Genomic DNA, 288,358 nt, shown 5'->3' on the forward strand with positions numbered 1-288,358 from the left:
ATTTTTGTCATGTAATTGTAATCGGTAACCAATTACAATGTGTAAGTAATGTACCCAGATATATATAACTGTGTGTGTGTGAAATTAATATTGCCAAATCTGCTCAAAATCTCAACTGGGTGCTGGACGATTACTCTTTAAATTATAACATATCAATATCAAAATGAAGAGGAACCATAGTACATGTTCATTACAAACAAAATCAGGTAAATTTAGGAAATAATCAGGCACCAAAACTGTTGTCCACTGTGAAAAATGAATATCTCATGCAGAAAGAATTTTTCTACATTTTCTTAACTTCATGGACTTCAGTCAGACAAGCACACACATGTATGCGTCACTAGGTGCACACCATAACACACACCCTCCCCCCATCCCATCCCATCCCACCCCATCCCACCTCATCCCACCCCATACGTCTGGGTGCATTCAGCATGCTCATGCCAGTAAGCAGTGTCAGTAAGTAGCTTGGGGAAATTAAAGCGGATAACTGACCATTGCAAGTGAACTTTTCAGTGGGGGGTGGACTACTTTCTCAGAAACTCCGAGCTTATTTGCCAATGAGCATGTAGCAAGCCACTTAAACTGGGAAACTATTATCTCCTTAAGGAACTCAGACCACTGCAGAAATCCACCCACATTCATAGTAATGTCTAGGGAATGGTGCTGTCCTTATACACACAGTGGCCATGTCATCCACTGTCGTTCCGCCATAATGACACTCTTAATTGGATTCTCAGTATTTAAATGTAAGGTTTTTTGGCAATGCTTGCTAACCTACAGGATTAATCCACTGTGCCTGGTACCTTACACCTGCATTGGCAGCAGCATGCAATAATATTATTTGATGTGTAATGCCAGGTCCAAATATCATGGTTAAACCTAATGTTGTCATCATTTAAGATCATACACCCCTTCATGAATGTCCAATGCAGAACTGTATCATGAAAAAGAGTAGGAATTTATGAACCAGATATTCTATACTTGCTGTTTAAGTTCCAATTTAGCTTCCATACAGACTGTCGATGGGTGGCGAGAATATTAGCTGCATCTGAAATCACATACTTCCCTACTATATATCGGTGTAAAATAGTACATCACAGTATTCATAAATCAGTACCCGGATGAATTAATTCTTCCTGCGAGATTCTGAAGTGTGCATATGAAGAACACTTTACTATCCCATGAGGCCATGGGAGAAAACAAAAACCTCCTCAAGAGAGTGTGATTTTGGACACAGCCATTGTCTTTATTAGTGAGTCATTGAATCACTGAATCAATCGATTTGTTCAAAAACACTAATTGAGGGGGAAAAAAACACACGGATGCATCCAAATATTCTTTATTATATACTATAGCAGGCAAAAAAAAAAAAAAAACAGTTTGTGAGATGAGTAGTATGTCCGAATTAACAGTATTCATCCGATGGACACTTTAATATCCCACGAGGCCACGGGCAAGTTGTGAATGGCAGAGAAGTGATGCTGTAAGTCACATGACAATGACAACTTGACACATGTATGCTACACACATTCAAACTATAGTACTACAGTCAGGTTCCAAAAGTAAAAATCGAATCGTTTTTCTCCATTGTGAAATTGATAAAGCACTGCGAATGATGTAATAAAGTCAGTCTCCGTACACTCTCAAACTACACTTCTTTCGTTTCGTACACTTCGTTTTCATAAGTAATTCACAATGCTTCATGTAGTTCTTCCCCTCATTAAAGCTAACCACAGTCTTGTATCTGTCTTTTTGCCCAGTTTTCAAATACTTCAATTCAAAGTTTGTAATGATGTGATTCATCTTGCCGCTGGTCAGTTTGGTTCATGGCTTAACAATTTTAACAATTTAAGACTTTTTTTGTGTAAATCCCAATGAGAGAAAAATGAATGTGGAAAGATACAGAGGAACCAAGATCCTTAAAAAAGTGGACAGGCCCTGTTGCACTTTATGTAGAGCGTACTTTTTAAATCACTAATTAAGTACTTATATAAAAGAAGTACCTCCTCAGAAAGTATGCGGATTTAGACTCAGTCTTTGCTATGTTGCTTGAAGATGTGTGATATAGTTCATTTTACTTTGGCTTTGTTCTGAAGTATTTTCGTTGTTGGAGTAAAAAGTCAAAGTTATTGGTAATATTATAAGTTACCTCTGCAACCATGTTCAGCTGTGGTGCTGATATTAAGAGCAACAGCAGCACTCCCGCTCATGTGATATCGCTTAATTTCGTTTGAATAACAGACCCGTTTTTAAAAGAGTGAGTCAGTGCAATTTCCCAAAGCATTTCGAACAACCCTTGCTGAAATGTAGTCTTGGCTGCACCACTGCAGAAGGGGAATCCTCCTCTGACAGACGTGTGTGCGTCATTAGGAGCTGAGGTTTCTCAATTCATTCCAGTAGTATTTACAGTATGTGCACAAATGTAGGTTGCATTAGGGCTTAGGCTGCATGTGGATCATGAGCTCAGTGGCAGCATGTAAAGGTTTACGTCAAATTCGGTGGCCAGAGAGCACCAAACTCAATTAAGCGATGTAGTATTTGCCAATAGGTGCTCATGTTTCAAAACAAACTCGAGCAGTGATTCCTTCTTAAAGCTCATTAAGGAAAAGGAGATTCTCTAAATCATGCAGGTCATCTGATATGCACCTAAAGGGCGAATTACCTGGAAATAAAGCTTTGACGTGTCTCGTTCCCTCATTCCTTAGACACAAATAAACAAAGTTAATCCAGACTCTTGACTTTAATGGCTAACTTAAGGCATGTATATTTCAGAGTTACAGGCCTATATATTTCTGTATATTTTGGATGCATGTTTTTGACACAGTCAGCCATTAAACGTTGCTATCTGTCAATTATTGTCCATCAATGTTGAAAACAAAAGCGTCTTTTCATAAATAAAGACCTGCTTTCAAATCACAATTCTTTGACTCGGTTGCACAAAAAGTGAAATTTCGGTCTAAGCTTTGATCATTCAGAACCACTGTTGACCCTTTTCTTTGGTTCTATGAAAAACACAACTTCAGTAGTTTTTATAAAGGGCTTGGCTTGGCTTTTGCCCCTTGGTCCTGTTGTTGGCTGGAACAAAGACCATTATCCCAGTGGCAATGGGATTCACTGTCATCTGCTCACTGATCCTATTGAGAGCTTAGCTGTTGCCAAATATCAACACCCAGTTTGTCAACTAAATCTTATATGGACTATTTAGGTCCTAATAACCACTCCTAAGCTCAAAGCTTAGTCATTAACCAATCTGTCCTGGATAACAAGCACATTGTTAGAATCAGAAAGAGAGGGTACCTACTAACACTAACAGGGAAAATATGAATGGAGACAGAATACATCCACTTAATCATGTTGTGATTGAATCGTAATACATTACTACACAAAAGCAGAGTGGCTGCAAATCTGCAAAATCTTGTTGAACTGTATGTCCATCTAATTGGCATAGATGTCTCTCAGGGAAAAGACAGCGGATTGGTGCAGCCCTACAGTCCATGTGACTCAGTTCTCCCTCTAGTGGTCCACCACAGTGGCGTGCAGTGGTGTTCTGAAAAGAGGAGGCAAAGTCCTCCGGGTTTTTTATTTTTATAAATCAAATGTAAATTAATGTCAGTGTTACACTTAATGCTGTCACATTCTCCTAGATAAACATTACACACACAAAAAGAGAAACCAAATACAGTTCTATTTTGAATTTTTACATTAACTATGTAATGTTATATTCATTAAAACCAAGTATAAATCTCATCAAGTTAGTGTTTTTAAGCATTTTTATATTTATTCCAAAATAATAACTAAAGGGAGTACCAGTTTACACAATGTATTTTATGTGTCAAGTCATCTTCATTTATATACCGCTTTTTACAATACAGATTGTTTCAAAGTAGCTTTACAGTGATAATAGGAAATGAATGGAACAAAGATAGTTTTGGCTTTACAGCAGCTCTAGAAGAAAGTCATTGTCTAGCTTAAGTAAGCTTTTAATTGATTAATTTCCGTTGTAAAAATCATTAGTTGTTAACTTAAGGGCCAATTACAAGACACCGTTTTCAACTGAACCGGCTGACCTAATTTATGCAGCCTAATAATCATATTACATGATTTGAATTATAGAAATTGATAATGTGTTATGTGTATGCCAGGTTAAAGACATGTGTTTTTAGTCTAGATTTAAACTGACTGAGTGTGTCTGCTTCCTGAACAATGCTAGGAAGACTGTTGCAGAGTTTGGGTGCTAAATGGGATTAGGATCTACCGCCTGCAATTGATTTTGATATTCTAGGTATTACCAACTGGCCAGAATTTGGAGATCGCAATAGACGTGACGAACTATAATGCGTTTTAATGAATTTGTGAACTGATGTTCAACTGTTCTTTTTAGTAGTCAACTTATACTGTATTTGGATAATCAGTCATCAAGCTGACGGACTGATATTGTTATAACTGTTAAACACTATTCACAGACAAGAAGATGTACCTTTAATTTCACTAAGCTGATTGATTGATCACAAAAAAAAAAATACAATTATATTTTCTGGCCATTTCAAGTTTGATTTGACGTGACATTAAACAACTTAAACTGCTTTCTTACTTATTAATAAGTCTTCCCATTTTATCCCGCACAAACTAATCATATCCAATCATAGTGTGATGATGCATTGCCTCCTTCCATATTTTTCCCCCCTTCAATCTCAATTGTCCCCCACCAAACCGCTTTAGGGGGTCTGTTAAAACGCAATTGGCTCAGGGGAGGCAAGACAGAAGTAGCCTCTTGCTGTAACTATAACCACTGGTGTCGCTGTTGGACAGTGTTATTTAAAGGTATAGCGGAGGATTTTCTTTTTCCTGGTGGGTAGCCTATACTATTGGTCCACCTAAGTGTCAATCATTCTGGTGATATGTTTACGTAAGGCCGTCGTACGTGCTTGTCCCTTCTGCGCATGCGCACTTTCAGGTGTATTATGTGTGATGAGTTACGGTTTCAGCCATTCCTTTGAAAATGGCTGAGGGTCGAAAGAGAAAAAATGTATACGAAGAGTATGATAAGAAGAGAAAGGCCGCAGAATATAGAAACAAGACCAGAGTGATTTTGGGTGAATATTTCACACGCTGGCGTGCGCTAAAAGCACAGGTTGGGCTTCCCACTGATGCCGCAGTCGCAAAGATTCTACTAGACAGGTAAAGTTTGTCATGCTTTTTGGAGAAATCCATTTAAAATCACTGCTAGTAAAAGTTAATGTAAGCTATGATTAGCGATGCTAGCCCTTGCACAAGTCATGCACCGCGTAGACACGGTAAACATCTGTTTGTTTTTGTCGCACATTTGTCTAAAGTAGTCTTATGACCAAATGGTAAATGGTATCACGCTGAAATATTCAAAAACCTTGTGTGTTCATTTTCGATAATTACAATGTGTTCACCATAGTATTTATTACACAAATGCAACAAGCTACTTCTTCATTGCATATCATGTCTTGAGTCCTCGGCCACTCAACACGTTTAATAGGCGTTCCCTCTCGGGAGCAAATAGAGTGTTGCGCATTTGCATTTTTAAAAAAATTGGAGAGGGCGGGTCTTCTCTAAAATTCGAAAAGATCCTACGCTATACCTTTAAGAAAGACAAGAGATTTATACACCTTTTAATGTCACATTTTGTAATATTTGCATTGTTTTATTTTTTTAAATATTTCTCATCCAATTGGTTGGGGAGGCACTGCCTTCCTTGCCTCCTCAGAGGAAACACCCCTGGTCCACCATCATGAAGCTATTTTTTGTCCCCATGTAGCAAGAATTGATGCTTTAGATAAGGAAACTGACTGACTGTTAAGAAAATACAACACTTTTGTATACCATACTAATAATGTCCAAACTAACCAGAAAAAAAAAAAAGTTCACTTTGTTTGTTTCTTTTATTTCAGTCATTTAAGTTTATAACAACTTCTGGGTACTAAACATAAAAGAGGGAAATGATTTTGAAATACACATTGTTTCACCCCATGATGACTCGCAAGATGTTCCCTGATTTCGATTAGATGAATCACTGTCGGTCAGCAAATTTTAACTACAAATAACTATAATATAATACGCAAAAATATGGTTTATGTTCAAATTTTCTGAGAGACAGTTGTTTATCTAATCTAAAACAGTGATACACCACACTGTGGCGTAATAAAACAAATAAGAACCAAACAAAGGTTTACAAATTCATAACACTAGTATTTGATGTGTTTTCACAGAATTTTCCTTGCTGTTTAAATAAAATCAGAAGGGAGGAGAGATCTGTAAAAACAATTACATTTACTTGACAACTACTGAATGAAAAAATACCCTCCTACAGCCAAATCAAGTTTCTGGATATATACTTTCTTTTTAATATATATATATATATGTATATATATATATTTATAAAATACTGTTTCATTTAAAGAAAGTTCTTTGTACAAATGTCAGTGTAAATGAATGTGGAGCTAATATGTGACTAGGAGTGAGTGAGTGAGCATCTGACAAAGAACCCAGAAATTCATTAAAAAGATACATTTTGTTTTATACTAAAAAGGTGTTTTACACAATATACACATTTTATTACTTACAAAAAGAGATAAATGACACATTGCTAAAAAGTCCTGATACAGCAGTGTTAGTACCACCAACAAAGAAGAAAAAGTGATTGGAGAAAAATGATAGCCTTAAAAAAAGCAGTCCCATTAATGTAACGCTTCAGTGCATTTCGTCTCTTTGATGTTCAAAGTGCCGATTTGGTAACATGGAGACAATTCCACTCGAAAAAAAAAAAAAGCGAGAGCATTTCTCCCAAAAAATGTACCATTTGTGTACCAACATCAAAATTTTCGTAGGAAAATATTACAGATATATTACTAGAATCTCTAGAAAATCTCATAGGAAAAAGAGAGAAAAATATCTAATGCACATTGTGTCACAACTGCCATGGCACCTTGCTAGATCTGTATTTTTCTTTTGAGGTACTTCTTTGAAAAAGGAAAAAAGTGAATAATAAATTCATTTATTTTGTTCAGTTTCTTTTGCTGTGTAGCACAGTAGCACCATAGAGTTAAACGTGAAGATACTGCACCAATGAAACACCACTGGTGATCAGCATGATGGCCGCAGTCGTTGTAGGTGACGGCTGATCCTCAACAACAACAGATTGCACAAAAGTCACTACGTTACGTCCTCTTCATACACACAATACAGCGGCTCACACGGGTCTGCAAGTTTCCAGCTTTCAGTGTCTCTGACTGTGGCTTTCTGTTCGGGCAAAGAAAGAACAAAACTCTATTGAAAGACCTCTTTTCATTTTAAAGGCCCAGTTTTTCAAGAATGTTTTTGTACTTTTCAATGAAATTTTACCTGAACATTTCATTCACGTCCACAGTGGCCAGCCAGAAGCTGTACGAGTTGCTGAAATAATTGCAGGTGCCTCGACCGTGGCACTCGATGAACGGAGTGGAGCGGAACTCCTCCAGACAGGAGCCGGGAGAGGCGAGAGCCTGACCCGAACCCTCGGCACCCGCACTGGTGTGCTGTGACAGACAAATCAATGCCAGTCGACGGCAAATAAGAATGTCTGAGATGTTAACAAGGAGGTGTATTTTGTATCATTTTTGTATTCATGCTCTTTTTATTTCAACAAAAACCTATCGATTTGTGTTATAGGTAAAAGTACTATGCTTAACTACATGAATTAATTAGACACACAACAGATTTACAAAACAGGGCAAATTAGCGTGAGAGCGCAATCCCATAAAAGCGCCGATGGGAGTAAAAAGTTCTGCAGGTGATTTACTGACAATACACACATTAAAGAAGACAGATGCAGACGGATCATTTTAAATTTCATAACAAAAACTTAAAGATTCAAATTAAGTTCTTTTTTATTTTAAGACAGTTGGCCCAACAGTGGAAATGCAGTTATTGTAAAAGTGTGATCTCTAGACCTGGAAAAGTCATGTCAATTAATATATATATATATATTATCGGGTAGAAATTGAAAATAAAAATTATTTTCAAAAATCCTTATCTATAATTTTTTTCAAATAATGACTGGAAAAGTCATGCAAATCCACTGGTTGAAAAGAGTGAAGACAAAATATATACAAAATAAATGACTAGTTCTGAAGAACAGAACATAAAATATTTAATATGAATTATTTTACTTATTTTAATCTATGGACACTTAGTTTCTGTAAATTAAAAGAAAAAGTTTTAAAAACAAATGTCATTATAGTAGATGTACCAGACGAAACAGGAAGTCCCTTACATTGGGGACTTCAAATATTGTTATGGACAAGGGGGTGTTGCAGTCAAAAAGGTTGAGAACGTCTTGTCTAAAAGTTAATGGTTCTCTTGTCACATTTCAAGTCCTGAAAAAATACTGTACATACCATCATGAAGGAGTAACCGATCCAGAGCATTTCCCAGTTCTGCGGGCAGAGTGGCACCTGAATGGTCTGGCTGTGTATAGCAATCACCATGGCCGGAGCTTCACACACAGAACACCTACACACACACACACACACACACACACACACACACACACACACACACACACACACACACACACACACACACACACACACACACACACACACACACACACACACGTTATATTTTCATGTTTTATGGGGACTTCAATAGACAAAGATTTTATACTATAAAAACTGTATATTCTCTCCCCTTACACTAACCCTACCCCTAAACCAACCCATCACAGAAAACATTCTGCATTTTTACATTTTCAAAAAACCTCACTTAGAATGATTTATTAGCTGTTTTCCTCATGGTGACCAAAAAACATCCCCACAAGGACAAGGATTTTGGATATTGCCATCTTTGTGGGGACATCTGTCCTCATAACGTAGGGTTTACCTGGACCACACACGCACACATTGGGTTTCTATGATTTATGGGGACTTTCCATAGACATAATTATTTTTATACTGTACAAACTGTATATTCTCTACCCTTCCACTAACCCTAACCCTAAAACTACCCATCACACAAAACAAATAAATGCATAATCCGAAACATTGCTCAAAATTTATCAGGTCAATGCATGTTTTAAACAGCTTTTTGCACAGCTGCATTTTAATGCACATTTATAGCTCACACATCATGTGCATATTGCGCACACTGAAACATTCAGTAGCACAGAAATGTATTGTCAACACTGTTCTGTGGTTCATCAACAAAACAGCTCAGAAACGGAAAAGTTCTAGCATGTATTTCTTAGTAACTAAAACCCACAGCTTCACAATTAGCAGAGAGACGCTGCCAGGTAGAATTACTTCACACACAATTGCTCTCTCACTAATGCATTCATATGTAAAAGCAATAGCCTTGTGGGAAGAGCTGTCATATGCCATAACTGTACACAAGATGACCCGAGTTCGAGTCTCAGCTTGAGGTTCAGGCTTCTCAAGCAAGATCAAAGTTTGTTCATTAATGATGTCGTAGCAACTACAAAGTCGTTCCACACACACAGCAATGGATTCAGGTCCCACTGAACCACCTAATCATCATCGGTTAGAGTGACCGTCTCTTACCGACTGATGTAAGGTTTGATGGCTTCTCCAGTGATGAGTGCCATGCTCATGGGCATGGGCTGGGGTGTGGACAGCCAATAGGAGTAGTCATTACGTGCCGCGAAGTTGCAAACATTGTTGATGTCACAGAACATGAAAGGCATTGTGCTGAAACGACGTAGACAACTACCAGCCGTACCTGATGTTTTTTAAATGGAGAAAACGACACAATAGTAATGATCTACGTGATGTGAAAAAAAACATGATACATGCGTGTGCTCTGCGCTTTATAGGGTTACTCACCCAGGTCCTGTCCGTGCGCCCTCTCGTTGCCTTGCACATAGAGTAAAGAGTAGCCATCATAGATAAGGCCTGTGCCATCTGGACATGGTGGCACGTCTGTGGTCTGACTGTGGCGAGTGATCAGAAAACCATGTGTTGGAGAATATATTCCTGGGGTACCTGGAGGGCCTGGAATCCCATCTGAACCAGGAGGGCCAGGATAACCACGCGGACCTGTACACAATTACATCATGGCGATTGTGAGGCTGATACATGGAATTGGCAAATTAGGCACTGTTTATAAAGCCCCCTCGTGATAACCTCTGAGCCACCAATATCAAGGACGATCCTTAAAGGGATAGTTTTGCACAAAAATGAAAATTATGTCATCATTTCCTCACACTCATGTCATTCTAAACCGATAAGACTTTGGTTAATCTTTTAAAACACAAATCAAGATATTTTTAATTAAACCTGAAAGGTTTCTGTCCCTCCATTGAAAATTCAGGTAACCAAAACATACAAGATCCAACATACAACATAAAAGCTTATAAAGGCATCGTAAGACTAATCTATATGAATCGAGCAGTTTAATCCAAAGCTTCTGATGAGATGTGTTCGCTTAATATAATGAACAGACCAGGAACAGGACCAATGAGGTTTGTTCTAGCGCACGATGCATCCTCTATATACATGCGTCTTTATATGTGAATAAAAGGCTCAAATAAATCTGTTCATCATATTAAGCGGTCATTTCTCTTCACAAGACTATGATTAAACTGCTTGATTCATATAGATTCGTTTTATATGCCTTAATGACCTTTTTGGTTCTTCTCAGTTTTGGTTGGCTGGACTTTCAGTGGAGGGACAGAAACCTCACAGGATTCATTAAAAATATCTTCATTTGTGTTTCAAAGACGAAGCAAATTCTATTGGCTTTGGAACGACATGAGGGGGAGTGATAAACATTTTGGCTTTAATTTGACAAGACAGCAGAGATTTGCCAAGTGTTTGAAAATGACCTGAGCTAGATTTGAACTCTGGTAGGCCACATATTGGACCCTAACATTACCTGTTTCTCCAGCTCGTCCTACATCTCCCTTCCTTCCAGGTGCGCCGCTAAATCCTGGAGTTCCCATTTGACCTGGGTCACCAGGGTTTCCAGGTGAACCTAGAGGATGAAGGGACATCAGACATGAGGAGGAAGAAGACCAGACCAGATCCTATAGTATTGTTCAGCCTTTGCAGGTAACAAATCTTTCTTGTCTGTATTGTCTAGTCTCAATGTAACCACTAACCTGGAAGACCCTGTAATCCCGAGGGTCCTTGTGGGCCTCTGCTGCCTGGGTTTCCTGGTGGTCCAGGTGGACCACGCTCACCCTTCACAACAATAGGCGATGGAGCAATGCCTGGGTCACCAGGAAGTCCTGTGATCAAAAGAGGGCAGTAAGTATTAGAGAATGCATTTTTATCGGATTTATAAGGGAAAATCATCCGTGTTTCAAAATGACACACCTTTAGTTCCAGGGTCCCCACGTTGTCCTGGGCTGCCGTCAGCTCCAGCAGGGCCAGGCTGTCCTTTAGGTCCTATGACATGCAGAAGTTACGTGGATAAGAAGACACTTTTATAAATAAGACTTTAAAACAAGCTTTAACATACAATTTATTATTTAATCACTCTGATGTTCCAAACATAGACTGCCAGTAGGCTACTTTCATTTAAAATTAAACATTGCAGTTGGTGCTATGTGAAGCATCTGTCACACTGTGATTGGTTATGTCGCTGTCAGTCGCCTGCTCCATATCCTATCCACCAATCACAGCGTTTCTCGGATGAAAACGGCTCTGATCGCGGTTACGTGTCAGTTAAACTTTTGATCTCTAATCCTGTCTGTATTTGTGAGAAGTGGCGCTCTCCTGAGCTATGGTCCTGAGTTGAAAGATAGCCTACTTTACGGCTTTATTATCAAGTAAATGGGTGTGTGCGTTTGTGTCGGCGGCTGTCCATTTCCTAAAAGGGGTCGCACACCGGACGAGAAGCGCAGCGCCGCGTAGTGCCATGTCTTTTAAAATTCGAACACATTATTCTCTATGAGTGTAACTTACACACACCGGCGGTGCCCAGCTACGGGTATAGGACCTTGTTCAAAATCCTGCCGTGCCACAGAGCGCGCTTTACATAGTTTTATATTAAATTTACATTTATTTGTCTCAAATCATCGTTAATGTACTGACTTCAACCTGTGCTGCAATATACATTTATTTTACATTCATTTACAGAAATCAGCTGCTTGAATGAAAATTGCTGATGTTATCGGATTTTCAGGTGATATTCTCAATTCATTCAGTTAACGGACCCCCGGTTGTGTTTAATTGTACAGTACAATCGTAACATAGTAGCCTACAGACATTATCTTAATTCCATAATGTCCTTAAACATAACATTACAATATTGCTGGCCATAAACTGACAAAGCGCTGCGCTTCTCGTTCGGTTCTGAAATGCAAACATTTTTTGACTAGGCCTAACGTTACTTTTTTTTTAAGGGCGTGCGCCCATGAGCACCCACGGAGGAAAACATAAATCGGCGCCTATGGTTCCAAACATATATGCTGTTATTTCTTTTGTGAAACACAAAAGGGGAATTATTAAGAATGATCATATGTTTCTTTATATATACTATATACTGTACACTACCATTCAAAAGCTTGGGGTTGGTAAGATTTATGTTTTTGAAAGAAGTGTCTTACGCTCACCATGGCTGCATTTATTTGATCAAAATAAAACGCTTGTGTCGTGGTGCTCACGTGAACAGCGCTGGCCAATAATGAACCGGCGTACTGACGTAGAAAACTGGAAGCGCTGCACTGTGTTTACAACGTGATCAGCGTAGCAGACTGACATGGAGGAGAAGAGATTGTTGAATAAAGCCATTACTTTTGTTTGTTTCTTGGGCAGAAAAAGTATTCTTGTCGCTTCATAACATTAAAGTTGAACCACTGTAGTCACATGGACTATTTCTGGGCCTTGAAAGTTGCAATAACGATGCTGCCTATGGCTGGTTCAGAAACCTCCCGGATTTCATTAAAACATATCTTCATTTGTTCCAAAGATGAAAGAAGGTGTAACGGGTTTGAAACTACATGAGGGTGAGTAATTAATGACATAAATTTCTTTTTTGGATGAATTTACCCTTTAATCCATGCAGCTATTCATTTCTCTAAAAAAGATCTTGCTGACCTCAAACTTTTGAATAGTAGTGTGTATTGAATAATGTTGCATAATAAACAGATTTAAAAATTTAAAGTGGGATTCAGTGAAGAATCATCCCCTCTGCTGTTGCTCTCAAGTGTCATTCTCCATATAGCACATTAGAACTGGCGCGCCGCACACACATTCAGTTATAAGACACGCAAGAAATATGTCACTGCGCTTCATACGCCATTTTTAGAGTAAATAATGACATACATTTTAATTTGTGGGTAAACAATTCCTTCAATGGTTATAGAAGAATAACTGACCTGGGAATCCAGAAACCCCTTGAGGTCCAAAATCTCCTTTCAGACCACTAGGCCCTGGACTTCCGGGAGTACCCTTGTCAAAAGCAAAAAACAAACATCATTATCTAACTGAATATAATAAACATAAATAAATAAATGAACAACTATTTACATTAATTGAAATCATTTTATTATGCAAGAAGAAGAAAAAAGCAGAAAGACTCTTAAGTTTGCTTAAATGGTTTAACAGTCATTTTCCAAAAACAGAATCATGTATTCCACAGGGAAGTGCATTAAAACAAAATGTCCTCTTGTCTTCTTTTTAGCAAAATCACATAAAATCTCAGAACCCACATTAACCAAATGCAGCCTACAATGTTTCCACAAAAATGTTTCTACAAATGCGAAATATTTGAATCCCTTTGCTAACAATAATTAAACCTTCTCATTAGAACACATTTATAATGCTTACCGGAAAGCCAGGGGGACCGTACTCTCCTTTCAGTCCTGGTGCACCAGATATCCCAGGGTTTCCAGGCAAGCCCTTCTCACCCTTCACTCCTCCACTACCTGGAGGTCCACGGGGACCCTCAGGGCCAGGAGGACCTTCACATTCACAGAACAGAAATACGTTCCTCAGAATCACATCAAAACAGGATGCATCTCATATAGGGCTGGGAAAAGATTAATCGCGATTAATCGCATCCAAAATAAAAGTTTGTGTTTACATAATATATGTGTGTGCACTGTGTATAATTATTTTGTATATATATATATAAATACACACACATGCATGTATATATTTAAGAAATATTTGCATGTATATACTGTATATATTTATTTATAATTTATATTATATATAAATATACATATTTATATATAAATATAAATTTTTTCTTATATGTATACATGCATGTGTGTGTATTTATATATACAAAATAATTATACACAGTGCACACACATATATTATGTAAACACAAACTTTTATTTTGGATGCGATTAATCGCGATTAATCTTTTCCCAGCCCTAATCTCATATCATGAAACCATTGTCAATATTATTCAAACAAGCAATGTGTGCATGTTTATCATGTATATTGTTGTAGTATATAGTGTGCTGAAGGGTTCTGGGATGATCTATGAAAAGGAGAAGGTACAAAAGAGCGATCAACTAAAGACTCATAATTATATTTCTAGAATTGGAATCAAAACATGAACATGAACCATCCCAGTCCCACCTAAGGTAAATCATCTAATGACTAACGGAGGTGCACAGTATGACACAGGTGAGTATCAAACCAAGTTGTCTAACCTGCAGGACCTATAGTGGGGTCAAAGGTCAACGGGTTCCCAAAAGTCCAATAAGAGGAGAAGCAAAGAACAAGATAAAGGTTTTAAAAAAGGAGCACAGCAACACAAGTATACAATGTGGTAAGGAACAGAAAAGTTCAGTCAAATTTCAAAATGTTTACAATTCTGATGTATTGGTTGTTTTTGCCTCCAGTTGCTTTACTGAAGAAACAACTTAGCATACTTAACATAGCCTTTATATTACCATTGAAAAGTATAGGGCTAGTAAGATGAAAGAAGCAAATTAACACTTTCATTCAGCAAGGTTGCATTCAACTGATCAAAAGTGACAAATGATTTCTGAAGGATCATGTGACACTGAAGACTGGAGTAATGGCTGATGAAAATTCAGATTTGCCATCACAGGAATAAACTGCATTTACCAGTTATTTTAAATTGTAATAATATGTAACACTATTACTGTTTTACTGTATTTTTGATCAAATAAATGCAGCCTTGGTGAGCATAAGAGACTTCTTTTCAAAACATTAAAAAAGATTACAGACCCCAAACTTCTAATTGAATAGTAGTGCATATGCACATCATCATTATGGTTACATGTTCAACATGGAATAAAGCTGTTATGATTGTTGATCACAATCTGAATGATTGAGACATGCACATTCTTTCCCTTCTATTTTCTTCAGGAAATACTTGTTCTTAGAATTTTTTGGATTAAGTTTGCTGCAAATGGGATAAAACATTTACATGAGACATTCATAATCGTATTATGAGCAAATATTCTTGTGCATGTAAATGAGATCATTTTGCAAAATCAAATAATCTGCTCAAATACAGGTAGCAAATCCAAACTGTGGTAATATTACTTTTTAGAAGTAGGTTTATTGTGCATGCTGACAAAAAGCAGTATTTGTATAAATCATTTATAGCATAGCATTGTATAATTGACTAAATGTCTAGTCACATAATACAGATGAATTACAAATTATAAATAGGTAGATAAAATTTAAATTCTTTCTAACACAGAGTTATGTATTGAAGGATGAAAAAAAATCAATACTATAGCATTAAGAAGCTGACCTTCTGGGCCTGCAAAGATCCCATGTCATCAGGAAGAGGAGAACCATGCCGCAAGAAACAGGAAATGCATATAATACCCAGAATGCACCTGTGTAAAATAAGCCTAATAGACACTAGCCAAAATGGTCTCCTTCTTCATAAACTTTAAAAGCTTTTGGTAAGATACTTATCAAACAGCTCTGATATCAATTTTATATTAATTGTTTTAAAAAATATCAACAGAATATATGAAAGTTTTTGCTCTTTTACACCAAGGTGGAGATCATTTTAGATAGTCCTGCAATGGCTTTTCATTTCTTACAAATCAGCACATCTCCCATGCAAAAGTGCCAGATGAACCACTAAATTTGGTCACAGACATAGACAGCATCCTGTGGAGGACACCACAGCTTTCACTGCTGAAGGGATGGGACGGGTGGAAGTGAAGACACACAAGGGTGAATGGATGAACAGCTAACCGTGGATAGGGGAAGCAGACACTGTGTGTAATACTCATAGGGCCCCGACTGGGCAACTGTGAAACACTGACAGCAAAAAAAAACTCTGCATGCATGCAACTCCTTCACTTCTCTCTAACACATGACAAACTGGCACACAATTAAGGAAGGGAGTGAGGAGAATAGAACATCACTTGCAGTGAAGAGAATGCAAAAAGTGTGTCTTGTGTTCCTTGATCTGAGAGTGTATTTGTGAAAGTGACATGGATGTGGCATAATCATGATTGCCTGTGTAATATTCCATGCAAATCAGTCAAACAAACAAAATCAAAGCCAGAATGCCCCCTGGTTCACAATTAAAATATTACTTTTGCTGATGAAGTGGTTCCCAAACAGGGGTACTTTCACCTGATTAAAAATTTTTCTAAGATAAATCTATGTTTATGACGTGTAGATACTGTACAAATGTATTAATGCATTCAGTTCCTGAATGTGTAAGTTGTCAATTACCAGACAAATATCATTATCTTCTCTTGTACAAGTTTCTATGATAGTCAGATAGCCTAATCTAAATTGATGGGTCTTGATGTGATAATTTTGACTCATGACTCATTGTGAAACCAAGAGGGCAGAGCTGGCCAAAAGGGATGAGATGTTAAACTTACCCGATCTTCCTGGGGGACCAGGTGTGCCTTGGAAACCTTTAGGCCCCTGCACAGGCAGGCCTGGAGGCCCAGGTGGTCCTACAGTGCCAATCTGACCAGGCGACCCAGGGAATCCCACCTCACCTTTCGGTCCAGGAAATCCAGGACTTCCTGGAGAACCCGGAAAACCAGGGTCTCCTTTAGGCCCTGCAACATAAGAAAAACAGTAAATCATGTTAAATGTGCTATAAAAATTATAACGAGAAACTTCGTTCGAATTCTTCTGGAGTAAAAATGAAGATACATGAACAAAACTCTCAGCATTTCACCTGGTGAACCGGGAAAACCAGGCGGGCCTGGGCCACCAAGGCCGGGAGCACCTGGGTAAAACGTTAAAAAGAAATTATTCCAGATACTGTACATATGCTACACTGAGCACATCTTGCGTTCTTTGATTTCCTCTGGATTCAGACTAACCTGGTTCACCCTTTAGTCCCGCAGGACCTGGAATACCATCACGACCAGCAAGACCTTTATCGCCAGGAATGCCGGGTAATCCAGATCGTCCAGGATCTCCTGGTCTTCCAGGTTCTCCACTAAGACCAGGAGGGCCTGTAATGCCATCCAAACCTTTAGGGCCAGGAATGCCAGGTGCACCTTGAAATCCTGGGAGCCCTGGATCACCCTTTGGTCCAGGGCTTCCAGTCAAGCCTGGAGGTCCTGGGAGGCCAGCTTGGCCTTTCTGCCCAGAGTTTCCAGGGAATCCTGGAGTTCCTGGTTCACCCTGGTAATTTAAAAGCATTTAATAGCAAAAGCTAATATTCTCAATACTGAAGTAGTAGACAAAATGTTTTTACCTTTGGCCCAGGATTTCCTGGTAATCCAATTCCTGCTGAGCCAGGATCACCTTTGGGTCCCGGGAAGCCTGGTGATCCTGGGGATCCAGACTGGCCTGGTCGGCCAGGTTGGCCAGGGGTTCCTTTCGCTCCAGGAATTCCTATAACAAAGAAGACTAGCTCAGTCTAGCTTCAAGGTTTCAACGCTACAGAAACATAACAAAGGTTTTGGTTTAGAGCCATATGGGAGTGAGGATCTGACCTGGAAATCCCATCTCTCCCATGCTACCCTTCGGTCCTGGGGCTCCTGAAGACCCTGGAACTCCTGGGAGACCAGAATCACCTTTGGGGCCTAAACATGAATACAAAATAAATTTAACCGGTCAACAAAACCCCATTCACTAGTCTATATACAAAACAAAAGGCTGCTTGATTGAAGATGCTTTTGATGGCTCAAATTCAAATATGTGTACTTGTTTGCTTTACCTGGGGGTCCTGGTAGTCCTGGCCTTCCATCTTGCCCAGGGAGACCAGATTCTCCAGGGATACCGGAAACACCCTTTGCTCCTGGTGGGCCGCTAAAACCTATATGGCGAACAAAGAGAATCGTAGAGTCACCAAAATACATGAGGAAATTTAAATGTTTCCTTTTGTTAAACTTTGAGTATAGAAAAAACACATGTTGAGGAGGGACCCTCAAATGTGTACTGATGACAAGAAACAGAAAATGCATTTAATACCCAGAATGTACCTGGTCAAATTAAGCTTAATAGACACTAGCCGAAATGGTCTCCTTCTTCATCAACTTTTAAAGCTTTTGGTGGCTACATATCATCCATGCTCTGATATCAATTTCATATTAATGGATATTAAAAGATATTAAATAAAGATATAAATATTAAAAACATATCTATTTTATACGAAGTTCTGCAGAAACCAATTTTAGCCCATTTTAGATAGTCCCACAATGGCTTTTAATTTCTTACATTTCTTTCTTTACATTGTAGGAAGAGATCTCCCTCACAAGGGGATCCTCATATTTTGGGATCGTTGACATCACCAAAAAGGTCATGATGGTGTGATCCAGGTAGCAGCTAACAGATTTGTCTCACCTGGAACTCCGGATTCTCCTTTTTGTCCCTTTAATTGCTGTGTTGACATTGACATTGTGCCTGGTGGGCCTGGAATGCCTGGGTCACCTCTGTCTCCCTTTAATCCATAGGAACCTTTAGTTCCTGGTTGTCCTGGGATACCGTCATCTCCTGCAGGGGAGCAAAGCACAATTATATTTCACTCTATGAGAGACTTTATGAAATTGTTTCAGAAATGTGAGCTGAAGCACAAAATGGTATTAGACCTTTTGGTCCTGGAAAGCCTGGTCTGCCTGGGTTACCAGGGCCACCTGGAGGTCCTGGAGCACCCATGCCACCCATGTCACCTTTAGGCCCTGTAATAATGATATAGGATTAGTAGAGAAGGATCAGGATAAAGAAATAATATATATATTGTATACATTCAACAAATGCAGTTAAAATTGCGAATATTAGTAGATATTGCTATCATCATATTACCAGGCAGTCCCGGTAGGCCATCTTGACCAGGTAGTCCTGGACCCCCAGGTGGACCAATTGTGCCAGGAGGTCCAGGAAATCCAGGGCTTCCTCTGTCACCTTGCAACCCTGGAATACTCAGACCCGGGGAGCCACGGTCTCCTTTCTCTCCATTTGCACCAACGGCTCCTGAAGTAGAGAATACAACAATGGTGTTATATAGTGAACCAATACTTAGTCATATTACTAGAACTAACATTTGTGTTTGATAATGCTTAAGAGATACGCTTCACCTGACACAATTGTTAAAATTTCTAGACTAAATAATATTATTTTATTTAAAATTATAAATGCACTCCCTGTGCACATAAGGACATATTATTTTGCATAAAAATAGTCTAGAGCTCGCACAAGAGTCTCTTCTAGTTGAGTCTCCTGTGCTTGCATTAGACTAGAAATAAATCTGGCAAGCATATCTCTATTTCTAATTCTCTAATTCTTCTCTGAAGAGAGTTTTACTGAAACAACCATAGGCATACCAGGAAACCCCATAGATCCAGGAGATCCAGGAGGACCAGGGGGGCCCTGAAGGCCAAAGGCAGGGGGCCCTGGGGGGCCACGAGGACCAGGACCACCAGGAAAACCACTATCACCTAAGTGCAAAAAGAAAATGCGAAGAACTTAGATCAATTTGTAATACAACTTCATGTTAGTCTCATCGAAAGGCATCTCTTTTTTGTCTAGTGCAGCATAACTATTTTTTCTCTGTTTGAACATAAAGTAATTCTCTACCTTTAGGTCCAGGGGCACCGTCGAGTCCTGGACGCCCTGGTGCACCAGGGTTTCCAGGGAAACCAGAATCACCTTTCGGACCGGGTGTACCTTTATTGCCTGGGAATCCTGTAGGACCTGAAGGGCCAGGTAGACCAAAACCAGGATCTCCCTTTGGTGACATAGAAACTCATTGGAGAACATTCCTAATACAGTTCACTTATTTATACCCCTAATGCACTTAATGATTTATAGCAAAAAACCAGTGAACACTATTTCACCCATAATTCAATGCACACAGTAGCTTAATTTCTTCCGGAATATTTCAATTTGCAGTGGTACCCCTTTCATTTTTCTTCTGATAAAAAAAATGTAAAATATAGCCATCCAAAATATATAGTTCAATATTCTCTATATTCAGTGTTGGGAAGGATACTTTCAAAACGTATTTCGTTACAGAATACATGCCCAAAAATGTAATTTGTAATGTATACCGTTACGTTACTCAATCTGAGTAACGTATTCTGAATACTTGGATTACTTCCACATTGAATTGCCTTTTATAAGTGTAAGAATGCGGCCATCAAACCCGGCTTACAAAACAAGGCCTATTCTGGTGGAGTGGGGGTGCGGTGGTGACGTGTTCATGTAACATGTAAGGGCGGCGCTGCCAATAAAGTATCTAAAAGCTGTCACAAAGAACTGGCAAAAGTAATGATTATGAATATGTCAAATATAGCAAGGAGATATTTTTAATTGTTTATTAATAAAAAAGTGTTTTCTTTGCCAGTGTCGGCTAAGATGAAGTTGATGATGCTGACTCGCGATCTTCAGTAGTGAACGCGCCAGAGAGAAATGCACATTTTATACGGATTACATAAGCAGAGAGCAGTCTGTAGTCTGTTTTCATTCGTTTTGAATTGTTCTGTTTAAAAGTAGACATGTCTGTGAGGCAAGTAGGTTACCTTATACGCTGAGTTTCGGTTCATTTATGAGACGAGCTCCAGTTCACGCGCCGGCGCCTCCATTTCGTGATTATCTATCGTCTGCTATATTTACTTCTTATTTATTAAATCCAGGCAATTGGTTGATGAAACATTGATTAAAATTAAGATACAATTAATACAAAACGAAATTCAATTTAAAGAAAGTTTTTGTGCTTTCTGTTTGATGTCTGTGTGAAAGTTTTAAAGCATCTTTTAGTGCCGCTTTCAGAGCGCTCAGGTCCTTAACGGAGAACTGTCGCGTCCGTAACATTGTTTTTCCTCATAAATGCGAACACGAAAAATAAAATAATATAAAATGACCCTTCTTCATCCGGTGGGTAGTAATATAACTTTGGTTTGCGCAGTGTAATTCACAGAATTTCTAAAAAATATTTTGCCACCTAAAAGTTAACTATTGTTTTGTGTCACGCGTGTTTCCCTCATATTAAATATAAAACCCATCTGTAGACAAATATTTTTCTAATGTCTGGACTCCTTTATTAAGGGAGTATGGATATAAACAGACGTTTCAATATATGTGACCCTGGATGACAAAAACAGTCATATGGGTCATTTTTTTGAAATTGAGATTTATACATCACATGAAAGCTAAATAAATTACTTTCCATTGATGTATGGTTTGTTAGGATAGGACAATATTTGGTCGAGATACAACTATTTGAAAATGTAGAATCTGAGGGTGCAAAAAATCGAAACATTGAGAAAATCGCCTTTAAAGTTGTCCATTTTATGTTCGTGATTGTGCTGCATTCACTCACAAAAATAAATGTTTTATACATTTACGGTAGGAAATTTACAAAATATCTTCATGGAACATGATCTTTACTTAATATCCTAATGATTTTCGTCATAAAAGAAAAATTTATAATTTTGACCCATACAATGTATTGTCGGCTATTCCCACAAATATACCCGTGCTACTTAAGACTGGTTTTGTGATCCAGGGTCACATATTGGTATTAAATGCTTTTTCTGAGAATTTATATTTCAAGTTTTGACTGTAAATGTCACGTTTATAACGGAATTGGCCAATTTTAAAGAATTAATCTTCAACTAGTTTTGTGCTGTAGGTCTACGTATTTTATAATGTTAACTTCAAATAATACTAATAGTAATTTGAAGATGTGGTAGCATTGGATCTGGACGGGAAGACCCAGGAAGATCCTCCCTTCTCTTTCTTTAATGTGAAATGCTGTTTGAATTTCCAAGATAGAAACGTATTCTTGCCCTGGATCTGTTGTTACGGCTCCATCTACCTCTAGCTCCCGCTGCTCCTCTTCCGACTCCATTGTGACTTCACTGATCACGCAAACCGTGCATTTTTTCGTTTTCATATTGGGGCTTCTGGGAAATGCATGGAGTTGCTTTAATTTATTTAGAGAGTGAATAAACTCGTGAAACAGAGAAGTATCGTCATGTAATCCATTGATTTAAAAAATGTAACTGTATGCTAAATACCAACTATTTAAATTGTAACTGTAACGGAATAAAGTTACTCATAATTTGTATTCTGAATACGTAACGCCGGTACATGTATTCCGTTACTCCCCAACACTGCCTATATTGATACTGTATAGTATATTCAATATTGTTCAAAAGTCTGGGGTCGGTAAACTTTTTTGAAGTTTTGGAAAGAAGTCTCTTACTCTTATCATCAAGGCTGCATTTATTTGATGCAAAATACAGTAAAACAGTCATGCAAATAGTTTATTATTATTTATTATTTAATATATAAATAAATAAATATATATATATATATATATATATATATATATATATATATATTAATATTTTTTTTAGAAATTGTTTTTAATAATTGTGCAATTTTGTTACATTTAAAAATAACTTTTTTCCATTTTTTAATATATTTTAAAATGTTATTTATTTCTTTGATGGCAAAGTTGAAATCATCAGCCATTACTCCAGTCTTCAGTGTCACATGATCCTTCAGAAATCAGTTTAATATGCTGATTTGGTGCTTAAGAAACATTTCCTATTATTATCAATGTTGACAACAGCTGGCAAGGATACGTACTCTGATTAACAGAAATGATAAAATAACAGCATTTATTTGAAACAAATATTTTCTGACAATATAAATGTCAATGCTGTCACTTTCGATCAAATTAATGTATCCTTAAAAGTATTCTTTTTTTAAATTTGTTTTCTTACTAACCCCAAAATTTGAACAGTTGTGTATACAATGTGCAATAGAATGATTTAGAAACTGATTATTAAAATATATATCACATAAATGTAACATATTCGTGTCTACTGGTGAAGTTTATAATATTATATTGTATCATGTGGGTTAAATGTCTCATACTTTGGGTCCAGGTATTCCAGGCTGACCAGACAATCCATCCAAACCTGGTCGCCCAGGAATGCCAGGTCCACCAGGGGAACCAGCAATACCAGGAAAACCTGGAGAATTCCAACAACACTGTTAGACATGGACAAAATAGTCCCTCACTACCTAAGAAAAAAAAGTCCTTAAAAAAGGGATAAAAAAGGATGTGGAACAATACATGCACCTAGTGAAAGTCAGACAATTCATCCAGGCCAATTAATTAACAAGTTTTTGGCCAAATCGGATTTTTTAATGAAAACGGCCCATTTCCTGTGAATTGGAAAACACTTAACAGTTGACAAACTACTTGTGACAGAGTACATTAGTGTTTTAATAGCAGAAATACATTGTACCTTTAGTACCAGGGGGTCCTGGCAAACCAATACCAGGAAGACCAGGATCTCCTTTGGCTCCAGGTAGGCCTGGGAACCCAGGCTGTCCAGATTGGCCTGTATTACCTGTATAGATATGGAACCAGTCAGCTCGATATGCATTCAAGACCACTAAATGTGTGCTGACAAAGTCTAGTAAGCCATTTTGTCTTTACCTGGACTTCCTGGCAATCCGGGATCTCCATCACGACCTGGAGGTCCACGCTCACCTCTTTCTGGCACAGCCAACCCAGGTTCACCTTTCTGACCTACATTGAGATGATATAATGTCCAAGTTTCTCATCATTCAAAGTAGTAAAACTTCTTTTAAGTCAACAAGTAGTCAGCTAGACACATTGAACATATTCACAAATACTCAATCATGACAACTCTCTGAATAGTTTTAGCATGTTAAAGAAAATGACGATATTCATGTATTTGGTATTGGCATACTAGCTCTGCTTATGAAGCCTGCTGCTGCAGAGCAAGTACGGACTTGCTACTACCAATAGATACACAGACACACAGCTTTGAGAATGTAAAATATGCTGCTGCTGCATGAAGACATTCATAAATCCCATAGCGGATCTAGACAGATGGATCTGGGGGAGGAGGACGACTTCCGATGAACTGCAGGACCAGCTTACAGTGAACACTGAACCAGAGCAAATGTTGAGCCAACAATCTCATTGGCTGCAGAATCAACAGAGGCCAATTAGCTTATGTCATGTAATAATGAAATTATTGCTTTCAGACTGCATGTAAGGACCAATCAGCCTCTCCATCTAGAGTTTCATGACTGAACTAGATATTTACCTTGATAAGTGGTAAAATATAATATATAGTGAAAAAATATTATATATGTTATTTATATTCACATATACAATTGATTGACAGCCTTAAAATAAATTGAAAATAAGAACAAGACAGTATTGGTTTTTACCTGGCGCTCCAGGAGCCCCTGATCTTCCTGAAACGCCCTGAATACCCTTCTCTCCAGGAGGTCCCTGTGGACCAAATCCTGGGGGACCACTAAGACCCCTGTCTCCTGGAGATCCTGGGAAGCCGGGTTCACCTGGTGGACCTTGTGCACCTTTCACCACTGCCGAACCCTTTAAGAAAAAATGGCAGATTGTTTTGTGAACCTGTTACTTGAGTCATGGAAATTGCAGTTTCTCGTTTTAGAAGTGAAAAGTATGTTTACATAGAAGTCTTAAAGGCATATAGATAAATACAAATATTTATTTATTTAACCCTTTTTAATTCTAACGGGCGTGCGCGTGAGCAGAGTATATTTTTTTCGATGCGCGTGTTAACCAATGAGTGCATTCACACCAGGAGCAGGAGCGTCGCGTGAGCAGCAGTAAAGCCGTAGTTTCAGCACGGAGTCTATTTTTGCTCAATTAAAGTGAAAGCACACTTTTGAAGGACAAATTAAATATGATTTCACACAAAAAGTGCCCAAAATGCACAGAATAAGCATGTCTAGAGTTTCAACAAGAAAATGAAGAATCAAAAATATTTATAGAAGATTTACCCATTTAAACTTGTTTTTAACTATTAGGTTTGGGTGAAAGTATGGTCTATTATAAACAACTAAAGTGCACTAGCCAGAAAATATGATATATAAACTTTTAGTCTTTTAGTTTATGGCCCTGTCCCAAATGGCACACTTCATGTGGACTTTCGGTCTTGTGGACTTAAATCGCGCGTGCTCGCCGAGTCTACGAGTCCGTAGGCCGTCCCATTTCGCATTTTAACGCTCTGAAGTGTGCTCAGCAGCGCCCCCTTTGTACCCTTGAAGCAGTCTTCCGCGAAGCCCGCATAGATGCAGGCTCCACGCACTTTAACTACCCAGGAATCCTTGCGAAATTAGGAGATTTCGCTCACGGACTGTTAACATGGCTTTATGATATAGGCGTACATTTTACCAGTTGTTACTTACAGTTTATACAAACATTATCGACCAGTGGTTGATATCTCAAACATAATAATAGAGTGTTAAAATTGAACATTATGTATTATTATGTACAACTGTATTGATCATTTACATAACCATGACATCTATTCTAATGCCCAGGTGGCATATACAATTATAGAACTGTAAAAGCAGGCTGTGTAGTTCACATGGACATAAGATTTGGGAAAATAAAATAAATCCTGTTCTCGATGCTAAAGACTGTAATATTTTTTAATTATATTTGTGATATTTTTCTAATAAAGTGACTGATGAGATGACCTTTAAGTTTATTCAGCTTCGACGTCTGAGCTGAGACCTTCTTCCCTTTTTCTGGCGTGACGATCGAGTCTGTCCCAAAAATACCTCTCAATGCGCCCTCGCGGACTCACGCTAAGGGCCCTATAGGTCTGCACCACATTACGTCACCGAAGTGTGGACTCTGAGGAAGTCCACAAGACCGGAGTGTGCCACTTGGGACAGGGCCTATGTAATACACAGACAGGTACGTATATAGGCTAGCACTACCCAAATCAAACCCGAGAGTGTGTTTTTGTATTTTTTATCCGGAGTTAGTAAACATGTCTTGATACATGTATTAGTGAATCAGATGATACATGTATTAGTGTAACATGTATTAGATACTGTATTAGTAAACATGTAAACAGTCTTGTAAACATATCGAAGTATGACTGAAAATACAAGATCTGAGTTGTTTTCTTGGTTGTGTTTGTTGTTTACCATTTACATGAGAATGTTTCTTTCAAACTTTCAAGACCATCAAGATTATAAATGACAAACTTCTAAAAACAAATTTATAGTTGTCTTTGTAAAGAAACGCTCACTTATATGTAGCCTTGGAGCCGCTGCTGTGACGGTGTACGAACGCTTTCAGTGTGAATACTCTGGCGCATCTGCAGCTGCAGTGACGATGAAGTTACGCTGACGAGAAGCTCAAGCTTGTGGTGTGAAAAGGCCGTAAGGGTCAGAGAGAGGGTGGAAATGTTCTGATTGACTAAATCCCTGTTCACACCTGGTATTAAAGGGATAGTTCACCCAAAAAAGAAAATTAGCCCATGATTTACTCACCCTGAAGCCATCCTAGGTGTATATGACATTCTTCTTTCAGACGAATACAATCAGAGTTGTATTAAAAAATGTTCTGGCTCTTCCAAGCCTTATACTGGGAGTCAATGGGTATATGTTTTTGGAAGTCCATCAGAGCCTATCCATCCATGATAAAAGTGCTTGAAACGGCTCTGGGGGTTAATAAAGGCCTTCTGAAGTGAAGCGACGTGTTTGTGTAAGAAAAATATCCATATTTAAAAAACATTTTAACCCCCAGAATTGAACCCCCAGTGACGTTTCGAGCATTGTAAATTGCGTGAGCTATTTTCGTCCATCAGATCAAAAAGATCTGAAAAAGCCCATTAATATAACTACCCATAAAATTTACAGAGACCCCTGTAATTCTAAAAATGATATGGTCTGGTTTGTTAAAAGGGATTTATTTTCTGAAGACCCAGAACAGTAATGTGCTGATGTCCCATTTATTAGTCAGTGTTTTTTTGTTTAGTTTTTTTCTCTCTTTCTTCAGCACAATGTTTGGTCAGTACTTGCACTAAGTGTTGCAGTTAATAAAATGACACTTTGTTGACTCCATGAATGTCTCCTGAAAATTTTATGGAAGAACACTTACAGTGGACGAAAGAGACAGATTTAAACACCAGGTGTAAACGGCTTCGACCAAAATGCATCTTAATGCCAGGTGTAAACAAGGCCGAAGATTGTGGATAGTGGATAAATTTAGTAGTCAGTGTATTATTATGATAAATAACATATCAGTTTATTTAACTGTATAAAAGACCCAAAAATTGTACTTTCTGAAGAATACTGAACAAACACTCACAGCTGGTCCTCTGAGGCCAGGGGGACCAGGCACTCCATCACGACCAGGTCTTCCTTCGAGTCCCGGCAGACCTGGAGGGCCAGGAAAGCCAGTGTCTCCTTTGTCTCCTTTCACACCCAGACCAGAGATGGCATCGCCTGGGTCACCCTTTTCTCCAGGGTATCCAGGGGGACCCTGAGGTCCTTGGATTCCCTAAAAGGTAAATATATCACTTACATGTTATTTATTAAAATGTCAAGGAGACCTGGTGAAATGTAAAGTAATTCTATTTTTTGAATAAATCTGAAGCATCTGCCATAAAAAAAAAAAAGGTGAGGTACTGTAAGGAAGCACTTACAGCAGGGCCTATGAGCCCTGGACTTCCTGGGTATCCTCTTTCTCCTTTAGATCCAGGCAAACCAGGAGCACCTGACACAAAAACAAGTGTGCCTTGCAGCTTGAAAAGCATTTGTACTTTATGTAAAAAATAGCAATTTTTTGTGAAATAAACGTTTTGGGCTCTAGTCCTGAAAATCATGGATACTTTTACTTTTCAGTACTTTTGTACTGAAATGTACCATGTTATTTACTTGGTACTTCAAAGAATACTGTGAACTACCTTTTGTTTTTGGACCTGTGCAGTACCTTCCTACCATGTTTTATTGTAATTAGAGATGTCCGGATATTTCTATAAATTGTGTGTATATATATATATATATATATATATATATATATATATATATATATACTGTATATTGTGCCTTTATTAGGTAAAACATCATTAAAGAAAACATCTGCATGACACGTGAAAGTTAAATTTGTTAAAAATGACTTAAATCTTACCTTGATTTCCAGGGGGACCTGGAAACCCTGGGGGTCCTGGGATAGGGTTTCCATTACTGAAACAATTCACACATGTCTCTCCTTTTTGACCTGTGATAATTGGCATTAGAGAGTATTAGCCACCATGTTCTTAAAAAAAAGTATTTGTGTTGTTCATACAGATTTTGCTTTCTAATATGAAATGCATGGCAAACCTTGCAGTCCTGATTCTCCAGGAAATCCACGCTCCCCCTGCAGGCCTGGTGGACCAGTAGGACCACGATTACATTCTGGATCACCGTTGAAAATTCCTGGGGGACCAGGAGGCCCTTGGAATCCTTGAAGACCTTGTGGACCTTGTCTCCCAGGTGGTCCAGGGAGCGAGATTCCAGGCTGTCCCTCATCACCCTTTTCTCCTCTCTCTCCAGGTAAACCTGGCGAGCCAGGAGGACCTGGACCTCCAATTCCTATGATTAAAGATTTCTTTAATTTAATTAACTGCATGAATTAAATCAACATGAATCAATCATACACTGAAATAATTGTAATGAAAATATGTGTGAAATACAATTGCATAAAAAATATATTATTCAAAAATTACCCCCCACCCCCAAAAGAATGCTGCTTACCTGCAAGACCTTGTGGACCAGGTGGCCCCTGAATACCTACCAAAAGACAAAAATGCATTGACCTCTGATACAAATAACACTGTAAAACATATTTGTATGAATAAACAGTACATAAATTATAGTTCTGGCCACTTTCTCCAAAGTCTGACCAGGCCACAATACATGACATTACAACTGCATCACTGAAATGTTCTCTTCTGTTTCATGACAATAGCTATGTTTCCATCCACTAATCTTAATGCACATTTTGGGATATCGCATAAAAAAACGCTGGATGGAAATGCCCAAAGTGCACATAAATTCAAAAAATGCACATAAAAAAAACGTATGTGCTCAGTTGAGGTGAATAAATGTTTTATCCGTTTAGAAAACATGCGCTAAAGACTTTAACAGAGGATGTGATTAGACAACTTGAGTAACCAGCAGACCAATATCATTGCACCGCATCTCAAATGTTGGTTTGATCATTCTGAAATGCCTGTGCCAAAGTGCCATGACTGACCTCCATAGTATTTTTTTTCTATACTATATGCACCCACCAACTGTTTGGTTACTGACATTCTTCAAAATAACTTCTTTTGTGTTCAGCAAATGAAAGAAATTCACACAGGTTTGGAACAACTTGAGGGTGAGTAAATGATGACAGAGTTTTCATTTTTGGGTGAACTATCACTTTAAGTTTGACCTTGAGTGTTTAAATACCTGGAAGTCCTCTATCTCCTTTAGGTCCAGCAGGTCCTGGCTCACCACTGTCTCCTTTTGGTCCTATTCCGCCTATGCCTGAGAACTGCCCATTCTATGGGGTGAAAAGGATTATTTTAATTGAACTAATGTTAATATATAATAAATAATGATAAACATCAGGCCTATGGAAAGATGACAGAATAGAACAGAGAAATATTCAACATACCCTGAATGATGGAGGTCCAGGAGGGCCTTGATTACCTTTCTCACCCTAAATGTGTTAACAAAAGCATATATGTATGATTTCAAGGCAGGGCATTTTCTCAGAGGAGGCAAGGGAGGTAGCGCACCCTAACACGTTTTGGATGTAGACATAGACTTCATCCTTCATAAAGTTGAATAAACATGTTACGAAATAACATGAGATCAAATAAAGAGTAACAAAGTGACACAAGCAGATAAAGTGTATCCTGGGGTCGCACGTGCGTGTAGGCAGTTCCTCAACATCACTGTGTTTGGCTGATCATGCTGTCAGTGCGACATTGTTCATGTTAAATCATACTCACTACAGGCATGCAATTCTACCTGACAAAAGTGGAAACGCATGGCCTATTTACAGTAACAACAACATTCTAATTTAAATTAATTTGAAATGACAAAATTATCTGTGAGTGAGCTGGTTTTTCATGAACGCTCAGCTCAACTACATTAATACTGCACCTCTGTGCCTGTGATCATAATTAGACAGTGTTTACTAAGGATTTGACGGCCTAATGTTGTGTTTTGATGACACGTTCAGTACTTACTCTCACACCATCTTGTCCAGGTAGACCAGGAGGACCTGTATCTCCTTTGTCACCCTGAGAAAGAGATGTGACAACAGCATTAAAGAATATCATCAGTTTGGTGAAATGTACTAAACATTTATTGTAGACAGCTTACCGGATATCCAGAGAGGCCTTGCTCACCATCTTTGCCAGGTTTTCCCTTATGAAAATAAACATATCACCGCATACATGTCATAAAACGCTGTCTTTTGTAATCTGTAAACATAAACGAGTAGTTGGGGTTTCAGTATTAACTCACCCTCTTTCCAGGGTCGCCAGGTTCTCCTTTGTCACCTTTCTGGCCCCCTTGCGGACCCTGCCAGACAAAGACAGGAATGTTAATTACAAATTGAAAAAAACAGGTAACACTTTAGTTTAGGGTACAATTCACACTATGGCTGCGTTTACATTTGGCATTAACATGCGATCACCGTGATCCGATCAAGCAGATCGGATCATTAGCCAATCAGGACATGGAGCGTTTACATTTGTTCAGATTAAATAGCCTCTGTATCTGGATAACCGTATTTAAATTAGGTCTGTGGCACGACACCAGATTAAGAGTAAAGATGATACCAATTAAACAATGTACCAATTGCTTTCACTCACTCACTTTACTTTCCTGTGCAATCTCCAGTCTTAGATCAAATTAAGTTTTTTGAACAAAGGAATAGTACTACTTTCAGAGTTGTTAATACAAAAATACCTGGGCTGGTCATGTTAAACAAGTCACATCATCGATCATCTGGGTTTAAGGTTATAGTGTGCAATGACTATATTGACAGAAATGGAACAATAAACAATAAAAACATTCAACATTTAAAACATAAAAAAATTCCGATTCCGATTATTTCTCTGGCAAAGCAGCGTGCAGCTCTTCATTAAGATCTCATGACTGACTGTGATTGGCGATCGCCTCGTTCAGATAATGTTGCACAATTAAAATGATAAATGACACATAGTATCATGTAAGTCTAAATAAACTGTTTTAAAGATTGACGTTTATTGTAAGGTTCAAATAAGTTTAATTTCTTGTCTAAACTGCGTCTGGCCATTATTTTCTGACAGCCACGTGGGGAGAGTGGGCGGGGATTTATATGACGTCCAGCTGTGAATGCAGACACGATGGCTGGATTGCGTTTACATTACACTGAGATTCAATCACAATGCGTCCTCGACTACCTCCGGACCGGGACACGCTGTAACAGTGTTTACACTTGTCTTTTCAATGTGCATGTGGACAACATCCGGATACAGGTCACATGTTAATGCCAAGTGTAAACGTAGCCTATGAACTATTTGCTTATTAGCATGCATGTTATTAGGATATTTGCTGTTTATTAGTACTTATAAAGCACATATTAATGCCTTATTCTGGATGACCATATTCTACATTCCTTAATCCTACACCATATCTACACATCATCATCGCAGTTTCCGGTTCAATCGCACATTTAAATAAAGTTGTCAATCCAAAAACTTTGCAATGTACTTCGCAGCATGAAAAACTAAACTTGTATTTAAATTGTGAATGGGTGATAAACAGGAAGCAAGAGAAGATCTCTTCCTCTATAATCACTAAGGCTGTCAGTCTCTAAAGCACAAGCTCACTGTGAAAACTCCTGTTATAATAAAAAAGCTCTTAATTGTACAATGAATCTCTTATTTACATCATGTTTACACTTTGTTGGTTTTAAAGAAAGGATTCACGAGCGAGCGGCAAACATTGAACATTTTCAGTGGTGTTGAGTGGATTCTGCCTAACTTACCGACTAGCACCTCTAATTGACCATTGCATTCACATGCTCAACAGATATGATTGTGATTGGCCACAACTCTTGTAAAAACACACTGTAAATAGAAACATTTGATGCTCAGAGACCACTCAAACAAACATGAACGAGAGCGTTTTAAAGCAGCATCTATCAGCGGGTACTGAATATACCAGATACTCAGTACTACCAGTACTGCAGAAATGCAGGTACTGCCAACTTTTTTTAGTACTGACTGGTGACTATAGTACCGGTACAACGACTCTAGTTTTAATGAGTGTAGAATAGAATGAAAGGAAACAAAAAGAAAGATACATACAGGGGGGCCAGGGAAGCCTGGGATACCAGGCTCTCCAGGTGGGCCGACATCACCCTATTAAAAGACAAACAACAAAACATTAATCAAAACACATACAAACATTTGATGGGACCTGCTATCAAGCAATGTAACTCAAGAAAATTGTACTACAAAAAAAAAAAAAAAAATCATTTATATTGTTATGATAAAAATAAATTTAAATTGGATATTCTTATTTGGGCTGTGAGTAAAAAATAAATAAAAAAATAATAAATAAATAAATAAATAAATAGTACCTTTTCTCCTTGTTGTATGACTGTATCAGGAGCGCCTACTACTTCGCCAACCTGTCCTGGTGGTCCTGGAGGTCCTTGTAATCCACGTTCACCCTTCACACATAAACACATGCACATTAAAAACCCAACTGTTAACAAACCTGATGTATATATTGTTTTACAATGGGCGTACCTGCACTCCTTTGGGTCCTTGAAAGTTCAATCCCATGTTTCCCTTCAAGGAAAATATACACATTATCAAGACACACTTCTGCAAATCTGAGATAAGTAAATCTTGAAACTGTTTAATTGCATCCTTCAGACTTACCTTCGGGCCTGGTGGACCAGGAGGGCCTGGGCGACCCTGAAAATGAGTGGAATTATACAAATGAAATGAATTATAGCATTGCAAAATACTAAATCTGTATGAGCCAGCAGTATAAAGGGTAACATAGGTTCACAGCCCTTCATCTTAAATGTGTGTGGTGGATTTTAAATCACACAAGCTTAGAGCTGCACAAATATAGAAACTGCAATCAGTGTCTTACCTCATACCCTCTGGGACCAGCAGGACCTTGAGGACCTTGAGGACCTGGGGGTCCGGGATTCCCCTATATATGGTAAACAGAGGGCTACTTGATGAACTAGACTAATTTCACATTTATTTATTGGCAATTCAAGAAATCCAAATATATATCTCTATAATTTATTGGTATAGCATGAAAGATATCTATTTGTGACTTTATATTCCAAGAAATACAGTCATGATTGTGACAAGTCTCAACTGTGAGATATCAAGTCACATTAATAAGAAATTCATTTTTAAATTTATTTTAGGGCTGTCAAAACTAACGTGTTAATAACGCATTAACGTAAATTCATTTTAACGGCACTGATATTATCAACGCGTGATTAACGCAGCGCACATTTTCTGTTTGACCCGTGGCCTAGCCAGTAGTTGGAGAAATGGAGATGCAGCCATAGACAGTAAAGGATGCAGCAGCAAACAGAAATGGAGAAAGAAAAAGGTCTTCTGAAAATTCAAATACAAAACGATGTCTGATAGTTCTTTCGACAAGACAAAAGTTGTCTGCATTTATTGTCCATGTGAATTAAGTTATCACAGCAGCACGTCGAGTTTAAAATATCACTTGATGATCATTTTGGTCCATAATTTTGCGAGCAATTGTTGATAAAGAAAATTTTCGCACAACATTGGAAATATTCACATTTTAAACCATGAAGGCGAGTTAGTGGATATCACACAAGCAATGTGCAAACTTTGCTCCAGAGTTATGCCGGTGGAGAAGGCTCAAACAAACCCCAGTCAATTATTCACTAAAGAAAGTGAAAGTAAAAACATCCGATGGGTGGATATGCTCTCAGAGATGATGAGAGCTGAATCTACTTCAACGTGCTGATAACGGTATATTATTTTCTTAATATTTCTCTTGTGGCCCATAAGTAGTGAAAAATTAGAAGAGAAGTATTTCGTCTTAAACAAGTTTATTTTAAATGAGGATTAAGCTAATCTAACTAATCTTTTTTCTTCCTCGCAGCTCGTCGGTTATGAGGGGATGAGCTATAAAATTATTGCGGGGCAAATTAATTGTAATATTAATATAATAATAATAATTTAATACATTAATTGGAAATGTCAAATCCTCTTGGCCCCCCGAATCATTATACATATAAACGATTATACATATGAACAACCTTCGAGGGCCATGTTACTTTTTTCATATGTCTAATAGACATGAACAAGTTCTTTGAAACACATCGATGACTTTTGAAACATGCTATATGTCTTCATGCTATATGTTGGGTATGGTTTCACTAATAATAAACATACATTTGCATAAAGCATCTATATTTTTCCATGCCCATGTTGATTAAAGTATTACAAGCTAGAATATAATTAAAGATACATTTAGAACAGATAAAAATGTGTGATTAATCATGAGTTAACTCATGACAATCATATATAAATATGAATGATTCTCATGTGAAAGGGTACACAGTAAAATCCACTACGAGTGAATTCCCATATTTGGGTCAAGTTATGCTTTATTTTCACAGTTTTGCCCTGAACTCACAGGAACATGTGATTTACTGTAATCTGTAAATGCTTACCCTTGAGCCTGGTATGCCATCAAAGCCATCATCCCCATTTTCTGAAATTCTATTTTGATCTATGACTTCCCCAGGCTCCCCCTACAGGAGAAAAGATATACATACATAACTTCACACATAACTTATAAACATAATTTCACACACATCCTAATATGTGTGCCACTACATTGAAGAAAAAGTGCATATGCATTATGGAATTAAATAATTGCCTTTTGTCCTATAGGACCTGTTGGACCCTGTGGAGACAAGAAAGTATTAATTATTTAGAGAATAATGAGTTCAATACTTCTGTGAATGAGTGCATGATAGTATGCTTGCAAATTTGAAATGTGACAAAGCAATACTTACTATTCGACCATCTAAACCTGGAAGGCCTGGACTTCCTGGAAATCCTCTTTCACCCTGTAAAGAAAAAAAAAGGGTATATTTATTTGTTTTTAAGTTTTAATCCATTCAACCTGTCCGTAAACTGATGAAGGCTTGTTGTTTGTAGCATTTAATACTTTAGTTCCGTTACAGCCTGGAATTCCTCTGGGTCCAGGTGCGCCATCCTGTCCTGGGAGACCCTGTCAGTCAAAAACAGCACATACATCTTTTAACTATTAACATTTAGAATGCGAGGCAAGAAGTAGACAGACGACAGCAGATTGACACACTTACTGTATGTCAAGAGAGCCTTACATGATTTCAGAGACAGAGTTCGAAAAAAATACAGCCCGTTTACCACACACGGTTCAAAAGTTTGAGGACAGTGTTTTTTTTAATTAATACTTTTATTCAACAAGGATGCATTCAATTAATCAAAGTAAAGATATTTACATTGCTACAAAATATTTCTGGTTGCACTTTATTTTACATTACGTGCACTTACATGTACTTACAATGTACTTACCTAAGAAAGTACTGGGTAATATAAGGTACATGGGTTAAGGTTAGGTTTAGGGGTAGGTTCAGGGTTAGTACCTAGTTATTACCCAGTTAGTGCAATTACTATAGTAAGTACATAGTACATTCATGGTTAACAGGACTGTAAATAAAGTGCTACCAGATTTCCATATCAAATAAATGCTGTTCTTTATAACTTTCTATTCATCAAAGAATCCTGAAAAAAGTAGTTATGCCCCCCCCCCCCCCCCCCCCCCCCAAAAAAACTGTTTACATCATTGATAATAAGAAATGTTTCTAGAGCACCAAATCAGCATACTAGATTGATTTCTGAAGGATCATGTTATCAAAATTATTTATTGTCACGTTTCAGTATGTTTGAGTTTTGTTTTGTGATCTTGGTTTCCCCTGTGTTTGTGATTTTGGTACAGTCCTGTTAGTTTTCCCGCTCTGTCTGATTAGTTATTCCCGTCACCTGTGTTCTGTTAATTATCATATTAGTCCCTGTTCATTTAAGCCTTGTGTTCTCCCTCAGTGTTTGTTGGTCGTCGTCGATGTAAGGTTGTGTGTTTTTGAAGTCCTGGAGTTTCCTTTGTTTCTGTCTGTTCCTGTAAGTTTAGTTTGTAAATAAATCAACTATACTTCAGTTCCCGTGTCCTCGTCTTCGGCATCCTGCAACAACCCTGACAGAACGACCAACCCTACAAAAACCGAAAATGAGCCAAAGGAGGAAGAACAAAAAGGTGAAACCATTTCACACACCTATCCTCTTTCAAGGTGAGCGCTCATTAGAAGAGTATGCGGGGCGTTACCTAGAGCTCTATGATGATGTGACGTTGGATGAAGAGGAACTGAAGCAGAGTTTCTGGGGTGGTCTGAAGGACCCGCTAGCCCAGATAATTCTGGTGAAAGACCTCAATATGTCCTTTTATGAGTTTGTGGATCACACGCTATGGGCGTGTGGATCCAACTACCTCGTAGAAGATCTCCCGCCAGCGTCTGAGCCCATCGCCTGCTCGCCAGCGCCTGAGCCCATCGCCTGCTCGCCAGCGCCTGAGCCCATCGCCTGCCTGCCAGCGCCTGAGCCCATCACCTGCCCGCCCACGTCTGCTGATCCAGAGACTGTTCCCATACCTCAGCCAGTGTTTGTTCTGGAGCACACCACACGTGAGTCCACACGAGAAGACACAGCGCTGATTGTGATGTCTGCGGCGATTCTGTGTGTGTGGGCTACACGCACATCAGTTCTGGCCCATGAGTCCAGTTCCGAGTCCCATGATGTGCTGGCCCCATCCAGTTCCGAGTCCCATGATGTGCTGGCCCCGTCCAGTTCCGAGTCCCATGATGTGCTGGCCCCGTCCAGTTCCGAGTCCCATGATGTGCTGGCCCCGTCCAGTTCCGAGTCCCATGATGTGCTGGCCCCGTCCAGTTCCGAGTCCCATGATGTGCTGGCCCCGTCCAGTTCCGAGTCCCATGATGTGCTGGCCCCGTCCAGTTCCGAGTCCCATGATGTGCTGGCCCCGTCCAGTTCCGAGTCCCATGATGTGCTGGCCCCGTCCAGTTCCGAGTCCCATGATGTGCTGGCCCCGTCCAGTTCCGAGTCCCATGATGTGCTGGCCCCGTCCAGTTCCGCGCCAGAGCCCGTTGATCCTGTGCCAGAGCCCGTTGATCCTGCACCAGAGCCTACTGATCCTGCACCAGATGAACCAGAGCCCACTGATCCTGCACCAGAGCCTACTGATCCTGCACCAGATGCACCAGAGCCCACTGATCCTGCACCAGATGCACCAGAGCCCACTGATCCTGCACCAGAGCCCACTGATCCTGCACCAGATGCACCAGAGCCCACTGATCATGCACCAGAGCCCACTGATCCTGCACCAGATGCACCAGAGCCCACTGATCCTGCACCAGATGCACCAGAGCCCACTGATCCTGCACCAGATGCACCAGAGCCCACTGATCCTGCACCAGATGCACCAGAGCCCACTGATCCTGCACCAGAGCCCACTGATCCTGCACCAGATGCACCAGAGCCCACTGATCCTGCACCAGAGCCCACTGATCCTGCACCAGATGCACCAGAGCCCACTGATCATGCACCAGAGCCCACTGATCCTGCGCCAGTCCTGTCCGGCCCGGATTTTCCTTTGCCGCTGGTCCTGCCCAGCCCAAGACCCTCGTTGCTGCCGGATCCCCCCTTTCCTGTCAATTTCTCCATTAAAAAGTTGGGGGGGCGCCCACCCGAAGGGTCCTCAACGCCATGGCCAGCCGAGGGGTCCTCACCGCCATGGCCGCCCGAAGGATCAGCTCCACCATGGACACCCGAGGGTCCGACAGCTCCGCCCTGGACGCCCGAGGGTCCGACAGCTCCGCCATGGACGCCCGAGGGTCCGACAGCTCCGCCCTGGACGCCCGAGGGTCCGACAGCTCCGCCCTGGACGCCCGAGGGTCCGACAGCTCCGCCCTGGACACCCGAGGGTCCGACAGCTCCGCCCTGGCCACGCCCACAGCCTGCTCCGCCCTGGCCACGCCCACAGCCTGTTCCACCCCGGTTCCCCGAGCTACCAGCTCCGCCCTGGAGGCTTCCCGTCCCTACACCACCATGCCCTCGTCAGCCTCAAGGGCGCCCACCCTCCCACCCCTTTGGATGTTATACGGCGCGAGGACGCGCCTTCGGGGAGGGGGGAGGTACTGTCACGTTTCAGTATGTTTGAGTTTTGTTTTGTGATCTTGGTTTCCCCTGTGTTTGTGATTTTGGTACAGTCCTGTTAGTTTTCCCGCTCTGTCTGATTAGTTATTCCCGTCACCTGTGTTCTGTTAATTATCATATTAGTCCCTGTTCATTTAAGCCTTGTGTTCTCCCTCAGTGTTTGTTGGTCGTCGTCGATGTTAGGTTGTGTGTTTTTGAAGTCCTGGAGTTTCCTTTGTTTCTGTCTGTTCCTGTAAGTTTAGTTGTAAATAAATCAACTATACTTCAGTTCCCGTGTCCTCGTCTTCGGCATCCTGCAACAACCCTGACATTTATAAATTGTAATTATATTTCACAATATGACTGGTTTTATATGTATCTTTAATCAAACAAATGAAGCCTTTTTGAGGCCACCTGTTCCAAAAACATTTAAAAATAAATCATACTGACCCCAGGCTGACCACTGAATGGTGTGTACAGTATGTCTACTGTATGTCTGTCTAGGGCTGCAACTAAAGAGTGTTTTCATAATCAATTAATCGGACGGAAAAATGTTTTTATTTACTAACATGTTATTCTACATCCTGCGAATGTTTCCCTCCAAACAATGTGCAAACCAAAAGTTGCATATTTGAAAACATATTTATCTGTCTGCTATATATTCAGTGCAGAAAAGTATATATACAGTAACATATAAATATTACAACATTAGTTTACAAAGCAGATGTTTAACAAAACAGACATACTCACTCTCTGATGTATTCTGGTTTAATAATGGCAAACTGGTCTTTGCTGTTGGACAAACTTTTTTGCCAAATGTAAATACATGCCACATTAACTTTAATTGGTTTATCCCATAGCAATGAGTTTTTTTTGCAAACTATGTGAATAATAGAGAAATAATTTTATGATTTGATCTACACCACGGTGCACATAGGTAAATACTGTAGGTAATCAACTTCAATGTCAACTATTTTCAATTTGGATTTTTTTAATTACTTCTTACGGCCACAATACGGTGATATATTTAAGAAAGCCCTCATTGATTCACTCACTGGGATTCCCGGTGTTCCTGGGAAGCCCGGCAATCCAGAAGGTCCCTGCAAAAACACAGTCAGTATTTGCTGATAGCTGAGGATCCATTTTGAGCCAGAGGCTGTTACTGAGAAACTCTCACTCTTATTCCTTTGGTCCCCATTGGCCCTGAAGGTCCATCATCACCCTGTGAAAGAAAGAAAGTCCAGTCTTAATAGTAGCAACAGTATAGCTGATTAGTAACAGATTCTGGTTGAACAGCAGTTATTATGCATATATTATATGATATCATAATGGCCTGACCACTGACCTTCTCTCCACGAGGTCCAATCGGCCCCTCTGGTCCAGGGAAACCTGGAACACCTGGCTGGCCTGATAAACCTGGAAACCCTCGATCACCCTGTCATTAAAGTTAGCAAAATATTTAAGGGAACAACATAAAAGAGACCAAAGACATTAAGGATGTACATAGGAGTTAACATCAATTAGAAAAAAATGAAACATAATGCACATAGAAAAAAAAAAAACATTAAAGAGATCCAATCAGACTAGTGTCTAAGGGCATGTTTACACAACAACGAAGTACTAATAACGGAAACGTTTTTCCTTTGCGTTTTTCACGTAAAGAACGACAATATTGTCAAAACGATCCCTGTTCACATGGATCCGCGGAAACTACAAACAAACACTGTATTATTATGTCAGGCCGGTATTTGGCGATGTCACTTTGCAAAGAAACACTACGTGCCTAATAGACTGAACACGTAATATGGATGAATTGTACCTGTTTTACAAATTTGCGTTTGTGTGGTTCACACAGAGACAATAACGGAAACGCGAACGGCCAAAACGCATAAAAAGTTTTCCGTTTTTAGTTGAAAACGGTGTTGTGTAAAAGTCTTTAAAACCACTAACATCTAAGCATAAAGTGATACATTACCCAGTGCAGCACTTCTGGAGGCACAGATTAAAATGAAAAGAGTCAGGCTTTTGTTGAGTTCATGTTCGCTTCATTTTAACAAATGAATATAGTAGAGCTACACGATTCTGGATAAATTGATAATCACAATTTTTTGTTTTAAATAGAGATAACAATTCTCACACGATTCTGAACAGACAATTAAAAACATAACATGCAATTTAGAGGTTCTAATAAAATGTTAATTGCATAAATGTTAAATGATTAATATCTTTTTAAAAATATTAAATTAATTTGGAAGAATTATTTCAAAACATCAGTTTGAACGAATGATTCAATGAATCACTCAAATACTTTGCTTGTTTCATTAATGTAAGAAACATGCGTTTTTGAACAAATCTATTAAATGAATGATTCAATGACAAATATATATATTTTAACACGATGCAACCTAGTGGCATAACAATGTAATAATTTTATTCCGGTGTTTTTTTTTTTTTTTTTTTGTAAGTTGCCAGCCAGTGTTTTTGATCATTTTCACAAAATTTCATGGCCCCCCAAAATATTTTATTGAATGAATATCTTAACATGCAATATATCAAAGGAAAGAACAGAGCCTCTGCTTTAAAAAATCTGTTTTATCTTCCTGCATTATTTTTTTTATCAACACTTAAATATGGGTAAGTTTCATAAAAAAAGTAACATTTTGAACAAAAAGCTGAGAAATTCACATTTTTGTCAAAGACTACATCCAGATTAAATTCAGAACAATGATCAATACATAGATGGAGTAGATCAAGTCTATCAACACCCCTAATGCTTGCACAGTCCTATAGCTCGTCCTGGGTCGTCATTTCATTCAGTAACATTAGGCAGTTTTGATTTATAGGCTGTTTAATGCTGGTGATCGTGTTATTTTACATCTGCATATGATTACCTATGATATCGCTTGTTTCTACATCGTCTTCGTATGGAGATTCAGTCCTCTTTCAGAAGATGCATAATAGCGCCCCCTACCTCATACCACCTTAAACACGGATAATCTGAAAATCCAGTGTTTGGTGGGGAAAGAGTTAAAAGGTGATTTTGATTGCTACCATAGTCATCAGTGTTTATATCTGAACTATAAACTTTTATCCCAGTTCTTCTGTAATCATTTGAATATTTGTAACAGAAATAATGATACAGTGCGGTTGAAAAGACTGTTTGTGAAGTTGTTTCATGCCTATACATGACTACTGCAGATTTGAATGTTGGTATGATTTTGTCAAAGGTTTAATAGACAGGCGAATTGTTGTCATTTAGGAATAAGATTGTGTGGGTGTTCGAATCGAGATCGCAACCTTTTAACAATTAATCGTGCAGCTCAAGAATTTAGCTAGGCCTACTGAAAAGGCTAGAACAACATTTATATGAGCCTATGGACATCAGGTGCGTTCCATTCGACCACAAATGCCCTATTAAGTGGACTTTACAGGATATTCCACCAGGGAGATTCTAATCCAAAGGGATTGTACATGTTCAGTTAGAAGGCACTGTAAACGGCATATGGAATAGGGGGAAATAAATCATTTAACAGGAAGTGAAGAGGGAAATTTATCCAGCAGTTATTGTCCATCACTCTAGTACTGCAAAAAGTTTGACTACAATAAATGCAGTTAAAATTATTAGAGGCTCCAGCTTTTTTATTGAGTTTATTTAGTCCAGGTGTAGTTTGTGTATGCAGTTGTGAGATGTGACCGTTACATGGCAACCATCATGATTAGAGTAAAATCAAATGAAAAGTTAGTCATTTTCTTACTAGACATCACAATATACATTTATCACTCAGTTTAGTGTTTTTAACTTTGACAAATTATATTCTCTAATATGCGTGACTCAGTTTTTTGTCTGAATGTGATGATGTTGCACAGTGTTCTGTGTGTTTTTTTGTGGATAAACACTCACCTTCTCTCCTTTCACCCCACTGCAGTCACACTTCGATCCAGTCCCACAGCCATGACACGCCTGAAAACACAAAACACAATTATTAATATAATAACCACATATTTTGGAGACATATACTAACAGTGAAAAGTTAGCAATAATTAAGATTTTTATACTAATTAATTCTCTTATGCTTACCAAGGCCACATTTATTTGATATAAAATACTGTAAAAACAGTAATATTGTGAAATATTATTACAATTTAAAAGACCTGTGTTTCTATTTTAAATATATTTTTAAAATGTAATTTATTCCTGTTATGCAAAGCTGAATTTTCAGCATCATTACTCCAGTCTTCAGTGTCACATGATCCTTCAGAAATCATTCGAATAAGCTGATTTGCTGCTTAAGAAACATGTCATATTATTATCAATGTTGATACACTAAACATTCAAAAGTTTGGGGTCGGTAAGATATTAATACTTTTATTCAGCAAGGATTAATTAAATAGATCAAAAGTTATAATGTAATATAAGATTTCTATTTCAAATAATAAATGCTGTTCTCTTCCACTTTCTTTTCATCAGAGAATCCTGAAAAACAGTTGATCACGGTTTCAACAAATTATTAAGCAGCAAAACTGTTTTCAACATCAACAATAATAATAATAAGAACACTATTAATAATTAGATCAAATAAATGCAGACTCGGTGAACATAAGATACTTCTTTCAAAAACATAAAACAATATCTTAAATACTCCAAACTTTTGACCGTTAATGAATGCACATGAAATGATCATTAGTTATAAAATCCACTTCAGTGTCATAAATTAATTCTTTGTTCAAGAGCATCTTCGTAATCTATTTAAATGAAGTTTCACAACTCATAATCATCAGATGATCAGTGACATCATCAATCCTGATACAAATAATAAAGCTTCCACAAATGTTATCAAACAGATGTAAACCACAATACCAAGTGACTACAGCCTTCACAGGAAAATACCATTTCACTGGAAATAGAATATGTGTGAATGCCGTAAATCTGTAAAATGTACATTTCATTTTCTATTGTACTGACAGGGTTAGAAAAGAGGCAATAGTGTTAACTGGAATTTGTGTGACATACTTCCATCTAGTGGTGTGGACACAGCAATATACAGAATAGCTTTTACTATGCAACTGATATAAAGTGAACATGATTTTAAACATTAATCAAATGTAATATTCATGTATGTAGTTCTTTAATGTTGGAGAAAGATCAAGAGGGCAAAAGACTCGTTACAAAATGGAAACTCTGGAAAATAAATACAAAACACGTCTACAGCTTTACGAGTGCTTGTTAAATTACTGTTGATGAATCAGAATAAATGATAATTAAAGCACAGCTATTAATTGCTTGTACATTGTAGTTGCTTTTTTTGTTCTATAAAAGACACATGGGTATTTTTCATACAAACACTAGATGACGATATTTGCTTTCTCTAGAAATAACCACTAACTCTTAAAACAATATTACCAAACAGGAACATTAGAAATTCAATAATCGTCCTTAAATTTTAAGATTTTAAATGTGAAATACATTTATTTAACAAGGATGAATTTGACTGATCAAAAGTGAGAGTAAAGACATTTATAATGTTACAAAATATTTCTGTTTCAAATAAATGCTGCTCTTTTGAACTGTCTATTCATCAAAAAATCTTGAAAATAATGTTTCACAGTTTCCACTAAATATTAAACCGTTTTCAACATTGATAATAATAAGAATAAATGTTTCTTGTGCACCAAATCAGTATTAGAATGATTTCTGTAGGATCATGTGAAGACTGGAGTAATGGCTGCTGAATAAAAAAAAAGAATATATTATATTAATATTATATAATAAATATTAATATTAATAGAAAATTGTATAAATATTTAACACAAGTACTGTTTTATGGCATTTTTGGTCAAATAAATGCAGCATAAAAAAGATGTTTCTTTTAAATCAATAAAAAAATTGGTCCCACTATATATTAAGTAGCTTTATGTTATGTTCTTACATCAAAAACTAACTACAAAGTACTTATTGTGTTCATGTTGTATTGTAAACCACTTTTGCTGCTATTGTGATACGGGTAAGGTTAGGATCAGCTGTGGTGGTATGGGTAGCTTTAAGCTTTAAGTGTCAACAGTGTAATTACAAATGTAATTTCATACATTAATTACAGCTGTAATTACACGCAGGTATTTTCAAAATATAAGTACAATGTAAAAACATGTATGTACACATTAAGTCCATTGTATCAAATTATTCATTTCAATGTAAGTACATAGAACCTATAGCCACTTAATATAAAGTGGGACCAAAAAAATCTTACCGACCTTAAACTTTTGAACAATACTAAAGTACAATTTGAGACTTCACGTCTTGTGTGCTCCTGTTTCTCAAGTCAGGCGTCTCATTAGGTTTTGAGACACAAACAATGTTTTACAGCCTGTGTTGAAAATGATTATTATTGCAAATGACATTACTGCTTTGAGAAGTACAACTATCTGCTTATTATTTTTCTTTCTTTTTGTGAGATTGTGTGAAGAGGACTCTTCAATATGAGAGAAGAGATTTATGAAAAGGTTCTAAGCAACTTTGCATAGCGAACCACACTACCAAAAGCCACAAAGAAAATGCAAATACACATGAAAACAGTTTTAGACCTTGTCAGGGTCAAAACAGACAAGCCGAGTGAGTTTCCTGGCATTTTGCTTAGGTCCGCAATGTTATATATATATGGTTAACCTTTCACACACAATGTATTGATCTGGCTGACAGGTGTCAGTAGAGGAACAGAGTTTCCTTTAACATTCCTAAACAATGCATGCATATTGAAATCGACAACACTGAGCGCCACACTATAAAGCACTCAGCTGAATATATATACACTAAAGAGACCTCAATATTTTAGGTCAAGGCATCCCTGAATCATGATAAAAAAACACAATATAAATCAAAGTCAAATCAGAATCAAAAGCACACCCAATGGAAATTTAGCAAGGGCTTATTAAAAGATTAATCTTTTGGCAGAGCATCTCAAGACCTGCAGAAAAAAGCAGACAGAGACCGATTGGAACAAGCACACCTTTTTGACTCAGTCATTCTGCTATTGAAAACAGCCCTGCGAATTAAAGGAGATGTGAGCACTGAATGTTCAATGCACTTCATACTTGAGGGCAGTTGACACATCATTTACAGTATCTATGAACTTTTATTATCAACATCAAGACTTTACGTATATGGATGTGTATAGGAAAGTATGACGACAAGTGTAAATAAAATACAGTTTAAAATAATTTTAGATAAAACATGTCACATTATAAGACATGTACATTTAAAGGGATAGTTCACCCAAAAAGGAAAATCATTTACTCACACTCAAGTTGATCCAAACCTGTATGCATTTCTTTCTCCACTGAACACAAAAGAAGTTATTTGAAGAATATGGGTAACCAAACAGTTGATGGACCCCATTGACTTCCATAGTATGGAGAAAAAAAGGGGGTCAAAGGGGTCCATCAACTGTTTCTTTACAGACATTCTTCAAAATAACTTATTTTGTGGTCAGTGGAAGAAAGGAATTCATACAGCTTTGGAACAACTTGGAGGTGAGTAAATGATGACAGAATTAAAATTTTTGGATGAACTGTCCCTTTAAGTATTCAATGTCATATACTCACGAACATCTTCACAATGACAACAAAAGAATGTATTGATAGATGCATCAGCAGAAGGACAGTTCATTTTACTGTTTTATATAATTAATTATAAGTATATCTACTACCCCTCACAGAAAGCAGAAAACAGAAAAAAAATTAAAAATTTTTTTTATTAAGAGAGGTGTTGTCATATTTTGTTATCCATTGGTGAGACATTTGTCCAAAACACTTTATACAACTGAGGAAATAAAACCTCAGATGATAAGAATAATTCTGACTGTTATATAAAAACACAATTTAGTTAAAAACTAATACCATTATTATTAAGAGTATCTTATGCTCACCAAGGCTTCATTTATTTGATAAAAAATACAGTGATATTGTGAAATATTTTTACAATTTAAAATAACTGTTTTACATCTTAATGGTATTCTAAAATGTAATATATTTCAATGTGATGGCAAAGCTGAATTTTCAGCGTCATTCCTCGAGTCTTCAGTGTCACATGATCCGTCAGAAATCATTCTAATAAGTTGATTAGCTGCTATGAATATGCTTGAATATGATGATTTGCTGCTGCTCAAGAAACTTTTCTTATAATTTTCATATAAAACAGATATGCTGCTTTATATTTTTGTGGAAGCTGTCAAACATTTTTACAGGATTCTGTGATGAATAGAAAGTTTAAAAACAGCAGTATTTTTTTAAATAGATTTTAAAAAATAAATAAAAGTCTTTGCTGCCCTTAGTGATCAACTTAATCTGTCCTTGCTGAATAAAAGTATAAATGTCTTTAATTTAACTGACCACAAAGTAGTAGTGTATAATTAAATTATTTAAATATAATTTATTATCACATATTATGTTACATATATACTTTGGACTTCACAAAAGTTTTGATCAATTTAATGCATCCTTGCTGAATAAAAGTATTAATTACTATTATTATAATCTTACACGTCCCAGACTTTTGAATGGTTAGTGTATCATACATGAGCCAACAATATTAGACAGTAACTGGAAAAGTTGAGAAAATCTATTTTTGCTAATAGATATCCATGCAGGTGTTGACAAATGTGTGTATGTCTAGAAAACAGAGTTTGAACAGGGCCACCCAGTGGAGAATATTAAGCAGTGCAACAATTCATCCATTGAAGCTGAATGCAAATTCCAGTCTAGGGCTCCGGTGGATTAACTGACCCCTACTGAAAGATGGCCTGAGGGCAAATGAATGCTGGGAGCAGACAGAGCTAAGCGGCAGCAGACCACAAATAATGTGTGTGTCTGAATGGCCCAATCAAACACTCACACACACATATACAAACACATTCATACAGCACAAATGGGTATGTAAATTATAAAAGGTGTTAATGACAGGACAAAGAGGTGATGTATAGTGAGGTATGTTGTGTTTTCATGTTTTATGGGGACATTACATGGACATAATGATTTTTATACTGTACAAACTGCACATGTTATTCCCTAACCCTAACCTTATACTCATCACAGAAAACTTTATGCATTTTTACATTTTAAACATTACTTAGTATATAAGCTGTTCCATGGGGACCAAAAAATTGTGGATACCACCCACAATGTAGGGTTTACCACACACACACACACACACAGACACACACACACACACACACACACACACACACACACACACACACACACACACACACACACACACACACACACACACACACACACGTGTTCTCTTACACTAGTTTTTTAAACATAAACATTCTAGGTTGAAACTAAATAGGTAAAGTGTGCATTTTAGGTGCTGTGACATTTTGAATCACCGTTTAGCGTTCAATTCATTGAAATGGTCCTGCAGTGTGACAAATCCATCTTGCTCACTGTTCTCACACTTTTTAACACAAACACACTGAAACGCTATGTTTTTCCCTCCAGGCACCATTCAGCAATAAACAGTAAGAATAACACATTTCACTGCATTCTTTTTCCACAGTCACTGCTGGATTTTCATGACTTCAAGGCCCATAAGAATCTCTTCTAAAACATGTATTAGGGTACAACTCTTTCAAATCTAATGGAGCAGAAAGCACCTCTCTTTGATGTCTTGCCTTGGTTCATCCCTGGATTTTTTTTATTCCTATTCCTGTGGAGTTATGAGAAGAATGACCTTCAACCTCTACAGATAAACCAGTTGAGGCCGAGTGAATTGCGTAGGGGCGGCAGGTGAGGGAAAAACGCACAAGGCGGTCAAATGTTTATCAAAGTATAATCTCAGAAGATAGTCTTAATGGCAAAAATGACATCAAACTCAACAAGTCTCCTACTCTATGAAGAGCTTGACTTTTACCTGAACAATAAAATGAAGCCTGTTCCCAGGAATGCAAGGAAAACCCAGAAGTTACCAATACCAATCGGTTTGACCAGTATATTTCTACAAATAACGTTAGTCAAACTTTCATGCTTAGTAAGTGTTTCTAGAGCAGCAAATCATCATATTATAATGATTTCTGAAGAATCATGTGCCACTAAGACTGGGGTAATGATGCTGAAAATTCAGGTTTGGCATCACAGAAATAAATTACATTTTAAAATATATTAAAATAGATTTTAAAATAGAAATTTCCAAATTTTACTGTTTTTACTGTATTTTTCATATACGTTATGTTGAGCATAAGAGAGTTCTTCCAAAAACTGTAATACAACCTTACAACCCCAAACTTTTGAAGGGTAGTGAACCAATAAATAACTGATAAATAGCATCTCACAATGCCATTACACCACAGTGCATTATAGGAAACAACAGTTTTCACAAGTAATTTCATTGCTGTGTTAATGCAGACATAAATAATTATAATGAATGACTCATTTTATTAGAAGGAATTAAATTATAGATTTTTGGTAAATGCTGCTTAAAATGCTTAATCAAGTAAATGCTTGACATTTAGCATTTTAAACTAATAATGATAATAGTAATAATAATATTAATTGCTGTAATTTTGTTGTTTAATTATTAGTCAAAATAATTAAGAATATGTTCTGGATATCAGACACTTGGTATTAGGATCTGCCATAAAAATACACTCCTGGTGGGTCAGTCTAGTTATCTCATCAAGCAAGTTATCTCATCACGGAACAACACCATATCTTAACAGTTCCTGAATGGTGAAATCAGGTCAGTGATGCTGTTGCATTGTGCATCTCTTCTTTTGTGGGCTAAATTCAAAACAGTACGCATAAGCGCTCCTGATAAGGAGGAAAAAGACATCTCTCACACACTGACACAGCAAGACCGTGGGACTGGGACTGTAAGTATGGGTTTAGAAGGTTCTCAGACTCTTGAGTCAAGGTCATTACTCCAACACCTAATCTGGAATGGATCAACCAAAACAAGTCTGGTTACTGAATTCAAAATAAGGATGTTTGTCATCTAGTCACATTTACAAGTATAAATATTGTTTACATCTAAAACACACATGAATGAAATCATTAAAGTGTTCACCCGAAAATGAAAATTCTTTCATAATTTACTCACCCTCAAGTTGATCCAAACCTTTATGAGTTTCTTTCTTCATCTGAACACAAAAGAAGAATTTGGTAACCAAACAGTTCCATGGTCCCCAATGACTTCCATTGAATTTTCTCCCCATATACTATGGAAGTCAATGGGGACCAACAACTGTAATATGTAACCCATGTTCTTCATAATAATTTGTTTTGTGTTCAGAAGAAGAAAGAAACTCATAAAGTTTTGGAACAACTTGAGGTAAATGTAAAATTTTCATTTTGTGATGAACTATCCTTTAAAGGGTTAGTTCCTCCAAAAATGAAAATTCTGTCAGTATTTACTCACCCTCATGTTGTTCCAACCCCGTAATACCTTCGTTCATCTTCAGAACATGAATTAAGATATTTTTGATGAAATCTGAGAGTTGGATCACTCCTCCATAGGCTTCTAAGGGCCCCGAAAAGTTATTAAAGACATCGTTAAAATAGTCCAAGTGACTACAGTGGCTCAATCTTAAGTTTATCAAGCGACGAGAATACTTTTTGTGCGCAAAAACAAACAAAAATAACGACTTTATTTCAACTATTCATTTCCTTCTCTGTGGGCCTCTAGTCAGTTAACTTAGTGTAATAGCGTAGAGCTACGTCACACGTAGGCTCACTATTGGCCGACGCTGGTCGTATGTGATGCATGTGACGTACAACAACAGAAGCTTATGCTATATCACTAGTTTAACTGACTATAGGCCCAAAGAGAAGGAAATGAATAGTTGAAACAAAGTCGTTATTTTTGTTTGTTTTTTGCGCACAAAAAGGATTCTCGTCGTTTAATAAACTTAAGATTGATCCACTGTAGTCACTTGGACTATTTTAACAATGTCTTTAATAACTTTTCAGGATTCAAGTGTCAATCCCTTAGAAGCCTATGGAGGAGTGATCAAAAATATCTTAATTCGTGTTCCGAAGATGAACGAAGGTATTACGGGGTTGGAACAACATGAGGGTGAGTAAATACTGACAGCATTTTCATTTTTAGGAGAACTATCCCTTTAACAATTTCTGACTTTCTATGAATTGCGTGTCCAAATCACTAACCCAACTGATAAAACTCTTATCAAATTCTCAAAATACACACAAATTTCCCAAGAGAAAGTGAAATCTACATATTTCTCCTATCATGCAAGCGGTAAAAATATCTGAGAAGGCACAATATTTGCAGAAACTATCCACCTAATCTGCACTTGTTTAAAACTCAACAATGTCAACATGTCCAGGTGCTCCGAATGTGATTTTGGTACAAACATCATTCTCTCTAAATATTTGCAGATCAGTATAAAGTGGTTTATGCAACAGCAGCTGGGCTCATAAAGTCCCTCCCTTCACCACTAGAGGAAGCTAGAAAGAGGGCTGATGTATACTAACAGTACGGGTGGACAGTTCAAGACTGCTACATAAACAGCTCCTCTCTTTCCTCTCTTGGAATCAGCTTTCATTTGTAGTATCACAGCAACAATGACGTTCGCAGTGTGGGGATCACAGCAGAGAAGTACTGGACGTGGACTGGCACTCCATTAAATGCGAGACAAGTTCTCACCTGAACTATAATCTGGAGATCTAATTCTATCCCCCACAGAGCGTGTTCAAACCTGCACGCCATACCCAGCTTGCATATGAATCTAAAACTGCAGGGCTCAAATGAATTAAGCACTCTTGAAGTTTTTGTCATAAAGCAGTTTGAGGCAATTGCTTAGATCTAGATGCTTTCGGGAATTTTCGGGGGGCATTGTGGGATGCACTACCCTTCAAAAGTTTGGGGTCGGTAAGTTTTTATTAATGTTTTTGAAAGAAGTCCCTTATGCTCACCAAGGCTAAGAGGATAATTGAACTCATTACTAATATATTTTTGTTTTGAAGATTATTTTTTCTCTTCCAAAGTCAAAGCCTTCTAAAAAAAACATCCTGTGTTGTCAGAAGACAAGAAGAGGATAGATGGCAGATGGCAGAGCATCGTTGGAAAAGCATTGATAGGCCAAGGAAAACACAATTAAATATTGCAGAAAATGTTACTTACTCTGCAATAACTTACAAATATCCACATTCACAAAATAAAAACAAAACAAGGCATGATCAGAAATCCTATAATCTATAAATCTAAAGGACGAAAAAGGTAATCATTTAATTTCCTTTTTTCCCCTCTAATCCAAACAGATGTTTTTGAGAACTAAAGCCTCATCTGATTTACTGTTTACTGGAAACAGGGCAAACATTAGCTGCTCTTTACATGCACACAGTGAAACAGAGTAACACAGGGGAGCCACTACTGCCTCCATTCACCACTAATAGCAGAAGCAGATGGGACTGAAGCTGAGGAAGACCCAAGAGTTGAAAAGCAAGGGTGTGTATGACATGGAAAGTAAATAGGTTTGCTCTTTAGGGAAGGAGCACATGACTCTGGTTCTCTAAAGATGTGAGACTAATTCGTGTTGAAACAAGATCTATTCCCGCTCAATTGTTCAAAAAGACATTGAAGAAGCATGCACACACATCCCTATCTGACAAAAGCTATATAATTACAACCTTGTTTTAAAGCAGGCTAGACACTTAGATATTACAATGTCTGTCTCGCGCAGATTGTCTCACTCCAGATACACACCCACCAGTAATGTTTTTCCAAGGCACGTTTATAAAAGCTACTCAAAAGTATAAGGTTTTGACTAGCATCGGCCGTCTGCCGGAAGCTATATTTTAGTTGATCAAATTTTAAATATGGATATTTTTCTTACACGAACACATCACTTCACTTCAGAAAGCCTTTATTAACCCCCAGAGCCGTGTCTAGCACTTTTATAATGGATGGATGAACTTTCATGGACTCCCATTATAAGGCTTGGAAGAGCCAGGACATTTTTTTAATATAACTCCGATTGTATTCGTCTGAAAGAAGAATGTCATAAACACCTAGGATGGCTTCAGGGTAGGGCTGCACGATATTGGGAAAAAATTACATTGCGATATTTTATTTTTCTGCGATATATATTGCGATATGAAAACAATTTCACCCAATGACTTAAATAGCTTTCTTTGGAAAGAATGAATCATCTGAATGACTGGGGTGATTTTGTAAAGGAGTAAATCTGCATAGATTCTATTAACTAATGTAGTTAACTAGAGTTTAATAAATGGAACCTTATTGTAAAGTGTTTCCGATTTGTTATATCTCGTGAGTTCAGTGTTGGACAGATAAGTTGTTTTAACCATTCATTAAAGTGAATCGGTTCAAATGAATCATTCGTTCGCGAATTGGAGGTGTCATTAACGGACCACGGCACACGTTGTGTGATTATCCCGGCAGTTAGGACATCGCACAAGATTGGTCTCAACACAGAAAACATTTCATCACTGGATAGATTTTTTTTGTTTTGTTTATTGAAAGTGTGGTTTATCTGAATGTGTGGAACGCTTTTCAGAGAATATTTTTTTTAGCACAATTCACAACCAGCGGTAGTTCAGGAAAAAAATATATCCGAATGCTTCACCTGAAACTTCGGTCTTCCGACCTTTTACCATTGTGTATTCTCAAAGATATTCAGTCAACTCAATTCATTAATATGCGCGAGGGAGGGTGAGAGAGCAAGACAGTTTGAAAACGGTGAGAGTGCGCGCGCGACCGGGGCTCTGTCTCTCTGCTCGTTCTCTCAGTTTTGCGCAGCAGTCAGTCATCTATCACTCACCGGTCAAATAAGGCTTTGGCGGGACAAAAATACGCTTTGGCGGTCGCCAAAAATTGTTCAATGGAGGAAGGGCATTCTGACTTTATTTTGAATTCTCGTGTTCGTTCAAGCTCAGAAATAAGAGAAAGACCACTGATCTGCCCGGCTCACAGAAAACAACGCGCAAGTTCCAGTCTTCTTACGCTTGATGTTTAAACTGACAGGACTTAAAAACACATGCAAATGATAAACTTTCACTATATGATGGTTAAACTTTGCAATTAATCCGGAGCTGCTGGCCCGTACAGATCATGAATCACGGATCAACTACTGTACGACTTAGGCCTACATCGCAACATCCTGCGATGTGACTATCGTGGATGCGCACATCGCGATATCGATGCTAAAACGACACATCGTGCAGCCCTACTTCAGGGTGAGTGAATCATGGGCTAATTTTAATTTTTGGGAGAACACTATCGCTTTAACATCAAAAATGAACGTCTAAATGTTAAAATGTATGTTTACCATCTCCTTTTAAATACTTCAGTTCAAGAATAATTTATGCCATATTAAATGATTTATTTGAAAGAATTAAAAGAGCAGTTTCATGTCTATCCTTGGATTGTTGAACTGGTCAAGGTTGATATGGGATTTAGAAAGTAATTAGTAATTAGAAATGAAATACTTTTTAGAGAGATTAATTAGTACAGCAATATAATTACACTGTTAAAAATGTTAGTAGCTAGTAATTAATTACTTTTTCAGAGTAACTTACCCAAAACTGATCCCAAATGACAGTAAAGTCGTTTATAATGTTACAAAAGATTTTTGTTTCATGCTGTTTTCAGCATTGATAATAATAAGAAATGTTTCTTGAGCACTAAATCAGCATATTAAAATGATTTCTGAAGGATCATGTGACTGAAGACTGGAGAAATGATGCTGAAAATTCAGCTTTGCAATCACAGAAATAAATATTACATTTTAAAATATATTAAAATAGAAAGCATTTATTGTAAATTGTAATAATATTTCCCAATATTACTGTTTTTACTGTACTTTTGATAAAGCCTTGGTGACCACAAGACTTCTTTCAAAAATATTATATACACATCTGTGTATGAAGACAACATATTTCTTGTCTTCAGCATATGGGAAGAAGTATTCAGACATAGCACTGAAGAATGAGAGATCACTTCATCTACTGCAGTTCAGACAAAGTTTTACAGGTTAAAATGACAGATAAAAGAGGGAGAAGACATCTACAGTAGATCAGAGATCAATTCCTTGACCCAACACTCAATCCAAACACACACACAAACACAATGTATTTGTTCCTGATGTACATCTCCTTTCCTCCCTTAAGGAAAAAATATGAATAAATGGATGAATGGACATCTCTACAGATGTCAGTCAAATGTTGACAAGTTGGCTTTTAAAAGGACACATACACACATAGACACTGAGTGGCCTATTGTCTAGGTCTTAAGCTGAGGCTAAAGCATTTCTGTTAAGATATGTAGCTACATATTCAGTATAGAATACAGTCCATTCAATACTTCCCAGCTGTTAACATTAATATCTCATTTCAACAGATTTGCGAGTAATTAAACTTGGTTAAGATTAATATGGCCATTTCCCCCTTATGCAATCACCTCATTCAGTGCAATTCTACCAACAGGTTGAGCTGCACGATTAAGATCACAATCTCGATTCAAACACCAACGCAATCTCATTCTTAAATGACAGCGATTCGCCTGTCTATTAAACCTTTGACAAAATCATACCAACATTCAAATCTGCAGTAGTCATGTATAGGCATAAAACAACTTCACAAACAGTCTTTTCAACCACAAAGTATCATTATTTCTGTTACAAATATTCAAATTATTACAGAACAACTGGTATAAAAGCTTATAGTTCAGATATGAAAACTGATGTCTACGGTAGCAATCAAAATAGAGTAAATAACCTTTTGAAAGTAACTCGACTCTTCAAATAACAATTGCGTCGATTACATCATTAAGCCACTAGGTTGTGACGTGTTAAAAATATGTATTTGTCACTGAATCATTCATTCAGTAGATTAGTTGAAGTGAAGTATTTATGAGTGAGTCTTTGAATCATTTATTCAAACCAATTTTTTTTTTAAAATTCTTTCAAATTAATTAAGCATTTTTAAAAATAAGGCAGCAATTAACATTTTGTCAGAACCTCTAGTAAACTAAATGTTATTTTGTTCAACTGTTTGTTCAGAATTGTGGGAGAATCTTGATCTCTACTTAACCAAAAAAAAAAAAAAAAAAAAAAATCTTAATTTATCCAGAATCGTGTAGCTCTACCAACAGGTATTTGTACTTTACACAAGTAGACGGCAACACTGCTATCAAATCCATCAGGAATGCACCGTACCACCTCTCCTGTCTGCTCAATTTTTCCTATTTGTTCTTTACTGCTAGTCTTTGAACACTGAATCAGACATCCCGTCTGTTGTTGTTTTTTTAAACAATGTTTCTGATTTTAGATCACTTTTATTCACACTTCACATGTATCCGGAGCAGACATGCCTCAAATACTTCCAAAGAATAAACAATTGCTAACACCTTCATGGCACTTTTGCAAAGCAAGGTAAAAATTGCTGTAAAACAAATTCACCCCAAAACTACAAGCACATAAAACACCAGGTCACATGTATTCCTTCACATTTTTGCTAAAAGAATGATATAAATGTGGAGTCTGTGGACTTTATCCTGCTAAAGGAGGAATGCAAGTTAGAGGCCTGAATGTTGGGCACTGGGAGTTGGCAAATGTTCAAAAGGATCAAAACACAGGTATGGGCTTGAGCAGGTTTCCTATCTTAAACATGGCTGATGTCACTCTGATGGGGCAAGTTTACATCTGGCATATAACATCACACTCGGAAGTAAATAAAACACTTACGTAAACTGTGCAAATATTCCTCTGAAGGTTTCCTTCCTATTTTACATTAGCTGTTACAATAAAGGGATAGTTCACCCAAAAATGAAAAATCTGTCATCAATTTCTCACACACATGTTGTTCCAAACCTGTATAACTTACTTTCTTCTGCAGAACACAAAAAAATATTTTGAGGTACAGTATGTTGGTAACCAAAACTGAATTGCATAATATGAAAGAAGAAAGAAAATTATACAGAACAAAATTTTGAACGAAATGAGTGATGAGTGTATCAATGAGTGTAAATGATCACAGAATCAAATCTTTATTTTTGGGTAGGGCTGGGCGATATGGCCTAAAAAAAAATCCCCGATTTTTTCACAAAAAATCAGATTTACGATTTAAATCGATTTTTTTCTCTCCCTACTTAAAATCAATCTGCAGATGACAAAGAAATTGTTCAAAACAAGTTTTAACTTTATTTTGTTTTAATATTCCCTTCTGGGATTTGATCTCCATTAAAGTGCAATCAAAAACAACAAGCCAAAAAGACAAGAGGACAGGCCCTGTCTTTGAAAACAATGAAAATGTAACATAAAATAAAATGGGTGGATTGGGATTGGGGGGGATGTGTAAAAAACAAAAAAAACTTGCATCACAATAAGTGTATTGTGATTGTCAAATTATTTGGTAACTAAACATAATTTTATTAAGTTTACTGGTATGCTACTGTTTTTATTATTGCTTAACACAAATTTCCCAATTTCAATTCAATTCTTGTGATTTGATTCTGATCTTTATTCAATATAAATTCCTTTGGATAAATAGGTACAGTAGATACGTTAATGTGTTAATTGTTCTCCCCCCCAAAAAAAATCTCCTAATGCTGTAAACATACAGAGAGCCCTGTCAGCTGGTATTATTAAAGGTTTACTAAGGTTTAATGTACTAACTGAAATTAAATATAATGCGTTTTATATTTTATAATGCGTCTAACTAACATGCGTGCTATGGGTCATTAAAAGCCATCCTGAGGTAAATGTAACGTTACGTGACATATGTTGTTCTCCAGCTGTTTTATGGACATCTTTCCGCGGTTGAAAAACACTGATCGATCGATTTTATTACATTTCGGTAAGTTGGTAGTAAAGAGTAAGTTAACAGATGTTCGGTTCACGTGCCGCTTGAACTGAGATCTGCCAGCGTTCTTTCACGTCACATTTACAAGCGTCAAAACGGTGTTTATTGTTTGAATTTTGTAATAAAATTGACAGAATCTGAGAGCTGAGAATCTGTTTCATATCGATAGTAACCTGCTCTGTCTTGTCTGTCGGTGTCAAGTGTCCTCTTTGCTTCGCGATTTTTCTCTGCGTGAGAAAATGGATGTGTGGCGTGAGAGCGTGTAAAAAGTGACAGAATTGCGTCTCTCACAGTGAACTCGTGAGAGTTGGCGGCCCTGCAGATTCAGCTTGTAGCCTAAATGTTTTCGGCGGGTGTGCTTCTGCTGCCGCGGTCCTGCTCATTTGCCATGTTGTTTGTGTATCTCTATCATGGCAAGCGCTGAGGCCGGTCGGAACTACGGGAGCCCAGATGGGAGCGTCGGCGGTTGTTAAAGAGAAAACCGATTTTCATTAAAAAAAAATCGGCGTAAACTACACATTCGAGTTAATCGATAAAATCGATTTATCGCCCAGCCCTATTTTTGGGTGAACTATTCCTTTAAATGGCATCCCAACACAGTACAAAAAAATTGGTATTGTACAACAGTAAAGAAAAATGTCCTTAAATCACAATATTACATCACATTGCTATCAATTGATTAAAAACAATGACTAATTAATCACATTTTTCTGTAATTAATCACGATTAATCACACCTAAGATTAAAATTTAGATTCTAATCGATATTTTCATGTGCGTTACACTCGCATAGAGGTGACATAGCTGATCATAGGATACATGCAGACCATCCTCGGTCGGCCATTCACTCAGCCGTTTACGTTCACATAAGACATAAATGACTGTGTTTACTTACAAATACATGGTCACTTTGGCTCAAAAGTGTGTGTATTTCACTGTTCAAGCCCAATTGGGCAGCGAAAAGCACTGAGTTCAGTTCTCTCGCGCGCTTTATATGCAATCTCTCAGACAGTGCCAAGAACAGTCTCTCTGACAGCACGCGCATATAAAGGCCCGTTCACACCGCAAGCGATTTTGTCACTGCATGTCGCTGGTCTCTGTACTGTGAAGCCGCTTGTGGGCGTTCCTAGTGCTGTCGCTCTAATGTTATTGGTAGACTGCACGTCTGAGCATATCTATAGAAAATACCATCACAAGTGATATATCACAAGTGATATATAAAACTAAGATATTCTAATTTGACTAGGAATTGGGCTTAAAAGATTTAAAAGTAATATTATGCTGTTGGAGAGTGTTGATAGTGATAGTGCTCAGTGCATTAAATATATAGATAGATATAGAATATAGAATATTCTAGATATAGATATAGAATAAATAGATTAACGATCGATTAAACTCACTCATACTGTAAACCAGAGGTCTTCAATCCTGCTCCTGGAGGGACACTGTCCGTCATGGTTTAGTTCCAACTAAACTCTGCAGGACAGCGGCCCTCCAGGAGCAGGATTGAAGACCTCTGCTGTAAACAGTTAGAAAAACGTCATTCGAATTTGACAAATAATTTATTTTCTTGTCCCTAATAATCAACATAATGCAGGGGAAACTGTAAAATGAACTACAGCAATACTAAACTTGCATAATACAATTACAACACACAAACTATCAATGCATGAATCAAACTCACTAAGACTGTCGACAGTTTGTTTTCCATGCGTAATTTTATTACAGTATATCTATGTATGTGGTTACAGTTAATTGTGTTTACCGGTATATTGCCGGTATATAACACTATGAAGCTAGCCAAAAGATGTGGGGAGACATTAGCATAGCTACTTCAGGAAGTAGGGCTGTACAATATATAGAAATGATCGAAATATCGCAAGTGTATATATCGCGATAATGCATATCGCAACGGCTTGCAATGACTGGGGTCATGAACAAAAGACAAAGAGAAAATCACTCACTGCTCTTGACTGAATAACAGTAGCTTTAATAAGAATCAGTATATATATATATATATATATATATTAGTTTACTTTACACACTTTAAGCATTATCAAATCGCATATCAGATATCGCATTATTTAATGAGTTATTGCACTTTTCTTCAATATTGTGTAGCCCTATCAGGAAAGAAAAAAAAGGATGTAGCATTAATTGCATAAAATACTTTAACAGAAAATATTATAATAGGGCAGCACGATATTGGAAAAAACTGACATTGCGATATTTAGTTTTTCTGAGATATACATTGTGATATGTAAACAATTCCACCAGATGATTTGAATAGCTCTATTTGTAAAGAATTAATCATAAATGATTGGGGTGATTTTGTAGGAGCGTGCATCTTTATAGAAAATAAAAAATTACAAGCATAGAAAATACAATAGAACAAAGATACAAATGAAAAGAGTAGCCTATACTTTATGTTTTTCAGGTAAATCTAACTGCATTCAGGTGCAGACATTAAGTAATCAAATGTAAAATAACACTGCATAGTCTTCACTGTATGAACTTAATATTAGGGCTGGGACGATACACCTATCTCCCGATTGGATACTATCACGATACTTGGGTGCCGATACGATATGTATTGCGATTTGATATTGCAATTTTTTTAACACTAGACCATCGGGAAAAGTTAAATCATACACTTACTGTATACAGACTGTACATGATGTATAAAATAAGTCATATTTACAAAAACAAATCATCACATCTTTCTGACTTTTATTTCAGAAGCATCATACCATACTACATTCTCTTGAATAAATGAGTCAATAACAAATACATTTTTTAACAGTCACTTGTTGCCACAGTGGTGAAACAATGTAATAGATAAATGCGTTATTTTAAGCACCAAGTTTCTATCAAAGCTGATTTTGATCGCTATCGTAGACATCAGTGTTCATATTTGAACATTAAACTTTTATCCAAGCAGGGCTTGAATTTCGGTGCGGGAATGCGGGGATTGCGCATAATTTAAACCATTCCCGCAAGGTTAGCTTTTATAGTGCGAGAAATTCCCGCACAGATATATTTGCTTTATCTCAGAGCAAATGATTAAAAAACTAAATTCACAGATGCGCGAAAAGGATGTCAAACTGTCTTTTATTTTCGAATTTAATTAGTCAATCAGCGCTGGACCGGCATTCTCTGTCTTCCGCTGAGCCCTGGCTGTAGACAGATCATGTTTCACGCTGTCAATGCAGTGGTCTGCGTTGCGCTTATCTTATTCTCACTATCGAGTGTAGGTGCAGCATTCTAACATTGAGTCATAATGAGCTGTTTGTGAAGAAATTATCCGCTTCCAAATTGTCATTTTAATGAGACCAAGCGCTTGCGGAAAGGAAAGAGAGCATGGTGTATTTTGTATGACGTTTTAAAAAAAAAAGCAAAGAATTGAACTGAAACACATTTAATTAATAAATGAAGATGATTAAATTAGACCGATGCATCAAAATTACCCCCCCCCCCCCCATAATCTTTAGATCCCCCCCATGTGACCCATGTAAGGGGGGAATCCCCCCCCCCCTCAGTTTAAAAAACGAAATCTATAACCTGATCCAAGTGCAACACAGCTTTGAATGTTGCGATATAATTTTGTCAAAGTTTAATAGACAGACGAATTGAAAGATCGCGTGGGTGTTTGAGTCGAGGTCACAGTCTTTTAAAGATGGATCGTGCAGCTCTATTGTCTTATCTCTCTCTCAGCATATGAGTAGCGCGAGGGCTTTTCAGTGCTTTCAGTCTCACGTCTCTTCCACGCGTCCACTTGGGATATAACGTCACTCAACACTCATAGATAACGACACATTTCATCCTCTGTTGGAATGAAAGTGGCTAACTTCTGTCAACCTCATCAACAAGCAAGGACAAAAATAAAGCAATTGAATTTGAATTTATATCGATTCTGGAATAAAAAAATCTATTTTAGAATCGGAAAAAAAATAAAGAAAATCGTGATAGCTAGGTGAATCGATTTTTTCTCCCAGCCCTACTAAATATAATTAATGAATACAATTTATGTTTGTTAAAGCTGCAAAAGTTTATTTTCTCTTTCTCTTTTGTTGTTTGATTAACATTGGTGACACAAACAGCTGCGGGTATATTAGGCTGCTGTCACTAGTGGTGCAACGGATCATCATTGATCCGTGATCCGTTCGGATCAATATCTTCGGTTCGGCACACGCGTGATCCGCGGATTGATTTATGAAAAAAAAAAATTGTGCGCATATTCAATCCACACACAGCGTGATCATGGCGAACGGAGGAGCTTGAACTATGAGCTTGAGCGTCATTTAAATCCCCTGTATGGGAGCATGTTGGCTTCCCTGTCAAATATAATGATTAAGGAAAGAGGTTAGTGGATAAAACCCGTGACGGTGTGTAGGCACTGTGGCAGCATGGCCACGCATTTGAAGCGACATCGCCCCGATGTTTCACTCACAGGAGTGAAAACGAAGGCTGCTCAACAACCGCTTATCACCGCGGCATTTAAGCAACCCCTTGTTGCACAATCAGAGCGGGCTAAAGCCATCACAAACGGCGTTCGCGCAGCACTACCCCTCGCTCGACCCTCTCTCTCTCGCGCGCACTCTCTCTCTCCCTCATATGAGGTGCCATCTACGGCTTAAATCAAACTTCATTCACGCACATATATATGAAACACTTGCATACACCTATACTAAGTAGTCAAACATGCATGTATACTGCTGAAAGCTCAAACAAATACATATGAAATGCACAGACACACCTAAAGTCGCTCACTCACGTACACGCAGACTTTACACACACGAGATGCGCGCACACGCAAACTCTCCACGCACATAATCATGAGAGACGCGCATACACACAAACTCGCGCACACACAAACTCTCCACGCACATACTCATATGAGACGAGCACACACACACAAACTCGCGCACAAACTCAATGAGACGCGAGCACACACACAAACTCTCCGCGAACATACTCATGAGACTCGAGCACACACACTAGCGCACATACTCATATGAGACGCATGCTCACACAGTACATGATGCATATGATTCTCAGTGTGAACATAAGTCACACATTGGTAAGTGCATTTTTTGTTAACAGAGAATGAGAGTCCATTGCTTTTATTGTTTTTGGTTTTGTTCATTTATTGCGGATATTTAAAATGTTTTCAGTGTTAAATAGTCTATAGAAATAAGTTTATTGATCTTTGAAAAGGTATACCTGCATTATTATGCCATTATCATTATTTTAGATGAAAATGGTCTCAGAACGACAATATTATCGTTTATTATCAATATTATCGTTTATCGCAATAATTTCTTGGGCAATTTATCGTCCAGCAAAATTTGTTATCGTGAAAGGCCTAGCTATCAGTGTGTTTATAGGTGCAGACATGAGGCAATTTATTTTTTATTTTTTTGCTGATCCGAAAAATGATCCGATCCGTGACTCTGATCCGGGAAACGATCCGAACCGTGAGTTTTTTGATCCGTTGCACCCCTAGTTGTCACTTTAAGACGAATCCATGTTATGGATTAATGTTGATACGCATAGGTTTTCTTTCTCAATTGTTTACAACACATAACCGATCGTGTTCACGAGGATACTCGCAGAAACAGGCATTTTGACTTAATTTTGCGAGCACGTGTCCGTTCAAGCTCAAAAGAAGAGAAAAAAAAACAGCGCACGAGTTCCAGTATTCTTGCGCCTGATGTTTAAACTGACAGGACTTAAAAACACATGTAAATGATAAACTTTCACTCTATGATGGTTAAACTTTGCAACTAATCCACGAATCACATGCGCTCCAAACCGGAACCTATCAACTACGATCCCTATACTTGACATATCACATTCTCACTAAAGCCGACCCTGAATTATATTATATTATATTACAAATAGCAACACAACCATTTCAGAACTTCTGCTCTCATCTTGTTTGGACACTTTATGTAGCAAGCAATGATGTTGTTATGGACAATATGTCTTAGGTATGAACAACAACCACTGGACAGAGAGATGACTAGCATGTTTGCATACATTTATAAAAAACAAAAATATTACTAGTACTGTGTGAAATATTACTATTAAATGATGAACAACCTCAAAACTATAAAACCTATATCCTCAGCTCTTAGAACTTAGATCTTCACAGTTTGTTGTTGCTTGCTGAACTTGCCTATTAAACAGGAAGGATGATAATGTGGGAGATGTCTGGAGCAACCATAGATGTTCTCTCCCTCACATTCATACTCTGACGTAACTACAACATGCCTGTGCCTCAGACTCAGTCTCAGACTGAGATGAACAGATATGCGGCAGTACATAATGTCTCTACTGCCTTCGGACTGTCCAGGTATCTCCTCTCTCACCGTTCTTTCACAGTTTGATGACCCCTGCATGTCTTCACCAAACACAATGCGTGTGCATGTGTTTGTATGTGTGGTGTAAATGAACCACCACCCGAAAAAGACCCTATTTGTCAGTTTACTTAGGGTTTAACCACTGTGGGAGTGAGGCAGTGGGGGAAACAGAGATTGGGTGTGAGAGGAGGATCCTGTCTGGCTAATTCTAAATGGTATTTGCATCTCTTTCACAGCACATTGTAAATATAATCCCCCAACAGCACACACATACCATTTAATCTACCACTTACTAGGCCTTCAACTGGTAATACACTGAAAAAAATAATAAACGTAACACTTTTGTTTTTTCCCAATTTTTCATGAGCTGAACTCAAAGATATAAGACTTTTTCTATGTTCATAAAAGGCCTATTTCTCTCAAATATTGTTCACAAATCTGTATAAATCTGTGTTAGTGAGCACTTCTCCTTTGCCGAGATAATCCATCCAACTCACAGGTGTGGCATTTCAAGATGCTGATTAGACAGCATGATTATTGCACAGGTGTGCCTTAGGCTGGCCACAATAAGTCCACAAAAAGTTATTTGAAATTGAATTTAAGAATTTTAATACTTTTAACAAATTATTGTTTTAGTATGAGAGAAACTGAACTTTCAAAGTGTATGTAAACACACTTAATATCTTTAACTGTGCAAAATAATTATTTAGCAAGTGTATTTCAAACTCAAATGATCTGAGCTATGCTATCCATATTTATATTCCTATATGTTTACCACTAGACAACCATTATGTAACCATTTCTGTCAATTTTAATTCTCCTAAAAAGTTTGGAGAAACATCTGTGTCAAAGTCAACTGAAAAATATTGAAATTTAACTGAGAACTGTATTAGGAGATATTAAAGATTATTAAAGGGCCTGGGCATGAAGTAATACACACACCAGGTGAGTCTTACAGGACATCTCCTCTCTACATGCATTCAGACACTTGAATGCAATCTTGATACTGGCTTCTTTACCTTTGAAGCTATAGAAATCCAATAAAGACTGTCTACTTTTTTAGAGTGAGCTGTCACAGTGAGCATTGCGAGCGCTTGTGGGCCTGTTTTGAAAAAAGATTCTTGCATGGCTACTTGTGTGCATCTCATGACCGTCTCTCTCTCTCTCCTGCAGGTGAGATAAGACTGGAATTTGCTTTTCCTCCAGGAGAGAAAGAACTATCAAGAGCTGCCAACCCCCACCTCGGTCCCCATATCCTGGCATGAGACTGCAGCAAAAACCGGGTACTCTGGGTGGATATCTCTGCTCTGAATGGATGTTATGGCTGTGAAAACAGATTGCTGATGTTTGGGTTGAATTCATGGGTGTGTTTGTTTCTCCAAGTCTGCTTTTTTTGAGAGCTGAGGTGCTTCATCAATTGTGACTCTAGGGGTTTTGATGGATTCTATTACACATGCAGACATGTGCAAAGGCACACCAACATGTATGTGCATACCCCTTGTATGTATATACCAGAAGATATATACACATAACGGCATGTATAGAGTGCACTCATTCACACACACACACACACACACACACACACACACACACACACACACACACACACACACACACACACACACACACACACACACACACACACACACACACACACACACACACACACAAACACACATCATATCTGATGGAGAACACATACTGACGCCACACACACCCATACATGTTCATACACCTTGACCTGCACAGTGTATGGACTCCTTCAAGAATGAAAAGTTCAAAGCAGACACTTACAGTTCAAGTTACCAGCAAACCCTCTGACCTGGTTAAACTAGGTTCTGGCATCTGCAGAAAAACAAAAACCTAAAAAATCCCAGATGATCACAATTTCAATGTGTATATAAACTAAATAAGGAAATATTAATTACTGACAAAGGGCATTTTTGTCTTCAACTACCACCAAAATAAACTTTGTCATGTGGTACCAGATTACATCACTAGGTGGCCAGTACTGAAAGACAGAAGGGGTGGGAATTTTGGCCAGGAATTCCATTCTGCTTTGAGTTAAAAGGCTTTGGCATTGTAAAAATAGGAGAAAATCTGTTCTTTCACACTGCAATGGCTCCTCAACTGGACAACTCATAGTTAGATCGAGCGGTATCTACCACAGGCGTTTCTAGCCTTTCATCACAGTACTGGGACACAAGCGACCCCAATCAAAAAAACGTACACGTTACTAAATGTATAGTAATAACTTACCCTCAAGGTAACTCTATATTAAGTACATGTAAAGAACATGTAGTTAATTGATATGACTCGGTACTTATTTGAGTAAGTACAATGTAACTAAGTCACCTTAAAATAAAGTGTAACCAAATTGTCTTTACCTGTAGCACAGAGTCATTCATGCACATTAAAGAGCTGTGCTTCATAGTTGACAAACGATAGAAGACATTTGCAAGTTTTGTTTTCTACAATGGACTGTAGGAAAACATCAACCTCATCTAGCACTCTTTTTGTTTTCTGTCTCATAAAGTATGCCGTTACGGTGTGAGAAACAACTGCAAACAATTCACTCAGCGAGTGAACTGTCCGAATGAATCAAATTGAATTGCGAACAATTTCAGACTTTTTAAAGTGAAAGATGTTCATCAGTGATTTTACATCAAGAGCAGGGACACGTTTGTGTGCATTTTGTTTTGTGATTACACAGGAAAGAATAGAGAGTCTTCGGAACGGCGTTAGCGATAAATTGAAGTGCTCTTCTGTGTGTGAAGACTGTGGCTGTATACGAGTCACAAGAGAGCGTTCCGCCACTGATAACAGCGGCAACGAGCACTCGGCATGATTTCAAAAACAACTCATTCCAGTGCCAGATTGCCTCTTTTTTTTAAAAACAAAACAAACAAACAAACAAACAAACAAGTGAAATGAATACTCTGCTATGGTCAACTGATATTTTTAATTTGCATTATAGAGCCTACATCCCTGGTGTGAGATGTTTAAAAAAAGTGGTGAGGACAATATCGAACCAGGCTAAAAGTTGTGGGGACATGTCCCACGTGTCCATTCGTGAATTTGGCATAGTTCTGATTCTACAAAGACACATGAAATGAATGATGAAATCTTATCTTGGAAAATGATTCTCAGATTGTTATTTGGCAACGAGAGGGACAGTGTGTGTGGTACTGATTATTTTGGCCAGTTTCAAATTTGACACATTTGTAATGTTACACAAATAGATATATCCTAGAGGCAAGAGTTCCTTGCTTTAGGCATGTGCTCATTGATGCTTTTTAAAGGTACTGATAGTGAATCTGACATTGCTCATTAGAGAGTTAATATGCTCAGGACAGGCAAGGATTTATCAATAATATTTCACTGGGGCTCATATTCCAGCGAAGCCCCTTGAATCCATCATGCTTCTGAACTAATTGCTTTGAGGCCTGTCCTGAGCATATTAACTCTCTAATGAACAATGTAAGATCAGTATCTTTAAAAAGCATCAATGAGCACATGCTTAAAGCAAGGAACTCTTGCCTTAAGGATATATCTATTTGTGTAACATTACAAATGTTTCACATTTGAAATTGGCCAAAATAATCAGTACCACACACTGTCTCTCTGATAATGCAAATCAGGAAAACATTGGAGACATTTTGTTCTGGGGGTGGTATGCATGAACTGGCATTTTTTAGGACTCGAGGGGTTAAGAGGTTGTGTGAACAATGGGCTGTGGTTAGATTCAGTTATTGAATAGACCTGAGGGTCATGCAATCTTGCTATTGGGGGATGGGGGGCACTATATGTCTAAATGCCTGTCCTGATGGCTAGCTAACTCCTCCCTCGGTGAATGACAGATGCCACCCTTCACAGAAACAGAAATTGGGCGGAACCTTAGGAGTAATATGAAAGAGCTCCAGATTCCTTATCTTGAATCAGAACGATCCAACAGCCAATCAATTTGAAAGGGAAGTGCAAACTACATTCAAACTCCCTGTCAGGACCGGTGAACAACAATGCCCATTGGGAAATGTAGGAACATGATGGTTTTGTAGTAAGGTCACCAAATGTGCTCTTCTGTCCCTGTTAAGTGTGTATCTGTACCTCTAGGACAGGTCCCTCCCTAAACATGTCCCCACCTGTCTGTCTACTGCTACTGACATTGGGATTTGGGACAATGAATCGGACAAAATTATGCAATATCTTCATATTTGTGGCATTGTATCCAATCAGGTTTAAAGATACAGACATGCAAAACATAGTCAGATTGATCACTCTGCGCTGTAGAGGCTAAGATGAGAGAAATATGTCGTGGGTTCATATGGAAATTTTAAAGATGAGAATAAGTGAGAAATCTTTACACATGAGGTTTGTAAGGAGAAAATAATAGCATTTAATTTGTCAATAATGCCACACATGTAATGAGCAAATACAGTGTCAGTAATCAGATTGCAACTCGTTCACTTTTGCCAGTAAGATTTGAGCAACAAATTGTTGATGCAGATTAGAAACTACTGCTTAGAGAAGATATTGATCATAACAGCTGAGGTTAACCAATCTGCAATACGCATTGAAATAAAAACTAGGCAACTTATAATAAAATAAATAAATAAATACATAAATAAGCAAACACAGCATCTTAGAGAGATAGTCTATAATGTTGACATTAGTCATAAACAAAGTTAAAATCTGTTTGAGTCGCTGAATTTACAATTTTATGAATTACTGATATCTTGAATAAAGTTGCTGCTGCGTGTTTAACATTGGTAAAACATTTTAAAGGGACATCCTCTGTTTATACATATACGCACTCAGTTTGGTGTATTAAAATGTGATGGGCATTGTGCATATATTTGGACTTTCACTCAATAAAGTAGCTAAATGCAAACAAATAGCGGATTGTATTTTTACAATTGAACATGAATATCGCATATTTCAATTGACATGCTCCGCACTTGTTTCATATAGCCTATAAAGTAACCCATAGCTCCATTTTATAAAGTAGCCTGTTAATAAATTTTAGCTGAGGCGGGAGTGACTAAGAATCGTGACGGTAAAGTTTTACTTTTTTAATATAATAACTAAAAGAAGTAACAAGCAAACGTGCACTTACCGCAGACTCCGACTTCTGCACCTCTGTGCTTAACGTGAGGAACAACACTAACACCGCGCCGACACACTTTATGTTCATACTGTTTTTCAAAGATTCTGCCCTCTTAACATTGACAGTTACAACTATGGACATTTATTAAAGTTATCATATTCCTCCGTTAAGCTAACTGCAAAACCAGCAATTTTTTTCAAAAGTTACAGAGGGATTCTTGTAAAGTCTCAAGGCTGTCCTGTGCTGGCAGCGCTCGCAATAATGTAACCGTCACTTTACTGAATCCCCCTTAACCTGCTCACCGCACTACTTTATATCCCTCCGCCAAACATATAGATCCCCACAGACTTTAGGTTGTAAAGTCATGAAATGATGAAGAGATTCATTTAAATTTCTTAGGGACTTTCTTTATTAGATAAACCATTAATACAAACTATTTTACCTGCTGTTTTTTTCTTCTTTTAAATTTATAAATTTTTTTTTGATTGGGGTGTCTAGATTTGGTAGCAATGTCGTGGCGGAGGATGCATCACACAGCCACACACACACACACACACACACACACACACAAACACACACAAACACGCATTATATTTATATTAAAATAATATATATAGCCTATTATTTTTTTGATGCAGTTATTTAAAAAGTGGTGCAGCTATAATGAGTTTTTAATTTTAAGTTCACTTTTTAGTCAATAGTTCTACTTTGCTGCAGTCCCATTTACTAAAATATATGGAAATAGACTACATAAGGTTTACTTGTCCTTTCTGGCCTACTTTTATTTTTTAGTTAGTTAAAATGAGTTTTTCATTTTGCTACACAGCCTATTATGCGGATTATTGAAAACGTATAATGCATGTTTAAACGCATGTCTCGAGTCACTTGAATTGCTCTCTGATTAATTTATGTTCATCTAATGTTCATAATCTTTGTTTTATTATGTGCAAGTCTTGTGTGAGACATATTTTTTAATGATGTTTTAGCTTACACGAGTGGTACGTTGTTTTACTGATAACATTGTGGTTGTTATCGCTGTTTGTTTAGAGGCGAAAGCGTGAGGCGTGCGGGTGATTGACGGGCGAAAACCCCGCCCTCTTCTCAGAGCACAGGCACTTGCGGTGCGTGAATCTAGCTACTCTGCCGCGAGGACAGCAGAAGTTCCTTGTGAGTGAACTCTTTTTCTCAGAGGACAAACAGAAGCAAAACTAGAAAATACCTGTATAAAATACTTGTAGCATTTTCAAAGTAATATTCCAATCTCTCGTTTAATTCTTTATATTTTTCCTTATCTCACTTTTTGTCCTCCGAAGTGGACGAACCGCTCACCGAATTCTCAAATGAATAGGTTTGAAGCCATTAACGGAGGCTTACTGTGAAGACGCCGAGGATACATTACCTGCGTTTTCCATAAAGCTTTGCAAAATGAAGCTTTGGTAAGTATATTTATATGTTGTTAGACGTGTATACCAATTCAGACAATTGGATATTAAGTAGTCAACTGTCAGTTTTAGTCAGCCGAGTTAAATAAAGCACATATTTCTCGCAAGCACACATGATGGATTTGTTTCTCTCCCTCCACAGGAGTTTTGTGTTACCTGTTGTTTTGTATGCAGCGTGTGCTAAAGCGGTAAGTGTGCTATCATTATTTAAAACACTTCAACACTCACATGATGAATATACATTTCCCCATTATAGTTCACCAGAAAGGATTTGATCATTTGTTTGTTATTTAACTGAACATCTAAGTTGTTTTTAGCAATAGCCTATACATCTGGCATCATGTTTTCCAAACACATTTTGATGCATTTTAATAGACACAATTACTTACTTAACAAATTACAACCTGTGAAGATTTGTGTAGACTATTTGTTTGCCTTGTTAAAATAGTTAGATGTCAAAAGCTTACAATGGTTAGATTCCATTGCGAAGTCATTATTTAAAACAAAAAATCCATGTAAAGTCTTGTTTGATTTGTGAATTGTCTCATCACCAAACTGACAAAACACTCCTCCTCCTAATTAATATGCAATGTACCCTGTTTCTCTGCCACGCCCATTTACCCCTGTAGTATCCTATTGGCACTCACTATTCTAATTAGTATATCAGATATAAGCTTCTGTTTTGTTTTTCTTCTGTTGTGATTTTTAAGCAATAATTAAGCTGCGCATTTAGTGTGCATAATTTATGGTGCATTTATCATCTTTTTCTCATGTTGAAGAAATTGTGGCAGTAAACATTTTGTTTAAGTAGCTAATTTGAAATCTTTAAATATTAGTCAAGTCATCAAATTGTGCTAGTTGTTGGGGAGATGTGGAGGTAATGAGGTGCATATTTAATTGTTTCATATAAGTTGAGTGTATAGTGATTTATGAATAGGTGTCTTGAGGATATTTGAAAGAACAGTAAGTTGTAATTTGGCTGCTCTGATTGTCCATAAGAGTTTATTTATCATGAACAGACAGTGACCCTATGGAAAATAGGGAAAATGGATTTAATTTGAGCAGTAACTGGGAGCAATTGTATGATTAGAGAATATATGCATGACATCAGAGGATACGAAATGCACAGACCTATAAAATGGCAGCATTCTGGATGGACCCAAGCAGACATGAAATGATTATAGCCTGCACTAATAAACAGCTTAGCAGAGTAATAATTATCGGAGGGCTGAATTTTCCTCATGTTCCTTGTGTCCATGATGTGTGGATGTCTAGCACCTCACTTCAGATCTGTTTAAAATGTCAACTATAGGAATGTATAATTATAAATACTTATTTATGTTTAATAAAATAATTGAATAATCCTTATTTTAATTGGCATTTTGTTTTAATGACCACAGTGGACGGACACTTCCCAGAATGCCAATGCTTGTAGAATTTTGTTTGAACTGTAAATCAGTAAATTCCACTTTCCACGTTCTTTTCGGTTAGAGCTGCACATTTCTGGATAAATTGAGAATCACAATTTTTTGGGGGGGTTTAAAATAGAGATCACTATTCTGAATGGACAATGAAACAAAATAACATGTACTGTATGACAAAATATTCTGGCAAATTGTTAATTGCTGCAGTCTATTTAAAAATATGATTTTTAATTTATTTAAAAATCAGTTTGAATGAATGATTCATTGACTCATAAAGACTTTACTTGTTGCATTACTTGATGAATCAGCGTTTATGAACAAATCTCTTGAATGAATGATTCAATGACAAATACATTTTATAACTCTTGTCTCTTGTCAGCACCTACTGGTGTAACAAATTGATACAATCTTTATTTGAAGCGTCAAGTTACTTTCAATGGGTGATTTACTCTATTTTTATTGCTACCCTAGACATTAGTGTCTACATCTGAACTGTAAACTTTTATTCCAGTACTTCTGTGATAATTTGAATTATTGTAACACGGATAATGATACTGTGTGGTTGAAAAGACTGTTTGTTAAGCCGTTTCATACCTATGACAACTGCTTTCTCTGGGTCAGCAGCAGCCCCTATACAAATCTGAATGTTTGCTGTCAATCGTACTGTCAATGGTTTAAAGGACATAGCCAAATCTTTGTCATTTTGGAATAAGTTGCTGATTTTTTTTTTCTCATTAAGAGGCTCGGTTTATTTTCTCAATAAGAATATTGCGTGGGTGTTTGAATCGATATTGCGATCTTTTAACAATTAATCGTGCAGCTCTCCCTGTGGTATATAAAATCAAAGACAAAATCCAGTCACATGTGGTCACAGGAGATGGAGATGAAGTACTTGTTAATACTAATTGTAAACAGGGTTAGAGTGGTAAGCAAATATAATCTGTATTTGCAGAGGCATTTGGCTGGAGTGACGCACAATTGATTGTAATTTCTCAATTGTACTCAAATGAGAAACTGTGCATTTTGATGACACTGTTGATTTGGTGCGGATGGGGAAAAGTAAGGGCCGAAGCAGTGATCCCTGTGGGACACCGGTGGTGTTTAAAAAATAAACACACCACAAAAATGATGGCATGACAAAACAGTAGTTAAAAAAGCATCTGATCTAATCATAACGACGGCATGTGTTTGCATGAGCTCTGCGATTCGACAATAATCAAGTCACACCACCTTTATATTAATATGATTACTTTATTAGCCACGTTAATAAAGACCTTCTAAAGCGAAGCGATATGTTTTTGTAAGAAAAATATCCATATTTATAACTTTATAAACTCTGGCTTCTGGTAACGGCTGTACGCAAGTCTAGTTCCGGCGGGAGAGTGACCTCTGACCCGACGCATGACGTAGGATGTGGGAGTAGCATAAGCTTAGGTGAGAGAGGACACCTCTCGCGTTTCCAACAAATGGCTGGGCAATGTCCTCCGACATTTCTCTTTAAAAATTGTCATTTTAGACTTCTTTTTCGTGACCGGTGTTTAGTTTTGCTCTATTTACCGGAACTAGACTCGCGGACGAAAGCCAGTGATTATAGTTAATATAAAGTTATACATATGGATATTTTTCCCACGAAAACGCATCACTTCTCTTCAGAAGGCTTTTATTACCCCCCTGGAGCAGTATTCATTACTGTGATGGATGGATGCACATTTTTAGATCTTCAAAAAGTTAATTACTATTCCCTCCCATTGTAAAGCTTGGAATAAGTAATATATTTTTTAATATAACTCCGATTGTGTTTGGCTGAAGCCATATACACCTAGGATGGCTTGAGGGTGAGTAAATTATGGGATCATTTTGATTTATAACTATCCCTTTATGCAGAACGGTTTGGCCCGACGGTGGAAAAGCAGCTATTTTCTGGACAGTGACACAATTTTCTCTTTATGTAGACGTCACTTTAACTATAGACTTTTTAGAGGTATGCTTGTGGAGGGTCAGACCTCCAACATCCTTCAGAAAGGTCATCAGGAATGATGAAGCAGTGAAGATAAGTTCTTAAGAGTCTTTGATGGGGTCATGTAGCAATGTTCAGGGAAGAAGGAGGCGGGAACCGGCGAACAATCAAAATAAACTTTATTTAAAATAAAACAAACAAACTAAAATACCGCCAGCAGCCCCTCGCGGACGACTGCTGGCTTACCCAAACTAAAACATAACGGCCAGCAGCCCCTCGCGGACGACTGCTGGCTAAAATAAAACACAAATACAAAAACACAACTAAAATCAGGCCTGTTCCTCTCTCTTCCCGGGTTTCGGCACCAGTGTAGCAATGTTCAGGGAAGAAGGAGGCGGGAACCGGCGAACAATCAAAATAAACTTTATTTAAAATAAAACAAACAAACTAAAATACCGCCAGCAGCCCCTCGCGGACGACTGCTGGCTTACCCAAAATAAAACATAACGGCCAGCAGCCCCTCGCGGACGACTGCTGGCTAAAATAAAACACAAATACAAAAACCAGAACAACTAAAATCAGGCCTGTTCCTCTCTCGATCATCAACGTCGTCGCTCCTCCTTTATGCTTCCGCTCCTCCGTGAGAGATGCGAGACCGGTGTGCTCACAGGTGTTGCTCATTATCAATCGCACCACCGGCCTCGCGCCATTCTCTCACGTCCCTCGGCCGTCCTGTTCGCCACATACCCCCATCGCCCCTCACAGGCCGGGGGGTACCCACGAGCCTGTGCCTACTCCCCCCCCGGCGGCGGCGATCCCTGGGGGGTATGGACCGACAAGCCGAGGGAAATGGAGACGGAAGCATGAGGAGCGACAGATCGAGAGAGGGGAGAGAGGAAAAAAAAAAAAAAATGGTCCGGTTCCCACAACGCGCTGCCATCTGGTCCCCCACCAGCTGGGCGATCTCCTCCGCGGTGCCTGGCGGTGACGCTGGATGGCCCTCGGTGGACGGTTCGACGCTCCTCCGCCGCCCGGTGGACGGCGACGGCTCCTCGGGTGCCTTGGGCAGACGGTAGGAGTCCCCCGCTCCCTGCACCTCCCCTTCTCTGGTGGACGGCAGCAGGCTCCGGCCCACGGCGAGCGGCGGCGACTCCTCCTCTCCCTCCCGGATGGCAGCCGCCCCTCCAATACACAGGCGGCCGGCAGCGAGCTCGACCGTCCAACCGGCAACTCTCTCCAGCGCACCGCCTCGAGCGTCCATGGCCGCGAGTCCCCCGCTCCCTGCTCCTCCCCTTCTGGCGGATGGCAGCAGGCTCCGGCCCACGGCGAGCGGCGGCGACTCGCGCACCATGCTCGATGACACCGCGGATTCCCCACAGCGGCGAGGACTCTCTGACAGCGCGTTCCTCCCTCTTCCCGGGTTTCGGCACCAGTGTAGCAATGTTCAGGGAAGAAGGAGGCGGGAACCGGCGAACAATCAAAATAAACTTTATTTAAAATAAAACAAACAAACTAAAATACCGCCAGCAGCCCCTCGCGGACGACTGCTGGCTTACCCAAACTAAAACATAACGGCCAGCAGCCCCTCGCGGACGACTGCTGGCTAAAATAAAACACAAATACAAAAACCAAACACAACTAAAACAGGCCTGTTCCTCTCTCGATCATCAACGTCGTCGCTCCTCCTTTATGCTTCCGCTCCTCCGTGAGAGATGCGAGACCGGTGTGCTCACAGGTGTTGCTCATTATCAATCGCACCACCGGCCTCGCGCCATTCTCTCACGTCCCTCGGCCGTCCTGTTCGCCACAGGTCAATATAGAGGTCAGGGTCTTAGGTGAACAGTCTTAGGTGATCTTTTTTCTACAGGCAAGAACAATAAATCTTTATTCGTGTGCTGACATTTACCAGAAATTGTAAGCTCCTACATAGGTTTTAAATGGTTAATTGGCCCAAATTCTTCAACTGGATTATGAGGAGCAAGGCAATACAAGGAGCCAAGTATTAGTGAACTGGTGAAATATCTCAAGTCTATAGAAAAGACTTTAGAAAATGAAACTGTTAAACCGTAAAATATCATTCACAGTTTATTTGCTTTTAAGTGTAATCTGTCAGTTATAAAAATTTGTGATGGCTAAGCAAATGTTTTGTTGATGAATTTAATTATTTATTATATCAGAATAGGGGTAATTGTCAATTTTTTACTAGCAAATCAGAGACAATAAGAGGCTGGTAGTTGAAAGCACCAGATTAACGATTTCATTACACCCTTTTCAATTCAAAGTTAAGTCTCACTCTTTAAATTACACACTGGGAAATATGTTTTGTAAACATCTAGGGTTTGTGTATTTGATATTGCTTTTTACATTATATCACAGACCAAGTGGGGTAGTGGATCATATATTTATATACTGATGTATGGAACATTCACACCATATCTTTTATTTGTATAAATTCTCATCTGCAGCCACTTTTTCTGGTTATAGAAAAAAATCAAAATCTTACTGGCAAAACAGCCATTTATATCTAATAGCGCTTCTGAAACAGACTCATAGTTAGGGGTGTGTGTATGGGGGTAGAATTGTTCCATTATTCCAAATAAATAGATTATGTTCCACAAATAAATGTAAAGAGATTCACAAAACTATATCAAGTTCACAAATAAATAGATTAAGATCCACAAATAAATGTAAAGACTTTCACAAAGAATTATAAAACTCACAAATAAATAGAATGAGATTTGCAAATAAAAAATATATTTACAAATGTTGGCATTTATTTGTGAATGGGTTCCTGTGCATTTGTAAATCCCCTCACGCATTTGTGGATTTTGAAACACTTCTACCGTCGACGTGCAGATAAATCCACAAATAAGTGGACAACACCCACCCTTTACCTAAGCCAATCAGATAACGGCCACATTGAGCTGACCAATCGTAGCACGTTCTCGCTACAACCAATCACGTTAGGCTTTACACTCGGGGTGGTCTTGCCCTGAAATAACTTTGCTCGTTCATCTGCATTGGCTCAAATAGGAAGTGTAGGCTAAGAAAGACCCATAATATTGCTTCAGTAAAATGTTTAAAATTTGGATTTCGTTAGAGTTAGACCATGAGACTGCGTATCAAGCCAAGACACATTTTTATGAGCCTTTGAAAATGCCAGAGAAACAGGGCTTACGTTATGGGAACAACGCATTATGGAAGGATAACGTTATTCATGATAAAACAGAAAAGCATCAATACGTTGCTGACTAATGAATAACTAGATTCAACCGCGTGATACATACGCGAGTTTGTGTAATATTGAGGAAATTACTGTCACAACAGCTTTTCCCACTTCTTCAGTCAAGTTTTAAATAGCAGGTCCGTGGATCTAATGATTAAATATAGGCTATAACATGCATTTAAAAGTGAAATGCCCAGCAGACAGCAGCGATTTGAATTTATCCATTAAAACGCTTGATGACACAAATAATATTTGATATGAATCAGACTTAATAATTGTATTGTAAAAGTTAGACTACTTACAGCATCCAATATTTAAATGCAAATATGTATTTTTTCAGCATTATCCACTCAAAACCCAAGTAGACACGCTGTTACATCTTCAATGATGGTCATTTGGGCTGATATTTTGTATTTTACATAATATTTATGTCCTATAGCTGGCTATTTTGTCACAACGATTGTGCTTTAAAAGACAAAATCGTCCGTTTTGTAATTTATTACATCGTGTCTACCCCGTGCGAGGCTTTCTACATTGGACAAACAGAGGAGCAAATGTGCAAATGAAGTGTCCTCCATATAGTTGCTTGTAGTAGCCGCTACTTCAGAAGAAGACCGGGCATCCGTTTACTATCAGTGAATCATCGTGTCGCGCAGCACCGCGTCCAGTAGACACTATCACGAATTATGAATTTTCATGTAGCCAGCATAGTCAATAAAGAAGATTATACGTCATATATCTTCAGGTAAGAAAACAGACGTCATGGGCAAAATGTGTTAACATTGCAAACATGTTAGTTTTACATGATTTGAAACTGCTACGGCAGGGAAGATAATCGGCTTTGCTTTTGACGCGCCTCTTGACTTCGGTAGAGAGGGGGTTATGATGCTCGGGATCTGTGATGATCATTTGCGTGTAATCCTGAGTTAATGATAAAGAATAATAAATATAAAGAAGCCTTAAACTCCAACAATCTTTTGGAAACGGTGTGTTTTAACCACACAAACAGCTAATTTGAATGAAGCTCCCATTACAGCTGCTTTCAGGGGTGCAAATATCTGCAAAATTAATCAGACCCAGTTCTCGCCCGAGTGTAAAGCCTAACGTGATTGGTTGTAGCGAGAACGTGCTACGATTGGTCAGCACAATGTGGCCGTGATCTGATTGGCTTAGGTAAAGGGTGGGTGGAGTCCACTTATTTGTGGATTTATCTGCACGTCGACAGTAGAAGCGTTTCAAAATCCACAAATGCGTGAGGGGATTTACAAATGCACAGGAACCGATTCACAAATGCGTGAGGGGATTTACAAATGCACAGGAACCGATTCACAAATGCGTGAGGGGATTTACAAATGCACAAAAAACGGTTCACAAATAAATGCCAGGCCAAGTTGTGTTTGTGGCATAAAACACATTTGTTAATATAGATTTTTATTCGCAAAGCTGATTTTATTTATTTGTGAGTTTTATATTTTTTTGTGAAACTCTTTATATTTATTTGTGGATCTTAATCTATTTATTTGTGAATTTGATATATTTTTGTGAATCTCTTTACATTTATTTGTGGATCATAATCTATTTATTTGGAATGATGGAACAATTCTACCCCCATATGTGTGATATTGACAAAAAAATGAAATATCAATATTTTCTGAGATTTCATTAATAACGGTAATTAGATGATATTTTCTGAGTGTGTTATTGTGTTGGTACGTTGGCAGGTTTTGGTCTGCCATGGACAGATAACGCCTAAAGCTTTTGATATTCTTCATATTCTGTGTGGTGGTCAGGTCACAGTAGTGACAAACTTTTTTTTCCCCAATATGTTTCAATTGATTTCTTCCTTTTATGGGCACTTTTATCTTTGCAAATCCATTTTTAAACCTAATTATTTATATGCATGCATCATCTTTTGGTTCAATTTCATAAATGTAATCAAATTCAATTATTATAATAATAATAATACACAATAGGACTGTAACCAATCAAATTAATTAAATATAAACAAAATTCATATTTGGAATGGAGAGAAAACAGAGAAGCTACATGAAGTGACATTTAAAAGCATTTACACAGACTGTTTAGTACATTTCAGATGTGACATGATTAATTGCAGTCACAAATGCATAAGTAATATTTTTATGTTTTAAACAAAACATGGAATATTGATATTTGAAATGATTTAATACATGAAAAGATACTTGAAATGTGAAATAATTTAAAACCACCAATAGGTGGCAGCAAGCCACTGTTGAGTGAGTCATTGAGATTTAATCGATTCATTCAAAGGGCTGATTCATTCAGGAATGAAGAGTCATTGAATCATTGATTCAACTGATTCGTTCAAAAAGCAGATTCGTTCAAAAAGCAGATTCATTCAGTAAGGAAACACCGCTATATGTTGCTCAGAGACGCAATTACAGTGCTGTCTGTGCTTTGTTTTTAACTATTTTCGTAGGCGAAATAGAGCAAAAACAGGCAATATGGTGTCTAAAATCTAAGTCGCTTAATTTTAACTTCTTGTTTATTAAACTTGTATAAAATTAACATCACATTTGTTATCATGCTGATATCTGGAGAAAAACTGCACTCTTCGTGTGATATTTATTAACTATATTAAATTATTTAAATGTAGACGAAATCACACAGTGAAAGCGTGCACTCTAAATGCGCACCCGCACTAGTCTAATCTACTACTAGACTACATCACGTAGACATAGTAGGCTATATAAGTCCGTGAGAGTCAGATAATGTCAGATCGCACTTGTCAAAAACAAGTATTTTAGTATTTTAACTATGCCGAAGGCAATGGATTCCAATAACAAGGTGCACATAGTGTAAGGCAAAGGCATCATTTTCCTTTAAAATTCCATAATGCGTAAAATCGAAAATGTAATCTATATAAAATATCATGCCATTTTATTATGTAAAATAACTTTATTTGGGTGTGGGATAAAGGATGGGGATTAATGTTGAGTCTATGTCGAGAAAAAAACTAAAACATGGCTAATCTTTACTGTCACTTCACAAATGAAAATCTCTGAGAATCTGTTGTGGTGTTGTGGTTTTTGTCCTAATGTTATCACAGAGGACACCCCATTCTTCCTCCCCCATAAACAATTCCCGCGCTGCCTGGTAAAACATGTTGAGAGTTTGCTTTTCATTGCTGCAGGTGTCGCTTTCTAGAACATTCCTTCAGGTCAGACTTAGACACTTTGTGATTGCTTTGTGATTTGTTAGTGCCTCTCCCTGTTTGAACATTCCGTGGGGCACAAATTCTGTATGTCCCTCCATCCATTTAAAAGCTTTAACGCTAGGAGGTAATGTTTATGGCCCTCTATTGGATATTAGGTTAAGTGGATTGTGATAGATGAGTTGTCAGTAGGATTGAGGGCATAATGGAGAAGAGTTTTGTTTTTCTGTTTGTTGGATCTTAAATATCATTTCAATGTATAGGTGTATGTTCAGAAATAAATAGCAACATAGCAAGCTGTCATTTAACAGATACTTTTATAGATATTTACTGTAACGTGTGAAGACTCCCTGGAGTACACGCACAAAATTCATTCATTCATTTATTCTTAATTTTTTTTATTTTACTTGCCAGACTTTTCACATGGAATGCCAAAATTATGCAAAATCTAGATATTATAATCTAAAATATACATTTCAAACACTAATAAAGAGTAAGCACTAAGTACACGTTTTTTTTATTCACTTTGGTACTATTTTCACAAGTTTGGTGGTCATTTTCAGAACCTGATCCCATGCTTTCATTAGTTATTTCAATTTCAGTCCACATAATCATTTTTTCAGACACAAGATTATGGTAATATGTATGAGAACATTTGGTTAATCACCGAAACACATGATCTTCTTTCAATTTAGCACTTTTAACAATCAGTTCATTCATCAGCAAATAATTCACCCTTGTTGTTGAAATAATTACAGTAATACAGGCTACAGTTGCCACATTAGAAATACACTTACATTACCTAACTTATGTAACTGAAGCCATACTGTATGTAATAGTATCTATCTAGTGAGTTATCAAAAGGTATGATGAAGTTATGAAACTGCCATGAGGTTTTCTAGAAAAGAGTTTGCTGGCAATACAGTAAATGTTTTCCCTGTGCCATATGACTGAATCTGTACTGCAGTTGACCTTTATAGAGGTGAGTTACAGTAATGTGCTACCATGGTAATCTGGACAGTATCATATGGCATGCATACTGTAATGTAAAATGCTGTGTTTTATGCCATCTGTCTCCCTTCTACTGATGCATCTCTGATGTTACTATACAGTCATTGACTCTTTCTTCTCTCTTGTACTTTATCCTGCTCTATATGTTCACAAATGGCAAATTTCTCTTTCTCCCTGAAGAATTCATTACATTTGGTTATCCATATCGGAAATTGCAAACAAGTTCTATAGAAACTTTCTATAGAATCAATATCTATAGAAAAATCTATATGTGTAAATGATTCATTAATTTACCATTAAGGTCAGTTGGATTAAATGATAGACAAATGTATTTAACTGAATGAGAAGAGATGCAAACCAAAAGTTTGATAATAAGAGCTCTATGAAAGGCAGCTACTGTGAATGAAACATTTATATATATGAAACACTTATTTTGTGTTGTGAAAAGTATACTTTGTGATTTTGTGTAATGTACTAATACAATCGAAAATATGCTAAAATGTTTGAAAAAAAGTGCACTTTTGATGATCTGCTGTTATATTAGTACTAAAAGTTTTGAGATGTACAGCTTACTTGTAAAAAATAGTACCAAAGCGAATGATTTAAAAAAAAAAAAGAACAAATATCAAACTACAAGCAATAGCACAAATATACACAATAGAATAAACACAATAGATGCAAATTACATAAACTGTGCTTTTCAGGTTTTTCTATGTAGATCTAACAGTAGTTAGATACAGATTAGGTAGATTAGGTAGATAATTTGAATAAAGTAATCAAATGTAAAATAACACTGCATAGTCTTTGTTGTATAAATAAAATCTAGACTAATCCTTAAAGTTAAAGTCACAAAAGTTCAGTAAGTACATTGAGTGCATTTTTTGTTTGTTTTTTTGCAGTGAATCAGTTGACGGCAGCCTGATTATTAGGTTGCTGTCACTTTAAGACATAATGCACGTATCCAGTTTACTGATATTGAACACATGCATTGTCTTTCTCAACTGTTGTTTACGTTCACTTAAGACATCACAGACTATGTTTAGTAGGATAATCGGCAAGACGGGCATTTAGACATAATAGTCCGTTCAAGCACAAGACGTGTAAGAGCTCAATTCAGTGTTAGTGACTTTCTGGGCTTTCTGTCAGATGCGCGTGAGTTATCTTTCACGTCTTCTTGCTAAAAAACACGTGCAAATGATAAACTTTCATGACCATACAGCACTGGCCCTATCGGGACAGTGACAATTCTGTCAACTCTTGGCCATCGGGCTGTCCTGTCGAGCCCTGCATTTATATCTAGCTTGTCGATTCTCTACACTCACAGCCCAGCGACGGTGCGTAAAGCTCAGCAGGCAATGAAAATATATCTGCACTGAACTTATTTTTTGCCTCTAACTCAATCACAGGCGCCTGAACTCGTACAATTCACAAGCCAATTGCTAATTAAATAATTTTTTTAGTCGCCTAGCGTGAAATTTGGTCGCATATGCGAGTGATTTACTTGCATATTAGATGGTTGAACAGGGTTAAGAGACAGTATAAAGAATATTGTATTCACATTGTATTGTATTTTTTCTTTCCTTCATTCCATTTCACTAGTTTCCATCCCATTAAAGTCCATAAGCATTCATGTGTGTTCTCCTTCTAGTCCTAAATGTATTGCTCCACTATCTCATTGTTTACTCATCCATCCATTTTCGATCAAATCTTTTTCCTGAGACTAAACATTAAGATTTTTAAGAGCGACATTAAATGATTAAGAGCGAGATGTCTTTTGTAGTTTACTTTCCAGGTGGCTTAATTTCCTGTTCCCTTGTCTCTTACAGTCTCTCTCTTTGCCTCTTCAGATCTGTCGAGAAGAAATGAAGTTAATCTCAATGTCAGTGAGAGATTTATTCCATACATGGCCAGCTTTTATTGTACAACGGCCTGTGGTTGCACATGAGAGAGATCTCTTATATCTGCACGTTCATAGTGCCAAAAAGCGAACAGTTTTACTGATTTTTCATCTTTCATGAGGATGGATAGCAGGCTGTATACAGTATGTAGATCTGTGTATGTTTGTGGGACCACGTGTGTGGCCTGGCTTTTATTGCTTCACTCAGTCACATCTCCAGCCAGGCTCTAATGTCCTGCAGTTACAATCCATAAGTATAAATCACAGCACGCTAATATAACACTTTGAGCTGCTATGGATAATTTAACTTAATACAGGTTGTAAAGACCTGCTGAGTGTCTCTGTCCCTCGTCGTCTCCATTTCTGTCCCTCCCATAGTTTTACATGGTCTTCTTTTTGCCCGTCACCTTCTTTTTCTTTATTTGTAGTCTTTCTTTCTGTTCATATCTTCTCCTTTTTTTCTCGGTACACTGATCTCCCTCTTTCTGTTGTATATACCTTCTTATTGAACTTTTCATATCATGCAGCAAGTAGCACAGTCCTAAAGTGTCAATAATAAATACCAGAGATTTGAGAGATTACAGTCTCGGAGGTGTTGACAGATGCCTCCTCCACAGCTGATTTAAGAGAGTGACAGGACTAAATGCATGGCAGTGACATTTTTGTCTTTGTCTTGCCATCGGCTCTGCACGTATGATAATGCTCACTCATGTTCAAAGCAAGCAAAGGGTCAAAGGTTACACTATGGAAACAGAGTGAGAGTGTGTGGAGAGGGCATCTTAACATTTTTTCCGTCACTCACTTGGGTTTCTGACACATTTTAAAAGAAAAAGAGGAAGGAAAGGACATAAGACTGTGGAAAAGAATACAAGGTTTTTTGACATTTATTTGAACTTGCACACGTATATAAAAGTGGAGTATATCAAAAATATTGTATGTATTTTAGTATATACTGCCAACTCAGTTGTTCCTGCTCATCCAAAAGCAAATGTGAATTGACCATCTCTCCCTCTTTACTACTAGATATAGCATGAAATAAACATGAATGAACATCAGAAGTTTGTTTTGAAAGATACAGTACAACAATATGTCCCGTAAGGTTACATTTACCTCAAAGTCCATTCAATGACCATAGCTTGATGGTTAGCTAGAAAGATTAACTCTAGACTCTAGAGAGAGTATTTTGCTAAATGTTATATAAGGTTAAATTACAGAGCACATTGCTAGAACTGCCCCATCCTGCAAATTTGCCTTACAACATTAGGAGGATCAGGTCCTTCCTATCAGAGCATGCTACACAACTCCTTGTCCAAGCGCTTGTTCTATCCAGACTGGCCTATTGTAATGCTCTCCTGGCAGGTCTTCCAGCTTGCTCTGTCAAACCTCTGCAACTGATCCAAAATGAGACAGCAAGAGTGGTCTTTATCGAGCCAAAGAGGGCACACGTCACTCCTCTCCTCACAAAAGTGCACCAGTTGCCAGTCGCCCGAGCATTAAAATTCAAGTCACTGACTTTTGCCTACAGAACAACCACTGGCTCTGCTCCCTTTTACCTAAACTCATTACTTCAGACTTACGTGCCATCCAGAAACTTGCACTCTGCAAGTGAACGCCGTCTTGTGGTGCCATCTCAAAGAGGCACAAAATCTCTTTCTCTGACCTTTACCATGACTGTTCCCTGCTGGTGAAATGATCTCCCTAACTCAACCAGAGCTGCTGAGTCCGTGACCATTTTCAAGAAAGACTTCAGCAACACTTGATTCATTAATACTAACACTTTATCTTCTATTATATATCTATTATCTTTATAAAAATAATAATAATAATAATAAAAAAGTATACATACTGCGTTAGATTAAACTGGTAAAGGTCATAGCACTTGCGTATTGTTGTCCTATTGTTAGTTTAATTGCTTCTATTGTTCTCATTTGTAAGTTGCTTTGGATAAAAATGTCTGCTAAATGAATAAATGTAAATGTGTTTGCACTAAATTTATTATATTTTTTACTTTAAATAATTAATGTTTGAATGAAAAGTTTTCATGACATTCACCATTTAAATGTTTATATTTAAAAAACTGAAGTGCAGAAAAAACACAATTATGTAATTAAAAGGTTATTATTATTATATTATTATTATATAGTTGTAAAACTGCCTTATAAATCAGTTGTTAGTTGTAACCTGGAGTATTTTAGTAATGTACTTTTGTAAAATTGAATTGAGATTGGAATTTAATCAAAATCAAATCAAGTTGTGTAATTTGTGTAAATAACAGCCCTAATTGCTATGTGGTTATTTGGTACTGGCACAAAGGAAATATAGTGGATTTTAAAAATTATTTTTCCCTTTATCCAAAAAAGTCCAATCACATCTCCTCAACAAGCTGCATAAATCTTAGCAAGAATGTTACGTGGGATTACAGATTTGTTAAATGCCCTTAAGCAGTAGTAACAGTGATTTTTGCATTCTTAAAAAAAAAAAAAGCTTGAATGAGAGACATATGTGGAATCTGTATGTAGAATAAAAGGCAAATGCAGTTCTGACATTGAGAGCATGGATAAATACATAGATGAAAGATTGATGGAGGAAAATAAAACTTCCCCTTAGGGGTAAAGAAGAGTCTTTTCCCTCTTGAAGAGGGCCCCCTTTCATTGTAACAAAGATAGGTTTATGTTTATGTTGTTTTAGTTCATGGTACATGCCTTGTCTTACACCATCTACATGACACTATAGCCTTGGGCTGTATTTACTCTTTTCTTTTATATGGATTTTTGCTCTTTTTGCTCTGTTTTTCTTTCATTGGTTGTTGTTTGCTTGCTTTCACTCATTCTTTCAATTCTTTCATGTACCCCACCCTTCTCTGTCATCCATATAATCTTCACAGTGAATTGACACCCTCAGGTCAACCCTAAAAACCCATAAAAAAGGAGCACACTAATATTTACCAGCAGTGATCCGTAAGAATTATTAGTGAGTAAGCAAGTAAGTAAGTATTCATAGATCTGTGTATTTGAAAGTTGTTGTTGTGATGCAAGAAAGCCTGTTATTGGAATGGCTCTGTTTATTCATCTGTGTTTTGCCTCCCCTCCTTCTCTACAGGACTACATCATCCTTTCTTCCCTCTGTTGTTCTTTCCACATATCTATTGCACAGGATCTCCTTAATTCCTCCCTCATTCTTTACCTATGATGTGTCCACCTGTGAATTATATTAACAGTTTTCTGTAGTTTTATGCCAACAGCTCAAATGTACCCTTGTCTAAGCTTTGTTTGTGCATGAGCCGTCTTGTAGGGTCACTGGAAACAGCATAAGGTGTCAGGTGTTAATGAGAAAATATTTTTTTCGCATTAATTATTCATGTTTCATATCAAAGTATTGTTGTGGATGTTATTCTGAAGGCCTCTCTTTTCCCCCTCCTAATGATAATAGAGCTTTCTTTCTATCTTTGTCTCTCTGTTTCTCTCATTAACCAACCACCCTTGCTTATCAACAGAGGAATTTGCTTCATGGTTTTTTATTTTTATTTTGATATCAGTTTCCTCCATATACTCTGAGTGGCCATAGAAACAGAAAGAGATTTGTGATGACATTTTTACAGTTTCTACGTTCTGCTTTTCAATTTCTACCATCATTTAACTCTCATTCAAAACCTGTATGACTTACTTTATTGTATGGAACTCAAAAGAAGACATTTCGAAGAACATTGATGCCCAAATAATATTGGATGCCATTTGACTTTAATTGTATGGAGATTTAAGACATTTATTTTAAACTTCACACCTGGTCAAAATTGACCCTTCGCAAAGACCCGCCCCCCTTAGTTACTGTCGCTATGTCCGACAAGCTACGCCGCTCTCTCACGCACACACCATGTTCTCACGCAGTGAAAAATACATCGCGGATCAGAGAGGAGACTGACAATACGCTGACAGACAGGACAGACCAGGTTACTTTTCGGTTACTTTTGATACTAAACATATTAAACAAAGTCTCGCCTTTCAAATTTGGTCATTTTTAAAAAGAAATTTAAACAATAAATACCGTTTTGTGGCTCTTTAATGTGTCGTGACAGATCGCTGTAGAGCCTCAGTTAAAGCTGCTCGTGAACCGATCATCTATTCCTTCTAGTACATTTATAGCATCAAATAAACATGAATGAACATAAGAAGGAAGGCGAAGGGTCAATTGCAATTGCATCCCTGCGAAGGGTCAATTGCATTGTTGCAAGAAAAACAAAAATCACAAAAAAGTTGCAACAGTGCATGACTAGCATTTTATTATTACATTCAGAAATAACGTAAAATACCAGTAAATAAAATGAAATATTTCAAACATTATCTATAAACATGGATTTTAGGCCTCCTCACTCTACAACAAAATTATTAATAATTTTAATAAATATTCAGAACGGAACAGGACTGAAAAATATAAGAATAAAACAAACATAAATTTATAGTGTCATTCATTACAGTCGGCAAGCCTAAACAAATTTGTATAAAGCAAAACTGAAACTACCGGCTTGTGGGAAATGTGCTTTACAAATAAACTTGGGCTCACATACCTCTCTCTCATTCGGGACAAATCCAAATGTTTTGTGTGTTTGACGTTAATTGCATAATGTAAGTTGCTTTGGAATGTAAGTCGCAGCACATTTCAGATTTGACTTTTAATCCAGAACATACAGTCCTGGTGAAGTTTTCCTCAGCAAACGCCTCTATAAAGCTTAAGTGTGCGTGACTCTATAGTATTACATTATAATCTACTGTAGCATAGTTTAGCTTAGCACGGTCAAGTACTATCATGTGTAAAGCATCGAAAGTATGTGTATCACCTTATAGTTAAATTAGAGGTAATTTTAGTGGTAATATGGCTGCAATCTTTTGGAGTTTCAGTGCAAAAAATCCTAGACGTCAAAATGCTAGACGTCATACCCCCTCCCCCCAACCCCCCCGATAGCTTTTGCCCCGGAGCTAGACATTCCCATGATGGCATTCCCAAATCTGTGACAGGGGCAGGCCTCAGCTTAGTCTCCAACCGTTAGCTGAACCCCCTCACCTGCACACCCCGTCCCAGTATGCACACCCACCGCCTCTGATCCTCTGTATTATTACCCTCAGCTCTGATGCTTTCTTCTTTCTCCTTCTCAAACATTTACCCTTCTCCTTAATCCAAAAATATCATACCTTTGCCGAGACCATCATCATTTACTTAGTCTCTTCTTTCCCCCCTCTTTGTCACCCTCTATCCTGTCTTGAAAGATGAATGCACCTCATCACTCTTTCCACGACCTTTTTACCTATCTGTCTCACCTGTATGTTCCTGCCTAACTGCTCCAAGGCAGATTTAGGGCAGATCCTGTTGGCTATCTTTTTACTTTTTTTCTGTAAAAGACAATGGTAATATACTGCTCATTAATTATATCAATGTAGTTGTGTAATCACATGAGGGAGTGGAGAGAATGAAGAAGAGTGGACTGGTGGTCTTCAGATTTAAAGCACTATAAATACTAATTATTTAAGTTGTCTTAGAAATAATGGGGTTTAAGTTTTTATTGTGCACTAAGGTTGTTAGCTCATTGGTTGATTGAGTGTCCTCCAGCCAAGTCGTTATGTTTCACCATGTTTTAAAGCCAAATGTGGTCTGTGGTTTCTGTTAATGGCCAAGGTTTGTAGCTTTGGTAAAGAAAAGCTCTACTGTACTGGTTCAGCACCAGGTCACAGCAAGTTCTGGGTTGATCTTATCTGTGATACACAATGCGTGTATCAATGCTGTAAATAACTAGTGTAATCTGGACCACATTAACTCTCTCCATTAACTGTGACCCCCTTAGGAGGATTTAACATAGGAGACTTTAATAAGAACAGTTCTGTGTTCTTTCATGTTACTGGGTAAATGCACTTAGACACCCCAATGTGACAATACAATCACAAAATTGTGATTATCAATTTAATCCGTATGCAGTATGATGAAAATGTGACTGGTTTCATTGACTAATAATAGACTTAAAAGGCCAGATATTTAGTCAACTAAAAATTGACTAAATAAAAACAGAGTTGACAAAAGGTTGACTAAATATGCTAAAAACTAAAAAGTACATTTGACACAGAACTGAGACTGACTAAATGAAAAAAAAAAAAGATGACGAAATTAACACTACTTTTAAAGTGAAATATATTTGAACAATTTTCCTGTGAAAAGAAATTCGTCATGCCTCAAAATAGCTTGAATGCAACTCTACGCCCTTGCTTCATTTAGTATATGCGGATCCATGAATATAAGAATTAGCCCCACCTCCACTCACGCCAGCTCAGAGATTCACTCGGCCAACTTACTGAGGTGATGCTGCATAATGGTATACGCTCTTTACAGCGTTAGACACATAACGGTAATTAATATGATTAGCCTTTTTGCTTGACTATGTTATCAAACAGCTAATAATGTGTTGCTAATGTTACACAAACCATGTTCCCGTTCGCATCTCATAGACAACTACCTTCTAACAATCATCAGAACCGTTTTGAACAACTCAGAACATCAGTGGAGAAAGGCATATAGTTTATCATAACATCGTAATGTACATCATACACCCGCTATATTGCTAAATCTAACCTTTTTTCATATCAACAGAAAAATATACTGGGATAACCTGGCTTCTCCCGCGACTCCCTTTTGTAACGTCAGAAACACCGGCGATTTCAAACCTCTCTCTCTCTCTCTCTCTCTCTCTCTCTCTCTCTCTCTGAGTGCGCTTCGTCTGCGTGCGGTGTACGTATAGATAACACACAAGTCCCCATTTTCACCGCTTCTACGTTTAAAATTATTTGAATGTGTAAATTGGCAAGACATAACATGTCCAAATTATAAACTTTCACTCTATGATGATTAAATTTAGCAGTGAATCCGCAAATCACATGCGTGCCGAACCGTTGGACCTGATCCGTATGGATCACGGATCAACTGCGATCCGCTCCACCCCTACTTGTTGGGACAACAATTGGTGGAATTCTAATAGTCCAACATTGGTTTTATGTAGTTTTACATTTATTAGTTTTTATGATGCAAAATGCCCAATAAAGCAGAAATTATATAGTTGATGTTTAAGTGCATATATTAAGATTATAGACCTATTAAATAAAAAGGTGTATAGCATACTGTAGATGACTTGGGTTTGGAAGAATTTGATAAGAAATGTTCATATTGAAGTCTGAGATCTTTGATTGCAGTTGGTATTGTGGCAAATTTGAGCAAAGTTTTATTATTTAAATATTTTTTGAAACTCTGAGACGTGGTCTTATCAAAGAAGCAAAGATTGATATAATAATGAATTGAACATTTAATAATTATCAAAACATTACTTACACCAGAAAGATTATATTTTATTTGCTTACCTGCACCGTTAACCAACATAACTTGAATGTGTTGTTAAATTATTGAAATATATGAACGCTACACCAGCTCAGTTCTGCTTGAGAACAGTATAACTATGCTGGTCCACCAGCTAGACTAGTATTATACAAGCTCCAATAAACCGGGACCAACATGGTATTCATGCTGGTTTATGCTGTGAGGGTTTCGGCTAACCACAGAATCCCTGCTCTAGGAAAAACAGAAGTCTCATTTGTGACTTTTCTTTCCATATTTCAAAGTATTTTGTGTGATCCCTCCATGTCCTATCATTCAAAGAGGACATGTATCTGGATTGGAGTACATTATACACGTATACATGCATTTATGTCTTTGTTTATCCCTTATTTACAACAACCAAACATGAGCGTCTTGTACACATCCTGCAATGCTGTAATGATCAACTCACTCTGTTTGCCTCAGGACTCCGGCAGTCTGGGAGGAATTGTATACAATCTGTCTCTGTTCATTCATTAACATCCACCTTTGTAGTATGGATTACACCAAACTGTGGTCAGAGACTCTGCAGATTTCAGAAGGACACAGGTTCAAAGATGAGTTTGGTTCAAGGCTTACAACATTGTTTGAAGTTCAGAAGCTGCATGCTTTGACATTAGCTCTTCTTCTGGGGAATCTCTGCACCTCACGTCAACCCCTTTTGGTTCTGATTTTTTTAGCCTAGCTTGAACTGATGTGGGAGGGCATTAGCTTTAGTTAATGGGAAATGTATCAACATACTTGCATTGCTGATTAACTGTGTCTAACAATCCATTAAACTGATTCAGATATGCTCCCATCCTGGCTGTAGTCATTCATTACATCTGTATCACAGTTTTCAATCCACATGGGACTTCAGCCTTACCAGGCTTGCGTGGTGTACTACTCGTTGTAGCCTAGTGTTGATTTCCTGTGGCGAAGATGGAAAAGAGACTCCTTCTCTTAACACCTTGTGCTCTTGGGACTTGCAGAAGGCCAGTCGCTGCCTTCTTTTCTAACTCAAACTGAGTTTTAATGGTTTCCTGCTGTGGCTTCAAAGCCTCATACTCTGACCTATGTTGAGTGGTGGTTTCCGGTAGCGCTCATAGCAGGTGGTCTGCACAGCGTCGCCCTACAGCCTCTGATGTACAGACTCCTTTAGTCAGCAAAAGAGACCAAGCCAGCTGAGCTTCCAGACTCTTCCTGCCTGTTGAGAGTGACATAAAAATATCAGTTTCCCTGGAACCGTTTCATCAGCAGCTGAAAATTGAACTTAGATACATATAACATTGGATGGCTTCCCAAAGAGGAGTCTGTGTAACTCCAAATAGTCCTGTTTGATAAGGGCTCTGTCATGTTATGTTGGCATGCAACAATGTCTAGTGATCATTGAGGTAGCATTGGTTTTAGAAGGTGGGTTGTCATGAAGGTGAAAGAAGAATGGATAAAGAAAATCTGCAAATCCAATAAGTTAATATTATATAGCCGATTAGCCGCCAGCGGCAATCATCGGGCCGTAGTACTAATGGCCCATGTGGATGATCAGCAATCCAATTGAAATGTAACTTATGATGTGGTTTTATAGCAGTCCATCTTGAATCTTCACTGAAAGTTATAATTTGAATATAATACAGTATGTGTGGTGTATCATGTGTGGACTCATTCAACATTTAAATTTAGGTGAAGCATATGTCATAGGATGCCACAGGACAATTTTAAATGAATGTGAAGATATAATTTGCAGCTCAAAATCTTATTTATCTTAAGTAGGGCTGCACGATATTGGGAAATTTTAATTTTTTATTTTTCTGCGATATATATCGCGATATGAAAACAATTTCACTAGATGACGTTGGAAATAATGAATCATCTGAATGACTGTGATTTTGTAATGGAGTAAATCTGCATAGTAACTATTATAGTTAACTAATGTAGTTAACTAGAGTTTAATAAATGGATCCTTATTGTAAAGTGTTACCGATTTGGTATGTGTCGTGAGTTCAGTGTTGGACAGATCAGTTGTTTTAACCATTCATTAAAGTGAATCGGTTAAAATTAATCATTAGTTCGCAAATTGGAGGTGTCATTAACGGACCACGGCACAGTTGTGTGATTATCCCGGCAGTTCGGACATCGCACAAGATTTGTCTCAACACAGAAAACATTTGATCACTCGATAGATTTTTTTTGTGGTTGTTTGTTTATTGAAAGTGTGGTTTATCTGAATGTGTGGGAACGCTTTTCAGAGAAGATTTTTCTAGCACAATTTACAACCAGTGGTAGTTCAGGAAAAAAATATATCCGAATGCTTCACGTGAAAATTCGGACTTCCGACCTTTTACCATTGTGTATTCTCAAAGATGTTCAATCAACTTTATTCATTAATATGCGCGAGGGAGGGAGAGAGAGCAAGACAGTTTGAAAATGGTGAGAGTGTGCGCGTGCGACCGGGGCTCTCTCTCTCTCTGCTTGTTCTCTCAGTTTAACAAGTGCAGCAGTCAGTCATCTATCACTCACCGGTCAAATAAGACAAAAGGGACAAAAATACGCTTTAAATTATAAACTTTCACTATATGATGGTTAAACTTTGCAATTAATCCGCGAATCACAGGCGTTATGGGCCGGGGATCTGCTGGCCCGTGCTGATCATGAATCACGGATCAACTACGATCCCCAAGGCTACTTACATCGCACATCATGCGATGTGACTATCGTGGATGCGCACATCGCGATATCAATGCTAAAATGATATATCGTGCAGCCCTAATCTTAAAGGGATACTCCAGCTGTGGGAAGATGAATGTGTATTTAATAGTGATCATTTATATAGTAGAAATGTGAAATTATTTTTTAAATTGAAGCATTCTAGACTGAGAAAAGGCAGAAAATGTATTTTTTACTCATGTGGCTGAAAGACAACAACTCCCAGAATGCACTTGCTTTGCTGCCCTTACGAGGCCAGGCCACTCCCAAACCACGCCTTCCGGTTACAGGCGGCAGTATCTGAAAAATTTCTCCACACATTCTCTAGGCTAATACATACTCTAGTAACAGTAAAGGTTTAAAGGTTTATAAAAAGAACCACAACCGATGGGAGTTATAACTTTTATATTAACGTAAAATTAATATTAACACTTTTACACTCAAAGCTCTTCCAGAGCTTCGGCTGTTTCCTTATATTCATTCACAGTATTGTCAGTCAGGAGCTGGATATCTCCGTCTGATATCCTGGACAACACAGGTGGGCAAAACGAGACGATAGTCTTTACCAAGTCGCTCGCCTTGCTGGAACCATTCCATAAAGTGACGATAGGCTGTTAGGCGATATTGTCTACAAAACAGTAAGCACAACGTTAGCAATGCGAACTATTTGCACACAGTATACTATCATAGATGTGAATATAACAACAATAGCTCAGCTGACTAACGTTACGAGGGAAGAACATTGTGATAATGCCGGGTGTCCAAAATCTGTACATTACGTCTTGGTAAAAAAAAGAAAAACAAACCAAATAACGTTACTCACTATACACTAAGCCATCCGTTTGTCCCTGCGGGCTTTGGCTGGCGTTTCCAATTTATCTCGTCCAGAAGAAAATGGGATCGTTGAAATTCGCGACAGTAATAGGACTCTCTATCTGTTTCCATAGGCGCACAGCGAGAGCACTGACAGCTCCAGTCCGCCCCAGCTGGAGTCTGGTCGGGCTCGAGTCAGGTCTTGCTCCCCTGCTGCAGCAGCTGCTCCGGCCGCATCTTGTTCATCTTGTTCCTCCATCTCCCGCAACTGTTCATCGCTGTATTGCGGCTCGTACAGGTAGCCGCGAGCATCAGATTCGCGCAACTGATCTTCGAAATCCCCTTCTGTCATTTCAACTTCTAAACTAACGTTACCTTCCGCTATCGTGATTAGCCCACTATACAAACTTTATACACAGAGCAAGAGCCTGTTAGCTTAGCTTCTACAGAAAGATGGCTGACAATATCTTACTTTCTGTGAGTGAGATCCCGCCCCATATGGGCGTAGTGAAAACATGCGGAACTAGCTACTAGTACTGGCTGTAGTTTTAAGCCTCTGGCCCAAAAATCCTCCGATGACGCAAAATGACGATTTTTGCGTCATCGGAGGATTTTTTCCAGACTAAAAATACATAAATCTCATATATCAGGGGGAAATGAGGGGGGGAAGCAAGGTAATTCGAAAATACTACTGGTTTTCTACTGATACAAATCTTAATGCTAAATCCTGGAGTATCCCTTTAAGGCTCTTTTAATTTTTATAATTTATTTATATATGTGTTGCCTTAAGTGTACATAGATATAATAGTCATAATGAGTCCAGACATAATGTTAATCTAAACCTGTTTAATAGGTCAAAATTCTTTTTATAACTTTTTGTCAGCATGGTCTAGAACTGATGTGTGCAGTAGTTTTTTTAAACAAATTAGATTGGCGTAATAAATTGATTTACTATTGTTTGGGATTAAAGGGGAATTCGGCAACTATTTCAACTTAAAGGTGGGGTATGTGATTCTCTTTTTTGTCCATTTTTTCAAAATAACTTGAAATCCTATTCCTAACCCACTTACAGCCACTGAGTTAGAAGCACTGAAATGAAAATTAAGCAATTTAATCATCTGTGGAACGGGCAGGACTCGAAAAATTCCAGCCAATCATTTCCAAGACCACCTAGAATCATTGGACAGTAAGTTCGTCAATCAAACGGTCGTACCACAACCCCCTCCCCCCAGCCCGCGGACCCCCTTCGTGCGCATACTCAAAGATCGTGACGCATGCGCATCTCGTCAGTAAAGCCGGTTCCATGATTAGTTGTAAATCGTCATTACAATCTCTCGCGCATCTGAGTTTTCGCTCGTGCATGATTGCGCGTCCATGTCTTCGAATGGGTGGAGTCAGGGCCAGCGTTGGAGGAAAGAAGGTAGGACCATTTGAATTGTGTAATTTCAAAATCTGCCGGTCGTTTTCCAAATAACATACCCCACCTTTAATAAAACCGTTTAGAAATCATTTGGATGGTTTAATAACCTGTTCTGGTGAGAATGGTGACTTTCCCCGCTCCCCCCAACGTTCCTAGGTAGAAAACCAACCATGCCACATGGGGACTAACGTCCCTGTAAGTTGGAAATAGGAAGTCTCGTGAGAAGCGAGAACGGGCGAGAAACACAAACTGCTTTACGGCAATTCGACATAAGCACACACGCCGCCCTAAATGTGTATGATGTATTACCCACCTCGGTAGACACAGCTCCACACGATAAAGTTGGCCGGCTCCGATAATAACAAATGCACATGAGCAGCGGTAGAAGGGTAGGAGAGTGCCGCAAGTTAGTTTTTTTACGACATTGTTGTGAAATATATGCCCCATAGCTGTAGGGGGAGCTCGTTGAGAAAACATGTGACAACAAAAGTGAAAATCAGCGAAGAAATAGCTAGAGTTGGCAAGTTCCCCTTTAAAGCATGGATTCAGAAGAAATAATAATTTTTATTTTGTCACACACGGTTATGGAGTTATTAGCTAAAACATAAAGTTACTTATTATAACGTCACTTTGTGGCTGATTTTCATAATAATTGTTACACATTAATTTTCACAAGATGCACAAATATATACATTTTTGTAACTGTAGGCCATTCAGATTTGATGTTTTTAGCGGCTGAAATTTGATTGGCTGGCTGACAGCCATATGAGTCATATACAGTGTTGTGCAAGTTACTTCCAAACTGTAATACATTATAGATTACTTGTTACTGTTATTTAAAAGTAATTCTTTACCTTACAATATTACTGTCTCAGAATTGTAATGCGTTACATTACTCCTGTATTGCTTTTGAGTTACTTTCACCAAAATAACTGCAAAAGTAGAACTTAACATTCTAAAATGAGCATTTTACATCCAGTAGAAGGCGATATGATGTAGCATAATGACTGTGGGCTATCCAGGCCACTAACAATATAGCCAGGGGTGCACATAACTGGTACGCAGGTACGCATGCGCGACAAAAATCAGGAATGCGTAATGCCACTTGTGTTACTACGCGCCTTGGCGTACTAAAAGGGTAACTGTCGCCAAAATGCAACCTTGGGTCTTTTTGTTATTCTACTCGAGGCAAACTTTCGTTTAAAAGCATAATTAGAATGGAAACGCCACTTTAAAGTTTGACCGTATTTTTGTTTTCGGTCAAATTGCCTTTTGAATGGGAGAGCTAGGGGCACGTATATGATAGCATCAAAAATCGCTATTTTTAAAACACTAAGAAGGCACGACACAACGTGAAACTTTGCTCGAAGTATCACCAGGGGCTCTACACATGGACTTGATCATTGAGAACATTGTTTGTGGACACAGAGTTTACTAAAAAGAAAGACTCTGAATTTTAGTATTGTTTCTTATACGAGGATCCTTTTTCAAATACAAGGTCAATATTATTTTTCACTTATGACAAAACAACAAATTATCCGTGAATTTATATGGAACTAAGCTTTAGGAGCTTTCCGTCTTTACTCTCCTCCCTTTTAAGTTGCATTCGGAGATCGACTATTTTTGACTGACAAATCGCATACCGGTTGACACAGCTACAGTGAGTTGTTCAAAATTCTCCCCACGAAGTCCAAAGAACACGATGGAAACTAAACAATCAAATTACACTTCAAATACATTTTTTCCAAAGATGTTTTCTGTATTTTAGGTAGTTTTTTTCACGCTGATGTAAATTTAAATGCTCGTTTAAAAAACAAAAAAAAAGTTTGGTCTTTAGTTAGTTATAAGCTATAAAAACGGGAATGTGACGTCATGATTGACAGCTGTGATTGACAGCTTCTACACTGATGAGGAGGACAGTGAGGAAGAATGCACTTATTAACACCACAATACATGGGGTGAGTACCAAACACCATCTCCTGGTACTCACCCGAGTAACTCACTGAAAAAGTTATGTGCACCCCTGAATATAGCATATCATTGGCAAAGTGAAGGCTCAAGACAATGCAAGAAAGGATGACAGACAGAATCACAAACGATCCAAGTCTGTTAAAAGTATGGTAGAGGTAAAGTGATTGTCTGGCAATATCTGGCAATAGCTTGGGTCTATTCATATTAGACACAACAGAACTGTATGTAAACTCTAATGCCATTACAAGATGCACATTTGTTCTATTCTTATTGTTGCCATTATTTTATTCTCTTTGAATTCAAGAGGTTCACAACACAAAACTGTCATGCACAAAGTGCGCATGATGAACATAGCTAATGCTTTCTTTGGGAAGTGCAATTGGAGGACCAACCCTCAGCCTCAGTCATTTTAGTCCATAGAAATTAACATATAGGCTAAACATAGTCTAACTGTTTAGAAAGAAAACACAGAACAAATAAAGACCCTTAGGCCAAACTCGAAGTAATGCGCAAACGTCCTTCTTTTGAATGTACAGTCTTCTTCTGCCATCTTCACCCATTAAATGCTTTTCCACTGGCCAGCGTGAGCACAGAGGCCGAAATCATGCCTCGGGACTCCTGTAAAGCCCGCCCTTAACACGCCTTCACTGGACTATGTCAGACAATACAAAGGTACAACAGCAAGAAGGGGGATACATGAAATAAATCGCTATACAAATATATCAGAAGCTGTCATTTAGTCTTTACTAAATGACTAAATGTCATTTAGTCTTTACTAAACATTTAGTCTTTGTCATTTAGTTACTTTATCTACAATCTTGGACACCACACACGGCAATTGACTGACCACAAACAGGTAATAACTTACTTGCAATTTTCATTCGTTAGTGTCGCGTGATCTTGGGTTTTTTTTTTTTTTAACAATTACATTTTGGGCTAAAAGTGTGTTGTAACGCAAGTGTTACTGAACCTTTACCGGGTAAAATATTACTGAAAATTGATTAGTAATGACTTACACTACTGCGTTACAGCAAGAAGTATTACGTTACTGGAATGCATTACTTTTGTAACGCGTTACTGCCATGATTCATCCATCATGTTCTTGATTTTCCTAGTCTTGTGGCAGGATCATGGCAGAACCATGTTTTGTGTACAAGCGCATGGCCTGTTGTTTGGGCCATGTGCCTGTGTTGTCTTGTTAGATACCCGCCCCCTTGTTATCCTCTTCTTGTCATGACCTAGTCTGTGTCACCTGTTCCCCTCATTAGTTTCTCCCTATTTAATCACACTTGTGTTTGCTGTCCAGTGTCGGTACATTGTACACCAATGCGTGTTACTCTTTGTGAGTCCTGTGAGTACTTTGTCTGAATCCCGTATTAAGAATTGTGAGTTTGTGTAGCTGTTTGTTTTCTTCATCTTGTCATTATCAGTCAGTTTCTAGTCCTAGTTTATTTCCTGTCTTAGTCTAGGTGTACTGCCCTTCTGTCCTGTTTTGCCCCCTTGTGGGTTTTTGTTTACTGTTTTGTGCCTCAATAAATCCGGTGTTGCTGCATATTGTCTGCGTTTGGGTTCTCTCCCTCACCCTCATGACAGAATGTACCGACCAATGAAGAACCCAGCAGACTGTATGTCTTCCCCCGCTAGACCACAAACGACTGACCAAGAACTATGGTGGCAGTCGGCCATCGCCGATAGTAAAGCTGGAAGACTTCCATTCCGTCCCCAGGGTGAGTTGTCCCTGAAGAGGTATGCACAAGTCGTAGAAGTGAGGAGATTATTCCTGCCTGAGGTCCTGGCTTCTCGTTACTTCATCGCTGGTCTAACGAGGGAGACGGATTTCATGGGATTCCCCATCGGAATCATCCTCTATGGAGTCAACGCTGCCTGAGACCGCCCTTCCAGCACCAGTTACAGTTCCCGCGGAGCTTCTCCAACCGGAAGCTAGTCCAGCTATGACTTCTGCCCCACGACCTAGGAGAAACAGAAGGAGGGGATCTTCTCGTTCTTTGTCTCTGCCTGTCCCAGAGCCTGCCACTACTGCAAGCGCTGTTCCAGAGCCCGCCACTACTGCAAGCGCTGTTCCAGAGCCCACCACTACTGCAAGCGCTGTTCCAGAGCCCGCCTCTACTGCAAGCGCTGTTCCAGAGCCCGCCACTACTGCAAGCGCTGTTCCAGAGCCCGCCACTACTGCAAGCGCTGTTCCAGAGCCCGGCACTACTGCAAGCGCTGTTCCAGAGCCCGGCACTACTGCAAGCGCTGTCCCAGAGCCCGGCACTACTGCAAGCGCTGTCCCAGAGCCCGGCACTACTGCAACCGCTGCCCCAGAGCCCGCCACTACTGCAAGCGCTGTTCCAGAGCCCGCAACTACTGCAAGCGCTGTTCCAGAGCCCGCCACTACTGCAAGCGCTGTCCCAGAGCCCTCTACTGCAAGCGCTGTCCCAGAGCCCTCTACTGCAAGCGCTGTCCCAGAGCCCTCTACTGCAAGCGCTGTCCCAGAGCCCTCTACTGTCGCGATCCTTGAACCCCCTGTCTGTCCTGTCTTGTCCTCAACTCCCAAGCCTGTCCCTGTGAGCGCAGCACCCTCTCCTGTCCATGTGAGCGCAGCACCCACGCCTGTCACTGTGAGCGCAGCACCCACGCCTGTCACAGTTGGTGCTGTTCCCGAGTCTGCTACAGTCGACGCCACTACTGAGTTGGAAATGAAGAGTGTCGAGTCCGATTCTCCTTCAGGGAGCTCAGTTTCTGGGTCCAATGCTATGATCCTGGCGCCTGTTCCTGCTCCTCAACCGTCTGTTTCATCCCCTGTCTTGTGTCCTACGCCTTCGCCTGCCTTTGGTCCCCGTCAGGAGTCCCGTTTTGTCTTCTCCTGTCTCTTCTGTGTCTGAGACTGTTGCTGCTACTAATGCAGCATCCCAGTGTGTTTCCTCGGCCACCCCTGTCATTACTAAGCCCCGGACTGTTTCCCGGTTCGTCCCTGTCTCCGCAAGACCTCGGACTTCTAAGTCTTCTCCTCGTGTGTCTCCGTCCAAGCCAGCCCAGAGTCCTCGTCCCCAGTCCTCCTCCCATGGACCCAGGATCCCTTGCCTGTCGACCCTCCTGGAACCTCCCCTCACGAACTCTGGCAGACCCCCTATGGACTTTGTGTTTCCTCCACCCCCTTTGCCTTGTATGTTGTTTTTGATGTTTCACCCGAACCCTGTTAGTTTATTCATGTATGCCGTTGTTGATGTTCGCTATGTTTTGTTGTTTTTTGTCTGTCTCATTCTGTCTTGTGCTTAGTGTCCCTTTGGGGAACGTCTGGAAGCCGCTCCATAAGGTTAGGGGTTCTGTCATGATTCTGCCATGTTCTTGATTTTCCTAGTCTTGTGGCAGGATCATGGCAGAACCATGTTTTGTGTACAAGCGCATGGCCTGTTGTTTGGGCCATGTGCTTGTGTTGTCTTGTTAGATACCCCGCCCCCTTGTTATCCTCGTCTTGTCATTACCTAGTCTGTGTCACCTGTTCCCCTCATTAGTTTCTCCCTATTTAATCACCCTTGTGTTTGCTGTCCAGTGTCGGTATCAGTGTTGGGAGTAACGCGTTACAAAAGTAATGCATTACAGTAACATATTACGTGTTGCTGTAACGCAGTAGTGTAAGGCATTACTAATCAATTTTCAGTAATATTTTACTCGGTACATGTTCGGTAAGGCTTGCGTTACAACAGACTTTTAGTTTTAATTGTAAAAAACAAAACAAAAAAAAAACAGCAAGACCGCCAGACATTAACGAATGAAAGATGCAAGTAGGCTAAATTACCTGTTCGTGGTCAGTCAATAGCCGCGTGTGGTGTCCAAGTCTGTAATTAAAGACTAAATGGCAGCGTCTGATATATTTGTATAGCGATTTATTTTTTACAGGAGTGCCGTCAGGTATGATTTCGGCCTCTGTGCTCACGCTGGCCAGAGGAAAAGCGGCTAATGGTGAAGATGGCACGAAGAAGACTTCATTCGCGAGATGGACGTATGCGTATTAGGCTATTCGCTCTGTGTTTTCTTTCTAAACAGTTAGGCTATGTTTATGTGGTATTTTTCATGTTTTCATCACGCAATCATGTTTTTGATGCCGTGGTGACGCGTTCATGTAAGGGCGGCGGCGCTGCCGATAAAGCACCTAAAAGCTGTCACAAAGAACCGGCAAAAGCAATGATTATGAATATGTCAAATATAGCAAGGAGACATGTTGATTGTTTATTAATAAAGTCAAGATGAAGTTGACGATGCTGACTCGCGATCTTCGCAGTGGGCTAGTGAATGCACCAGAGAGAAATGCACATTTCATTTCATAAGCAGAGAGCAGTCTGTTTTCTTTTGTTTTGAATTGTTCTGTTTACAAGTAGCCATTTCAATATAGATATATTTTTCAGGTCCGTACAATTAATACAAAACGAAATTCACTTTAAAGAAAGGCTTCGTGTCTTCTGTGTAAGGTGTCTGTGAAAGTTTTAAAGCAGTCTTTTAGTGCCGCTTCAGAGCGGTCGCGTCCGTAACGGAGAACTGTCACGTCTCTAACATTGTTTTTTCCTAATAAATGCGAACACGAAAAATAAAATAAAATGAATATTTTATGTTCTGTGGAGAGCCAACCCTTCTTCATTAGATTTGCGCAGTGTAATTTACAGAATTACAACAAAAAAAATCGTTGCCTCCTAAAAGTTAAAGATTTTTTTTCGTCACACATGACTGTCGATTTCCCTAATATTAAATATAAAACGCATGTGTAGACTGATATTTTTTCTAATGTCTGGACTCCTTTCTGGGAGGAGCCTATGGATAAACAGACGTTTCAATATTTTGGTATTAATGCATTTTCTGAGAATTTATATAAGTTTTGACTGCAAGTCTCCAAATGTCATGTCCATAACGCTGGAATTCCCAAATTTTAAATAATTTATCCTCAACTAGTTTTGTGGTGTAGGTCTACATATTTTATAATGTTAAGTTAACTTCAAATAATACTAGGCTAATAGTAATTTAAAGATGTGGTAGCATTGGATCTGGACGGTATGGATAACGCTGGGAGTTGGAAGGGGTGTGTCGCCATTCTGCAGGTTCGTGGATCTGAGTGTCGCGATTTCGGTTTCATATCGCATATAGTTACAGCCCTAGTCATTTTAGAATGTTAAGTTCTACTTCTGTATAGTTATTTTGGTGAAAGTAACTCAAAAGTAATACAGGAGTAATGTAACGCATTACAATTCTGAGACAGTAATATTGTAAGGTAATGAATTACTTTTAAATACCAGTAACAAGTAATATATAATGTATTACAGTTTGGAAATAACTTGCACAACACTGGTCGGTACATTGTCAACCAATGCGTGTTACTCTTTGTGAGAGTCCTGTGAGTACTTTGTCTGAATCCCGTATTAAGAATTGTGAGTTTGTGTAGCTGTTTGTTTTCTTCATCTTGTCATTATCAGTCAGTTTCTAGTCCTAGTTTATTTCCTGTCTTAGTCTAGGTGTACTGCCCTTCTGTCCTGTTTTGCCCCCTCGTGGGTTTTTGTTTACTGTTTTGTGCCTCAATAAATCCGGTGTTGCTGCATATCGTGTGCGTTTGGGTTCTCTCCCTCACCCTTATGACAGTTACTCCTAACACTGGTCATATGAGAGGATATAGCCTATTAGGAAGTCCACTAAAGAAGCACATCAATTTTAAACTTTTAGGATCATACAGTTGGGGTGTTATAATGGGGGGTTTTTTTTGTCGTAATGCCAGAATTTTGTGAAACTTGGTGTGTCCTTAGCCTGGGAAAACCCAGACGAACTTCCGGCAAATTTGCTCTGCAAGTTAGTCTGGCAAAGAGCCCATTCAAGCTCATTTCCAATCTTTCCGAATCGAGGCACCAATCACAAACGTTGATGCGGGCTTTACAAGATGACGATCGATCTGATTGGTTTTAGGTCTATCCAATTGCGGCCAGAGGCATTTGAGCGACGTCCGTTGGTGACGCCCCTTTGGAAGTGAGCTGTGAATGAAGCTTCCCCAGACCCTAACTCAGTTACGACTGAGAAGGGTCTGGTTTTAACCAGGCTAGTGTGTCCTCAGAATGTCCTGTTGTCTCTGTCCAATCTCAATTAGTGGTCAACCACTGGCATTTTTAAAATATTGGTATAGGCCGATACGTTTTTCTGATTGGCCGATCTGTTGGAAGCAGGACTTTTAATTTGACAGAGCTCCAGACTTATATTTTGGCGGGCGGCGAGAAAAGCGTTGCTTTTATATTATTTGTAACAGAAAAGGCAAACAATCAGGCTAAAATACGTTATCATTTACCGTCAACATTCAGCAAATGCGCATCTACATCATTTAAACAAATCTCTGAATATCTAATAAACATTTAATTTCATAAACCTTGCAGATTTAATCGAATCCTGCTGTGATATCTTGTGAAGTGTGCATTTGTAGCCTGCATAAACGTGTTACTGCGAGTGACGGTCGGTCCATGCAAAGTGAGTGAATGCGAACAGAAGAGCAGCTTCACAGGAGATCGAAAAACTTTAAATCCTTAATCTTACCACTAATCTTAATGGAACTTGACACACATTGCATTCAGTAGCTTTAGGTCAACTCGTAAACATATCTTTGCAATACTTTGAATCAAAATTCTTATGATACCTTTTTGCCAGCACTGTCCCTATTTGCTGTGTGCCTGTTTTGGTGAAGATTGGACCAATGGCCTTGGAGGAGTTCGAAAAAACGTGGTTTTAGGAAAATTCAAAATGACGTAAACATTTTAAAGGCATATTGTAGGGCTTGACTCAAGGATTCTGGGGGGCAAATATATATATTTTTTGTAGCCCTTAGTGTGTCTGTGACTTCGGTACGATACCTTGAAAAATATCAATATTCAATACCATTTTCGATACCATGGGGGAAAACTGCAATATATATATTTTTTATGTTATTGCCAAATTTTCGAAACAGTAATGTGTGAATATGGAAGTGAGCGGTTCAATTCAAGTCTTCTGAAGAAACATGATCGCTTTATATGGTGAACAGATTTTAATATAGGCTTGTATTCACATATAAACTGATCAATTACCATTACAAAAATCTCACCTAAATGTTCGCTCACTCAATGTATTTGTGTTTTTACAATGGGGTAATTTTTTTGGGCAGTAGCTCACCCACAGCACAAAAAAGCTTGATTTTTTAAACTTTGAATTGAATTTACAAAAATAGAAAAGTAGTTGCTGGTAATTTTCTGCCAGGACATTATCCGTTAAGTTTAGATGTTTCCTAACCCTAAAATACAAAACAATGCAATGTGTAATTCAAAATGTGGGTAAAACACCTGTGAGAAATTAATACAGAAAATTCATTCATAATCAACACAATAAATTGGGCCCTATATTTACGGACTTTACTTAAGCCCCTTTCACACAGCGCGTTGATCCCGGGAAATTGCCAGAACACCTTCTGTGTGAACGCAGACACGACCCGGGATTGATGCCGGGATCGATGCCGGGTTGGGGACCTAGTAACATTGCCGGGATCAGTCCCGGAACGCGCGCTGTGTGAACAAAAGCCGTAATCAATGCCGTGTCGTAATGATGACGCTGAAGTGGAGTGAAAGCAGGCTAGTGAAACGGTACGTAATGCGCTAGTTTATGATCGAATCAGAGAAAAAAATGCACAAGCGTGGTTTCTCGAGATAGAAATCACAGCTCATAAGCAAACTTAGACGCTGCTGAGACATTACATATCACATCGATGTCACGTGTCTTTACAGGATTTTTACGGGTTGTGTGTGAACGCACTCTCTGATTCCGGAAAATCACTGGCAGTGTGAATGAACCAAAATCAAACGAACCCGGATCACTTTATCCTTGTATTTTCCGAAATCTCTGTGTGAAAGGGGCTTTAGGGATGTTTTGTCCAGTGCATTGTACTTCTATGTCCCTCATAGCCTAGAGTCAAACAAATATGGTTTCTACCATGTCCATTTCAGTAGCATCTTTATCCATCTTATAAAAAATTGTAAGATTCATTTTTTTAGTAGGTTTTTTTTCTGGATCCTACCATCAGACATTTTCTTTAAAAAATGTGGTTTACATATAGCAAAGGTTGTATTCCTTAACGTGTGTCATGTATACAGTACGTTTACAGTCTCATATGTATGGACAGTTAGACAAACACTGGAAAAGTAATTTATAATTTTACATGACTTTATTTACATCCTGTTTATTAAATCCATTTAATAAACGGATAAAAGTTACTCTGTACTGTAAATCAGCAGGATCTCATACTCAAAATGTAACAAATATTGTGTCTCCACTTTGAATAAATAAGTCATGCTGTGAAATGCCCATCTGTAAGACCTACCTGGAGAGATTCTCGTTCTACGTGGTTTGGTTGTGTTTTTCTAGCACACTGTGCTTTGTCTTTTCTTTTTTCCAACAGGAGAAATATGAGTCTATAAATTTGATTGCTAAAAAACACAATATTTTCTTATATTCCAGAGGATGAAAGTTTGGTTATGGACATCTCCCAAAAGAGTTTGCAGAAACAAGCTGAACTAACAGCTTTTAGAGCACCGCAAACTGAGATCACACCAATGGTCCATGGACCCCTTCCCCTTCCTCATCTTTTCCTTGACATGGGCCTGTGATATTACTCCAGCTTTCAAGTGCTGTTTCACACTGACCATCAAATTTTTCCTACACATACTTTGGTCCGAATGAGAGCATATGGAGACCTATGCCCAGGGGCTCGGCCATCATTTCAGAGTGAGAGGGACAGAAATGTCATGTGTAATTCCATTTTTTTTCTGACATTTGTCTAATTGATAGATTTTATTTATTTAATATCTCTTGATTTTCTGCAACGTTATAAGTTATTACCTCTATGAGTCCATTTTGGACTTTCTGTTAGAGAGCGCTCTCTGGCTTTCATTATGAATGAAGCATATTACATGAGTATTTAACACTCCATAATGCTTACATTGCCTCATTTTGAATAAGAATGAAATATCAGGTCATGCGTAGAATATATTGTCTGTTCGAATTTAGATCTAGATTTATTCACATTGGCCCATGATAACCTCTATGAACCCACTTGCCCGGGAAAAAGTGCGGGAGACGAATTTACGTTTTATTAAAAGTGTGTCCCCCTGCGTATGCTACACCCAGGCCTATGCCTTCCCTAAAACTCATTCATAAACCCTAGGGAAAAAAACTAGGGGTGTGACGAGATTTCTCGTAGAGTGAAAAGCTGTCTCGCGATATCGCCAAGACATAGCGCGAGGGTGAAATTAGCATAGAATATGCCACCGCTACATTCACACACATAGAACTGAAATGACATTCATTACAAGATTTTTAGTTAAACATCTCAAAATGCACCTGCAGACTATTTTTCCAGTCATGAATTGAAGACAAAAATCTCATCTCGCTCTCGTTTTCGTGAACCCGATCTCGTGTCTTGTCTCTTGAGATAAGTGTCTCGTCAAACCCCTATTGGAAACTAAGAAAATGGATGGATAGATGGATAGGTACTAGGTAGATATACTGTATAAATCTTGTGTGGTATTAAGATTATTTTAAAGGGCACCTATTATGCCCCTTTTTAACAAGATGTAAAATAAGTCTCTGATGTACCCAGAGTGTGTATGTGAAGTTTTAGCTCAAAATACCCAACAGATACATTTTTACAGCATGTTTAAATTGTCACTTTTTGGGGCTCAGAAAAACACACCGTTTTAGTGTGTATCCCTTTAAATGCAAATGAGCTGCTGCTGCCGGCACAGAGGGCGGAGCCTCACAAGCTTGTGCTCTGTCAGGACAATCTCATCTGATAACATCAAAACAGAAACTCTCAGTAGCGGTGTTCATTTCGACTCGGGGTCGGACAATAATCCCCACAGAGCCAGAGAATATACGCTGTATGGAGATAGAACAGGTGTAATTTAGTTTAATTACGGTTATAACGTATTTGTCATCGGCTTTTATCCACTATTAATTCAAGCCTGCTGTAGCGGACCCTGTCAGAATGATGACCAAAAATGTACCGATAAGCTCAATGAAGTTTATTGTACATCACACAAAAGATGAAGTTTTACTCCGGAGGATCACCTTAAGAGCTGAATAAACACTGTATAAGAAGTGTGCATTAAAGTCTTATACATAAACTCTCTCTCCCTTTCTTTATCATCAAGATACACAGCAAAGTACACAAAACACTCATTACAACTAACAGTAAACAAATATATACACACCTTTTCAGTGGGTGCTTAATAAACTGGTAAACGTTATATCTGTAAAATGACTCGATGAGCTGTCATAAAGTATGCGCTCTATTTTTTATTCCTGCCGTGATCAGTAACGTTAGGCTTATCTCCGGAGACTGTAAGCTGGATCACGAACAATTGGTACAGATCCATCCTCGAGTACCAATAAATGGTAAATGAAGTACTAGTAAATGAAGACTGCTATTTTCATTCTTACATCCAATAATAAAACACCTCAATCACTTAGAAGACGTTCTTGTCTACAGTTGCTCTGGCGTCGAAACAATGTTGGACAGTGTATCGCTCAGCTCACTCAGGGCAGGTCTATGCTAAAACTGCAGTGTCCATCAACAGTCGTGGGAGGGGCTTGTGCAAAAGTACGTCACATTGCCCACAATGCCCAGAATCTTAGAACGGGTTGTTCTGAGACAGTGCTTATGATTTATGGGGATTTAAAAAAAAAAGCACTGGGTGGATTTTTAGCATTACAAGGTGGTTGTGAACACACATTTATGTTCAAACGCCATGTAAAAGTAAATTTTGCATAATAGGTGCCCTTTAATAATGATCTATTAAGTATCGCTGAAAGTTATAAATGTGATAACGGATAAACAAGTTTTTTTTAATGTAATAAAAAATCTCATCACCCTGTGATCAGACCCATGTCTGTGCTTGTGTTGCCCTGTCCTCTACAGACTGTGCTGAAATAAGCTCTGCTAAACTCAGGGGTTGCCCTGAGCAAAGACTCTACTTAGTCACAGACCCCAATCATCTCAATAACTCACCGGCTGGTGGGGTTGGGGGGGTTTGGGCAGCACACTGCCTAAGGTGCCAGGCGATGCAAGAGTGGAATGACATGAATGGATTTTAAATGGCTGGAGATGTGGTTGGTGATATCTGCAGAGTCCTGGAACAAGAATGCAGATAATATACAGAGTGTGTTTGAGTTTGTGAGGATGGGGGATCTTCAGGTGCTCCTGATGATTGCTCACGCTAAGACTTGTTAACAGAGGTCCAAATGTTGTCTTTATTCACCTATATCTTTATTCGTCTTTCTGTCCCTTGACTTGCTAATTTTCCCAGCTAAGGGAATGATGTGTCTGGAAGACTCTAAACACCCAAGCTGCATTCCATGGTATTAATATATATGAAAGGTTGTTTTTCTCTAAAGCCTTATTGACTGTAAATACTGACATCGAAGTGTATCCAAAAGGCAATGGTGAGGAAGAAGAACTTTTTCATGACACAACAAGCTGTTAGATGTTTGGAATTTACCCTCTAAACAGATCTCAATCATAATGTAATGGAAAGCCCAGGGAACTGCTCAACACCTGTGAAAACATAATTAGATGGCACAGGATTTATTGTAAAGAACACTGAACACACAAACAGATTTTTTTCAAGTAATTCCCAATTTATTGTGTTGTTAAATTAACTAACATGTAATGTGAGAAAACGCACACACACACGAAAGTGCGATTGTTTCACTATATTAGTGAGAACATTACATAGACTTCCATTGATTTTATATCATGTGTATGATATTTTCTATCGCTTAACACAACCCCTACCCCTAAACATAACCCTCACAGAAACATGCGCAAAATGTCCATAGATATCATGATTTTAAACTGTACAGATTCTATCCCTAACCCTAACCGTAAATTAATAAATACTTAATTGTTTACAGTTTTTACAAGGGCTGTAATCTCCCAGTCGATTTATTGGTCGATACATTCTGGCTCGACCAAAATTCTGATTGGTCGATTTTTTGCCGTGTTAATTTCATCAGGTGGAAAGCACTAATTGCTAATGGGGGTGTTTTCAGAGCACCCCTGTTTCACAGGTAACAGTCTGTCTTCAGAACACCCTCCTTGTTTTTTCTTATTTGGATTAGCCCAACCCACTGGAGACAGATTGAAGAAAGTACTAGAAGGCCTTGGTCTGGTAGTTTGCTGAATATTTATTTAATTGTGTGCGTTTAATTTACAGTCAGTCCTCCTTTACCATGTCAAAGACATTTGCAGTCTGGCAGCATTTTACAAAAATAGATAAAGTTTGCATATCACAGCTCGACTACAAAACATGGCATATCACCTAAAAACGGTTAGCTAACTTGTCTGCGTTAGGTTGCCCCGTCTGTTTTGAGTAGGCTATTTGAACATAACAGAATTGGCATATTTCAATGTTTTAATGTCTAATAATCGTTTATATGCACTTTCTGTAAAGCTGCTTTGAGACAATGTGTATTGTGAAAAGCGCTATACAAATAAATTTGAATTGAATTGAATTGAAATTTATAACTGCAGGCGCACCCGCCCGCAACGGCTGTAGCATCCCCAGACACACCCATCCAAACGCAAAAATAATATCACGGAAGGAATTGTCGACTTGTTTTATTAAAGTGGACGTGCCTTGTGTGTTTAAGAGTAAAAGCTTTAAGTTAATAGTCTATTTGTGTCTCAGCCGCAAAGCTGAGCTTCAGCCTCTCTCTGTGCGAGGACATGCACAGACCGGCTGAAATGATAGTGTCTGTCAGTTATTATAACATATGACAAAAACAATTGTCTAAATTATTTAGCATATTCCTCAACAGTTCTTGTGCCGATATCACTAGTTGACATAGTACTATTTTCAGAAATCATAGGCTATGATATGCACGTGATGCAACGCTGTCAGAGCCGACAGTGTCATTTCAGTGCAAAATAATTAACGTTAGGTCAAAAACGATTTAATATACTGCAAATAGCCTACTAATTTTATGTTTATTTAGAATTCATTTAGGCGGACAAGGCTACCAAGTACTGCGCAGCTAATTAATCTAACGCTTTTTATTCTAACCGCCGCCCCAGTCGATTTTTAGTAGAAATTTCAGGACTTCAATCGACCAAGATTTTCTTTGGTTGCTTACAGCCCTAGATTTTACAAATGATGACATCAACAAACCTGCCAGGTGTTGCTCACTTCTGCTCACACACACACACACACACACACACACACACACACACACACACACACACACACACACACACACACACACACACACACACACACACACACACACACACACACACACACACACACACACACACACACATTTATAGATCTGAAAGATTCTATTTTTGAACTGCTTCACCTCCTATTATCTATTTAGAGCTCCCCAAACACCCACTTAGATCTGTTGCTGTGGCTTCCCTTAAATAGATAAAGTGGTCTGAACTCACACCAACAGACACCTTGAGCTACTGTTTGACTTGCCTCTTTACTTTGTTTGGCCCTTGATCTCCTTCACATTTCCTCATTCATCAAACATGTTTTCTGTTTCCTCTGCAGTTCTCTGAGGATTGTGATGTCTGTGTCCATCGAGCCTGCTTTAGCTTTAATTAAAGCATGTTTGCAGTGAAATTTGTAAATGTAGCAGAAAAGTTATTGTTCAATAATTAATTAAAAAAATCTTAATGGCGAAGGGAAACATCTGTTTTACTACTAGGTACAGCATGAAATAAAGATGAATGAACATCAGAAAGATACTGTGCAACTTACTAAAATCCATATCATGTATCACGTAATCGCTCAATCAGTGTTTCAACTGCTAAAAGACGTCAATAAAACAGCTTGTAAACAATGTCAAAGCCACTCAATGTCCAAAAACTCATTAGTCAACTCCAAAAAAATTAACTCTAGAGAGGGGCAATATATGCACTATATTGCATATTCATTGTATTTTTTCTTATCCTGGTCTTCAATATTTAATGTATGTTTGAATAAATGTGATGTTATTATGACAGCCAACGTATATGTATATATATATATATATATATATATTAGGGCTGTCAGTTAAACGCGTTATTAACGGCGTTAACGCAAAACAATTTTAACGCGATTAATTTTTTTATCGTGAGATTAACGGTCTTTTTGGTCTAGCAAACTTTGTAGTTTTTTTTCACATGCTTTTGCAACAGGACGCGGCATGCGCGGCGCTGCGCTATGAAACCCATTCATTTCAAGGGCTTGCGCCGTGCGAGGAGGTTTTGTTGCTTCGTCGACCAAAGCGCAAGTGGATCTAGCTAGACCGGCAACAAAACAACAGGCACGCGCAAACACACTTGTTTGGGCTTGCGAGCCGGCCAAATAGGTTAACGTTACGTTTTGAGTGGATGACGAGCGTGAGACGCCGAAATGGGAGGCCAATAAGATTCTGAATGGAAAGTTTACTTTTAAAAAGTTGGCAAATGGTTGCCAAGACCAAGACATTGACTAGACCAAAGTGATCTGTGTGTTTTGTCGTTATGAACTGAGCTATCATCATCGCAGCACGTCCAGTCTGAAGTACCACTTGATGATGGCCAAGCACACACACACAGCTGATGCGAATTCTCCTCCCCCTCGTCAATATCAGTACCTCGTCAGTATTTCTTTCACCCTTTTATTGATGGACAGTGTTACATTGTGTTACAAAGAAATGATTTGCTCCAAGTGAGAATGTTAGTGTGAAATTGAACACAGTATTGCCAATGTTATTTTCAATTAAAAAAAATGTGCACAAAGCAAGCAATCCACTTTTTTCATGTTGATAAGAGCATTAAAATGAGAAAAAATAATGAACAAAAAGAAATCAAGAGACATTTAGAATAGATAATGTGCGATTAATCGCGAGTTAACTATGACATTAATGCGATTAATCGCGATTAAATATTTTAATCGTTTGACAGCACTAATATATATATATATATAAGTACATAGATGTTAATTTATATATTATAGTAATGAAACAAGTGGGGTTCCCTTTATTGTTTCCACCATAAGTTGAGAGATATTTTAACTAATCACATGATGATGGAGAATACAACAAGAATTATCTTTAATAGCAAATACATAAACGAGACTGAATAATGAGGAAACTAAGCGCTTTAAGGCACAAGGGAGGCTAATAAACAGAAACTAAAACAGGTGCGTAACTTAATCAGTAACCAAGCAAACTAACTAGTGGCAGGAAAATGTGAACAAAGGAAACAGGTATAAAGGAAATAGAAATAAACCAAAAAAAACATGCTTGTGATAGGCACCAATGAATCGATATTGAATCTAATTGAATCAAAATCGAATTTAATCGCATGGTTATGAATTGGAATCGAAGTGAATCATGAAATGTGTGTCAATTCCCAGCCCTAATGGCCAGCACTGCCTTTAATCGCTTATCCATAAAGAAGGATACTATTTGTATTTAGGGTGCACACTGAATTTTGGTCCTCATTAAAAATGTTTTACGCTTAAAGAGTAGTACTTTTAAATGTTTCAAATACTTAAAAAAAAAAAACCTGTCTATTCTGGTTATATATTGGCAAGTGCAACAAACAAAACATTACAGTGCAACTCTATTTCAGTAGAAAATAAACAGAATTTTGCATGTTTGCGTGTGAATGTGTGTTTATTTAGCCTGGAATGCCTGAAAGGGTCTCTCTGGTCATGCCCAGTGACAATCATTTGTAGAAAATCTTATAATCATGAAGATAAACAGCTTTTCTTGAAATGTCAAACCAAAGCCTGAACCAATGAACACACACCAAAGACAGCAAGGAGTGCACACATTTATTTTTCCCTGTCTGTTGTGAAATGACGGAACATGGGCACATGCTAACACATGTATGTTTGCATGTTAGCACAGGTTCATGTGTTGATAAGTGAATATTAGTTATGTGATGGGGGGCTCTCAACTTCAGACTGGGCCTCATCACACTGTCATTAACCTCGGATGCCAGAAAGTCAACCGGGCAAAGAAAGGCCCCCTCAGTTTTGAAAACATAGCATAAAACTTTTCACAGCAGCACATCAGTCCCTGTCTTTCTACACACTTGGAAAAGAAGTATACTTCAAGTTAATTTTATGAAGAATACTTAAGTAATGTTCTAGAATATTTTTAAGTATACTAATGTCCATGTACTAGTAGTGAACTTCTAAGTGTCCTATTTCAATACTGCTTGGGTCTAAATTAGCCCACTTTTAGTTTATAAAAAATGTACTATAATGTAACAGTAGTAAACTTTAAGTGCACAACTACATTTCTTATTTGTGCTGCATCTGTACTACAAGTGAACTTATACTAGTAGTTAACTATTTTTTTAATTTATGAAAGTACACTTTGAATTACTCAGTAAACAACTAGTTTAGTAGATTTATACTGCTTTATACTCATTCTTTAAGTGAACATAACATCATACTTATGTATTATTTTTGCAATTTAAAGGGATAGTTCTCCCAAAAATGAAAATGACCCCATGATTTACTCACCCTCAAGCCATCCTTGGTGTATTTGACATTCTTTGTGTAGATGAATACAATCTGAGTTATATTAAAAAATGTCCTGGCTCTTCCAAGCTTTATAATGGCAGTGTATGGCCGTTTATGTTTTGAAGTTCACCAAAGTGCATCCATCCATGATAAAAGTAATCCACACTGCTCTGGTGGGTTAATATAGGCCTTCTGCTGCGAAGCGTTTGTGTAAGAAAAATATCCATATTTAAAACTTTATCGACTAAAATAACTAGCTTCCAGCAGACGGCCTACGCACGTCGAATTACGCCAAAAGAGTAACACTTGTATGTATGACGTAGGAGTAGCGTAAGCTTTGACGCCTCTCGCGGTTCAAACAAACAGGGCTGTGCAACAAACTCAAGCTCCTCTGACATTTCTCTTTAAAAATTCTTGATTTAGACTAATTTGTAACTGGTGTTTTGTTTTGCTCTATCCTCTGTGCTTCCGCATTCGTCATGCGACAGGTTCAGTCTATGGTCAGGTCACAGGTTACTCTTTCGCCGTAAATCGATGCGTACGGTCATCTGCCAGAAGCTACAGATATGGCCCGCTGCAGATGAGTACCTGAGTATCTCTTCTGAATGCTGAAACTGAAGCTCAACACACATCTTCATTCATAGTAGTGAGACTAAATTATCTTTCCTGAGCTGATGCTGCTCTCCTATTGCAGTCTTTGATTTTGAAATTAGCTGATGATACATAAAATGAAGCTCATATCTATTGCTTTCGTTGATGTAAACTTGCATATAGCGTATACAATTTATATAAATTTTTGCAGAGACGTGGTCAAGTGTCAAATGTGGCACAGTAACTCGGAAACTTAAATAGGCACTTCATGACACCTAAGTTTGCCGACGCCTGCTATACATATGCCTATTTCCCTACTATATAGTAGACTAAAAACAGTATGTGAAAAATATAGTATGTTCGTATTCATAAAAGTATGCAGGCCAATTATTTTTGGGCCATTAGATACACGACAATGGCAACATAACAAATTTAGTAAAGATTTCGTTCATACTACAGTTTCTTATTCACTTTGGTACTATTTTCACAAGTAAGGTGTACATTTTCAAAACTCTTAGTACAAATATTTATTTATTTTTATTTATCTGTGTTATACTGTCTCTGTCTATTTATTGTTGTCTGTTGCAATTTATTCGGAAACGTTATGGCGAAACAAGTGTACAAGCAGTGTGTTCCTCCCTGCCCGCGTTATTTAACGGGTGGACACACACACGAGCTTTGTGTCATTTGTTTGGGAGTGGAGCATGCGGTCTCAGCCTTCGAGGGGGCTGAGTGTCAACACTGTGAAATGCTACCGCTCCGCATGCTCCGCTCTCGCCTGTCACTCTTTGATGAAAAGAGTGGGCAGGCTCGCGATCCTCAGGGATCAGGACCCGCGTCTGCCGAGGCGGCGCGGAGAATGCATTCCTGGGGATCGCAAAAGGATCTTTCGGAGGGGTTGGAGACGGGTCCGCGGGCCTTTTCTCCTTCCTTACCCGGAAGATCCAGCGCTCTCCCCCCGGTGTCGGAAGCACGCACTGCGGTTTCTTCCGCCCGGGGAGAGAGCCCTCCATTACTTCAATGCTCTTCCTCCGAGGAGGTCGATGTTATGAGTATGGAGAGTGAAAGCACACACATGGGGGAAAGAGATTCACAATTTATTTCCCCAGCATATGATGAGCTGGTGGATGTTATGTCACGGGCTGTAGAGAAATTAAATATTGAATGGCCATCTGAGAATAAAGGCGCTCGTCCTAAAAGTAAATTAGATGAGCGCTTTTTATCTTCCACGACATTATCTCCACCACGAGGGCTTCCCTTTTTTCCCGATCTTCATAATGAAATATCGAAATCGTGGAATAAACCTTACTCTTCACGACTTTTTAGCCCTCAAGTTAACACTTATTCGAGAATAAGAGGGCTAAAAGAGTATGGTTATGAGGCGATGCCCCAGGCGGAACAGAATTTAGCCAGCTATCTTTCGCCTGGTCCCGCATCGTCCCTGAAAGCCTCGGCTTTGCCCACTAGACCGCTTAAAGCCACCTCGGTTTTAGTGGGCAAAGCTTATACGGCAGCAGGTCAAGCTGGAGCATGTCTGCACACAATGGCAGTGCTTCAGGCTTATCAAGCTGACCTGCTGGGGGATCTGGATAGTAGTGAGGGAATTTCTCATGACGATATTCGAGAACTTCGTCGGGCTACCGATCTTTCTCTCAGGGCTACTAAGGAGACCGCCAGAGCAATTGGGCGGTCTATGGCAGCCTTGGTAGCTACTGAGAGACATTTATGGTTAAATCTGTCAGAGATTAAAGAAAAAGATCGAGCTTTTTTATTAGATGCTCCGCTTGAACCTTCTGGTCTCTTCGGCGACGCAGTCCACGCGGTCGTCGAGAGATTTCAGGAGTCTAAAAAGCAAGCTGACGCTTTTAAAAAGTTTATCCCTCGCCGTGTCCAGCCCCCTGGGGCTGCTGGGCGTGAGCAGCCCCAGCCGTCCAGCTCATCATATCATGTGCAACAGAAAGAGAGTGTTGCGTCTCGTGCACCTCCACATAGACACTGGAGACAGACGCAACCCTCTCAACCGAAGTCTTCTAAGTCGAAGCCGGATCTGAGGACCGTTCTTCAGGCGAAGAGGACTTCGGCTTAAAAAAAAAAAAAAAGGTCCTGATGTTCATGCGTCAGGCCTGTGAGGACAGCCCCGACCGAAGTAGAGCGGTGTACACCTCATTATACGGTGCCTGTTCCATTTCGGGGTCCTCACGAGACCGTTCTGCCAACCCTGCCACCCTTGGTGCTTCAGGGCGCAGCGGTCTCCAGCGAGTCGCTGATGCTATGCTGCGGCACAGCATCGGTTTCGCGCCCTCTGAGGGGGGCTTTAGAGCACCCAGTTCAGGTAGTTCCTGCCATGATGTTTCAGGCTCCAGAATTAGCTGTCTCAGTAACACCAGAGACCAGCCTCGAGAGGCTGGTTCCCTTAGTAAATTTTCTGGCAGCGTGGAAGCTTCTGCCGAATATTTCTCGTTGGGTCCTGCAGATTGTAGAGAAAGGATACAGAATCCAGTTTGGTTCTCGTCCTCCCCGTTACAACGGGGTGTTGCCCACAGTGGTGCATCCCGAGCAGGCTCTGGTAATGGAGCAAGAGGTAAAGGCCCTGTTAGCGAAAGAAGCTATAGAACAGGTGTACTCACCCGACCGAGAGTCGGGTTTTTACACCCGTTATTTCATTGTTCCAAAAAAGGATGGAGGGTTGCGTCCTATTTTAGATCTTCGTCTGTTAAATCGGTCAGTTCAGAAACTGAAGTTCAAGATGCTGACACTCAAACAGATCGTGACTCAAATCAGATCCGAGGACTGGTTTGTCACGATAGATCTGAAGGACGCCTACTTCCATATCTCCATCCTCCCTCAGCACAGGAAGTTCCTAAGGTTTTCTTTCGGGGGCAAAGAATACCAATATCGGGTTCTTCCTTTCGGTCTAGCTTTATCACCCCGCACGTTCACGAAATGCGTGGATGCAGCTTTAGCCCCTCTCAGGCTTCAGGGCATACGTATTCTGAACTACATCGACGACTGGCTGATTCTAGCGGAATCAGAGCAGTTGGCGGTTCGGCACCGAGGTGTCGTTCTCGCTCATATGCAGATGTTGGGGTTGAGGCTCAATGCCAAGAAGAGTGTGCTTTCTCCAGTACAGAGAACCACTTTCCTTGGTGTGGTATGGGATTCAGTGACGATGCGGGCCACCCTATCGCCCGTTCGTGTAGCTGCTATCCTGTCAGCCACAAAAGAGCTGAAGCTAGGCCAGTCACGCACTGTAAAACAGTTCGAGAAACTGTTGGGTCTTTTGGCAGCAGCGTCCAACGTGATACCTTTTGGCCTGCTGTACATGAGGCCTTTACAGTGGTGGCTCAGGACCAGAGGGTTCTCCCCGAGGGGAAACCCACTTCGTATGATCAAGGTCACGCGGCGTTGCCTTCGTGCCTTAGTTATATGGAGGAAGCACTGGTTCTTAACCCAGGGTCCGGTGTTGGGAGCTCTTTGCCATCGAGTTACTATCTCGACAGATGCTTCCCTCACCGGCTGGGGAGCGGTAATGGAAGGCCGCTCGGTTCAGGGTCGGTGGAAGAGTCATCATCTCTCGTGGCACATAAATTGCCTGGAGATGATGGCTGTCTTCAATGCGTTGAGGCAGTTCCTCCCAGACCTGAGGGGCCATCATGTGCTCGTACGAATAGACAACACATCAGTGGTCTCTTATCTGAACCGTCAGGGGGGCCTGCGTTCGCGTCCGCTTTGCAAACTGGCGCACCAGATCCTCCTGTGGTCTCTGGGGAAGGTACTCTCTCTGAGGGCAGTGTATATTCCTGGGGTCCAGAATATAGGAGCAGACATCCTGTCGAGGCAGGAGCTGAGGCCAGGGGACTGGAGACTCCACCCCGAGGTGGTGGAGAAAATCTGGGAGTTTTATGGCCAAGCAGAAGTGGATCTGTTTGCGTCTCAAAATACGACGCACTGTCCTCTGTGGTTCTCCCTTACTCACCCAGCCCCCCTGGGGCTGGATGCTATGGTGCAGACGTGGCCGAGGCTACGTCTGTACGCCTTTCCCCCTGTTGCTCTGCTCCCAGGAGTTCTGGAGCGAGTCCGCCGGTATGGAATAAGCCTACTGCTAGTAGCACCACACTGGCCAAGTCGGATCTGGTTTTCGGACCTGATCCATCTCCTAGACGGTCCTCCCTTCGCGATCCCGATCAGGAGAGACCTTCTGTCTCAGGCCGGGGGCACAATATTTCACCCTCGACCAGAGATTTCCAGGAACCTGTGGGTTTGGCCTCTGAGGGGGCCCAACTCATAGAGAGTGGTCTTTCAGCCGAGGCTGCTGAGACCATTCTAAGCTCCAGAGCCCCAGCTACTAGGAAACTATATGCGCTTAAATGGAGAGTTTTCTCTTTATGGTGTCACCGACATCAGTGGGATCCAGTTAACTGTTCTGTGAACACAGTACTCGAGTTCCTGCAGGAGCGCTTTACGTCAGGCCTATGTCCTTCCACGCTCAAAGTCTACGTGGCGGCCATTGCGGCCTACCACGCCCTGGTGGGGGGTACATCGTTGGGTCGAGACCCCCTGGTTACACGTTTCCTTCGTGGCACTTTGAGGCTGAGGCCTGCAACTCGCACTAGGGTGCCAGCTTGGGATTTGGCATTAGTACTAGAAGGCCTGTCTAGGGCTCCATTCGAGCCCTTAGATTCGGTTTCAGAGAAATTTCTTACCCTTAAGACTATCTTTCTGCTAGCTATTTCGTCCCTTAAGAGAGTTGGAGACCTTCAGGCCCTTTCGGTTTCCCCCACTTGCCTTGAGTTTGCACCGGGGATGGTCAAGGCATTCTTATATCCAAAACAGGGATACGTCCCTAAGGTGCCGACCTTGATTCCGAGGCCTATCGTGCTGCAGGCTTTCTGTCCTCCTCCTTTTACATCTGCGGACCAGGAAAGGCTGAACCTCTTGTGTCCAGTGCGAGCACTGGATACTTATGTTCATCGGACATCTTCTATGAGGAAGTCCGACCAGTTATTTATTTGCTTTGGATCACCTAAGAAGGGTCTTCCTGCTTCTAAACAGACGGTTAGCAAGTGGATAGTCGAGGCTATTTCACTTGCATACGAGTACTCTGACCATCCGTGTCCCTTGGTGGTCAGAGCTCACTCAACGAGGGGTATGGCGGCCTCTAAAGCCTTGTTATTTGGGGTTTCCCTCCAAGACGTTTGTGATGCGGCAGGCTGGTCCTCACCGCTCACATTCGTCAGGTTTTACAGTTTGGACCTGGATGCTGCCCCAGGTTCTCAGGTGCTTAGTGCTTAGTTACAACAGACTGACACTCAGGTACTTGGAATTCTGGCGCTTTGGGTATTCTCGTTCCCATGGCGTCGATGGACGCATCGTTGAGTTCCCTTCGTAAGGGAACGTCTCAGGTTACTATTGTAACCATAGTTCCCTGAGAACAGGGAACGAGACGATGCGTCACCCTGCCATACTTCCTGCATCCCTGTGATCGGCTTGCTTCGGCAATTTTCGAAGCTAATGCCGGTTTGCACCGGATGTGCTTTTATCATATCCTGGTCATGACGTCACCCGCCCGTGACGCTCATTCTTTCCATTGGACTAGTTGACATAGATGCTTCAGACGCAGTCACGCTGGGGGCGTTCCCATGGCGTCGATGGACGCATCGTCTCGTTCCCTGTTCTCAGGGAACTATGGTTACAATAGTAACCTGAGATGTTTTCATTACAGTTATACACATTTCAGTCCACATAATTATTGTAATATGTAATGAGAACATTTAGTTTAATCACCGAAACCCAACAGTATGATATTCTTTCAATTGAGTACTTTTAACAATCAATTAATTCAACAGCAAAGAATGCAAGATACATGTTTCAATTCACCCTTGTTGTTGAAATAATTACAGTAATACAGGCTACAGTTGCCATATTAGAAAATATATTTACATTACATAATTGAATCCATACTGTTTGTAATAGTATCTATCTAGTGTGTTATCAAAAGCTGTGATGAAGTTATGAAACTGCCATGAGGTAGTTGACCTTTACCACATTACTGTAACTCACCCTTCATTTGTAGTCTCTATCATTGTAATCAGTTTACAGTATCACATGGCATACATACTGTAATTTGCTATATGCCATCTGTCTCCCTTCTTCTGATGCATCTCTGATCAAACTGATGTTATACAGTCATTGACTGTTTCCTCTACTTTGTACTCTATCCTGCTTTAGGTACTCTATCCTCAATGTATTTCATGTTTTATAGGAACTTTCCACAGACATAAATATTTTTATCCTGTACAAGCTGTATAGGCCTATTCTATCCCCTACCCATAAATATACTCATCACTTCATTTCAACAAACATCACTTTGTATGATTTATACCTACAATATCTACAATATATGTCCCCACAAGGATTTCGGATATTGCCATCTTTGTAGAGACATTTTGTCCCCATAATGTAGAGTTTACCAGGACAGAGACACACACACACACACACACACACACACACACACACACACACACACACACACACACACACACACACACACACACACACAGACACACACACACTACCATTAAGGTCAGTTGATTTAAATAATAGACAAATGTATTAAACTGAACAAGAAGAGAAGCAAATCAAAAGTTATGAAAGGCAGCTACTGTGAATGAAACATTTATATAGATGAAGCCGTTATTTTGCGTTGTGAAAAGGATACTTTGTGATTTTACAGTTTTTTACAGTCACTAGGACACATTTCTCAATACTTAGGTCACTTTTTCAAAACTCTTCACACAGTTCTCCAAACCAACTTTCAGCTCGGCACAGCAGTTCATTTCACTTTCAAAATGCACTAAAACTACCATATCACTTCATACATGTCTCAAATCAACATATTCAAAGGTTGACAGACAACAAACAAACTATGTCACCCACAAAACAATGACCTAAAAACACTAACAACAGGTAGCATTATACAATGTTTTCTTCTGTAAAACAAGCACACCTCTCTACTGTTTAGAATTCACTGCAATATATTTTACTGGAATGAATCAGACATGATGCAGTATAATTTATGTCTTTTTTTTTTTTTGCATAGACTAATTACAAAATACAGGAATTTGTACACACCATTCACCGATACAGATACAACAGGAATCAGCTGTGGTTGGTCCAATTGTCCAATTTTTTTTATAGCATTTCATTTTTAGATTCGAAATATATTTCATTATATCTATTACTGTAGAAATGTATCAAATTGCTGTCATATTCAGTTTTGTATTATGTTATTGTTTTGAACATAAGTTTAACAGTTTTGAAAACAGTATGTAAGCATGTGCAAATTGGCCTGTAAGTACACAGAGTATTGGTGGTTGTTGTGTCGAAGTGAGAAAATAATTAATGTAATTTGAAAGATGTAGTCATTGAATGCATTTTGTGCCAAAGCAATGATAAATGATCCACATAGCCCACATATACTTCTGTTGTGCTCACTGCGTGAAGAGTTTTGAAAAAGTGACCTAAGTATTGAGAAATGTGTCCTAGTGACTGTAAAAAACTGTAAGTGTTGTACTAACACAATTGAAAACATGATGAAATATTTGACAAAAGTGTACTTTTGATGATCTGTTGTGATATTGGCACTAAGAGTTTTGAAAATGTACACCTTACTCTTGAAAATAGTCAAACTACTGTATGTATAATAGAACATCCTTTTTAAGTGTCACAGAGTAGGTGCTTATTTAAATGCAGTTCCTACTCAGTATATGATTTTGGAAGCAGCTTTGGTTTTCGCCGTCATTTGATCATCAATTAACAAATTACTGCTGGCATGATAATGATAAAATTAAAATGTATCTTTTAAACTAAATTCTATATTTCACTTGCTTTACCAAAATTGCTGAAAAATGTCAGCAGACAGGCGGATTAACTTTAAAACACCTGACAATGAAATTTATGATTAATGAAAATTAATGATTCATAAATATTTACCATGAAACTGTATTTTGTATTGTCTCCTCAATAATATATGTTTTGTCCTTGTGATAAAAAAAGAATCCCTCCCCTAAATTCAGCAGAAATCTTTGCAGATCTATACTAATTCTATACCATTATTATAGCATAAAGTGGGCGAATCTTACCCTTGCAGAAACATGTCAAGCATTTCTCTACATTCTTCTCAATTGAGAAAGAGAAGGAGAGGAGGTGAGAAGAGAGTGACAGGGAAAGGAAGGTTTTCATAAATGCATGGCTTCAAAATACAGTTAAGCTTGAAATGACAGTAATCATTTAGTTTACATGCATCATGTTTGTGAATTTTATTTATCATGTAGACTATAGCTCCTGACCATTAAATCAAATCAGACCTGTGATTTAATTTTTTATTATTATAATATTTTTTTTACATCAGTTACTGCTTTATTTATTCAAAAATAAAAGTAACTTAATTTTATTTGTGTATTTTACTTTTCATTTTATTCGTCTAACAACAACGCCCCCCTAAATAAACAACATTTCTTACCCAGTGGGCACTACACTGTAAAAATAAAAGGTGCCTGGAGGAACCTTTTGGGGTTCTTCACTTTGTCACACCAGCGGAACCGTCTGTAGATCCTCTAGGCACCCTTTAAAAAGGGCGGTTCTCTGGGGAACCACACAGGTTTCCTGAGGAACTCTTATATAAGGCACTGTGTGGAACCTCTTTGGGTGCCTCCAGGAACCCAATTTACATTTTTTAATTTAATTTCATGTTGTTACTATGGTTACCATTAACTTCTATTATAATAAACCAATTGAACCAAATACAAAGTAAGACTTGTTTATTACATATTTTAGATCCATTTTAATACATACACTTCCATGCACTTGGGAAAAAAAGCTAGTAATAGATTAATATCAATGAATACACACAAAAACAGTATAATACATAAGAAGCATGAATAATCAACCATGTATATACAATAGGCTATACAAGAAAAGACATCTCAACAAAATGCATGGAAACACATATGTTCCATGTAATAAATTAATGTAAAAAAAAAAGTCCGCTTGTTAAGTTTGACGTCACTGTTTCCAAGTCCAAAAAGCTCTATCAGATGCCAAAAACAAACAACAAACGGTCTTAATATACACTCATTGTGCTGTAATATTCCTGAAAATTATGATCCTAACCATTATCTCTATACCGAAATCTCAGATGGTTAGTTATTCCGCTATTTTGAATTATAAAATGTTGAAGTCTGGGATGCTGTGAGACTGGAGACTGGAATGTACACTATGGCTTTTGAAAAGCTTAAATGTGTGACTTGAATCAACAGTGTTAATGGTTGTTGAGTATTCTCACTAGAAACAATATAGAGGAAGTAGAAGTAGAGGCTTCGACCCGGAAACAGTATTCCTTATGTCACAACAAGCAGAAAACATTTTCCATTTTAACCAAGTTAAGGTGCACCAAGTTAAGGTGCAGTAAAATTATCTGTTTTTCTGTGAATTTTCACTGGTGAATTCCAGTCATTTCAATAAGGACATATCAGGAAGACACGATCGGGAATTTCGTGTGTGGTCAAAATTTCACTACGGGACCAAGTTGGTCAATGGAATTCGCTGGATTTGACCAACAGAAAGCTGCTTGAAAGTGACTCCAGTGTAAGCTGTGCTTCATACATTAAGTCGCTACACTGCTGACAATGGTCAATGGACTTTTTTGCATGTGTAATTTTACGAAATTCACAAATGTGTAACATATAATGCAATCAATAATAAAATATTCACAAGGGAGATGTCAGGTACTTAACGAGTTAGAAAAGTGAAAAGGTGCAGCAGCTTAGTTTTCCGTTTGCTTTTCCTCTTTTCTAGTGGATGGTCGAGGCACTTCAATGATTTTCAGGTCTACAGGAGGATTTGTATTCTTTTTCAAACTTGTATTTCAGCTTACCGAGGTCCCTGCAAAGAACAAAAATTACTGTTAGTAATGTTATTAAGGTGATAGTTGTGAAATTAAAGTAATTTCCTTAGCCTTATGACATTCCAAACCTATTTGACTTTCTGTCTGTGGAACCCAAAAGCAGATTTCGGGCTTAATGCAATTAAGTTACCCAGTTACCGTTCACTTTCACGGCATGAAAAAAATAGTGTAAATCATTCATGAAACCATTCTTATGTACACTTGTCTAGTTCAATTCAATTCAACAATTTATGTTAAAATGGATAAATATTCTGTTAAGCTCCAAAAATGTCCCAGAAACGATCCTAAAAATATGAAAAAAAAAAAAAAAAAAAAAAATGAGTCCACAACTCATGTGTTATGAGTTGTTGTAAGTCTTCTGAAGCCATATAATAGCTTTCTTGTCTAAAATGACTCGACTCGAAGTCATAATCCAGAGTTAAAATGTCTCATATTCAAATGCAAATGATTAAGGTATAAGAACAAATGCATAGCATTATTGGTGATATTATTTTTCTGAGTAACATGAATGACACTTAAGAGCATGAGGGAAGATTTTCAGTGAATAACTCATCAAAAAACACAAGTACACAGTCATACAATACAATTTCACGCAGAAAAGTTCTTAAAGTACTTGCATGTGGTGTTACTGTAGGTAACTTACTGTAATTCAATGTTGCCTCTGAAATTTTCTGATTATTTTAGAAATGTACTGGTTGTTTCGGGGATACAAAAGAACAAAACTGATTATATCCATTCACAAAATAATATTTATTGGCCAGTAAAGGGCTTCAAAATGGTATTTGAGAAAACGAGGGCACCTGTAGTAAGTAAACAAAAACAGACCAAACTATTTTAACCACTTGTGTTATTCGTAACAAACCCAATGACGACAGCAGGAATCAGCTATTAATTAGTTATATCAGCAATTTGAAGACACAGTTGTACAGAATACGTTGAATTGAATGACTAAAACAATCTAAGACAATAAGTCAATGATTTCCATTTGTTCGTTAGTTCATTAGATTAGTTAGCATCGCGGCTAAAACCTTCATACCACATACTATGCAAAAAACGAGTGGTAAACACTGTAAAACGTATTAATGTATAATAAATGTAGTTTTTATTTGTATGTGTTTGAATATATAGTGAGTAGACTCTGTATTTATATTTCTTTGGCGAGTTTACAAGCCTTGTAACGAAGAGCCGAACAAACGGCTGAAGCTTTGACGAGAGGAGCTGTTACTTTCAAACCCGATGAGGATCCCTTAAGTTCCAGCAAGAACCGCAAAGATTGTCAATGCTCCACCAGTAACCCAACTATAGGAGAAAGAGCTTTGAGGCACTTAAATTACATTTTGAAGTTCCTTGAGTATCAAACAGGATATTTGTATTCTGTAGTTGCGTGCTCAAGTTCAAAGAGCCAATCCAAAACAGTGAATCTAATCATCATGCATGCAAAAGATCACTTCAAGCATGACCGCACTGCTGATGGATTTTAACACTCGCACACCTTGCACACACGTGAGTTATTACAGACACATAATCAACTGCATATCCACATGTTTTTCACATCAGGCCGATGCTGATTATTACATTTTATGCCTTTATCGGCCCATTCAAATTTTGTGCCGATAATATTGTGAATCCCTATTACATCTGTATTTTTGCTATTTTTATTTCTTCGGTATCCTGACCTTTCTTCAATACAATTGAAACCCTTAATGAGACAATCTTTGACTTATTACCTATGAGCTGTTTAATTCAAAAGCTGTATTGCCATCTGCCTGTAGAGACTTGTGGCAATTTTTACTAAAGCACTAACCATATTTGGTATCTGTCTGTGCTTGTTGTCAGGGTTACTATACCGGCATCCAGCAAGCAACAGGGTGTCACAGTAGGCAACCTTATTTCAACAGCCTTTCTCACTTATTCGTTAAGAGGAACCGGCTCCAATACTATCCCATTCACTCACCCCCTCCTTGCGGTCCACTGACCAGGCCTTCATTCCCAGTCCATGCCATGTACTTCATAAATTGTGTATACTTGTTGCTTCAAATTCACAGGCCTTTATGAAGTAAGAAAACTTCAGTATGTCTGGCTTTGGATTTTTGTCTGTTAAAACTTGTTCTACCTCAGTGTATTTGTTTTTACTATTACCTTAATAGCCACACTCCTTGTGGTGCAAAACAGGCTACCATAGTGACCAGTGCTGTTCTCATAGTCCATAAAAGGTCAGGAGAGAGCATCTCGCAAAGACCCAAAGAAAAATGGCCCCCTAAGGACAGTGCATAACTGTTTTGTTTAGTTTTGTGTCACCACAAGCCAGAATGGGTGAAGGAAAGCAACATAGTCAAGTTGTTTAGCCGTATTTAATGAAAAATGTCATTGAGGTGTTGAAAAGTGCCCCTGGGCCAATCAGAGTAAGGTCTTAATCGCAGTAAGATGTTTACATGACACAAGCAGAACTCTTTACTCTTTATGAGCTTAATCGCATTAGTTTGATCGAAGTATTGCATTTACATGAGGTAAAGCTGATTCGCAATATTGCCAAAATCCTATTTTAGTTGTATTATGAGGGTGCATTTACGCACTCATTGTTAAATTAAATATATGTCACATTTTTATGCACCTGAAAGAATTTGTCAATTAAAGTGATTTCTTGATGATAAAGATGGCAAGTGCTTGGCTACTGTAATACAAGTGATTCTCAAGAACAACTCTGTCGAGTTCAGACCAGCTCAGTTGAGGTTTAGTGCTTTCATTAATCAATAGCTTAGAGAAAGCGTGACGAAAATGCTTCAAGGTGAAATACAAGAAATACAAGGCTTTGTCTCAATTCATGTTTCATTTATACAAAAAAAAAAAAATGTATACAAAAGTGAGGGTTTGAAAGCAATACCTATGGTTTGTTCATTTGTTACCTTGATATTTGTAAAATAGTTGACTGTTACTGTGCTTTCTCTTCACATAAAGAACCTTTGGCACTTTTATAGCTAATCCCGTAAGCTTCTGGGTTTAACAGGCCTCTCCAAATCCAGTGTACACGCACTCAAACAGACAGGGGAAAATAAGCTCTTTCACACTCTTCACCCTAGTCAGACCTGTGCGTTCCTGACCTTTACAGCATTTTAGGGATGCATCATCAAGCCCAGAGGGTAACTGCACCTAATGCCCTGACGTTAACCTCTGCAGCCCCTGGGAACCCTGGATCCACATGCTGCATTTGATGATAATCACTGGAGCTTGACCCTGCTGCTGCTTCACCGTCCTTGCTGAGCTCGTAAAGGTTAAACTGTAGGCGACTATAGGTATGTAGGTTAAACTGTAGGCAAATGTTTTGCAGGTTAAACTGTAGGCATATGAATGCTGGTTTAAAGCTGTGCTCAAAGCTTCATATTGCCTTCCTGTAGCTTAAACAATTGAGCATGCTGGGTTCCGCAGGGTTTGAATTAATTGATCAAATTTATACTTTGAATACAATGTTTGTCGCTTTGGATAGAGATGCATAGATCTTGATGGATATTTTGGTCAATTTGCACTGCTAGCATTCATTAGATTAGTTTTTTTTTGTTTTTTGACATTTGATTGTAACTCTTACTTGCAAGATTTTTCATAAATTATTGCTTATTTTATTTTGCAGTCCATTTTTAAAAATATTTATTTTACCCAAGTAAAGCAGGAAATAATCATAAATTGTCATAAAAGATCGACACTCAGATTAAGTGTCTTTTGATAGTGTGTATTAGCAAGGAAGATGCTAATACACACCTAGGACTGATCAGTATAAAATAGTTTTTTGTGAATGACATGAGGACATATCTGGATATAGTTCAGGAAGACTTTGTTATGCATATCAAAATCAGTGAAAGATTCTGAAGTCTTTGACAAAATGCTCCAGGCTTGTAGCTCACTAAGTTTTCACTTAAAATTCGAAGACGGTTTTAATGGTAAAACACGATTTCACTTTTCTAACTTTAGCTAGTGTGTAATGTTGCTGTTTGAGCATAAACAACATCTGCAAAGTTGCAGCGCTCAAAGTTCAAAGCAAACAGAGATATTTGCTTTTAAAGAAATAAATTTCTAAGGACTACAGCAAACAGCCGGTAGGGACTACACGACATTCCTCCAGGGTTGCTGACGTCAGTAACCCCAATAAACCCATCCTCCGAGAATACGAAATAAGGGGGGCGAGGCCATTTTATATTGCATTGGAGAAGAGTTATTGTGGTATAGGAGTGTTGTTGCCGCAGAAATGTCGTCGAAACGCTGTTATTTTCATCAGTGCCCGGATTGCAGGTCCACATTGTTCAGCCTTCCTAGGGTCGCGGGAGTTAGGGATCAATGGTTAGTTATTACCCAAATCTCGCTCTCTGTGCTGCACATTTTACGGAGGTAAAGCTTCCACAATCTTGGCGAGTTCAATGCAGGATTTGCACAACGGCTTGTGCTGAAAGATGGAGCAGTTCCAACTTTAAGAACAGAAGCTGTTGTTTACGGGCCACAACCTGTAAGTATGATTTATTTTTCGTCAATGTGTTTTCCTGTAATAGTACGTATTGTTAATTTTACATTGTAGCAAGGAAGTAAACAAATGACAACGCTGTTTGGCTCTGCAAACCAGTTTGTTAAATGCTCATTTAGGGGTGTCGCAATATACCGGTGTTGACGATAATCGTGATATTCAAAGCATGAAATATCCACATCGTGTTAATTTAGAGTGGCTATATACCGGTATTGGCGATAACCACGATGTTTAAAATGAATAGGACTGTTATGATAACATGACACGTAAATACTCCAGCTCGAGTACCTGGTTGACGTCTCAGCTGTATTGCACCCGCTGACACCTATCAAAGAAGACGCAGCCCGGGCCGCGCAGCTACTCTGAGGAGAACGTCGTCTGAGCGAGAGAGTGAAACAATCTGTCCACACCCGAAAAAAGTAAGCTCGCCTGAATGGGAGTTCTTCGGCTCAAAAGAAAACTGCACTTTAAAGGGGTTTCGCGCGGCACACCGGACGAGAAGCGCAGGGCCACGTCTTTAAAATTCGAACACATTTTCTCTTCATTTTCTCTTTTTCACACCGGTTGTGCCATTCGGCGTCTGTCCGTGGCACCCAACAACGGCTGTTGTTCAAAATCCTGCCGCGACACAGAGCGCCATTTACATAGTTTTATATTAAATTTACATTATATTTGTCGCAAATCATCGTAAATGACTTCACCCTGTGCTGCAATGTACATTTAGTTTTACATTAATTTACAGAAATCAGCTGCTTGAATAAAAATTGCTGATGTTATCGGATTTTCAGGTGATATTCTCAATTCATTCAGTTAATGGATGCTCTGAGGTAAAGTGTTCAGCTCACAGACTCAGCAACTATTATATTTAATTGTACAATCATAACATAGTAGGCCTACAGACATTATCTTAATTTCATAATCTCCTTAAACATAAGAATACTGCTGGCCATAAACCGAGAAAGTGCGCGTCCGGTGTGCGATACCTCGAGTTGTCCTACACGCGACGCTGCAGAATGTGTAGCCACCAACCTTTTTACCCATCTCCGTGTCCATCACCCTGCGGATTATGCATTTTTACAGAGAATACATTGCGATTATTTTATTAGTCATGGAATGGGAAACGTGACATTAACCTGTTAACAGGGGGTTTCTGTGTTCATACATTTAATAAATGGTGATTATTAAGAACCATCTTATTTTTGTATTTGGACTTAATTTTTTTGTTTGTACCCTTATGTTTGTTGGGTAAAAAAGAAAAATTATATAAACAAAGTAAAACCGTCCCCCCCCCCCATAGATTATGTAGATATCGCAATATATCGATATCGTGAATTATTTTGGCCACAATAACCGTGGTGTGAAAAATCTAGCATCGTGACAGCCCTATGCTCATTCATACTTAACGTTATCCGACAAACACCTAACATTACAAACTTTTTTTTAATCTCAACAGCAAACTTGGAATTAGTGTAAATTATTCTTTGATTAGAGCTTTTATGTATTGTTTATCCACATGCTTGTTTATCTACAGGCATGCTAAACATGGTTCTGTGTTTGATTCGGCTACACAGCCAGTGTTTAGTGTTCGTGTTGGGTTAATAGTTCTGTCGACAGATATTTGGCTACAATCGATCTAAAAATACAAAAGTAACCGCGCCATGAAATTCTTGTTTATGAAGCTTATTTTTTTGTAATACTATAATAATTAGTACAATTAAATAACAGCGTATCTAAAAGGTAATGAGACAACAAAAAACAAAACTTTCTGAAACGTCGTTTAACAGCCGTTCTTGAACTGGTTCTGCTCGATCATCTTCACTAACATTCTCTGGGTCTGATTCGGGCTTAAATTGGTATGGTTTTATTGACGCCATCGTTTACAATACACCAAAGCACAAACTAGGCTACTAAAGGTACGGGGCATGACGTTTCCGGAAAACGTGCACTAGTCGGTTAGCGAATCACAACACACTGGGCCAGCTAACCAATCTGAGCCCATTGTGTAGTTTTGAGGGACTGGCTTCATAGAACCAGGAAACCATCAGACCGTTTTTACAAGGAGGGACAGAGCAGTGTAGAATAAAGGTAAAATATATGAAACACAATGCACTTTTTTAAAAACCAAGCATGAACACATGTTACAGTGCACCCCACAAACACAATCAAGCGTTTGAAAAAATGTGTTTTACCACCCCTTTAAAGTTATTTGAGCAACATTATACCGCAAACTGAAGTGTAAGTCTTGCTTTCAGTGAATCGGAAACTAATCAGAAACTGTGTTTCTCCTGAATGTGCCTGTGAGGTTTTGCTCAAAATACCCCACATATCATTTATTTATTGTACCATGTTGTAAATGCGCATTTTTGAGTGAAAGCAAAAACATGCTGTTTTCGTGCATGCATCTTTAAATGCAAATGAGCTGCTGACACCTTCCCCTATCCAGAATAGTGCTGTGCCTTTACAGCCCGTGCATCATATACTTTGATAACTAAATATCAAAACATCTGTTTGGTTTTGCAACGGCCAGTCAGCGAGTCTTCGGCAAGTACCGCCATACGATCAGATAACTCAAGCGCCTGCCATGTTCTTAAGAAAATGTTTGAGCAACTTCTTAATAATTTTTAAGGAATTACACATAGGAACATTCTCTCAGACTTCTTAGAATTTATCTTAAGAGATTTCTTAACTTCTTTCTTGAGAAGATTTCCTTGAATCTTCCCCGATAAGTTAAATTTAAGTTAGGATGCTGCCATCTTTTTCTTCTGGTCTACATGCATGAATGTGAAGACTTTTCCTGCTTCAGTAGATCTAATGGAACAATAGATCTGAAATTGCCCAGCTTCAAAAGGGCTGCTTTACATGTTGAAATGGAGTGGGTGTGTAAAAAAGGAGGTGATAAAGAAATTTCTAGGAGTGGCATCCTTCATATCTGTCCAGGATGTAGGATAAAATCACAGCAGGCTGTACTATGTAGTGGTTCTCTATCTCTGACCCCTGGGTGGGCTTGCTGTGGCGGGGATAACTGTAATGCTTTTCTGTGGCCACGGAAGGCTTCCAATTATCATTGTAAAGGCCCCCACAGAAAGGGGTGTGGGAGGTCTCACTTTGTCTCATGAGCTCCACTCAGCTCCTGCTGTGGGACTATCAACACCCTCGTTCCTTTCACTGTCCACACCACCAACTGGACTTCAGCATCCGGGAACTCACACTTTATACTTCCCTCTCCCTCTATTCTTGTTGCTCTCAGATCTATCTTATCTGTTGTTTACACTAGAAGAAAGGAAGATTTTGCTTGATTTACAGCTCGTATAAAGAACACTGATGTGTCGTGACCTTTTTGACAAAGGAGAAAGACAGGCAATAATTGAATATCTGCCCAAAGAGGAGCCAAATAAAGCCAATCACAAATCACTTTGGTTTTACGAGCTTAGCATCTCAGTGAACCTCCATTGCTAAAAAGGAACCCTTATTTAAAGCTCCTGCATTCTTTCCCTCTACTTTGTCCCTGACTCCATGTTTATCTCTTTTTCTTGACAATTGGGGGTAGTGCGTTTCTGTCTATGTCTGTGTTTGTAGATGGAAGTGTTTAGTCTCATATTGAAAGGTTGCTATTGGTGGGCGGTACAGCCTTATATCATGGTTTATGTCATTTTATTTCACTTTAAAAGGGACAGGTCACCCCAAAATACTGCCATTATTTACTCACCCTCATGTTGTTCCAAACCTGTATGACTTTCTTTTGTAGAACACAAAAGAATATATTTTGAAGAATGTTGGAATTTTGATGACCATTGACTTCTATTTTATAGACAAAAAAACAAACATATTTTTCAAAATATCCTCTTTTGTGTTCCATTGAAGAAAGAAAGTTGAACCCCCAATGCTTTTTGTATTACCTAAACATTTAGTCATCTAGTGACTTAAATACTTAAAGGGATAGTTCACCCAAAAATGAAAATTCTGTCAGTATTTACTCACCCTCATGTTGTTTCAACCCGTTAGACCTTCGTTCATCGTCGGAACACGAATTGAGACATTTTTGATGAAATCTGAGAGCTGGATCACTCCTCAATACTAGTCCATAGGCTTCTTCAGGGATTGAAACTTGCCAGCCCTGAAAAGTCATTAAAGACATTGTTAAAATATTCCAAGTGACCAAAATTCAATTGTTTTTCAACTTTTTTGTTTGAAATGTTGACTTTCTTTATGAAACCTACCAACATTCAAGTGTTTATAAAAAAGGATGCATGAAGCTAATAAAATGTTTTTAAAATTAAAGTACAGTTAAAGGTATGTTTCAAGTATAAAAAATAACATTTGAACATAGTAGTATAGGCCTACTGCAAGTGCAAAAATAATATATAAATAGTAAACTATAAGTATAATGTTAAGTTCACTTAAAGAAAACTTGTTTAAAACTACTAAACTAGTAGTTTACTGAGTATACTTCAAAGTGTACTTTCATAAACTAAAAATTTGTGTTAAAATAGTAAATTCTAGTATACCCATAATTTCACTTGCAGTACAAATGAGAAACGTAATTATGAACTAGTTGTGCACTTAAAGTTTACTAATGTTACACTTATAGTACACTTAAACATACTTTTATATACTAAAAGGGGGCCAATTTAGTCCCAAGCGGTATTAAAATAGTACACTTACAAGTTTACTACTAGTAAATATTGGCATTGGTATACTAAAAATATACTTGAACATTACTTAAGTATACTTCAGAAAATGAACTTGAAGTAGCCTATACTTCTTTTTCGTAAGGGAAATGCATACAGTTTTGTTTAAGCGCTAGAGGGCCAAAAGTTACATAGTGTACATTTAAAAAAAGTGAAATCAAATCTCATTTGGAAGTTCAAAATCATTATGAAGCACTTTAGTTTAAAACCAAAAATGTCTTACTTTTTTTTTTTTCATTTAATTTCAATTTGTTGGCCTGTAAAACTGGAAGGAGTTTTGGGAGCCCACCATCAGCGACACTCAAAATCTTTCATTTGTCCTGTCGCTAGATATTAAGGAAACATCAAAGTGATGTCACATTGACCTCCAAGGAGGCCAGGTTGACCACGCTTTCTAGCTTAAATGCATGGAATTCTCATGGAGTTTTCACCTCATTAGCTGCGTTTACATGGTTCAATCGGAATGAAATCAATCCGATTGATGAATCTGAACACGGTGTTTACATGAACTATAAATAAAGTAATCGGGTTGATGTGCGCGTTTATATGTCACAAGATTCAAATCGGAATTGATTTTTTGACATGCGCACACTGCACGAATATGCCGCTGTTCGCGCATAACTATTCTCCTTTATTGTTCTTTATTTTTTTTAAACAGCAGACTTAATATTTATCCGTCTCTGGTCATGATTTGGAGATGATGAGCATGAACCGTTTTGCCGTGCTGCTATTGATCACGCAGTAAAACCACGCGCCCAAAACCAGTCGTCCATGGATGATAATCTGAAACAAGCACTGGTGGGACGTTGTCCTGCTCCACTTCACAGACGCTGAGTGAAATGAGAATTTTTTAATGACGGAACACTCATTTATATTCACTTTATTCAACAGGAAGAACAGCTTGTTCCACGCGTCATACGTCATTACGCTATTTCAACGTCATTGCACATGCGCAGTCCTTTTAGTTTCGGTTTTCAATCCGATCAAGTGTTTACATGTTCTCTCGATGGGCTTACAAAAGGAGTAAACCACCCCTTTCAATCCGATCGAAATTTCAATCGGATCGAGCGCAATCGGATCGATTAAGGTGTTTACATGAAGGTTTTTTAGTCCGATTGAGCCGTCAATCCGATTATAAGTGTCCATGTAAACGCAGCTAGTGTCTGTCTTACACAAAGCTTTCTGTGTATGAAGAGATTGTGGAATTTCAGATCAATGTATTTCTTGTCTATCTATCCTATGTTTTGTCTCTTCTGTCTTTGTGCTTCTCTTGTAATCAGACATATTACCATTGTACACCTTTAATCTCCTCGACTGAGACAAGGGATTTTTCATTGTAAAGTCTCTCTCTCTCTCTCTCTCTCTCTCTCTCTCTCTCTCTCTCTCTCTCTCTCTCTCTCTCTCTCTCTCTCTCTCTCTCTCACGCACACACACACACACAGGCATGCAAACAATCTACCCTCATTTACCTTTCAGGATGGCGATCTATTTGACTTTCTCTTTTTCGTGAATCAAATACCTGCAGCTGGCCAAATTTACCCAGTTAACACCTCTTATTAACACCTACCAAGGCACCTATCTATCCACCTCACTTTAATCGCCTGCACCTTATCAGATAGATCATATCAATGTTTTATACTTTAAACTCACTTCAAAGCATGCTGGGGTAAATGTAATTTGCTAAATATTGGTTCCTGTTTTGCTCATCTTTTCTTTGAGATAACAGTAAAGAAAATTAGCAAAATATGTGGTGAAATATGGGCACTTACAAAAAAGGGGTGGGATGGTGGGGATGGTAATAATAAAAATTATTTTGGAATCGTTATTTAGTAGGAATAATGGAGGCTAATATAAAGAGTAAGCACATCAGGGGCCAAGTGCAGGTGTGAAACGTGGGAATAGGAAAAATAGGTGTAAAGGTTATTGACATAAAATTCACAGAGGTTTTGATTGACAACTTGGGATGACAACACACATTTTCCTCCACTGAGAAACAGTGACCTTCAACCTTTCCCTTTTTCCCTTGAAAATAATTTCAGGAATTTTTGTAATTTGCGACCATGGCAGAAATCTAGGCAGCTGTTGCCCAGCTTTGCACAGCTGTAGGCAAACTACCTCCTTCGCTTTATCTCTCCATCCTAACTGCCTGGCGGGGCAGCCAAGACCAGAGGGCAGGAAAGAGAGTGAAAAGGTGACTTACACTGACACCTTTGAAAGTAAAATATCCCAACCAATGTAGCAACTTTTTGTACTGCCATTTCATTGGCTCTTTTTTTTTCTTTTAAGGGTACTTCATTTGTACCTTTTGCTAAATGCTTAACATTTTTAAGCACGTGACTGTCCACAGAGTAAGAAAGGCATGGTCAGATTACTTCAAAGTAATTAATACAGTATTAATACAACCTAAAATCTGTATTTAAATATGCCAGCCTTAACACTGATACATTTATGCTGGACATATGTCCATTTATGCTTCCTCTGCATTGGAAAAAAAGTCCTGTCAAATAAAAAATAAATAAAAAGGAATTCAGCTTTAGTTACAGGAAGTTCCACGTTAATATATGGTGACAAATATTTCCGGTATTTTGAGATGGCATATGTGTGCCTGTATATTTAAATTATAACTGTATTTTTCATTTTTCATTATACTACTAATAATATATATATATTCTAGCTTATATACAGATATCTTATATCTAAGATATATCTTCTATATTTGATTTGTAAACGTTTGGATTCTGTGTAGTCTGGTCACTTGCTGTATGATCCGATGTGCAAGTGGTCCATAGCATCAGGCCCAGTTCTGGCCTAAAGCCATGTGCCTGTGGTTTAAAGCAGTGGCTGTATTTGTGCGTGGCATGATTTGGAGGATGGAGCAGGTGATGATTCACTCAATTTGAGCATCTTCATTCAGCTCCTGCTTGGTCGTGTTATATATATAAAATTGAGGTTGGGTGTCTAACAGCTAAACCCCCACCCCAACCAGTGTTAGGACAAGCCATGATGTGTGGCAGCCAACAAGCACTATTTAGTGCCAGTCAGCCTGACATCAGAGTAAGTGATAACAATCAGTGGCTGCCAGCTGCAAACCTGCAACCAACGTGTCTGGTCGTATCCATTCCATCTAACAGCTCTCTTTTCGCCCACTACCCCTATTTATTATTTTCTCTTAAATGCCATTCGAACAGATTAGAAAGGGTTTTAATATGCATGCTGTTTCTTGGGTCATGATAAAGGCACCTGTTGATGTTTTTCTCAAAGGAATTATCTGAGGTGAAGTGGTTAGCACAGGTCACTGAAACTTGTTCAGATGTTGGCTTCTCCTCTGCCTCTCTTAATGGAAACAGACGTAACATGCATACATCTTTCCTCAATAGTAACAGAGTGCTTTTGTTCTGTTCTTCTGGCCATTGCTCTTGGTAAATAGCAGTGTGGCACATTTGAGCATTAATGTCAGTAATTATGTTTTTCCTGTAGTCCTTCCAGATGGTGTTCCAAACAACAGTGAGAAGATCTTTAATATAAAGCAGGATGCATAGAGTACAGTACCTGCATAACTCCTGCTATATACCACCTGGTTCACTTCCTGAATCCCATCATCCATCTCTCCTTTAACCCTGTTTACAAGAGGCTTTGATTCCTGACCTCTGACTTCTGACAGACTGGCACATCTGGTCAGGTGTATATCAGCACGATATGAATTATGCTGTTCTCAGGCAAGCCGCACAGATATGTGACCGTACACACACAGACAAAGTGATTCACAGAATAGCTTTCATCTGTGGTTTTCAAGCTTTTGTTTGTCGCCCTCAGGCCACACTCAATCTTATCTTGTCTTTTGTGTGCTGCAGTGAGTTATGAACTTTCTCTTTTCCTTGTTTTTACATTTCCACTCTTTCTCACTCTCCTTGTGTAGTAGGATTAGTTATGTATCCCGGCTGGACAACATGCAGGAATTCAGTCTTTTATGGCTATTTATAATCCCTTTTCTTCACCTCTTTTTTTATTTATTTTTAATTAAGCTGTCATATTTGCCATATTTGCTTGGCCTTGGTTCTTCTGAATGAATGTTTTTTTTTTAACTTAAACATTTTTGTAAAGGAAAAAAATGGAGGAAGGTGAACGTCAGAAACCGCTTTGGTCTTCTGTTGGACTCTATTTTACTTCCTTATCCTTTTCTTTTCTCTCGCCGTTCTCCTTCACTCCTTTCTCTCCTTTCTTCAGCACCCCGTCCCTCTCTATTCACGGCCTTGGGCGTCTTTTACTTGCTGCCTTCAAAGGCGGGCTGGCTTAATGGTGTGTAGGTAAGTCTGTTGTCAGCTTTTCACCCTGCCCATGACAAAAAAAAGGAAAAAAGAAGTTGGTGTCCTAACAAAGGACATGTCCGACCGGGAGATATTTTAACCATATCGTGGCCCCACTGCAGGAATCTGTGAAAGGGATCATTGTTTTGAAGGAGACAGAGGGACACGGGGCGGGGGAAGGGAGGGAGATTTATTTTTCTTCTATCTTTCTCTTTTTGAAGACCTAGCAAGGTTAATGAAAATTAGACCTGCTTGTTTAGCACCTCCTGTCAAGGTAGTTGCATCTTCCGTCACCCTTCCTCTGTGTGGGATTTCTAGACTTCGAAGACTATATTGAAATGAGCTAAATCTGAATTTTGGAGTTTGTAAAGTTAAAAGAATATGTATAAATAAAAAGGTTTATAATAAGGTTCCGATTGTTACCAATAGTTTACTACATTAGTTAATGAACAAACAATGAAAAATACTTCTAAAGCATTAATTAATCTTAGTTAATGTTAGTTTGAACATTTACAAACACATTATTATAAATCAAGTTGTATCTGTTGATATTATTTAATGAACCTAAGCTAACATGAACTAACAATAAACTGATGTATTTTTATATTAACCTTATTGTAAGGTTAAGGTTGTATGACCTTATTGTAAGATTACTAAGTTTTATTTTAGGTTAGGGTTAGTTTGTAGTATAATTAGCTGTAGTATTAATTAGCTGTATAAACAAATGACATACCAAAGACTTGCAAAGTAAATGTATGAGTGTCAGAGGCTGGAATTTCTCCTGTATTTGTGAACGTATAAAGACCTTTCTCCTATTTATTTATTTTTGTAACTTGCTCTATACCACACCCAACAGGTGAAGGCAAGAATGACCAATTCAAACATGCATAGACACGCACAGAGCACATACATTATATGAATGTGCTTGTAAGTGAAATCCACTGATGTCTGGTATCACTCCCTGATTTGCCTAAATCAATGTGAGCCAATTGGAGCTGTGTGACTCACAGAGAGTTCAAGGCTGCCTATGGAGGCCGCATTTGAAATAATGCTGCCTTATACCATACATATTTTTAATGCAGTTCTGAGGCAGTATTGCATTTTTTTGTTTGTTTTTTTGTGACAATTCCAAAATGCATTTTGATGAGCTTGGTGAAAAAATAAATCTCCAAGCCGGTGAGTATTATATTTTAAATAAGAATATTCATTAATTATTTGATTCATGTACACTACAATGATGATTTTAGGGTCAGTAATATTTATTTTAAAAAAATTAATACTTTTAATTCACCAAGGATGCATTAAATGGATTAATAGTGACAGTAAAGACTTACTTTGTTACAAAAAAATAACGCTGTTCATTTGAACAGGAATACTGAAAAAAAATTAAATCACGGTTTTCCATAAAAATGTTAAGTGGTTTCCATTGATAATAATAAGAATTGTTTCTTGAGCACCAAATCAGCATATTAGAATGATTTCTGAAAAATCCTGTGAAGCATTTGAGTAATTGCTGTTAAAAAATTCAACTTTGTCATCACAAGAATAAATAAAATTGTAAATATATTCAAATAGAAAAAAGTTTTTTTTTTATTATTTAGAGGCAGCATTAATGGCATAAGAGACTTCCAAAAGCATTAAAAAATCTTACCAACCCTAAACGTTTAAATGGTAGTGTACATTTTATTCAAAAACTGATAATTTTATTAACTACTAGTTTGTACTATGCTATGGGGTTATCAAATATAAGCTTTTAGCAATTTTAACATGGTAAGTGATACAATTTCGTGGCCCAACATGGATTTATTTAGTAATTTAGTAACCATTTCTAATCCTCACTTCTTCTGTGGAATTCTCTGCTGAATGCAAACGGCGTTATTAGCATCCCAGCACTTACTGTAGCTTTGGAAATTACAGCCCAGAGGTACAAGGTCTATTCCTCACCTTTCATCAGTGTGATTGCACATAAGTGGGTAATGTTCCCACTGGCTCTCTGATATGTGCTCTGGATTGACTCTCACTAGAAGCACTGGAGTTTCAAATAAAAACAAATAGTTGCATTGATTAAAGCAACTTTTTAAAACAACCCAAAGACATAGATCACAATAATGATAGACTACATGTTGCATCGACTCTGTTGTGTCTTGGTCTGGCTCTAAAAGAGGCTTTTAAAGGACAGTCAGGAATGATGAGACAACTTCATTCATGCTTACTTACACTGTCAGCAGTGAGTGAGGAGAAACCTCAGCCTGATGTTGATGTAGTCATCATTCTGGCAGCAGCATGAAGGTGTGAGAAGGATCTATTCTGGGATCAGCGGGGAAGAATTCATTCTTTACTGACGGAGTGCATGCTCAGCTACCTTTCCCACTGTTGATTTATTACTGTTGGATCAGAGGATTCATATATTTGTGTTTGAACATTTGTAGAAGCCCCCTGAGATCCTCACACACTATCTCTGAGATCTGTTGAAGCAGTGTCCTGAGTTAGGCAGGTGCTGGGGCTTGCCGGAGTAGGGTGTAGAGCTTCTCCCCAATCCTTCATGCCTTCAGTGAGCATGCCCAGACTTCCGCATATGATGTAATGTGCCTGTGGGCAGCTTTGTCAGTTTCAAATGTCCAAAACGACTCGGTTGATGACACCGTAATCTCTCTAATAATTGGAGCCATGTTTTGTTATGTGCCTGCCTCTGTGTCTGGGTATTAATATCTACTACAACCTCAGTTAATAATAAAATGAATTAACTGATGCACGTGACATGTATGACAATATGTGAAAATAACATGAACAATATGTGAAAATAACTTCATCTCAAATGATGGAGATGTGATTTTTTAAGTACTACTGCAGCAAACGTGCTATTTTATGATTTTTTTTGTTTTTTGTAATAATTGTTGTAGTTTATTAGTCATATATTCTAATTAATTTATTTGGATATTTATTTATTTATTTTCTAACCCGAAACCAGTCTAATTATACAATGATATATATTGATATATATATATATATATATATATATATAGAGAGAGAGAGAGAGAGAGAGAGAGAGAGAGAGAGAGAGAGAGAGAGAGAGAGAGAGAGAGAGAGAGAGAGAGAGAGAGAGAGAGAGAGAGAGAGAGAGAGAGAGAGAGAGAGAGAGAGAGAGAGAGAGAGACTAGAGAGAGAGAGTAAAGAGTTATATAGTGAGTTCTCCCCTACATTTAATCAAATATTTGACAAGCATAGACGAGTAGGTTTTAGTTTTTTCTGTGATGTCATCCAGGTCATTCTGCGGTTTGAAGCATATTGTGTGTGTGATATCAGACATGTGTAGGTCAGGGTATGTCAGTGGGGGGCCCGGCGTTTTAAGAGACCATTAAAACCAAATGCATATGCAGTTTGTTAGTAAAGGAACATGGGGTTGTTTGGCCTGAGGTAAACTGTGAAGTACTGAGAGTTTAAACACAGCTGTGAGAATGGACACATATGACCAGCAGACCCTAATAAAAGAGTGTAGGAGCGCAGCCTGTTTTGTAGGGGGTCTGTTTGAAAACTGTGGAGCAAAGATAAAAGGTGAAGGATAAAATAAAGGAACTCAAAAGCTTTTGCATGCCAGGATGTCTGTACTCTGTCTTGATGTTCATCCGGGGTAACTGCAAAACTTTGTAAGCGAGACATTTCCTGTTGGATGTTAGGACAACATTTTGCAGCTGGATTTGTGATGTTGACATTTGCAGTTACATATTTTATTGATGTGAATCTGTTCTTTTTAAGATGTTGATTAGATGTTAGTAAACAAACAGTATGTTTAAAATGTCCACAATGCCAAACAAAGTTCCAGTTTACACACTCTTTCACAAACACCTCATCTGCTACCACATAAATATAAACCTGGATTACTCCTTTTGTTGTACTGTATTCGTGGTTTGTGTGAATTCCTGACCTGTTGTTGTTTGTAATTTGTACTTCTTTATTACGTTAATTTATTATTAGGAATAAATCTATATTTTATTAATTTATCTTAACGCTTTTCATTACATATGCACTACTGTTCAAAAGTTTGGGGTCCACAAGATTTTTAAAAAAATGATTTCTCTCATGTAATGTATTCCTGTGATGACAAAGATATTTTCAGCAGCCATTACTCAAGTGTCACATGATGCTCCATAAATCATTCTAATATGCTGATTTCGTACTCAAGAAACATTTCTTATTATTATCAGTGTTAAAGCTGTTATGCTGCTTAATATTTTTGTAGAAACCGTGATTTCAATTTTTCACGATTCTTTGATGAATAGAAAGATCATAAGAACAGCGTTTGTTGAATTTTTTTTGTAACAATTTTAGTCTTTAATGTAACTTTTGGTCATCTTTGCTAAATAAAAGTATTATATTATATTATATTACCCCCAAATATTTGAATAGCAGTGTACATGATATTGAAAGAGTAGAATTTAAAACTTTCAAAATTACTCATATACTGTATATCAGAAGAATAAATTCTATTTAAATGTAGAAGAAAAATAATCAAGAGAATTCAATGTTTTTCATTCTAAAACATATTTCTGGTTATCTGATTTTATAAACCCTCTTCTGTGGTGTTTAAAATCACCCATTAACCCTGGTAAAATCACTTTTGTGCACACCCTTAAATGACTTAATGAAATTTATATACAGGATATATTGAAGATTTATCTTGAATATTATTATAGTGAGAAAAAAAATATTCGATGCATTGGAATTTGTAAGTGTAACAGGAACAAAATGCAAATAGTATTTTTGTAAAGGCAGGTGAGGACAGATGATGAAGCATTTGTACATCAACTTCATGTCCCACTGTTTTTTGTTTTTTCTATTGTCCGTATTGTGCCGTCTCTCAGAGGAGCTCATCATTCACGGGGATAAACGTCCCACTTTCATCCTTTCCCTTTTTCTACCATGTTTTTGAGTCTTGTTTTCTGTTTTGTCATATGGGTGGATTGATTGATGACAGCAGGCGATGGAGGGAATGTGAGCAAACATCTCTAAAGCGTGAGGGGAAACGGGAGGTTAACCTCTCTCTGAGAGTCTGTGTGTGGCCTCTGTCTAGGTGTGTGTGTGTGTGTGTGTGTTTTTCAAGTGTACATGTATGCATATGCCGGTAAATCTTAATCTTAATCTTTTGAGGTCTTTGTGCATGAAATTGTTACCCAAGGATGACCAAACATCAACCATAGAAGTCCCAATTTCACAAGCCAGAGGCAGTCTAGATGTTTTTTAAGGCTTTTTAATGTTTTTTTTGTGTGTGTTTTTGTTCTAATTCTATTTTTTCGGTTCAGTTTCAGTTCTTTTTTTTCTCTGGACTCTGATTTAATGGTTAAATTATATATTTATTTAATAAAATATGTATTAAATATTTAATATTAAATAAATGAAAACTATAGAAACTATTAAAAGTTAGGACCCTATGAAATGCGTTTATTTTATTCCAAATTCTGCTTTGTTTAAATTTTTCCAGATTCCAATTTAATGGTTTAATAAAATGTTTATATTAAAAAATAAAATGTATTCATAAAAGTTTGACTTTTTTTTCTTTTTCTTTTTTTCCTTTACAGTAATAGGGCTCTATATTTAATATTTTACAGGAATTTTGTGTTTTCATTTTTCTGGATTTATGCTTTAATACAAATGTATAATCAAAACGGTGGTAATCAAATCAAGGCAAAAAACATGGAAAATTAAACAATTAATATAATTTGCTGTGAGTTTATGGGTGATGTTTTGCATGAAACAGTGGGCTAAAGCTAAGGAGGCATGCACAAACACAAAATAACAAGCACAAACAAACATCCGGTGTGTCAGGCTTTCAAAGGTTGCTTTAAATGAAATCGGGAGGAAAGCAACCACCATTGGTTTATTTTGAATAGTGTGTAAATGGATCCTGTCCTTTTGCCTTCAGTGTGTGTGTGTGTGCGCGTGTGCGCGTCTGGAAATGTGTGCTCAAAGATTTCTCCTTAAGTTGCACTCTTTGTCCTGCTCCAAATAGCTCGATTCAATTCAACTGAACAAACTGCAGAGGAATGTCAAGGTGTGCTATTGAGAGGGGCTTGTTGCTCCTTGTAGCAAGGTTTGCTTAACTTACAGGAAAGGGACCTTAATGCACATATATGGCTTATGTTTTCACTTCTCCAGCAGGTGGGTTAAGCAACCTGAAAAGAGGGTGACAAAGGTGGTTGATTTCCGTAGGGACAGAGAGAGGGGTGTTGGATTATCCTCTGTCCTTTCTGTGTTGCCACCTGCTGTCCCCTTTAATCTGCCAGCTAGTACAGAATAATTATATGGCACTTAACTGTTTCCCATATATGTGGCACTTAAGACCCATAAATCTGCACAGATCGCCTGCTTTTGGGTCATTTAACGGTCTGTATACCAGACTTTGAGTTTATAATGATACTTATAAACTCAGTTGATGTTAGAGGAGCAATAGATGAGAATTTAGATAGATTAGAGGAGAATTTTTAGATTGTCTCTGTGGAATTTGTAAAACATGAACTAATTGTTAATGTTAAACTAATTGTTGTATTTTATTTTATAAAATGTTAATGTCATTCTTTGGTTATAAGATTTGTGTGTGTGTGTGTTTGGCTTTTTCAACAGTCAGGATTTTGATAGTCAGGATTTCCGTGATATATTATTTTTCTCTCTCTGTCAGTCTCTACTTCTATGTGAATCCCTCTGTAGAGTTTCTGACCTGTTTCTGTCAGGACAATTAGTGGTAAACAAGAGATCACTAGAAGGGAGCTGAGGCCTGTACAGCTGGGACTAGCTTTCTAACCTACTTTTTACTGGTTCCCTGTCTTGTATCCCAGGGTTTTTTTTATATCCGTACTAATTGTCTTACCCTTGCTTTCAGTCTCTTTATATCCCTCCATTATTTGCCTAAGCCAAAACCTCTCTGTCACAGAAAAATGCAGTCACAAGTTGGAAAAGTTGCAGGCTTTGTGGAGTCATGTGACGTTCTAAATGTGGAGACAGGTTCCACAGGGGGCCTAACATCAGCTACACTCACACAGACAGACACCGTACACACACACATATCCTTTGTGATTGGTAAATAAGGTCTTGGTTATCAGTTTAAGACCTTTGAGGTTTTTTTCTAGATGGCTGTCCGAACACCCCTGACCCTTTAGCCAAGTACCCACTGTCCAAAACCTCATGGGGCCCTTATCCCCTCTTGTCTGCACCTTTTCATCCTTTAATCAAAGTGAAATGCTATCCAATGACCTTTGAACTCCAGCACGGGCATGCCGCTTAAAGGACCCTTATATGTATGTGCAGCTTTCATTAATCACATTATTCACATGTCTGCTCAATGAAGGGGATTGGATTTCACAGAGCTTGTCCTACAGGTTAAGAAAGGGTATGTTGTTACGTAGATCCTGACATTTATGTGTGCATATAATGCTTTTCTCTTGTGGCAGATGAAAACATGAGCAAAAATCATAATCCCGAGCCATAACTACAGACCGGCAAGCCAGTAGACTGGATAGTAATACTAATGTAATACTATGTGTAAATATAAATGCTTTGTGTGCAATGATATCTGATCATCTGAAAAGGCCCGCTTGAAAACTATGAATACGATTTTTGTTTTAATCATGCATTAAATTGATCTTAAGCAATCTAAAACAAATTATTTCTATCTCAAATAAAAGCTGTTCTGTAATGGTTGCTGAAAATGTAACATTGCCATCACAGGAATAAATTACATTTTAAATATATATTGAAATAAAAACGTTATTTTGTAATAATATTTCACAATATTAATCTTTTAATCATTATTTTTAATCAAATAAATGCAGCTTTGGTCAGTGTAAGAGACTTCATTCAAAAACATTAAAAGTTTGAAATATTAAGTCTTTTTTAAAAAACTGTGTGTGTATGATGGGGGGTTTCAGAGAAAAAAACAGCACTGAAAAGAGATAAATGATAGGGAAGGGTGGGACAGGCACACCTTGGAATGTGATCTCAGCATGAGATGAGGGGACAATAGAGCTCATATGTATCTTTGTGTGTTTGTGTGTTTGTGTGTGCGCTCTATAGGGGTTCGGTTTAGTGGTTAGAATGTATAGGGTAACTAATCGTCTTGGCCAGTATGAACACAATAGCCTCTGGTCCCTGTCTTCCTTTTTTCTTTTTTCTTTTTTTTTTTATGTAGATGTTTTGGTATTCTGTACCAGAGGCTAAAATCCAGAGAGGGATTTGTCTTTTGTTCCTCTGTGGGATCACATACTGTAGCACTTTCTGCTGTCCAGGTGATCTTCACTGCCCTGCAGGGAAACAAACAGATCAATCCTAGTGTAACAGGATTGTACAACTTATTGCTGTGTTACACACATTCATACACACAATGAAAAGTAAAAGGCTTTTATATAATTCCACTGCAGTTTTGAAAAGAGAATGTTAATGATATCGATTCATTTTAACTTAGTTGTCAGCCATTGCTATTTTATTGACGTATGGCTCTGACAGTAGTACAGGATTTAATATTGTCCCTCTATCTTTGTTTGTGTGCAGGGGTCAAATCTACAGGAGCCGTGTGCGGGCCGGGACTGCAGAGGAGCGTGTCCGTGTTTGCCCTTAAAGGGTAGCAGGGTGAGTGATGAGAAACTGTTTGATAATGTTGAGACTGTTCATACCACTCTCTTGACCCCATTCAATACATCGTACATCACTGCCAACTGCAAATTTACCTTCAGAGCTGCAAACACCTGCACGTGCAATGTCACTCATACGCACACAAAAAGATGTGTCAGGCAGCCACGTGAATGAACATTAACTGAGAAACGTATCTCTTAGATTACACAGAACGTGTTTTTCCATTCCAATGCGCTATTTTCCATTATTTTTCTATGTAAACACGTATATATGTCCGTTGCGCTTGTGCCTTTTGCAGCACCTCGCACGATTGCCGTGTTTTTAAGATGACGTGTCAAGTTAAAATAATTTAAACTTTTACATGCAGCGCAGCTCATAAATGTCAGTTCTAAAACAGTGGACTAATCGAAAGACCCTGGAGGCGGGGCAAGCGTCGTGAGCTTTTGTTTACAGTAGCAAGTTGGCAAGTATTTCTGTTATTGCACCACATCTCAAAAGCGCGTGTCAAGACCCTTGGATTCTGTCCTGCACTTTTCCAGCCTGAGACAAAAAGACATTCCTGAGACAAAAAAACGCATTCTGTGTGAACAGAACCTAAGAACTTTTCTTAGACCAGGAGTTTTAATCTTTGGCCTTCGAGGTCCACTGTCCCTCATCTGCCTATAACTTTCTAGTAATCCTGAAGACCTTGATTAGTTTGTTCAGGTGTGTTTGATTAGGGTTGGAGCAAAGCTCTGCAGGAAAATGGACCTTGAGGGACTGTTTATACGACACCGTTTTCAACTAAAAGCGTAAAACTTTGGATGCCCGAAAACGCAAAACTTTGAAAAGGGGTTTCAAAGTGCAATTTGAATTTGCAAACGATCTCCATGTAAACAATACAAAACGCAAATCTTTTTTTTTTTTTGCGGATCCGTGTGAATGGTGATCGTTTTGACAATGGGTTCGTCTGTACACAGAAACTCAAGGGGAAAAACTTATATCGTTGTCCTGTAAACGTACCTTCAGGGAGAGTTGAGAACCTGTGTCTTAGACATTCATATCTTTATCTTTCTCTTTTTCTTTGAATCACGAATTGCAAACATTATTCTATTTGATTATTATTACAATCTCATGTACACACTAGATATGAAAACAGAGTTCAAGAGCAAACATAGAGCCAGTCACACAGTCAAGAGTTTTTTCGTCCAAACCAAACTGATAACAGTCAGTCTCATTGTACGTTTACTCGACAACAATGTACTAATAACTGAAACGTTTTTCCTTTTACATTTTTCGTGTACAGATGACACAGACCATTGTCAAAACAATCCCCGTTCACACGGATCCACGAAAATGACTAAAAACGCTGTATTATGCATGCCAGGCCAGTAGTTGGCGATGTCACTTCGTAAAGAAACACTATGTGCCTATTGACTAAACACGTAATATGCATGTGCATGATGTCACAGTTTTCTCAAATTCACGTTTTTGTAGTTTACAAAGAGACAATAACGGTATCATTTTCAAAAACTTGCACTTTGAAACACGTTTTCAAAAGTTTGTGTAAATGAGCGAACAAAATGCATACCTTTTTTTTTAGGTTTTTAGTTAAAAACTGTCTTGTAAATGGCCACTCAGATGTCTTGTTCACACATAATGATGAAAGCCACAAACTGTACTGCTGGTAGCAACATGTAAACAATCTGATAATATATTGGATGTGTTGCAGTTAGAAATAACATTTTTACAAGAAATAAGTTTAGTTCAACTTTTCAACTTAGTTGGATCGCTGGACACGTCCACATCACTCATGTGAAATGAATGACTTCAGTTCAGTTTATCGCTGTGTTATTAGTAGTTTTACTGCTCTTTTCATACTCACAGCTTGTCACTCCAATTTGTTGTTGAAGAAAGTAATTTGGTATCGTGTGCTAACACCTACATTATTGCTATAGCAACTAATGCTTAAACCAGATATCACACTGACTGAACGAACACATCATATTTTAGTGTTTGCAAATTAACAAATCAAAATTGAATGCATTGTCATTTGCACTATCTATGCTAAAAAAAGCATATAAGGAACAAATAAGGAAAATAGTTCATTTAGAATCTAGATTAATTATCCCCACCTTAGAGACATGCTGGCAAGAAGTTACACAGTGCAAGAGAAGTTATTTGGCAAACTACAAGTCTTTACAATGCTAGCATCTAGAGCAGGAATAGAAATATTTATACCCTGTAGATATAGATTTCAAGACCACTTAAGATTGCCAATAACAGAGATGTGAGCCAAGAACGTGTCTCTAGAACGGTGTGACTTTGGAGTTGATCCAAGCCACTGTTGAGTTTTGCTCCCACACACCCAGTCAGTGTGCCATGACTGATTGCTGATTTTACTGATATGTTTACTGCAAGGTCTTTCAAAAGCCTACATTATGAATTTCACATAACAGGGCTCCAGGCTAACATTTGAGGGCAGCAGCACCAGAGCCACTAGTTCTACAGAAAGTGGTGCCAGCCCCTGATTTGGTAGCATAGGGGGCTGACAATAAAGCACTGAGCTCGAGTTGAGATGTAGATAAAATGAGTGGAAAAATATATATATTAGGGAGTGGGAAAAGCTAATAAGCACTTCTCTGCAGCCACCTACTGATTACAATGGTAATTTAATGTTTTGTTGTTGTTGTTGTTGTTTTTTAAACTAGTGTGAGTTTTTCTACATCTTGAAACTTTTATTTTTATAAATGGGGACAATATTTCAAGGATGAACAAATAATGCTTTGGTCATCACATTAAAAATAACATTTAAATATGATAATATTAGAGTTTGAAGTGCTGAAAAACTATGTGTGAAATACTTGAATGCATTTGACTATTTCTGCCACAATACCATGGTTACAGTTAGTGTATTAATACATATAATCTGTGGTGAATGTAGCTGATTTTGGACCGAAAGCCTTCTTGTTTCTCCTGGTTTCCACGTCAGTGCTGCTTGATCTGATATCTCTGGTTTAAAACTGAAAACTCTTCACCGAATTTGAATGCTTCCCATTAGATCTTGCAGCAATGTTATTAATTCTGAGGTAAATTCAATGGCTTTCTTCAATAGATCTTCAAGTTCTGTGCAGTTACGGTGTCGAGTAGCTCGCGCTGCGCTGACCTATTTTTGGTCCGAACTGATAAACGTTCTGTGAAGCACAAATGAGTAGCTCAGTTAGGTTCCGCTTTCAACATTTCTTGAAAAACAAGGACATTTCATTGGATGCTAGAAGTAGAAATTAATGCTGAGAAAATACACTTTATTCAAAAGTTTGGGGTCAGTAAGATTTTTTAAATGATCGAATACTTTTATTCTGCAAGGAAGCATTGCATTGATCAATGAAAAGATAACTACAACTTTTGCATTGTTAGAAAAAATGTATGTGTCAAATAAATGCTGTTTGAACTTTCTATTCATCAAGGATCCTGAAAAAACACATCACAGTTTCTACAAAAGTAAAAAAGCTCAGCGGTTGATAATAAAAAACATTGATAATAAGAATATTTCTTGAGCGGCAAATCAGCATATTATAATGATTTCTGAAGGATCATGTGACACTGACGACTGGAGTAATGATGCTCAAAATTCAGCATTACCATCACAGATTACTGTAATTTTGATCAAATAATAAATCCAACCTTGGTGAGCATAAAATACTTCTTTTAAGAACTTTTAAACAAAAATCATACTGACTCCAAAGTTTTGAACTGTGGTGCATGTATAGGTGTATTTTGATGTTGTGATGAACATGAATTGTTATCATAAGATGTGTGGTAAGATGCCAATTGCAGGAATGTTTGGGCAAATAAAGTGTTTTAGAAATTCATCAAAGTATCATTACCATGAGGGTCTGGAATAGGCACCATCACTTTAGCACACTTGCACATAGTAGTTTTATTTTAATGGCTTTCTCAAATATCACTTTTCCATGAATCACAGGCACATTTGATGCCGGTCAAACCACAGCACACTAACACCCACATACCGAAATCAAACAAACTGGTTAATGACGTTCTATATAAAACACAGTCTGTTAAGATGACGAATAAAAGCAAAATGAGAGGAGTTTGTATGTCTCAAATCTTAAACATCCCTTTAATGTTTATCACAAACCTTAAGCACATAAGCACTTTTTACTTTTCTTTTTTTTTGTGCTAAACATATTTTTTTCACCTAATGAAATGAATAGTAAACTCGCATGAGATGAAGCTGTTTTGCGTAATGCAGGTGACAGTAAAAAAGTGGTCATATTTTCCAAAATGGTCATATTTGCTAAAGTACCAATCCGGAAAAAAAAAACTGTAGTGCAACTTTAACAGTTTTTTTTTTTTTTTCATTTTAATTAACCATACAGTTGCATTTGCCATTTTATTATTGCCCCCCCCCCTCTCTTTTTCTGTTGAGAGTTCAGAGTAAACATTTGCCACACAGACACAGACTGACATTCACACAGAGAATGCTCGTGGTTCATACCGTATCCGTTCCATCTTCCCTGAAGTATGCCTAGATGTTGGCACGCAAGACAGAACTGCTCTCGAGGTCAGGTTTATTGTTATTTGTGTTCCATTCACACCTACAAGATGAGAGATGTATTTTATGAGCATGAGCTCACACATGCCAGTCATTGCCACCTGCATGTTTTCCATGTACTATTACATGACAGTAATAAGACATTATATTTAAATTTAAATTTGGAACCACAAAACTCTGATTAAACAAGCAGGAGGATAAACAAAGGCAAAAGTTGCCACATCCTATCCTGACATAAACATTGACATGTGCATACAACATGATTTATTTGCATATAAGTGATGCAGGGTTTTCCACCGGAATGAATAGCAAAAAAAATAACCATACAAGAAAGAACAGGATGTTTCAACTTGCTTTAGTCTGCTAGTCTAATTTCGTTGTCAAGTGTGGAGGAAGATACAGTAGTTATTGGAAGAACAGACTCATAGCTCTCTTTGTTCTGACCTTGAGTCATCATTTAGCAATACACTCAGGGCAACACACGTTGTTTAACATCAGTCTACCCGTGACAGAGACCTTGTGACCCAGGCCTTGCTCTGTCTATGTCCGAACCCTTGCAACTCAATGCACCCAACCCTGACTCAAAGTGGGCACAGTGTCAAGTTTGAATTGAGCTGCAGTCACTGTCCAGGGCAGAAAAAAAATAGATGTGGTTGTTTAGCTGCCATTAGCTTTGATTCCTGTAATCCATTGACACAAAAGACATGGCCAGAGTGGTTAAACCATCTTTGAGCCTGACTTCACCACTACCAATAGAGCTCTGGCCCCCAAAATAAACAGGAGCCAATGTGATGCGATGCAAAGTGAGTGAGCTCTAAAAAGTGCAGTCAGCCGTACTGGGAATGTCTGCTTCAGAGGAGGATAAAATAAAAACACAGAGAGAAAAGGACAGTTTACCAGTTAACCATACATTTATTTGCACCATCATTAAGGGGAAAAACATGCAAAATAATGTTAAGCTTTAGCTTAAATCATAAGATATAGCATTCAGAGTTGAAGGGATTGAGGGACAAAGAAATAGCAGTCTTAACTTGACTTGCCTTAAATACACATACATTAGGACTTATTCTTTATATTTTGCATAGAATCTGAAATTTAATACATAAAAACTACCATACCTGCAAGGTGAAACCCTATCCAAACCTAGCGGCAAGGTATGTGAAAGAACCATAAGAAAAAGCTAACCAGTGTTACACATTGCTGCATGTAAACATCTATCATGCCACATGTATCAAATGTTTTGTTTAGTTTAGTTTTGTTTTATAAGCCACTACAGATAGTTATATATATATAGTATAATTTATATATATATATATATATATATATATATGTATATATATATATATATACATACATATATATATACACATACATACATACATACATACACACACAGTATATACTGTGCACATGATATAAATGGTTAAATGGGACTGTAAATTATATAAATAAACCTTTTAGAAGTCTGCATTTATTTGATCAAAACAGTAATTTTTGTAAAATGGTATTACCATTTAAATTAACTGTTTTGTTTTAATATATTTTAAAATGCAATTTATTCCTGTGATGTCAAAGTGGAATTTTCGGCATCATTACTCCAGTCTTCAGTGTCACATGATCCTTCAGAAATCATTCTTATACTGATTTGCTGCTCAAGAAACATTTCTTATTATCATCAATGTTGAAAACAGTTGTGCTTTTATGGAAACCATGGTAACAAAAAAAGGATTCTTTGAGGATTCTTTGATGAATTGAACATTCAAAGAACAGCATTTATTTGAAATAGATTTTTTTTTTGTAACAAAATCTTTTCTGTCACTTTTGATCAATTGAATGCATTATTTTTAAAAAGAGACTACCATTCAAAAGTTTGGCAGTTGTAAGATAGTGTGTATATTATTCTGTATGAAGTATTGAGTTGTGATCTGTGGACACGTGGTAGTGAGGGGAAATGTAGTGTCATAAATTAGATTTTTTTAAAAAGAAAATCAAATGAAATTGTACACTGTTGTTTAGAACATTCTAGTGATCACACCAGATTAAGTGGAAATGTTGCTGTTTTAAAACTAATTGCAATTGGGCATGTTTTGTCTCATGTCTCAAGAATCAGTGAGGCTTCATAAAAAGTGTTACCTCCATAGTTCTCACACATATACGTCAAAGGAATACACCTGCCTGCATGAGGCCATTCCTCAAGCATCTGTTTCCAGCTGTCTCAGAACCCTCCTTAAAGACAAACATCAGTCATGATGAGCCATCTTAGAGCGTTCTTCTTTGGTCAGGCACCCAACAAAAACAGGCGCCCATACTGGTCTCATTTGGACCAATAACATCCGCTTCCAGACAGGTCAGAGGTTGTAGGATGCTGACATAATGGTTGAGTTAAGGGCAGCCAAAGAAAAGCAACACTGGCTTTCATGTGTGCAGAGCATATGTGACCACTTTAGCCATCTTTACTCAGTCTGTCCACTCTTAAAACATGATTTACTCGGTTAGGTTTATAAAAAGACACGTTGTCTGAATACAGTGGTGGTGAATAGTGAGTATGTAATGTAATGCACAATATGACATTTATTTTTCTTGCATTGCACACTACATTAGTCGTATCACAAGTCACGTATCCCAGATGTTACAGTAGACAATAAATATCCAACATACACAAATTCTCACAGTTAAATAGCATTGCAAGTGTTTGTGTGTCTGTTTATGCTGATGTTTCTTTCTTTTTGATTTCATATTGTGATGTTTAGAACTGATGTTTAGGACCGTCCTATTTGTAGTTTTCTAGAAAAGGGGTAAGATTATGTTCCTTAAAGGGATAGTTCACCCAAAATTCTGTCCTCATTTACTCACCCTCATGTTGTTTAATCTATCTTTGAAACATAAAGGAAGATAATGAAACCTGAGAGATTTCTGTCCCTCAATTTAAAGGTCATTTACACAAATCTCCACCAAAACACGAGTGTTTTTTTCTTCAAAAGACTCAGTTTAAATCACTCAATTTATATGAATTACTTTTACAATCTCTTTCTAACTTTTAGAAGCATCACATTTTTATCCCCCTTTGTTGTCTGTTTAATCACAGTGTAACCTATCGCTCTTCTTAAGAGGGGTTCGCCTCAAACACAATCCAAACAAACGTGAGTCGTGTTTCGGCTACAGATGGTTTAACCAAACATCTTGACTAGAGAGAGACATGTTTGAGGGGGAAAAAACACATAGCTGCTTCCTGCCTCCCCAGCAAACAATTTTGGATTTAAAAGACATTTATTGGCCAACCGTCAATACAGAGCCCTGACGTCTAGGCTAAAACCAGGCAAAATTTGTGCAGTCAGTGAAAATTTAATGGACGTCTTACCCTGCCCAAGAATAGAGACACAGGCTACTCATAGAACATGTCAAAGAAATGAAACCAAACACCTTGTAATCATTTGTTGTCTTTGCTTACATGATGGAATATCATACATTTCGCAAGTTATGTTGACAAAAACATACATGTAACCAAATTTAAGGTTGTTTTGGCTAGAAGTGGGTTACTCATTGCCGGACTATATATCGGGTCTTGTTAACCTAGACGGTGAAATGACGGCTATTGCTTGCTGGGTCGGTAAGTGGAATTACATGTGCAGCCAGTTATAATCAAACTACAAAGGTTTTTCACATAGTCATATGTCACCTTTGTCTTGCACACAATGCAGAGGCCAACTGGAGTCTAGATAACACACGTGGTGGACAAAACTAGTATGGACTTGTATGATTTCAGTTGGACTAACTCCGCTAACAGGGGGTCTCAATCACTAATAATTGCGAGGATTATTTCGTACTTGTGCACACAGGAGAACTTCTCACTAAAATTATCCACCTAATTCACAACACGTTCGTAAGCACATGAATTTCTCGCCAAATCCTCGAGCAATGCCAAGTGTGCCATTCTCACCAGTTCTCACAATAAACACCTTTTATACAGATCCAGATTACAGCGCTCTCATTAGCCAGCTATACATGCGCATATATCTGTGTTATTCAGAGAAACCTCGCAGCTGAAGCTATAATGCAGCTTTTCTTACTATTTTCTTAATTTCTTACTATATATATATATATATATATATATATAAAAGAGAGAGAGATTCAGAGAACATTTCCATAGTAATTCCATAATTAAATGGGAACGTTAGCAAAACTTTCTTAGAACATATTTTTGTTTTCTGGGAAAACATTTTCATGATGAATTATTGTTTTAGTCTGACTGAAATCTATCATTTAAAGTGTATGTAAACGCACTTACTATGAACAGCCAGGTGCCGTGTTGATCCAGAAGTGTAAACAATCCTTACTTGTTTAGACTAACCAAGTGTACTTTCTTAGATTAAGTTAACAAGACTGATGATTTCACATTTAGATGTAAAATATTTAGACTTCCTATATGTTTGCATTCTGTATCCTTGTCTCTGCTGTTATTCTAAGGCAAAAAAAAAAACATTCATAATGAGATTAAAGGAGGTGAGAGGTCATTTTCACCCCAACATGACTTTTGGCTCTTGTAACTTTTGACCCCTGGGGTGATATCTTGACCTAACAGGTTATAGTTGTTAGAAAATGTCTTGGTTATGAACCGCACCTTCTTTGCATAAAACTTCAGTATCTTTGGAAATAAGACTGTCCCCTACTGGGGATCATATGTAAGTACCACTGCAAAAATGTTTATTTATAAAACACTTACAAGGTTGAACACATCACAGATATCCACGCCAGCATGTAATATGACTATATATACATATATATCTGTGCATAAGATATAATGATGGCATCTGATGTCAGATGTATAATCTGATATGAGGTTACAACAGTGTAATTTTTATGACCTATATGCTGGTAGATTGCAAAACACTGTTTAGTGTATGCATAGCGCTCTCTCTCCAACTATCTTTTTAATCATTTTTATTCTTTGCCTCCAGCATTGTTATTGCGTACACATAGTTTATGGAGTTTTTATGTTTCAATGTCTTTTTCATGGATCTATTTTGTATGGAAAATGTGCAAGTTTTTCTTGTGTGCAGCTTTATTTAATAATTTCTGATTCTAATAATTGATTAGCCAAAATGGTAAATGGAAAAAAATGCGACCTCTAAATAGCCGTTGTCACATCTGTTATTTTATTTATTTTTTCAAATCTTTTTTTCTTCTTCACAGATTTCACAAACATTGAACAGAGCCAAGACTGACAAGACTGTCAGGGCAGAACAATCCAAGAACATATTTCTCCATGAACAATATATAAATAATGTTTTTGTGTTCGCGTTTTGATAACTTTTTTAAAGACCAGATAACTTTGAAGGTGTTCTCTGTGAGCTGTAAATCTGCTTAATGTGACTATAAGGCATAAAGATTTTAATATATTATAAACATTATAACCTCATCATTTTCTGTAAAGCTGCTTTGAAACAATGTGTATTGTAAAAAGCACTGTACAAAAATTTACTTAGACTTATAGGACAAATAACACTGTAAGGACGTTTCATTAAAATTGTTCTCACAACGTTTTATGCAACATTCTAAAAACATTCAGAAAATATTAATAACATCATAAAGGCATTCTGAGAATGTTGTTCTAAGAACGTTTTCTCTCAATTTTATAAGAATGTTTTTCCAGTAAAAATAACATTGCAAGGATGTTCCATTCTCACAACATTTTCTCTCTTCATTACGAGAACATTTTATGATAGCATTATAAAAACATTCAGCCAATAAAATAACATTACAGGGACATTCTGAGAATGTTATTCTGACAATGTTTTTTTTTCAATATTACGATAAAGTATATTAACATTATAAGAACGTTCATACACATTATTTTATGAATGTTTTGTCCTAACATTTACTAAACTTTTAAAGAACTTAAGTGGAAGTTATGGGGACGTTCCATGTTATATACATACAGTATACAGTATGTTTATACAGACATAAACGATCTCATCCAATCGGGCGCAGTCTTGTTTACGGTACCCTGCACAATTAGTTAATAGAGAAGCAAAGCAGTAGATATTTAATGATGAAGGTCTCACACAAAATCATTAAATTGTTAGATGCCAAGCAGTTTATACATTTTGCACGCACACTTAAACACACTGTGACTCATTCATATATCACATTAGCATGCCTGCATGGTTAAGTTTTGAACAAGAGAAAGACTGCTGAGTCAGTGCGTGCGTGTGTGTGTTTTCTTTGGTGTCTGCCTGGCACTGCTGCTTCTTTCGCTTCTACATGCAGGGTGGTGCACTCCGAGAAATTTGGTTATCAAGGCTGAATCACTCCGTCCGCACCCTACCCCTTTCTGATGTGTTTCCTAATGCTGCTTCCATCACCGCTCCCGATGAACACATGGCGCGACAGGTAAAATCAGGCCTGAGCCTCGCTGCCCACGAACAATGGTTCCTACCAAATCCTCAGAGCCAACAGGACTGAGCCGGGGGAATCTGTTGGCTCATGGATTCTGTTGGACGTTCCGACAGGAAGTGAGGTGCTTGCTCACTAGCCAGGCAAGGAAGTTAAGACTGGTTGGCTTAAAAAGGTAGAATGAGTTCTATTGTGTCCATTGTGAGGAGGCAGATTTGTGCAACAAACAAAGCAGTCTAGTGCGCACTAATGTGGTTGGAAGTCTCTTTTTCCATCTTCGTGTTGTTAATATCGTTGTTTACGAGTTGAAATATGAAGCAGAGTGTGAAGGAGACAGATGAGAGCAGATCATGGTCTTGTAATGGCTTGTGGTTATAGAGAAGAATGCTATAGTGGTTTTCAAGAAGTCCCACTTGTCCAGTGCATTTCCTGTGTTTCCTTGGTGTTGGAATGCAGTTCAAATCATCATCAGAACAGTCGACTCGCTGGTCGACAGTGGTCGCACCACTTACCTTAAAGGCACACCATGCAGGAATTCCGTTTTTGTCAAACAACGCCCCCATGAGTCGCTGTAGAGTACTTGTATTTAACGTTACTGTCGTAAATAGCCTACCACTCACGCAGAGCGTCTCTGATGGCTTATAACGTTTTTACATGATTGCAGCTAAATTACAAGTAAATAACCTATAGCCTAGGCCTAGTGTATAATTTCATTTGTTTTTTTGAGTGTAATGTAAACAATACAAAATGCCAGATGACATCAATAAAGTTACATGTACGTTGCATTATTTTGTAACAATGTCCGTTATGATGTTAGACATGATTATTGCAATTTTGAAAATCGATTTGCATTTATAGCCTGAGGCAAGACACTTTCACCAGAAAAATAAATAAACAAACATGACTATCAGCCTGCAGTCATTAGGATAGTTAACCTGAAAGATTATTTATTATAACCATTGTAAACTAGCATGTTATTGTTTAACGTTACTAGCTACCAGATTGATAATTCGCTACTCTACTAGCATTACTTGATTCATGAAGATAAACGGAGGACCAGATAGATTCCGTAACATGGCCAGCCATGTTATTCAGCCTTTTACATTTCGCGCGGTAGTCAGCTCCCTGACTCCCTGATTTATTTATAAATTTATAAACACTTTATACTGTAGATGACTGACTGCTTTGCTTGTGACAGGGTTACAACATGTTACTGAAAGAACGAGCATAGAGAGAGAGAGCCGGTGTCGCGCACGCACACTCTCACCGTCTTCAAACTGTCTTGCTCTCTCTCCAATATTGATCCTCGATCATCCTTTTAATTTGGACAAAATCCTTTTAATTTGTCACTCTCCCTTTTTCTTCTTTTAGTCTCCTATGACAAAACGTTTGCCGCCTTCCCTTATAGTTGTTGCTTCGGCCATGACAACAACATAAGACGGGTATCAAACGCTAGTTGGGCTCTCACGTCAGAATTTGAGGAAGTGGGGGAAGTGAGGTATGCCGTAAAAAGCAGTCGAATTTTGTAGTTCTTTTTGTGTTAGGGTTCCTACCCGAAACCCGAAGTTACATAGTGCCAGTAAAAGCGATACAGACACTGTCAGGCTACGGCAGACGTGTCATTCAACCTATTGTAAGTCGATGTACCATCTCAAGGGTCTTGGAAATATATTATGAAGGTTGAAAAACTACATAATGTCCCTTTAAATGAAACAATTAGATTTTTATGTTTTCTGAAGTGCAAAGTCATCAATCCACGTCCATTCCTGTTCCTTAAGGGCTGGGTTTCTTCCTTGCCTCAGAGCTAATAGAGAATAGAGGAACACTGGTTCACCCTGGTTCCCTCGACAAAACCCAAGAGGATTTTTCCATTGGCTTCTGGATTATTGCAGAAAATAAGCTCTGTGACTAACAAAAGTTTATGATTTTTAGACTTTTTGTTCATCATCATGATCTTCACAAATTAAGAAAGGAGAATTTAGAATTTTGAAGCCTAAATACAAATGGCAGCTGTAAAAAGCTAACCATAGGCTATAAACAAGACTGACAATTCTATCAATCTTTATTTACAAAACATTTTCCATGAAATATCGAGTGATAATAGTTTGCAAGAGCATGAGAGCAGACTATAGTGTGATGATGACTTTTCCTGTTCGGTGTGATAATATTTAATGTCCCCGACAACCTTTGTATTCCCATTTAGCTACTTGTGAGCAACCACCTTTTTCCAGACAAGTAAACACTACAACAACAACAAAAAATCATAAAGAGGGATGTATTTTATGATGTAGGATAAAACGTGAAAATATCTATCCAAAACGTATTAAAACCCTCATTGACTTCAGGAAGATGGGAGTGCTAAAATGCTAACTCATTTCCAAGTATTAACTCATACGTCATCCCTGCAGCACTCTATTAAACACACCTGTACCAGCTAATAAAGGTCTTCGGGATTACAAGCAACTTCTAAAGGGACAGTGACGCAACACTTTTCATTCCATTGACTTTCATTCATAGGTATGCGAATACATTTGTGTGCTCAAAGTTTAGCGCGACTGCAGCTTAAAGGGATAGTTCACCCAAAAATGAAAATTAGCCCATGATTTACTCACCCTTAAGTCATCCTAGGTGTATAAGACATTCTTGTCCTGGCTCTTCCAAGCTTTATAATGGCAGTGAATTGCTGTTTCTGTTTTGAAGTTCATAAAAGTGCCTCTATCCATCATAAACGATCTCCACACAGCTTCGGGGTTAATAAAGGCCTTCTGAGGCGAAGCGATGAGTTTGTGTGATTGGACACACCTGTGCTAGGGTGTTGTGGATGGCTACCGGGGTATTACTGCATGGTTGCAAAGGTGTACTGAATGGTTATTAGCACATTATTATGCAATTGCTAACGTGCTAGATTGTTTTGGGTGGTAGCTCAATGCAACCAAAAGGGAAGATTCAATAATTAACCAAGATTAATTTTGTGATTCCAAACGTTTAAAAAAATGTTAAAAACAGATATTGCGGGTTATTGATATGATTTAAGATTATCTTTATTTTATGTTGTTTTTGGCATTTTGATTTAGATTAGAGTTTGATTATTTTAATATATTAATAATTAATCAATTTATATAATTTTACATCATCCTGCACTACCCTCAGAACTTTGCTGTGGGCCCAGCTCCCTGGTTAAGAAACATTGCTCTATATTTCCCAAGTCACTCAAAATATGTGGGCTTTACATAGGCCGTTTGTCAATACCAAGTACGCAAACTTCGGACTTGCGTCCTTGTTAGTTCAGACTTGCCAAGTTCGACTAAGGAGAACGAACTCCCGAGGACGAGAGGACGCGAGTCCGGTTATTCTGCAAATGGAACAGTGCGTTCTTGAACGCGTCACTCAGCGCGCTCTGGCTACTCCGGTCATCTCTTTATGAATATTTTAAGCAACAATAAAACGAAATATGGTATAAAACACAACTCTGCCTCTTTTCATCAACAATTAACGAAATATGTAATAACACTACTCTGCCTGCAAATGTGGTTCAGGCAACACACATTGATAATCTTCACTGCATATTTATAACAACACGAAATATAAAACACAGCCCTGCTTCTTTTAGTTTTCATTTTAAAAATATGAAACATTATTGATAATTAAAACTGACATTTAACAAACAGAGACAGGGTTGTGTCATTTTATTTTATTATACATGTACATACAGTGAAGAGAATGCATTGTAAAATAATATATCTAAAAAAAGTTTTAATGATCAATCATATCCAGTATAAAAGTATACGTAGCCTAATAAGAAGCTATAATTTTCGACTTACTCATTTCTTACTTGCCCTTTCAGAAGCAATGCTAAATACTTCTATCAATAAATATTATGTACTCTATGTAGAGAGACCAGCTGCATTGACTTAAAATGCTGGATTGTGTCGCCACCATTTGGTCAGCAGTGAGTATTACCAGTGGTAATTACAAACAAGTCATTTTTTTATATCTTGACTTTTAAAATGTGCTCTACTAAAACACACAATAATGAAATACTACTGATTATTTATAACTTTTTTCTGCCATAAAAAGTGCATAGTTAAAGTAACAACTTGATGTAATTGTAGGGTTTTTTTTGTTTGTGTATTCCCTTATGTTCAAACATAATGCTACATTTTAATGTATTCATCTAGCAGACACTTTTATCCAAAGTGACTTACAAATGATGAATACAACATAGCAATTCATTTTAAGGAGGCATCTGTATTTGTGACTGTTACATCCATTTTTGTATCCATCTAGGGGCGACCTGGGGAACTTGGACAAGTGGGCATCAGTGGTCCTGAGGGTTTCATTGGGAGCCCGGGGCCAGTTGGGCCCAAAGGAGAAAAGGGCCATGTAGGACGCAAAGGGCCCTCTGGACTAAATGGAGATAAGGTCAGATTATTTTGGCATATGTAGTGGAATTTTCATTTACAACAGATATCTGTTTCTGCTTTGCTAAAACACTTACTGGATATTAATTATCAATGTGTAGTGCACATGTTGGTACAGAATAGAGATTTTCTAACTTTACTCTGATTGGCCATTGTGTTCAAGAAATCAAAAGATGTTTTTGATTGGCTACGTTGCTCAACGCTGCAAAAACACGTTGTAAATAGAATCCTTTGACGCTCACCAGAGCGCAAACACAAATACGCACTGGATCGCTTGCCAAATGTTTCGCCAATATGTCATTATTACAGATAAAACTGATCCTAGACCAGTAGTTACGGGCAGCTTTTCCCTCTAAAAGCAATCAGAAGCTGCAGCAGACAGGGGAAGGCAAGCTTACTCACCTAAAACTTTGTTGCTTTTGTGCAATAGATGAATAACAATTTATTTGTTTTTAGATATTTTATCTTTAGATATTTCTATTTTGAAATGTCCTGCAAATCATTGTATTCTCCCATAACCCGCACTCACCCATCAAATCTTTTCCCACGCTGCAATCGGGTGCTGAGGGAGTGCAGGTCTCAAAATGCCACTTTGGTGTCTTTTATTGATTTTTTGACAGGGCCCAATGGGTGTTCCTGGGTTTTCTGGAAATGATGGTGTTCCTGTGAGTATACAGTTCTTGTCTACCATAATTTCACCTTTCTCTGAAAATGGTTGACTAAGCTGTTTTTACCATGCTGTACAGGGACACCCTGGTCAAGTGGGGCCCCAGGGACCCCCCGGTCTCGATGGCTGTAATGGCACAAGAGGTGACCCAGGTGACAGAGCCCGTGATGGATTTCCTGGTAATCCTGGAGTTCCTGTAAGTTTAAGGGCTTTATGTGCATTTCAAGAAGTTTAGGGTTAGGGATTTAGCATCAAATACATACCAATTTAAATAAAAGTAGCAGTTTCACTTACTAAATGAAGAAATCATCTTATCAAGTGCTAACGGCAGTGTCTATAAACAATTTTTGACTCAAGTTGCATGCTCTGTTGCCTATTAGTGTAATACTTGCTTTTTATTCTATTTAATAGCTGTGAAAATGATGTCATTACTGATTGTTTGTTTATAACAATATATCTGTATTTTTAATAATATAAAAATATAGATCTATAGTTTTCATATTCACATGTGTTTTTTATTTTTATTTACTTGATTATAGGGATACAGTGGTCCAAAGGGTCAAAAAGGAGAACCGTATTATATATTTATTCCAAAACCAGTAAGTTACAATCATTCTTTATGAAACCCAAGCAAATCACACATGCCGACATTTTATATGTACACACTCACATACACATCCACATGTGGCATGTACTGACAACCCTGTTAATAATATGTGTTGTGAGTTAGCTGTAAATCTGGGTGTGGAATTCAGACCTCTCTGGGAAAATCCCTCTGTCATTTTCAACACCTCATGCATCTTTTATATTACCTGAGGGTTTTAAATCTTCTCAGGTGTGTGCAGCGCATGTAAGGTTAACACCTTTTTCTGCTGTTTTAATGAAAAGAGGGGCTGATATGGGCATTGATCACGGACATTTGAGAGCTGTATTAAAAAGAGCTGTAGTTGTCCGGTGAATATAAAACATTATTTACTCACCAACATGTTTAAAGGTACACTATGTAACTTTTGGCCCTCTAGTGTGATTAAACTGCATGCATTTTGTGGAAGAATATTGTTTTGGTTGTGCTTCAGCTCTGTGTGAGCCTTTGTGAATATATGACCCTTTACATTAGATAATTTATTTACAATGACCTTTTGTAAGAGAGCTGCATATGGCATATTATCTGTTCAATAAAATACAACCCCATTTCCAGAATAGTTGGGACATTTTGTAAAATCCAATAAAATCAAGAATCTGTGATTTGTTAATTCTCTTGAACCTTTATTTAACTGACAAATGTACTAAGAAAATATTTCTAATGTTTTCACTGACCAACTTAATTTTATTTTGTAAATATAAACACGTTTTGATTTTGATGGCTGCAACACACTTCACAAAAGTTTGGACAGAGACATGTTTACCACTGTTTCACATCATCTTTTCTTTTAATTAAACTTTTGAATCATTTAGGAATTGAGGATACTAATTGTTGCAGTTTTGCTAGTGGAATATTTGCTCAATCTTGTCTGATACAAGACAGCCGCTCAACAGTCTGTGGTCATCATTGCCTGATTCTCCTTTTCATGCTGGGTCATACATTTTCAATAAGAGACAGATCTGGACTGCAGGCAGGCCCCCCCTTCTATGGTTTTGTGTCTAGAAACCACTCAGTTTATCATGTGCAGAATGAGGCCTGGCATTGTCTTGCTTCCCAGGAAAGATGTCATCTTGATGTCATTAAATGTCTCTGTACAATCCTAATATAATATGCCTCCATGTCAGTGGTACCTTCACACAAATGCAAGTCACCCATGCCGCTTGCACTGATGCACCCCCATACCAGGACAGATGTTTGCTTTTGTACCTGTCACTGATGAAAATCTGGATGGTCCCTTTCGTCTTTGAGACTGAGAACCCGATATCTGTATTTCCCCAAAACAAGGTGAAACAGTGACTCATGTGGCACACATTTGAACTGTCTTCTAGACCAGTGGTTCCCAACCTTTTTTTGTCTGAGACCCCCTTTTTCCAAGAAACTTTTAGGGCCCCCCTTCACATTTAATGATATTTTCGCTCTTGTAAGCTTGCAGCAAGGATGACAAAATGTTTTGTTTCTAAACAAACAGTATGTTAATTACTATAACCAGACATATATTTATGCACAAATAATAGCGTATAATATTGAAAATACTATAACAAAAACATCAGTAGGGCCATTTGTAATTTAAAAACGTAAGCCTAGGAGTAGCCTATTAATTGGCCCTATTCAAAATGCAATAACAAAAATATCAGTATTCGCACTGTGTAGGGAAAATTAATTAATATAGGCTATAACAAAATGACTGGTGTCTGGGACCTCGTTGAAAACCCATTTTTTGGTCAGCCAGGGGATCGTGAATAAAATTAGCCAATGTAATATGATCGTTTGGCGCTCTAGCGATTAATAAACATGCGTTTTTTAACAGAATAATGCGTCTTGCGGGAGAACATTGTAGCCAGAGCAACTTCTCTCTGTTTATGTCACGCAAGCACTGGGCTACACCGCAGTGGTACGACCCGAACCAGTGTAAAATAGTCCCAATATAAACACTTATTATAGGTGTACCATAGTTACTAAGGATAAGACAAAAACACGGTTTGGAAAATGGATTCATGATGTACTTGCTCATTATACAAATTTAGTAAATTTTTAATACAAAAAAAGTTACGGACTGCTGCTTTAATGCTCACTGTTCAACACTTTTCAAAACATGACGTGACCCGTCAAAGAGCTCGCTGAGGCCCCCTTGTGGGCCGCGACTATCTAGACCGTCTGAGATGAGCTCGGGCCAGAGAACTCGCCGGCATCTCCACATAGAACTGATGTATAGCTTTCTCCTTGCGTAACAGAGATTTAAGTGGCATTTCTTGATGCAGCGTCAGACTGTTAAGTGAAAATTATTTTCTAAAGTACTTCTGAGTACATGTGGTTGTATTTAACAGAGTAGCATAGCATGATGGTTTCTCACATTCAACGGAGGTCTCCTGCTTTGCCCAACACAGACTGACCCATCTTTGCTTGCAAAGACTGAAAAGCTCCTTTTTCACCCAAGCATGATACCCTCACCTATAACCAATTAACCTACTCATTGTGGACTGTTTCAAAAGAGTTGGATAATCTAACCTTTATATTCATTTCACTTTTATTTTGCCTCTGTCCCAACTTTTTTCTGGTGTGTTGCAGCCATCAATATCAAAATTTGTTTATATTTTTATAAGTATGTTGGTCAGTGAAAACAGTGAAAAACTTTTCTTTGTACTTTTGTCAGTTATAAGGGGGTTCAAGAGAATTAAGAAAATCACAGATCGTGAGTTTTATTGCATTTTACAAAATGTCCCAACTTTTCTGGAAATGGGGTTGTACCTGATTCACCTGTTGAGTAATAAAAGCACCATCTCTGTTGCTTTTACATCATTTCAAATATTCTCATCATCTCTAAAGAACCAAGCCAATGTTAATTCTCGTTATATTAGGAGCTCTGTCGTGCACTTTTTTTTCTATTTACGGATATGTCGAGACATGCACTGGCAAGTAATAAATGTACGCAATTTCCTGTGAAAACCACCCTGTCAAGTTTAAAATATAAACACTTATAATAAGCAGAGTGAATCAGGTTTATGCATTGACTAGTTGTGCTAATTTTGAAATATTTCAAAACTTCAAAATAACAAAAAAACAAACAAACATAAAACCATCATTAAAGAGACCCTTTTAACTCATGTGTAAAGAGACTATTAATGTTCAGAAAATATTATCGATCTCTCTGTACTGACACTATCCTCATCCAATAAATTGGATAAGAAAACAAAAACTTTTAAAGTCGTTTTAAAATGTATGAACTTTGCAACATTGACCGTTATTGAACTAACCTGAATCAACATTCAATCTGAATTGACCTGAATAATGACACCATCACCCTAAGTAGAGCTGCCTTATTTCTGAAACTATAAGCAGATTTATAGCTGAGATTATATTCATTTTAAAATGTAATTGTTTACTGAAAATGTTGACATCCGTTGTAGCTCTTTATAACATGTTTATGAGAAAAGAAGCTGTGTCCAATTCATGAGCGATTGAATATTTTCAATGAATCAGTGGATCCAGTCCACAAAGCTGTTTGAGTGATTCATTAATGATTTATACCAATCCACATCTCAAGTTCAACTGAATCATTGATCTAGTTGTAGTAGATAATGGCATACTAGAGGTGAAGATTATCTGTAAATAGACTAATGACTGTTTGTCACAAAGATATCACATGGCTTCAGAAAACTTTGAATACAGCTGATTATGACTAAATACCAAATGTTGCCTTTTTTTTAAATACACATTTTTGTAAAATCCTTAGCCATTTTTCACCGACGGCCCTCCAGGTCCAGCGGGATTTACAGGTCCAATGGGGCCCCAAGGTCCAGATGGATATCCTGTATGTATTACATCTATCTATCCATCCATCCATCCATCCATCTATCTATCTTTCTATCACATATTTTTATTCATGCACTATCTGCCTACCTACTGTATAAAGACTGTAATTTCACCGTTGCCTCCCTCCACAGGGTCTACCTGGTCCACCTGGTCCTCCTGGACCTGCAGTAAGTTCAGATGTCTAAGGGACAATTTTGAAATTGCATGTTTTGTCACATCATCCTATCATCTTTAACACTTTATCCTCCTTTCAGACAGGGAGCAGTGTGCAAACATTTATGTACTTTTGAGCACTTGCCTTGGAATTAAAGGTGCTCCAAGCGATGTCACGCGTTTTTTAGGCCAAGCAAACATCTCCTCACTATCTGCTAGCTGCCTGTCCCCTGAACACACTGTAAAAAACGCGGTCTCTGTAGACACCACAGGTTCCAAAAACGGCAACAAAAACAAACTGGGCTAAGCCGCACCACAAAACATAACAAACTGTTCCAGCCAATAACCGACAATAAGGATTTGGGGGTGGGGTTTGGGGGGTTAGTGCGCGGATGAGGAGTCTAGCTAGCCTCCGTTTTCTTTGACAATACTTCGAACGTCAACAAGAAGTGACGTCATCCAACATCGCTTAGAGCACCCAGGGTTCTCAAGTTTCACGCATTGGCCGTGAGACACGCAATTCAACCAGTTTACACGCTCACATGCCACACCGTGTATTTCTCACGCTGAAAAGGCAATGCCAACCAAGTTGTCCTGCAAGCTTTATATATAACGTTGTATACGAGGCGCAGGCACACAAATTGAAGTTTCCTGCCGCACGCATCTTGGCCAGATTGCGTTCGTTAGTAGGCAACATAGATGTGCGAACACACGGGAAGTTGACGGAACATTCCCGGCCACCGTACGTTCGTTACTAGGTAACCAACAACATCGCGCGAACACACATCGTGATGGAGAAGGTAAGATAAGGAAGAAAGCTCGTCTAACATTTTTAGGCTTGAACATTTAATATATAGCCCATCGTATACATTATTATTGATGCAGTCAAAACAACTTTGCAACCAGGCCAGAAGCTTTGGCTCAGTTTGGCTAGCTTACGGTATCTGAAACTAAGGGAAATGTTTGTGGATATGGGAAGGAATGAAGATGTATTTCTTAATTTTATTTTAAATGATATATTATACTGTATTAATAGGCTTTCTAGTTCCATTAAGCCCCCTACCCCTGTTATCAAGGCATCAAAATGTGCAACAAACACTTACAACACAAAACACATTTCATAAGCTGGAGTGTGTACTTTTGTGTACACACACACACAAACACACACACACCTTAATACTCTAATATGTCCATTTGTTCACAATGTCCCACCACACAATAAATCATTATACCATTTCGACTAGACACATTCAAAATGCAAAAAGAATTGTTTTTCCAAACTGTTTGGAGCAATTTGTTATGTTTTTGTAATTTTTGTATATTTGTAATTTTGAAATATAACATTAAAGTGTATATTAATTTTATGTGATGAATTTCTCTGTCATTTATCAGATTTACCAATTGTTATAATTTCAATTTGTGCTGGTTAATTATGTACAATGGGTAATATTGGGGGGCGGGGATGGGTAGGGGCGGGGCTCCATTAGGGCTCCTCCCCTAACCGCATGCGATCTCACTCCAAGCTTTTGATCAAACTTGAGAACCCTGGCACCTTTAAAGTAAACAATGCAATCATTACATAGTTTTATAGTTGTCTGATTTAATTTGTAAGTATCAACACATTTTATTTAGTGAAAGTGACCCCTGACTCCAGAATGGCTAAAATAACCGTACATAAAAGTTTGCTGAATGTCTCTGCTTATTCTACAGGGAAGTCGAGGTCAAGGATACAAAGGGGAGCCAGGAGAAAAGGTATGGGTTTAGCAGGTTTCCACACACAATTGCTTTTAGTTTTCCCCATTAGCATCATTAGGTTCAGGTGTTGTGCTAATTTCATGAAATACTGTCAACATATTTTTTCCATAAACACTTAAGATGCATTTTAGATTTAGATCTATCTAGCTGAGTCCTGTGTGTTTGTTTGAATGTTTTAATGAAAGCCTTTATGCTGATATGATTGCATGTGTTTGTTGGTGGTTAATTGGCCTAACAACACCATAAACAAACACTTCTCTGAGTGTCTCTGACATTAAAGACCCCCCAAAAAATTCTTTATGACCACAGTTTTCTGTCTTGTGATGACATATTACCTGTTGAAACCAATCATATCGTTTGGCTCACGGCCTTGTTATTCAAATGGTAATTTGGGTTTAATTATTTCACAGTCAATTTACCATATTGTTGTACTTGCTGGCTGGTTGCACAAGAAAGTCTGTGTAGTGCAAGATAATTAATCAATATCTTTGCTCTCTTTCTTGGAAAAGAAAGACTGTAAATCTAAATGCTTATATTTGCTAAATGTGAAAATTCGTCAACAATTAGTACGCTAGCATATACAGTCGTGCTCAAAAGTTTACATAGTCCTTGCAGAATCGGTAAAATGTCATCATACAAAATGCATGTTATTTTTTAATTTAGTTCTGTCCTGAATATGATATTTTACATAAAAGATGTTTACATATAGTCCACAACACAAAAGAAATAGCTGCATTTGTAAAAATGACCCCTTTCTTTAGAAAAATCCTTCAGGTCCTGCAAATTCTTCAGTTTTCCAGCATCTTTTGAATACTTGAACCCTTTCCAGCAGTGACTGTATGATTTTGAGATCCATCTTTTCACACTGAGGAAAATTAGGCAAGGCAAGTTTATTTATATAGCACATTTCATACACAGTGGTAATTCAAAGTGCTTTACATAGAAGAAATTAAAATAATCAAAAGAAATCAGAATAATTAAAACAGTTTAGAATAAAAAATAAAATACAGTACAAACTGTCGAACGAACAGTGGCACAGTGCTCATTCAGTAAATGCACAGCTAAACAGATGTGTTTTGAGTTTGGATTTGAATGTGACTACTGTAGGAGCACATCTGATCTCCTCTGGAAGCTGGTTCCAGCTGCGGCTGGCATAGTAGCTAAAGGCTGACTGGCCATGCTTAGAGTGAACCCTTGGTATTTCAAGCTGATGTGATCCTAATGATCTGAGTGACTGTTGGGTTTATATTCAGTGAGCATATCTGCAATGTATTGAGGTCCTAGGTCATTTAGTGATTTTTATACCAGTGATAATACTTTAAAATCAATCCTGTAACTGGCAGCAAGTGTAAAGACCTGAGGACTGGTGTGATGTGTTCATATTTTCTGGTTCTGCTCAGAATCCTGGCAGCAGCGTTCTGTATGAGCTGCAACTGTCTTATGGTCTTTTTGGGAAGGCCAGTGAGGAGTCCATTACAATAATCCACCCTGCTGGTGATGAAAGCATGGACAAGTTTCTCTAAGTCTGGAAACAAAGCATCTAATTCTTGCAATATTATTCAGGTGATAGTATGCTGATTTAGTTATTGCTTTGACATGACTACTGAAACTAAGGTCTGACTCTAAAGACACACCAAGATTCCTGACTTGATTTTTAGTTGTTTGATCCCTAGACTGAAGGTATGCATTCACCTTGAGAACTTCATCTTTGCAATGACAAATGCAAATGCAATGACTTCAGTTTTGTTTTTGTTTAACTGAAGAAAGTTTTGGCACATCCAACTGTTTACTTCATCAATGCATTGGCACAGGGAGTCAATGGGGCTGTAGTTGTTAGGCGATAGGGCTAAGTAGAGCTGTGTGTTGTCTGCATAGCTATAATGAGCGATTTGGTTCTTTCTCGTTATTTGGCTCATTGGGAGCATGTACAGGTTGAATAGGATGGGTGCAAGAATTGAGCCTTGAGGGACTCTGCATGTCATGGATGTCCATTCAGACTTATACTCACATAATAACCCCTCCCTCCTAAGTATGACCTGAACCATTTTAGGACTATCCCAGAAAGCCCGCCCCAGTTTTCCAGCCTGTCAAGAAGTATGTTGTGATCGACAGTGTCAAATGCAGCACTGAGGTCGAGTAGTACAAGTACTGATAATTTGCCTCTATCAGTATTTAAGCGAATATAGTTTATTTATGAGCGCTGTCTCTGTGCTGTGATGCGATCGGAAACCAGATTGAAAATTGTCAAAGTATCCATTCGAGCTTAAGAATTTGTTCAGCTGATTGAAGACCACTTTTTCAATGATCTTGCCTATGAAAGGAAGATTTGAGATCGGTCTATAGTTGTTTAATATGATCTTATCCAGATTGCTCTTTTTCAGGAAGGGCTTTAGAATTGCAGTTTTCAGGGAGTTTGGAAAACTCCCAGAGAGAAGTGAGGCATTTACCACTTCTAGGAAATCTGCTTCTAAACAAGAGAGCAGGTTGCGTGAAGCGAGCAGGTTGATGTTTTAAGGTCCTGTACGGTATCTTCCAAAATTTTGCCATCAATTTCTTCGAAATCAGACATAGTAACTACTTTCTGAGGATGTGGTCTGATCTGTCTGACCCCAGCGCAACTCAAGGATGTGCTGATCACCTTTCTGATATTATTGATTTTCTCAGAGAAGAAGGAAGCAAACTCATTGCACTTGCTGTCTGAGAGCATTTCACTGGGAATGTGGCTTGGGGGGTTTGTCAGTCTCTCTACGGTAGCATAAAGAGTGTGTGTGTTGTTTAAGTTGCTGTTTATAATATTTGAGAAGAAAGTCTGTCTAGCTTTGCCTAGTTCCATATTGAAAGCATGAATGCTGTCTTTGTAGATGTTATAATGGACTACAAGTTTTGTCTTCCGCCATGTGTGCTCTGCTTTTCTGCATGATCTTTTCATATTTTGCACTGCTGTTGAGTTTCTCCAAGGTGCTTTTTGTCTGCCACTCTTCTTCCTGACTTTCACAGAAGCAATATCATCAATTACACTTTTAACTTTTGAGTTAAAAGAATCAAGGAGAAAATCAACAGAATCAGCAGATATGCTTGGTGTTAAAGATATAGCCTTCATAAATAGTGCACTAGTGTTCTCATTTAAACATCTCTTCTTGACAGACACAGATCTAGCTTCAATGGCAGGAGAGATCAATATATCAAAGAAAATACAGAAATGATCAGACAGTGCTACATCCTTAATAACAATCGATGAAATGTTTAGAGCCTTACTGATAAGTAAGATGCTTTCTAGAGTGTGTCCGAGATTGTGTGTGGGTCCATGTACATGCTGAGTCAGATCAAATGTTTTTAAAACAGTTTTTATTTATTTTGCCATATTGGTTTCTGCATTATCCATGTGAATGTTTAAATCTCCAGCAATGGCAAAACAGTCAAACTCTGACGAAATTGTTGATAACAGTTCTGTAAAGTCCTCAGCAAAGGCTGGAGAGTATTTTGGAGGCCTGTAAACAATGATAATTAAAATTCATGGAGCACTTTTAACACAATACCCAGATATTCAAAAGACAGGTAATTGCCAAATGATATTTGCTTACATTGATAGACATCTTTAAAAAGAGCATCTAAACCCCCACCTCTCCTAACAGCTCTGCAGACACTCATAAATGTAAAATTAGGAGGGGATGTTTCATTGAGGACTGTTGCACTGCAGCTGTCTTCTAGCCAAGTTTCATTTAGCTACATAAAATCCAGGTTGTATGTGGTTATTAAGTCGTTGACTAGAAGTGATGTATTTTTAAGTGAGCGGATGTTTAAAAGTGCTAACTTATCCGTCTTACTTTTTGTCCCCACAGCAATCTTAGTTTGGCGTGTTCTGACACCAGATTAGATGGGTTTGCTGTACGTCTTTTGAAGGCCTTAGACTTTCTATCATGTAATCGAACAGCAATAGAGAAAGATACAGGCACACTGGGTTCCCACTTGTTCTGTAAACATTTGAGAAAGTTACTGTTATCATAACGGGGACCCAACACATATCACTGAGAGCTGGTATCAGTTGTATGTGGAGGGTGTGGGCCCTGGCGTTGTGGCAGAGGCCGAAGAGCTCTGCCACACAAAGCTCTGCCTCCAGCTCTCACAGGAGGAGGGGGAGGGCGAGCTGGGCCCGCAGGCTTTGGTGGTTGCGGGGCCTGACGTTTTTTGGTTGATATCTGGGCGCTTGCAAAAGGGTGGGATAGTTTGGTTCCAGCATACACCAGTTATTCCATTTTCTCTGAGAAGCTGGAGAGAGGGATAACGTGTCTGGGGAGAGGGGCTGTTGCTCTGGTGTTATCGAAGGCTGTGATATGCTGTCCTGGTTTCACTGGCTGTTTTCCTAAAAGTCATCCTTGGGTGCTAAATCTTGGAGCAGTTCTAGTATGTCACAGTCTGTCTGAGGTGAGCTCTGTGGGCAGGGCTCAGCTGAGATTGTGTACGTGAGCAGAGTTTGTTGTGGCTGAGTGGTGTTATCGTTGTCCTTGTGTAATGTTTCAACCGCATGTCCATTCAGGTGCTGAAGTGAAGTCCTGTGGTCATTCATACTGTATCCAGGTGTGTGTGTGCCATTCAGGTTGAGTGGATTGAAAACGTGAAAACTTTTTGAATTTGAAGATCAAGGTAAATTGTACATAATTTGTCTTCCGGGAAATATGTAAGTATCGTCTGTTGCTTCCGAAGGGCAGTATTAAATGGAAAATAAATGTTTCCTTCTGGAGCATCAGTGAATGTTTGAACCTTTTTAATAGTTGTGTTTGAGTTCCTCAATTCATACTTTGCACGTGACGTCACAAGTACTGGCTGGCGGGCAAGAACGTCGTTCTATAGCCACGAAACCCAGTAAAGTAATCAAGGATCTTGCCAGGACGTCGCCAGTTTTAATATACAAAAGTTGGTGTTTTGAGGTGTAACGACATGCCAGATAGTTGTTGTGCGATTGGATGCACTATTATTCAGCATAATCACGTTAAGAACGTGCATGTAAATCGCTCATACCCCGAAAGTGAAAGTAGAAACGGACTGAGCTTTCAGCATCTGTCGCTGCATTAACGCCGCGTTCTCTCAGAGGCGACGATGGATATAACGGTATATCGACGACTATCTTAATTTACTGGCTTAATATTTCTATTGTGGACCTACATTAACTTTTTTAACAAGTTTTTGAAGCTGCTTTTGATTTTCACAGATGGCAGAGTTGTGCTGTTTGTGAACTAAAGACGGTTTTTAGGCCTATATCATTTTAGTGATATTATTCATATTTAGTAATTGTATTGTTTTTAGTGTTATTAGTGTCATTAAACGTTTTGTTAATGTCCTATGGAAACAAAATAGCCTCACTATATAATTGATTGTAGTATTGGCCATTTTGTGAGCGTTTGTTGCCCGCCAGGTATCCATGGCAGTCACGTGACTGCAAAGTATGAATTGTCCTCCGTGTGAAAAGATGGATCTCAAAATCATACAGTCACTGCTGGAAAAGGTTCAAATATACAAAAGATGCTGGAAAGCTGAAGAATTTGAAGGACCTGAAGGATTTTTCTGAAGAAGATTTGGCAGTTAAACTGCTCAGGACAAACAAGGGACTCAAGAACAACCATCACCAAAAAAAAAAAAAAAACAGTCGTGGATCATCCAGGTAATGACACACAGTATTAAGAATCAAGGGTATGTAAACTTCTTCATTTTTTTAATTCAGCTATTTTTTTGTCTTGTGGACTATATATATATGAACATCTTTTATGTAAAATATATTATTTAGGACAGTATTAAATAAAAAAATAACAAATTTTGTATGATCCCTCTTATTTTTGTTAAAATTATTAAGATTTTCACAGATTCTGCGAGGGGTATGTAAACTTTTGAGCACGACTGTTGATGCCCTGAAAGCTAACAGACATGGACTAAAAGCCCCAAAACTATCATTTTGATTTCATGGGGTCTTACAATCCATACATTCAAGTACTAAACATTTTCCCACATATCTGTGCAATAAGACACCACTCTCTGTAACGAGACTGGCACACTCAGAGAATGTTTATAGTGTAACATTCAGTTCAAATATTATTTTAGTCTGCTCGGGTACTGGTTAATAACAAGCTAGATAAGAAGTTCTTTCTGTCTTTTGGATTGGACATTAAAAGATTATACTGCTTTTGTCTTTGCACAATAACTCTGCATCACTCTTTCATTCTTATCATCTCCCACTAGATGTTCTTGTCTCCCCTCTTTTCCAAATAGTTCTGTACTGCCAGCATGCCTATCTTGTTTCATTTATGTTTAACCCAACTTCAGTATGTTTCTACTCATCTCAACACTCACTACACATAGTAAAAGCCTTTTCCTGCAATATAAAGGAATATATCCCTATGGTATGTTCAATGCGGAAAACACAGTTGAATCTTACTAATAAGCATTGTAACACTACAAAGTTTGGAATGTAATTTCCTTTACTTTTGAATGGCAGTTCACAGATTGCATTGGTTAAAGAACAGTACCAGCAGTTTCTTCATAACTTGTAAAGTCAATGTTAGAGTATTGTCATATATTACTTGAAATCTCTGAGCTGCTATTCAATTTGCTGTTTTTGAGTGATCTGTTCTGGTGCTGGAATCACCTGCTCCAATCTTCTGTGTTCCTTTGTTTCCTTTGGTTGGGACACTTAACCCACAGAAAACGAGAAAACAAGGACCAGTTAGTTCTATATACAATCAATTGAGATTGTCAGATAGATCTATGAAATAAAAAAATGAATAAAGCCGTTTATCAATAATATGCATGCATTTGTAGCAGTAACTATAATAAAAGGAGCCTTTAGTACTGCTTCTCTCACTTTTCATTTCTGTCATTTTCTATCACTTCATTATCTTGCTTTCCTGTTTATTCTCTGTAAAAATCTTTTTCTTTATCAATCTCTTTGTTTAACTGGGTTTCCAGTAAAAATGCAAATAAAGTTACTAAAAATAAAATTATAGTTTTGTGACTTTTAGTTTATGTGTGTTAGGTTTGGCACCCTCTATATGCTAATCTACGCTAAGCATTGAAAGGAAAAATAAGGTTCATATCTGTGAATATACACTGCATATTTACAGGTTTTTTCTTTTAGGGGAAAAATGACCAAAAATTACTCATTCTGCACTTCAATTTTTTTTGAAGCTATAGTCCACCCAAACATGAACATTCTGTCATCATTTACTCACCCTCATGTCATTCCAAAGCTGTATGAAGAAGATATTTTGAAGAATGTTGATAAACCAGTTTTGGTTCCCTTTGACTTCCATTGTATTTTTAGTCAAAGGGAACTGAAACTGTTAAGTTTCCAACATTCTTCAAAATATCATATGTGTGTTCTGCAGAAGAAAGTCAGTCATACAGGTTTGGAATGACATGAGGGTGAGTAGATGATGACCGAATTTTCATTTTTGGATGGACTATCCCTTTAAATAATTAAATTCTTAAAGGATTTTTTTAACTGACTACTGACCAGCAAATAGCAAATTGTGGTTCATTCCTTTGATGTATCTGAAGCCAGTTTTTTTCAAACACTTCAATGTCACAGACTTCTTGTTTTAATTGGAAAACACCAATACAGAAAAACGTCTCAGGTTACGACTGTAACCCTAGTTCCCTGAGAATGGAATGAGACGATGCGTCGATGACGCTTTGGGAACGCCATTGCGTGACTGAGTCTGAAGCACTACTGTCAACTAGTCCAATGGAATGAATGAAGCGTCACGGGTGGGTGACGTCATGACCAGGAAGATATAAAAGCACATCCGGTGCAATGCTCGCATTAGCTTATAGAGCCGAAGCAAAGTCGATCGCAGGGATGCAGGAAGTATGGCAGGGAGACACATCGTCTCGTTCCTTTCTCAGGGAACTAGGGTTACAGTCGTAACCTGAGACGTTCCCTTTCGAGGGAACTCGCAATGCGTCAATGGCGATGTGGGAACGATAATACCCAATACGCCATAATTACAAAATGCCAGATGATAAAACTGTCGGCAAATTAAGTAAAAAGCACCTGGGATCCTGGGGCAGCTTCCAGGTCCAGGCTATAAAACCTCACAAATGTTAGCGGCGAGGACCAACCCACCGCATCACAAACCTCCTGAAGGGAAACTCCTGATAAGAGGGCTTTAGAGGCCGCCCTACTTTGGGTAGAGTGAGCTCTGACCACCAAAGGACATGGCTGGCCAGAGGACTCATATGCAAGAGAAATAGCCTCGACTATCCACTTACTGATTGTCTGTTTAGAAGCAGGAAGACCTTTCTTAGGTGAACCAAAACAGACAAACAACTGATCAGATCTCCTCCACGGGGCAGCCCTGTGGACATAAGTGTCCATTGCTCGCACTGGACACAAGAGATTCAGTTTTTCCTGGTCCGAAGATGTAAACGGAGGAGGACAGAATGCCTGCAGTACAATAGCCCTTGGAATATTGGTTGGCACCTTAGGGATGTAACCCTGCTTAGGGTATAAGAACGCCTTAACCATACCCGGTGCAAATTCCAAACAGGTGGGAGACACAGAAAGAGCCTGAAGGTCTCCGACTCTTTTTAGGGATGAAATGGCTAACAGAAAGATAGTCTTGAAAGTCAGAAATTTTTCTGAAACTAAATCTAGGGGCTCGAAGGGAGCCCCAGACAGGCCTTCCAAAACTATGGCCAGATCCCATGCCGGCACCCTAGTTCGAACTGCAGGCCTCAACCTCAAGGTGCCACGAAGGAAACGAATAATCAGGGGGTCTCGACCCAAAGATGTAATACCCACAGGGGCGTGGAAAGCCGCAATGGCCGCCACGTAAACCTTTAAGGTAGAATGACATAAACCTGACGTGAAACGAGACTGGAGAAACTCAAGAACTGTGTTGACTGAACAGTTAACTGGATCTCGCTGCTGTTTGTGACACCAAGACGTGAAAACTTTCCACTTAAGTGTATATTATTTCCTCGTGGCTGGAGCTCTGGAGCTAAGAATAGTCTCAACGACCTCAGTCGAGAGACCACTCTCTAAAAGTTGGGCCCCCTCAGAGGCCAAACCCAAAGGTTCCAAATCTCCGGTCGGGGGTGAAATATTGTGCCCCCTGCCTGAGACAGAAGGTCTCTCCTGACAGGAATCTCGAAAGGAGGGCCGTCTAGAAGATGAATTAGGTCCGCAAACCAAAAACGACTCGGCCAGCGTGGAACTACTAATAATAGACTTACTCCGTCCTGGCTGACTCTCTCCAGAACTCCTGGGAGCAGAGCAACAGGGGGAAATGCATACAGACGTAGCCTCGGCCACGTCTGTACCATAGCGTCCAACCCCAAGGGGGCTGGTAGCGTGAGGGAGAACCAAAGTGGACAGTGCGTCGTATGCTGTGACGCAAAGAGATCCACTTCTGCTTGGCCGTAAAATTCCCAAATGAGCTCCACCGCCTCGGGGTGGAGTCTCCATTCCCCTGGCCTCAGCCCCTGCCTCGACAGGGTGTCTGCTCCTATATTCTGGTAGCCTGGGATAAACACTGCCCTCAGGGAGAGTATCTTCCCTAGGGACCACAAGAGGATCTGGTGCGCCAGTTTGCAGAGTGGACGCGAACGCAGACCCCCCTATCGATTTAAATAAGAGACCACCGAAGTGTTGTCTGTACGGACGAGCACATGATGGCCCCTCAGGTCTGGGAGGAAATGTCTCAACGCATTGAAGACGGCGATCATCTCCAGGCAATTTATGTGCCAAGAGAGATGATGGTTCCCCCACAGACCCTGAGCTGAGCGGCCTTCCATTACCGCTCCCCAGCCGGTGAGAGAAGCGTCTGTAGAGATAGCAACTCGATGGCAAAGAGCTCCCAACACCGGACCCTGGGACAGGAACCAATGTTTCCTCCATATAATCAAGGCGCGGATGCACCGCCGCGTGATCTTGATCATACGAAGTGGGTTTCCCCTCGGGGAGAGCCCTCTGGTCCTGATCCACCACTGCAAAGGTCTCATGTACAGCAGGCCAAAGGGGATCACATTGGACGCCGCTGCCATGAGGCCTAACAGTCTCTCGAACTGTTTTGCAGTGCGTGACTGGCCTAGCTTCAACTCTTTTGTGGCTGTGATGATAGCAGCTACACGAACGGGCGATAGTGTGCCCCGCATCGTGACTGAATCCCATACCACACCAAGGAAAGTGGTTCTCTGTAGTGGAGAAAGCACACTCTTCTTGGCATTGAGTCTCAACCCCAATTTCTTCATATGAGCGAGAACGACATCTCGATGCCGAACCGCTGACTGTTCTGATTCCGCCAGAATCAGCCAGTCTTCGATGTAGTTCAGAATGCGTATGCCCTGCAGCCTGAGCGGGGCTAGAGCTGCATCTACGCACTTCGTGAACGTGCGGGGTGACAGAGGTAGACCGAATGGAAGCACCCGATATTGGTATTCTTTGCCCCTGAAAGAAAACCTCAGACACTTCCTGTGTTGAGGCAGGATGGAGATATGGAAGTAAGCGTCCTTCAGATCTATCGTGACAAACCAGTCCTCGGATCTGATTTGAGTCACTATCTGTTTGAGTATGAGCATCTTGAATTTCAATTTCATGACCGCACGATTCAGCAAACGAAGATCTAAAATTGGACGCAACCCCCCACCCTTTTTAGGAACAATGAAGTATCGGCTGTAAAACCCCGATTCTCTGTCGGGGGAGTACACCTCTTCTATAGCTCCCTTTGCTAAGAGAGAATGAACTTCTTGCTCCATTTCCAGAGCCTGCTCGGGATGTACCACCGTGAGTAACACCCCGTTGTAACGAGGCGGAGGAGAACCGAATTGGATTCTGTAACCTTTCTCTATTATCTGCAGGACCCAAGGAGATATATTCGACAGATTCTTCCACTCTGTTAGAAAATCTACTAAGGGTACCAGGCTCTCGAGACTGGCCTCTGGTGTTAAAGGAACAGCCACTTCGGCGACCTGAAGCATATTGGCAGGAAACAACCGAACTGACTGTTTTTGAACCCCCCTCAGAGGGCTCACGTCCGACGCAATGTCGAGTCGACACTGCGCCGAACTTTCGCTGGATACCACTGCGCCCCGAAGCACCAAGGGTGGCGGGGTTGGCAGACCGGTCCCATGAGGACCCCGAAGTGGAGCGGGCACCGTATTCTGAGGTGTACACCGCTCCACCCCGGTTGGGGCTGTCCTCGATGGTCTGACGCACATAGCGTCAGGACCTTTTCTGAGCCGAAGCCTTCCTAGCCATAAGTACGGTCCTCAGATCCGGCTTAGACTAAGCCGACTTCGGCTGAGAATGTTGGCTCGGTCCCCAAGATTTATCCGGGGGAGCACGAGACGAAACACTTATTTTTTGTTGCACACGGTGCGAGGAGCTTGGCTGGGGGTGCTCACGCCCAGCATCCCCAGGGGGATGGACTCGGCGAGGAAGGAATTTTTTAAAAGCCTCAGATTGTTTTTTATTTTCTTGAAATCTTTCAACAACCAAATTCACAGAGTCGCCAAAAAGACCAGAGGGAGAAATAGGGGCATCTAAAAGAAAAGCCCGATCTTTATCTTTCATATCTGTCAGATTTAACCAAAGATGTCTCTCAGTAGCTACGAGGGCTGCCATAGACCGCCCAATAGCACGGGCGGTCTCCTTCGTAGCTCTTAGAGAAAGATCTGTAGCCTGACGAAGTTCTCGAATTTCATCGGGACTAACTCCCTCACTCCTATCTATATCCCCCAGCAGATCTGCCTGATAGGCTTGGAGCACTGCCATCATGTGCAGACAGGCTCCAGCTTGACCTGCTGCGGTATAAGCCTTACCCACTAAATTAGATGTGGTCTTTAGTGGTTTATTCGGCAACACGGGATCCTTCAGGGACGATGCTGACCCAGGAGACAGATAGCTTGCGAGCGTCTGTTCGGCTGGGGGCATCGACCCATAACCAAAATCTTTCAGCCCCTTTATATTTGAATACGTTTGAACATGGGGACTAAAAAGACGTGACGAATATGGTTTATTCCATGATCTACATAGCTCACTATGTAGATCAGGAAAGAATGGAAGGGCCCGTGATTGAGATGAAACATTAGAAGTGAGAAAACGCTTGTCTAATTTGCTTTTAGGGCGAGAATCTCTCTTTTCTGCTGGCCAGTCAATACTCAACTTATCTACAGCACGAGTTATCACCTCAATAAGCTCCTCATGTGCTGGGGAGAGGGATGGCGAATCCTCTCCCCTTATTGAACTTTCTTTATTTGTGTGTGTGTCACTCTAACCGATGCTCAGTAACTCTACCTCCTCAGAGCTAGAGCACTGAAGCAACGGGCTCTCTTCCCGGGCGGAAGAAGCCGCAGCGCGGGCTTCCGACACTGGCAAGAGAGCAATGGATCCTTCGGGTAAAGGAGGAGATAAGGCAGAGCCCGTCCCCAACCCCGCCGAAAGATCCATTTGCGAGCCCCAAGTGAGCCTTCTCCGAGCTGCCACGGCAGCCGCGGGTCCAGAACCCCGAGGTTCGCGAGCCTGTCCATCATCCTCAAATGTGGACAGACGGGAGCGGAGCATGCGGAGCGGGAGGCTGACATAGCATGCTCCACTCCCAAACAAACTACACAAAGCTCATGTGTATCTCCACCCATGATATAACAGGGGCAAGGAGAAGCACAGGCTTTGAATAGTTGTTTCGCCATAATAATATAATGAGAGACAGACAACAATAAATATAACAGACAGTTTTGACACAGAGCGCTTTGCTGAGGCACAAAAGCTAACGCGAGCATTGCACCGGATGTGCTTTTATTTCTTCCTGGTCATGACGTCACCCGCCCGTGACGCTTCATTCATTCCATTGGACTAGTTGACAGTAGTGCTTCAGACTCAGTCACGCAAAGGCTTTCCCAAAGCGTCATCGACGCATCGCGAGTTCCCTCGAAAGGGAACAGAAAACTATGCTCATCAATGATTGAAATGGGGTCTTTCAAACAAGATCAATTTACTTAGGAAGCAAAATAAAAATGTAAGATTTTTTAAGATTTTTCAGAGAAGATAACTTTGAGGGAGGGGGGGGGGGATTCAGGATACATATTGTTTTAAGGATGTTGAGACATTTTTACTGGAAAAAGAATAATTTGTTGTTCTCACACTCTTTCAATACCCTTTGCTTTCACCACTTTCTTGAGGCCTTTTTTGTTGCTTTTTCTTTACCTGACCTTGACTCTCTCTCTCTCTCTCTCTCTCTCTCTCTCTCTCTCTCTCTCTCTCTCTCTCTCTATCTCTCTCTCTCTCTCTCTCTGATAAATTCCTGGGCTCTAATGTGTCAAATATCTGTGTTGTGGATCTCAGGGGGAAGTTGGTCTACCGGGACTCAGGGGCAATCCGGCCGTTCAGTTTAACGCACCAGCAATAAGCACTATCAACAAAGGAGAGAAGGTAACACACAGGGGAGCGGTGATGCCAACCTAGGGAGGGGCAGATCTAGGGTAAGAGGGATGGATGGTGGGGGAGAGAGGAGCGTTGGAGAGCACTGAACCACATTAGGGGAAATTGCTCCAATGAAATTGGTCTGAAACATTTACACAATTACAGGATTGACATTTGTAATCCCCCACCCCCCACCACCAACACCAATTATAAAAATGTTTTCCACAAAGAATACACATTATAGAGACCTTGACAGTACAAAGGGGGGATGTTTAGTTGCATAATGATTGAATGGGGAGAAATACAGACACATCCATTGTGTTGAATGTGTGGTTCATTACCAAAGCTCATTCATTCTTCCTGTGTCCATTCATCTCCTTCTCACCCTGATCTCCCCGCTGCTCTGGCAGTGGTCACAGTCCACTTAACGTCCTTCTTCAAAACCCCAAAAAACTTCTCACCACATGCCCACCTCTTCAACATGCTCCGCCGCTACCGTCAACAGCCTCCCCATCACACCTCATCTTGCCCATATAAAAAAAAATCTCTCTTCCTTGGTTACCGTATCCAGGGAGATGTGGGCCAGCCCGGTGACCCAGGCCTCCCACTGGTCAATGGAGTGGTGGAGCTTGTTGGCTTTCCAAAAGGAGACAAAGGAACTAAGGTTTGTGAGGAAAATGCAGCTGCGAGGATATAGAACTAGGATGACGTCAATCGACGCCGTCCTCCTCAACTTCTTTTCTACAGTTTATTTGTCCAATTAATCTATACCTCAAGCCTGCTATCCAGGAGGGTGACGTCCACCTCGTGCTTACTGTGTAAATCCCATGCTTCACCCTGTGGTGAACTTTAAGGGTGGTGTTTGTAAATTCTTCAAATCTGGTGGTGATTTCAGTCACATGCGACAAATGATTTTAAGTCTAATATTTCCAAAGGTTCTTTCTTAAATTATGTGTGCATATTTGCAGTGGCCCTAAAGAGGACACTTCAGCCACGCTTATGTATGAATATCATTATCTAATGAAGATAATGGCCTGAACAACGAAAATCATTTGAAGTGTGGCTCAAGTATTAGATTAGATATCTGAAACATTGGCTGCGTCCGAAAGCTTAAAAATGCTGCCTTCGGAGGATGCATTCCAAGTTAGGAAGGCATCAAAGCACATCCAAATCCAATATTGGTTTTACTTCCTGTCTCCTGAGATCCTGTCATCTGAGTGTTTTTTGGAAGCAGCATAGATATTTCTTTACTGACTTTGATATCTCACAATCCTATACAATATGTTTAGTGACAGTAGAGCTAAAAATTAAAATGGCGTCTGACCCAATTTTCCAAGTTTGCTGTTATTTCTAGCTAGAAATTAATATTGATTATTTAAATATTCACAAATTAAAGATCTCTCTATTTTGTTGTAGATCATTAAACCGCTATTAGGGTTGGGAATCGAATTCCAATTCTGGAATTGAATACTTGAGGTCAGGAATCGGATACTTGTTATAAAATTAAAATTCTCTCTTATCGATTCCTTTGTGAGCATTTCAATATGACTTTGCGAGCGCGAGAGGACTTGTGCGCTGTTTTCTGTGCTGCAGGCTTGTGTAACTATGGATGTAACTATTGGGCAACTCTTAAAGTGACAGCAGCTGCCGTCTCTATAATAATACTAATCAAACAACAAAAGACTAATATAAAATAACTTTTGTAACTATATTTGTAATGTATATTTTTTTTAATAAAGTGCTGTGTTATTTTACATTTGATTACAGTTTCTGTACCTGAATACCTGAAAATCTTAAAACACTGTTTATTTCAATCGTGTCTTTGTTCAGTTGTATCTTTTTGTGTTTCGATCGCTCATTTTGTATTTGTTCTTTTTTAATTACTGAATGTTTATTGCTTTTAATAATGCTTTACATTCATATTAGTAAGGCTAGTTGTATTTTTTATGGTATTTTTAAACCACAGCCAAACGTTCCTTGTGTAAGTGTTATTTAGCCTGTTGATTTTTGTTCATGATATTCAGCTACAATTAAATGTTTTGCGAAAAGACTAAATGTGACTGATATCTACGGGGGGGTTGTGCCTTATTGGAATAGAAATTAGGAATCGATAAGAATCGGAATTGATAGGCAAAATCGGAATCGTTAAAATTCAAACGATACCCAACCCTAACCGTTATGCTGCCTCAGAAGTCTGTTTGAAATCACTTCTGTGAGGTACCTTTGTGCGCAAAGTCTGCTGCCTGCTAAGTTATTGCCTGAGGCAACAATATATTATTATTATTTTTTTTAAACAAATTAATATGACGTTATTCTGCAAGAATTAATTAAATTGATCAAAAGTGACGGTAAAGACATTTATACTGTTACAACAGATTTGTATTTCAAAATAAATGTTTTTCTTTTGAACTTTCTATTCATCAAAAAAAATCCTGATTTTCTTTTTTTATATATAAATGTTTCCTCCAAAAATATTAAGCATCACAACATTGATAATAGTAAGAATAATAAGAATGCAACCCTCATTTTAAATATTTGTATAATTGGTATTCCATTAACAGGCGGTCTGCTCTTGTTAACTTTTTTACATTCACAGTAAATATTTTATCATATTCATTAAAACGTTTTATGGCATTTTCTCACTAAAATACCGTAAAAAACAGTTTAAATATCTGCAGGAGGAGTAAGACTGCTACTTAATCCTCAGCCCAGTCACATGGTTCATAAATATGATATACAATTTTTTTTTTTAAACACAAAGTTAGATTGTGAATGCTCGTTCTTCTTTCTTTTCTTTCTCTTTCTCTCTTTACCTCAGGGTGAGAAAGGATATGCTGGTAATCCAGGTCTTCCTGGGAGACCAGGACCAACAGTGAGTATTCAAAGACAGCTTTTCACCCTAATTTATTTTTGATATGTTATTTGAAACTGGCTCACAAAATCCGTCATTTTGTGCGCATTTGCAGGGTCCAGTTGGTTTTAGAGGTGAGACTGGCGAAAAGGGAATCCTGGGCTTGCCAGGCTCGAGGGTAGGTCCTGTTACTGCTACATTTTTGGATTCACCATTGTGTACAATATTTTAGATGGCTCTTTGTCATTTAGCATTACATCTCATAGTTGTATGTTTGGGTACTGTGTTCATTTATATTTACATCAAATGTAAATTCCTGTGTTTGTTTTCTACCTGAATGTCGTCTTCTGTTTTATTCAATATGGCAGGGTGCACCTGGTCTGAATGGTCCTCCTGGGCTCCCAGGAAGAAAAGTAAGATGAAATTCTTCAATCTAAACTAATTTCTTTCCTATATGATTGCTATATACCAACCATCTCCTGTTTCTTCTGTAGGGCTTCAATGGGGATTCAGGTTTTACAGGCCAATCAGGCTTTACTGGCCCAAAAGTAAGAACGCAAAACCAGAAAAATACAACAAATATGTCACAAACAGAAATATGTTTCAAAACAGCATATTTGTATTTTATATATAGGGTGACAGAGGAGAACCAGGCCCACCTGGACCAATTTTGGAACCAGCAGATGGAATTAAAGGTATCAGGAAATATTTTATATCTTGTGTGAGGTACTGTACTTGCATCTTGTAATCTCTCATGCACACACACACACACACACACACACACACACACACACACACACACACACACACACACACACACGCACGCACACACACACACACACACACACACACACACACACACACACACTCATATATGTGCTGATGTACAGTCTTCAGTGATTTTTAATTTGCTTGTACCTAGGTCCTCGAGGTGATCCCGGCTTTCCTGGTTATCCAGGGCTAACTGGAGATACAGGTTTTCCAGGCTTTCCTGGTCAGCCTGGTCCTCCTGGAGTGCCTGCTTTTAACACAGGTACTAGTGACATTAATTTTAATCCTTTATGACTGCAATCATGCAGCTTGTTGAGGAGAATGTGCTATGACTTTTCTAAGTGATCAGACCTAACATGTTTGTCTTTAGGACAAAAAATAGACAAAAACAATTTAATAGAATTACAGTAAAGGAGGGATCTGAGTCATATCTAACCACCATATTATCTGAACACCCGTGCCATCACAAGGGATGGGAATTAAGAGAAATGTAACAATTCTTTTAGAATTTTTGAGCAATAAATATTTTGGGGAAAAATAAATGCAATTACACTGTAAAATAATGACAAATTCGATTATAAATTTAAATCAATACTTGCACAAGGTGTTTACGCAGACTTTTTAATGGCTTTTTTCAGAGCTGACTCATGAGTCATTTGTTCAGGAATCAGTTTTACTACCCTAATCACAATGTATGGTCTCAATTCATTAAAAAAGAACCCTACAGTATCGACTTCATAGCAGCATGCTAACAATCACATGCTAGCAATACCCTGGCAACCATCCACAACACTCTAATGTCATGGCAGTGAGTTTTGCAGAATTTACTGTATATGTCAATGTTATTTTAATTGTTAATCCGTGTTGTATATTCAGGTCGTCCTGGGATTCCTGGGTTCCCTGGTAGTCGTGGACCCAAAGGACAGAGGGGAAACCCAGGTCGGGATTCTTATGGTCCTGAAGGTCGTCCCGGAAGTCAGGGCCTTTCTGGAGTTCCTGGTCTCCCCGGACCACCAGGAAGATCATGTAAGCTTTTGCATATGATGGTCATCATCCTTTTAATTTCAAGTAACCAAAAAATACGCTTCGGGTCATAACATCTAACTTTACTGGTTTCATTCAAGAAAATTAAATCAAGATTTGACAAATTAGATATACCAACAAATATTTTTATTGTTATTGTAAGTAATTTTTATTGTTTAGATCAAGTAGAAACACTTCCTTTGAGTTAGTAGTTGCAGGTTACCACTTTTTTATGTTAACAGAACTGGATAGATGTATACCATGAGATAAGCTGATGGTTGCTTCTTATTACATTTTTTCTAGTTAACACGCTCTCTGCTGCACTAGTTGGTTTTCCGGGTCAGCCTGGTCCGAGAGGATTTTCTGGAGAAAAAGGCTATAAAGGGTTTAAAGGTAAGAAACTTTGTTGTAGAACTATAATAATAATAATGGCACACATTGACTTCTTCCCTACTTGACCCTGTCCCCCTGCAGGAGAAAATGGTGACTGCAACTGTTTGGGTGGAGGAACGACAGGTGCACAGGGACGTCAAGGGCCTCCAGGGCCCTCAGGTTTCCCTGGAGCTAATGGTGTGAAGGGAGAAATTGGTGACCAAGGTTTCTCAGGACCCCGTGGACCACAGGGTCTTGATGTAAGAGACTTATAAAACAAATCTATCAAAATGACTGATGTTGTGACGGTAATTTCCAAACATTTGCAAAAAAAGTGAAATTTTCTTGAGTTTGCGTTGTATTTATCGATCATGGAATCGCAAAAAACTGGAGGGACTGGTTTGAGGTTTTTATTGTCTTATTGATCATTGTGAGAAAAATTGGGGTTATCAGGAAACATCCTAAATATTGCTTAACATTTTAATTGAGTCTTGCTTTGTTTTTTTTAGGGTCGTGCGGGTGAGAGAGGCTTTAATGGGCGTAAAGGAGAGAAAGGTAATTCTTTCTTCCCCCGAGGTAAAGGACAAAAAGGTGATTTGGGTCAACAGGGTCTTTATGGGCCACTTGGAGAAAGCGGCAACCCCGGAAGGGATGGATCTCCTGGCTTCCCTGGACAACCAGGTCCACCTGTGAGTAGATAGGCTAATTTTCCTTTTCCTTTCTATCATTTCATTTAATCAACTCTGTTGTTACTGTCAAAGAAGATTTGTGGCCCTATTCAACACCAGTAACTGCTTATAAAATTATTGCTTATTGTAATTCTGCTTCTAGTACAACTTTTAACCATTGACATCTATATTTTTAAACGTATCTTACTTTCTAAGTTATTTCTCTACAGGGGGACTCTGGTTTTGGGGTGACTGGAGATAAAGGTTTTCCTGGTATCCCAGGTTCTAAAGGTCGTCCTGGTTCCAGTGGCGATCCTGGTATTGGCTATCCTGGTGTAGCGGGGTTCAAAGGGTCACAAGGTGATCCTGGATTCGATGGTCTTCCTGGAACACCTGGACTTCCAGGTTCTCCAGGTAAGTAGAAAAAACACTTCAGTAACACTTTACAATAATTACACAGCATGAAATATTTTATTATATAGAAAATAAATTATACAGCTTACATCACATTATTTCTACATTTTTATGCCATTATTATTAATGTTATTGAAGAATAAGATCACATAAAATGTATGCGATAAATTTATTAAAGTATGTACTTTGTAGCCATTATGTAGCTTAAATATTCATATATAGTGAATTGGATATACACAAATGAATGTAAACGGGCAGATAAAAAAGTATTTTTGTCAATATAAGCAGTTAATATAAAAGTTTATATATTGAATACAGGCATAACATTGAATACATTTTTTTAAAATAAATTGGCTAATTAAATCTATGTAGTTATTGATGATGCAGAAATACTGTTTAATATTGAGTATTTATTGGCCAATACAATAGAATCACAAGCATCACAAGATTTCATAATACCTCCTCGTTTTTATTACTTTTTAAATAAATTTGGCATATTTAGCTTGTTTTGTGGGTTTACATTGCTTAGTTTATTCAGTACAGTGGTTTAAATGGCACATTAGGTCATTTTTAACACAGAGAACAGTCTTACAGTTAATTTAGTTAGATTGCCATGATCTTTCCTAATTTCAGTTAATTGAGAAATATTCAGTGGTTTTTTTTTCCTATAGGTATCCTGAGTTGCATAATTGAACAGTATAAGATGAGCTAGGTTGAAAGAGCTTCAGTTTAGAGGTTGCTACATTTCATCTTGACAAGTATTCATCTTGTCAAGCGTTGGATGTGCGTGAGTGTGAATGGGTGTGCAAATAAATCTTGACATTTTGCCTGTGCCTAACAGAACTTTTTACCTCTTTGCAAGCCATTCCATTCAGAGAGAAATTGAGTAGACGCAATTAAATCACAAGTCTTAACATTCCTGTCTGAATCCCCAAATCCTTTCACTTCTTTGCATGCTCTCCATCTCTCTCTCTTAGCAATGGAATGGCTTTGACACAGCCATGCACATGTTCCCCTTTTGATTTCTTTATTTGCACTGCTTTAACCGATTGTGCGGGAATATTTGAATGAGCTTTATATTTCTCTACTAAAGGTACAATCATTTTCATGCTTGTGCATTTGATTTCTTGTTGATGCTGCCCGAATGAACTGATTCATCAATCGATTGATTGACAGCTTCTCTTGCAATCTCTCTTACCTTTGCATGTTGTCTGACTAGGTGACAGCTGTGGGCAGGCGGGGCTTAATGATGCCTCTTTGGAAGAGGGAGGTGAGATGCGAAGCCCAGAGCTGCCGCCAGTATAAAATAAATAATTTTCCAATGGCCTGACTGTATCAGACAGCTTAACTGTAGTTTCCACCAAATCTGACCATACTTTCATTATGACTTTCCTATAGCTTGAGGTGTCTAATTCAGTTAAACGTTTGCCATTCTGGAAAAGTAGTAGTTGCCATATAACAGCCCTCTTTTGCCAGTCTTTTAACAGTCTTTGTGCATGTTATTAGCCCTAATATGCTGGGATTGCTGGCTATACTGTGGGGAGGGTGGGGTTATTTATTTTTTTAGTTATGAAAATAAAAATTTCTTATATTTCGAAGAGCCTGATACAACATCAAAGGCGTATTACTCAAATTCGCTTTGCATATTCACTGTAGTGACATTAGTCTCGATACTAGTTCAGCTTCATCAAAGACACCCATGACCTACTATCAAATACTATTAAAAGATTTTTGACTTATCCCTCAGTTTGTAAAAAACAATAAAATATTTCCTTTACTGTATATCCACTTATATAAAACAATAAAAGTCTACGCAGCAATGCATTAGAACACTAAAATATACACTGTTAACTGTTATTATGAGCCTTGAGGAATAAAATTAAATAAAACCTTGTCACTTACTAACGTCTAAAGTTATTTACAAGATTTCCTGTTATGACCATGTAAAGCCAATAAACAGTTTTACATCCTACACACAAAGAGACAAATCCACCTACAGGTATTATGTTGGTAATGATGATTTGGATAACTTCTCAGCTAAAATAACATGTAGTTTTTACAGAAGAATTAATATAAGCGTTCTAACGAGAAAATTTCTGTTTTTTCAATTGAAATCATTTTCTCCAAAGCTGTAAGTAAATTGAAATGCCCTCCACAATATTAAAGTGTGCTCCTATTTTTCAGTCAGTTATACATGTCTTTGATCTCATTGTCTGTACAGTTCATGAAATTGTAATGCTGGATTGTAATATAATTGCATAGTAAAAATACATTCCCTCCTGTCCCTTTTCTTGTCAGCCAACATTCAATGATCTTAGATATTCAGAGACATTTTTTAAACTAACAAATACCCACCTTTAATACTGGCTTTTTAGAGCAGAATACCTTTATACAGTTTTTCAGGGTTAGATGTAAGGCGGCGTGTGTGTGGAATGGGGCATCATGGACAGTTTCATATGATTTTGACAATTAAATGGATGTCAACAGGAACACCACTGCCCTGTAGGATTCCTGGTGAACAAGGGGATCCAGGATTCTCTGGACGTCCCGGGTTGCCTGGTAATTGAATTTCTAAAAGTTTATGAAAGTTGAAAAAGGTAGTATTTTAATTATAAAGAGTTATTTCACATTGTTCTAACATGTTCTTTTGCACGTCTGTGTTCATGTATATGTAAGGCCCAAAGGGTCAGCCTGGTTCCCCAGGAGTAAGTGGGCGCCCAGGGTTTGATGGGCCTAAAGGTGAGAGAGGAGAACCAGGTTCTGGAGGTCAACCAGGACCTCAGGGTAAGATTACACCCTTAAATGTGAATGGAGGCTCCATTCAACCACACATCTTACACATCATAATTAATCAACTTGCTTAGCCATACATTTAAAGGTATAAGTGCATTATAGTTGTCTAACTCTAACTTATGGTTAGGTTTCCCCGGACGGAGAGGAGATCCAGGTTTACCAGGAACAACAAATGCTGGCTTACCAGGATCTCCAGGAAGAGATGGTTTTCCAGGTGTGCCAGGATCTAAGGGAGAACCTGGTGTGGTACTTGGGGCCACCCCTGGAGGTCCAGGTTCTCCAGGGAGGCCAGGAGAGCCAGGAGACAAGGGTCCACCTGGGACACCTGGTTTGCCTGGGAGGCCTGGTAAGTTTGATGAGATGTTTTTAGGTAGTTTTCACAAAGCTACTCTCGACATCATTATCACCAGTCATATGGATATCAAGCATTAGTACTAATGCATTCCTTCTTAGGTAATGATGGACGCAGTGGTATTCCTGGCCTAAAGGGTGAGCGAGGTGTGAATGGAATACCTGGTCCTGTAGGTCCCATAGGTCCACCAGGAGAAATCCCTTCCGGGGGTATCCCTGGTCCCAGAGGGCCAGCTGGAGCTAAAGGATTTAATGGACCTCCAGGTAAGAAAATCCATTCTCATTGGTGTTTTGTCTAATAATATCTGTGAGTATTTGTTCAACACGAGCTGCTCAGATCCAAGCGTAAACTGTACCTTGAGCTCCATAATAAGCGATTATGTCTCTAGGACCTTTCACATTTAAATTTTTGGAAGTTCTACCCAGCTTTTAAGACTTAATCCTGAGGAATCTCTAATACAATCTATACACCTCTAATAACCTGGGAAGTTATGGTTTGGATAACTTGTTCCCTTTCGTCCTGGGAACTCTGACGTGTCGTCGGGGGAGTTCCCTGACGAATTGGGATCACGCTAGGGAGCCAATTGCCGTCGAGAGAATTAAAAACGAGCCAATAGACATTGGCATGCAAGATTTGCATTCCGCGACCCGCCCACCAGCGTGGGTATAAAAGGCGGAAGTAAACATTGCGCAATGCTTTTTGCTTCGGAGCCATCCAGTGTGTCTCTGTGTGAGCTGCTGTGTAACCGGAGAGAGTTAAACTCACGAGTCCTCTTTAAAGAAGAGAAAGTCCTCTTGTGCTGGTGTGACGGTGCGTGAGTGTCCATCGCTTCCTACTGCTGGCCGTTTTCCTCTGAAAACAAAGAGTCGTTTTAACGGCTGGTATTGGTTGAGTGTAGCACACGGGCTTGCAGCTTGCCTCAAAGGGGTTTCTCAGACACAGGCACGTACTGGTCCGTACGGACAGCACTGCGACCGTTGCGTACATCAACCATCAAGTTGATCTACGCTCCTGTCGTAGGGTGCGACTCGCCTCCTACCTCCTCCTATGGAGTCAGAAGCATCTGAGGTCGCTTCGTGCCGTTCACGTTCCAGGGGGCTCAACCGTGTGACAGACGAGCTCTCATGGTTGCCTCCCCTGCCAGGAGAATGGCGACTCCATCCCCAGACGGTCCAGCTGATTTGGAGTGTCTTTGGAGTCGCACAGGTAGATCTGTTTGTCTCTCCAGACACGACCCATTGCCAGTGGTTTTACTCCCTGACCGAGGGAACCTTCGGCACGTACGCCCTGCCTCACAGCTGGCCCCGGGATTTGCGCAAGTATGCGTTTCCCCCAGTGAGCCTTCTTGCACAAACTCTGTGCAAGGTCAGGGAGGAAGAGGAGCAGGTCCTTCTAGTGGCGCCGTATTGGCCCACCAGGGCTTGGTTCACGGAACTCATGCTCCTCGCGACAGCCTCTCCTTGGCCGATCCCTCTGAGGAAGGACCTTCTTTCTCAGAGACGGGGCACTCTATGGCACCCGCGTCCAGACCTCTGGAAACTCCAGGTCTGGTCCCTGGACGGGACGCTGAGGTTCTAGGTGGTCTACCACAGGCAGTGGTGGACACCGCCACTTCCGCTAGAGCTTCCCCTACGAGGCGCCTCTATGCGTTGAAATGGAACCTGTTTGTCGATTGGTGTTCCTCCCGTCAGAAGGACCCCCGAACTTGCCCGATCAGACTCGTGCTTTCCTTCCTGCAAGATGGGTTGGAGCAAAGGCTGTCTCCCTCCACCCTCAAAGTGTATGTCTCCGCAATAGCCGCGCATCACGATGCAGGGGAAGGTAAGTCCTTGGGGAAGCACGACCTGGTCATCAGATTCCTTAACCCTCTGAGGTCTAAGGGGTTTTTGGGGTCCTTGAGGTGCTCTGACATGCTCTGACATTTGTGCTTTTTTCAGTTATTTATAAACATGTTAATGGCAAAGGTGTAAATTCACTCTATATAGCACAAACGGGGCTACCGTAAAATGTGAGCAACATGTATGTACATGTTTGTACTTTTTAGAGAATAATGTTTATGCGTGGTTATTGAAAAAACTAAAACTTAAAGTGTCTGAAATAAGGCCACAAAACACATACTAAATATGTGTCCACAAGACTTTTGACTAATGAGTGGTGTTGCCTAGAATTTTTGCTTGATCTGAGCTTGAAAATGATCTGAAAATCATCCTGCCTAATCATTTACACAAAACAATACATTGATTTAAATTGTATAAGACACCTTTTGTTTGGAAAGGCAATATGCGTGGAGGCATGTTCACACCTAAGAAGACAAAGGCCGGATAATGTGCCACATACATAATGAGCTGCATATTAATTAGCCTCACACAGGTGTGTCACAGGATCCCAAAGAATGCAGGGACAAAAGAAATGATCTATATATACATATTTTACAATTAGAAATTGTAACCAATTACAAATAGGTTACAATTACAACAACAATTACAATTTTAACAATATTTCAAGTGTATTTCTTTGTAAAAAGTATACATTTTATCATACGTATTAAAAAAGGTAAGGATTCATTAGTTTGAATATTGGAACGAACACTATAATAACATCTTAGTTGATAGTTCAATATACCTACTTTATATTTGAAAAAACATCATACTATAGTATATTTAACTATGAGCAGAAATTGGTGAACAAACGCGTACCTATTTAATGTGACAGTAGTCTTTTTTTACAGTCAAATCTTTATAATCTATCCAAAACTAATCACAACATCTTGTCTAAACATTCATATTTAGTCTGTAACATATTGTGTATGATATATTAGCATATACATGTGAATTTGCAGTTTGTTGCTTATACAAACATTTTATTTCAACATATTTCAGTCTATTTTTACTCATCTTAGTAGGCTATAGCAATATAGTTTGTATGTTTTCATGTAAACATAACGTTTACTAATGTAGGTAAGAGAGTGAATGAACGGCACAGACACGCACTGTATAACTGTAGTAAACAAAGCACGCGCGCCTGTGCCGTTCATTCATCATTTAGCCTACACACAGACACGCAATTCATATTTAAACAGTCTTTTTGCGGTTTACAGTCAGACACTATTCAATATCGCGATTAGAACAACGCACTTAAGAATAAATTACTTACTACATCAGCTGGATCAGTTGCTCCTCGAAATGAAACTACCAGCACTTCTGGTACATTTTCCAGGGTTATTAGATAGTATTATTCCTCCCAGCGTATGGATACGCTGTGTACACAGCTGTAGTAAGATACTTACTAAACACAATGTGTTTTATAATCCAGCTGGTGGGCGATGGCATGTTTAATGGCTTGCCTTAGATCATTTGCGTTTGAATGCCGCGCGCTCTCCGTGGGCGTGGCACATTAACGCGTAATTAGGTATAATGAGCTGGAAAGAAAAAGACTGACATCTCTCTCTTTTCATACAGATTACATAAACTGAGAATATTTGTTTTTTTATATTAATTAATTCATTTAAAAGAAGAGAGTTCAAGCTTCATTATGGAAAAACACTCGTGCCTGTCTAACAAGTATTCCCGGAATTACTTTTCATTTTAAATTACTTTTAAATAAATTTTCGGACGCGTTTCAGAATGGAGTTAACTGACAGAGAGAAGGCAGAACGTGCATCATGTTTGTTTTTCTTTATTTGGCGAAAAGCACAACACTTTGTTTTTATTGTGAGTATCCACAAAAAAAATAGACACTTATCAGGATCTAATAATGTACAACACTTAATATGTAAGATCAAAATCAACAGAGTATTTTGAGTTTCTTTTGCACTGATAAGAAAAAAAGCTAGGCGCGATAGTCGACCTCAGACTGTTAAAGGTGCCAGGAGGTAAAATCCACCTCGTGTTTTGCACTCTGTACCCTCTTGGGACCTAGCTCTGGTACTTAGAGCTCTTCAAAGTCCTCCCTTTGAGCCTATGCTGACAGTAGAGCTTAATATCCTGTCCTTTAAGACAGCGCTCCTGTTAGCAATGGCCTCTTTCAAGAATGTCGGGGATCTGCATTTTCGGTCGACGAATCCCGAGACCCCGGCTCGGATATGTTCCCAAGGTTCTTACCACTCCCTTCGTGGACCAGGTGGTGAACCTGCAAGCGCTGCACCAGGAGGAGGCAGACCCAGTCCTAGCTTTTCTCTGTCCCTTCCGCGCTCTGCGGGTTTATATTGACAGAACGCAAAGCTTCAGAACCTCAGATCAGCTCTCTGTCTGTTACGGAGGCCAGCAGAAGGGGAAGGCCGTCTCCAAGCAGAGGTTAGCCCACTGGTTAGTGGATGCTATCACCTGAGCATATGAGTCTCTGGGTGAGCCTTGTCCTCCCAGGTTGCGCGCTCACTCCACTAGAGATGTTGCCGCTTCCTGGGCTTTGGCTCAAGGCGCCTCGCTGACAGACTTCTGTAGAGCTGCGGGCTGGGCGACACCGAACACGTTCGCTAGGTTCTATAGCCTTCGTGTGGAACCTGTTTCCTTCCGAGTTCTAGCTACGGCCAGTGGATCGAGGGAATAGGTTGTGTCGGCTTGTTACGCAACTCCGCCTCGCAGCGGATACTTTCGTTTTTTGCTCTGTATGGCGCCCTACGTCGGTGACCCTCGTGAGGTGATCCTCACGAGTGATCCTCCTTCACCCCTCGGTGCTGGGCGCGGCGGACCACCCGGCGCCAGGTCTGCATCCTCTACTAAGGAGTTGATAGTAGACTGGGTACTTCCAGTGGTCTTTATTGTGACCCATCATGCCACGTGCAGATCAGCCGTGTCTTCCCCTTGACGGACTCGTTCATCGTCCCTTCGAGTACGCTCCCATTTCCCTTGGATTGGGACTACCTCAGGGACTGCCATATGTTTCACTATTCCTTCGGGCTAGTAAATATATGTGTATTCCTGGCCTTCCTCAGTCAGGCTGGGGCTTTCGCGCGTTCCCCCTCTCTTGGGCGAACGCTTTCCCAGCTGAACTTGCTGAACAGCAGTGTGGTTCCCGTGCTAGCTCCCGCAACTTATTGCAAGAAACTGCTGCAGGGTAGCTTAGCCGGGCACTGGAAGGGGCCAGCACCGTGGCGTTTTATTAGGGATCCCAATTCGTCAGGGAACTCCCCCGACGACACGTCGGAGTTCCCAGGACGAAAGGGAACGTCTCGGTTACGTATGTAACCCTCAGGGAACGGAGACGTGTTGTCCCTTCGCCATGTTGCTGTACCTTGGCGGAGGACTGGACACTGTTCGGCTGCTCAGCGAAAAGCATTGCGCAATATTAACTTCCGCCATTTATAACCGCACTGGTGGGCGGGTCGCGGAATGCAAATCTTGCATGCCAATGTCTATTGGCTCGTTTTTAATTCTCTCGAAGTGATCCCAAGTAACTCCCCCGACGACACGTCTTCGTTCCCTGTACTCAGGGAACGAGGGTTACATACGTAACTGAGACGTTTTCTTGTGAGCATTGTGTGAACTACTGGAGATTTCAGTTGTAGTCAAATATTTCACTGTTGGCTCGTTTTCTTCTTATCAGTCTACGTCAGCCTGTGTTCTTCTTCTCAAAAATATCTGTTTTCATTATTCTTTTCTTTATGGTCATCCTCCACTCTTTCTCTTTTTCCATCACCATCATTTCCACCCTCCCGTCCTTCCATTTGTGGTGTCACCCTCTTCTATTTTTGGTGTTGGGTCACCCCACTAGGCTGCCAAGGTGAGAAATATTGTCCTCCCTGATGCCCTGCAATATAGTGTTGATGTTTATCTAACACACAATTCACAGTCTTGCCTTGCTACCTTTTAACGCACTTGTCTTTCCTTGTGTTTCCAGTCCTCCCAATTAAGGCAATGAGTGCAGGAGAGCGTGCATTAACTTTTTTTTTCAGCCAAAAAAGGAAATTCTATCATTATTCACTCTTCCTCATTCCGTTCCAAACCCATAACGATTTTATTCATCTTCGAAAGTCAAATGAAGATATTTTTAATCGAATCCTGAGAGATTTCTCCATGTCACTCCATTGTAAACTTTAAAGAGACATGATCACTTTATATAATTTAATTTAGAACTTTTATTCGGATATAAACATTGATTTGATCAATGAGGTTTGTTATCGCACATCAAAAAAGTATGGTCGAGCTTCCGTTTACCATATGTAACCCTGGATCACAAAACCAGTCACAAGTACCAAGGGTATATTTGTGGCAATAGCCAACAATACATTGTATGGGTCAAAATTATAAATTTTTCTTTTTCTGTGCCATGAAGGTATTTTGTAAATTTCCTACCGTAAATATATAAAACATTCATTTTTGTGAGTGAATGCAGCACAATCGCGAACATAAATGGACAACTTTAAAGGCGATTTTCTCAATATTTCATTTTTTTTCCCCCCTCAGATTCCAGATTTACAATTAGTTGTATCTCGACCAAATATTGTCCTATCCTTACAAACCATACATCAATGGAAAGTTTATTTATTCAGCTTTCAGGTGATGTGGTCCAGGGTCACATTTATTTTATGTGCTTTATGTATGTGTGTTGATCATTGTTCGTATGCGAATAAAAGGCTAAATTAAATCTGTTCATCATGTGAAGTGATCTTGTCTCTACAGAAGTCTTTGATTAAACTTCTCGATTCAAAGTTGATAGATTTTCAATACAGGGCCTGAAATCTCTCAGGTTCCATTGAATCGTCTTCATACAAAAATGTAGATATTTTCAAACTAATCTTGATGACTTATGAGTTTGGAACGGCAAGAGGGTGAGTATATGACAGATTTTTTGGGTGAACTATCTATCCCTTTAGGGTTACAGATTTTTAAGCCTCTATGTTAAGCTAAGAGATTTGTTTGTTTATAGCAATAATGTAGAATTCACTTTCTAATTTCTTAGATTGAACATGTATTAAGAAAGTTTATCCATGGTATTTTATCAATGGAATGGTTTAAACTGCACTTGTAAATCGTTTTGTGTGTTAGTGTACCAGCTGGCATCACATAGTACACTCACACTTAAAAGATGGCCTTTAACTTGTGTGTTTAAGTACTAATCTTCAGGTTCACTGAATTTGAGCAACACCATCTAACAATCTAGCCTCAGAACTTGTCACGCTGCTATAACTCTGATGTGCTTGTGTGCCTTTAACCACAAACACACCTTCTGATATAACAACAGCATCTTTAATTAGTCCTGAAATTAATGTTTCATGTTCCAGCTGTTAGTACTGTCTAGAATTAGCCTTTACTTTGAACTGACATTTCCAAAACTGTGAAAGATATTATATGTTCAACCAGTACAACAAATACAGTGGTGGAAATAATTATTTGATCCCCTGCTGATTTTGTAAGTTCAAGGGACTATAATTTTTATGGTAGGTTTATTTTAACGGATAGAGACATAATATCAACCAGAAAAACACATTATATAAAGGTTGTAAATTGATTAGGATTTGATTGAGTGAAATAAGTATTTGATCCCCTACCAAACCGCTAGAATTCTGCCTCCCACAGATTGGTTATGTGCCCATGTGGGACACTGATTAGTCCTGTCACTTTAAGAAAGTACTCCTAATGTCAGCTCGTAATGTGTATAAAAGAAACCTGTCCACAGAATCCGTATCTTCCATGCCAACCTCTCCACCATCATGGGCAAGACTAAAGAGCTGTCAAAGGACATCAGGGACCAGATTGTAGATCTGCAGAAGGCTGGAATGGGCTATAAGACCATCAGAAAGAAGCTTGGTGAGAAGGAGACAGTTACGATGTGGACAGGAATGAAGCAGAGAGTGAATCCAAATGCAAGCACTTTAATCAAAATAACAGGTAATCCAATTGAACTCAGGACAGGGACAGGAACAAGGAACTGGGAATAACACACCATCAAACAACGACCGACAAACACCAACTGAAGAACAAGGGTATAAATACACAGGCAAACAAGCTAAACAAGATAACAAGGGGGCTTGGCTAATCAGAAACACATGGGGAGACTAATCAACAGAAGGGGGAACAGCTGAACATGTAAAGACAGGGAAACACATGACAGACAAGAACAAGGAACAAAACACAATGCCCACACCGTGACATAGCCAGCCCCCCCCTGGCGGTGGTGAAGTGGAGGCGGTCTTGGGGGAGGGACGGAGGGCCAGGTTCATGGAGTGAGGGCGGACCTGGACCGTGGGTGGAGCAGGCGACCCCTCGGGCGGCCAGGGCGGTGAAGACCCCTCGGGCGGCCAGGGCGGTGAAGACCCCTCGGGCGGCCAGGGCGGTGAAGACCCCTCGGGCGGCCATGGCGGTGCAGACACCGGCTCAGGAACAGCAGACACCGGCTCGGGAACAGCAGACAACACACACACTGGCTCGGGAACAGACATCACACACACCGGCTCGGGAACAGACAACACACACACCGGCTCGGGAACAGACAACACACACACCGGCTCGGGAACAGACAACACACACACCGGCTCGGGAACAGACATCACACACACCGGCTCGGGAACAGACATCACACACACCGGCTCGGGAACAGACATCACACACACCGGCTCGGGAACAGACATCACACACACCGGCTCGGGAACAGACATCACACACACCGGCTCTGGAACAGACATCACACACACTGGCTCGGAGGCGGCCATCTTTTCCGTAGACACTGGCTCGGAGGAAGTGACGTGAACAGTCTCTGGATCGGCAGACGTGACGTGAACAGTCTCTGGATCGGCAGACGTGACTTGAACAGTCTCTGGATCGGCAGACGTGACTTGAACAGTCTCTGGATCGGCAGACGTGACTTGAACAGTCTCTGGATCGGCAGACGTGACTTGAACAGTCTCTGGATCGGCACACGTGACTTGAACAGTCTCTGGATCGGCACACGTGACTTGAACAGTCTCTGGATCGGCACACGTGACTTGAACAGTCTCTGGATCGGCAGACGTGACTTGAACAGTCTCTGGATCGGCAGACGTGACTTGAACAGTCTCTGGATCGGCAGACGTGACTTGAACAGTCTCTGGATCGGCAGACGTGACTTGAACAGTCTCTGGATCGGCAGACGTGACTTGAACAGTCTCTGGATCGGCAGACGTGACTTGAACAGTCTCTGGATCGGCAGGGACCAGCGGCGAGGACTCTGGGCTGACAGGAAGTACAGGAAGGACTTCCAGGCATTGGGGGACGCGGGAAGTCCTCTTCCTCCTCTGTCTCCGAGAGCGAGAGGGCGCTGGGCTGGACGGGACCAGCGGTGAGGGCGCTGGGCTGGACGGGACCAGCAGTGAAGGCTCTGTTCTGGACGTGGCTGACGTGAAGCTCTGGCTGGACGTGGCTGACGTGAAGCTCTGGCTGGAAGTGCCTGACGTGAAGCTCTGGCTGGACGTGGCTGACGTGAAGCTCTGGCTGGACGTGGCTGACGTGAAGCTCTGGCTGGGCGTGGCTGACGTGAAGCTCTGGCTGGACGTGGCTGATGTGAAGCTCTGGCTGGATGTGAAAATCCAGCTGGGCGTGGAGGTCAGATGATGACCTGGCGTACCGTGGGAGGAAGCTCTCCAGACATCGGGAGAGTGCCTCTCTCCAGTCCAGACCAGAGATATTGGGAAGCTCCCTCGGGCTGACCTTCTTAGCCCCCAGCCGGTAACACAATTTAATTGCCTCGTCTCCGAGGGAGCAGGAAGAAGCAAGAGGAATAAATCCCCACGTGAACTGAAATAAATCAGGGCTATCCAGGGCCAAGGTTGCGATCTGACCCGCGAATTCCCGGCTCATGCTGGGGAGATCAGACAAGGTCCGTGCTGCTGGATTCATTTTGGTCGGTCGTTCTGTTACGATGTAGGCAGGAATGAAGCAGAGAGTGAATCCAAATGCAAGCACTTTAATCAAACTAACAGGTAATCCAATGGAACTCAGGACAGGGACAGGAACAAGGAACTGGGAATAACGCACCATCAAACAACAACCGACAAACACCAACTGAAGAACAAGGGTATAAATACACAGGCAAACAAGCTAAACAAGATAACAAGGGGGCGTGGCTAATCAGAAACACATGGGGAGACTAATCAACAGAACGGGGAACAGCTGAACATGTAAACTCAGGGAAACACATGACAGACAAGAACAAGGAACAAAACACAATGCCCACACCGTGACAGAGACAACTGTTTGTTGACAAAATCCAAAATAAGCATCAATCGCCCTCGGTCTGGAGCTCCATGTAAGATACGGATGAGGTACGGATTATCATGAGAAAGGTCAGGGATCAGCCCAGAATTACACAGGAGGAGCTTGTTAATGATCTCAAGGCAGTTGGGACCACAGTCACCAAGCAAACCATTGGTAACACACAATGTCGCAATGGATTGAAATCCTGCAGCGCCCGCAAGGTCCCACTGCTCAAGAAGGCACATGTACAGGCCCGTCAGAAGTTTGCCAATGAACATCTAATGATTCAGAGAAGTCTTGGGAGAAAGTGCTGTGGTCAGATGCTGGCTGAGGCTGAGGTCAGAGAAATGCTGACAATGACCCAATAACACTATCCCTACAGTCAAGCACGGAGGTGGAAACATTATGCTTTTGGGCTGTTTCTCTGCTAAGGGTACAGGACGAATTCATTGTATTGAGGGGCCAATAGACAGGGCCATGTACTGTCAAATCTTGGACGAGAACCTGCCTCCTTCAGCCAGAACACTGAAGATGGGTCATGGATGGGTCTTCCAGCATGTCAATAACCCAAAACATGCCACCCAGGCAACAAAGGAGTGGCTCAAGAAGAAGCACATTAAGGTCAGGGAATGGCCAAGCCTGTCTCCAGACCTTAATCCTATTGAAAATCTGTGGAGGGAGCTGAAATTTAGAGTTGCCAAGCGACAGCCCAGAAACCTTAAGATTTTAAAGAGTATCTGTAAAGAGGAGTGGACCAAAATCCCTCCTGAGATCTGTGCAAACCTGGTGACCAACTACAAGAACCGTCTTATCTCTGTGCTTGCCAACAAAGGTTTCTCTACCAAGGACTGAGGCATGTTTTGCTTGGGGATCAAATATTTATTTCACTCACTGAAATACAAATCAATTTATAGCCTTTATACAATGTGTTTTTTTCTGGATTTTTTGGTTGATATTCTGTCTATATCCATTAAAATAAACCTACCATAAAAATTAAAGACCCTTCATTTCTTTGTAAGTGGGTGAACTTACAAAATCAGCAGGGGATCAAATAATTATTTCCTTCACTGTATCAATAAATGTTTTTTGTTAACATTTATTGCATCTTTTACTAAATGCGTTATTGTACAACATTGCATCCATTAGCATTTGCTTGTTAAGATTACATGTTTAATTACATGTTGTTTTAAGTATACTGTCTGTAAAGTTTTAGCTTTATACTGTCTGAGTTCATTAATATAGTTCATATATATATATATATATACACACACACACAGCTCTGGAGAAAATTAAGAGACCACTGCAAGATTATCAGTTTCTCTGGTTTTACTATTTATAGATATGTGTTTAGGTAAAATTAACTTTTTTGTTTTATTCTATAAACTACTGACAGCATTTCTCCCAAATTCCAAATACAAATATTGTCTTTTAGAGCATTTATTTGCAGAAAACGACATCTGGTCAAAATATCAAAAAAGATGCAGTGTTGTCAGACCTCGAAGAATGGAAAGAAAATAAGTTCATATTCGTTTTTAAACAACACAGTACTATTGTTTTAACTTAGGAAGAGTTCAGAAATCAATATTTGGTGGATTAACCCTGATTCACAGCTTTCATGCGTCTTGGCATGCTCTCCACCAGTCTTTCACATTGATGTTGGATGACTTTATGCCACTCCTGGTGCAAAAATGTAAGCAGCTCGGCTTTGTTTGATGGCTTGTGACCATCCATCTTCCTCTTGGATCACATTCCAGAGGTTTTCAACTGGGTTCAGGTCTGGAGATTGGGCTGGCCATGACCGGGTCTTGACCTGGTGGTCCTCCATCCATACCTTGATTGACCTGGCTGTGTGGCATGTAGCTTTTTCCTGCTGAAAAAAACAATCCTCAGAGTCGGGGAACATTGTCAGAGCAGAAGGAAGCAAGTGTTTTTCCAGGACAACCTTGTTTGTGGCTTGACTCATGCGTCCTTCACAAAGACAAATCTCCCCGATTGCAGCCTTGATGAGGCATCCCCAGATCATCAGATCAGATCATTTTCAGCTTTGTCCAACACCTGGTCATCTAATGGTTAGATGGAGACCTGGAGAGGCCTACAAGCCACAGTGTCTCGCACCCACTGTGAAATTTTATGGAGGATCGGTGATGATCTGGGGGTGCTTCAGCAAGCCTGCAATCGGGGAGATTTGTCTTTGTGAAGGAGGCATGTATCAAGCCACATACAAGGTTGTTCTGGAAAACACTTGCTTCCTTCTGCTCTGACAATGTTCCCCGACTCTGAGGATTGTTTTTTCCAGCAGGAAAATGCTACATGCCACACAGCCAGGTCAATCAAGGTGTGGATGAAGGACCACCAGATCAAGAGCCTGTCATGGCCAGCCCAATCTCCAGACCTGAACCCCATTGAAAACCTCTGGAATGTGATCAACGGGGAAGATGGATGGTCACAAGCCATCAAACAAAGCCGAGCTGCTTGAATTTTTGCGCCAGGAGTGGCATAAAGTCACCCAACATCAATGTGAAAGACTGGTGGAGAGCATGCCAAGACGCATGAAATATGTGATTGAAAATCAGGATTATACCACCAAATATTGATTTCTGAACTCTTCCTAAGTTAAGAAAATAGTACTGTGTTGTTTAAAAATGAATATGAACTTATTTTCTTTCCATTCTTCGAGGTCTGACAAACACTGCATCTTTTTTGTTATTTTGACCAGTTGTCGTTTTCTACAAATAAATGTTCTAAATGACAATATTTTTTTTTGTAATTTGGGAGAAATGTTGTCAGTAGTTTTTAGAATAAAACAAAAATGTTTATTTTACATAAACACATATCTATAAATGGAAAAACCAGAGAAGCTGAAAATTTTGCAGTGGTCTCTTAATTTTTTATATATATATTCCAATATTATGTTTTAACTTATTTGTCCTCCACAGGTTTCCCTGGGCTGAAGGGTGTGAGAGGAGATCCGGGGCTTCCAGGGCCTGGTGGAATAAAGGGTTTACCAGGAATTCCTGGTATCCCAGGGCAACAGGGATTTAGGGGACCTCCTGGACCCCCTGGCATTGGAACACGTCCAGGCATACCAGGAAGACCAGGAATAAAGGGTATGAAGATTGCATAAAAAACTTGTTCTAAATTTATGTTTTATTGTTTGTTTGAATCTACTCGAGATTCACTTCTTAAGTAATTTTTAACTTGCTTCTACTGTCCCTAAAAACACACTATGGGAATTTGTTATGCTGTGCATTATTAAAAAAGACAACAAGAGATTGTTTCAAATGCCCCTTGTCTGATTCTATTGAAAATGTGCCAATTTTAATTCTACTATTTTATTGTGCCGTTGTCATGTGTGTCTTTACCATAATGAAGATATTTTTTGTCTGTGTCCAAGGGTTGAAGGGGTCTTTTGGGGTGTCGGGATTCCAAGGATTACCTGGTTCTCCTGGAGTCCCAGGTGGGCCAGGTGTTAAAGGTTTACCTGGTTTCACTGGGTTGGATGGCTCATTTGGGGAAATTGGATCAAAAGGACTCAAAGGTATATTGATGTCATTTGCAGGACATCTTGTAATATAATTTTTTTTCTGGTTACTGTGAAACCATAGAAGGCACTCAATAAAGAATTCAATTCTTCAGAAAGAAGCCAGAGATTGTTTGAGTAGTAATTGCATATGTTTATGTGTTAAAGGGGATCGTGGTGATCCTGGTCTTCCAGGTCCCCCTTCTCCCCTTATTCCGGTAGAGCGGCTGGAAAAGGGTGAAATGGGTGCCCCAGGAGATGGTGGACTGCCTGGTTTCCCAGGACCAAGAGGTACAAAAAGTGGACAGACCATCTAGTTAGGCCTCATTTCCTTAGTTTATAATAGTCAATTCATGCTATTTAGTGGCATTGACATGTTCATGGACTTGTCATTTATTATACCACAACTTAATTAAATGACTCTTCATAACATCTTAACATCACAAACAAAGATATCTTTTCAGTTTGTGATGAATGTTTTGAGTGGATGACTCAATGTCATACAATCATTAGAATTTCAGTAAAAAGAATCATGTTTCTCTTTTCAACAGGTGATAAGGGTTTTTCGGGGCGACCTGGACGTGAAGGCTTGCCTGGATCACCTGGTGTTCCAAGCCAAGTAAAAGGCTTTCCTGGCCAGCCTGGAAACCCAGGTATCCCTGGCTTCTCAGGCTTCCCTGGTTCTAAAGGTTCTCCTGGAGTTATGGGCTTCCCTGGCACAACAGGCCTGAGGGTAAGCATTCTGTATTCAGGCACCAGTCTAAGTATGTTAAATTTTACTAGGGATCCACCAACACTTATATTAAAGGGAAACCTTTGAACTCAATGCAAATACAAAAAAATCTGTCTTAATTTTTCTTAAATTATTTATTTTTGTTTTTCTTTATTACTATTTTTCGGGGTGAATTGACCTGGGCGAGTTCTTCTCAAACTGTGAGATTAACCTAGGAAGTTGTGTTCTTACAGTTTGTGTTTTTTTCCACTGCAGGGTGATGATGGTGTACCTGGGGTTCAAGGGTTCCCGGGAACTGAAGGACAATCTGGTGGCAAAGGTGAGATCTGTGTAATTCTGTCAGTGCCTTTTAAAATAATCATTTAAGATCTTTATTTCCGACCTGCACTACATGTTGCAAATGCAGGTTGTTGAATAGTAGGCTGAAGGCAGCCATCACTGATGTCCCTAAAAATGATATGTTTAAGGTGAGAAAGGTGACTCATATGCATCACCTGGACCCTCAGGACCAAAGGGTGCCAATGGAAATCCTGGATTCCCAGGTGAGAAAGACACTTTTCAGGCTATGGACATAAAATATTTATTTATCAGCTCTTACATATTTTTTGTATTTAATTTGGTATTTTATACTCCAGTCTGGTTTTATAAATAGATTTTTGTCTTTTACCTTCAGGTGGTCCAGGATTTCCTGGTGAACCAGGTGATTCAGGTTACCCAGGAGTCGTAGGATTTCAAGGCCAGAAAGGATTTTCTGGAGAGCCAGGAGCACCAGGATTTGGTATGTGGAAATTTGCTGCCACCCTTATAATTCTGGAGTAATTATTTCAGTTTTTACTTCAAAAGACTGACCTGGTTTTTATTGTTGTATTTATTCATAGGCTCACCAGGCTTCCCAGGCATTAGGGGGCGTCCAGGTTATCCAGGACAGAAGGGGCGTGATGGAGATGCAGGCCGTCCTGGAACTCCAGGCTCACCAGGAGAGAAAGGTTAATGAAGAACTAGTACCATTTTGATGTTATATATTGCCAAAACCAAATGTATTTTTTTCAATTGTAGTTTTTCATCTCTCTTCAAGTTAAAAGAAAGCAACCTGAATCCATTTCTGAAATACTCTACCGCAAATGTTACTTTAGGTTTTCCAGGCTCACCTGGTTTAGACGGACTCAATGGTCTTCCAGGATCCAAGGGGCTACGTGGAATTCCAGGTAAATTATTCGGACGAACCTTTGATTATAAAATTCTACATTAAGCTGTAAAACTGAACAAACACCCTAGTGACTGCTTATTTACCATATATCCTCAGGCGTGATTGAAGGTGGTCGGCCTGGAGCTCCTGGTGTGAATGGCCGGAAGGGAGAGAGAGGCTCATCACAACCCGGTGGACCTGGTCGCCCTGGAGAGAAAGGAATCAAAGGAGATACTGGTGAGACTCATCATGTGGTTGGACTACTAAACATTTCTGAATATCTTGTATAAAAGGAAAATAAGGGAAAGAAAATTATTAATTTGAATGAAAAGGAAAGTCTGAATAATTGAACTAAAATAAAATTTTAAAAAATTATGTAAAAATGAATGTACCTAATGGATTGTTTAAATAAAAAATACATCCATTATGTTCAGGTCAGAAATAACCTGTATAGACTTCAGTGTAGCTTCAGAAAATTTAAAGCACTATCCTATTGATTTTATAGATGAAAATTGTTTAATGCATATATGTTGTGTAGAAGCATTTTACCTGTCTATCTATATAGTCTACCTGCCACTTATGTCAGTGGCAGTAAGGCAAGCCAGGTTTATTTAGCACATTTCATACACAGTGGTAATTCAAAGTGCTTTACATAGAAGAAATTAAAATAATCAAAAGAAATCAGAATAATTAAAACAGTTTTGAATAAAAAATAAAATACAGTACCAACAGTCGGACGAACAGTGGCACAGTGCTCATTCAGTAAATGCACAGTTAAACAGATGTGTTTTGAGTTTGGATTTGAATGTGACTACTGTAGGAGCACATCTGATCTCCTCTGGAAGCTGGTTCCAGCTGCGGCTGGCATAGTAGCTAAAGGTGGACTCGCCATGCTTAGAGTGAACCCTTGGTATTTCAAGCTGATGTGATCCTAATGATCTGAGTGATCTGTTGGTTTTATATTCAGTGAGCATATCTGCAATGTATTGAGGTCCTAGGCCATTTAGTGATTTATATACCAGTAATAATACTTTAAAATCAATCCTATATGTAACTGGCAGCCAGTGTAAAGACTTGAGGACTGGTGTGATGTGTTCATATTTTCTGGTTCTGCTCAGAATCCTGGCAGCAGCGTTCTGTATGAACTGCAACTGTCTTATGGTCTTTTTGGGAAGGCCAGTGAGGAGTCCATTACAATAATCCACCCTACTGGTGACGAAAGCATGAACACGTTTCTCTAAGTTTTGACTGGAAACAAAGCATCTAATTCTGATTCGCATGATTCCATTACACGAGAGTAGGTGTTAAAACTTCATGCTGATGTGTACTCGGCTTTCGCCAAGATAATCACCAACTAAGACGTAGCTTTACAGTAACCTATGCTTCTCCATCCATTTACGCTTCTTTCCTTCTGGTGACGTGAATCTCCTTCTGTCTGGTGTTAATAGCTGCAGTGTATTGCGCGTCAGCACACACAACGGCTGCAACCACAGTGCGGTCCCCCCCATAACAACCCTCTGGATTGAGCGGAGTAGGGAACATCTCTAGGGTCTTCACGTGGGCACCTTCCGTCCTCAGTGTTTCGTCGACTAGCCCACGACACCTCAAGAGGGCTCGACAGTGACTCTGGCATCCCAGAGTCACCCCCCTCCGTTCCCCACTCAACTCAGCCCAGCTTACTGACCTCTACTTCCCTCTTGCTGCTGAGACCTAACCACAATCTCTCCCCAACCCCCCATACGCGCCAACCTGTTTGACTAAGGCTGTCGAGCCCCACTGGTGCGTTAATATGCAGTTTCAGTGGCAACGGTTCCGTATGGCATACCACCTACCACAAAACACAATATCTGCCCAACCACCCGTCATTCACGCAATATACACAGGAACGTAATGACTGTAAATACTATACAACCTATACAAATAAACCAACAGTTGCTGCTTAGACCTAACCACAATCTCTCCGCAACCCAACCATACGCGCCAACCCGTTTGATTAAGGCTGTCGAGCCGCTCTGGTGCGTTAATATGCAGTTTCAGTGGCAACGGTTCCGTATGGCATACCACCTACCGCAAAACACAATATCTGCCCAACCACCCGTCATTCACGCAATATACACTGGAACGTAATGACTGTAAATACTATACACCCTATACAAATAAACCAACAGACTCTTCAAGTTTTCAAGAAATCTACGAAACCGTAGCATGGCGGCCTGTACACAGACAGCTAGAATCTTTCCGTCTCAACCATAACCAGTTGCTGCTCCTTTCTGCTGCTTCAGATAAGTTCTTTACTGTGCGACGCAACTCTTGGCCACTGAATCCGACGTCTCTGAGGAACCGGGTTGTAGAGTGTGCCACAAAACCTCGACAACCCACTTCCACTGGATAAACCTGGACTCTCCATCCTCGCTGTTCTGCTTCAGTGGCCAGATGAGCATACCGCAGTTTTTTCCTTTCATATGCCTCATCTACCGCATCCTCCCATGGCACTGTTAACTCTATCAGTTGAACAATGCGTTCTGATCCAGACCACAAAACAATATCTGGTCGTAGGTTAGTGGTGGCAATCTCAGGTGGAAAAATAAGCCTTTGATCAAGATCAGCCAGCATCTTCCAGTCAACTAGCAGCTTCCAGTTGTCCTGGGCGAGAATTGATGTTAGCACCTTTTCTTGGTGGTTGCTCGCCTGGGCGGAGGAATATTGTCTTCTGCGTGTAATGTTTTGCTAGAACAGGCGGCAACTTATTGGTCATACTACGCTTGCCTTCCAATGCTAAAGCCAAACATCGCAATACTTGGTCATGGCGCCAAGTAAACCGACCCTGGCTAGGAGTCACCTTACATCCTGTCAAAATGTGCCTTAATGTGGCAGATGATGAACACAAAGGACAAGAGGGATCCTCTCCAACCCAGAGGTTTAGGTTCTGCGGTGATGGGAGAACATCATATGTTGACCTAATAAGGAAACTGATCCTACTCTCTTCCATTGACCAAAGGTCTTGCCAGCCCATTTTGCGTTGTTCCACACTCTCCCATCTCATCCACTCTCCCTGCTTGGCCTGGGAAATGGCCTTTATATATCTCATTCTCTCCTCCTGCTTTCGTACCTCATTGACTACCAGCTTCCTCCTTTGAGCTGGGCCTGCCTTGTGCCATTTAGGAGGAGCTAAACTCAGCCCAAAACCCCCTCTTCCATGCTGTACCTGTCCCACGATATCCCCAATTTGAAGGTCAGCCTTTGCCTCTACTACAGATTTCTTTGCTGACCACTTTCTACCAGTTTTTACCACAGGGGCTGCCTCCCTTACACATTTGTCTCGTGACTCTGCTAAAGTCATTTCCAGTCTGACCTTGGCACACTTAAACTCCTCGGTTAAAGCAGAGACTGGCAGCTGCAATACTCCTTTACTATAAAGTCCCACTCTGCTGAGGCAGCGTGGAACTCCCAACCATTTCCTGATGTATGAATTTATTAACTCTTCCAGCTTATCCACTGTTGTCAAAGAAACCTCGTACACAGTCAGTGGCCACAGCAACCTTCGCAGTTGACCAAACTGAAAGCACCAGATTTTCAGTTTGCCCGGTAGAGCACAGCTGTTTATGCTCTTCAACCCTTCCACTGCTTGTCGTCTAACTTCTCCCACTCGAACTGTGTCCTTTAGATCCCCATCATACCATCTCCCTAGACTCTTCACTGGCTTCTGAGAAACCGTTGGTATTGCCTCACCATTAATAAATAATCTTTTATCTACTACCTTGCCTTTAATTATTGAGATGCTCCTTGATTTAGAGGGCTTAAATTGCATTCGTGCCCATTCAATATTATCTGTTAACTTCCCCAATAACCGATTAGTGCAGGCTACGTGTAAGTCATGGTTGTCATGTCATCCATGTATGCTCTGATTGGTGGTAGTCGCATCCCAGAAGCCAAGCGCTCTCCTCCTACTACCCATTTTGATGCCCTAATGATTACTTCCATTGCCATGGTAAAAGCCAGTGGAGAAATGGTGCATCCTGCCATTATTCCAACCTCTAAGCATTGCCATGTAGTGCTGAATTCTGGAGTTGAGAAACTAAATTGCAAATCTCCAAAATAGGTTTTCACTAAATTTGTTATCGACATCGGTACCCTTCAAAAATCAAATGATGCCCAAAGAAGCTCATGTGGCACTGAACCATATGCATTAGCCAAATCCAGGAATGTCACTTGGAGCTCCTTCCTCTCCTTTTTAGCTGATTGAATTTTTTGCCAGATAACACTGATGTGTTCTAAGCATCCTGAGAATCCTGGAATGCCCGCTTTTGAACTGAAGTGTCAATGAAGCCATTCTTTAATAGGTAGGTTGACAATCTCTGAGCAATAATGTTGAAGAAAATCTTGCCTTCGACATTTAATAGTGAAATAGGGCGAGACTGACTGATGCTTGTAGCATCTTTTTCTTTGGGTATAAACACTCCCCCTGCTCGGCCCCATGCTCTAGGTACAACCTGCTTTTCCCAAGCCACTTTTATCAATTTCCACAGAATTTGTACAACTCCTGAAGCACTCTTGTACACTCTGTACGGAACTCCATTAGGCCCCGGAGATGATGAAGCCCTTGCCTTTCTCACAACCTGCTCTATCTCTTTCCACTTAGGTGCACATACCTCCATTTGGTATTCTGGTGGATTGACAGGTGGGATGTCTGATGGAATTGACATAGGCTCATGACTTTTTGCATCTGTATGCGTTTCCTCCAAATATCTCTCTAGCTCAACCCTAGATGCTTTTAAAGTGCCATTCTTCTCACTGGTGAATAACTTCTTTACGAATTTGAATGGATCTTTATAGAAATTAGCCCTCGCACGGTCCTTCTTTTTGTAGCGTTTCCGTAGGCGCTCAGCTCTGCGTAATGTTGCAAGCTTATCTTTTATGGCCCTTTGTAAGAGATTGAGTCCCTCCTTCTGACTTTGTTCCGCTCTTTTCCATTGCTTCCTCAGCTGTCTCCTTTCTCTAACTAACCCTTCAATTTTCTGCTGCCGTCTAGACAATCCAGGAGTAGCAAACAAGACTTAGGCAAAGGAAGGACACAGAAGTGTGAGGACATAAAGTAACGACTCCATACACATACTAACACAGACAGGGAATATATACACATATCTAACAAGACTTACACAGAGCATCTGGGAACAATGATTACGAGGAACAGCTGAGTGCAATGAACTGATGAGTGACAGTGACAGACAGAATGCTGGGAATTGAAGTCAAAAGTGTAGGACACCGTGAGAACGAGGACCTCTAGTGATAAACAAGGGAACACAACCAAACACTGTGACATAACCCCCCCTCTACAGAGCGGCTACCAGACGCTCCACGACAACACTAAAACACGACACAAGAGTTAAGGAGGGAGGTGGAACGGTGGAGGATCAGGGGGAGGGATGGTGGGCCAGGTCCATGCAGGGGAACAAAAACGGGAAATAACGACTTAGCCAGGGCGAAGCAGACGACCCATAGGGCGGCCAGGGTGAAACAGTAGACCCATCGGGCGGCCAGGGCGAAGCAGACGTGCCATCGGGCGGCCAGGGCGAAGCAGACGACCCATCGGGCGGCCAGGGCGGTGAAGACCCCCCATCGGGCGGCCAGAGCGGTGAAGACCCCTCGGGCGGCCAGGGCGGTGAAGACCCCTCGGGCGGCCATGGTAGAGCTCAGGAACAGCAGGCAGAGGCTCAGGAACAGCAGGCAGAGGCTCAGGAACAGCAGGCAGAGGCTCAGGAACAGCAGACACCGGCTCAGGTACAGCAGACACCGGCTCAGGTACAGCAGACACCGGCTCAGGTACAGCAGACACCGGCTCAGGTACAGCAGACACCGGCTCAGGTACAGCAGACACCGGCTCAGGAACAACAGACACCGGCTCAGGAACAACAGACACCGGCTCAGGAACAGACAGAAGAACTGTAACAGTCACAAGAACAGACACAAACACAGAAACAAACACTGGCTCTGGTGCTGGAACAGGCACTGGCTCCGGAACAGACATTGGCTCCAGCTCTGGAACAGGCATTGGCTCTGCCTCCGGCTCTGGAACAGGCATTGGCTCTGCCTCCGGCTCTGGAACAGCAGACACGGGTATGTCCAGGATCCGAGCCAGACGCTCCAGATAGTCCAGGTCCATGAAGGCAGATGGCACTGGCTCTGCCTCCGGCTCTGGAACGGGTACTGGCTCTGCCTCCGGCTCTGGAACGGGTACTGGCTCTGCCTCCGGCTCTGGAACGGGTACTGGCTCTGCCTCCGGCTCTGGAACGGGCATTGGCTCTGCCTCCGGCTCTGGAACGGGCATTGGCTCTGCCTCCGGCTCTGGAACAGGCATTGGCTCTGCCTCTGGCTCTGGAACAGGCATTGGCTCTGCCTCCGGCTCTGGAACGGGCATTGGCTCTGCCTCCGGCTCTGGAACGGGAACTGGCTCTGCCTCCGGCTCTGGAACAGCAGACACTGGCTCCGGCTCTAGGACAGGAGACACTGGCTCCGGCTCTGGGACAGTAGACACAGGCATGTCCAGGATCCGAGCCAGACGCTCCAGATAGTCCAGGTCCATGAAGGCAGACGGCACTGGCTCTGCCTCCGGCTCTGGAACGGGTACTGACTCTGCCTCCGGCTCTGGAACAGGCATTGGCTCTGCCTCCGGCTCTGGAACAGGCATTGGCTCTGCCTCCGGCTCTGGAACTGGCATTGGCTCTGCCTCCGGCTCTGGAACTGGCATTGGCTCTGCCTCCGGCTCTGGAACAGGCATTGGCTCTGCCTCCGGCTCTGGAACAGGCATTGGCTCTGCCTCCGGCTCTAGAACAGGCACTGGCTCTGCCTCCGGCTCTGGAACAGCAGACACTGGCTCCGGCTCTGGGACAGGAGACACTGGCTCCTGCTCTGGGACAGCAGACACGGGAATGCCCAGGATCCGAGCCAGACGCTCCAGATAGTCCAGGTCCATGAAGGCAGACGGAACGTGAACAGTCTCTGACTGGGCAGACGTGACGTGAATAGTCTCTCGCTGGGCAGACGTGACGTGAACAGTCTCTCGCTGGGCAGACGTGACGTGAACAGTCTCTCGCTGGGCAGACGTGACGTAAACAGTCTCTCGCTGGAACCGGAACCACCGGAACGGGGATCATCTCCCGACTACATCCTCCACTGTGACCTCCACGGGACCCGCAATACTTGACCAACCGGGTCCCCTTAAAAAACTCCCTTCTCTCCCGCTCGGTGGCTGGGGAAGAGATATTAAAAAACATACCACTGGACCTGAGTTGACGGAGTCGTTCTGTCACGAAAACACACGGGGGACAGAAGATCCAAAAGCAGCAGTCTTTTATTTAAAGGGCAATCCAAACTCGTAGTCATCCAGTCCATGCAAGGTTCAATATCCACAAAGGCAGTCCAAAACATAAAACGCAAACAAGACTTAGGCAAAGGAAGGACACAGAAGTGTGAGGACATAAAGTAACGACTCCGTACACATACTAACACAGACAGGGAATATATACACATATCTAACAAGACTAACACAGAACAGCTGGGAACAATGATTACAAGGAACAGCTGAGTGCAATGAACTGACGAGTGACAGTGACAGACAGAATGCTGGGAATTGAAGTCAAAAGTGAAGGACACCGTGAGAACTAGGACCTCTATTGATAAACAAGGGAACACAACCAAACTCTGTGACAAATTCTTGCAATATTCTTCAGGTGATAGTATGCTGATTTAGTTATTGCTTTGACATGACTACTGAAACAAAGGTCTGACTCTAGAATCACACCAAGATTCCTGACTTGATTTTTATTTGTTTGAGTGAAGGTATGCGTTCACCTTGAGAACTTCATCTTTATAATGACAAATACGAATGCAATGACTTCATTTTAGCTTTTTTTAACTGAAGAAAGTTTTGGCACATTCAACTGTGTACTTCATCAATGCATTGGCACAGGGAGTCAATGGGGCTGTAGTTGTTAGGCGTTAGGGCTAAGTAGAGCTGTGTATCGTCTGCATAGCTGTGGTAAGCGATTTGGTTCTTTCTCATTATTTGGCTCATTGGGAGCATGTACAGGTTGAATAGGAGTGGCGCAAGAATTGAGCCTTGAGGGACTCCGCATGTCATGGATGTCCATTCAGACTTATGGTATCCTATACTCACATAATAACCTCTCCCTCCTATGCCTACAAATGCATAGGAGCACTGCATTTTAACAGTAGATGTATGAATACAGTTACAAAAGATAAGAAACTAAAACTGAAAATACTTGAATGGGCAACATAGTGTGTGTGAGAGAGAAAGAGACAGTCCGTACTCAACAATACTCAAGAATCTCTATTGTCCGCCAGCAAAATTATGAGTATACAAAAAAAATGTGGACATTCCATAAATACAAACAACTATTATAAAATCTATTATAAAATATAAATAGAAAGAAGATTTGAGACATTTTAGCCATTTCTTTGAAGATTGGAGTGGGAATCACACTTTACATTGAATGAATGGTCCGAGCTGTCGAAACGACAGATCTCGTCACAGTTGTTGTTGTTGTTGGTGTGTCCTACGATGAACACTTTACATTAATTTCCACAAGGCCACTGAGATGTGTTCTAAAAAGAAAACGAGCAATCATGGGGTCATTACTTTGCTGTTTTATTTTAATTTATGTATTTGATGATTGTGAAATTTTGTCTTTCAGGTCCTTCTGGTTTTAGAGGCTACCCTGGTAATCCTGGCCCACCTGGGCCACCTAGTCCTTCTAATATCCCAGGTCCTCCTGGAGACCCTGGACTTCCAGGATTAGATGGACGAGAAGGTACAGGACATCTCTGTTCTCTTTTTTCTGATTACTTTTTGTTGCTTCTCTAAGTTTAAGCTGAACCTTTCTTAGGCTGTATATATCAAAAACTAAAAGATATTTGATCTAGAGGGCTAACAGTTGTATCCACTTTGATCTGTTTCTCTTTGACCGTTAACTTCACCTTTTGTAATGGCGGTTGCCCATAGTGTTTGTGATACTGTGAAATCAGTTGAACTGGATCATTTGTTGGTATAGTTCGAATTACAGGGGGTATTTGGGGGGGTACTGAAAAAAATGTCATAAAATATAACGTTAGCCTATCCAAAATTTTATGTATTTAAATGCAGTATTACCATGACATACCAATTATTCAGGAAATAACCTAATGAAATACGATTTTCAAACCTTCACTCCCCTTTGGGCTGTATCATTGATCTGGTACGTTCAGACTGTGTTCTCTGCTATGGTACTTTGATATCACTTCACTAGCTGTCAAAATGTACTTACCTGGTGTGTCAGTGAAAAATTAAGAGTAAGTGGCTGAATAGTTTTGACTGTCATGTATCCAATCCAATCCAATCCAACTTTATTTAAGCACTTTTAAACAACCAAAGTTGACCAAAGTGCTGTACAGAAAAATAATCACATGAGGCAAAAAATTACAAAACAATAAACAATGAATTGACAAACATACAAGCATGAGTACAAATAATAATAGCCACACAATAAAGGCAATCAAAATGAGAAATAAAAACAAAATAAAATCTACATCTTTCTAGGTGTCAAAGGCCACAGAGAAAAGATGGCTTTTAAGTCGGGTTTTAAAAATAGATAAAGAATAGGCCTGCTTAACGTGCAGAGGCAGATCATTCAATAAACAAGGAGCAGACACAGCAATGGCACGGTCCCCTCTGAGCTTCTGCTTAGTTTTAGGCACACTCAGGAGCAGCTGATCAAATGACCTGAGAGAGCGGACGGATTTATAAGAGTGTATAAGCTCAGAGAGGTATGGCGGGGCAAGACCATTCAGGGATTTAAAAACAAATAACAGAATTTTAAAATGGATCTTAAATTGAATAGGCAGCCAGTGTAGTGAAGCTAAAATATGGGAAATGTACTCATATTTATGTGTGCCAGTTAAGACGCGCAGCTGCATTTTGTACCATTTGCAGACGAGTGATGGAGGACCCACTAATCCCCACATACAATGAATTACAATAATCCAGCCGAGTAGTTATAAAGGCATGGATTATAGTCTCAAAGTGCTGTCTTGACAGAATTGGCTTTTTTTGGCCACCTGCCTCAAATGGAAGAAGCTTGATTTGACAACTGTCTAATCTGATTGTCAAATTTAAGCTCAGAGTCCACTTTAACCCCTAGGTTTGTGATGCTAGGTTTAATATACTTGGCCAAGGAACCCAGATCTACAGGGGCGGTCTCAGTGGTACCTCTAAAAACCATCACTTCCGTCTTTTTATCATTGAAATTTAAAAAGATCAGAGCCATCCAGGCCTTTATGTCATCAAGACAATTAAGTAGCAGTCTAACAGAATATTCATTTGTCTTTTTAAGAGGCACATAAATCTGACTGTCGTCTGCATAACAGTGGAAAGAAATGCCGTGCTTCTTAAGTTTGGAACCAAGTGGGAGCAAATAGAGAGAGAAAAGGTGAGGACCAAGGACTGAGCCCTGTGGGACCCCACACAAGAGAGGAGCAGAGGAGGATACAGAGTCACCTAGGCTGACACAGATAGTTCGATCAGTCAAGTACAACCTGAACCACTCCAGTGCTATGCCCCTGATGCCCACCCACTACTTCAAACGTGAAATCAAAATGTCATTATCCACTGTGTAAAATCCAGCAGTTAGATCTAAAAGCACAAGAATAACAGAGTCACCGGAGTCAGTAGCTAAAAATATATAATTAAAAACTCTTAAAAGAGCTGATTCGGTGCTGTGCAGGGTTTTAAAACCGGATTGGAAAAACTCTAATATATTGTGTTCTTCCAAAAAGGCCATTAATTGACTGCACACAATCTTCTCCAGGATTTTTGAAAAGAAAGGCAATTTGGAGATACTTTAGGCCTGAAATTAGCAAGAACTGCAGGATATAGAACAGGTTGTTTAATCAGAGGGTGAACTACTGCATGTTTAATATTTTCAGGGACCACACCTGAGGTCAGACTGCTATCTTTCTATCCAGAACAGGAATATGCAAGTCAAGGTGACTACATTGGGCAGGAAAATTACGGGATCCGATGTCAAAAGCTTCTCCAATCTTATAGATCAGTACACCCTCAATTTGGCTCTGAGGATACTGAATGATCCATCGATCACTTGATCGATCACATCGATCCAACGATCCACTTTGCTCAGAGTTTTCCCCCCTACCCTCTGGACGTAGATTTCGAATGCCCCGAACAAAAACAAAAAACAAAAACGGGCCATTACATCATTTGTGCCTAGGAGCATTCAGTTACTGAACAGATCAGACACAGGCACATAGATAGAAACTATTAGGTAATATTGATTATTATTTTTATTATTTATTGATTAAATTTTTGCTATTGGACTGATGATTTCATGTTACCTCCATTGTTGCTGCGTTGTTGTTGTTTGTTTTGTTTTGTTTTTTTTGTATTCTCTATGTCCACAATGCTGTTGGATATTGGGGTGGTTTTATTGTTATCTGCGCTGATGTCTAATGTGGCTCCCTTGAATGCAAAACAAATTCCCCTCGGGGCAATAAAGGTTCAATCAATAGTGTTAAACAAAACACGAGGCTTGTGACAGTTTGACAGGATAATATCTGAGAAATGTTTTCTTTTAGCATCTTTCACAGTTTTCTGGTAATGATGCCAGCAGTCCCTTAACATTTGAAAAGACACATGCAGTTTGTCCTTCTTCCACTTGCGCTCAGCTCTACGGCACTCACGTCTGGCAGCACGAGTCGTGTCATTTAGCTAGGGCTCAGATTTAGTTTTAGGCTGCCTGGATTTTAATGGAGCCACAGTGTCTAAAACAGTTTGGCAGGTGGAATGAAACCATGAGCTAAGCTCCTCTGTATTGCACACAGACTTAGGAATGATGGAATTCTGACTGAAGGCAACCAAGGACTGAACAGCCGTGGAGGGGTTAATAATGTGATAGCTCTGTGCAACAGCACGAGTTTTAACTGTATAACAGGCAAGAGCAGTCTCAAATAATACAGGCATATGGTCAGAAAACACTGTGTCACATATGTCTAGATTAAAAACGGGAAAACCACATGATAAAACAAAATCAAGTGTGTGTCCATGTTTTTGTGTGGGTCCAGACACAGATAGCACAAGATTAAAAGAATCAATGAGGTTCAGAAAACCCTTTGCCATTGGCTTATCAGGACAACACACATGAACATTAAAATCCCTAACAATAAGAACACGGACATCATGTATATCATCATGTTGTTGTGAAAGAACATGTATATCATCTTGTTTTTGGGCTTTGTGGTAAATGTTATGAGCAGATCGTCATCTAAACAGGTTTTCAGAACCTGTCTTAATTTGGTTGTTCATAGTGTTTCTTTCATTTATAATGAAGTCATAGTCTAGCTAGTGAGCTAGCTAAAAGTTAACGCAGCTCCTGAAGCTCTCTGTAGTCTGTACCAAGCAAATATTGTCCGTATCTTGGTGAAACTAAGCCAAGAATGGTTGCATTAATCCAAGCAGTTGTTTATTATCTCACGGACAAGTTTGTCGGATGGAAACGTGCTCAACTGTGTGTGTTTGAACTGCTGCAGAAGCTTTTGCAGAATTTCGCATATAGATTAGTGGTTCTCTTGTGTAAGCTTATATAAAATGAAGAGTGACATCATCAGTCGAAATAGATGTACCCCCCCGAAGTTCACGGTATAATTCGGACACTGTTTGTAGGTCCCTTTGGCCCTCCTGGCCTGCCTGGACCACCAGGCCCTGGAACAGTGCAAGGAGACAGAGGAAATCCTGGATTTCCAGGGCTACCTGGAATACCAGGAGCACGTGGATCCCCTGGTGCTTTTGGAGCCCCTGGAATACCTGGCAACCCTGGTTTTAAAGGTATTCCTTATGTTATTATTTTGACATGAAGTTTCTACATTCATCATTGTTAATTTTTTTCCATCCTCATACTCTGTTGTTGTATTTTATTTATAGGAATTCACAGGGCCGACCCAGGCTCTGTTAGTGCCCTGGTTGAGACTTTTTACTCAAAATGCTCATCTTTCATATGAACTGCAATTTCCTATAGTATAACATGAAAGTGATAAAGATTAACATAAATATAAAGTAAATAAATGGTGGTGATAAACAACAACTAACAAATCTGGAAGAAAAAAAAGAAGCACACAAGAATTTAACAAACTACAAATGGACAAAAAGTGTAATAAATTAGCCTCTTACCTGTCATCCCAATGTTTGATAATTCACTGGAAAATGACATACTTCAACTTAAATGATTGCAATTCATGAATACTTTAGACTACAGTTCATAAATTATCTTAAAAGAAGACGCTTAGGAGTTTTTTGGTCAAGTAAAAACAAGCAGCAATGTAACTGAAATATACTGTACACAGTGTTAGTGTTGCCAGTAAAGAGGTTCTAAAAAAGCTATTTCAGAATAGTACACAAACATCAATGTCATGAAGAGTTGGTAATTTGTGATTTCACCATTTTTCTCCAAAGCATAGATTAAGTGGAGAATACTAATGGCAAAACGAATACCTATGGTAGCTGTACTAATTAAAGGTTTATGGTGATGTATTATAATCATGCCATGATGCAGGCAGTGTTTAAATGAATGCAGCATAACATGTTGTCAACTATTCACTGATGTTAACTTTGTTATTGTAAACATATTGTAATCTAAATGCGTGCAGAGAGTGCTCCATTTAAAATCACTAAAAGGCTGTCACTCATCTCAGTTCATTGCAATCTCACAAAGTTTCGTTATAATCAATAAAGCTGTCTACACTGCACAATCGAACTCTTACTTGAGAGGATTCACAAGCATGAATCCAATATGATATTATTACAGTATCAACTGAGGGTGCTCTTGCTTTCGTTTAAGGGTAATTAGCACCCCCGTAGAACCGGGCCTGCCTCTCGTGCGTTGCCCTCCCTAGGCTTTGGGAATTCATTCATTTTTCTGCTCTTTTTTTCTTCTGGATTTACAAGGGCAAAGAGGTGACCCTGGCTTTAGTGGTGGTCGTGGAGCACCAGGGTTCCCGGGAGAACCAGGAAATGATGGCAGGAATGGACCCAAAGGATTAATTGGTCAGTAGATTACAGTGCATTTTATATATCTTAAAAATCATTTTGCACAACAGTAGTAATGTAAATCATAAGCATTCTTGAAACATTTGCTGATTGTCCTCTCAGGCGAATCTGGTCCTAAGGGAGCTCCAGGTCCTGTTTTTTTCCCACCTGATAGAATCCAAAGAATACCATTTGGGGATCCAGGCCCACCAGGTCTTGATGGGTTTTTTGGTCAGGTGGGAATACCAGGCCTGCCAGGCACTCCAGGGTTCCCAGGTGAGTGCTTTTTTTCCTGTCTTCACATAAGGTAAGAAAAGAGCAAAAAATATGAAAATGAAAGTCTGATCAATTATTTAACCTTTTAACTTCAATTTCAATTCCTCTGAAATTCATTTAGGTCCCAAGGGACTCAGAGGGCCAGTGGGTAGACCCGGTCCAGGTGGTCCACCTGGATCTCCAGGAACTTTGGGTGACCCTGGAACTCCAGGAACCCAAGGACCCACAGGAAACCAAGGTACAAAGAATGTCCTTTTACCTTTTATAAATACATTTTGGAACAGTGGTTTTCACATGGTGGTTCACAGGTCTGTTTTATTTTTATCATGGACAAATAAAATAACAAATACAGATCACAATTAAAATAATAAAATATAACTAACTGTATAGAAATGGATTTTTGTCCTTTCAAACTTTGTGAAGATTATTCTTTTATGCTTTTTATTGCATTAAATTGATCAAGACATTTACAATGTTACAAAAGTTTTCCATTTAAAATTAATTATTTTCCTTTGAAATCCTGCAGATAATGCATGATGGTTTCCAGAAAAATATTAAGCAGCCCAACGGTTTTCAACATTGATAATAATAGTAAATGTTTCTCAGCAAATCAGCATATTAGAAGGATTTTTGAAGAATCATGTGACACTGAAGACTGGAGAAATGATGCTGAACATTCAGCTTTGCCATCACAGGATTACATTACATTTTAGAATATATTAAAATATAAAACATATTTTAAATTGTAATTTGTTTTTTATAAAATAAATGCAGCCTTGGTTAACTTAAGAGACTTATTTTAAAAATATTTTAAAAATCTTACAGACCCTAAACTTTTGAACGGTAGTGTACTTTATATTTAGATATTTCTTAGCAATAAACATTTTTGTGCAATAGACGATTTTGGCCCTTTGTTAGATCTTCATTTGATGCAAGTATAAAATTTGGATTCTGGAGCAAAACCAGATGAGAACCACTGATACAGTGTATTTCTTTTGATTGTTTACTCTGCACTGAAAAATACTTTTTGTCAGGTAACCTAAAATGTTCTTTATGTGGTAACATCTAAATTAATTTATTCTAAATTAATTTATTTTATTCCCATCAAGTCAGGGTATTTAATATGACTCAATTATAGAATGAAAAAAAAGCAGTTTTAGTGGTGAGATCAGGTAGACATTTCAGTAACTGCATATTTTTAAGGTATACATTTCATTAACAACAGTATATCTTCAAGTGTGTAAGGCAACAGTAGATTCCACTACAGCTTTCACCCATTTCTTCTCCTCCCTTCTGTAATTGTCTTTCAAATTCACTCACTCCACAGGACCCGGTGGCAAGCCAGGGTTGCCAGGTCTTCCTGGTCCACCGGTGCGCAGTAGGGGTATTGGTTATACTTTGGTGAAACACAGTCAATCCAGCCAGATGCCCATGTGTCCTCAAGGCATGACCAAGCTATGGGAGGGATACAGTTTGCTGTATGTGGAGGGGCAGGAGACAGCACACAACCAGGACCTGGGTGAGACACTAGGGTTGCTATAATTAATGCTATTATTAGGGTTGCTTTCAATTGTTTAAAAGGTTCATACCATTTTGAATGTTCTGTTTTGTAAAACGGGGTGGTGATGGCGCAGTGGATAAGACACATGCCTTTGGTGTGAGAGACCCGGGTTCGAATCCACTGAGAGCCATCAATGTGTCCCTGAGCAAGACACTTAACCCCTAGTTGCTCCAGAGGCGTGCGACCTCTGACATATATAGCAATTGTAAGTCGCTTTGGATAAAAGCGTCAGATAAATATAAATGTAAATAGTTGGATTTGGAATTATATTGTTGTAGATAAGTTTATTGTGCACTGTGTAATAGAAACAATTTTACATAAATATTAACTGATGAGTTGATTTGCCTGAGGCTCTGGAAGATAATTTAATTCAAATTTTCTCTTCCTCACAGGATTGCCCGGCTCATGTCTGCCACATTTCAGCACCATCCCCTTCCTGTACTGCACAGTCAATGAAATCTGCCACTACGCTAGCCGGAATGACAAATCATATTGGCTGTCCACCTCTGCGCCCATTCCCATGATGCCTGTGGCAGATCAGCAGATATCTCAGTACATTAGCCGCTGCTCAGTGTGTGAGGCTCCATCTCAAGCAATCGCTGTCCACAGCCAAGATCTCAGCATACCGACCTGCCCTCTGGGCTGGAGAAGTCTGTGGATTGGTTACTCCTTCCTTATGGTAAAATTCAGTTATATTCACAATCACACATCACTGGAGATTCAAATAAACAGAACTTACAGTGTAGTACACATATATGTGTGTAAGATAGTGTTTAAACACTTTACAGGCAACAAAATAAGGCATGTTGACAGTTAATACATGTTACAGTTAATAATGTGTTCATATAAGCTGTTTACTGTAAATAAATGAATACTTTATTTTGAAATGTTCATAAATTTGGAATGTAGGGAATTTATCTTAATGTTGTGATAAACAGTGATCGTCTGTCCAAAAATATGACTATATTAAATGTGCTTCTTTAAAATTTATATTGGTATAAAATATACTATCAATGTTAAAATTTTTGTAGTCAGTAAGAATTTTTCTTTTTCTACTTTTCAGCAAATATACTTAAAGGCACAATATGTAAGGTTTGTGGATTAAAATTTCCCAAAACCCCTAGAACAATCTTATAAATTTTGTTGCATTATCCCATTATCTTACATTATCCCACATGTTTCCAACAATGTTGTTTAAGTCCAGAGAATTCAGCTATTTTAACCAGTGTAATGGCCCGTGTCATTGTGTGGCCTGCCAATGACGTCATATCCGCATTACCCTCGATTTCCGGTTTACTTCCATAGAAACACCAATGACGCTTTAATATATTCAGTTTTTTTATTAGTCAGATGAGCGACTGTTTGGATCCATTTATCGACAGTAAACTAATCATTGTTACATACTAGCTCAACACGGTTTATTTTTTTGTTTGAATCTCTTGTTTTCTTGATTTTCTTGACCATGAGCAACATGTTTGTACCATGCCTCAGAAACAACACTATTTTGTCAAGTGGCTAACATAACATAATCAGAAAGAGCCAACAATTTTAATTCATCAAATAAAGTGACCTGTATGAGTAGTAATTCAGCACTTTTTCAGCTGTTTCATTGCAATGAAATAAAATAATGTGAATTTAAGTAGTCAAACATATCGGTTACAAAGTTTAAGTTCAGAGAAGGAGGTGGACTTTAAGTTAACTTTAATCATTAATTTAATCATAAAATATGCATAAACAACCAAACCAAATGAGCGCCAGCGGCCGAGTGCGGCATGTAAGCATTATAAAAACAGCAACGCAAAATGTCCCTGGCTATTGGCCCCGCCCTGCTTCACACCACAATAACGTTACTAAACATTTTAATCATTAGCTCATCCATGAACATGATTTCTGCCCCGTTGGATTGCTTTCCTTCGGCTGTGGAGGTGAAAACGACCGCTTCCATGATTCCACACTCGTTCATGGCGTCATCAACCTACGCCTTTATTATTGTTTTTAATAAGCGAAACTTGCATACCGTGCCTTTAAATTGATGTGAGGGTAAAAACATTTAATGTTACAAAAGATTTCTATTTCAATTAAATGCTGCTCTTTTGAACCTTTAATTCATCAAAGAGTATCAAAAAATCCGAGAAAAATATTAAGCAGCACAACTGTTTTAAATATTTATAATAATAAGTTATGTTTCTTGAGCATCAAATCAGCATTTTAGAATGATTTCTGAAGGATCACAGGAATAAATTACATTTTACAATATATTCAAATATATTTTTCAGTTATTTTAAATTTCATTATTAATATTTTATAATATTACTGTTTTTACTTTATATTTTATCAAATAAATGCAGCCTTGGTGAGCATTAAAGGTCCTTGCACACGGAGTCTGAAATTCTCGTCCGAAGTTTTTGCACCTTAAAAAATAAATTACGACCTTAAATTGTGTCAATCACGTTTACACACAGCCTCCGAAACTTTCGTCCATCATAAAAAAATTTGGATCGGGTTAAATTTTCTGCGTTTTTCGCTGTATCTGTTTTTTACAATGTCAAACTACCTACACATCATTTTATAATGTTTGTGTCTGTCCTTCAGCACACAGCCGCAGGTGCAGGAGGCGGCGGTCAGTCATTGGTGTCTCCCGGTTCTTGTCTTGAGGATTTCCGCGCTACTCCCTTCATCGAGTGCAATGGTGCCCGCGGAACCTGCCACTACTTTGTCAACAAGTACAGTTTCTGGTTGACCACGGTAGAGCAGGGCGAACAGTTCGTCCAGGGTCCTACCCAGGAGACGCTGAAGGGAGATCTGTACCGGTCACGCATCAGTCGCTGTCAAGTCTGCATGAAGATCTTGTAGCTTGTGAAGATGCACAGCAGGAGACTTTAACTACAAGAATGGAAGATGATGAGATGAGTAGAAGAAGATAAAGGAAACAAACGTCAACTGACTGATTTGCTTTCATGCCCTTGACAGTGGTAATATGAAGGGCTGAGGTGTGCCCTTGGTACATTTGGAGAATATCGGGGTTGGAATGAAAAGAAGTGGAGAAAGAGATTTGTACTCTTTATCTGTTTATTATCAACAGTGGTGCTATGTTGAAAATAATGTTGTATTTTTGTGTTAATGCTTCTTCCTTAAGTTTTTTGTCATATTCATGGCTACCTCAGAGAGTGCATCCCAGACTCCCAGTGGATGGCACGGAATAATACAACCCTTATTTTTCAGATGAAGCCATGCAACGATGAAAACGATACTGTCTTTTCATTAACCGGTTCTACTGCATTGTATGGATAATGTTTTGGCTTCAGTAGTCCATATTGGTGCTTTCTTGACAATAATGTTAACCAGATCTTCTTGTTTACCATTTGGCAATAACGGACAAACCAGCACTTTGCAATCTACATGAACAAATAAGATTGTGCCTCATGGTTGTCACTTGAAATGATTGGTCTAACCCCATAAATATCCTATATGAATTGCACTGAAGTTAAAAAAATATGTTGTTCTTTTATAAGATCGCATGCAGCTGATCTAAATTCATCTAGTTCACCTAGTGTGCTCAATGAGTCTTCTATTATTTTATTGATGAAAACATTCAGACATTCCTCAAACATAAATGATGAGGATGATTAATACTTTGCAGATCATCTCTTGGTCTTTTAAGGTATAGGTTTTCATCCTCAATAATTCTCATAATATGTTTTATATTCATAATGTCATTTTTAATTTTAAAATGTCTAATTTACTGTGTGCATTGGATGCGATAAATAGACTAATTTTGAGTTACCCATTCTCTCAGAGAGATTGGTTGAAATATAACCACTATGACCACTTGGCCTTTCAGTCTCTCATTGGTAGCCCTGAGTATACATTTTCTTCTATTCGTGTTACATTTCATTATGTGTCTGTAAATGGTCAGATTATGGTTTATTCATTTTATCCTCTTGATGAAAGACATACATTAAATTGATTGTACATTTAACAATAGGGAAATATGTAACAATATTTCCACATTTATGTGTTTTCTTCTGAAATAAAATGATGTACATTTGTGAAGATTGGCCATCACAAGTAGGCAATTTGTTTTATTATATTTTTACTGCTGTGAGACTAAAAAAAGAGATGTATCATTTAGAAACCGCAGTAAACATTTATTTTAATTCATTCAGACGGTAAATATGAGAAGATGACATTTTCCAGTATTTCATATAGTGATGTAAATGTTTGATCTGTATGCTCACAGTGAGTACAGTATACATATAAAACCTGTCAAATAAAAGTATTCAAACTTCTTAATATTGAATGTTTATTGTGACTTTCTTGTGATGTTGCCTCAGAATGGTACCATGGACATAACACAGGAAAATACTTTTGGAGGAACATCAAGTTATGTGCCTTGATTAGGGGCACAAATGTGATGCTTCCTACAGGCATCAACAGCAACTTTCTGGTTACTAGAAGTGGTCCATAACATGTTTTAGTAGTGATGATGAAATGGGAGGAACGAATATTTTCGAAATTGAACCAATTGCTGCGCAAAATGATAAGCTATTTTTGAATCGCTCGATATAACCTACATATTTTAAAACCAATATCGTATCCTCAGACATCCCAAGTCTTCCAGAAGTTCCGGGCGTCTCCCGCATATTGATAGCGGCTCCCTGATGCCCGCAAATTAGTTCGAATCTCCCGGAATCTAGAGCTCGCCAGCTCCAAACCGTGAGGGGATTTTTTCTGTTTTTAATTTAAACTGGTGTATTAAATTAAGTTTTGCTTCATAATAATAGAGGGTTATGGTAAGGGTGAGTGGAACTGAAACCGGGAGGGTTTAGGGAACAAACATGCAATGAATTGACCCTTCGGTAAGCCACGCCCGAAAACCGCCACTGGCCAATCGTGTCTTAGCAACCGTAACTAGGCGTGGGAGGTCTGGCAAGCTTTCGAGCGAGGGAAACATGCCGAAGCGTTGTGCGTATGGATTGTGCAAATTTGATACCCGGTATCCTAAAAGTTTGGACGGGGGAGTGGAATTTTTTTTCCTTCCCGAAAATCTAAAAGCCAAGGTGAGAAAGGATGTGCGTTGATCAAGCAGTGTGACCCCATTCACAACTAAATGTCCTCAGGATTAACAAAAACACCTATTCCTTGGAATTTGGAAATAATTACGGTTCTTTGTTCATAATGCACATGTTTTAATGTAAAATGAGACGTTTAAAGACAAGACGGAGGCTCACTTACATACTTTAAAATATATTTCAGCATTTTGTTAACGTTAATCGACGGCCTACTAAGTTAACTTAACGTTACCCCTGACTGAGTAACTTTAACCCAATCCGATCGCGGCTCTCCCGGTGTTAGTGTTATTCCACAAGATTTATGGATAAACTGTTTGATTTATAATTATTAGATTAGTTTCACATTTCACTTACCCTGCTGTGCACGAACATATCTGTTCCTCAATTTGTGTTTCCCATTTGAATGGTCAGGTATGAGGAGGCGGCTTTAGCTTCAATTTTTATGAAATTATTCTCTAATCGGTTGCATATTATGTCATGGATATGTCCCTCGAATGCATACTGTCTGCAGTCCCTTTTGCCTTGCTCTCTCAGATATTTCACATGTTCGCCAAAAATTACTAATTATCTCATCGAGAATGTCTGACACCGGTGCTAGACGCGAAAGCTGGACAAGCATAGCAACAGTAACTAAGGAGGGCGGGGCTTAGCGAAGGGTCAATACAATAGGGACCCAATATATAGGGTCTTCTATACTCTTTGTTGATTCTGGGCAAAGAGTATAGAGATCTCCCAGTCACGTGACCCCTAGCCGCGTGTCAGCCATTTTGACAGCTACTCAGTGGCAATGGATCTATTATTAGGGGTGGGCCACCCCTAATAATAGATCCATTGACGTGGGTAATATATATTATTAGTATATTATTATACTAATAAGATAATTACATAAAAACGTTTTGACATTGGGCTACAGTGTGTTAGGTAAATGCATTTACCAGTAACGTTACTGACTCTGAAGCTAACTGAGCAATTCCACGGCTCTCTTCTCTACTCTTTACTACTACTTTAATACTGTTTCTAGCTAATGTTGGTTTCACTGGTACAAAAAAAAACGTAGAAAAATGTAGTCAACCCATACACCATTAGAACCGTGTACATTTTTTTCATTGGTTGTTGTGTTAAATCTTACCCAGATACAATAATGCTATTTTCTGATTGGCTATATTGTGTAGCTCGACGAACAACACCAGAGGAGACGCGCTTGATTCCTGCCGGTTCCACAGTGAGAGCGGCGCGGCCAGAGTTTTGGTCGCTGCGGCATATTAAATATATTACAAATAGTTTTTCAGCGTGAGAAATACAATGTGTGGCGGGAGAGCTTGACAAAAGACCGAAATGAGTGACTGTCACGCTCAGTGCGTGACACTTGAGAGCCCTGTTATGTTATGCTGAATTGTAGTGTGCACACACACATTGCGGATTTCTATGGCAACAGTGGATTTATAACATTTGATCCCGAACTACGAGAAATCATTCATTAGCCTTCGAGGGGACAACTTACCTGATCCAAAATGAAGAGTGCAAAGCTGTGTTGAGTTGGAAGCCAAACAGTAACACCGCCATCAGCGTTTTGCCTGTTTATTGCCGCCAACAGGAACAGGGGCGCAACTACCCAGTGTTAATGGGGGTATGCAGCAACAATTTTGGCGCCCCCCAATACACACACACATATACATATATATATATATATATATATATATATATATATATATATATATATATATATATTAACAATGTTAACAAATTATAAAAAGTTACAGAATAAATAGTTACAAACATACACATATACACATACATACACACACACCCACACATATATATATATTTTTCTTTGCAAATCCCTGTACTTACGACAACATGTACTTATGACAACAATGATGACATAAATTATGTCAATGAACAACAACAACAAAAAAAACAGAAACAGATTTTGTCCAAGTGGTCAACAAAAGCCTCGTTGCTGTTTGCCACTTGATCATACATATTATATAGCACAGATCTTTAAAGAGAGAGAGAGAGATGTGACCCTAAATACAGCTTCCATGTCACCCAGCAGATGTAACTATAGCTTATGTCTGATAGCACAGCTAACATGAACATACATGAATGGTAAAACAAAATCTATTTGTTTCCATGATAAACCAGCCTTATTGCATACGTTTTGTTTTCCAGCTTCTAGTCATTTATTGTGCATGCTACCAGTTGTATATTTTACTTTATTTACCAGTTGTTATTTTACTTTAATAAAATTGAGATATGTCATGCATGGGATTGGTACCATAAGGTTTAACCAAAATTATTTTGCATTAAGTTAGCAAACACTTGCTGTTAACATTATTATTTGCAAGCCTCCGAGCTTGATAGCAAATCTACGCATGATTCCATGGTAAACCAGAGATATTGCATTAGTTGTTTTCCAGATTCTTGTCATTTATTGTACATGCTACCTTATATTTTTTAGTTTTCAGCTCAGCAACCTCGGTTTTGCATATTCTAAAATAGCTAGCTCTGGCTGCTACATTCCCAGATTTAGCAAACGTTAGTCTGTTAACATGAATATTTGCAAGCCTCCTCCAAGCACAAACATCACATACCTGTTGCATTTCACCATCCACTTATTTAGCTGGTGTCGCATCCCTTGACATGCCATCTCCTTTAACCTCCTTCTTTTTCTATTTTTAGCCCCCGACCGCTTTTTTGCTTCATTCATCTTTTTCGAGTTTCAACGATAACGCACTCCTCTGCTGCTCACTCAGCGCTCACGCGCGCGCCCCCGCCCGCTCGCGATACCCTTCTATGTCAAAATAAATTCTATGATGGAATATTATGAGGGCGCCGGCGCCTACTCTAGCCTGTTAGTCCTCTAAAATTTATATAACTTTTTTTATATTTAACTTGTATAACTTTTATATAAATGTATATAACTTATAAAAAAATAGATTTTTTTTTAACCATCGCTTTGGCATCGCCATGATGCGGCGCCCCTATGCGCCGCATATAGCGCATACCCACTTTTTGCGCCACTGGCCGCCAACCACTTGTTTCTCCGTTTTGTTTCTTTTGAGATACGGTATAAAGATATTCCTTTTGTATGATCACGTATCTGATCGCATCCAATTGCACAGCATCGCTCGGGCATGATAGAAATATTTCGCGACGAGCTGTATTATCACCAGCGGTATAGCATTTTCTATTCCGTCAAAATGGCTGCTCCAAATGGCGTGACGAACAAGAGGCTAAACTCTGATGCGTTTTTGGTAACAGCCACTAGGTGGCGCTTCAGTAGCGCGGCCGCCATTTTGGTGTGAAAATTCCAACTGGAGTCACTGGACAACAGCACAGATGACAGTTAATCCATGATCAACGCTCCTCCCACATGATCAACGCTCCTCCCACCTGGACATTGTTTACCTTTTCCGGCTACAGCACGGGACTGCAGCGCGAGACTACAGCTTGCCGTCTAAAAGACTATTTAGGTGAGTTGAAACAATGGCTAAGTTGCTAAACGCATCTTGTTCACATGTAGGGTCCCTGTTCATGTTGGACAGACATTTTGATTGCATTTTGTGTCTGTTAAGAGGTTCAAAAACGCTCTTTATGTCCATGCCCCCATAGCTGCCGTTTTAGCTGGGTGGGAGCTCTGGGCATTCGCGGTCGCAGCTCCGCGTAGCAAGCACCAATCCGGTTAGTTTTTTTTTCTATAGTCAGTACTCACAAAGGTCTAACGATCAAGATTAACTTAAAAATTGCCCGGAGTTCTCCTTTAAAGTGCGTGGAGCCTGCATCTATGTGGGCTTCGCGGAAGACCGCTTCAAGGGTACAAAGGGGGCGCTGCTGAGCACACTTCAGAGCGCTAAAATGCGAAATGGGACGGCCTACGGACTCGTAGACTCGGCGAGCACGCGGAATTTAAGTCCACGAGACCGAAAGTCCGCATGAAGTGCACCATTTGGGACAGGGCCTTAATCACTCGAGCGTCACTTCACAGCGTCATCAGCAGCGCTCAAAGGATCTGCCCTTATGTTGTTGAAGTTTGTTTATTTAAGAAATTCATAATGAATAATAATAAAGCAAGATACCCTGTTGAAATATGTGAGATGTGTGGTTTATATAAAATGCAACGGTAAACTATAAATTAAAAAGATTGTGACCGATGTAAAGGGGGAGGAGAATGTATACGTGCGTCACGTTTAGGCCCTGTTTACACGAGAACGATTCCGGGTGAAAACGTAAAAATATTTTATCGGATGTGCCTTTCGTTTACACGGCGACGGCTTTTTGGGGCTTAAAAACGCAAAAAAGGGAAACCACCCCCCAGAGTGGAAATCTTAAAAACGATCCACCGTCGCGTTCCCGTCTAAACGGTAAAAACGCAAATCTGCTCACTGTGGCTCTCGTCGCGTACGCGTTTACGTCACAGGCATGCACCAGTACAGGAAAATAACCCCAATGTGTCGGATTATTTCCATACATCGGGCCTTCAAGTTGCCGTAGCAGCTCTGATAAACGTACAAGAGTCTTTTCAGCAGTTGTACAAAATATTCTCAGATATTGGTGTTGTTGTGTCGCAGTGCTTCACATTGCCACCTAGCCGCCTGGAGTGCATACCACATCGAATTTCACACACTTTTGCGTCACCATATGCACGCGGATTTCCCCCCCGATAATGCTCGTCTAAACGCAGAATAAAAAGTGATAATGCAACGCCACTTTTGCGTTTTCTCTTCAGATCGTTTCCGTGTAAACATAGCCTTAGTCAATAAAACACTTCCGCATAGGATACACCTGTGTATCCTCGCTCATAACTCCTCTGAAAGCCTCCTCACTCCTCGATCCTCGTCTCCTCGCAGTGCAATTAGAGAATTGAGATGTCCTTCAAGATGGCTGTGCTTGATTGGTTTCCGGGTCATAGGATGGAGGAGCGAGGAGACGAGGAGGGATATTGAGAAGCACCCCTGGAGCCGGCAGATATACGCCCCTGGCAGTTTTACGCCCCTGGCAGTTTTACGCTCCTGACAGTTATGCGCCCCTGTTGTTCCTGACGCGTCCAGAAGGGGGAGGCTGTACAGCGACACGAATAGTTATGTTAGTAAATAATCTTCTTTTTTTTTAAATTAATACATTTATTTATTTTGAATTGCAAATGAAAGGATACAAGACATTAACAGTGAGAAAGAGAAAAAAAAATAAAAAAGGGGGACATCAAAAGAGATTGAGGCTACACAAATCAATACAATTTTACATTTTGTCAAAATAAAAAATTAAAGGTTCTTTACAACAGACTCAATGATATTATTTATTTTAGAAACCTTTGAGGTTTAAAGGTTTTTACATTTTCTTAAAAGAAGAAAAAAGGGACTTTATATCAGAGGAGAATATTCTTAGATCAGGATCATTGAATGGTTCTGTCTTTATGAAGATGAATCTTGCCCAGAAGACAAAGTAATAATACCGTATAATCAAGATTTTTATCGTTAGAATGAAAATCTGACAAAAAAATTATAGATTCTGTCATTTGTATGTTACATAATCTGCTAAAGTTATTGTTGTCAGCAATGATGCAACATTTAACCTATTATTTATAAACGATTAGCTTGGTATAGGTAGCCTAGATATCAATTCATTTCTATATCAATGGATGGGTCTATAATTTATTTCGAGAGACAAAAAGTTCTTGACGGTCAGGTTTATGTTCTGTCTGGCTTAAACTTAGCTAACCATGTGTAGGTTTAGCTGGCCCTATAGTCTTCTCTTCTCACTTTAAAATTCATTTTCTTTTTAATTTTTTTTTTTTTTTTGCCTTTCTTTAGCTTGCGTGAGATGGCCTCTTCTGGTTAGACACTGTTTACTCCTTACATTAAAACATACTGAACATGGTTTCTGCGGCAACATTACAGTAGATATTGGAAATATATGAACTTGTTTTTTTACAGTCTATGGTGTGAACACACAAAAGACACATTTATAATAGGCATATATGTATACATGTCTGTAAATCTCAAGTAAAGAATTGAACTGCACACTCACTCAAATATTTTGATTATTTTCAACATCATTTCTTAAAATAGCTTACTGGTCTAGACTAAAATGTAGGGTATGTGCACTTAATGTGGGTTTTATCATACTCTGTCTTTACCAAATTATTTTTAACTTGCATCTCATAAAGGTGTGTGTTTGCTTTAAAGAAAATGAAAATCTCTCTCTAAACTTAAAAACCCATCTTTTTTTACGACTTACAAAATAACTTACAGAGACATACATGGATGTGGTTTAAATGTAATTTTCAATTTTCTCTGCACTTTTCTCTGCACAGTCCATCATTGGTGGCCAAAAGAAATCAAAGTGGCTCGACACTTTTTTCATTATTGTTCCACCAACAAGTGCTTGTCCCGTTGTACTTTGAAGATCAGGAGCAAATTGATGCAATCCACACACACCTGACATCAATTCTTCACACACACACACACACACACACACACACACACACACACACACACACACACACACACACACACACACATATAGAGGGGGAGGAGAATTGATAAGTGCGTCACGTTTAGTCAATAGAGATTGCTAATGTGACGTCATCGTGACGTATTACCAGTGGTGAACGCAAAGCATTTTGGGAATCCGCGGCACAAACAGAAGGCGCCAGACTTGATTGCATGGAGGGAAGAACGCAGTGTTCAAGATGCCGTCTACCTGCTGTGTTATAAACTGCAATAGTCCTTCTTGCACAGTTTTGAAAACGAACATTACGGGTTGTTTTAAGGACATGTTTGTGTATGCTCGTAGACACTCACTCTGAAGCGGTCAGAGGCGATTCTAAAAGATTCAAAAAGTCGAGACAGGACCCATCGTCAAAATTCTACCCACCTCTCAAACTACTCGGTTACTCACGTAACCTCAGTTCCCTGAGTTAGGGAACGAGTATTGCGTAGCTATACGCAGTGGGGAAACTCCTTTTCCTCGATTTACTGAAGCCTTTATGTAAAGCGCATTTGCAGCTGCACAGCTAGAACATGAGCGTCTGGCTCGCTCATAGGCTGCGCTGCGGCAACTGCACATCCAATGGCGCGGGCGCCTCTGACGTACGACCAATGAGAACACTCTGCGTCATACACGTCAGAGCCCGCCAAGGGGGCGTGACCTCAGTCTATAATAGCCCCCGAATTCGCCATTATAGCAGGTTTAACGACTGAAGCGACAACTTGCCATGTTACCATAGTGCGGCTGGCTACGCAATACTCGTTCCCTAACTCAGGGAACTGAGGTTACGTGAGTAACCGAGTAGTTCCCTTTCGAACGGTCACTTCGTATTGCGTAGCTATACGCAGTGGGGACGCCATGCAAAACGCCGCACTGAGTAACTGGCTGTCACTGCAACTCAGGACCCCTGAGCGTACAGAACAAGCCATAACCGCATAATTTATGTAAAAATAGACCAGACACCGTCAGGTCTCAGTAGTATACATCAGTAGAAATACCCAATATACTACACCAATGAACCCAGACTCTGTCGGGGTTATTAGTATACGAACATATACCCAGTCAAGTGGGTTTATATATGAAATCTTAACCAGCTAAAGCGGGTTGATATCTGTTATGGAATATAACCGGCCGAAGCGGGTTTTATATATGTATGGAATTTATATATGTCATATAACCGGCCAAAGCGGGTTTTATATATGTCATATAACCGGCCAAAAGCGGGTTTATATATATATAAATATAACCAGCCACAGCGGGTTTATGTATGAACTACAACCGGCCAGCAGCGGGTTTCATGTATATATGTGAATGTGATTGTGCACAGTAATTTATGACAAGACCGGCCACCAACGGGTCTTAATCATACCGAAAGCACCTTCGCCTGCAGGGAAGGCACTTCCATATTATAAAAACTCATAAATGTGGAAGGCGAGGACCAGCCGGCCGCATCACAAATATCACTAATGGGAATGCCAGATGACCAAGCCCATGACGAGGCCATACCTCTGGTTGAATGGGCCTTGACGCCTATAGGGCAAACTTGACCCGCTGCGGTATAAGCCATAGAAATAGCATCCACTATCCATCTAGACAGTCTTTGCTTAGTGACTGGATCCCCCTTGGATCTACCACCAAAGCAGACAAAAAGCTGTTCTGATTGTCTAAAAGACGCAGAACGCTCCAGATAGATTCTCAGCGCTCTGACAGGGCAGAGAAGATTAACCTCTCCATCCTCTGCAGAAGGAGGGAGGGCTGATAACGTCACCACCTGTGCTCTGAACGGTGTTGAGAGCACTTTAGGAACGTAACCATGTCTGGGCTTGAGGACGACTCTGGAGTCATCTGGACCCCACTCCAAACATGCAGGGCTCACAGAGAGTGCCTGCAGATCTCCCACTCGCTTGATAGATGCCAAAGCCATAAGGAGAGCGGTCTTCAGCGAGAGGGGTTTTAGATCAACCGATTGGAGCGGTTCGAAAGGTGGACCTTTCAGAGCCCCCAGGACCGTGGAGAGGTCCCAAGATGGCACAGATGGAGGTCTGGAGGGGTTCATTCTCCTAGCACCTTTAAGGAATCTGACGACCAGGTTGTTTCTTCCCAGTGACTGGCCAGCCACCAGAACATGATGTGCTGCTATGGCTGCCACATATACTTTGAGCGTGGACGGGGAGCGACCCGCATCCAGCAGCTCCTGTAAGAATGAGAGAACTACAGATATCTCACATGACTCTGGGTCAGCCTGATTTTTCGAGCACCAGCTGGAAAAACCTGACCATTTCGAAGCGTAAAGGCGCCGAGTCGACGGGGCCCTGGCTTCAGATATAGTGCTTAAGACCTTCTCAGGAAGGTCTTTGGGTACCCGTTGAGGGGCCACACATGGAGGGCCCATAAATCGGGTCTCGGATGCCACAATGTCCCGTTCGCCTGTGTGAGGAGGTCTTTCCTCAGTGGGACAGGCCATGGGATTGTGTCCGATAACTGAACCAGTTCCGGGAACCACGGTCTGGTTTTCCAGAGAGGGGCCACCAGAAGGACTGGGCACCCGCTCTCTCTGACCCGTTTGATGACTTGTGGAATCATCGAGACGGGGGGAAAGGCATAAAGGGGACGGTTGGGCCAGACATGGGCCAGCGCGTCCCTGTCCTTCGAGAAGAACAATTTGCAGTGGGTGTTGATTCTCGAGGCGAACAGGTCGACTTCGGCCTCGCCAAACACCTTCCATATCAGACTGACCGTCTGTGGGTTCAGGGACCACTCACCGAGAGGAGTGTTGCCCCGTGAAAGCATATCCGCGCCCACATTCTGGATGCCCGGTATATGCGCTGCTCTCAGAGAGCTCAGGTTGGTTTGTGCCCATAAGAGGAGGTCTCTCGCCATCGCATGCAGGTTTCCTGACCTGATGCCCCCCTGGCGATTTATGTAGGCCACCACTGATATATTGTCTGTGCGGACTAAAACGTGGTGACCCCTGAGGTTCGACAGAAATGCTTTCAGGGCCAATCCAACTGCTTTCATCTCCAGACAGTTGATATGTAAGCTCTGCTCCGTGCTCGACCAGAGGCCGGATGCAGGCATGCCCTCGTGCAGCGCTCCCCAACCCAGGTTGGACGCATCTGTAAGAACCATTTTCCTTCTGGAAATTGTTCCCATTGTCACCCCCTCGTGGTACCAGTTCTGCGCTCGCCAGGGAATCAGGGTTCTTAAACAACCGTGATTTACCATAACGCGCAAGTTGCCTGACTGCCATGCGTGAGTTGGCACACGTCGTTTCAGCCAATGCTGCAGCGGGCGCATGCGCAGTAATCCCAAGCGGAGTACTGGCGATGCTGCTGCCATGAGACCAAGCAGTTTCTGAAATTTCTTCAGTGGCGCGTGCTCGCGCGCTCTGAAAGTGCCTGTAAGCGCTCGCACTGAGAGCGCGCGCTCTGGTGTGAGTCGCGCTGTCATCGCTCTCGAGTCTAAAACTGTACCCAGAAAGATCACACTCTGGCTGGGGGTTAGTTTGCTTTTTGAAACATTGATTGTGAAACCCAGGCATTTTAGATGGCTGAGAATCAAATCCCTGTGAGCTAATAGCTCGGTTCTCGACTGTGCCAGCACCAGCCAGTCGTCGAGATAATTTAACACACGCACTCCCTGATGTCTCAGAGGAGAAAGCGCTGCATCCACACACTTCGTGAATGTACGGGGTGCTAACGATAGACCGAACGGCAGAACGGTGTATTGATAAGCTTGGCCCTCGAAGGCGAATCTCAAGAATGGCCTGTGACGAGGGTTTATCTGAATGTGAAAGTAAGCGTCTTTCAGATCCATTGTGACAAACCAATCCCCCGTGCGCACTTGCGCGAGGATATGTTTGATAGTTAACATTTTGAACGGCCGTCTCATGAGAGCTTTGTTCAAATGTCTCAAATCTAGAATGGGTCTGAGACCGCCGTCTTTTTTCGGAATCAGAAAATAGCGGCTGTAAAAACCCATGTGTTTTAGCGTGGGGGGGACTAATTCTATCGCCCCTTTTGCTAATAGATTCTGTACTTCGGTGCGAAGCACGTGACCCACGTTGCTTCTCACCGAAGTCTCGAGAACCGCCTGAAATTTCGGGGGTCTGCGAGCGAATTGGAGCGAGTAACCTCGCTTTATAGTGTTTATGACCCAACTCGACACACCGGGGATAGCTTGCCAGGCTAGAACACGTGTGGCTAGGGCTTGACACACTGACTGGGGCTGGTCGCCTAATGTAGGGGGACCGGATACCCTTATCATGTGATTTGTGCATACATTGAGTATTGGACTGACTGTACAAGCATTCGCGTGTGGGGAAGTCAGTGTTACAACAGGGGAGGGGCCGCCTAGTGAAGGGGGACCTGATACCCTTATATTGTGATTTGTGCCCACATTGAGTATTGGACTGACTGTACAAGCATTTGCATGTAGGGAAGGCAGTATTATAACGGGGGAGGGGCCGCCTGATGAAGGGGGACCGTGAACCCAGGTGTTGTGTTTGTGAAACATACTCTTTTTGTGCTTTATATGGGTCGCCGTGAAAACGGCGTTTGTTTGCAAGAACGCGCTTACTGTTGCGGGCCTGTTTGCAGTAATAAAATCCCCAGCCACCTGAACTGAACAAGGGGCTGTGGGAAGTTTTGTTGACTTCTTCGAGGGTGGTCCGGCGAGTGCGGGACCCGTGCCCTCTCTCTTTCCCCTGCATGCTAGGACGACTTTGGCGGCGCTGTGTGAGGCGCGGCGCTTGGTCTGGGGCCTTGGCGTCGGGGAAGCGGGAAGCGCTTGGTTGCTCTCGGCTGGCGCTGGGCATCAGCCGCAGGGCGGGGCTGAGAGGCCTGCTTCGTGGGCTTTGTTGGCCGAGGCGTCGGCGGGGCTAGCTTGTGAGCACTTGACGCCGAGCTAGAGCGCTTAGGCAGGAAGTGACGCAGGGCCTGGGACGCTTTCTGTGCCTCGGTGTATCTTTCTGAGAACCCCTTCACTGCCGGGCCGAAGAGGCCGGTGCTGGATACTGGGGCGTCGAGGAACTTTGTTCTCTCCGCGTCCTTAATGTCAGTGAGGGTAAGCCAGAGGTGGCGCTCGAGCACGACCAAACTCGCCATATTCCTCCCGATAGCCTGCGCTGTGGCCTTAGTAGCTCTCAGGGCCAGGTCTGTGGCGCTCCGAAGGTCCCGAAAAGCCTCAGGGTCCGGGCCAGCCTCGTCCATAGACCGGAGGAGTTTGGCCTGGTAAACCTGCAGCACGGCCATCGTGTGCAGGGCCGATGCAGCCTGACCGGAGGCGGAATACGCGCGTCCGGCGAGGGCTGAAGTGCTACGGCACGGCTTGTTGGGATGCACAGCTCTAGTTCGCCAGCTAGCAGCTGTGTTCGGGCAGAGATGAGCGGCCAACGCCTCTTCGAGGGGCGGCAACGACTCATAGCCTTTTTCCGCTGCTCCGTCCACGGAGAAGAGCGTCGCGAAAACTGCGGGGCCTCGTGTAGAATAAGGAGTGCGCCAGGCCTTGGTAAGCTCCTCGTGTACCTCAGGAAAAAATGGCGCTGGCTTGTGACGAGGGGCCTGTTGGTGCCCTGGCAGAAACCAGCCATCCAGCCGACTTCGAGGGGGTTCAGCGGGCGCAGCCCACTCGAGCTCGAGGTCCGTTACGGCCTGCGTCAGGATCCGAAGCATTTCCGCGTCGGAGTTAGTCCTGGTAGCTGAGGCGTTGGGCGTCGGCTGGGAAGCCATGACGGGGTCGAAAGAGCCCGGCCATTCTTCCTCAGACGCAGCGATAGACAGGCTGTCGTCGTGCTCGCTAGGCCCGCCGAAGGAGACAAGGCCCGCCACGTGGGGGGGGCGCTGATCTCCCTCGAACAGGACCGGAGATGAACGGGTTGGAGAGAGTGAGGCACGCGGGGACGAGGCCGGCGTGCGTTCACTAACATCCATGTTCTCCGGATGCCGTTGGCTGCGGCGCTTCTTCTTCCTTGGCTGAAGTAGGGCCGGAGAAGGAAGCGCGGGAGAGGCGGCGTCGCCGTCACGGGAGAGGGCTAGCCGAGTTCGCAGCACGGAGATAGGCATGCTCTCGCAGGCCGCACATCCGCCGGCAGACAGTGCATTCTCCGCGTGGTGAAGTCCCAGGCATGGAATGCAGCTAGCGTGTTCGTCCGCCTCGTGCAGCTTGCATCCGCACGTGGCGCAGGTCTTAACACGAGGCATTTGAACAACGCTCGTACAAATAATACAACAATATACAATGAGCAATGAAAAGGATATCGCCGGATAGCCACAGGAGAGACGGCGTCAGGAGAAACACGGTGAAATGTGTCGTCTGCTGAACTGTAGCTGGCTCAGGCTGAAGGCTTGTTCGACGGCGAAGGCTCAATAAATGGTCAGAGACGTGAAGTTTGTCGCTGAAGGAGTAAAATCTGCTATAATGGCGAATTCGGGGGCTATTATAGACTGAGGTCACGCCCCCTTGGCGGGCTCTGACGTGTATGACGCAGAGTGTTCTCATTGGTCGTACGTCAGAGGCGCCCGCGCCATTGGATGTGCAGTTGCCGCAGCGCAGCCTATGAGCGAGCCAGACGCTCATGTTCTAGCTGTGCAGCTGCAAATGCGCTTTACATAAAGGCTTCAGTAAATCGAGGAAAAGGAGTTTCCCCACTGCGTATAGCTACGCAATACGAAGTGACCGTTCGAAAGGGAACTTAGTTCATCCAAAACAAACTAGAAAATAGACTCAAAGTGCTAAATACCTGAATTATCCTTTAAGAACGGATCAATATATTTGTTTTCCTTAATTTTAATGAACCCTAACTTTATTCTCATCTGAATGGTAAATAATTGATTTTCGTATAAAATTATACTACCATTAAAAACACATCTGATTTTTTTTAATCAATGTAGAATATGTAACTGCTCTGAAGAAAAGAAATGAAAACCAATGCGATATGATTAATGTCCAAAAGATGTAACCACAGACTGTTTTGAAATGGGGTTGGATGTTGCTTTTAAAAATGTGTTTGGTTGGGTGACAGTTGTTACAGCTTGACAAGAGTTTAGAGTGTGACAAAAGCACAATGTTGTGTTTTATTGCGAGTGTGAGTTACACAAATATAAGTAAACACTTTGCAGTTTGAATGATAACCTCTATGAACAAAATGAGGGAGTATGTTTTATGTTTCCACTGTTCGATCGCGCCTCTCTCTCTCTCTCTCTCTCTCTCTCTCTCTCTCTCTCTCTCACACACACACACACACACACACAGTTCGATCGCGCCCGCGCCTCTCTCTCTCGCGGGCGCACAAACACACACGCACACACCCCAGCATTGCAATCTTGACATGAATTGCGATTGCATGCAGATAGATGAGAGAGAGCGACGAGTGTGGTGCTTAAAACTTTAGCATACTTTTGAACGGACGACAGTTTTCTGGTATGGTCCGACAATGTTTTCTTTAGCCCGCTGCATTTTGTAGGATTATATTCTGTTTTTCACGCTATTTTTATTTATTTTTTCATGCCAGAACACTAGCCTGCTATGCCAGCCCATGTAAACGGGCCAAACATGCCCATAATTCTTTGCGTTCTGATGACGTTGCCGCCCAGTTGGTCACATGTCTTAGCGATGTCTATAAAACACTTCCGCCTGGGATACACCTGTGTATCCTTGCTCATGACTCTGGAAGCCTCCTCACTCATCGATCCTCGCCTCCTCGCGGAGCAATAGAGAATTGAGATGTCCTTCAAGATGGCTGAGCTCGATCGGTTTCCGGGTCATAGGATGGAGGATGGAGGAACGAGGAGACGAGGAGGGATATTGAGAAGCACCACAGGTCTGCAGCCTCCCCATATAGCTGATATTCGAAGCGCGGCTGCAGAGCCCCACAGCAGTAGAGGGCGCTGTGAGCTTCCCGACTCCCAACTGGTTCAGCCGCTGTACTGTAGCAACTCGTAAACAACACAGACAGACATAAGGGACGGGACTTCAGCAAACGCAAGACATTTCTCTCTTGAGACTGCTGCACAAAACAGGTACACATAAACCCTTAAGAGTCTGTATGAATAAGTTCGCTGCTGTCTCTTTGTCGAGTCTGTTTCCCCCCGTCACTCATAACGTTATGCTAGTAAGTTAGTGTTCTTATAAATGCTAGGAAACAGTGTGTATTATACAACTGTTTACAGTGACATGTTCACTAACGTAAAATCACGCTTGACACACTGAAGCTGGTTTGTACTAGCAGATGCCTGTCTGTTGTGACTTTAGAGGAATACATCTCACGGTTGTGATTAGATGGATGTTTTACATTAGTCAGCATCATCTAGCAGTGCGCTGGCTAATGCACAATCCTCCTCCGACAGCTCTGCAGCTCATGATCAGGTGCTTGTTGCAACTGTTAAAAAGCCTTCATGTTGAATTATTGCAGTGGAGTATAATCCTTTAAGAGTGTGGCCCTTTTTTTTTACAGTCTATGGGTGTGACCTGCACCATCGTCACTCACACACACACACACACACATCATTTAGGACTAGGTCATATTTCACTTCATAATCACCTCGTATTCATACGGGAAAAATAAGAAATTATATTTTGCTTTAAGAAACTTAAGCCTACTGTTGAAGACCATTAATCGTTTAATATGTGTCAGATGTTTTAAAATGGTCACTTAAATCTCCCTAATTACAAACACAGAATATTCCTAAATAAATACGGATAAATATATATCATACAAGGGTGCATTTAATTGATTAATCTTAATTTGAAAATTATTTAATTACTCAACCATTTTCATCCCAGGTCTTTAGAAAAATGAAATGGTACATGATCTTACCAAGGTTACTTCCCCTATTTATGTGTGAGAAGTGAGTTTTTTTGTTTGTTTTTTAATTTGCTTTACTGTAATAGCACTGGGACCCACTTGATATTAAGTGTCTTTAACTACTATGTACTAATATTTAAAATAACCATTTGATTCAATTCACATATACATGTTTTTACATTGTTTTTGTATTTCTTAAAAAAATACCTGCAGCATGTAATTACAGCTGTAATTCGTTTCTATAGTTATATCTATAGTTACAGTGTTGACCCTTCCCATACACAATAACAAACCCTTAAACTTAATCATACCACCAAACCTGTGCATAACCACCGGTATCCCACTTCAACAGCAGCAAAAGAGTTTTGCATGACAACATGAACATAATAACATAGTCCACAAGTACACAGTAAAGACACCAATAAAGTGCTACATTAGTGTAATACAGAGGTGTGGTGTCATGTGATTAATTCCACTGCAAAAAATCTAAAATCCTGAAAACAGACTTCATCTTTTCAATGCAAAATATAGTTTAATGAGATCCACTCTAATATTGTGTTTTTCAGTTACGCTGGAATTTTCGGAGACCGACTCGGACATGTCATATGTCTTCATCAATGACTCGTCGCAGACCAGTGTACCGTTACTGCAGGCTTGTATCGATGGGGACTTGAGTTTCGCTAGGCGTCTGCTGGAGACCGGCTGCGACCCCAACATCCGTGATCACAGGGGCCGCACGGGTCTGCATCTGGCAGCGGCACGAGGTAATGTGGACATCTGCCGCTTCCTGCACAAGTTCGGCGCAGACCTGCTGGCCACCGACTATCAGGGCAACACTGCACTGCACCTGTGTGGACATGTGGACACCATTCAGTTCCTGGTGTCCAATGGTCTCAAAATTGACATTTGGTGAGATATGCCAATAGTTTTATTCATTTAGGTAACTAGACGAATTTTGGTAAGCGCTTGTGTCTACTATTGTGTTATTTTTATGTAGGGTACTAAAACGGGGCTAATACTGTAGCTAGTGCTGGGTAGACTAGTAATGGATTATGTAACCTGGAATCAGAATCTAAAAATTAAATACTTGTAATTAGATTATATTATCTTTTAAAATCCTCATAATCAGACTACAGTTCCTTTTTTACATGATTAATTCATAATTTGCAAAATGGCAGTAAATGAATTAGAATTTATTGATTGTCCCTAATTATTTTTTTATATGTTTAAAATGTTCCTTTAAAAAAACAATAATAAACACAATACGTTTTTTAATAAATAAAAACAATACGTATTGCTTATATATGTTCATAAAGTCCTCCAGTTTTGTGCAATTTCACACACAGAAGTTCCCATTAGTCAGGCGACTGTAATTACATGGAAAATTGAGAGACCACACAGTGTAAACAAAATATTTCATCTTTTTGTTAGTTCGGTTTTTTTTTTAATTACTCATAACATTTTTGAGATTTATTAGCAATAATTAAGATTATTTACTTTTCATTAATTTAAGAACCCCTGCAGTTACTTCCTAAAACCTAGTTTGGGAAACACTGACGTAACGTAATTTTTAAGCCAATTAATGGTGTTGATGACCATAACAAAACAAAATGGATTCATTTTTCTTTCTCTTTGTGTTTTTGGTACATTTTGGATCAAAATGGTACAAGATGATATTATTCATGTTATAAACAAGTTAGGTCAAAAGAAATCTGAAAGTAATCAAAAATCAGCCAGAGTATATTACCTAAAATGTGTAACGTAATAATTACGTTTAAATCACATAATTTCTGTTCAGTATGGACTACAATTAGTAAGTAATCTGCCCAGCTCTTAAGGAACGTGCTTTTCACTACTCCCACAGTGTATGATTGCAGAGAAAATATAGCTTTACGTTGAACAATGTAGCAGTGCATTTGTGAGAAGAGAAATCACAAAACTAGTTTGGTATGCTTAAAAATCATAAATGTATGAGCTGGTGAGAAGGGCTTTTTACCCCATACTGTACCCCACCCCACTGTAAACGCCTCACAGTATTGAAGTTTTGTTTAATATCTTGTACTTGTACTTGTTCAAAACAATTACTTTAGCAAAGTTTGTTATTTTTATTTTGACAAATAAAATAATTACATTTAAATTAAAAGTACAGTATAGTGTTTGTATAGTGTGTAACCACACGTTTATAAATATATTTTTTAAAGATATTGTATTAAAAACTGTGCATGTTTTCTTTAAAGACAAGACATCAAAATTGCTATGTTTATACAAAGGCCAGCACATTGACACGAAGCTGTAGAACGAGGGATATTGGCGTGCAGACAGAAACATCACATACAGTAAATGTAATTTCTTTTGTACGTAGCAAACGTTATCACAGTATTTGTGTTTTTAGTTTAAAAAAATTGCGCCAACGTTATCACAGTTTGTGTGTGTCTGTGTGTGTGTTGCACATCCATAATTGCAAAGGGGGCGCGATTACAACTCTATAAGTACATACCAAATAACCATTCCGAGACGTCCTGGTCCATTCTCATTTGTGTTTCTTCTGCCGGAGTCTCTTCATCATCTGGGTCTGATTCCGGTTCAAACGTGTAAGGCTGAATGCCATACAAAACAGCGGGTCTCTCAGCCATTCTACTTCTACCGACTGTTTATTGCCATAGGTTTGCAAGTTACGCCCTCATCCAAAGGCTGAGCGGGGATATGCAGCTCATTTACATTTAAGGTGGTACACACCAAAGCAGCTCTTTTTAAAACAGGCCCCAAAAATGACATTTTCAAATGGTAAATTAACTGTGGGGAATTTTGTGCTGAAACTTCACAAATACATTCTGGGGACACCCGAGACCAGTATTACATCTTGTAAAAAGGGGCATAATAGGTGCATAGCCGGCTTCAGACTGCGCTCAGCAGGGGGGCATTTATTTTCAATGGGTGGGCACTAGGTATGGGGACTTTTTATCGGATATCAGATATCCTATATTTATTATTGCTACTGCCTTTTCTGTTAGCTATTACCATGAAGTGATGCAACCCATACAATAAACACACAAACCATTACACATTGTTGCAAGACGTGCAACTCTTAAGAAATTTGATTAAATAAGGGTTTAATAGGCCTATACAAAAAAATTGCAAGACCGACTCTGACCACAGCTTTATTATAAACAAAGCTAACGAACATGCACACAGTCTCTCACTGACAGGATAGTAGTAACTGCTATCTCACTGGCGGAAGAGAGAAAAAAAGCTACACATCTTTATTCTGCTTTGCTCTAACCTAAGCGTTTACAGTAGCCTACTATTAAAAAAGCATAATGTAGTTAACTTTATCAAAAAAGTGTATCAGTTTTCATCTGTTTGCTTTGTTTTGAATGCAGTCAGGAATCTCGCGCCAACTGAAAGTCATTTCATTCATGTATTAACGTGCAAGTGATTGGGGGGGGCGGCAGGTGGGTTTTCTCACAGCGCCACACTGTGGTTTTAGGTCGGCTTTATTATAATTTCAGCTAATGAGCAGTTTGTAGATATATATTTTTATTATTTCTCACTGAAATGTGAATTAAATTAAACTGATATTATTTTGTAAATTATATCATAATTCAATTAGGGGGGGCATAAAAGACATTTGGGGGGGCATTGCCCCCTAATACCCCCCCATACCGCCGGCACTGAATAGGTGCCCTTTAATAAATATTGACCATTTGAAATGTAGTCATGTCAAAAAATGAAAAAGTCAGCTAGCTTTTTATTATCATGTTAATTATTGTGCCTTTAGATACTATTTAGGAAAGATAGTATGTGAATTGTGACTAGTGCACTTTTAGCCCCATTGTAAAAACAATGGTCCATGGTAACTAACCAAGTTAGTCACCACTTTCATAAAAAAGAAATATATGTAGTAGTGCTTGTAATGATGTAATAACTTGGCAGAGCAATGTGGTAACAATGGTAAGTTTTCATCTGACTCTCGATTGTGATCTTGCATTTGAACAGTAACCACAACGGATCAACCCCCCTGGTGCTGGCTAAGAGGAGAGGGGTAAATAAAGATGCCATTCGGCTGCTGGAAGGCCTGGAAGAGCAAGAGGTCAAGGGCTTCAACAGAGGAGCTCACTCCAAACTAGAAGCCATGCAGATGGCTGAGAGCGAGAGGTGAGATTCGCCTCAGATGCCACCTTTTAGGAACATCTTTTAGTTACTCAACATGTTTCAATTGATTACCAATACTGACTCAACACTCTTGTTCCTAGTGCCATGGAGAGCCATTCGCTGCTCAATCCAAACCTACAGAACAGCGAGGGTGTGCTGTCCAGCTTCCGCTCCACCTGGCAGGAGTTTGTGGAGGATTTAGGCTTCTGGAGGGTCCTGCTGCTGCTGGTGGTCATCGCTCTTCTGTCTCTGGGCATTGCTTACTATGTTAGTGGCGTACTGCCCTTTTCTGCGAGTCAGCTGGAGTTGGTCCACTGAGGGCCAGATTGTGTTATATCTCGGGACATGACCAGTCAAGCTTTGAAGTAAAGGGAGGGTTGAGTGGACTCTGAAGGTACACTGAAGGTTCCTCTTAGTACAAGATTAGGTCTAATGTGAATTTTAGAAACGATCTTGTCATTCTCACAGGTGAGGTTGAGTGGAGGCGTCCACATGATGATGGCTGCGCTATGAAGGAAGACTGAAAGGCAAAGGTTCAGATGTTAATGGGGGAAAATGTTTCTTAAATACACCCCAAGTGATGTAAACCCATTTCTCACAGATTTTTCCCATGATCATTGAACACGGCCAGTTGACAGTTGATATATACACTTGTAATATCTCAATGGTGATGTAGACAACATTAGATTACAGTTGTAGGTTAGATCAGACATGATGTTTTCATCCTAGTATTTGCTTATCTTTCTTTTCTATCACCTTTATTTTTTTCTGTATATGAAGTCTTTGTTCTGGAAGTTTGGCAATAGACCTGACACTACATGCATATGCTTATTTACATATCTATGATTAATTTGTTTGATTTACATTGTTATATAGAATATTGTTTAAAGGTAATTGTCTGTAAAATGTTAACATATATAACATAAACTAATAAATGGCCATCAGGAATTAACTTTCTGTGCACAGATGACAGTTTGTCAAAGGACAGTTAACACTGTTCTGTTTGTGTACAAATTATCTGATAAGTTAAAAAGGATCTTTCTGTTTGTTCAAATAAACAGAAATACTACTTTTCTCATCATAATATGCTTTCGCACTCGGATTGTGGTTTTCTGAGAAGATATTATGAAGCTAAATGTGGCCTAAAATGAATAAACCGTTGTTATAAGCAGTGGTTTTCAGTGATTTTTATAAATTGTTGTTGGGAGTTAAGCACATTTTTCCAAACAAACAGCATCTCTTAACATTTACATGTTTGCTATAGTACAAATAAATGTGCAACCACGTCATGAGTATGCACTTTATTTCAATGGTCCACTTTAGAGATTCTACTAACTATAAGTAACTTGTCAACTGACTCTCATTAGAGTGTTAGTAGAATAAGTTGACATGCTTGCAGAGTCACTTATAGTCAATAGAACGTTTGTTGTGAGATGATCAATATACAGTGTGCAGATATTAAGCAGCAGACAGTCTTACTAATTCTAATAATCTGACTGGTAGTTGACGTAGCAAAGTTACTTAGTAGAATGTCTGAAACTATCGAAATAAAGTGACACGCAACATGAACATATGAACAATTACTATGAATTTTTTGCATAAATGTGGACACGAAGAATATATAATGTAATGATTCAGTACATATCTAATGATAGAACGAATGTCTCTCAAGCAGATTATTACTATACAAGTATTTTCTTGGAAATCCATTTGAAAGTGCTGTGGGAAGCCATCAGTGTAATGTTTATGTTCTTTGGGCTTTAGGGTCACAAACTGAACAACGGCTCTATTGGGTTACCGTAATTGCACCACACCGCCCCCTGGTGCCCACAGCAGACCTGGACAGGTGGAAAGAACAGATTTATACATTCACATTTTTTTTTATATGTTTTTAACTTTTCTGAACATTTCATTTTGGTAACACACATACACTCATTGTAGCTATTATAAGTCACGCCATGAATGAAGTCCATGAACTATCAGAGTTTTGAATCTCAAGTGTTGATGATGGACTTTAAGGGCGTTTTCACACCTGAAAGTCCGCACCAAGGTCCCAACCAAAGTTCACATTTTGATACATTTTGTACTTTCAGAAAGTTTTGGTTTGGTTTCACACTGCAATTATGCGAGCGCACTAAAGAACTTTACGTGACATACTTGCGTCCTGTCGTCATCATCTATGTGGGCTGGATCTCGACATTGATTGGTTTGTAAATGGACGTGCGTCTGACGTCAGCGTGTTGTCAATGCGGCGGGTAACTTTGACATTATGAATGAACAGACGCATATCGTTGCAACTGTATTGTTATTTTTATGGCATAATTACATGCAGCACCAACTATTCACAAGGCTAGTTCAAATTCGCCAAATGAACGTTCTCGTCGTGCGAACATTTTATCGTCGCCGGCAGGAAAGGAGGAGAAGACTGCAAGCAATCATGCGAGCTCTTTTTTTGTGTGAATTTTTTCCAGTTGACTTCTAATTATGTCATCAGACCATACTTCAATTAAAAACCTCGTCTCCTCCTCTCCCCATGTTCGTACGGCTCATTTTTCCTGCCATCTTCTGTTTTTTCGGCTATGCGGGAACCACCGGAACTTCCTGTAAAAGGTCTGAAAGTCCGAACCATACAGAAATATGGGATGATTATAGTATCAAAATGATTAACACGTGCAAGCACACTTATCAATGAACTTGATACATGTTGCAGAAATGTTTTATCCATGCCTTCAACTTGTGTGTGCAAAATTCAAAATTGAATGAATGTGAAGCAATTTGTACAAATAGAGACATTTTTGTGAATACAAATGTTTTCCTTTGTATTAGTGTATCATAATTTGCACATGCAACACAGAAGACGTGCATGTGTGGATCAGGTGACGCGCGTGCATTCATTGACTCGATTCATTGAGTCGATCCTATTTGATTCATTTGGATTTTGAGACTTTCATTTCGCGGGTTTCGCCTTGCACGATCCACACACAGCTGTCTGAGAAAAGCTGCTACCACTAGATGGCAGTATTCTGCTAAAACAGACAACGGCAGCATAATCAAGCGTTCTTCCGCATTTAAGACGCTTAATGAGAGTGATATTGAAGCACCAAATTTAGTACACAATAATATAGGCCTACCCTATTAATAAAGCATACTTTATAGAGGCAAACATTACGTCAGATTATGAACAACACCCATAGAAAACCATTATAAAACGCTTAACGTGCAATCGCGCGTTGCATGTTCAGTAAGGTGTATTGGCTACTGAGTTTAAATATCACCGTCTTACTGCATTGACGTTAAGCTTTTTCTTTATAATATGCTCTATGGGAGGAAAGAGACTACATGAACGCAACGCACGGCGTTTCAAGTTAATACAATTTTCCTTCCTGTTAAAAAAGGTGAAATTTCGCAGTTGCGTTCATATTATATGCTTATTTTTATCTGACTACACATTGTGTACATAGTATACAAGCAGGAATTTGAAAATGTCTGTTTTTAAATATTAAAGACGATTTTCGCAGTACATTTGTTTTCCCTTGACCCTTAAGCCATAGGCTATAGTCTTACTATAGCACGATGAGTTTTAACAATATGCAACCATTGTATATCGACATGAAATATTAATTGAAAATCAACTGGCGTAGCGGGACTGTAGCTGCATATTTCTACATGAGAATGCTTTGACGCGCTAACCACAGCTCATGATGCACAAGGGAACGTCTGCCAATTCCACTAACTGCGTTAAAACCACTGATCTAATAATGTCATTCTATATAGATCAGTGGTTAAAACGTATAATTTGTTTTATTTCAAATTACTTTTTAAATTTAATAACAGACATTTTCAAATTCCAAAGCTCGTAGAAGGTTTCTGTAAGACTGACTTACAAGTAAAATTTGGACAATACTTCCCTTCATGTAGCCTGTATTCTGCAGAAAAATACTGTAATTCACCAAAAGGGTTTTTTCATGTTCAAAATGGTTGTAGTATGTTCAGTGACTAGACTGGCTTACTACAGGTGAAATTGCCCCAATAACTCCCTTCATGTAGCCTATTTAGTAAACAATTATTATTTTATAAAAAATTTACTGTAATTAACCAAACGGGTTTTTGGTGACTTACTACAAGTGAATAATGTAAAATTTCACCTGACTTGTCACTAGGAACGTACTGCAACCTTTGGAACATGAATAGAAAAACAATTTACAGTAAATGAAACAATTGTAGGCTACTGTTCAATCGAGATATTGGCTGGACATAGTACAGTAACAGTAGGCTAAGTCAGTCTGCCCACTAGACATCCAAGGTTATAATATAACCTTGGAAATATGTTCATTTGAATGAATGACTGGACGTTTATATTTTTTTGACTGTGAGTGGAGTTTGCAGATGGTCCCTTTATAAAATGAGGCGAATATCAAACCTAAAACTTACTTCACTGCACTCTCGGACCGGTTGCTCTCCCATTCACATGCAAAGTTAAACGCAACTGCAGAATTTTTATTTCATGTTAAGCTTTTTCTTTTTAACAGGCTCGGGAAGTGTTATTAACTTGAAACGCCGTACATTGCGTTCATGTAGTCTCTTGTCTGTAGGCTATATAGTTTTCCTCCCATAGAGCATATTATAAAGAAAAAGCTTAACGTCAATGCAGTAAGACGGTGATATTTAAACTCAGTAGCCAATACGCCTTGCTGAACATGCAACGCGCGATTGCACGTTAAGCGTTTTATAATGGTTTTCTATGGGTGTTGTTCATAATCTGACGTAATGTTTGCCTCTATAAAGTATGCTTTATTAATAGGGTAGGCCTATATTATTGTGTACTAAATTTGGTGCTTCAATATCACTCTCATTAAGCGTCTTAAGGCGAGACACTACAGGTGAATAGGGTATTTTTTTTAACTAGCAGATATCACCATGAAACTTTGCCAGTTGATTACCTACATTAAGATGAGAAAAAAATTTATTACAAGTTTTCTGTAATTTAATGTTTAAATATGCAAATTAGACATTATCTAATTAAATATGCGCAAATCTGCATATATTTTAAAAAACGAAATCTGAGTAGGCCTATTGGATAAAGCCAGGTTCAAAATTATTTTTTCATTGTGTTCACATATTAGATGGGAAAAAAATTACAGAGGGATTTATGGATATCTACTTTTGTTATCCTGTAAATCAGAATATACTGCCAATAGCCTTAAAAAATGATTTTCGACATGTTTTTTGGAATAAAATGTTATGTAAATCAGGCTAAGAATAATATATTTACAAATCCCTCTGTAAATGTCTTCATAATATAACTAGGTACAAGACTGGAAAGTTTGGTGTATATAGGTGCTACTGACGTGGAGATTTCGGACTTGGAGTGAGAGAGAAAAGTCATTTTGAGAAAACGGGCTTTAAAGAATAAGCATCAGCCAATGAGATCGCGCATTTAGAGTAAAATCCCCCCTTTTACTTTCGCGATTGGTTGCTGATAAAAAGGAAATGACCATATTTGGATCCGGCAGTATTGTATAGCAGAGAGCAAGCTTTCCAACGGTGTGTGTGATGACAGAGTGCAGATCGCTTTTGATGAGTTTATGAGAAATCTACAGACGCAAACAGGCAAAGTGTAGTAAAATAAAGACCTAAATGTGTATTTCTGACTTTTTTTCACCACAAGTCTGAAAGAAGACATGTTATTGAAGACAAATATCCTAAAATCTCAAAATTGACCAGTGAAAAAAAAAACTATGTTTTTGCCTACCGTGTCTCGCCTTAAATGCGGAAGAACGCTTGATTATGCTGCCGTTGTCTGTTTTAGCAGAATACTGCCATTTAGTGGTAGCAGCTTTTCTCAGACAGCTGTGTGTGGATCGTGCAAGGCGAAACCCGCGAAATGAAAGTCTCAAAATCCAAATGAATCAAATAGGATCGACTCAATGAATCGAGTCAATGAATGCACGCGCGTCACCTGATCCACACATGCACGTCTTCTGTGTTGCATGTGCAAATTATGATACACTAATACAAAGGAAAACATTTGTATTCACAAAAATGTCTCTATTTGTACAAATTGCTTCACATTCATTCAATTTTGAATTTTGCACACACAAGTTGAAAGGCATGGATAAAACATTTCTGCAACATGTATCAAGTTCATTGATAAGTGTGCTTGCACGTGTTAATCATTTTGATACTAAAATCATCCCATACAGAAATGCTTTCACACTAGAAACAAACCAAACCTTTGTTCAGTTTGATCCGGACCGAGACTACCTCTTCGGACCAAATTTAATCTGTTTGGTCCGGACCGTGGTCCGGGGGAGGTTTCACACCTGCAATTTTGATTCGGACCAAACTGAAAAGTCCGAAAGTCCGGACCAAACAAGGTAGGTGTGAAAGGGCCCTAAGAAACCTGTGAATGTGTATCGGCCACCTAAATATCACAAAGACTTTATTGGGGACTTTTCGGACTTCCTTTCTTATGTTATTCCACTAGCTCCCATAAGAAAGTTTACCATGATAAACTATAGTACATACCATGGTATACCATAGTAGTACCATGGTACCTTCATGGTACATACCATTAGTACCTCAGATATTACCATGGTACCATGGTACATTGTATGGTACTGTAGCTGTTACTATGGTACATAGTATGGTACCTCAGATTTACCATGGTACATACCCTAGTACCTCAAATATTACCATGGTGGATTCTGCAGTACCTCAGATATTACCATGGTACCATGGTACATTGTATGGTACTGTAGCTGTTACTATGATACATAGTATGGTACCTCAGATTTACTATGGTACATACCCTAGTACCTCACATATAACCATGGTATATTGCATGGTACCTTTGTTTTTGTTTACAAAACAATATGCCATCATTTTTTCTTTGGTATTTATTTTATTGCTTGTTTGTGCTCCATCCAATGATTATGGTCCTGAGCAAATAAATAAATAATATAAAACAACTCACACTGAGTATTTTGAAATACAAAAACACTGTATCCCACGCAAGTACTATAGTAACTGATTGAAGAGGGCTCAAGCAACATCTAAAACGACCCTTTGTGTTACTTAAACACATAAATAATATACACATTTATATCATCATACATTGGCCTACCATTATTTTCCTCAACCCTACTGTGTGGATGTGACCGTTTTGGAGACAAAATTGCATTTTTGAGGCTGGTGTTAGCCTGCATTAATTTAACTCTGCTCAAACACAGGCATTTTCATCACATATAACTGACCCTCATGTTCAATTGCAATACACTTAGCTACTATGTCCTCACATGTCATTGCACACATTTCATTTGAAATCCTTACTTTCACAAGAAATTTTGTGATGTTTCTATTGATATCTGCATCATTGATAGCTGGTTGTCTGTGTTCTCGCTTTAGTTGTTTATAGAAAATAAGAAGTTCTCTACAAGAGCAGTTAGACCCTCTTTCACAGTTACAGGGTTTTGGTACAACAACCAAGGATTCTACCATACCAAAGCAATTAGCTGTTTCTATTACAGAATTGTTTCTTTTGAAATTGACGCTGTAATCTCTGGTGGTGACTAACATACCATTATACACGCAACGCTTATATACAGTTGAACTGTTCTCATGTTGGTACTCTGTGAGCGTAGAACTGTTCTGCAGTGCAGCAATTTCTCTGGCAGTTAACAGTCTGTGAGAGCCACACCCCAAAGTCACTAAATGTTCTCTGATGTAACATGAAGACTTCGTAACAATGTTGCCACTTGTCATGGAAAAGAAAAAATCTTGCAATTCTCTGCTTGAATCATGAAGTACAGCATTTCCTTTCCTTACAACCTTCTGATATGAAAAGAAATGCTTAAAAATCTGTGACGAAACTGACTGTGTGCCAGAATACAGCTGCAAGAGTTTGCCATTCATGTCTTCAAAAACAAATGCTGAATTGGTCCATAGAAAACCCCAGTCCCTGGCACTCTGGGTAAGATGCGTCAACAAATGGCAGTTATATGAACAATGCTCGAGACCATAAAGAGCAGGCACTTTTGCTACAAACTGAACTAGACATAACTCTGCACAATTGAGCTCATCCTGTGTGGCAAACTGGGAGAGGAGGATGTGAAGTGCACATGCAAGAAGCATCCAGTGTTTGTAGTACAGCCCTGGTAAAACATTCCTAAGTACTACAGGAGAATAGAGGAGAGCAAATGCCCTCCACTCAGAAGCTTTCCAATATGTTCTCTCACTTAAGCGCCTAGGATTTCTTCTAATTTCATTTGGTGGCTGAATTTTACACAAACCTTTGTCTAGGTCATTCAACTGGCGAGGAGTCAAGTGGAAGTTCTTGTTAGCATAATGAGGGTCAAACCAAAGATTGACAAATTGACGGACTACACCAAGACAAGAACAATGCATGTAATCTGGAATAAACCCCTTGATAATGTCAAATGATGGCAACAGGATCAGTGGACTTGGACCTTTAACACCCCTTTGAGATTGGTCATTACCATTTTCCATCACTAACTCAGCAAGTTGCACTGTTTCAGCCATATGTCTCAGGTCGCACCCAACTATCTGTACAGGATAAACTCTAGCAAAACCTCTGCCTTTTTGTACCATCTCCCCTTTGTGGTAGCAAAAACCACATCCAAATTCTCCATTGAACTGTTTAAAGTTCTGCACCATTGCCCTTGCAACTGCATCACAAATACAGATTTTAGCTGTTACTTTGGTGTGATGTTCTGACCCAGTTTCATCTTTCCAACAGAATCCTGTGTCCCCTAGTTTTTGAAGTTCACGGATGAATGGGGTGAAGAAACTTTGAACCGGGGGTTTTCCTTTGCCGAACCATAACGTATGCAATATGACATTTTTACATCGATCCACAAATGGAAGTTCATTGATAGTACACAGAATGGGCCAAATTGAAGTCTTTGATGAGTTAAACACAGGGGAACCATCACAGTTGAAGGTTAGCGTAATACTGTCAGTGTGTACTCCCTGTGTCTCACGTCTGTATGCCATTCCAGTGTTGATATCAGAAACACAGCCATCTCTTGTGAAATGTTTCCATAGCTTTGATTGTACACGGGCCAGGATATTTCTTAGCTGAACCTTAAGTGGCATGACAAGGAAATAGTATGCCTTCTCAAGTAGACCTTTTTTGTTTAAGGTCTGCTGGCACACTCCACACTTATTACCGGGTTCAACACCAAGGTAGTTTGAACAGCTAGGACAGTAAAAATGAAGCTCTGTCTTGTCATTGTACTCAAGAAAGTGTTTCTTTAAAAACCAAACTGACTTTGGCACACATCCAGGCACCACAAAATTTAGGAGCTCCAGGAGGTCTTTGGTCGCTGCTTTTGACAGGCCATGCTTCAGGATGAATGCCAAGAGAAGAAGAAGGAGAGCCCCCATTGTAACTGAAGAACCAGCGTAAATTTTCTTTTCATCATTGAAGTTAGGGTCAAAAACATGCTCCTAATAAAGGATTACAAAGGAAAATATTTATTACAATCCAGTCATAATATATCAATACCAAACAAAATAAATAATTAAGAAAATGGGCTAGAATTGCTGCTGGATCACATACAGGTGCTCTTTGAATACTTCAGGTGTATAGGGATGGAATGATTACCGGTTTAACGATAAACAGTGGCGGAGCCAGAGGGGGGTCCGGGGTGGCACTGGACACCCCTGACATGCGATTGGCCACCCCGGGTGCCACCCCAAAATTTTATTTGATACTGGCAGTTGCTGATGCTGATTTTTTTTTTAATTAAATTCGCCGGCAGCGCGGCGCGCGCAGTTTTCAAACGGACGAGCAGAGGACGAGAGATGGTTGCAAGATACCGAACTTCACCGAATAAGAAAACATCATATTTGAAGTAAGCTTTTAAGGTTTAGCATCAGGGTGGTTTGCTCCCAATAGCCTACATTAGGCCTAATACACGCATATACAGTACCTTGCCGTGTGTAGCCTACGTTACAGTATACAAATGTTCTAGCTAATGTGAGGATAGGAGATCAAAACGCAGGCAAAGAAGAGCAGAAACAAGCGATATCATAATGCGATCACTATAGGACTATGAAGCTTTATGGGTGTAGGTTGTTGATGGACTCGATCTACTGTGTTTTGATCATCATTATGAATCTTATCTAGATGTAGTCTTTGATAAAAATGCGATTTTCTCAGCTTTTTGCTCATGTTGCTTTTTATGAAACTTGCCAACATTCAAGTGTTGATTAAAAAAAAGATGCACGAAGCTAGAATAACATTATTTTTTTGTTTTTGTTTTACAAGCACAGGGTTTGTTCTTTCTTTTGGTATGTTCAGATATTCATACAACAAAATATTCTGGGGTGCCATGAAATTGTGAAAATTACCAAAACCACTTTTTTTTTTATATTGGCAAGAAAGAGTTAAATGTTGGTAATTGGATGATGATGATTAGAATGTGATTATGATTGGAATCATATTTTAAATTTGTCATATTTTTGAACAGGGTCAATTAAACATGAAAAGAAAGGGAGAGATATCAGTTATTTAAAAATAAGCACAAACATAGTCCAGTCATTTTATGAAAAAAAGTTTGAACAAATTGCAACAGAAGCAAACTCAAATAATTTTGTATCCTCATTATGTCCTGAGTAAGGAAACAAAGTCCCTAAGAATCCCATTAGGGGAAAGTTTCGAAATCTGTTTCTGGGGATTCACTTTTTATTTTACTTACCTTTTGTCTTCTGCATTCTCCTTACCCTTGTCTCCTGTTCTTCCCTTAGACTCGTCCCCCAGAAACAGTCCCACTGACCCGGCCCCAAACCCCATCTCTTAATAATTAAAAAAGGCTGGTTTCTAAAGTACTTCTTCCTGCCTCTATGTATTAATGCTCATGGGTAGCCTAAATGGGTTCCATTCAGACCTTAACATTAAGTATTTTACTGTTATATGTCAACAAGATTCAACAAGACATTTTCACCTGGCTAGACCCAATGTTTAGATCTGTTGTGGTATTTATGCAAATTACCACATACGTAATTAGATTATGCACCGTTTGTCCATCTTAACAAACAATTTTTAAAAACTTGGAATACATTTTTTGTTTGTCTTGATGTAAGTAATCAACTCAGTAATTTTCATGGTGATATCTAAAGGTTAAACTTTTTACCCTATTCTCGTAAGAAAAAGGCTATATTTGTGTTTTTTTCTAAACTTTCCCTAATGGGATACTTTGGGACTTTTTTTTCCTTATTCAGGACATATTGAGGATACAAAATCAGTTGAGTTTGCTTGTTGCAATTTGTTCAAGGTTGACCCCCATTTTGGCTTAAAATGACTGGACTAACAGGCAGATCAGGTGCAAACAGACCCCCCAGCCCTTGCATCACCACTGGCTAGTCAGAGTCAGTGTGGTCAGACTTCAGAACCAGCAACAGGTCAGAGCATCTACCAGACACAGGCAGTCAATCACATACCCAATTCAGGAATTTAAGTTGAGATGATTTGCCAGATGAGCCAGATTAAAAGGATTGTTCACCCAAAAATGAACACAAAAAAAATAATTATAAATTAAATAATTAGAACTAGAATTATTATAAATTATTATAAAAAAAAGAATTATGTTGTATTTAATCTTCCCAGGATAAGATTTTATATTGATGGGCAATAAAATTGTTTAACTTTTTCAAGGACATGTCTGCTTGATGCCTGCTATATCTAATAAAAGATAAAATAATTTTTTTTTTGTTGTTGTTGTAAATGTGAGTTTTTTTGTAAATAAATGCAGCAGTTCATAACAGACACATGCGGTATCTTATCTACTTGGTGCTTCAGCTTTGTTTTCTGCAATATTTTGGATGTTCAACACTTAACACAAACAGATTGACCCAATTCCTTCCACAAGCTTTTCCACTGTGTGTGTGTACTGTGTACCCCCGAAAGTAGCAGTGGCCACCCCCTGGCCACCCCATGTATAAAACTCTAGTTCCGCCACTGACGATAAACCATGGTAAAAATCCCATTAGTAACCTAAACAGAAATGCATGGGAATACAGGGGCAATTCTGAAATCCCCCATTGATAATGCTTTTGTTTTACATGGCAATATGTATTTAACCCCCTGGGGTACTTGATTTATGGCTCACACTCAGGACTTTCGGGTCAAAAATGACCCGGAGGGCGGGATTAAGATAAAAAAAAAAAGAGTAAAATTAATGAAATATATTTTTGTTCAATAATATTTTTTCTTTTCTTTTTTGGTGTTTTGAGATAATTTTATGATTTATAATTAATATTTATGCAATAATTATGACCCATTTTTTCCCATTGATTATAATAGAAAATGTATATATATATATATATATATATATATATATATATATATATATATATATATATATTACAAAAAATATAAATTAAAGCTGTATTTCATTTTAGAGTCAAGGCCTCATGAAAGCAATTTTGTAAAATTAGATCGGTGCCCTCCGGTGGACACATTGAGCATTTTTTATCACACAATAGCACATTTTTACCACTAGGATTTACAGCTCTCTGTAGAAAGGTTTGTGAATTCTAGTGATTTTTGCACATATTTGCCCATTTTTTTCAGGTTGGTGATATTAATATATAATAACAGATTCTTAAAGACTATTTTTGTCAAGTTTTGTGTTTGTTTGGTTGGTTTAAATGGTAATTTGAAGTGCCAGTTTTACTATATAATACAGTCAAACCTGAACATTGCATTAGAAAGAGAACAAAATGGAAAGCATTTTGTTACCCATTGTTTTGATTCATTCTAACTTAATAAAAATGGAATTCTTTCAGTCATAACATATTTTATTAATCTTTCATAATAAACATTTTCATTAAAATTATTTTTTGCAATTCAATGAACAAATTCAATGAACGGCGAGCTGTCTTCCTCCGGCAGGTGTAGGTTGCAACAATCTGGAATATCACAAAAATGCATACACATTTAGTATTAATTGCTGCTGGCATCCAGTGATAGTTCAATTCTCTTTACATGCCATCTAGCTTAGAATTAAAAAAATAATAATTTTATGAAATTATATGTGTGTGTGTGTGTGTGTATATATATATATTTTTTTTGTGTGTGTGTAATTTTTATTATTGATATAAATGTGTGTGTAAATTATATATATATATATATATATATATATTTATATATATATATATATATATATATATATATATATATATAGGGTGCGATTTGCCGGGGGATGCTGATATTTCCCCCTTGGTCAATGTATCCCTGCCTCTGCTTAATTATGATGTACCAATAGAAATAAATAAAACATCTCCAGCTGGCAGAGCATTCATTTCGTTCGTTTGTTAAATAAGAGGCGATCTAGCGCTGAAATACGTTGCTTTTTTAAATCAAGTGATCAAAGTTGCCGCCTGCGATCAGTGGCGCGGTTACAGTGTATCTCGTGGCTCACGCACAGTCTTCACATGCACGCGCGCTTCAATCCGTTTCGGAGACTCTTTGTTCGTTCCGGCAAAAGTTCTACTACTGGACCATTAAAGGTCACATTAGTAAACTGATCACACACACACACCTATCCCACCCACTTTTTAAACAAAGTTTGCCATCGGTTGTGCATGATCACAGTTCATATTTTGGGGAAAGATAAGCTATTACAGTAAAAATATTGCGTTAGGCTACTAAATGAGTTAATAACAAAAAAGATTTTACAATTCCTGCAAATGCAGTAATGAAGAACTTGTTCTCATGATTTATTTTTTATGAATAAAAATGTTTCAAAACATCCCCCCTATGTTTTTTTTTTCCACAAATATCACAAATATCAAAATACTGTGAAAAACTATAGCAATTTATTTCTCTAATATGATCGCTAATAACCCCCCATGTGAACTATTTGCTGTCATTAATAGACATATTTGCCTTAGTACGAAACGTAACTTGATTCTGATACGTGATTTATTTGGGGGTTGTGGGGGGGGGGGGGGGTTGTGAAAGTTAATGGTATTAGAGCTAGTTTTTCTACTTTGGCTTCAAACCTAGGTTTAATAAATGTAACCGGATTGTGTTTTAGTCAGTGTCACTCTTTGATATCAAGGACATTATTCTTCACTTAAAGCGTTCATCTTGCCCCAGTGATGGCATCCCATTGTGCATTTTTAAGGATGTTGTGGACATTGTTAGCCCAAGCATTTTATTCATTATTAATTGTAGCCTCCAAGAACAGGGTTGTTATAGTATGTTTTAAGCAAGCTATCGTTGAACCTATTTGAAAAAAAAAAACACAATCTGGATCCGTATGATTTCAAAAATGATCGACCAATATTGAATCTACCCAGCCTAGCCAAGACATTAGAAAAAGTTGTATTCGGACAACTAAATACTTTTTTAACCAATAATAATATCTTAGATAAATTCCAATCTGGCTTTAGGTGTGGGTATAGTACCGAGTCAGCACTTTTAAGGGTTGTAAATGACCTCTTGCTATTTGGCAATGCTTGTAATCATGCAGCTTTAATTCTTTTAGATCTATCTGCAGCTTTTGATACCATTGATCATTCCATCCTTCTCAACCGCCTAACTTAGTTTGTTGGTATTCAGGGAAAGGTTTTTAAACGGTTTGCCTCTTACTTGGAGCAAAGATCTTTTACAGTTAATCTTGGGAATTATTTTTCCTCTCCAACACCTATTGACTGTGGGGTCCCTCAAGGATCCATTTTGGGTCCAGTCTTGTTTTCATTGTACATGCTCCCATTGGGAACGATTTTTAAAAAAATATGGTATCCTTTACCATCTATATGCGAATGACACTCAAATTTATGTACCTTCCAGGCCAAATAGTGATGACTCAGGGGCAACACTTCTTAAATGTCTTGAGGAAGTAAAAACATGGATGGCCGATAATCTTGTCCAATTAAATTAACAGAAAACAGAAATGATCATCTTTCGTCATACAGTTTGTAATAAGACTGTAAATGATAACTTAGGACCTTGGGGTAGCTACCTACAGGGTCAAGTAAAAAACTTGAGAGTCATTTTTGAATCCTGAATCCAGCTGAAGTTTGATAAACCGATAAAAACTGTAGTTCGGAACTGCTTTTTTTAATTTATTTTTTAAGGGCTTTAGTCAAATTAAAATCAATTTTCTCAGCTTGTGATTTGGAAAAGGTAATTCATGCTTTTGTCTTCTCGTGGTTAGATTACTGTAATTCCATTTACCTTGGAACTTGTCATTCCAGTTAGTTCAAAATGCTGTTGTAAGATTGTTTATGAATGCAAAGAAGACCGATCATATCACTCCTTTGTTTTCCTCATTGGGCTGGCTACCAGTACAATGTAGGATTCATTACAAGATTTTACCATATGTTTTTATAGCAGTTATACCATACAGTATATGGTATGCCTCCAGAATACTTGGTGGAGCTCATTAAGCCTTATAAGGCAAATATATTCTTTGCATTCATAAGCAATCTTACAACAGCATTTTGAACTAACTAAGATCCTCAAATAAGCTCCTGTTAACTATCCCCGAGAACGTCTTAAATCCAAGGGTGATCGTGGTTTCGCTGTTGCTGGTCCAAGATTAAGGAACGACCTAACCTTTTTTTGTTAGATCTTCCCCATCATTAAATGTTTTTTAGGTTTCGCCTAAAGTCTCACTTGTTCTCTCATGCATTTTAAGTCACTCTTTTACTTTTTGGGTGTTGTACTTTTTTATTGTTTATCTTGTTGTTGTTTTTTGTTCTTGGTTATTTGTTTTGTAGAGCTGTTTTGATTTAGATAATTTGTAATGTACAGCACTTTGGAGCTACCGTGTAGCCTGGAAGGTGCTTTATAAATAAATAAATACAAATAACACCTGGTCATACACTCTTTCTCCTTCCTCTCTCCCTTCATGCCATTTTGATGAAAAGAGTTGATGCTGAGTGACTCATCCGGATGTTTGTTGGATTTTGATATTATATAGATTGGTTTTAGGAGGGTAAGATGGTAGGGGCTGTAACCATTTAAAAGGATGCTGGGATTTCGGCAGTGGTGGTACCACTCAGGGAGAGAAACCACAACAACCATTTAGCATGCACTGACCCACAAAATCCAACACAAATATGTGGAAAGAGAAAGGGATGGTGAGAGAGATATACTGTAAGATTATAAAAACTCATAAGAAGCTTACATAACAGCATAATCCAAAGCAATAGGTCTGCGTCACAGGCAGCATCCCAAACATCAATGTTTTCTGTGTGTAGGTTTTTCAACTGTAACAAAAGTGATTCGTTATTTACTGGATAAGAATAAGAATTAAAAAAAAAAAGTACATATAATTTCCTCCTAAAAAATACTTTGTGGCTTGGCATAGCAAGATTATTGTAGTTGCACGATTTTTTTACTTTCCTTCTCCAGAACACACTTTTAAAATTACACTTCCTCATTTATTCTGCTCTAAGACTACATGTGGAAATGCAGTTGTTTTGCTGTCACATGCCACAACCACCTCAGCTTCAGTTCAAGTAAAACCAAATATAACACTAGTGTAACCTTTAAATAATGCAGCAACAACCAAAGACTGTAGTACACCATTTAAAGTAATGCTAAAGGACTATACATTTCTTTCCATTACATTTAATAGATTTAATAAATGAAAAATTAAATGTAATGAGCAGGTTCCTCCTTTTGGGGACTTTCATTCTGGGACCAGCTACAACCTGAAAAACATAATAAATAATGTCCCAATGAAGTCAATGGATGGTCCGACCTCACTATGAGAGAAATAAAAGACGTGTGTGTGACATCACAGGGTGATGTGATGTGACTAGTGCAGCAGTTTAGAGAGTAGCTGCACGCTAATCTTTTTTGCTGTTTGCTGACCCCTTTCTTTCAGCGTGCTGCTACTGGATAGCCTTTATGGTGAACAGTCTCCCCCTGCCAGTATATAGCCTGTCCATTGCCAAGACCCCCACCAGTCCTCCTCGTGGCCACAAACTGAAACTGGGTGCTTTGTTTGCGACTCCGGGCTAACTTTGGTGTTGGATCTCGGAGTTGCAGTGGTCCCCAGAGGTTGTTTGGGGCCAGCCAGTGCCCTGCTGTCTTGCAGGTTACTCTATTGAGACCAAGCCTATGGGAGCATGCCACTCTCAGAAAAAAAGGTACAAAAGCTGTCACTGGGACAGTACCTTTACTCTGATCTTATGTTCGGTTGAAGTCTGGCGGTGATGGGGTATCTGGTGACTGGAGCAGGGAAGAATGGCCTGGAAGCTAGACCCTTCAAGGCAGCGGAACAGGGGATATATGGTCGCTAGCAGCTTGGATTGAGTGGCTTCTGAATGCTTTCGGCAGACCCCTATTTAGGGGCCACACTGCTCACCCTTCAGGGGAAGGGCCTAGAAAAGGTGGCCTGACAATTGCCCACTCTATTATCTCCTGTGCAGGTTTCCACGACTTACTGGGAATTCAATCCTGTGGTGGAAGTAAAAAAAAAAAAAAAATCTCAAATTGTCAACATGGAATGTCAGGACTAGTGAGGGTAACAGACCTCATAAGAGGATTGCACTGATTTCTGAGGAACTGAAGCACTATAATGTGGACATTGCTCCCCTTATCGAGACAAGGCTCCTGGGTAAACAGTAACAGTAAATTATGCATAATTACATGCAACTAACCCTCAACCAAATATTAATCCTACCCTAACCCTATAGTAAGTACATGTAGTTATTTAATATTACTCGGAGTCAGTACTTAAATATATAATTACACTGTAGCAATAACACCTTAAAATTAAGTGTAACCCTAAGGGTGTAAAACCCTTATAGGGCGGCAAAATCCGAAATCCTTGTCCTTGTCCTCATGAGGAACCGCTTATAAATCTTATTAAGTGTTTTTGTTTGTTTGTTTTTGTCTGAAAATGTAAAAATGCTGCAAGTTTTGTGTGATGGGTAGGGTTAGTGTAAGGAGATAGTATATACAGTTTTTACAGTATAGAAACCATTATGTCTACAGAAAGAGTGTTTAAGAAGTGTGGTGGATATCCGCATTAAATGCATTTGTATGTTCTCTCTGATGGATGATTGCCATCTGTGAGGCGTAAAATGCTTTAATTTATGAGTACATCTCATTTCCAATATTTGCTCTGTAAAAGCTGAATGCTTCACTATGATTGTTCTGTAAATCACTTGTTGACAATAGTGTAAAAGGCTGTCTCGTCTTCTATTGCAGAAATTCCTTGTTTCATTGATTTCGGATTTAGTGACAGATGGCATATGGAAAGCATGTTCACATCCATTCAATGACCAACATAGCCTGCAGGATAACAACATTGTCGGTTGTAAATTGAATTATTGTTATGAATTAAAATAACATTTTTATATTTTTAATGTATTTTAAAATGTTATTTATTCCTGTGATGACTAAGCTGAATTTTCAGCATCATTACTTCAGTTTTCAGTCACATAGTCCTTCAGAAATCATTCTAATACTGATTTGCTGCTCAAGAAACATTTCTTATTATTATCAATGTTAAAAAAATTTGAGCTGTTTGAGAAAACTGATTAAACAAAAATCAGGATTCTTTGATGACTATTAATATGAAAATCTTTTGTAACATAATAAATGGCTTTATTGTCATTATTGGTAAATTTCATGAATCCTTGCTGAATAAAAGTATTTATTTATTTGAAAAAAAAATACATTTGAACTTTATTAACCCTTAAACTGGCAACATGCACCAAAAGATACATACTCTTTAGTCTTTGGTAGGAGGCATGAGAAAGATTTGTTCACCCAATACTGATGGGTCATATGACTTCAAATTTCAAAAAAAATTGTGCTCCTTTTGTCAGCCTGACCTAAAACGGTTCACCCATGGTACTAGACATTCTGACATTGCAGAAAGTAGTTATATATTTATCTTACTTTTCTTTAATGTAAAAAAAAAAACATGCTAATTAACCTTAACCAGTCGCCTTTTTCACCTTTGTCGCCATTGGCTTTTGGCTTGCTTAGTTGGGGACATTTAATTTTATATTTAACAATATTATTACAACATTCTTTTCCTGTTATTTCTTTAAAGCTGCTTTGAAACAATCTGTATTGTACAAAGCGCTATATAAATGAAGGTGACTTGACTTGACTTAAAGGGGACCTATTATGCAAAATTCACTTTTGTGAACACTTTTTGGTGTTTGGACATAAATGTGTGATGGCAGTGTGTGTACACAACCACCCAGCAGTGATAAAAATCCACCCACTCCTTTTTTTAAATCCCCATAAATCATAAGCAGTGTCTCCCAACAACCTGTTTTCAGAATGTGGCTTTAGTGACGTCACTAAAGCCACAGGCCCCGCCCACGAGTGTTGACAGACACCGTTCTAACATAGAACCGCCCTGATCGAGTTCACAGCGAGTTGAGAGTTGTACACATCCGCCATTGCAACACTGACGAGAATGTCTCTCAAGCGTTGTCGTGTAGCTGGATGTATTAATCCACATAGCTCTGTTTATTTACTGGAGCGATAGGCCATACATTATTGATCATGGCAGCAATGAAAGCGAGAGCGCGCACTTTATTACAGTTCATAGGAGTTGTTTTACGAATATAAAGTTTACCAGTTTGTTAAGCAACCCCTGAAAAGGTGTGTATAATATTTGTTTACTGTTAGTTGTAACGAGTGTTTTTTGTACTTCGCTGTGTATGTTGATAATAATGAAAGGGAGAGAGAGAGTTTATGGATAATACTTTAATGCGGACTTCTAATACAGTGTTTATTCAGCTCTTACAGTGATTTTCGAGAGTGAAATTGACGCTTCATCTTTTGTGTAATGTACAATAAACTTCACTGAGCTCATTAGTATATTTTTACAACATTCGGACGCGGTCCGCCACAACAGGCTTGTACTGAGAAAGATGGAAAAACAAGTTAAAACGTAATTAAACTAGACTATACCTGTTCAGTCTCCATACAGCATATTTTATCTGGCTCTGTGGGCATTATTGTCCGACTGCGGGTCGAAATGAACATGGCTACTGAGAGTTTATGTTATCATTCCGTGAGATGAGAGATTGTCCTGACACACGTCCTGCGAGCTCGTGAGGTTCCGCCCTCTGGACAGGTGTCGTGCCAAGGTACTTACCCCTGAAAGGAAGTGTATCCCCGGTCGCGGGGGCGCGCTCGCATTCAGCAGAACGTGTGCCATTGGTTTGACCAAGGTAAATGAAACGATAATACGTGAATTGTTTAAGTTATCGTTTTACTATTGTTGTTTTATCAACGAGGTTTAGCAAAGACAGCTATCACGTGGCCCATCTATCAAAATTAATTATTCTATTCTTCTGAAGGCTAACGATCGATCTTCATTGCACTGAATGTCAATGTCATACACAAAAAGTTATTGTACAGATGATGCCTATCATCAACTGTTTTATTTTGGGAATACTTTACTTCATGTCTAATAACAGCAGTGAATATGGCCATTTCTTGTTTCCTGACAAAAGTTGTAGTGGGATACAGATTTTTTCAGACTGTATTTTCGACCTGCCAAAATATGTATCCCCCCTCTAAAATCTACAGATAATGGCCTATCATCAAGTGTTTTATTTTGTGAATACTTTACATCATGCAGTGAATAGTGAAGACAACTAGTAAGATCATAGGAACTGCACTCCCACCAATCTATGACATCTACAATGCTCAGTGTATTTGGAGGGTCGTCAGCATCAGGAAGGACTCCACACACCCACTTCACAGTTCTACCCTCTGGCAGGAGGTACCAGAGCATCCGTGCTAACACCACCAGACTATGAAACGGTTTCAGTTTCTCCTCAACACTAAACACTAAAGCTCCTGCAAAATTAACATCAAACACTTCCACACACCAGGGGCCCGTTCTTCGTACGTTGCTTAAAACATCCGAGATCAAACGAGACATCCAAGATAATATCATCGTGCTTATCATGATCCGGCTAATTAGGTTCTTCGAACACTCCTGCCGGTTACGATTAGTATAGCTGGATTGAGTTATCTGAGATAATTGCGCGTTCATGCGCTGGGTTAAAAGGGGATATGTATCGCTAGTAGAAACATTGATCAGCAACGCTGCTATTGGCTGCTCACCGTGGCCAAAGAGCGCGCTCAGTTTTTTTCTCCACAGAAGAGCAAGAGTTATTGCTTGAAGGATATGCTGAATTTGAAAACTTAATTAAAACGCCAGGGAACACCTTAATGTGTGCAAAAGCCAGGAGAGAGGGTTGGCAAAAAGTAGCAGACAAATTAAGTTTGTAGTTAGATGTTTTTATCACTTATTACAGTATATATATTTATATTTTAATAATTTCTAAATAATGAATAACTTTGTTCATTGTAATGTCAGAGTCACCACCCACTACTAAAACATAGGAACAAGTAAAAGTGAATTACTAGTAAGACTTTTTCTAACGTTACATCAAAAGGGAAGAAAGTACAACACTTTGTAATGCCCATTTCCCCCCCAATGCACAGGACAGTGAAGAAACCCTCTCAGGTATCTTTAAGTGGATAAATAACTTTACTTAATTTACACTTGAGTAGGCCCTACCTATTATTTCTGAATGCAATATGAGTTGCACGAGTCCACATCTACAGAAGAGTCTGCACAAAGCAGTGATGCAGAGGTGGGCAGTGTTGTACTTTTCCTTTTAATTGTTGATGCATAAGCCATGTGTTGACAGATTTACCCCTACCCCTAGAAAACAGAGTATTTTGAAAATACTTGACAACTTAAAGAAAAAAAAACTGGCACTAGAGATAGAGTTGCTTCATAGGAACTTCAGAGTAAGTGCTAATATATTATTTCATACAGAGTGTAAATGTCTGATTAATTGCATTAATGTTCTCCTACATATTATTATAGTATTATATTTATATTTTAATAAGACATTGTAGTTCTACAGTGTCTCCTTGCCTGTTCTGCTTTTATTTTGAAAAGTGCCGTTTTTTCTTCTTCTGTTTTTTGTGACGCAAAAACTTCCTACTACTTTCTCTTCACAATGTGGTGCTCACACGTCGTCGGAAGAACGCTAAAAACTGACCTACGAACTGTGAGAGTGTCAAGCTAGAGAGCACGATAGCTGATGGCGGAAAATATTTGATTAGCGTCCTTGGAGAGCGGAATGAGTTTTCACGGTGTTCATGGTGCACGTTGAGAGGAATAATAAATCAACACCCGTTTGAAACTCTCTGCGTCTTGATCAATAAATCCAAGGGGCCGCTACAGTGAAAACTCATCGCTGCACCAGCCCTGTCATCCCTGGTGAGAAGCTGACGCCATCACATCCGAGGTCCAACTACCAACCTGATACCAGCCAGTTTACATCGCTTCCATCCAACTCCTGCACCCAGGCAAGACTTGAAAGGGACAGCATGCTTAAGGTACAACTAGAGATGCAAAAAGAGACACTGGATGCCAAAGAGCAAAAAGGTTAAAAATTGACAATTTCTACACACGCAAGCTTACAGCATAACTGAAGTGACTTAAATAGTAACGTGGTATTATAAGGTCAAAATGACTTGCGAGCTAATTCTCAGTTCCTCAGGCTTCTAAAAATTGTGACTCTTTCAAGACCAATGTGCTTGTGTCATGTCTATTTATGAAAAGGGTGAGTTTTGTTGTTACTGTTTTATGCCAAAATCCTTTTGGATGTCCATAATCTGTTAGTGCTTGGTATAAACATTACTCTGTGGTAAAAGATAACTACAGCTTACAATTGTAAATTCAGTCATAGGACAGTCAAAGGCTAGACTCGACTTAAAGCAGCAGCACAAACAAACAAGATGGTGCGTAAAGACACACCTGTCAGGTCCAGCTCACGTGAAAGAAAGCTAACAGAGAAAGGTCAAGAGATGCATGACCAAGACACCAGAAAACGTGAGAAAGCATTTAACAAGACCTATGACTCTTGGAAGCTGATACTAGGGAGACTAGGAAAAAATTAAAGACCCTCTGTTCATCAGAAGACCTTAATGAATTACAGAAAGACATTCAAGCAAAGCATGATGACGTAGGCCAGCAGTATGAGCCTATCCTACGCAACGGTAACACCACACCAGAAATTGTAAAGAAAATGGATGCCTGTGTTACGCTAACAAAAGACATTTGTGACCTCATAAGTAACCGTCTAGAGACCATTAATCAAGATTATAATGACCAACTTGAGAAGGAAAGGGTAAGAGAAACTTTAAAAAAGATGAATATGGGTCTGTCTTTGGCCACACTAAAACTGAAACGGTAAGCTCAGCGGAGTCACCGGAGAGATTGAGCAACCACTCCTGCTTAGCCAGTACCCACAGCAGTAGAGTAGATGCACAAGCAGAGCTTGCGGCTAAGCTGGAACAATCAAAAGCCATGAAAGAAATCCAAACACAGCAAGCACATCTTCACAAGTTAGAGAATGAATGGAAGCTTAAAGAGGCAAAAATGTTAGGAGAAATGCAACAACAGTTGGAACAAGAGAGAGCCAAATTGCAGCAGTTACAAGCAGCAAAAGACGTTGCCATAGCAGCAGCTCGTGTGAGAGCATATGGCGATTTTGAAGGTCATGAACCATGATGAGTAGATTGACAAAACTAACTCTGCTTGCTACAGAACGGAAACTGAACCTCTATTAAATCCTGATGCTGCATCCTTCCAACCTCACCAAGCTGCTCCTGAAGTGACAATGACCCAGGAGTCTGTCAGTCTAGCCCAAGCAATCGCCAGCTCATTAAGCATGAACCGCTTGCCAGTCCCTGAACCAACCACATTCAGTGGTGACCCTTTACAGTTTACAGATTGGAAGATGTCATTCATAGCTCTTATTGACAGAAAACCCCTCCCACCAAGTGAGAAGATGTTTTATCTCAAAAATTATCTTGCTGGAGAGGCGCGCAAAGCTGTAGAAGGTTTCTTTTATCGAGATTCAGAGAGCACATACTATGGAGCATGGAAAGTCTTACAAGACAGATATGGGAACCCGTTCATCATACAAAAGGCTTTCCGAGATAAGCTCATGAGATGGCCAAAAATCAACACAAACGACCAACTAGCACTACAAGCGTTCGCTGACTTCCTTCAAGGCTGCACTGAGGCGATCCCACATGTCAAAGGACAAGCTATCCTTAACGATTGTGAGGAAAACCACAAGTTGCTCAAAAAACTACCAGAATGGATTGTGCGCAAGTGGAGTCGAATTGTTGTAGAGGAACTTGACTCATCCGGCAGCTATCCAGATCTTGCATGCTTTACAAAGTTCCTGAGCAAAGAGGCACGGATAGCTTGTAACCCTATTGCTCCTCCATTGTTGATGAATTTCAAAGCAACAGATGAAAGATCACCAAAGAGAGCCAAAGCTTTCAACACAAATACACAAACAAAGAGTTTCGCTCAGGAGAAACAAGAAACAAACGGCAGTAAACCAAAATCACCTTGCTCCGTCTGTAAAAGTGAAGTTCATAACATCACCAAGTGTCCCACCTTCGCAGCGAAGAGTGGTGAAGACAAAAGAGCATTCATCTGTGAAAATCGGCTCTGCTTTGGGTGCCTGAGGAAGGGTCACATGACCAAAGATTGTAAGAGGCGACACACATGCAACATATGCAGCCGTCGTCACCCAAACCTGCTTGCACGAAGACGGGAAACAAAGACCTGTAGAAGCAACAACGAATAGCTCCACTTCCACAGAAAACCATGCAAGCTTGGAAACACACAAGGTCGTATCCCATGCATCAACACAACGTGCTTCCGCTACCTCAAGTATCGTCCCAGTCCTTATGTCTTCAATACAAGAGCCACACAGAGAAGTACTTACGTACGCAATACTGGACACACAGAGTGACTCAACGTTTGTCTTAGAATATGTACTTGACAAGCTGAATGTTGATGTCCAACCAGTCAAACTGAAATTGAGTACTATGACGGCTATTGACACACTCAAATCTAGCAAGAACGTCCATGGTCTACAAGTTCGAGGACTGCACTCTAAGAACCACATCCAAGTACAGCAGGCGTACAGCCGTGACTTTATTCCGGTGGACAAGTCTTACATCCCAACAAAGGAAACAGCATTACAGTGGCCTCATCTCAGACATTTGGCAGATAAGCTACCACTCCTTCAAGATTGTGATGTAGGGCTCCTGATTGGATATGACTGTCCATCAGCACTGGCTCCTCTTGAGGTTATCATTGGGCAGAAAAATCAACCGTTTGCACAGAGATCAAAACTAGGATGGAGTATCATAGGCTCATCAAACCCTCACCTAGACAGACAAGGAAGTCAGAGCTTGGTGCATCGGCTCACAGTAAAAGAACTGCCAATTCCCACGGCGACAGATGTTCTAAAAGCCCTAGAATCAGACTTCACAGAGAGAACTTATGAAGATAAATATGTGTCCCATAACGATGTTCATTTTATACAGTTCCTCAGTGACAACATCACGCAGAAGAAAGACGGACATTATGAGATGCCCCTCCCTTTCAAGGGCAACAGTCCACCCAACCTATCAAACAACAAGAGGCTAGCCACAGTTCGACTGCAGTGCCTTAAGAAGAAATTAAAGACCAATAAACAATATTATGATCAATACAAAACATTCATGGAAGAAACAATTAACAGGGGTGATGCAGAGCCTGCCCCTACAACATCTGCTGGAGAGACTGAGTGGTACCTTCCGCATCACGGCATCTATCACCCCAGAAAACCAGACAAGCTGAGAGTTGTATTTGACTGTTCAGCCAAATTCCATGGGGTTTCTCTAAACGACACTCTTTTAACTGGGCCTGATCTTATCAATCCTCTGGTAGGAGTTATTTGCCGCTTCAGGAAGGAGGCCGTAGCGATTATCTATGATTTCGAAAGAATGTTTTATCAGTTCTCGGTTACTCCTGAATCCCGGAATTATCTAAAATTCCTCTGGTGGAAAGGTGGGGATTTGGAGAAGGAACCACAGGAATACAGGATGGCGTTCATCTCTTCGGAGCTGCCTCGTCCCCAGGATGCGCCAATTTTGGCTTGAAACATCTGGCACGGCAACACAAAGCTACCTATCCATTGGCATCGACATTTGTAGAGAAGAACTTTTATGTTTTTTACGTTGCGATTTTATGTTTATTACCACCCATATGACTTCCATAACATTGTCAGAGTAGAGCTGCACCATTTTTCGGATGCCAGCTGCGTGGGATACGGTGCATGTTCTTACCTCAGGTATAAAAATGACAAGGATGAAGTCCATTGCAGTCTCGTGTTGGCGAAAGCAAGAGTTGCACCCTCAAAGGTCACAAGCATCCCGAGGCTAGAACTCGCGGCAGCTGTGGTTACTACAAAGGTCAGTGTCATGTTAAAAGGTGAACTTGACATAAAGATTGATGAAGAGGTTTTCTGGACAGATTCACAAGTTGTGCTTGGGTACATTAACAATGATGCCCGTAGGTTCCACATATATGTTGCGAACCGTGTTCAGCTGATAAGGGATAACAGTGATCCCAGTCAGTGGCACTATGTGGACACCGCAGAAAACCCGGCAGATCATGCTACCCGAGGTCTTCGTGCTTCAGAGATTCATTCAACAAACTGGCTGCGTGGACCGAAGTTTCTCTGGCAGCGTAAATTACTTCTAACACCCAGCGCTCCATCAGAATTACTCGTTGGTGATCCTGAAGTCAAGACAATTCAGGTGCTTGCAACTGAAGTCAAAAATTACAATGACATCCTCAGGCGTTTGAGTCAGTTTCCTCCTGGACAACAATTCTTAAGGTGGTGGCAAGAATCAAGAGGCTGGAGTCTAAACAGATACAACACAGTGAGAATGTGACTGTTAAGGAGCGTGAGAAGGCTGCAGATGAAGTGATTAAGATCTTACAGCAGCAAGCCTTCCCCCAGGAGATTAAGATGCTTCAGGGCAAAAAAGACATTACAAAATCAAACTCTCTTTTCCGTCTCGACCCTATCTGGTCTGAAGGACTCCTCCGTGTTGGTGGGAGATTGAACCAGTCATCGCTCTGTCACAAAGTCAAGCACCCAGTCATCTTATCAAATAACAGCCACATCACCAAGCTGATTGTGTCCCATTTCCACGATAAGATGGCGAAGCCAGACTTTAATGGAACTTCGGGCCAACGGATTCTGGGTAATTGGTGGGAGCAAGTTGGTCGCTACGCTGATACACGCTTGTGTGTTTTGCAGGAAACTGCGACGGCCGACAGAGACACAGCAAATGGCCGAACTTCCCAAAGAACGTGTCGAAGCCTCAGCACCTTTCACATGCAGCGGCATGGACTGTTTCGGCCCTTTCATTGTAAAGAAAGCCCGCAAAGAATACAAAAGATACGGCTTAATTTTCACATGTCTGTACTCTAGAGCTGTTCGTATTGAAATGCTCGAAGATTTGTCAACAGACTCATTCATCAACTCACTGAGATGCTTCATCAGCCTGAGAGGAGCTGTTCAACAACTACGCTGTGACCAAGGCTCTAATTTTGTTGGCGCTAGGAATGAGCTCAAGGAACCACTTAAACAATGTGACACTAAGCGACTGGAAATCTTCCTGACTGAGAAGCAGTGCGAATTTGTTTTCAATGCTCCCTCTGACAGTCACGCAGGCGGTGTCTGGGAACGCCAGATAAGAACTGTTAGAAACGTGCTGAATGCCACCTTTGCACAGTGCCCAGGTCGACTTGATGACACCCTCCCTCAGAACACTGCTATATGAGGCCATGGCTATTGTTAACAGCCGCCCGTTAACAGTGGATGGAATCAATGATCCTCAGGCACAGGAGCCTATAACACCGAATCACCTCATAATGATGAAATCTAAAGTTGCTCTTCCTCCTCCTGGAGTATTTGTCAAGGAGGACCTGTATGCGACAAAGAGGTGGAGAAGAGTTCAGTATCTTATCGAACAGTTTTGGAGCCGCTGGAAAAAGGAGTATCTGTTGAACTTGTCCATAAGACAGAAATGGCACTCACCTCAGCGCAACCTCAACATGAATGATATTGTCATTATTAAAGATGACAATCTCCCAAGAAATCAGTGGCAACTTGGACGAGTGATTGAGACTGTTCAAAGTAGTGATGGCTTAGTTTGTCGAGTTAAATAAGACATTATTTAATAAGACATTGTAGTTCTACAGTGTCTCCTTGCCTGTTCTGCTTTTATTTTGAAAAGCGCCGTTTTTTCTTCTTCTGTTTTTTGTGACGCAAAAACTTCCTACTACTTTCTCTTCACAATGTGGTGCTCACGCGTCGTCGGAAGAACGCTAAAAACTGACCTATGAACTGTGAGAGTGTCAAGCTAGAGAGCACGATAGCTGATGGCGGAAACTATTTGATTAGCGTCCTTGGAGAGCGGAATGAGTTTTCACTGTGTTCATGGTGCATGGTTCACGTTGAGAGGAATAATAAATCAAAACCCGTTTGAAACTCTCTGCGTCTTGATCAATAAATCCAAGGGGCCGCTACACAGAGTTCAATATATATTATTTGCAGGCAAAAGATGACTTGATCACTGGCTTTTCTTTACAAAGAACAATTAAAATAAAACTCAAAGAACTAAGCATATTTGTCTTGTCTTTTATTAAACATTAATGAAATGTTTTCTATTTTTTCTGATGGTGCAATGTTGTTGTAGTGGAAATTTTAATAGTCATTGATCCCAAACAGGTATCATAAGAGAAAGAACCTATTCAATGTATAAAACTATATGTGTGTACGTGCTTGTGCGTGACTTTTCAGGAACATATGGGACAGGACCTCTGACCTTAGGGACGGTCAGTTTATTTCAGTACCAGTTTGTGTCTTTAAGTAGAAACTGAACAGCAGTAAGGACCTTATCTGAGTGGGTGAAAGGTACAGCGGGTGAGGAGGAACCTTGAAAACAGTATAAAGGCTGTCTCATATCTTCCTGTTGTGTGTCACTCTCTTGCACAGCTTAACTTCTGTGTACTAGACTGAACCTATTCTTGCAAGAATAAATACTTTTCTTTTTATTAATTTGACTCTGAGTGTCTCTTACACTGATGTTTAACAGATGTTTAACAGAATTTTTGCCACAACATTGTGTAATATGGCCCATGCCATGTCACAGGCCCTGTCAGGTGCAACCCTCAGACTTTTCAGATACTTTAGTTGGCTAAAGTTCACTTCATTGTGTGCCCTTGTCCTGGCTAGAGCTGCATTGTAACTGGTCTGGGGTTTGGTTCAGGGAATGCGGTCATAAAACACCTGTCTCCAAGCAGGATCCTGCTGTAATTACCTGTTTAATGGAAAAATTCATTTCTGTTAGGATAAGCATACGTGTATGTAATACATTAAGCTTGATATTTATATTTTTCCTTACCACGTTCAAATAATGTGCATAAATCTCTGAAAATTCTTGAGTCATGCACAGATCCTGGCCATATTTGTGATATGGAACATAGTCACACACCATCTAAGAGATTTTAGTCAGTCAACTGCCTTTTTAAAATTTGATACTAATCTGGATAAGAATCGCAATAGTAACTTGCCTGCACTGTTATTAAAGGGGTGATGAACTGAGAAATCAAATTTTCCTTGAGCTTTTGACATCTAAGAGGTCACCAAATTATAAGAATATCCTGTAAATTTCAGAACTGTAAACGTCCTTGTTAGTCCAATAAATGCTTTTATTGACACCAGGCTCAGCAAACGACTCGTTTTTCAAAATGGGGAACTATGACGTCAAAGAGGATAAAACACCACCCCCGCAGAAGAAGATCAACGCCTACTTCAACACGGCCGGTTTAGCCCCGCCCACCGATTCGCGCATTACAGGCATAGCTAAATAACATAGGCCTACCTCGTGATGACAAACCGGATCGAGCTACCGAGCAGTAAACATGCCGTTTACTAAATATTGTGCAGTGCCTGGTTGTGGAAGAAGACAGTCGCTGCATAAGCTTCCTCTGGATTCCAATAGGAATGCATGTTTAAAATTTATATTTAATGAGGTTCCAGCTGATGTGGGTAAAACATTGTCCGTTTGTTCGCTTCATTTCGCCGAGGACTGTTTTGTAAACAAGACACAGGTCGAGACAGGATTTGCAGACCGATTAAGATTGAAAAACGGTGCTGTGCCTTCTATATTGGATCCGACAGGAATGGTGCAACACACTTATGTGAGTAAAATTTCTATAAAAACATTAAAGATAGCCTACATTAGAAGTAGCATAAAGAATTAACAATAACTTACCACGCTGTCACAGGCTGAAGTATCCGTTGTATTTGAGGTGTTGTTGGTTCATTGTCCTGCGATTCGGGATCGGACTCTGGGTCGAACATGTATGGGCGAATCATTCCGGTTGCCATTTTACAACATTGGAAGTTTTCAAAACAATTCCCCCCACGTGCACTGACGAGTGAGTTGAAACTCATTATTATGCAAAACTGTTATCCACTCACAGCAGTGGGCGTTTACTTCCAAGTCTTCAATGCGAGACGCCCATAAAAACCGAGCGTTTTTGAGCTAGGCTCAAAACTAGGGTAGAAAATAGCCTATTACTTATTCATAAGCGAACATCATAAGTTGACCTCAGACAACAATTTAATTTTTTTTAAAAAGCCACTCCATGACCCCTTTAAAGCCCGACTCCGACGAGTCGAACATTTATGCGTTTCCAACAAATTAATGATGTAAACGACATCCTCACGAGTCATGAGAAAAATGATATCTCTCAAAAAGTACACTATCGCGCTGCGCTAAAAGACTTCCCGTATCAGCTCCGCTTAAAAAGCCGCGATCTAATCCTGTTAACATGAAATAAGCCTGCTCGCGAGCAGGTTCAAGCTAGCGCACCTGTTGCTATGACAGCAAGTCCAGGATGAGCGTCGAAGAACCAAACAATCCAAGATCATGCCAAATCGCCAACAATCAAATCCAGCTAACTGAGTTAGCGACGTACGAAGAACAGGCCCCTGTTCAGTTAGTCTTGGTCGGTTCTCGATTATGGTCTTGTTATTTGTCTGTTAATGATACTTTGCTTCTTGTGAGTGTTCCTGCCCGTCATCCTGCCTATCTGTACCTGTGAGAGTTATTTAAGTAAACTGTTTGAATTGAAGCCTTTGATTCAGCCTTCTCCTTCAACCCGCACACAACACCGTGACAAATACAAGAAAATTCTTAATAACTTTATCACTAAACATATTTCATTTCACATTTCTTAAGTTTGATTTACCCAACTCAAATCTGCCGCAGGCCCTTCTGATCCACAGAAGTGACATATCAGGTCATCTTAGAAACAAAATAAAAAACACAGAGTATGCATCTATAATTCATCATTTTTCACACATGATGTAAAGTATTCACAAAATAAAACACTTGATGATAGGCCATAATCTGTAGATTTTAGAGGGGGGATACATAGTTTGGCAGGTCGAAAATACGGTCTGAAAAAATCTGTATCCCACTACAACTTTTGTCAGGAAACAAGAAATGTGTCCATATTTACTGCTGTTATTAGACATGATGTAAAGTATTCCCAAAATAAAACACTTGATGATAGGCATCATCTGTACAATAACTTTTTGTGTATGACATTGACCAGCCTACTATTTAAGTGCAATGCATTTTTAAATCATTTTGATAATAATTCACAATGGAAAGGGGGTTTCAGAACAATTTAAAATCCAAAGGCTGTTTGCTTTATGAGTGAAACGGTATGGTCGTCTTTGTTTTTCAGTAACTAGACATTCTCAATTCAGTGCAATGAAGTTCGTTAGCCTTCAGAAGAATAAAATAATTAATTTTGATAGATGGGCCACGTGAAAGCTGTCTTTGCTAAACCTCGTTGATAAAACAACAATAGTAAAACTATAACTTAAACAATTCACGTATTATCGTTTCATTTACCTTGGTCAAACCAATGGCACACGTTCTGCTGAATCCGAGCGCGCTCCCGCGACCGGGGATACACTTCCTTTCAGGGGTAACTTAAGTAACTTGGCACGACACCGGCAGCAGCAGCTAATTTGCATTTAAAGGGATACACACTAAAACGGTGCTTTTTTCTGACCCTCAATAATTTACAATTTAAACATGCTTTAGAAAATTATCTGTTGGGTATTTTGAGCTAAAACTTCACATACACACTCTGGGGACATCATAGACTTATTTTACATCTTGTGAAAATGGGCATAATAGGTCCCCTTTAATGTTAACCTTAGTTAATGCATTGTTAACTAACATGAATATATTTTTAACTTTCATTAACAAAGATGAATAAGTTCTGTGAAAATATATTGCCCATTGTTATTTCATGTTAGTTAATGCATTAACTAATATTAACAAATGAGACCTTCTGTTGTCAAATGAGTGTAAAGTGTTACCATAATCAATCTACAGGTTTGTGATGTAGAATGTTCTGTGGTGGTCAGTGAAAACGGATACAGTGAGGTCAGCCTTTATTTGACAAAAACTGTAATAACCAGTGAAAGGGATGTGTCCAGGAAAGATCTGAGAAAGTACACGGGCTGCTAACAAAATGGACAGGATGTCCTCAGTAAACAGGAAGTGAAGAAACAGTTCAAGCAGAAGTAGAGTGTAAGTCCAGAGGGGTTTTATTGTCCGGTATCCCATCTCTGTTGTTCTATTCATGGATATCAGAAACACCTGAACTGTAGTGGAACGCTGTATTGAATTTATAGCAGCTGTAAGGAGGAGTATAAAGTGCCAAGCTCTCCTCATCACATGCTGTTTTTGGGTGACTCCTCTTGTTGCGCATTGCTACTAGTTTAAAACCTGATGAAAAAAACAGTGATTAGCTCAGGAACAGCATGTGTGAAAGCAGTTGATTACAATACACTTTGACCCCTCATTTCCTCATTTCTCTGCTTTGTCTATTGTGTTTTCTGTAAGACAAGTTCCTGTTTACACCATTATCTTTCTGATATATGTCCGTCATTCTCCCTCATGTGAACTTTGAACTTTTCAGTTGACACTTGCCCTATTGGGTCAGTGCTGTTTTATTACATTTGATGTGTGATCATTTACGTGTTGTCTTGCAAACATTAACATTCAATTTTCTCTGGTTAACTGAATGTCACCAAGGTAAAGTTAACAAGCGGACAAAGATTGTTTTGTCGAAATTGCAAGAAGGACTTGTGATGGTCTTGGAAGCATCGGTTAGAATGGGATGAAAATTATAAATAGATTATTTGCCTGAGTTACATAACTTTTCTTTAAAAAATTTAAAATATTTATGTTATTTGTACCAGGCAACATGTTGGCAAGGCCAATGGAAATGTCAACTATAGTTCTCCGACTGGGCCAGCAGGAGGAAAAAACACCTTATTGTTGAGCCCATTTTTTACATGAACCGTGATCCAGAACCAGACCTGATGCTTGAGTCCTTATGTTTGATATCATTGTGTGTTTGCATTTCAGCAACTTTTAGTGTGTTGTTGTCTGATGATAAACTGGGAAAGAAATAACTTTATTGTTTGTGGATCAAGGCTGCGTGATCTTTTTGAATGGGCCTAAAATCCACAATGCATCACTCACAAAAGCTTGTTGAATATACCATTCAGAACTTGCGTGTGGTCATGTACCTCTGCAGGATTCAGACCGGCGTTCCCTTGCATGTCACATGGATGAGCACCCTCCAGGCGGCATCAGGTGGCACAAACACACATCTGTTGTTATCTTATGCCTTAGCACTGCATTTATTTAACAATGAATTTGACTGTATCATATGTTGTTGGTGTGTAGTCACTCAGAGCGGTGTAATTCTGTTAAAAAACTGCCACAGGGGGCACTATCCTTTTTACAGATTAATTCATGTCCTTCAGGATCTGAGGGAACAGTGCGCTTCCTGTTAAGCCATTTATCTGTTATTAGTGATGTCAATGCAGGATTTCATTTATTAAATCCTTACCATGGCATAAATTTGTGGAGGTATTTTTTATAGAAGGCATTTTTATTTACAATCCGTGTTTGTGAAATGTTGTGCACACTATCACAGATAGTACAGCAAATTGGAAAATCTGTAATATTTAAAGGTGCCATTATAGGTGATTCCCTACAGAAACAATTTTTGTTATGCTGGTTGAAAGTCTCCTCCTCCTGATAGCAATCATTATGTTAAGCAGTCTAAATGTATTTTTATAAATGCATCATACAGTATGTCATGAGCGTGTTCACGTACGCTGTGAAGACAGAGTGAGAATGGCAGGAAAACAGTTGTTAACATTTGTTATTGTAGTACTGTTACTCACTGTACTGTAAACGTTTCTCACAGGTGAATGATACACGATGTAATCCAATAACGTTGTCTCTGGTCGTCTCGCTTCTGGTCTGTGTGCGTTCATGAGTTTTGTTGGAGGCATGGCTTTGGAAGGCAATTTGCTGTGAGGGTGTGAATGTATGCTTTCAATGCTAGCAGGCTAAAGTTAGCATTTCCCAGATCACCTATTGCACCTTTAAATGCTCATAATAATGTAGGTGTTTTGTGACTTGTATGTGAACATGCCTTAAAATTCCTGACAACTTGAGTCTTGCAGATGAAATCCAGTCTCAACTTGTTTAAGGTTTGAGAACGCTGGGGGCTTCGAATTTGATCGTAGTTTTTGGTTTGTTCTGTACTGTACTGAATGTGAAGCACATACTCAGCTATCAGATGAAAACCATAGACTTCACCCTTCAGGAATGGCGTCACAGCTGATCTTCTTCATTGCTAAACCCTATTCCCTTTTACCTCCACAGGTGCTCTAATGAATTAATCTTCCATCTCATCTATAAACCAGTATACTTCAGTGCCCACAGCGGCCTTCACTGACTAATCCTCAGGCAGGTGGTCACCAAACACACAGCAGCAGCCAGTCAATCATCGAGCAAAACCAGCCAAAGATAAGCTGCAAAACTAGAAAACAGACACAATCGAAAACAGTACATGTGGGTTCACACTGGCATATACACATACGCACACTGTAAAAAGGTATTATCAATAAGTTATGGCAAATTTTTTTTTACATTGCTTTAACTCGTCAAAATAAGTTAAGCAAGTTATACAAGATTCAACTAATTTTTTCAAGTCAGTTTAATGTCATTTAGATTGAAATGACTTAAACATCCAAGTTAATTGTACTTACAAATTTCAGACAGCAACTTTTTTACAGTGCACAATAAATGGCATACAATTATATAATTTCTATGATAATGCTCCTAAAATGGCAATAATCTGCATGTCATGTAGCACAGTATAGAAAACTTTGTGAATATGCCCACACAGATGATAAACCCAGCTAAACTATTCACATTTAAAGTCACAATGAAATAAAAATGTGTAAAATCTTGGAATATTGCAGGATTTATGATGTACGCATGCACATTTTTTTTATTCTTGTTTTCTCATAATATTTATTCACGATAACTTCCCCTCTTGTAACAAACTTCTCCTCTCTTCTCTGATGATTTGTTTACTGCATGGCATGAGGGTGGCACATTAAGTTTTAGTCATGTCACTCACATGAGATCACAGAAATAGCAAACAACGATTCAATCAATTCTCAATGAACAAAATCAAGCCCCGCCCTACATTTGTTCTTGTTTGAGAACACTGGGATATATGCCACAATAGGGAAGAACAGACTATTGCAACTTCCATTTCATGCTGACTATGACAGGAAAACGTTAATTTGTTTAATCAAAATGTCCAAATAAAATATTATCTTCAGAGGTGCCCAATTGAACGAGAAAGACTTTAAATATAGAAAAGTTAAAAAAAAAAAGATCTTCAAAATAAATAAATAAATCATGGTACTAATAATAACTTTCCAAAAGTCATTGTGTTTTTGATATGAGAGGACTATGATTGTAAGTGACTACTCTGTCAAATGACAAATACTGTTCCATCACAACATGCTTTACAAAGTCCAGTCCGCCAGCTGGCCTAACAGCTGGTTGTTGTAAAAAATTAATATTCTCTAATGATGGCACTACTCTTACAACTCACTGCACATCATAGGGCCACCTGTCATGGTTACAGGGGGACACTATACACTACTTTATACTGGATGTGTGCTGTACATAATTAAGCAGAGCAGCTAACAGGTTAATAGTCTGAAATAAAAATTAAATGATTAATAAATAATATTTTTTTGTTGCATGTGATCTGAACAACTTTTAATACACAAACTGCAGCTAGAAATAGGCCTAGCCTATGTTTTCTGTAGTAGCCTAGTGTTGGCCTATTAGAAATTAGAGCTGACTATTTACAATTTATCATATTAATACAAAATTTACAAAATACAAAAAAGTCGTTTAAGCACAGCATCTTCTGTAACTTAATTGTGTGTGTGTGTGTGTGTGTGTGCAGGGGCGCGGCTAGAAATGTTGGGCCCTATGAAAGAATATGAGGTTGGGCTCCTACCCCACCCATTCCATTAATAAAATCGATCTCTGGGGGCCCCAAAAGTGTGTGGGCCCTTAGAATCGTCCTAACTTTCCCCCCCTTAGCGGCACCCCTGTGTGTGTGTGTATATACAATTTTTTTTTTTTTTTTTTACTGAACTTTGACTTTTCACTTTGGAGCGAAAATTTTGAATTATTTTTTTTGTCACATTCTTTAGAATAGCCTACAGCTTAGCTAGCTATATGTTTTTAAACTTAGGGCCTATATGTGAACAGACCTATAATAACTATAGCCTACAATAAAAAGCTGCCAAGAAATCAGTCTTGTCAGAAGTTAAATGTCATAGCCTCCGGGAGCTGTTTTGCTTAGCGCATGAGCGAGAAAGATAAGTGTGTGTGTGTGTGTGTGTGTGCGTGCGTGCGTGTGTGTGTGAGAGAGAGAGAGAGAGAGAGAGAGAGAGAGAGAGAGAGAGAGAGAGACTGGCTGTGGACTGAGGATCCGTTGTACACTTCAAGAGAATGTACAGCTCGTATGACCACGGAGCACATCACGTTGAAGAGCTGCGCGCCGCGGTGGATTTGCTTGAGCTGGCAGCACGGACGCTTTTATCCTGATTAAGTAACGGCCGGGCAAACAACAGACAGACCTCACAGCCGGCATTGAGCAAGAAGTCAAGGGCAATCTAACGATAAAGGGACAGGACGCCGGCTGACTGTTTATTTAGAAGTGCTGTCGAGCAGAAACGAAATATCTCCTTCCTGGAAAAGAGCTCGTGCTGAATCACACAGCACCGCAATGCGAATGTCGAGCGAAGAAACTCTTAAACCAGCACAACTGCACTTAACATGGGCGAAAATAGAGGAATTAACCGCCACACTGACAGCTGAATCGCGAGAAATGTTCTCTGTTCCCCTTCTGAAGTAAAGCGCCGCGGTGAGACAGTGCGATATGGCTGTTTTCGAGACCATCTAATAATATACAAGCGGTGCATCTTCATATGAGACAGCACGCGATAATCTAACCGGTGAAGTATGCACGGCGGAGCATGAATTATACCGAGTGGTGACGCTCGGTTTCAGAGACCGGCCGGTGCGCGACCGTGTCCCACATGACCTACTTTCAAAAAAGCTTTAATGCAGGAGAGATGCAGCCGCAGTGAGAAACAAACGAGACCGTCAGCACTGAAAACAAGCTCACTGTTTGCTCACATGTGTGACCGAAGTCGTGTGAAACTCAGGTGACATGAACGTCACGGCCGGATCGTTCACTTGGAAGACTTGATCGAGAACCATCACCTCAGCTATTGTTGTCTTTTTGTTGTTTTTAAATGATTATACCACGCTGATAACATTCAAGACTTGAACTAACGGTTAAAAAGGGACCCTGGAGCCATTGACCTTTGCACTTGCAACAGCATCGGATTATTTATTTCTGCTGGGACCACGGTCATTTCAATACATGCTGTTTGGATTTATATTGAGCCTTGAGATTTGTTCTTAGCCAAGCTAAGATCTGCACATGAACTGGATAAATGCTTCTAAAGGAAGCATTACAATGACAATTGTGTCTCTGTGATGTCATCATACAGTTTGACAGCTAAGCGTTCTGTAAGCAATACTAGTTATTTAATGACTACCTGCAATAGTGTAGTGCTAGCTATAGGTTAGGCTACATGTAAGCTCAGGAGATATTTTTATTGAAAATTAGTGAATATATTTTTTAGTCCAATCATGTGGTCATTGCCATTAGTACGTCACACTGATGTTCCACAGAGAGTGACTGAGAACTTCATTTTGTCTGGTTATCGCTTCCCTAACTACAGCCTACGGCAGTGCCTAGCCTCCGCTTTTTGTCCCACCAATGAGACTGGAAACTTCTGGACACACTTTCTCCCCATCTTTGTGTTCGCCTTCCATTTTTTGGAAGTGTTCACGTGGGAAGGAGCGCCAGAACCTAGCAGTCCTTTTTTCTATCCCTTCTGGAACTACTTCTTGGGGGTGTTGTACCTGCTGCTAGCCAGCAGTCTGGCTCATCTTCTCAACTCCATGTCGCTCATCATTCGTGAAATCTGTTTCTTTGTAGACTACGGAACTATCAGTGCATATACGGTGGGTTCCTCGCTGGCATATTACTACTACATCCATCCTCAAGCAGGAATACCAGAGATTGGATTCGGGCCCCAGAACAATTCCCAAAGAGAGAGACTGAACACTGATGAAGAGGCTTGGAACTCTGCATCTTCTCCAACTCTTTTCCAGCTATTCTTTGAAAGCCTGTACATCCCATCCACCTGTCTGGTTGCTATCATATGCGTTGTCACCTGCTGCAACACAAGACAGCGCTGGCGGAAGTACCGATATGCTGTCCGCACCCTCGTCTTCCTCCTTCCGTTTTTCATCTCCTCCGCTCCCGTCTTCTACCGTCTCCTGAGTCCCTCCGCAAACTCCGCTTCATCCTACTCCCCTCATGTGTTTTCTACCATGGCTGCCTTCTTCTACCGCCACTGCTTTTGGCTGGTGGTATCTGCCATTTTCAATATCAGTAAGATCCCAGAACGTTTGTCTCCGGGGAACTTTGATATCTGGGGTCACAGCCATCAGTGGTTCCATTGCTGCACGTTCCTCTCGATTTTGGATGAGCTGCAGATGATCAAAGTGGAGGTGCGGGCCCTGCTTCTCAACCCAGCGTTGGTACTATCATCTGTAATGCCACCTAGACTCCCTGGCCCAACACTTTGGTCTACCTATGGGGTCATGGTGCTCCTGCAGGGGTGCATAGCGAGCATCATAGCCTTGTTTGGCTGGCAGGCATATCAGATCTTTGCACCAGAGCAAAAAAAGCTTAAGGGACATTAGGAGGCACCATGACGTTCTGGTCAGGTTTAAAAGCTCTCTGTAAGCGTGTGGACTTTAAAAAAAACAAAAAAAAAACAATGTTACTACAATGCTGATTTCTGCTGTGAAAACTGCTGTCATTTCAATCATTTTAAAGGGTTTGTTCACCCAAAATGAAAATTCTGTCGGTAAATACTCACCTTCATGTCATTCCAAACACAAATGAAGATCTTTTTAATGCAATCTGAGCGCTTTCTGTCCCTCCATTGACAGCTTCGCAACTACCACGTTCAAGCCCCGGAAAGGTAGTAAAGACATATGCTTTTGTTGCACAGACCCCCCCATAATTTACCACTTTATTTATAAAATATGAATTTCCATCGCTCGTTCACGAGAGCATCATGTGTCTTGTGTTGATGCGAGAGATGACGTTCTTACTTAAATGATGTCTTAACTTCCTTTCTGTGGCTTGAAATGTCAATGAAGTTACAGAAAGCTCTCAGATTTCATTAAAAAGATCTTAATTTGTGTTCCAAAGATGAACGAAGGTCATCGAAGGGTTTGGATGAGGGTGAGTAATTAATGACAGAATTTTTGGGTGAACTAGCCCTTTAAAAGGGATAGCTCATCCAAACATGAAAATTGTGTCATAATTTACTGACCCTCATGAAATGTAACATTTTTATAACTTTCAAACTGCAAATAGGACATAAAGTTAGCATGACATGTATGCATATGATTACTAGTATATTCCAAGTCTTCTTCTCTTTGTATGATGAACAGATTTAAATGTAAGCCTGTAAATCAAAACACTGATCAATTATCAGAGTCATTGGCCAGTTGTCCAACATATTTTCAAACAGTCAAAACGTTCTTCAAAATATCTCTGTGTTTCACAGAACACCGAAAGGAGTAAATGATGACAGAATTTTAATTTTTGGGTGAACCCCTTTAAGTTAAAAAAAAGTTCTCGATAGGCATTATTTGATGAAAACTGACACTTTTAGCAGGTTTCATTGTAAAGACTTTCGAGGGAGGCTGTTTTTTTGTTGTCGGGTCCTCTGTAATCAGCTGACTCTAACACATTTGCTGCCCAGGGACTGTATTGTTGAAACTATGTTTGGGTTCCAGAATGTTCTCATAAGTCTCAAGAGGGATTTAAAATTAGGCATTATTGACCTTTTACTAGGACACCTTATATTGTAAGTCTTCACAATTGAAATTCTCTGTCTGTCTATTTCGCTTTTTCTCTCATCTGCCCACTTACATTTCCTCCGTCTTTTTAACAAACCCTTTAAACAGGAAATGCAGACAAACACAAATGGCTTCAGCCAAAGTGTTTGAGGCTAAGGGAAATGAGAGGGGTGGGGTTTCATGTTGCTTTACACCACAAACGACACAACCTTTCACAGTTTTAAACGAACATTGCATTTTTACTGTATATTATCATTACTATCAGTTATAGACCTTAATTAAGATGTGACAGCATAGGTAATAACACAAGATTTCAGTTGAAATACTGTATACTATAACTATGCATTGCTATTGATTGTATACACTTC

At 39.5% G+C, this 288,358-nt stretch overlaps 4 protein-coding genes across 9 annotated transcripts in view; 3 read left to right on the forward strand and 1 right to left on the reverse strand.

Moving 5' to 3' along the window:
- Positions 1–6,526: 6,526 nt before the first annotated feature.
- On the reverse strand, positions 6,527–69,130 carry col4a5 (collagen, type IV, alpha 5 (Alport syndrome)). The gene is made up of 49 exons (XM_077229515.1): positions 68,860–69,130; positions 42,447–42,506; positions 39,891–39,980; positions 39,723–39,767; positions 39,601–39,645; positions 35,472–35,534; positions 35,317–35,370; positions 35,178–35,204; positions 34,969–35,049; positions 33,384–33,446; positions 33,164–33,199; positions 33,029–33,070; positions 32,857–32,949; positions 32,582–32,635; positions 30,750–30,806; positions 30,606–30,650; positions 30,470–30,523; positions 29,890–29,934; positions 29,682–29,775; positions 28,980–29,015; positions 28,566–28,817; positions 28,372–28,461; positions 27,887–27,957; positions 27,550–27,741; positions 24,627–24,795; positions 23,860–23,952; positions 23,666–23,770; positions 23,289–23,386; positions 19,977–20,127; positions 19,724–19,837; positions 19,206–19,373; positions 18,992–19,081; positions 18,747–18,896; positions 18,121–18,219; positions 17,897–17,986; positions 17,656–17,795; positions 17,276–17,582; positions 17,128–17,178; positions 16,820–17,005; positions 13,800–13,933; positions 13,349–13,421; positions 11,343–11,414; positions 11,126–11,254; positions 10,900–10,998; positions 9,849–10,061; positions 9,567–9,744; positions 8,406–8,520; positions 7,372–7,544; positions 6,527–7,269 (listed from the first exon to the last, which is right to left on the reverse strand). The coding sequence occupies exons 1-49, from the start codon at positions 68,989–68,991 to the stop codon at positions 7,188–7,190; spliced, it is 5,100 nt and encodes a 1,699-aa protein (XP_077085630.1). The 5' UTR covers positions 68,992–69,130; the 3' UTR covers positions 6,527–7,187.
- Positions 69,131–69,914: 784 nt separating this feature from the next.
- Positions 69,915–227,383, forward strand: col4a6 (collagen, type IV, alpha 6). 6 transcript variants are annotated; one of them, XM_077229510.1, is made up of 46 exons: positions 69,915–70,017; positions 70,164–70,286; positions 70,435–70,480; positions 146,433–146,510; positions 161,749–161,883; positions 162,503–162,547; positions 162,629–162,745; positions 163,089–163,148; positions 166,923–167,000; positions 167,134–167,169; positions 168,866–168,907; positions 182,241–182,327; positions 185,137–185,190; positions 185,285–185,347; positions 185,538–185,582; positions 185,664–185,717; positions 185,804–185,864; positions 186,092–186,202; positions 186,817–186,966; positions 187,267–187,356; positions 187,438–187,595; positions 187,845–188,024; positions 188,234–188,417; positions 189,637–189,687; positions 190,905–190,976; positions 191,094–191,201; positions 191,338–191,556; positions 191,664–191,825; positions 204,665–204,835; positions 205,123–205,266; positions 205,417–205,539; positions 205,800–205,981; positions 206,237–206,300; positions 206,449–206,523; positions 206,655–206,759; positions 206,860–206,967; positions 207,115–207,186; positions 207,285–207,404; positions 215,879–215,995; positions 219,895–220,056; positions 221,173–221,271; positions 221,377–221,529; positions 221,651–221,767; positions 222,857–223,048; positions 223,483–223,769; positions 225,683–227,383. In XM_077229510.1, the coding sequence occupies exons 2-46, from the start codon at positions 70,276–70,278 to the stop codon at positions 225,941–225,943; spliced, it is 5,049 nt and encodes a 1,682-aa protein (XP_077085625.1). In that variant the 5' UTR covers positions 69,915–70,017; positions 70,164–70,275; the 3' UTR covers positions 225,944–227,383. The 6 variants fall into 6 exon arrangements, with proteins under 6 accessions (XP_077085625.1, XP_077085627.1, XP_077085626.1 ...); XM_077229512.1 differs by lacking the exon at positions 189,637–189,687; XM_077229511.1 differs by lacking the exons at positions 182,241–182,327; positions 189,637–189,687 and adding an exon at positions 182,890–182,982.
- Positions 227,384–242,513: 15,130 nt separating this feature from the next.
- ankrd46b (ankyrin repeat domain 46b) lies at positions 242,514–248,777 on the forward strand. The gene is made up of 4 exons (XM_077229524.1): positions 242,514–242,669; positions 244,021–244,363; positions 247,451–247,609; positions 247,708–248,777. The coding sequence occupies exons 2-4, from the start codon at positions 244,053–244,055 to the stop codon at positions 247,922–247,924; spliced, it is 687 nt and encodes a 228-aa protein (XP_077085639.1). The 5' UTR covers positions 242,514–242,669; positions 244,021–244,052; the 3' UTR covers positions 247,925–248,777.
- A 35,636-nt stretch (positions 248,778–284,413) lies between these two features.
- paqr9 (progestin and adipoQ receptor family member 9) overlaps positions 284,414–288,358 on the forward strand; it is a 5,170-nt gene continuing 1,225 nt past the window's right edge. Inside the window, exon 1 of the mRNA XM_077229523.1 lies at positions 284,414–288,358. This exon is cut by the window's right edge and continues 1,225 nt beyond it. Coding sequence (XP_077085638.1) covers positions 285,693–286,817 — 1,125 coding nt within the window. The 5' untranslated portion in view covers positions 284,414–285,692 and the 3' untranslated portion in view covers positions 286,818–288,358.

Source organism: Siphateles boraxobius, unplaced genomic scaffold, assembly GCF_051911475.1.
Source record: "Siphateles boraxobius isolate OS27281-9 unplaced genomic scaffold, OSU_SipBor_1 130, whole genome shotgun sequence".
NCBI classification, from domain to species: domain Eukaryota; kingdom Metazoa; phylum Chordata; class Actinopteri; order Cypriniformes; family Leuciscidae; genus Siphateles; species Siphateles boraxobius.

Coding starts and splice junctions, on each gene's coding strand:
- col4a5 (XM_077229515.1), bottom strand. CDS start 68,991: ATGTCCATAGTTGTAACTGTCAATGTTAAGAGGGCAGAATCTTTGAAA. Junction 35,205..35,316: donor CAGGTTTAGATGGTCGAATA/GTAAGTATTGCT, acceptor TTGTCTCCACAG/GGTCCAACAGGTCCTATAGG. Junction 32,636..32,856: donor TCATACAACAAGGAGAAAAG/GTACTATTTATT, acceptor GTCTTTTAATAG/GGTGATGTCGGCCCACCTGG.
- col4a6 (XM_077229509.1), top strand. Junction 162,548..162,628: donor CTGGAAATGATGGTGTTCCT/GTGAGTATACAG, acceptor CATGCTGTACAG/GGACACCCTGGTCAAGTGGG. Junction 185,865..186,091: donor ACCAGCAGATGGAATTAAAG/GTATCAGGAAAT, acceptor GCTTGTACCTAG/GTCCTCGAGGTGATCCCGGC.
- ankrd46b (XM_077229524.1), top strand. CDS start 244,053: ATGTCATATGTCTTCATCAATGACTCGTCGCAGACCAGTGTACCGTTA. Junction 244,364..247,450: donor GGTCTCAAAATTGACATTTG/GTGAGATATGCC, acceptor GCATTTGAACAG/TAACCACAACGGATCAACCC. Junction 247,610..247,707: donor CAGATGGCTGAGAGCGAGAG/GTGAGATTCGCC, acceptor TCTTGTTCCTAG/TGCCATGGAGAGCCATTCGC.